The 207,433-nt window shown below is 43.9% G+C and overlaps 5 protein-coding genes and 1 long non-coding RNA gene across 22 annotated transcripts; 3 read left to right on the top strand and 3 right to left on the bottom strand.

Moving 5' to 3' along the window:
- Window positions 1-281: 281 nt before the first annotated feature.
- On the top strand, window positions 282-25,958 carry MAPK8IP1 (mitogen-activated protein kinase 8 interacting protein 1). 2 transcript variants are annotated; one of them, XM_050336574.1, is made up of 12 exons: window positions 282-424; window positions 8,041-8,146; window positions 15,553-15,786; window positions 19,520-19,601; window positions 20,128-21,000; window positions 21,651-21,726; window positions 22,175-22,347; window positions 22,637-22,746; window positions 22,884-23,003; window positions 24,057-24,127; window positions 24,407-24,505; window positions 24,941-25,958. In XM_050336574.1, the coding sequence occupies exons 1-12, from the start codon at window positions 339-341 to the stop codon at window positions 25,011-25,013; spliced, it is 2,103 nt and encodes a 700-aa protein (XP_050192531.1). In that variant the 5' UTR covers window positions 282-338; the 3' UTR covers window positions 25,014-25,958. The 2 variants fall into 2 exon arrangements, with proteins under 2 accessions (XP_050192531.1, XP_050192532.1); XM_050336575.1 differs by lacking the exon at window positions 282-424 and adding an exon at window positions 5,927-6,012.
- A 194-nt stretch (window positions 25,959-26,152) lies between these two features.
- Window positions 26,153-27,920, bottom strand: FREY1 (Frey regulator of sperm-oocyte fusion 1). Its single transcript, XM_050336596.1, has 3 exons — window positions 26,680-27,920; window positions 26,428-26,501; window positions 26,153-26,313 (listed from the first exon to the last, which is right to left on the bottom strand). The coding sequence occupies exons 1-3, from the start codon at window positions 27,054-27,056 to the stop codon at window positions 26,177-26,179; spliced, it is 588 nt and encodes a 195-aa protein (XP_050192553.1). The 5' UTR covers window positions 27,057-27,920; the 3' UTR covers window positions 26,153-26,176.
- Window positions 27,921-27,937: 17 nt separating this feature from the next.
- Window positions 27,938-34,780, bottom strand: PEX16 (peroxisomal biogenesis factor 16). The gene is made up of 11 exons (XM_050336595.1): window positions 34,618-34,780; window positions 34,441-34,476; window positions 34,138-34,214; window positions 32,789-32,922; window positions 32,386-32,492; window positions 31,836-31,916; window positions 30,671-30,823; window positions 30,250-30,322; window positions 29,838-29,957; window positions 29,565-29,629; window positions 27,938-28,460 (listed from the first exon to the last, which is right to left on the bottom strand). Exons 1-11 carry the CDS (start codon window positions 34,778-34,780, stop codon window positions 28,402-28,404), a joined length of 1,068 nt encoding a protein of 355 aa, XP_050192552.1. The 3' UTR covers window positions 27,938-28,401.
- Window positions 34,516-61,395, top strand: LARGE2 (LARGE xylosyl- and glucuronyltransferase 2). Of its 5 annotated transcripts, XR_007631550.1 has the most exons (17): window positions 39,482-39,837; window positions 40,419-40,578; window positions 52,293-52,466; window positions 52,749-53,005; window positions 53,402-53,484; window positions 53,759-53,882; window positions 54,320-54,491; window positions 54,642-54,746; window positions 55,013-55,125; window positions 55,233-55,358; window positions 55,501-55,656; window positions 55,772-55,935; window positions 56,189-56,467; window positions 56,821-56,967; window positions 57,137-57,332; window positions 57,445-58,939; window positions 61,282-61,395. XR_007631550.1 is itself a non-coding variant. In XM_050336578.1 (16 exons), exons 3-16 carry the CDS (start codon window positions 52,367-52,369, stop codon window positions 57,640-57,642), a joined length of 2,220 nt encoding a protein of 739 aa, XP_050192535.1. In that variant the 5' UTR covers window positions 34,516-34,627; window positions 40,419-40,578; window positions 52,293-52,366; the 3' UTR covers window positions 57,643-59,021. The 5 variants fall into 5 exon arrangements, 4 of the variants coding, with proteins under 4 accessions (XP_050192535.1, XP_050192534.1, XP_050192537.1 ...); XM_050336578.1 differs by lacking the exons at window positions 39,482-39,837; window positions 61,282-61,395 and adding an exon at window positions 34,516-34,627 and having other exon boundaries at window positions 57,445-59,021; XM_050336577.1 differs by lacking the exons at window positions 39,482-39,837; window positions 61,282-61,395 and adding an exon at window positions 34,861-34,924 and having other exon boundaries at window positions 57,445-59,021.
- Window positions 60,350-196,746, bottom strand: PHF21A (PHD finger protein 21A). Of its 11 annotated transcripts, none has more exons than XM_050336585.1 (19): window positions 196,335-196,746; window positions 184,404-184,529; window positions 165,450-165,490; window positions 161,623-161,758; window positions 157,016-157,048; window positions 154,851-154,937; window positions 94,832-95,032; window positions 91,113-91,367; window positions 89,475-89,561; window positions 87,001-87,297; window positions 85,160-85,258; window positions 84,012-84,063; window positions 83,105-83,184; window positions 82,594-82,654; window positions 80,012-80,175; window positions 73,802-73,957; window positions 72,070-72,145; window positions 71,638-71,741; window positions 60,350-69,773 (listed from the first exon to the last, which is right to left on the bottom strand). In XM_050336585.1, the coding sequence occupies exons 4-19, from the start codon at window positions 161,674-161,676 to the stop codon at window positions 69,519-69,521; spliced, it is 2,061 nt and encodes a 686-aa protein (XP_050192542.1). In that variant the 5' UTR covers window positions 161,677-161,758; window positions 165,450-165,490; window positions 184,404-184,529; window positions 196,335-196,746; the 3' UTR covers window positions 60,350-69,518. The 11 variants fall into 11 exon arrangements, with proteins under 11 accessions (XP_050192542.1, XP_050192541.1, XP_050192540.1 ...); XM_050336584.1 differs by lacking the exon at window positions 184,404-184,529 and adding an exon at window positions 195,656-195,741; XM_050336583.1 differs by lacking the exon at window positions 196,335-196,746 and adding an exon at window positions 195,656-195,954.
- A 263-nt stretch (window positions 196,747-197,009) lies between these two features.
- On the top strand, window positions 197,010-199,692 carry LOC126651075 (uncharacterized). Of its 2 annotated transcripts, none has more exons than XR_007631551.1 (4): window positions 197,010-197,107; window positions 198,499-198,640; window positions 198,740-198,933; window positions 199,071-199,692. It is a non-coding gene; the product is annotated as an uncharacterized LOC126651075 (long non-coding RNA). The 2 variants fall into 2 exon arrangements; XR_007631552.1 differs by lacking the exon at window positions 197,010-197,107 and having other exon boundaries at window positions 198,121-198,640; window positions 199,071-199,184; window positions 199,356-199,692.
- The last annotated feature ends 7,741 nt before the right edge of the window (window positions 199,693-207,433 follow it).

Genomic DNA, 207,433 nt, shown 5'->3' on the forward strand with positions numbered 1-207,433 from the left:
GGCGCTGCTTCCAGCTGCGGGCACATCTTGGGGAGCCTGTCCAGCTGTGGGCACATCTGCCCCACCGGGGTCGATGTTTCCAAAGGCCCGGGCGGAGCGGCTCGGGTGGGGGTCCGAGGTGTCGCGTCCAGCTGTGCCGCATCTGTCCTGCAGCTGCCGCCGGGGGCCGCAGGATGGAGCCCCCGGGCCGCGCCCCCCGCTCCCTCCGCCCCGGCGGCAGGTATGTCCCTCCCCACCGGCACCACCAGCATCCCCCTCCCTCCATCCCTCCTTCCCTGCCTCCTTCCCTGCCTCCCTCCCTCCTGCCCGCCCTCCGCCTGCATGGAGAGAGACACAGAATGGCGGAGCGAGAGAAAGGAGCTGCATCCCCGCCCGCCTCCTCCCCCTTCCTGGGGCTGCACCTCGCCTCGCCCCCCAATTTCAGGTACCGGCCGCCCTCCCCACCCCAGACCCCCGCGGGCTGCCCCTGCCCCCTGCCCGGGGCAGCGCTCTCCATCTGCTGCAGCCCCCCCGCCCGCATCGCCGCGCCAGGCCCCCGCCTCTTCCAGCTCTTTTACCCCTCCCCGCGCATCCCCTCGACCCCCACCCCAACCATTCCTTCTTCTCCCCACCCCAACCACCGCTGAATCCCCACTGCAGACATCACCCAACACCCCCATGGCTGCTTAGCCCACCCACCCAAGCCATGTTGGCCTTCACCCCATACATGCACCACTGCAGCTCCCCAGCCCCCTGCTTGGCCTCGTGTTCCCTTCCACACTCCACCCCCGCCCCCCTTACCTGTCTTATCTCCTCTTCAAACACCTCTTCATCTCTCTCCCCACCCCCGGGATAGCCTTTTTCTAGCCCTTTCCTGGAAATCCCAGATGCTCCTGCTTCCTTCCCACACCTGGGAAACAGGAATCCCAAGTGAGACGGTGGGAGAGTGCCAGAATTGATTCTCTTAGCAATACCAAGTGTTCCCATCGATTTGGGATGCAGAGGGCTGTGTCTCCTCTGAAACCCAACGCGGCTTGTCACGGGGACTTCTGATGGCATGAGCCAGGTCAGAGATGGCTGGGGGCTTTGGAGCCTCTGATGCCTCCTGAGGGCAGCTCAGGAGCAGGGATGTGCTGGGTGGGTGAGGGAACTCTGCCCCTGCCTGCAGGTGCAGTGCCCTGCGTTGTTCACTTGCCATCGGGGGAGGCTCACGGCTCCTCACGGCCCTGCCATCGTCATCCATGGCTCTCTGCTTGCCTCTGCCACCCAGGGGTGCTGTGGGCGAGCTGTCGGGGAGCCGGCTGAGAAGGGGGGACTGGTACCTCCTGCTTTGTGTGCTGAGATTCTGGGGAGGAAAGGAGAGGCTGGTCCACACTTGGGGCCACAGCTAAGCTCATGCCTACCTCTGGCAGGCCCAGCCCCTGAGGCTGGGGGCCCCACGGGTCCATGTGAGGAAGCAGGCAGGTGCAGACAAGCTATGGTGGTGTTCAGGCAATTCACCCTTGCAGGGCTCTGCTCCCAGACCCCCTTTACCAGTGGCTCCGGGGCTTTGGCAGCTGCCTCGTATTACAGTGGTGCCTGCGAGAGCTGTTGCAATATGGCTGGTATACCCTGCAAACCCAGCGATTAAATGCTGCCTCTGGAAACATCCACCATGGAGAAGGGGCTTGGCCACTGAGCTGGGGGCTGGAGGCTGAGCTGCCGAGCAATGCTGGGCCTACCACCTGGCACTGTCCTGGATGTACTGGCTGTCCCCTGGGCACCCTCCCGCTCCACAGCAACCAGCGATGCCCTGGGAGGGAGAACAAGGTGCTGCTTCTTGCTGTGCCTCAGACCTTTGAAAAAGGAGCCCAGTGTGCTGTCAGCCTGCCCTAGGGAAGAACTGACCTCCATGAAGGAGGCTGTGTGGCTGGGTGGAAAACTGGGGAATCAAAGCAGGACTGCAAAACCTTCTCTGGGCATGGAGCTCGGGGTGTGAGACCTGAAGTGGAAGAATATGCGGTGATGTCTCTGAGCCTGGGGCAGGGGCTGGCAGATTAGAGGCGATGTTGTGGCAGGGAGCGTCGTGTGAGAAGGGAGCCATGCTAGTGAAACATTTACAAGCAACATTTACAGGTCACAGCTTGGGTTGTGCCTGTCCCAGGTCCTGCATCCCTGCAGCAGGGCTCAGAGAGGGGCTGCATCCCCCCAGATGAGCTGGACCCAGAAACAACGAGTGCGATTCAGGGTGAAGGCCCAGACTTTGGGTGGCAGTGAGGTCCTGAGTGAGCCCTGCCCTCTGCCCCTGCTTGCTGCCTGCAGGACAAGGTGTTTCAGATTTCTGCCCTGTGGTACCTGCACCTGCTCTCTCAGCTCCCTGAGTGACGACATACTGGCACAAACATTAGGTGATCGGTTGGCTTGAACTGAGAGAGGCCTTGATGCTGGCCAGCAAGCAGCCTGATGGTCTGAAGCTCTGAAGAGGACAGGCATGGTGGTCTGGCAGGTCTTCAATGCCAGGGATGTTATCTGAGAAGAGTTGGGAGGAGGATAGTGAGCTGAACCCTCCTTTAGCCAGGAGGACCTCCAGAGGGGGCCACTCATTGAGACAAGAACGACAGCATTTTAGAAGACTGCAAAAAAAAGTTATTCTTATCCAGCCTCCTTGTCTTTAAGCCTCACAAAGCCTTGCAGTGGGGGTTGGGTTCATTGGAGTTTCTCTAGAACACACAAAGGTTTGCAGCTCCTCGCCCTGCCGTGAAGCTTTGCAGTGCTTTGGGCCAGGCTATCCTGTGAGGGGCTTTGGGGGCTCTCTGGGATTGGGGGTCCCTCTACCCAGCATAAGAGGGGTAGGGAGGACTTGCATAAGTGGGGTGCAGCAATGTTCACGATGCTGCCTGCCCCACTGCCTCCAAGAGTGTGGCTCTGATATAGCTGGAAGGGTCAGGGACTGATCTCCTCTGTCTCCTTTAGGTTTCCCTAATAAAAGCAAAGGGCATCCACCTAGCTGCTGGATAAGAAGGCTCCTGGGGAAGGAAGCCCTTGGGGAGTTATTTGCATAAGTCAGGAGAGAGTGGGAATTACCCCACTCCTCAGGGAGCCCCGTGGGAAATCATAGCCCTTTGGGAAGGGAGATCTCCAGGGGAAGTTCATCTCCTCAGGAATTTCAAAGAAGCACCTTTAGGCTGAAGCAAAAATCAATCCTAGCACTATGGTTTGTTTTATGTGTCAGACGTGGTCATCTGGAGCTGTCAGAAGAGCCTGTTTGGAGGCAATGAATGAGCTGGGCATCAGAAGGGGCCTACCTCTCTTCTTGTGAGGGGACAAAAGGGCTTCCTTCCCCTGATGGAGAGAGAGAGGTGCCTCTCCTTGGTTTGAATAAGAGTCCCTGTAGTTCTTGTGATGGAAGAAAAAACCCGGGGCCAACCAAAAGTAGGATAGTACAATTTTTCCCACTGGTGCTGGTTATAGGACTTCCACACAGCACTGCCTGACAGCAGACTATCAGAGCACAGTGCAGGCAGCCAGGCTTTTTGGAGCCCCCAGTTCCATCGTATCATGTTGCCCTGGCCAAATCCCTGTGCGAGGAATCCTATGCAGCAACAGTGGGGTGGGAAGGCAATATTCTCAGTCCTCTTTTCCCTGTCAGGGGATGGAGTCAAGGGAGGCACAGCAGCGAGGCTTGATTATAAGGCTGTTATTAGCACTGTGATCAAGCTGCTCCTGCCACAGGCAGGTAACACTTGCCTCTGCTCGTGCACCCATGTGTGCACGCTCACTCACAGTTCCCAGGTACCCTGAGTTTACCGGTTCTCATGCATACAGCAGGGCTCCATCCTCTCTGCACATCCTTCAGGAATGCACCCATAACCTCTGCAGGGACAAGGCTCTCCCACTCCCATAGATGGGGACAACCTTCATGTACCTGTGATTCCGTGGCCACAGGTGAAGTTGGCCAAAATGCGCATGTAGGTCTTGCTCAGAATTTTACTACCAGTGATGGAGCTGAGGAGTCAGAGCTATTTCATTTTGCTGGTATTTTTAGCCTCTTTGAGAAGCAAGAGGGAAAGGCAGGGGTGTTTCCAGCACAGGGAGGAGGGGCTGGTAACGGAGAGCCTTCCTTGTATCTCCTAGGAAGTCCTGAAGCATCCATGTGAGAGGAGCAAGGGGCGAAAGTAATACAGAGATAAGAGATTTCTTTGTTCATTGCATTAAGGGATGAGGTTTCAAGCAGATGAGGTGCCTCCAGGCAAAGCTGATAGGGAAGATGGAGTCATGGGTACTGTTCCTCTGGGGCTGGGAGACAATGAACACAGTATCAGGAGTGATATTCACCAGTAGCATGGCAGTGGTGGGGAAAGAGCTAGCAACAGGTTAGCTCAGCAGAGCACTCCAGGCCACCCTGTGAGCTGGGCTCCTGTGGACATCACCCCCCTTAACCTGGCCAGGAGCGAAGCCAGGTCCCAGGCAGCTGGTCGGAGATGCACCCATCACTTCTGGAGTGGGTGGTGGTGAGAGGCAGGAGAGCAGTGCTGTGATGGGTGGCAGTGGGGTGCCTCCCCGCTATGTGTCAGAGGGGGGATGTGCAGCTGGTGGGGAGGGTGTGCCCTGTCTGAATCTTGAAATCACAGTGGGTGCCTTTCCTAGAGCTGTGGTTCCATCTTGATGGGGCAAGGAATGAACAGCTCTCCAAAAGGTTCATGGTTGCAACATGCTGCTGGGCAGCAAGTGGGTCTGAGAGGTGTGGGGGTGATGGAAAATTATCTGAGGCCACTGTGCCAACAGGTTGGCAGCAACACTTGACAGCCTCTACTGTGAAAGACCCCTGTAAGGGTGAAATACATGCATGTACCCCCAAAATACCAGGCAGTGGAAGGACTTAAGACAATTTATTTCCAAAAGTCTAGAACACTTAATATCTCAGTACAAACTGCACCGGGCCTAAGAAAAACATGCCCGCTCTCCTTCTTTGGCTTTTATCCTCCCTGGCCCCCATGCTGTGGGGCCTTCAGACATGTCTGCAAGAACTTCTCTTCTACCTGGGGAGTGAGCTCCTCTGGAATGCAGGAGAAGAAAACATCTAAAACTTTTTCTGGGAAAGAGGCCTCTTTCTAGGCGGGAAAGCCTTCTTAAGTGGAATAAACCCTCATCTTGTAGTCATAACTCTTCTGGAAGGGTCTTACAGACTTACAACCCCTATATCCTTCAGCAGTGGAAGAGGGGTGGGAGCTGGCAGAGCAGCTCACCAGGTATTTCACTGGCTCTCAGCATAGGTTGGGGAGGCTCAGGGATGGTTCTGCCTAGGCAGGAGTAGGTCTGGGGGTTAGGTAGGTGCAGAAAGGGGAGGGGCAGTGCTGTCAGCGCTGCTCTGTGGTGGCTGGGTTTGCCCCTCGGCAAAGGTTCTCCTCTTGCTTCCCTCAGCTTGGAAGTGCAGCTGGCCATGATGCTGGTCCCACTGTGCTGGAAATGCTCTGGCCTTTGCATCCGTGAGTAGCCTCACTCTACCTGTTGAGAAGCTGGATAAACACTCCTGTCTCCAGTTGCTGGGTGGGGCAGCAATGCTGCAAGGGCAGGAGGAGGTGGGTGGTGCGGGTGTCTGTGACAGGGTAAGCAGATCCCCTGTGCCCATTGTGGATGCTGGGGAGCGGGTGCAGGAGCAGGAGCCAGGCTGGCTGGCTGGCAGGCAGAGGCAGTCAGCATCCCCAGCAGAGTGCAGGGACTTGGCGCTGGCTCAGCTGGGGAGGTTATTTTTTTTTTTTTCCCCCTCCAGGACAGCTGATTCCATCTATTTTTAATGAGCTTCCCCAGGTTGCGCAGTGAGCTTACAGAGCAGCGCTGGCAGCCACAGACTGCGACGGGGCAGGCAGAGAGGCACTGGGCACCCAGGGCTCAGCTCTCATCTCCTTCACTCCTCCTCATAGCAGGCCTGGGGTTTTTTTTCGGGGTGCGAGTGTGTCCTCCAGTGAAGGGGGGGTCCTCCTCAATGCAGCTGCCCTTGAAAATGGAGTCAAGCACCGAGGAGGAGAGCTGGCTGGAAGATCAGTGGGAGAAATGGTAGGGGACTGGCTGGGCCTAAGGGAGGGGGGATCTGTCCCGTGTGCATGGAGGGGGTGAGGGGCAGCCCCTTGCTCCTGGCACATCATGCTTCTCTGTGAGCGATGGCCACAGGACAGGAGCAAACTTGGCATCCAGTCTAGCCCAAAGTTTTCCTGGCTGGGCAGGGAGCTGTGTGGCAGCCAGGCACCAGATGGGCAAAGGTATCTGGCCACATCCTCCTGCATCTCAGCATCGGCAGGCAGGGCCAGTGCTGGGGACCTGTGCAGCGTCTCCCCATCCCTGAGAGCATGGACAGGGCTGTCTGTCTCCATTGCGGAGTGGGAGGCACTGCCAGCCCCTCATGCTGCTCCTGCAGAGCTAGGGAGCCCCTGCCAGTGCCTTGGCAATGCTGTGACTCTTATTGGGACCCTGCAGTGCCCACTGTGCTCCCACACCATGGTGGGTGGAGGCCCCGAGCATTAGCAGTGGATGATGTCCCACCCTGGTGACCTGAGTAACCAGAGAAGAAATCAATTTGTGCTTTGAAGGCTCGTCATGAGCCTCCTGTTCCATGGTCCTTCCCTCCCATGGGCAGCGGGAGGACATGGGTGAGGGGGGTTCCAGTTACCCGACCCTGTGCTGAAAGCTGTGTCCTTGCGTTTCTGATGCGTCTTGCAGGGGGTGCCTCCATGGACATAGTTGTTCCCAGCTGTCTTCAGCTCCGGAGACCACTACTGGTGGGGTCCTCAAAAACAGAGGGAAAATTCTGCTTCCTCCACAGGCTTCTCCTGCTCTTTTCCCTCTCCAGGTTTCTGGCTGCTCTTTTCCCTCTCCAGGTTTCTGGCCCAAGGGAGGTGTTACCTCTCCTTGATGCTGGCTTGGTGCCACTGCAGGGGGGACCCCCAAGGTGTGCAAGCAATACTTAGAGTGAGGGTGGGAGCTCTGCAGGTCACAAAATACCCTTCTCCTTCCTTTCTTGCTGCTGAGGGCTAAGCTAGAGAGGAATGATGGACTTGGCATAGCCCTTTCACCCAAGTATCTCTCAGCCAGAGAAGCTGGGAGCAATGGAAATGATGGCAAGCAAACAGAAATGGTGGCAAGCAAAGTAGTCCCTATGGCCACTTCAGACAAAACTCAAGGGGCTGAGTTGGTTGACCAAGGACCTTTGAGCTGGGCTCTTTTATTTACCCCTGTGCTAATGAATAAGTGAGAGGAGCATTGAGGTACCATGTTGAAATGTTTTAATGCAAAGAAGCCAGGAGCACCTCACCATCCTCCTGGGGTTGGTCAACATGTTTTCAGCCTATAAAAGGATATCTCTGTAAATGTTTTGAAGGGATGTACAGAGCCTGTGGGGCTGGCAGCCCTAAGGAACACCTGAAGCCATGAAGGTCAGCTCAGCAGCACCAGTGTGTTCACAGGGATGCCCGTAATCACCCCAGGGAGTGACTTTGGTGCAGAGGGAAATTGCTGCCCTCTCTTACTGCAGGCACCTGTGCAGGGACATCCCTCCCAGCTGCAGCTCAGGGGCTGGTCGTGCCACAGCTGAGAGGTTTGCAATGCTTACAAGTTCTGTGGGTCTTGATGTGGGCACTTGTCCCAGCAGGTTCATCTTGTCAGCACTCCCAGCCCTTCCACTCGCTGTAGCCCTGGCCTTTCCCCTGTTGGGTGTCTGTGCCCAGCTAGGACAATCCCAGGGGCTCCCTGGGACAGTGGGAGCAGAATGAACCTCCTAGGATAGGGCTGGCTGTGCTGTCTGTCCCGTGCTCTCCCTGCAAGTCCCTGCTATCTTTGGTCACGCAGGGACTGGTTTGGGGCACATTCTTCCTGCCTCCCCACAGCCATGGAACATGCCAAGCCCAGCCACTCGATGCGGATGGACCTACCCCCTCTGGAAGGAGCCACCTTCCCAGTCTTTCTTCCCAGTAGAGACTGGGAGAGCCTCTCCTGGTGTGGCAGCATTTCTCCCAGCCCAAAGGCAGCATAGTGCCCTGCACCCTCCTGCCCCACCACAGTGGGTGACTGTGCCATCTCCACTCCCTCCAGGCTCACCCACGACATCAGTCTCGAGGAGTTTGAGGATGAAGACCTCTCTGAGATCACTGACGAGTGTGGAATCAGCCTGCACTGCAAGGAGAGCCTGGCCACCCGGGTAAGTGTGACGGGGATGGGGAGAGGGAGGAGTATGGGCAGAATATGCCAGTGGGGTTGACAGGACCATCAGCCTCATGCAGGACCACCAGGTCCCTGGGCCAGCAATGCTTCTTTATGGTGTCCATTTCCATGATCCCAATCCCCTCTGCTCAGCAGTACCCTCTCCTCACTGCAGCACAGCACAGACCCTTTCTGAGCCGGCCAAACTCAAGGGACAAAAAGGCAACTCAAAGCTGGTGCCTTTTGGTTCCCATTGTGCTGGAAGGGTTTGAGTTTGTTCCTCAGGGACGAGCCTAAGTATTTGGGTGCAACTGGGGACATGTTCCCCATTTGAGAGGAATGACCAGTGAGCATCTGGTACCCGATGAGCATCCCCGGGAATCAAGGACGTGCAAGGTGGCACCGAGGGTTCCGCACGGCTGTGCCTCCTGTCCCCACATGCATCCCTGGACCTGGAGATGCAGCTGAGCTGGCATGGTGAGAACTGTCCCATGCTCACTCAGGGTGAGCTTCTTTCTGGCTTGCCAGCTGCCTTTAGCTAGAGCTATTCCCAGGTCTTCAAGAGGAAGAAGATCTGGAAGCTAATGAAACAGGGATGAGGGAGGTGGCTCTGACTCCAGCAAGCAGCAGGTGGAATAAAGATAGCAGCTGTAAAGCCCATGCAGATGCTGCAAGTGGGTCTCCCATCCACCCTAAAAGCACCCTAGCCTGATGGGGTTCACACCACTACTTGAACTTCCCTAGAAGGCCATAGGGGCAGAAACATGGAGATAAACTGGTAATTACATTGGTTTTGGAAATATGCAGTATGTCAAAGGAAAAGCCGTTGCCTGAATATTTTCACACCATTCAAGGAATCACACACACCACCTGAAACTATTAACTGCTGGGACCAGGACCCTTCACAGTGGGCAGCTCCAGTGCGCTGACAGGTGCCACTGTCAACCCCTCACTCACCACATACTTACTCTCAGGCCGATTTCTGCTCCTTCAGATGCAACCCTAGGTTTCCCATAGCAGAGTCCCAGGCACTGGTTTTATAAAAATAAATAATTTAGTGGTACAGCAGCAGGTCAGCTTGAGCTGTGTGTCTCTGGAGAGAGACACTGAACAAAGAAATTTCCAGGCAAATATACCCTTACGACTCATGCACCCACCCCTCATGTGCTCTCCACGTCCCTCTTGGTCCAATGGTGATTTTTTTGTGTGGGGTCTTCTAACATCTTACTAGGTTCTTTCTTTGTGTCTGTGCAGGCAGGCCATTTACAGTTCTTATCTTGTGGAGTCGCAGCTTCTGCTGACAGCTGGAGTCTCCTTGTCTTCTGGTTTGCACTTCTGGTGCACCTGCTCACTGGAAGAGCATGGGGAACTAAAAAAAGCCCTATACTTAGGATAAACATTACTCAGCAACAATCACAGCATCAGTGTGTTATCAATACTCTTCTCATACTAAAGACAAAACACAGCACTGTAGCAGCTACTAGGAAAATTATGAAGAGAATTAACTTGATTCCAGCCAAAAACATCTCTAGGTAAAAGCTCACAGCTTATGTCTCAGGGCTTCAGCAGATTCAGCTACTGATGTTAAGCAAGCTGACCAAACATACTAAATCACAGTGTTATAACTCTGTGTAACCCATTCTAACTCATTCTACTTAAAACTTACTTATTTAAGCTAACAACTTATGCCTCTTAACACAGAGACTCTGCATTTTGTCAATGTGTTTCATGCTAACGGATGCAAATGCTGAAGGAACAACCAAATGGTTTGAGAATCATTCTGTCCTTCAGAGGAAATGCTTCCTCTGCATTGTAATAAAGACCCAGTGAGGAGGGGAAAGGCAGAGCAATTTGTCACAGATTTAAAATTAGAAAGCAAATTTGTTGTTGGGAATCCCTCATTGCAAGGCAGGATGGTACAGGCAGATTTCATCCCTGGGAGGTGAAGGTTTCCTGCTGTGTTCCCTGGCCTAATTTGTTACCTTCCCATCAGAAACTTGGCTGCTCCCAGAGATGAGGCTGCTCCTCCACATCTCTGCTCCGGTTGCACCCTCCTGCTCCACGACGTTATGGCCAGGCTTCCCTGGGCTCATGGGCTGTGCATGCTGAAGGAAGGAGGGATAATGCTGGAGGCAAAGCCAAAGGCAAACCCAGTGCTGGGTGTCCATGAGGACATGGCCACATCAAGAGCCAGGTGTAAGATCCTCCTGCCTGCAATAGGTGAGGTAGGCAGAGGCTGTGCTTGTGTTGCTGGGCACTTCCCATTACCCATTCCAGTTCCCCGCTGCTGATAGCACCACTGGACTCAGTGCAGGAGTTTTTATTTCTCTACAGACTGATAGCCCTTGGCTGAAGTTTGGCAGGGAAGGTAAGGGGCGGGGGGAACTTGCCACTCAACTGCTGCTACTCTTCCCTGAGTGGAGGAAAAATAGTCTGTTTCACCTATTTAAAACAGTTTACTGAGGGGTTTCTGCAATCCTGTGCTGCGATGCAGAGACCTGGCCCTCAGTAGAGGGTTTGCCTGGGCTCTGGCAGCAAGCCCCATGCCTTCCCTGGGGACAGCTCAGAGCTGCTTTGTGCAAATGTCCGAGTGCACTGAGAGTCTGCTGGGGTGGGAGGGGGATGTGAGGCTGCTCTAGGGGAAGCAATGAGTTATTCATACACACAGGAAAGGAAGAAGCTTACCATGCTCAGAAAAAATGCCTGCTAAAAATATGTCCAAATGGTTTATATGGGACATGGAGGATTGCCCAAGGAGCAGAACCGAAAGTGGTGACAACAATGGCAGTGAGACGGGCTTTTCAATCCTAAATGTTGAAGGCGAGAGCCAGGGAGCTTTCCAACCTGATTGTCATCCAGAGAGACCTTGGGGCGACAGGGTTGCAGGATCTGCCTGATGAAAGCATCAGGCCCAGAGGGAGCAGCTTGGCCGGGTCTGCATGCGGTGCGGGAGCAGGCAAATCAGTAATGACCCGCGGCTGACATCAGCCAGCTAATTGCATCACGTGGGAATGGGGATGGCTGGCTTGGAAAGTCAGCCCAGTGCTGGGACCAGGGCTTGAGGGCTGCCATGCTGATGCCCTGCCTGTGGTGAGCTCCCGGTGCCACAGAGCACCACTGGTACTTAGGATGGAGGGCTGGCCTTGGTCACTCCTGCACTGCCAGGCAGCTGGTGAAAGCCTGGCAATGGAACAAGTGATGTGGGGTGAAAGCAAGCTGCTGGCTCACTGGATCACACCAGAGCAGAGAGCAACAGGGAAGGGGGAAACAGGCTCTGGGGAGCACAGGGAGCCCATGGGGCTGGAGACATCCAGCCACTCCTAACTTCTCGACCCAACAGTGAGTCTCTGGAGAGATGGGCAGGCATATTAACCCAATGGCAAGTAGGAAAGAACTGGGAAGGAGTGAGGAGACAAACCCTGCCCAAGGGCTGCAAAGGTGACTGGGGGACAATCAGTGACCCTGGTGAGGTGGGCGGTCTGGGCAGAGATGTTTGATGGCAAAACCCTGTATCAGGAACAGGCAGGTGGTACAGAAGGCTACACCCAAACAGAAGTGGGGTTGTTTTTTTTTTTCTGGTCCCAGAATAACAAAGATGACTTCATTGTGGGCTATTTTAGCATCTCTTCAGAAATAGTCTTAGACACACAGAAACTGCAAGGAGGCGTAGACTGGTATTTGTGCAAAAGGGAACTACCCACTGATGAGGACCACACCTCATGGACAAGAGATCACGTACTAAGAATGAGGAATAATCCCAAGTACGGCTGAAAAGAGCCTTAATTTCAACAAGAAGTCCTAGGTGAATATGAAAAGTGAAGCAAGACTGAGGAGAGAGCTTTTTGGAGGAACAGAGCTGCCTTTGGGGCTGTTGAATGCCAGGACAGGAGGCCAGCTGGGCAGGAGCAGGGACCTCTAGGATGAGGGATACCACCTCCCCCTTGCCAATGGCAGCAGTAGGGTGTGTCGAGAGGGATGTTGCAGCAAAAGCACCAGACCTTTGCTTGGAGTTTGGCCTCGTTTTGGTGGCTTGGAAATCCAGGGTGACAAACCCTGGCTTCACCAAGATGGATCCCAGCAAACAGGCAGGCAGAGGTTAATAAAAGTTTGGTGCCTTGTCTGTATTCCAGGAACTGTGGAAAATGGTTAATGAAGGAATTAAAAAAACCCAACCAACTAACAAAAAAAAAAAAAAAATTAAGAAACACCTTTCTTGGAAATACCTGAGAGCATGAGAACAAGTGCTGAAAGGGAAAAGAGATGATACAGGGCTGTGCGGAGCCTTCATGGTCTGCATGAAAAGGCTTGAACCAGCCATGTATCTTCATACAGTTATGTGGAGATAAAACCCAAAACATTCTGTTTTTTCAGCATAATAAGACTGCTGGCAATGCCGGGGGCTTTCTCTTGATGTTCAGCATCGCTGATCCAACTGTGCCACTAACAGCAGCCGTTCCTGGCAGGCCAGCGGGACCCACTGCAGAGGGGGAAGCAGCTGCCATGAGCCTGCAACCTGCTGATCTGGGGACCGGCGGGGAGCCAGACGCATGGGCTGGGAGTAAAGGATGCAGCAGCAAGGCGGCTGCTTACTCCAGGCAGCTTTTCAGAGGCTGTCCCGTGAAACTGCCCCTGTGATCCATGGCCAGCTGTGGCTGTGCCAGGCTGGGGGCAGAGAGGTTTCTCCTGGCACTTTGAAGCTGGAGCTAAGCAGTCACAGGTGGTGGTAGGGAGAGGGGGCACAGTTGTCCCCTCTGCCCAGCAAGTCACCTTCACTTCCTCATGCTCACAAAATGCTTTTTCCAGCTGAAGGTTTTGTCACTCCTCCTCTGACAGCTAAGGCTGCAGGAGTGGAGGAGCAGGGAAGAGCCTTTGATCACTCAAGCAACATCTTGTGTATCACCCCACTCCTCTTGCAAGAGACTTTCATTCCTAGGGAAGCAAGCAGCTTCCCAGGGTTGGCAGCAGCTCCCGTGCAGGTGATTCTCCTGGCTAGACGGCACCATGCAGTTAGGAGGTAGCATCAGCAGGAGCACACCAGCATCACATCTGTCCCAGGGATGGGTCTGTAAGGAAGCGTGAGCATCCCTATGACTGCACTGGTGTCCAGGTGTGCATCTTGTCTTCATCCTGCTGCAAGATTTGGGCATTGGTACTGCTCTCCCACACTCCTTAATCTCTCCCATAGGCTGAAGGGACTTTGGGAAAACACTTCACTGATATACATCTGTGCTGAGGCATGAGCCTGCTCAAGCTGACCTTAGGTAACATTAACTTGTTCTGAGAGGATTTCCAAGGCAGGGCAGTGTCCTTGCAGATAGAAAGGCTTCCCAACATCTAGTCCCTTCTCTCGCTTTGCAGAGTTCACTGAGATGGTAAGGTGATGGATTGTTGTGTGGTTCCAAAATCACTTGTTGAGCTATAGGCCATTAACAGGTACCTGCAGTGGTGCAGTTTCCTCCTAGCTTTTGAACCTGGAGTTCTGCATCTCTCCTAGGTTGCCCTTTTCTTCAGAATGGGTACTGTTTTGCTTTTCTGCATCCTCTGTGTGTTTTCTGAGTGATTGCTACAGCTACAGGATTACTGAGGCAGCATCATTAGCAGTCTAGGTTGAACATCACTAGCTGACTCCAATATACCTACCTTGTCTAGGTATAATCTATTCAGTTAGAATTTCCCTCCAGTTCTTTTCCCATGCCTCAGTTTCCTTGTTAAAATCCATGTGATTCTTCACAGAAAGCTGGTGCCACAGAAACACAGAACTTGTGTTATGGAGGCTAACTCTCACAACAAGGGATTTAAACATTTAAAGCCTCAAGAGGGCAAGTATTGGTGGCAGTGCTTCTCCACGTTCTCACCCAGTTCCTCCAGGACTGCAACAGGGACACTGGGGTGAAATGCCCTTGTGAGAGGGTTCACACTGTGCCGGCAGCAGGTAGAGCCCTGCCTGTGCTGGCTTTTGTCTGACAATTTAGGAGCTGGTAGCAACAAGAGCTCTTGGAGGGGCAGCCAGAGCTGTTGGGGTTGTTTCTTCTCCCATGGCTCAAGTGGCATCCTCCATGCAGCTGGAGACATGGATACCATCGGCTGCAAAAAACCTTCTCCACCTCTGCCCTCTGATGAGCTTTCCAGTTGCCACAAACAGCTGATAACACAGGGAATTCAACTTGCTGATGCCAAGTCGCCACCTTTATTGCTGGCTGCAGCAACTTGTGCATGTGCAAGCTCCAGTTAATGGAAGGAAGGTGGATTGGGAAGAAAACCACTGACCTTTAAACACCTTCAGCTGCTTGGGGACACTGGTGCCTCTTTGCCCAGCAACACAGCCACAAGGTGTGTGGTGGTTCAGCACAGGGGCCCAGCCCAGGTGGCACAATGGGGCACCTGCTCCTCACAGCCCTTGCAGGCACAGTGGAGCTGTCCTGAGCCAGAGCACAGACACCACTGGCAAGTGACTGGAGAGCCCGCTCATCAGGCATCGCTTCTGCACAGCTTTGGGTTCCAATATGTGTAATGCAGGGCGGGTGAGAGAAGGTTTGTTCTGTATGGTAAGACAAGAGGAATGGAATTCCTGGCCCCAGCTGTCTGGTGAGCATTACAGGGAAAAAGGAGCCTAATCCTCTCAGAGGTGTGCAGTGAAAATTTCAACCCCAGAGAGAAAAGGCAGTATTGGTAGTAATAGTAGTGCAGCACATGGCACCAGTACACGATGCAATGGTGCGTTCTCTGTCTGTGAGGATATTCAGGTGTGATAGGCAAGACCCCAGGTGACCTGCTCCAGGCAGGGGTTGACCCAAACCCCCAATAAAAATTATCACATGCCTGTATAAGTCCCAGCTTCCAGGACAGGAACCAAGAACGGGCGCAGTCTGCCTTGGACGGGAGAATCATAGTGCAGCCCAGGCTTGAAAGGACCTCAAAAGATCACCTGACTGAACCTCGTTTGGGAAAGGGAGCATGGGTGAGACTATCTAGCACCCTCTCCAATGGTGTCTTGGAAACCTCCAGCGACAGGGACTCTACCACTTCCCTGGGGATGTTGTTCTGTTGAATGGTTGTTCTCACTGCAAAAAATGTTATGTTGAATGAAACCTGGGTGTGCACGTTTGTGCGCATCGTGGTTAAGTGACGGCTAAAGGTACCTACGGACTGGCAGCAGCCGGGGATGAGGTGCCGGGGGGCCCCCATCATTAAGGGAGGGTGCTGCCCGCGCCTGGAGGCGGGGAGGGGGCGCGGGGCTCTCCGGCTTCGGGAATAACATCGCTGCCCCTTTAAAAGGCAGCGGCCGCGGGTGCCGATGCGGTGGCCCTGGCGCCGGCCCCCCCTTCCCGGCCCCGGCAGGAGGCGCGGCGGCCGCAGCCAGGCCCTCCCGCCCCGTGGCCTGATCGCGGGCACTAATCCCGGCAGGGCCATGTGAGCCGGGCGGGCGGCGGGGCCCGGGCGGCGGGCGGCGGCGAGGCCAGCCGGCTGCAAGCCGAGATGCTCCAGCTCGACCTCATCGACGCGGCGGGGGACGCGCCGGCCGAGGAACAAACGGCGCCCGAGCCGCTGCCGAAGGAGCCCCCGGCCGGGACCACCGATGTCTACAGGCCGAAGCGACCCACAACCCTCAACCTCTTCCCGCAGGTGCCTCGCAGCCAGGTAAGGTGGGGCGAGGGGGTGGAGGAGTGCGGGGAGTAGGAGGGATGCTCCCGCTGTCCGCCGGGGTCTTTTGTCTCTGAGGGAGGTAGGGATGGAGGGAGAGGCGGATGGAAGGGGATGGCGGGGCTCGGCCGGGCTCGGCTGGAGGGGTGGCGGGGAGAGGCTCCGCCGCCCGTCCCCGCGATGCTTGGCGGAGCGGCCGCCTCCCCAATCCGGGGGTCCCTTCTCATCGCCGCCCACGTCCCCGGGCCGGGCAGAGCACAGGTTCGGCCCCGCTGCAGAGCCGGAGGGAGCGGTCTATGGGCTCGGGGGAGCCTGATCACGCCCTGCCGGGCCGCCCCCGCACAGCGCCGAGCATCCCGGCACTGCGCTCAGCGGGTGCGGTTGGGCGGGCTTAGGGCCCGGTAGGTGCTTTTTCCATCCCTGCTGTCGAGATGGAGAGGAAATAGGCAAAGAATCGTGTCGGGACTGAGCTGTTTCCCCAACGGAGCCCATGTAGCCTAGCAGAGAGCCGTGGGGCAGAGACAGGGTAGGAGCTGGGAAGGCCCCCCGCGGGATGGGATGGAGAGCAAACGGGGCATGGCGTACGGAACGCGTGAATGAGCCATCGCAGGACGGGGCACCACGCCACGGGCTGGCACCAGCAGCTGGCTGGGCTCCAGCAGCCGGGGTTGGGGCAGCGCCAGCCCCAGGGCAGGATGGTGCCACCGGGTGCTCCAAGCCTGACAATGGGAACTTGATGGCCTCTTCTCCTGAGCAGCGGTGCCTGGCAAAAGAAGCATTAATGTCAGCGCCCAGTGCAAAATTTGAGAGACAGAAAAGCAATGCTTAAAATGGTGGCCAGGAGGACAAGGGCTTCTGTTGTCTCGCTCGTGCTCAGATTTTGTATGAGATTTTGGATGATTTTACCCCAGACTGCCTACCCCCACAGCCATGGTGTTGCTGTCACCCCTGGGGCGGGCAGTGTTTCGGTGCCCCACGTGCTGACTCGCCGGGCAGTGGCCGGAGTCCCTTTGCCCTGTCCCTCCTGCAGACTTCACGAACCCACGCAAAGTGTGCGACGTGCAGGGCTATTTTTGCCACCCTCCTGCGTTCAGCTCTGCCTTCTGCCAAGTAGGAGGATTTTCGTCGCGGTGACGTTCAGCCAAGGAGCATGAAGCGAGAGGCAGGTGTCCCTGTGGGTGACAGATGGGGAGTAGTCGGAGCTGGGTGTCACCAGCCCAGCACCAGCAGCTGATGCCAGCTCACTGCCTGAGGCTGCGGGTGAGAGGAGGAGGAAGAAGGCACAGAGCCAAGGATGGGCGCCCACAGGCAGCTGGCATCGGGGACAAAGGCAGCAGGGCTGGGGAGGCAGGGGGAGCCCCAGTGAGCATAATGGACAAGGGGACAGCAGCAGCCTTGTCCTAGCCTATGCAGGGGCCCTGAGGAGCAAGTGGCTCATGGCAGCCACAGTCAGCTGGAGGGGTGGGGAACAGCAGGGCCCCCTCAGTCAGTCCCAAACAGTGTCCAGGGGTGGCAGAGGGCCTGTGGGGAGGGAGGAGGGATTGGGGTAGGTGAGTTGCAGAGATGGAGGCTGGGGAGGGGGAATTGATGATCCCTTTGCAAAGGGGTGGTGGAGGCTGTGGGGCTCACTGAGAGCCATGGGCACAGCTGAGCTCAGGACATGGGGAATGGGAGAGAGTCTGCTGCAGCTGGCAACAGGAGCCTGGAGCCAGCAGGGGTGGGTGCCCAGGAGTAGGGCATGGCTGGCCAGGGAGGACAGTGCTGCTGGTAGCATCTAGTGAGGAGCTGGTTGTAAGGTGCTTGGAGTTCCTGTTCTGGATGCCTACCTCTAGCCAGAGGCAGTTTTTCCCTGCCCACATGTGGTGCCCCAAGGAGAGGACAGGGTGCAGGGCATTCTTTGGCAATCAGCCTGAAATCTGCCTCCACTTTTGTGAGACCCTTCTGCACCCTCTTGGCCTGCCCAGCTCCCTCCTCCTGCTGGTGGTCAGAAGAGGGACCATAGCCATGCACCCATTCAGGGCATCAGGCACTTTGTCTGGCAGGGTGTTCACAAAGCAGGGCATCATCCCACCCTCTGCTCCAACTCCTCCTTGCGGGGCCAGGATCCAGCCTAGTGATATTGCAGTTGTTGCTGGGCTCTCTGTGATCATCAGCCCAGACAGGTGGCCTGAAAATGGTGAGAGGAATATCCCCAACTTCCCAAAGGGGAAGAAACAGTTGTTGTGACTGGCTAAGTTGATCCTCTAAGACCTTGAGAATGCCTCTCTACCCTGGCTTGGCATTACAGACCCCAGAGTGCTCTGGCCCTGTGGGATGGGTGGGCTTGATAGGATCTGCATTGCTGTCTCCTGTCCCAGTGTAGGTAGCCAGGCTGGCTTGTGTGTGCTGGCCCCGTGGCACTTTGCACGCAGAGGCTGTCACTGTGACAGCTTGCCTGGCCTGCATCCCAGCCCATCGTGTCCCTGGGAAAGGCAAGTGGGGTGTGCTGTTATTTACCTTGGCACAGGAAGGATTTGTGGACGTCACACTGGGAGGTCACCGAAGCCCTGTGGAGGGGGTCTCTCCACTCCCCACATGAGGGCAGGGATCTGACAGACATGGTTCAGCAGTGCGTGACATAATGGAATTTTGGGGCAAAGGCTTCCTTCGTGTTGGTGGGGAAACAAAGTAAAGGATGGGGCAGCTCCTGCACTACTGGTAACAGCTGCAGGCTGGTGATAAGGCTGTGAGAAAATCCAGGGAGTCCCAGCGGGGCTTAGGGCTTTAGCAAAAACTAACAGCCTGGAAAAGGCTGCTGCTGCAGCTGGGGCAGAAACACCCAGTGCCCCACAGGAGGGGCTGGGAGTGTGTGACCAGGGAGAACTTGGGGATGGAGGAGAGAATGGAGGCTGGGGCTGCAGCACATGGGATGTCACATCCTTTGAGGTGGGCAGGGAAGACTTGTCCCCCATCTGCAGGAGGGTCCTTATTAGAGGGGACTTGGTGGCTTTTGGTCCCTGGGTCTCACAGTGAGGCTGAGCACGTGTTCCCTTGTGCACACACAGGTGTGCACAGGCGTGGCTGGCCACCCACGGCTAGGCAGGCAGGGCACAGCACCTACAGAAACTCACCCAAGCACGGGGACTACAGGCAGCCCTCCTCTTCAGCTATCAGGATTGATGTCTGCTAGTGAACTGCATATATGTGTGTGCGTGAATGTAGAGATTTGTACAAATACAAATATACATTTGTATGCATACACATATCTGTGTATACCCCTATATACAGCCAGTATGGATGTCTTCAGTGGCAGGCATTAGTCTATCCAGTAGCTGGCTCCCAGCTGGGCATCAGCACAATGGCTGGCCCTTGGGATTTTGTTGTGGTGGTTTAAACGTAAGCAGGGCTGGCAGGATGGGAGTAAAACATCCAGGCAGGCTCGGGTCTTAACTCTTTGTCCTTGAACTGTCCAGCTGTGGGCTCCTGCAGCCGACTATCCCCAGGGTGGATGAATGCAGCCCAGCTGGCTCCTTGCCCACCCTGCTTCGGCCACCACATGATCTCTCACAGCAGTAGCGTGGTGAGATGTGGGGGCTTGCAGGAGTTCTCCGTGGGCATCACGTGCCCCAGCATGCCCAGCTGAGAGGGGAGCTGAGCAGTGTGCTGTGGACCCAGGGGGAGATGGGTGCCACTGCCATGCCACACAATGTTTATTGTTTGGGCTATAAGGCAGCTTTGTTCTTCTCCTCAGGACACTCTGAATAACAACTCTCTGGGGAAAAAGCACAGTTGGCAGGAGCGGGTGTCCCGGTCATCGTCCCCTCTGAAAACGGGTGAGTTCTCAGGCTGTTGGACAGGGTCAGCTCCTTGCACCCTTTCATGGTGCTCAGGAGCCTGAGACAAGTGGTGCTGGAGGAGGTGGTTGTAAAAAACATCCCACATGGATACAGGGTGCATGTCCATCTTGAGTCTTGCTTTCTACAGTTCCCTGAAAGAAGGTTGTAGTGAGGGGGGGACTGGTTTCTTCTCCCAAGTACTAAGTGATAGGACAAGAGGAAACAGCCTCGAATTGCACCAGGGGAGGTTTAGATCAGAGATTAGGAAAAATTTCTTCACTGAAAGGTCAATTAAGCATTGGAACGGGCTCCCCAGGAAGCAGTGGAACCTGCAAGTGTTCAAAATCATGCAGATATGATGCTTAGATATATGATTTAGTGGTGGACTTGACAGTGTTGGGTTAACGGTTGGGACTCAAGAATTAGAGGCCTTTTCCAACCTGAACGATTCTTTGAGTCTTGGCAGCATCCCTGGATACCTTCCCTCTGCAGGGCTGTCAGTGCTACTCTCCTCTCCCTACAGGTGAGCAGACCCCTCCCCACGACCACGTTTGCCTGAGTGATGAGGTCAATCACCAAAACAGCACAACCTCCACCAAAGACCGGGGCACATCCACGGAGAGCCCATGCCGGCGCACAGCAGCCACCCAGATGGCACCAGCCTGCGTTGCCTCCTCCCGGCTGCCCGAGAAGCACCAGGCCACCAGCCGGGCCCCACCACACGGCGCCAGCGTGGTGGTGGTGACCAGGGGCCCCGAGGCCCACCGGGACCGCATCCGCTACCAGACAGATGTGAGGCTGGAGGCCACAGAGGAGATCTACCTGACACCTGTGCAGAAGAACTCGGACCCCCTGGACACTGACAAGCCATTCCTGTCTCAGTCCAGTGAGAACCGCATGTCCATCAGCTCTGACATTGACACCTCCAGCTATTCAGCCCTGGCAGGGAAAACTAACCCCTCCATCAGTGAGGAGGACGAGGTGCTGGACTACATGTCCTCCCCTGACAAGACAAACCTGCCTAGGGCCTCCTGTGGTGGTGGGAGTGGTGGCTCCCGGCCAGGGCACAACCTTCAGAGAGCTTCAGTGAGTTCGGACACCAGTGCCCTCTCCTACGACTCTGTCAAATATACGCTGGTGGTGGATGAGAATGTGCAGCTGGAGCTGGTCAGCCTCAAACAGTGCTACTCGGGCTACAGCGACGAGAGTGACTCAGCCACAGTCTATGACAACTGCATCTCCTCACCCTATGAGTCAGCCATCGGCGAGGAATACGAGGAGGATGCGCTAAAGCGCGACTCAGTCTGCCTCTCTGAGGACTCCACCCCCGAGGCGGACATCCACTTCTCCAAGAAGTTCCTCAATGTCTTCATGAGTGGACGGGCACGCTCCTCCAGTGAGTTCTGGGCACCAAGGGGAGATGGGCTGGTGGCTGCCTGCCTGGGCAGCCCTACCCTTCCCTGGTACAAGGCTGAGGGCACACTCACGAGATGGGAAGCCACCAGCAGACATGAGCCCCAGCTCTACTTGTTGCAGCTTGTGGCTTTGTCCCTGGTGGTCTGAGAGGCAGGGGGAGAGGGGCTTGGAAAAGCCTTGTGAGCTTTAGGTTGGAGTGGTGGTAGGTGTTCCAGGCTGCTTATTTGGCTTGCCCAAGGTATGGCCTTCAGGGGCTGAGGGGGAGGCTCCTGGTGTGGCTTGAAGGGACCAACCTCCTGGTGTGCCACCCTCCTCCCCAAGCCTAGAAGAGCACCAGGGCTAGTGGCATGCCCTGCCAGGTAGGGCTTCCCGTGGTGTGGCTGGTCCCACACAGCAGGTGACACCAGATGTCACAACTGTTGGGGTTGATGCAGGGAGGTCATCTCGCCCACAGGGACTGATGAGCACCAATGTGGCGGCTCTAGGCATGCCTCCCTCGCCTGTGGCATTGTGTGGCTTTGGCTGAGCCATCCCCTAGGAGTCTCAGCAGCCTGCCCGGCCCATGTCCTTCCCTTGGCTGTGATGCTGGCCCCTCGATGCTGAGATGTCCTCCTCTGCCTTCGTCTGCAGGTGCTGAGTCCTTCGGGTTGTTCTCCTGCATGATCAACGGGGAGGAGCAGGAGCAGACTCACCGTGCTGTCTTTAGGTGAGCTTGCAGGCACAAATGGTGCCCCCAGCCTCTTTCAGGGGAAAGCTGATGTTACTCTCCCACCAAGGTGCAGCCAGCACAAGTCCTAGTGTTTCCAGTGTGGGAAGCCCTGGGGAATAAACCAGTGCCTGTAGTTTATGCCCTGCCAAGGAGCAACATTTGCCCATGCTACTGCATGGGCAAGCCCTCCAAGGGCACTTGAGACCTCTAGGGAGCAGCATGGGAGGTTGTAATAGGGAATACCCTTGCCTTAGGTGCCAGGATGCTGCCACCTTTTGAACCTGAAGCTGCTCCCATGCTTTATTTAGCATCTCAGGCCCTAGTGGCTCATGACATCTTATGAGGGTGCTGCCTGCCTGGCGTGGTGGTGGGTGCCCCATCAGTGTGCCCTTGAGAAGGCCACCAATGCTGCTCGATGGCCAGCTGCTAGTGCCTCTCTACCCAGGTTTGTGCCTCGCCATGCGGATGAGCTGGAGCTGGAGGTGGATGATCCCTTGCTGGTGGAGGTGCAGGCGGAAGATTATTGGTATGAGGCCTACAACATGCGCACAGGTGATCGGGGTATTTTTCCCGCCTACTACGCTATTGAAGTCACCAAGGACCCAGACCATGTAACAGGTACCAAGCCTCTGAATGCAGCCGGCTGATGTCCCCATCCTGTGTTCATGTCCTCTCCGCTGAGCAGTGGTTGGTGTTGAGCAGGGGTGGCAGGGGAGGACCAAGCTGGGCACCCAGGAGGGAGTGATGGGCAGCTTCTGCTGCGATGCTGGGTGTTGGTACCTGGTGTTGCAGGAAGCATTCCCTGGGCAGGGAAACGTGCAGGTGTTGGAAGATGGAGAGGGAGGTGGAGCTCAGCCCACACACCTGGTCATTAGAGATGATCCCTGCCATGTGCTCTTTCTTCCAGCTCTGGCCAAGAGCAGTGACTGGGTGGACCAGTTTCGGGTGAAGTTCCTTGGCTCGGTGCAGGTTCCCTATCACAAGGGCAATGACGTGCTCTGCGCGGCCATGCAGAAGGTAGTATCCCACACCATCCTCGGGAGGAGGAGTGCCTCTCCTTGTGGCAGCAGGGCAGAGCCTCAGTGGGGAAGGGAAGGGGCGAGCCATCAGCACTGCTCACAAGTCCCAGGGCTTTGTCTCTCTGTCTTCCTCAGATTGCCACCACACGCCGCCTCACTGTGCACTTTAACCCACCCTCCAGTTGTGTCCTGGAGATCAGTGTGCGTGGGGTCAAGATTGCTGTGAAAGCTGACGACTCCAAGGAGCACAGCAAGGTAGTGCCCCACTCCCTGCTCGTCTCATCCCTTCCCTGATTGCTGCTCTGAGCTGGGTCGTGCCCCCTGTGCTATAGGTCATGTTTGCATATGAAAATTGAGGGTCTCCAGGCCACGTGTGAGGGTGTGAGAAACAGCATCATCAGGGTTTTAGGCCCACCGTCAGGGTCTCCCATGCCTCACAAGGTCCCAGCTCTGGGCGATACTGCCAACTGATGCCCTCGCAGCTGCCAAGCACGTCACTGTGCTGGGATGCTGTGAGCTGAGCTGTACCCAGTAATCTGTCAGCTGCTTTTAAACCTTTCTGCTACTATTTTGAGTGGTGTCCTCCAGATCTGCCCTGTAATCTCTTTATCTGGCTAGGGCAGGCTGCTGATTAGCATTCTGCATAAGTAGCCTAGTAAAGCGCGTTTAGATGCTGAGCAGAGGCAAGTGAGGGCTTTGCAGCAAGCTGTTGGGAAACCTCCCCTACAGCTGTAGGATAGGAGTAGTTCATGTCTCTGAGTGCTGTGATAGAGCTGGGATGAGGTTTCTACCTCTTTTTAGATAAGTCCTGCCTGTATCTTGAGGATGCTATCGATTTAGTTGTGCTTTAAACTTGTATTAAAAAGTTTTTGTTTCTGGTTGGGACCCCTTGGATACCCAGGCTTGAATTACCTGTTTAGTTGTCGTAACTAATTACCTGTTCTAAGTTGTCCATTCACCTTCTATCTGCTGGTGTTTCTGAAAGCCTGTTTAGCAAGGAAAAAGGGCCGTGTATGCTGGTGAACAGCAGCACTGACTCTAGCCTGAGTACAGTCTAACCCAGGGCCTCTAGAGAAACCCTGGAGGAGCTACTGGCAGTAGAGGCAGCTGGGGTGGGAGCCAGCAGGCCTGGAAAAGCTCTTTGTGCAGGTGCTTGGGGCAATCCTGAAACTGCTGCTGACAGCAGCCCAGGATCAGGCTCCAATTAATTTCACTCCTCAGTCTCCAAGTGAACGTTTCCAGAGACCAACTGCTCTGTAGGGGCGTGAGGAGGGAAACTTTGACAGTTCTTCTCTTTCTTCCCCCCAGGTAAACAAGTGTAGCCATTTTTTCCAGCTGAAGAACATTTCCTTTTGTGGGTACCATCCAAAGAACAACAAGTGAGTAGCAAGGAAGCAGTGGTGCAGAGGCTTTGCTGTCTTCCTGCTCACTGAGAGTAGCAAAGACTGGGCTAGGAAGGAAAGAGGAGGTTTCCTAGAACCTTTGAATGGGCATTACATCCCAGCTCTGGGCATGGGCTGTGGCAGCTGGTAGCCACCAGGGGGTTGGTTGCAGGTTCCAAACCCCTATGCCTTAAAGGTGGGTACACCTCAGGGATGCTGGGGTACCTGTGCCTGCTAATCTGCTGGTCCAGTCACACCTGTTCTCTCTGCCCTCAGATATTTTGGGTTCATCACCAAGCACCCTGCTGACCACAGATTTGCCTGTCATGTCTTCGTCTCGGAGGAGTCCACGAAGCCACTGGCGGAATCTGTAGGGTGAGTCCTGGCTGGGCAGGGAAGGCTATTTCACAACAGGCAGGAGGAACGAGGCAACCAGGCTGAATTCCACCATCTCCCTATATGAGTGGGGCTTGAACCTGGCCCCAGGCTGGCGCCTCTTTTTTTGAATGAGAGGCTTGGGGTGAGAGCCAGGGCTGACAGGGCTATGGGCATCATATTCCTGACAGCACTGGAACAAGTCCCAGTGCAGGGCTTTGTAGGCAGATGTCTTAAAGTCATGCACTGTGCAGGGAATCAGAGCAAGGATGGAGACCCTGCAGCTCTGGGGGCAAATGCAGGAGGGGACAGGAACTGGGGCCTGGAGGGTCAAACTGGCTACAGGGTAGGGTGTGAGGATGAGGATTGAAGTGGGAATCTGTAATTGCCTTGTGGAGAGGACGCTGCTCAGCTTTGCCTGGTGCTGTGTTGCAGGAGGGCTTTTCAGCAATTCTACAAGGAGTATGTGGAGTACACATGCCCCACGGAGGACATCTACCTGGAGTAGGGGCTGGCACAGGCACCTCCTGCACAGCCAGGGCTGCAGTCTCGCCCCTTCCCCGTGTCGTGCATGGACAAGAGCTGCTTTGAGCCTGGAGGAGGAGCGGGCCCGGGGCAGGGCTCCCCGGGGCACAGAGCACCGCCTCTTTTTGTGACTCCCCTTCCTCGGGCTGGGGGGACGGGAGGGGGGAGGGCTGGACAAATTGTGTTTATTGTACAAAATACTCTTAGTTTATTCTATTGGAGAAGCACTTGCTGGATGCCCTACTTGTGAGCGGTTGGGGGGGGGGCAGTAGCATGCTCCTGCCCTTTCCAGCTGCAGGCTGGGGTGACAGCATCTCCTCCTTGTGACCATGGCACAGCTTCCCGTCACATCCATCTGGGGTGACTTTTAATTGCAGTGGCAGAGTCGATCTCTTGCAGTATGATGACACAGCAGCTACAGAAAACAAGACCCACATCTTGGCTCCTGCTGGGAGATGGGATCACCTCCCTGCCGGGCCCTGGGGACACGGCTGCTGGGCAGGGATGGCAGAGGGAGCCCTAGTATCTCCTCTGCCAGAGCCAGAATGAGATGAGACAGCTTTCTCCTGCCTCTGTCCCCTCTCTTCTTGTATCCATGCCCTGGGGAGAGAGAAACTTGCCCCCATACCTCCCTGCAGTAACTATACCCTCGGGAGGGAAGCCTTTCTCTGCCCTTTTCCCCTCTCCCCCCACCTGCAGGTGACAGAGGCAGGGACTGGAGCACCCTAAGGCAGTGGGGCTCAGCCCCTGCACAGAGCTGGGTGCCTGCCCAAAGCTGGGCAGGGAAAGGTTAAAACCTGCAGGGAGCTGTGCAAAGCATCAGGGAGGCAGGAGAGCTCTCCCAGTCCCTGCAGCAAGCGGTCTCTGTGCTTCAGCTGGATCTGCTGTGGTGGCAACAACTATTAAATATGATGGTTCATGGAACAGAGCTACTGTCCTGTTTGTGTCCCTCCGCAGTGGGTTTGGGCTCTGGCTCATTTCTTCCCTTTGAACCCCAAGAGAAGCTGGAGCTTCTCGGGTTTTGTCCAGGAGCCTTGGCTGCAATCCCTGGAGGCCAGAGATCGTATGATGATCAGGAGGGACCTCTGGAGGTTATTGCTCCAGTCCTCACCTGCAGGGCTGTGGTGGGCACAGAGGCACGCTGGCTCACAGGTGGGCATCGTCGTAGTACTCCAGCAAGTCGAGACCATCACGCTTGCTTTTGCCAGCTCTGCGCAGCACCGCCGGCCGCTCCCGGGCCGCCCGGGTTCGGAAGCGCGGCTGCTTGGGTTTGATGCCGTAATCTGTGGGCAGAGCAGAGCGGCTGGCCCAGCTGCACCTGGGATTAGGGACAACCGCCCACCTGGAGGGGTGACTGCATGGAAAGGAGGTTCAGAGGGACAAAGAGAGCACTGTACCATCCACCAGGCCAAAGTGCTTCTGCGGAAGCTCCAGGGGAGCAGAGAAGTCCTCAGGGACTGAGTAGCTGACCCTACAGAGGAAAACGCAGGGGGCAGGAGTGAGCTGAGGTCCTACAGCACTTACACATGCTGGCGCAAGACCAGCTCTCAACATCTTTGTGCCACAAGTGCCAGATCCATGTCAGGAGCCCTGGGGTACCTCTGCAGGTACCAGGGCTTGGAGGAGTAGGAAGAGGGAAGTGCCATCACCTCTGGCGCACAGGCTGTGAGAGGGCAGCCCCCAGCAGCAGGGCAAGCAGCAGAAGCCAGCGCAGCATGGTGCACACTGACAGGTTCCACCAGTTCTGCAGTGAGGTCACAGAGTAGCCACCCCAGTTGCCCAGGACACCAAGCGGGTGGGGCAGGGGACACAGCCCCTCCCAGGTGCTCCTGCTACCCCCTCTTCCTACTTCCTCACCTTCAGGTCCTGCTGCATGGTCCTGCCTGGGCCCCACCACCTGCTCAGAGCCCTTCCTGTGCTGGTGCATGTCTCTCTGTGCAGCCACAGCTGCAGGGCTGTTCCTGTCCCTCACCACCTGCCTTTGCCTCCCTCTCAACACCTCCAAAACCAGACTCTTGCATCTCATCTCAGTACCACACTGCCCCCAGGAGTGACCCCCACCAACACTTCACAGACTTTGCAGTCTTCAGCATCTTCCTCTGCTAAAATACTCAGCAAAAGGAGCACAGTCCCTTGCTCGTGGCTTTTCCGTGCTGCTGTTGCCATGTTGCAGGGCCTTGTCAGCTCAGGTGGCAACACAAATTCCCTCCACCACAGTCCTGTGGTCCCCAACTGTGGTGGCCCATTAGGGAAGTGCATGTGGAACTACGTCCCCACTTTCAGGTGCTGAGGCAACAAGGCTGTGATCCCTGCAGCCTCAGAATCCCTCAGGCATGGTTTAGGTAGGAACGCTGCTGACACCCACTTGGGGCACACACACCTGGCAGTTTCCAGCTTCCAAGCGCTGCACAGGGAGCTGCCTGTGGGGCAATCCAGTGCCACCAGCTGGCTACTCCTTTTTCTTGGCCTAGGGAGACTGGTGTCCCCTAATTAGCAGAGGAGATACAGGCCTCTCCCGGGCCCTTTATTAATATGGAACAGCAGTATTTGCTGCATTAATCACTTCTCTGCCCTTGGCCAAGCCCCTGAGCACTGGCTGGCAACCATTCTGCAAAAGCTTCTAGCACACATTAGGTGCTAGGAAAGCAGCCTGCACACTACAGCTCTGTGTACTGCCAGGGGAACCCCAGGAATCTGGGGACTGAACCAGGCACCAGGAGTTATGGAGGCTACAGTCACCAGCTGAGCAACATGTAGGGCCCTGACTGACACAGGCCAGAGCAAAAGGCTTCTAAGGGACTGCATCCCAGGGTAGACAACTGCAAAAGCTGCTCTTTCTGACAGAAATAGACCTGCTGGCAACCAGATATGAGGGGATCCCATGCAATGAGGGAGAGGCCCTTCAGCTCAGTTCTCTCCAATCAGTCAGTTTATTTGACAGACAAGTCTGCTCCAAGCAGATCGGCCAGGCATGGCCAACACAAGCAGGTTGCAGGTTCAACCTCAGCGTCCTGACACGTGAGGCAATGTTCTCCAAAACCCCACTATGCTGCCTGGCTTTATTATAGCACAGCTGTACAAAAAGAGAAAAAACAAGTGCTTAAAAAAAGAGATTGCCCCACCACCATCACTGCAGCCGCAGAACGGTCCAAGAAATAGGTGGCCAGTCTCTGCACACATGTAGTGTCCATGATTCACAGCTAGATCCGTTAAAAACCCCACATATACCCCCCTCCCCACCCTGCAGAACAGGAGCTTCTCATTGATGGTTTAACTGAGAATTAGATATGATCAACGTCCCTCCCCCCAGCCTGCCTGCCCTCCTTAGAAAGGTCCAGCCATGATCTTAGCAGAGAATAATCATCTTCTCATCAGCCCCAGTTATAGAAATAGATTTTCTGCCAAGCAGGCAAGTAATCCATCAGTGGCCCTGAAACAAGAGAACAGAGGGATCACACATGTAGAAAGGCAAGAATTTGATGCTGTGTGTCTATAGGGTATATCCCCCCTTCTCATTATGATACCCAACAATCCCAAATCTCTACTTCCACAACTGAGATGAGCCCCAGAATAGAACAGTTACTTTTGCCAAGATGGAAGGCAACATTGCGATGTGGTGCTGGGACCAAGCGGGATGTGGAACATGGTCAGCATGGCCATGGTGTGGGACACAAATCACTCCCTCTGAGCTGACATATCCAAGTTCCCATGGGAATGGGGGAGCGGTCTACAATGTACAAGGGGAAAATCCACATGGAGAGAGTCAGGAGGGCACTGCTGTGACACAGGGAAGAGGGAAGACAACTCAGCAGTAGAGAGCAGGTGCAAACACAGAAGCATTTGCTGTTGAATGAAAATGCTTATGTAGCACATGCCTTAATGCAGGCCCTAAAGCCTGTCTGAAATCACTAACTGGAGGAAGCGGCTCCTGAGCTAGCCAGCTTTGTGATCTCCCCAAAGAAAGGGCAATCCCATGATGCCAGGGTGATGTAATGTCACATCACTGCCATGAATCACTCCACAGAGATTCATATCATCAGGGAAGAGGGGCAATGAAGTTCTGGCCACAATAAAGGGATCCTCTGGTGAAGGACTATAACACAGACCTGGTTCCGCCCTTTGATTTACAATCAGTTCCTGACTGGGTCAATACTTCTAAGCATTCATTTACCCCTGCAAACTAGGGGTCAAGGAAAAGAGTTCAGAAACAGGGCTGCAAATCAGGGCCCTGGTACACCAGCTGAGGGGCAGAAAGGAAGCACAGGAGAAGAGGCCTAGGTGGCAGAGACCAAGCTCTGCAGCCTCAGGGCACGCAGAGATTTACTACTGTCATCAAGCTAGGAAGCAATTCATCCTTTCCTTTTCCAGTTTAAAATGACTCAAGCATCAACACAGGGTGCACTAGCACTAACTGCTCTAGGGACTTCACAATTCCTTCCCTGGATCAGCAACCAACTGGCAAACGTTCCCAACTGCCCTCATCTTTCTTCACCAACAGAAATGGGGATATAACAATGGGACCGGACCCACTTACGTGTGACGAAGCCAACTCCAGGCACGTAATCAGCCAACAAGCGCAGAAGGAGGAGGATCCTGCCCCTATGGAGGGAGAAAATATGAACGAGTCCAACTGGACACCTCCTGCCCCAGCTATTGAAAGCAGGAGCAGCAAGGGCAGCTGTTACGCAAGGGCTCAGATTAACCTGGTCAGAGGCACCCAGACCTGTTCAGATGTACTCACCCAGTCCCCTGATGCTATTTCAGTTAAAAGGGAAATTTTCACAAAAGCCCAGCAGGGGCCCCTTACTCTGAATATCGGTCATAGAAAGGAGATCTCAGCAGGTAGTACAGCAGCAGGACGGTTCGTCGCCTTAGCTCTGCTCGCTCTCGCCTGTTTAAGTCTTTCAGATCACTCAGCAAGCTCAGACTGGAAGGAGGAGGGCAGAGAGTTAACTCACAGTAGCATCAGCCAGCCGGGAAAAGAAACTGTGTTTCTAAAGCCCTCCACTCTCAGCTCCGAGCAGAGCACGCTGCACCAGCTCAGAACAGAAAGCACCCTAAGTGTTGCAGAAGGTATGTAAATATGTCAATCTCCAAGCTAAAGACCAGCCCCTCTATGTATTTCTCTCAGTAGGGCCTGCCCAAGATTGGGAAATGGGGAAGTGTGATGCTCAGCCACCGCCAAGCTCAAGCACCAACAAAGACTCTGTCAGACTGACCTTGAGATGTCCAGGACTGCTGAGAGGAGCCAGGGCTTCCATGATCTCTGGCCCCACACTCCTAAACTCAATACTAGGAACACACAGTCAAGGAATGGAAAGATGAGAGATGCTTAACAAGAGGCACATAGACAAACAATTCTCCCGCTACCCACAAGGCTCTGCCAGGTGCAGAAGAATACACCCTAAGGCAGTCCGAGGGGGTTCCCGGACAAGGGGCTGGAAAGACTTGTATCCACAATTCCAGCGGCTGAGGCAAGTCAACAAAGTGTAAGAGACGGGAGGAGGTCCGAGGCCCCTACCCAAGCAGAGCCCTGGCAGGGAGTGAAGCCTGGGTAAGCCCTACACCAGGGCCAAGCTTGCAGCACCCTCTGCCGGCACCACACACAGCGGTAGCTTGCACACAGCCAGGGCAGGATACGGTGGAGCAGAGGGCGGGTGATGTAAAGGGATTCTGCAATAGTTTCTTGGAGACCCAGCGGGGTGGGAGGCTGGTTCATCTCCTCTGCTCTTCTGCTCTGTGACTCCTCCCTCTGCTGGGGAGACCCCCAGTGCCGGGACTGCAGGGATGGGGCTGAAACAAGCAGATGTCGTCACTAACACAAAGTTTTGTCCCAGCTGGAAATTAAGTATCCCACAACTGCTAGCTCACTCCCCCGGCTCTGGAGCACCTCCCCGCTCCCGCCCCCTGACCAGAACGGGGAGAAAAAGCAGAAAAAGGTAAAGCTAATGGGTTGAGATCACAGTTTAATAGTTGAAATAAAGTAAAATAATAATAACAACAACAAAAAGGAAGATAACAAAACCCAAGAAACACAGGTGACACACAACACAACTGCTCACCACCCTTTGACTGATACCCATCCCATCTCCAACCAGCAACTGGCCCCTCACAGCCAACTCCCCCCAGTTTATATAATGGTTGTGACATTCTATGTCCCTTTGGCCAGTTCAGGTCACCCATCCTGACCATGTTCCCTCCCAGCTTCTTGTCCACCTCCTCACTAGCAGAGCCCAGGAAACTGAAAAGTCCTTGGCTTAGAGTAACCACTACTTCACAACAACCTCCAACATGTTATCAACATTATTTCGTAATAAATCCAAAACTCAGCAGTCTACTAGTTACTAGGAAGAAAACCAACCCTATCCCAGCCAAAACCAGGACACCTTCCTACCGTGCTTCCCTGAACCACCACCTCACTGCTTTCTGCACTGTGAAGATGTGAAACACGAAAGCTTGAAGAGCTGCAGACACAGCAATTGCTGTGGCTGACCAGCACCCTCAAAGCTTGCCTCCAAAGGGGACAGAGCAGGTAGAGGTCCCCATAGGATCTGTGCTCCTCAAAGCATAACCCTAATGAAGAGTTGTCTCTGTTGCACAGCTCACTTGGGAAAACAGAATTCAAGTGCTAGCCTTGCAGCACGCATCTGAATCCCCGTTGCTTTGATATCCACACCCACCCACAGTGGGCCTAGTGACTAGCAAGATATGTCCCAAAACAGGGTTCTACCCTTTACTGCTCACACCCACATCAAATATAAGGGGCACAGAGCAGAAACACCTCAGGTTGAAAACAGTTACTTACTGCTCTGGAGAGAGCGCACAACACGGCTGGAACGCCTGCCAACATAGGTCTGATCCTTCCCTGAAGAGTTGCCTTCTGTGTCTGCAGAAGAAATCAGCCATGGGGTCAGGCTTCAAAGCAATACACTTCACCCCAGAGCTGGCAGCACCCTCCCCTACATTGCCACCAAGGAAGAGCAGACTGAAAAGCTGATCTAGCGCAAACCGGACTAACGCTAGGCAGAGGGTGAAAAGGTAAATCTACCTGACACTGCCCAGGCCTAGGACCTCTTTTCTCATTGTCAGACTGGGGAACATGCAGCCTGACTCCCTGTTCAGCCAGCAGTTCCTGGCTTAGACTTCTCCATCTCCTGCTTTCACACTGTAAGACATCCCTGCCACTAAGCTAACTCGTCCTCTGCAAAGGGTGGGAAGTTCAACACAGCTCAGCCTTGAGTACTGAAACCTTACAGCTTGCTGCACAAACCACTGGTCTGATAAGTAATTCCAGCAGGACAAGACATGTGGCTCAGCAAGGCACTAAGCCAACGATGACAACACCATGGGATCACCTTGAGGGTGGAGAGGCTGCTGCTGCTCCCTGTTCAGTGGCACGATGGGAGGAGACATCTGGATGCCAGCTTTGTACCACAGCAGGAGGAGGAGACGCAGGATGGCTCTGTGAACAGACACGTGGAAGCCTTCAGTACCAGACTACGCAGCTGGGCTCCTGTTGCACTGGACAGGTGGCTTCCACTGAAGAGGGAAACACTCAGGTCTGCTCAGAGCAACTGGCAAGGTGAGACGTGTAAACATTCCCTTTTGTGGCACAATATCCAGTACCCTGTGGGGCTCCAAACTCTCCCAGCCTCAGGGACTAGCAGCTCAGTCCTGCTTGGTCTTTTTCCTGCAACTGAGTGCCCTCCAGATTCCCTTTCTGAGAGCACGCTGCCCCCTTCCCCCCACAGCACTTACTTAGCCAGCTGGATGAGGACAATGATGGTCCACCGGCCCATCTCCCCCCACACCCTGGCTGTCCCCATCTCTGCAAAGACCTCCACGCATTCTAGCACACTCAGCCAGGTCAGCAGCTTCTGCTGGGGCAGTGACTGCAAAACACAGAGGGGAGGAGGGTGATAAGACAGAGGTTCTGCTCTGGAGTTAAAGAGGACACAAACACAGCCCAGTCTGGTGGGATCCAGCACCAGATGGCCTTGGAATTCACAGCTCCAGAAACAAAAATTGATGTCTCTACTGTGGCTGGAGCCTACGCACAAGACCACTTATCTACCTCCAAGCAGGGGCAGACTGAGACATCACAGTATCACACAGGGCTGCTACTCAAGAAACAGGGAGAACATCACGGCTGTATCTTGAATTGCCTTCTACCCCAACTGACACAGCAGGATAGTCTGCTGGGTTGTGACACTGTGCCTGAGTTCCATGGCAAAACTCTCCCCTCCACCTCATCCCAGACTTGAGAGACATGGTACACTTCCTTTCTGAGTCAGAGCTGATGAGAGAAGTATTCTTGGAGTAAAGGGAAGCAGACCCAGAGTCCACAGGCGCACCACAGTGACTGCCTTCTGAATACAGCATCTAGATTCCTGGTATGAACCCTAAGACAGTCTAGGTCCCTGTTCTCCACATGGGAACTTGCTGCTGCTGTCAACCACAGGCTTTAACCCATTAAAAAGCATCAATAAAGACAATGCAGCTGAAATTGTCTTTGATCTCAACAACCAGGGAAGTCTTCTGCATTTGTTTGTTACACACCTGATGCACCAGTCAGAGCTGCCTACACCGAACTCACACACTGGGTAGGCCTGTAACAAGAGGCTTGTCTGGAAAAAAACACCCTCCTCCCCATTCCTCAAAGGGTCTAACAAGTGCTGGGAACCAGCCTGGGGCTCATGCAAGATATAGAAGCAAGGTGCTTCTGTTTGTTTTGCTCAAGGAAAGACTCGAAGGGACAGAATCAGAGTTTCAGTGCTCCCGAGCCACTGCTCTGGAAACAATAACAGTTATTCAGCAATACCTCTGCCTAGCTCAAGTTCTGAGCTACTCAAAAAAGCCAGTGGAGTTTCTGGTGCAAGTCAGGGCCTGATTTCTGTAGTCCAGGGAGTGCTCTAGCCACTCCAAGACAGGAGCTACAGGGAAGGGCTGCTATTTACCTGCACTCAGAGGTTGCCTCTGGTCTCTCCACACCTGACCACAAAGAGAGGCCACAGCAGACCTATCAAGTTTCTACAGACAATCCCTGAAAGCTCCTGCAAGGAAGAAGCATGTGTCCCAAATCCTCCTCCCACACATTCCAGCCTTACCACGGGCAAACTTTGCTGCAGGTCCTTTCGGAGAATCCAGTCATTTAACAGCACTAAGAGGTTGGAGGCAGAGTACACTGGAAAAGGAAGAGAACACCACAGAATGGATACACAGAAAGCAAGCCAAACCGGCACTGCTGCCTCTGTCCCGGGCAGGGGACAAGGGAAGGAGGGCAGCAAGACGTGCAGACTCCTCGCATGGGCTGCCAGAGGATGCGGTCAGCCAAGGAGAAGAGCCGGGCCCGGGAGCGGACCCGCATTCGAGCGCGCAAGGGCACAGCGCGGTCCCCGCTGCCCACCTACCCAGCTCCGACAGCGCGTGCGAGTCCGAGAAGCGACCTGCGGAGGGAAGAGAGCGGATATCAGGGAGAGCCCGGCACCGGGGGAGCCCCGCGCCCCGCTGCGCCCCGGTGTCCGCACGTCCCGGTCCAGATCCCGGCCCGCAGGGACGAGGGCCCGCCCCTCTCCCCGCTCCCGCACCTGGCAGCAGGTAGGAGAGCCCCCGCACGGTGCCCTCCAGCTGGGCCGTGGCGGCCGGGTGCCGCCTCACGTACTCCTGGTAGCGCTGGCACAGCAGGCGCAGCCGCCACGCCGGGCCGGCTCCGCGGGCACGGACCGGGGCCGCCGCCGCCGCCGCCGCCATGGCTCCGCCGCCGCGCCGCTTCCGGGACCGGGACCGCCCCTGCCGCGGCCCGCCCCGCCCCGGCCAGCCGAGCCGGGCCGAGCGCCGAGCGGGCGATGGGCGGCGGGGCGGGGGTTTAAAGGAGCGGCGGCGGCGGCTGGGCAGGTACGGCGGGCTGGGGCTGCGGGGGGAGCTTGTGGGGGGTTGTCCCGAGCAGGGAGCGCGGTCGCCGCAGGGCGAGGAGCCGGGGTATGAGCGGGTTTAGGGGGGCCCCGGGAGGGACACGTTCCTCGAGCGCCGCGGCGGGGACGGGGTCTGCCCACGCGTGGGTCTGCCGCTCCGCGGGCCGGGGCGGCGGAGTGCGGGCTGCCGGGGGGGCTGCTCGGGGGAGCTGCCGGGGCTTGGCTGCGGCACCCGTAAAAAGTTCCCGGTGGCGCTGGGGAGCGAGCGTAGGCGCCGGGAGTGGTGCCTGCCCTACCGCGACCCTTCGGGGAGCGGCGTGCAGCAGTCCCTGTCCCGGGGCGTGCTCCGGGGCGGGGCTCCGGTGGGCACCCGCGGCCGTGCCTGGGTCGCTGCTTGCCCGGCAGCGGGGAGCCGTCGCTCTGCACCTGGCGAGGGAAGGGTGAGGTGTGACCGACAGGGCAGGGGCAGCCCGTCTCCGTTCGGGGGCTGAGCGGCCCGCGCCCACCCGCTGGGTGCGGAGAAGGGGGAGGCGCTGCCCCGGAGGCTGGGAAAGGTCGGGGGGCCTCGGGAAAGGGGGCTGCCATCCTTGTACCCTTACGTGGCAACGTCTATCCCCATCTGGGGCCGGGGGGACGGAAGGAGGGAGCAGAAGGGCCGGGGTCGGGCCGTGCAGTGGCGGCTCTCCCGGAGCCCACGCCGGACTCGCACGGCCCCGCCGCACTCAGTGTTTGCCGCACCAGCTCTGACCCCCGTTCGCAGGCGGGAGGAGGCGCAGGGCCCGCCCGGCTGCAGCCTGTTGCAGAAGGGGGCTCCAACCTGTGCCCAGTGCCGTGGCCTCTCGCCCTCCCTCCCTGCCATGCCCCGGCTCTGCCCCCCGCTCCGCTGGGAGCGTCTCCCCTCTCAACCCAGGCTGCCGGCCCTGCCCGCCCCGCGGCCGCCGCCCGCAGCCGGGCCTGGCCCCGCACGCCGACCGGGGCAAAGATCGGCGGCGGTGCCCGTGGGCCAGGAGGCGCTTCGTGGCCTCTCGCAGGGCTCCTGGGCACGCACAGAGCTGGGCTGAGCTGCCCCTCCTTCCTCCTGTCCGGTTACCTCTGCACAATGGGCACAGTGTGTGCCTGCGGCTTCCTCGGCGGGAATTACAGTTGCATGGGCAGGCACTTTATCCTTTCTGATCTCTCTCTCCTCTACCCCCGAGGGTTTGTTTTCCAGCAGGCTGAGTTCAAAAAGGGCATGAGATACTGCTGGCAAGCAGTCTGGCGCTAAACAAACCTTTTTAGTTAGAATCACATGGGTTGGACCCAACTTTCCATTCACATGGGGTGCTTACCTGTGAGGTTCTCTGCGTTTCGCGGTGGCTGAGCTGCTAGTGTAAGACAAAGGTGGGTGAGATAGCACCCAAAGCCTTTGGGTCTAGAGGTCTGAAGCAGTTTGCTGGGGGTAGGTGTGTGCTGCTGGTGACTCTAGGGGCATATCCAGTGCAGACTGCCACAGCTGCTGTCCTTCAAGGAGAAGCTAAAGCTCTGCCAGACAGCAATCTGAGAGCCGGCTGCCTAGGAGACTGCCAAAGACACCTTGTCTTCAGCCAGAGGTGAAGCTTGATGCACAAAGTCCTTGGGCTACTCTGAACAACATAGGTAGTGTGATTCTGTCTCTTAGCAAGAAGCATTTTGACAGCCACTTCTTCACCCCTTGCCCCTACCTCCCACCCACTGTCATTTCCCCTTTGTTCATCTCCCTCCTGCAGTGAGTGATTTTGGAGGACAGTTTGAATACCATCATACTGCCTTTTTATGGTAAATATGCTGCAAGGGAGCACTGTAGGAGGGGTGGCTTCTCAGAGCAGCAGCAAGCCCATGAGACTGGGCAGGACTTAAATTGCCTTGGCTTACAGTGCCCATGGTGTGTGTGTGGGGGGGAGGGGTAGGAGGTGAAAGGCTGGGTTGAGGAGCTAGTTTCTCTCTTGACTGTGCTCGGAATGATCATTGAGCAGCTCTTTCCTTAGTGCTTACTGTTAGTCTGGGTGCTGAGGACTTACTGGAAATCCACTGGCTATAACTGAGGCCAAATAGTTCCAGTGCTCTGATGATGAGGGGTGCAGGCTCAGCACTAATGGTAGGAAAAGAAGTAAACCAAAAAAAAAGCCAACGTTCTGCCAGCCCATCTGTGGATACAGTGCTGAAGTCTAGCTTGCTTGGCTGCCAGAATCTCACTCTTTGCTCAGATCCACGAGACCACACCATTTCTGGGAAGCCGGACTCCAGGCAAAGCACTGCCATGGGTCTAAGGCAGTTCATCTTAAGTAAGCCTTGCTCAAAACATGTCTTCAGGGTGCTGGGATGGGTGAGGATGTTTTCATGCAGCACCTGACAGTGTTAGAGCTGGCAAGCAGGATGTGGGAGAATAGACTCAGTGTAATGATGCTTGGCTTTGTCTTGGGAGATTAGTAGTTGGGGTGGGAAGAGGATATTGTCCCCAGCCATGTCTTCCTTCTGTCCTTCCACTGTCAGGAGGGAAGGAGCCTGGCAGTATGAGGTCAGGTATGTGGATCTTTCTGACAGTGGTTGGAAGGGAGCAGTCCTAGTGCTTGAGATGTCCTTCCTGGCCTTGTCTCCTTGGGGTATCCCTTCCTGCCCTTCTCAGCTCCCACACCATGATCTGACCATGTATTCTCTTTGCTTCTGGATGAGCTCAGCCCATACTTTGGGATAGCTAGGGATAAATCATGACTTGCTCCAAATAACCTGGAGACCGAGACGTGTCAGGGAGTATTTTAGTCCCTGTCACATGAGCCCCGCCTAGAATGGAAGGCCTGATTCACTCACAGTATCCCACTGGAGGCCAACACCTTTCAGGAGAGCTCCAAAGCTCTGTCCAAATGAGGAGACAAAGGCAATGAAGCAAACTAGTCTCTGAGCAGCTTGTACCTCTGATCTCAGACAGCCCTCCTGGGGTCTGGAAAGGCAGCAGCTGGCAGGGGATGTGGATGGTGTAGTCCTTGAGTTCCTGAACTGTTGCTGACAGGTCTATTACTTGAAGTGGTAGTCTAAGGGGAAGGGAAACCCAGGTCAAACAAGCTTAAGGACCTTTTATGTGTGTTTTGATTTGAAGGCATTTTGTTGCTGATCTTTGTCAAGGGTTCTCCTGCCCTTCCCAGCTTAGCTCAGACTTGGCATCTCTGGAGAGACTTTTTGGCTTCCCAGGAGGAACAACATGTCTGGCAATGTGTGCAGAGCCCTGCTGCGAGATAGTGACTGCCTCTTGCCTCCAGATGCCTTTTCCAGAAAGCCATTTAGAGCCCTGGATTGTTACTTCGATAGCTCTCTTCCCTGATTCATTAGCAGTGTGCAGTCTCTCCTGTAATACTCAAATCTGCCTGTGCCAAAGGCTGAGAGGGAGAGGCCATGTCTTTTAATAACCATGTGATGCAGTTGGAAAAAACTTTTGGACACGCAGTTCTCTGGTGGCCTCAGTTGATGGAAACACTCCAAGGGAGAGATACAGCTGGGCCCTGAGGGAAAGGACACTGCAACTGCTTTTGGGAGGGTGGGGGGCAACTGACTGTGGTTTCTGACCTGCCTTTCCCCCAGCTTCACCCTAGCTCCCCTGACCCCACCTGGAGAAGGCGGCAGACCTGGAGATCAGTCCCCCCACTCTGCAGGTCTTGCAGGTCCTGTGCACAGTTTTGTATAAATAACTGCTGGTGGCTGGGTTGCAGCTGTGTGACATTGGCTCTACCCTGGAGGTGAGGCTCCTGCCACGTGAGAACAGGAGCTCTGCTGTCCCAATGGTGCTGGTGGTCATGCTGTGGTGGATCCCAGTGGGCAGCACTGCTGTATGTGGCAGGCATGTGCCTGGCACTCCCATTCAGTATTAGCTCTGCTGAAGGGGCTTTTGCTTTTCCAGCTCTTTGCTATTGCTGTTGCAGGCAGCTTCTGCTTCCTGTCCCATGTGGCTACCGGGGACTTGTCTCACCTGCTGAACTGCTCCCTGGAAATGCAAACCCCTGGTAGCACAAGGGACAGCATTTTGCCTGCAAAAGGGATGTGTGCCAGGAGGGTTTGGCATCCTGGTTCATATCCCGTTCCCTCTGCTCCAGAAGTATCCATCTTTGAGGTTCCACTCTTAGACCTGGTCTGAGGCAGGAGCTGACAGATCAGGACAAGCAGAGTGGGGATGATGGAGGAGATGGATGTCTGTTTACTGACATGTGCATAAGATCTGTACGTGTCCTCTCACTGGCTACCACCTTGTAGCCAGAATCTGAGGAAGACTTCGCAAAGCAAAAATAGTGTCAGGCTTTGTTGCTGAAGGAGGGTTTTGCTGAGCAGTGTGGTGCTGTACTTCATTACTGGAGTCGCTGGATTTCACTGTTCAGGTAGCAACTGTTGTTATTTTTTAATTCCAGCTCTTATTGGGATCAGTGTTGCCTCCCTTTGCTGTGCCAGGCTGGCCTAGGGTTTGCTTTGTCTAGAGGGGTGCAATAGTACAGCACACTGCACACTTGTTTCTCTGTTCGGGATTTTAAAACAGGTGGGACAGAGCAGACAGATGCTTTTGGTAGGTTTTTATTTGCTTTTAAGGTCCTGCTCCTGCTGCATCTTGGAGCAATGATGTGTGCATATAGGGGCTTTAAATCAAAACTCTCAATTCTTCTCCAATTCCTTTGCCCTGGCATATTGGTGTGACTGTGTTTCTGGTTTGGGCTTTCTCCTGATAATAAGATGATAATCTTTGTAACCTCCTGGGAGAAGGGCTTATCCATTTCAGCCTGCCGTTGTGAAATGTGTGTGCCCAGCTCTGTGGGAGCTGGAGCAAGATCCCAGCAGAGGAGGAGGATTTCCTGAGGAGGAGTAACATGTGCAGACCTCCCTGCTTTCTGCACTGCAAGTTGTGTGGTGGGTTTTTGCCTGGTTTCTCTCTCTTCTGCCTTTACCCCTCTTCACTCCCTGTGTGCATTTATCTAGATAGACTTTCTTAACTCCCATTATGGGGTATGTCACAGGGGCTCAGATTACTGGATGTGATAGTTAATCCCTTCATTGCCTCACAAGTTAGACACTCACTGCTGCTATCGTGTTTGGGAGGGGGCCAGGGAACTTGGATCCCTCCCCCAGCTCCTCATCCTGCTGGAGAGCTGGTGTGAAGACTCGTGTGTTGCGATGAAATACAGTGGCTGTGCCTTTGCCAGCAGTTCTGGGGACACGTGCACAGTCCTCCTTGTGTGGGTGGGGAACGTGCTATGGGACAGTGCAGTGATCTGCAGCTAGGAACATGCAGTGCTCAAATAGTCGTTCACTCGTGGGCTGCTTAGGTAGCCTTGGGTGACACTGAGCTGTGCTTTGTTACAGGCTGGATGAAGGGGACAGGACCGAGGTGTTCGGTGCCATTGATCTGTGACACTCTTGGCTGTGCAGGGACCTGTCCCCAGAGCTCTCTTATGCAGTGGCTCTTCACGTGACTGTCTTTTGGGTTTCAGGTGACAGCAAGCTCCAAAACCCTGAAGTACAGCTGAGATGTCTTATCTGCCCTTCAAACTGCGAATCCTTGGTTAAAGGGAGTCCTCACAGCCACCACCAGGCCCTGCCAACTTCTCCAGCTGTTCCCAGCTACTCCTGCAACATTGGCAGCTTTCAAAGGTCAGTTACCGTATGTGTTAAGTAGATCATTTACATGTGGTGCTCCCTTGCTGTTTTAGTGCTTCTAAATGGATAAACAGGATAAGTGCATGGCCTGAGTCTGGGGGTATTTGGGACTGATGGGGAGGCCCTGGAGACAAAAGCACTGGCACTTGTAAGCCCCTCTAGCCCAGTTCTCTGGAGGGAAGGACCAGCTTTGCCACATGAATCCTTCGAATAAAGTGTGATCCCATCTCTATGGCTCTTCACTTGAGTGTGCATGTCTGGATCCTTCTCCCCAGGCACTACTATGTTCTACTGCTTGTTTCTAGTGTAATGGGTAGTAGGTCATTGGGACCTGGACTGAGGAGCTCGAACAAGCTCCCTGGGCCAGGAAAAATGGGAAGACCTCCATTCTGAAGGCTGGGAGCTTGTGCTGTCGTTGTTCTGTCCTAGCAGCTTCTTTTCCCTCTGTCCTTTACCTTAAGTGTTTCTGTGGGGCCACTGTTTTCAGTGACCATCTCTCTCTCCCCTGCCCCTCATTAGTGCAGGGCTTGGCATGCCAGCAGGAGGGAGCCTCAGCATGTCTGTGCCTTGATCGGATTTGTCAAGGCTCCTTCGCTTTTCTTCCTGTTCATTGAGGTCTGAAACAAAGCAAACAGAAGAGAGGAATTCCAAAGAATAGGAATGAGGGAAGAGAGGGACGTAGGAGTGACAGGCTGTCCCTGCACACATGCACCCCCCTGCCTTTGTTTGGTGGGAGCAGAGCTGGAGGCACAGCATTCTGAGCGGTGAGGCTGATCCCTGGCACTCCCGTTTCCAGCTACAGCACCAGCTGCCTTTCTCCCTGTGCCGTGCTATGGGGCTCCTGTCCTCACTGCTCAGGTGGTTTCTGGAGACTCAGGCATGCTGCCTGCCTTTGGCGTGGGCACAGTGGGCCTGAGCACAGCTTGAGGGAAACCAGCCATTATTTGAACTGTTTTGTTTGTCGTGGACTGTGGTAAAAGGTTTCCCTCTTTACCTGTCTCAGGAAATTTTCCCCTGCCAGGCAGATTCAAGGGAGCCCAGCATGGAGCTGAACGTGCTGCCTGGGTGCCAGGGCAGTGAGACACCGGCCCCTCCCCACCTTGGAGCCAGATAAGTGCTGGAACAAGGCCCTTTTGTGTAGACAGGTCTGTGAAGTGGAGACAGAAGTGCTCTGGCGCTCGTATTGTTTCCCAGGAGGCAGGGAACTCAGGAGGGAGTGGTGGCCAGCCAGGCAAAGCTGCCACAGGTAAAGCTTTGTGGAGTCTGATGGATCCCCCTGTTCCTTCCTTTGTCATCCCCAGGCTGTTGCACAGTTTCCCCTTTATCCTGCCCTCAACTCTCCCATAGATTGGATCAGGGAAGGCAACAGGATGCTCAACAGCTCTGGTATAAAGCACTTAAGGTAAAATACATCCCTACCAGTGATGCCCCCCTCCTTGCATTTAAGCCACAAGGAACAACCTTTAAGCCACTGCCTGTTTCCTTTCCTTCTTTCTCCATGTTCTCCACCCTCTGGCAATCTTTGCACTCCAGGGTTTAATTAAAGAGCAGAGTAAAGTGCTTAGACTCCAAAATGTGCAGATTAGGGGGTTACTAATCCTTTTCCTCAATGGGTGCTCACATCCTGTCCAGTCTGTTATCAAGCTTCTGTTCTCTGAGTGGAAACTTGGCTAAACTCAAGACCTCTACCACTCCTCTTGCTTGCTGTGCAGAGGAGGAAGGGCAAGGGGTGAGAGGAGAGTCATGGGGGGGAAGCAAAGTGACCTGTGGGCTTCCAAAATTCTCAAGGTGGGTTTGTAGTCAGCACTGGATGTCTTTGCTTCTTATGCTCTGTCTGGTTTTGGTGCTCTAGGAGCAATAAAGCAGGGATTTGGTGGTTTTGTTTTGATTTTTTTGAGAGCTGTCTTCCTGTTCTAACAAAAATAACCTTTCTGTCAGAGGAAGCAACTGCTTCCCTGCATGCATTTGTGATTACATACTGGATGATCTGATTCGGGTCTGTGCTTTCCCTGTGCATACACCCCTCTCCCGATTTCCCAGCAGGCTTCCCTGTGCTCTTATTCCCAGTGTATGCCCAAGTGAGCCATGCTGCAGCATTGCTGAAAGAGCAAGGCTCCCTGCTGAGAGTGGGAGGCTGGTGCCTGGCAGTACTGCATGAGGCTGGTCATATCCTCATCTGTGGAGGCTGAGATCCCTTGGTAGGACATATGCTGTCAGTGAGAAGGGGAAGGTGGAATATTTGTGAACCCGGATGGAGCCACCAGCAGGGAAGAGGGAGTAGTGAGGACAAGTATGGTGGAAAGGATAAGACTCTTCCCAGAAGTAGGAGGGAAACTTGACCCTGATGGTCACAGGATGGGCTGAGCTCTTATGCCTCTGTCTGACTCCTGGTGCAGGCTGGGCACTGCACAGAGATGGCTGTGGATTGCAGGAGACATGAGCTTTTGTCCTGAGTCACTCATCTGCTGCTTGAGTTGAGGTATGCTGTTTCTTCCTTGCCTTTGTCCTTTGGTGTGCAAGTTCAGGCTTTAGTTCAGCAGTGCGAGAAACCCCAGGGATGGGAACACAAAGGGAAGCAGGAGGGGAGGAGTGCTGGGAATGGTTAGTAAGGAGTTTGGGTCTTAGGAGTGTTCTTCTTTCTGCTGCCTGGCTTTGGAAACTGCTTCCCCTCTGGGATCCACTTCCTGTCCTTTTTTTTGCCCCCATCAGTCACTACTTCATTTCCAAAATGCAAAATGCTCCCTGAGCTTTTTTTGTAGATAAGTTTGCTGTCTTAGGCTGGACAGCAGCTTTCTCTCCACACTGTTGCAATGTATAAGCCTCTCTGCAGCTCAGGAATCTCTTCAGGTCTTACAAAGTGCCCAAGGCATCCTGGGTGGATGGCAGTTTTGCTGCTTGGGTTTTTTAGAACCTGTCCTAAGCCATCCTGGTTTGCTATTTATAGTGCAGTTGTTCCATTCCTGTGTGGATGAGTTCTGCTTTTAGCCTTGCTTGGGCTCTGAGGGCACTGGTGCCAGGAATAGCTCTGGGCAAGGAAGATAGGCTTCTTAAGCATAGTTCCCAGTTTGGGCCAGTATCTGGTGGAAAAGGCACCAGGCTGCATCCATGAGCTCTGGCTCTCTGTGAGCAGCATCCTCCCCTGTGGCACAGCTGCTTTTCATGCAGAGGAAGTGAAGAGATTGCCTTTCCTTGTCAGGTGTCTCATGTGTGCCAGACTACAGTTTGGCATTGCAAGAGATGGCATTTGGAACAGTCGCTCTAGTCCCAATAATCAACAGGACTAGTGAGGGACCGTGGTGCAATGAAGCTGTGTGAGCAGAGGATTAGGTTGGATATTAGGAAAAAGTTCTTCAGCTGGAGAGTGGTTTAGCACTGGAACAGGCTCCTTAGGGAGGTGGTCACAGCACCAAGTCTGGCTAAGTCCAAGAAGTGTTTGGACAATGGTCTGTTGCGTGGTGTGGTTTTTGGGGTTGTTTTGTGCAGCCAGGAGTTGGACTTGATAATTCTTGTGAGACCCTTCCAGCTCAAGACAGTCTATGACTCTGTGTTTGCACTGTGGAGGGCAGTTGGCATGGGAAGCCCTACTTCTAGCATGTCTTTCAAGCAGGGGTAGTGACCTTATGTGTCCTGAAGCACCGTGCAGTGGAGCAGGTGGATGCCCTTTCAGTGGGGCACCTGCCACTCCTCTTACATGACCCTGCTCTCCTCCTCCCCGCCTGCAAGTCCCGAGGGAGCTCGAGCTAAGGCCTGAAAGGAGCCTACAGCACAAAAAACATCAACACCTCCTCAGCACTGTAGCTTGGGCAGAGCTGCTCTGGCCCTTTGGCTCATGATGATCTTTTGGAGAGCAGAGCTGAACAAATAATTAACTGCTTGATTTAGTGCCCAAAATGAAAAGCTGGATGGAAAAAAACCTCAGCACAGATGAATTTGAGAGACCCTTTATATTTTCTTTTAAATGTAATGCAGCTCAATTACAAACAAAACAATGCAAAATGAGACTTTTTGCTTGGAAAACAAAGCATTTTGTTTGTGTCCAAAACTTGTATTGAAAGAGGAAATAGGTCTGAGCTGTCTGGAAACTGCAGTTTTCAATCAATAACTATTAAGCTGAAAACACCTACCCAGCTCTGCTGGTGACAATGGTGGGGTAGGTTTGGCTAGATGTGTTGGGATATGGTCTCCCCTATCCCACCAGCGAGCAGCTCCCGGTGCAGGTTGTTCAAGAGCATTTCAAGGGAAAAAGGAGATTTGGGGCGTGAGGGTGGAATCTTTTGTTAGTCCCTACACATGGGCACTGCCAGCTGGAAACTTGGGGTGTCAGTACTCCACAAGATGAAATTCCCACCCCTTGCTGTATGGGCATGATGCCTGCTGGGTGTTCCAGCTGTGCTGATGATGGGGCTGGAGTTGGTGGAGGGCCTGCTGACTTGGATAAAAGCCGGAGCTCGTGGCTGCTGACCCTATTTGGCTCTGACCTCAGGAACTACTGTCTGCCGCAAGACCACGGTAGTAAAAGCATCAGGAAATGGCAGGGGTGAACAGGTATTGATGCCCAGAGCATATCCGGAGACCAGGACTTGGTGAACCTAATGGATCCAGAGCTGGCCATTAGCTGCAACACAGACATCAGCAAAAATGCAGATAGTAGAAACCTAATCCCAGAAGAGGGAAAGGGAACTGGAGATCAGCCCCGATGCTGCTCCTGTTTCAAGAGGCAGTTGAGGTCCTCCTGCCCTGAGTAAATGCTCCTGCACAGTGCCCAGGCCTGGTCCCTCCTGTGCCAGGCTGTGCTCGCTAGGGAGGCGTGTGGATGAGATTTGATCCAATACTCTGTAGCCTCTGTGTCAGTGTCAGAGCAGCTGTCATCAGTTAGGCTTGTGCTTCATCAGGCCCAGAAAAAGGTCCATTTTGATACTTCACCTGCCGAGTATCCTCTTGGCATCAAACAACTTGTACTGCAGGGAGGTAAAGCTGGAATTGGTGTGTTTGAACACTTACCTCTTCTTTGAGTTTCTTGGGGGTCTCAGCAGCACATTGGCAGCAGCTCATGGGGGGAAGAGACATGGGGGTCACCTCCAGGTGCCAGGCTGGAGCAACTCTGGTGGTTCCCCCACCAGGCTGTGCAGGGAATAGGCTGAAGTGGGAAACCCATAACTAGTATGGACATGTATGGTACTTGCTCACCCTGAGCCTGGCACTGGTCACAGGGCTAGCTGAGTGCTTGGGGAATGTGGGCTGCTCCAGAGCCATGTCCAGCCAAAGGATTGGACAGCCCTTGGGTGAAGAGCTTCCTGCTGTCAGGGAGTGATTTGGTCCCTGAGAGGTGATCCTTACTTCTAGCCTGGAGTGAAACCCAGCTGGTAGTGTTGGCACGTCTGGCTGGGTATCCTGAACAGTATAGGCAAAATGCTGCAGCTCAGCTCACACAGAAGCTTTCTGCTTTCCTGCTGTTTTCCTGCTGCAGTGAGGGAGGATACAGCACATGCTGAGGAGTGAAAACCAGCACCCTTCCTTCTGCTGCCCTACTGTCCCCACAGACATGGTTGAGGGCTATTGCCAACTGGATTCTTCCAGCTTCTTCTTGGACCTAACAGGAGTGAGAGCACTTGGGAACTGCATTGCTAGTTGGGTGGCCCCTCTTGCTTTGCCTGAGAGTTGTGGCAAAATGCAGCTGCCCAGCTTGTAAGCACTGTGGGATGTCTGGTAGGCTTAAGCCTCCTACGCAGCACTTGCACACTCTGCTGTGGCACTGGACTCCTCACATGTGCCCTGCACAGCCCTCTGGCTGGGGCTCTGCCAGGCAGCTGAACGCAGTGCCTGGCTGTGGACAGGGAGACTGGATGCAGTGTTGCTTTGCAAAAGCAGACTGTGTCTAGCAGGGCCTCGTGGTCAGAGTCCTTGCCAAGAGGAGTTGCTCCCTGATGCATTCCTGGGGTTTCAGACATGGAGAGGTAAGCAGAAAGGCGTTCCTGTATCAGACCCAGCCTGAACTTGCCTGTTTCCTCTGCAGACAAGGAAACAGTCTGGTGACGAAAGTCCCTACTTCAGCCAAGCTCGGAACTTCAGCACCCTTCAGAGACTGTTTGTTCCTCTTCCCCAAGTGCTGTGTTTCTGTCACAGAAGGAGAAGCTTTACACTTTTCAGTATGACCTTTGCAGTGGCGGGAAGTGAACTGAAAACTGAACTTGAAGTGGCGGGATTGTGTGTGTGATAATCTTATAGGCCTAAGGAGAGTTTGAGAATGAGCTGTAACTGAGGTGCAGCTGCCTGTTGCCCCAGGAGGATCTTATCCTTTCTAGGATTTTCTCTGCAGCTTGGTGGTGTTGGGGACCAGCAGGGAGACGAGGATGCTTCCTTCTTTTAGAGCTCACATTTTGGTATCCAACTCTGCAGGTGCTGCTTGATCTGACATCTAGAATGTGGTGGCTGTTTTGCCACAGGTTGCTCTTTCCAGGGAAATATGAAGGTGAAATTCTCACTCACTTAAGTTTTGCTTGTCATAAGACTGGGGAGGGAGGGACGGCATGGTAATCTGGAGCATGGGGTTTTAATCCTGTTCTTCTGGCCAAATTCCATTCCGCCTCTGTAAATTCCTGCAGCTACCCTGCTCTGCACTGCTTGTGTGGTATCTGCTGGTTGGCACAGCCCCCCTCAAGTGGCAGCATTTCAGCCATGGGGAGGGACAGGGAGGTGACCCTGAATCATAAGGCACTTTGTCAGATGGATGCTGCAGTACGTGCTGTAAAGGTGACCTGCTGAACGAGGAACCACCCTGTCCCCTCCCATCTCTTTGTGAGAGCAAAAGAGATCATCCCCAGTTGCCTCTCTTCAAAGTGTGATGCCAGTCTCACCTTCAAGGTGAGTTGCCAGTCTGGCTTTGAAGCACTTGCCACAGCTTTCTGGCCCTTTCTCACCTTTTGCAAGCCTGGGAAGCTGCTGCGTTGGGCTCCTGCTGAGGGAGTCTAAGCAGGTCAGCTAAACTGTTGCTGTTCCAGAAATGAGGCGTGGGAGAAGGATTTGCAGTTTCTGTCGCCTACAGCTAGGTAAGACAACAAGGCAGCATAGCTCCATGAAGTCACTCCTCTGCTGGCTGTCCTGCAGCTCTTTATGGGGAACAGCCAGGATACTTCTTAACTTGCAATGCCTGAGGGAGAGGCAATAGAGGGGCAGCAAGCCTGGGGCTGTCCCTGTGCCTCTCTGGGCCACTGCCCTGGGACCTGCAGTCCAGCTGTGCCTCAGCATCCCTCTGCAGGTGCACATGAGCTCTAGAAGAGACAAGAGGTTAAGACGCCCACCCTTCCATGGGCCTTTCTGCCAACTGGTGCTATGGGAAAGCAGGGCTGCTCCCCTCTGTGCTTGCAGGGCTGGAGGAAACGTGCTGATGCTATGCAAAAGTTCCCACTGCCAGCTCTCCCTAAACATTAACTGCTCACCTGACACTCACTGAACCATAAAGAGTGAAAGCCAGCCAGGCTGAGCCATAGTCCTACAAAGAGAGTATCTTGGAGGAGTGGGGCACCAGCACATGGCAGCTCTTGGGGCGAGCCTGGGGTGTGCATGGAGGGGTGGCCAGCAGGAAGCAAGCCCTGGGCTCCTGCCCCCACCTCAGAGGTTGGTGTGAGCATGCACTGATGTTTGTGCAGCTGCTCAGCTCTACTGGCGTGACATTCCCTGTCCCCTGGCCATCGTCCTGTTGTTAGTGGAGGCAGAGTGTCCAGGCATTAGACAAGACCTGGGTCCTGCCTGCCCTATCCCTGGCATTTGCTGCCAGCTTATTCCAGCAAGAGAGGGGACTCGGGTGCCTCTTTCTGTCCCATTTGCCTCGTCCCCTGATCACTGCTGAAGCAGGAGCTGGGAAGAATGTGGGGGAGGGAGGATAACCTGCTGTGAACAGCACTTCTGCCCGTGCACTGGGGTTGGAAATCGGCAGTATTGGGAAACTTCTCATCTTACTGCAGGCTGCACTTGTCTGGCACTAGCAAGGAGACTGAGGAGGGAGGGCAGAGAGGCTCAGTGCCATGACTGCAGGGAGGGGCAGAGCCAGGAGGCACGCATGCTGTGCCACAGCTGCTGGTACCCACTGTGCCTCTTGCCTAGGAGCTCTTTCCAGCCTTGTCCTCCACTTGCTGTGCCTTTAACGTTTCACGGAGGAGGAGAGACTTTGTAGCTGCCTTCTGGCTTGTAATCTCCTCCCCACCCCCATGAACATCCTAAAACCACCCCTGCCATGTCTATGCTCCCCAACAGCCTCCCTGTTCTTGCCCTGGCTGGCGAGGGCCTGGTTGGGTCTCACCGCACTGCGCCTGATGCTGGGAGCAAGCAAGTTATGGAGAACAGGAAAAGCTATTGGTGCTCAGCTGGAGCAGGAGGAGGCTTCCTCTCCCAGAGCAGGGCTGTTGGCAGCGGGCTGCAGGTCTGGGCTGCTCCCAGAGCATGGGGAAGCCCTGCTTGGCCACTGTCTCAGCTGGAGCACTCGTTACATGATGGATGGGATGGGGCAGGGTGGTCCCGGGAGCTGAGCTCCCTGTGCCCTGGGCCAGGTGGGGGAGCAAAGGGAAGGGTTTCTGCCCTGGGGAGCTCCTGGCTCAGGGGAGTAGCAGGGCAGCCCGGGGGTTTTTTCTCCCTGCTGGGGCTGGGCCGGATAGGGCAGAAGGGCGCTGCTGAGGAGCTACTGCCTGTTGCACCCGGGACTCTGCAAGGGCAAGCGGGAGCTGCCCGAGCGGGAGGCAAACGTGCCTCCCAGGGCAGGGATTTGGGGGCTGCCTGGGCGCAGACCCGGCCTGCCCCTGCCCCGGGGCTCGGCCCCTGCCTGTGCCTCTGCAGGTGCTGCTGTGGCTGTGCGGGCAGGCCGGGGCCCGCCGCGGCTCGCCCGAGGCTCTGGGGCGGGGGGCAATTTACATTTCATCAGGAGCGCCGTGCAGGCGGTCTGCAACCCAGCCCCTCTGCCTGCTGCCCGTACTGGTTTCCTCCCACCGCACCCGGCCGCATCCAGGCACACGCAGCACTAGACACCCTCGGCCGGGCCTTCTCTTTCCGCTCCAGCCCCGGGCTGGGGCTGCCGCCTTTCCACGGCTTCGGGGCCGGGCGCGGGGGAAGCTGCAGGTAGAGCCTGTCTCTGCATAGTTAGCATTCCCAGCCCCGGCGTCCTGCTCGCTCCCGGTGGACTGGGGCAAGTCTGAGACATCAGGGGGATAGTTCTTTCCTTTTCAAATCTAAGGTAGGGCGTGGACCCTCTCAGGTATGGGGCAAGTGCTCAAATAGTGGCCAGTATCTCTTCTCTCTGGGTAGCAGGTCTGCCCCCCACCCTTGCCCTACTTGTGTCCTGGGCTAGCCATTCAGTCCCTCTCTGCTAGCCAGGGGGAGACAGGGTGTGTTCTGCCGCTGTCCTGAGCCCCCCGAAATCTTTCCATGATAGGACAAAGTCTCCTACACCTGGCCCAGGAAAGGAGGAGGCAGGTGCTGGGTAGGGGGTAGATAATCCTGGTCCTTTCCTTATCATAGTAAAGGAGGATATTTGAGGCCTGGGAGCAGGAAGAGGGCTGGAAGGAGAATGGATTCCTCTGAATTCAGTTTGGGCAACTCCGTGCCTGTGGCGCTGGGGGCTCTTGAGTAGAAAGCGAATTTAATCTCTTGTTTTGTTTGTTCTTTCTTCCTCTGGAAGGGGGGCCTACGGGGCGTGTGGGGGGAGCTTGGGTTTGAGAGCGGGGAGGGGGGGGGGAAGTGTCAGATCTGGAAGGGAGGAGTAAAGGGAGGACGGGAACGGCAGCCCCGGGAGGGAGCAGCAGCAGTGGGCTGCCAGCCGGCTGGGGAGACGCCGAGGAGGGAGGCAAGGGGAGAGGCAGGTAAGGAAATGGAAATCGCCGCCTGAGGGGAAGGCGAGCGTCTAGTTGAGGAGCAGGACAAGGGGTGGCTGAAGGGGTGGGTGTGCTATGAGGGGGGGGGATGGATGGAATCCTTGGGTTCCATCTGGGAGAAGTTTTGGAAGCTGGCTTGCTGCAGGTCCCATCCTGGCTCCCAAAAGTGCCGTCTTAGTAGTGTGCTCCCGTGCAGGTTGGGGGCAGAGTACTGTTCCTGCAATGAGGGGGTATGGGGGCAAGCAGGAGCAGGACAGGCTCTGCTGTGTGCCACCACCTTCTCTATCCTTTGTTAGTGCTGTTTATTCCCTGTCCCTCAGCTTCCCAGACTGCTGGATGCTGACTGACCTCCCTGATCTTTCCTCACTGCTCCCTTGCCCCTCCTGCCTGGCCTGGGCATCTCCCAAACTTTGTGTGGAGCTCAGCATGTGGGATGGGAGGCAGCTGATAGCAGCACATGGAGACCTGGCCATGTCTAGCGAGGCCTATGGCTGTGGCAGGGACAAGGGGTGCCTGGGCATGGTGGGCTCCATGTGTCAGCTCCCCTTTCCCTCCCATGCCCGTGCTTGGTCTGCTCTACAGAGCAGAAAAGGAGGTCAATGCCGGGCCTGGCTTGCAGGATGCTGTGGTGCCAGCAGGACCCCTTCTCTGCCAGGAAAAGGAGTGCAGCGCTCAGGTGCCATCCCTACTGCCATGTGGACACAGCAGCATCCCCAGTGGGTTAGGATGGCCATGCTCCCTCGGGCTGCCCATGCCCCAGCCCTTGCGATGCCTGAGTATTTCTCACTGAAGGTGGATGGAGCCATCCATCCATCTCAGCTGCGATTCCTGCAATGGGCAGGCGTTTTGCACCCCGGCCCCAGGGGCCCGGGGGAGGGGGGGCGGGGGTGGTGTGCTCTCCCAAGATGCCTGCTCGAGGCCCCGCGGCCTCAGGGGCATCTGCACATCAATGGACTTCAGGCGGGTGTGTGCAGGGGGAGCAGACCCTAATCCGGCCCATTCATCCCGACGGCAGCTTTTGTTGAGCCTCCAGATGTTGCTGCACCGAGGGGAGGGGGACAGAGCGAGGCCAGGCTGCGGGGTGAGGTGGGTGTCCCCTGCCCTTGGGGTCTCTGCCGGCCCGGGTAGCTTGCTCCGGGGGACCCGGGGCAGGTTCTCCGCCGGTCCCGAGCCATGGGGGTGCTCGGGAGCGTCCCGCCCGCGGGGCGAGGGGCCTGCTCCGGCCGCCCCGTGCCCCAGCGGGCCGGGGGACGAGTTTCACCGAAGCGTTTGGGTTTTTGCCACCGAAATGGGCGGCGGTGTTGGGTGCGGGAGTTCCCCGAGCCCGCCGGGCCCCGGCCGGCCCCGCGCCGCGGCTTTGAGGCCATCTCCCCGGAGCAGCCCCAGCCCCTCGGCCTGCCCAGGCGGCGGGGGAGGGACCGCGCTCCCTCCCACGGGCAGGCTCCGTCAACCGCCCGGCTCAGGGAGGCCTCGCAGCATTGCCTCTCCCCTCCCCTGGGAGCCTTGGCCTGTGGGATGGCAAGGAGCAAGGCACAGCTGGGGTGAAATGGCTTGGAGATCTCCTTCCCACCCCCTTCCATGTTTGAGGTACCCCCTCCGTGGGCTTTGCAGCCCTGGCAGGCTGGCAGGACAAGTCTTGGGGAGATGCCCAACACCCCAGCACAGGGCAGGAAGGTGCTGGCTGGGAGAAACTGTTTCTGGAGTGTTGACAGGCATCTGTCTTACCACTGCACTTGTCCAGTTGCTGTCCTAGAGGGAGAAGGCAATGGGGGATGTCCTGCTGGGGAGATGTCAAGACACGTGGGTGCAGGCTGTTGGTGACACTTCTCTTTGCTTCCCTGCCCCTCACAGGCTCTAGGATGCTGGGGCCAGCCGGGCTCGGGTTGCCCACCTGATCCTTGCCATCCGTGTCCTGCTGGCACATCATGTTGTGCTCCTGGCGCACAAAGCTGAAGCTGCTGCTCGCCACGGTGACCCTGACCATCCTCCTCTCCTGGCTCTACCTCTTTGTGGGGAGCCTTGAATGTGAGTGAGCCCTTCTCTTCCTCCTTGGATCAAGGGAAGGTGCAGCAGGGGGTGGGCAGTAGGGGCTGAGGCCTTGGGGTGGTTGCTCTGTGGGCATGCAAGTCGTTGCAGGTGTATCTAAACTGGGGACATCTCCAGGGGCATGTGTAGGGATCAGGGGAGCAGAGCTGTGATGTTGGCTGGACACTTGTGAGGTATGCTGGGATCTCTCACCTGGGGCCATCTACACTGCGCCCTCCCAGCCTTGCCATACTCATCACATAACCCGTGTCTCTTCCACAGATGGCCGCTTCCTCCTGCTGCCACCCTGCCTGGGCGAGCAGCCAAGCCGGGATGTGGAGCGGGAGGCTCTGGCCTCACGGGTGCGCAGGGTGGAGGAGGAGAACCAGCAGCTCCGCCTGCAGCTCAGCCAGGCTCAGATGGAGGGCAGCGATGGCAGCCCACAGTGGGGAACCTCTGCCGAGGATGGAGATCTCCCCGGGGGCGAGAGGAGCAATCGCACAGCCTGCCCCAAGCAGCGGACAGTGCACAAATGTGAGGTGGGTGATGGCACTGGCACGGTGATATTGTGGGATGGGAGGCTGAGACCCTGGTGGAGCATGGATGTATGTGCAGTCCACTTGGCACTGTTCTCCCTATGCTCTGGCCATGCTGGGGCCTCATCCTGGCTCTCCATGGTGCTCAGTGAGCCACAGTCAGTGGGTGAGGGTATCTTCCTTCTCCAGAGAGAGAGGCCAGGTAGGCAGAGTGGCAGCCAGACTCCTGGTCCCCTTGTTTCTGAAGTGGGGAACTCCTGCCTCTCTCTGGGGCTCCTTCCATAGGGGATGTGGTGGGTTATGGAGTCTCTCCCTGTGGCATGGTCCCAGGGAGGAGCTGATAGTCCCTGAAAGGAGGGGCTGTCCAATCTCAAAAAGGCACTATTTGTCTCTGGGCAGCTCCTGCATGTTGCAATTGTGTGTGCCGGGCACAACGCGAGCCGGGACGTGGTCACCCTGGTGAAATCCATCCTCTTCCACAGGTAATGGGGAAGTGCTGTGCCAGAGGCCCACTATTTGGGATTCTGAGATGAGCTGCTGCAGGGGCAGTGCTGTGGGAGAGGGGCTAGGGCTCCTCTCTAGCCCCTGTGCCACTGCTTAGAGGGACAGAGAGGGATTTGTTTCCCCCAGAGGGTTGATTTTTCTGCATTTGCCCCCTCAGCTGATGTCTGTCCCTTGGCAAGGATGGGAGTGATGGGGACCGTGTCCTCTTCATGCCACTGTGGTGCTGAGTGCTACTGTGTTTACCCTTGGCAGGAAGAACCCCCTCCACTTTCACTTCATCACAGATTCCGTGGCCCACCAGATCCTCCAGACACTCTTCCAGTCCTGGATGGTGCCTTCTGTACACGTCAGCTTCTACAACGCCGATGACTTGAAGGCAGGCACTTGCCCTTCCCTTTGCCCTGTCCCAAGCCAGTGCTCAGAGGGTTGAGGGGAGTAGCAAAGAGGAGCGAGCAGGTGGAGGTTCATTAGCTTTTTCTTGCTGGTCCCTCACTCACCCCCTCAACTTTCTGGGCTTGTTAATGGTGCAGCTGATAAAGGGGTTCAGGGCTGGTACTGGAGGGGTGGGGAGGCCTCTCTGGGTAGCCCTGCCTCTGTGGCAGAGCTGAGTCCCTCAGCGAGCACTGAAACACTGGGGTCCAGATGGGCATTCTGGTGGCTGAAGGGAATGCTCCAGGCTTGGCTGACTCCACAGCAACGTGTGCCCTTCTGTTGCTGGCCTCATCTGCACGGGATACTGGGCACACAGAGCTGTCTTGCCCAGGCAGGGGAAGGGCTTGGCCATGCCCAGCCCTGAGCTGTGTTGCCTTGCAGCCGGAGGTGTCGTGGATCCCCAACAAGCACTACTCTGGCATCTACGGGCTGATGAAGCTGACGCTTACCAAGGCACTGCCCTCCAACCTCTCCAAGGTCATCGTCTTGGACACTGACATCACCTTTGCTACCGACATTGCTGAGCTCTGGGCTGTCTTTGGGAAGTTTTCTGGTGAGGACAGGGTGCCCCTGGGGCTCTGTCAGGGGCCTGGGTGCTGGGCTCAGGGTGGCAGTCCCCTCCTGCCACAGAACCAGTGCAGTGCATTTGCTTAGGCCCTCTGAACCGATAACGAGCTGCATCCATGGCCCTCTGTTTCCTCAGAAAAGCAGGTGATTGGGCTGGTGGAGAATCAAAGCGACTGGTATTTGGGCAATCTGTGGAAAAACCACAAACCATGGCCGGCCCTGGGACGTGGCTTCAACACGGGTGAGTGTGGGCTGCCAGGGTGGGCCCTGCAGCCTCATGGCACATCCAGCTGGGGCAACGCTTGGCACAGGGAGGCTGGGAAAGGCTGAGGTGAAGCAGGAGAGCCTGATGAGAATGAAGTGGCTGCTACAGCATCCTGGGCTAGTGTGGGTGGGAGCAGAGAAGCGGTATATCCCAGGGGATGAAGGAATGCAGGCTGCTGTGCTCCAGCTCTGTAGTGCTGGGTGCTCCCTCAGTGACCCAGTACCCTCTTCTCTGGCACTCAGGAGTGATCCTGCTCCTGCTGGACCGCCTGCGTCACCTGGGCTGGGAGCAGATGTGGCGGCTGACGGCAGAGCGGGAGCTCATGAGCATGCTCTCCACCTCACTGGCCGATCAGGTAATGGTTCTTCCCCTGGGGTGGGGGGCCCTTCTGCATTCCCATAGCACTGCTGGCATGGGGGCGTCTTCCTCTTCCACCCATACCCTCACCTTTCTCCCTCCTAGGACATCTTTAATGCGGTGATCAAGCAGAACCCATCCCTGGTGTACCGGCTTCCCTGCTTCTGGAATGTGCAGCTCTCTGATCACACCCGCTCAGAGCAGTGCTACACTGAGCTTTCAGATCTCAAGGTGGGTGGGTTTGCTGCCTTTGGAACTGTAGGAGGGCCTGAAGGACACTGAAGGTCCAGGGGAGTCAGCATGGGGTCCGAGGGCTTGGGGAGCACTGGGTGCTGCTGGCTTCCCTTCCGTGGGGTGACACATTACTGCCCAGGTGATCCACTGGAACTCACCCAAGAAGCTGCGGGTGAAGAACAAGCATGTGGAGTTCTTCCGTAACCTCTACCTGACCTTCCTGGAGTATGATGGGAACCTGCTGCGCAGGGAGCTTTTTGGCTGTGCCGGTCTTCCCAGCCCACCCAGGGACCAGGTGAGGCTGATTGCTACTGCCCCCAGCCCCAGAGCATGGGATGGGCAGAGACCACATACAGCCTCCCCAGCACCCTGTGGGGCTCTTGCTCTCCTTCACCTTCATGATGTTGCAGCTACAGCAGGCGCTGGAGGAGTTGGATGAGGATGATCCCTGCTATGATTTCCGCCAGCAGCACCTCACACAGCACCGCATCCACCTGTTCTTCCTGCAGTATGAGTTCTTGGCGTTTCCCAACCCTACTGATGTCACCCTCGTGGCCCAGCTCTCCATGGACAGGTACTTGCTGGTAGGACCAGTGGGAGGTTAGATCCCACCTCCCCTCCTTAGCTTTGGAGCTACCAGGGCTTCTCATCTCATTATCCTCACACCAGCATTTTACAGTTAGGAACAACACCCCAAGCTGGGAACATCATTTCCTCCTGCACTGGGCTCAACTGGCATGCAGCTCTCTGGCAGGTGCCCCGTTCTGGGTTTGGTGAAGCTGCCAGAGGGCAGGTCTGCTGCTCATGCGCTGCCCTCTGCTTCCCAGGTTACAGATGCTGGAGGCCATCTGCAAGCACTGGGCAGGCCCCATCAGCCTGGCCCTGTACATGTCGGACGCTGAGGCTCAGCAGTTCCTGCGCTACGCCCAGGCCTCGGAGGTGCTGAGCGCCCGCCGCAACGTCGCCTACCACATTGTCTACAAGGAGGGGCAGTTCTACCCCATCAACCTCCTGCGCAACGTGGCCCTGGCCAACACGCAGACGCCGTACGTCTTTCTGACGGACATTGACTTCCTGCCTATGTATGGCCTCTACGATTACCTCAGGTAAGGCTTTCTCCAGCCAGCTCAACCTGCAGGGCTCCCCAGGCACCAGAGTTTTCAGGAAAAGCCCTGGGCAGCAGTCCTCAACAACAGGCCTGGGAGCCGTTCCCTTTGTGTTCAGCCTCAGGATCCTGCCCTTGCTTTTGTCAGAGAAATGAGGATCCACTCAGTGGATGAGGAAGGGGCTCTGGCTGTGAGCATTGGACAATTTGCAGGGGTACCATGCAGGGGTAGGAGGAATGGGGCAAAGACATCAGTATCCTTCTGGAGTGGTATGCAGGCTGGAGGGGCTGAGGAAGAAGGCTGTGGCCATGGCTTGCAGCCAGGGAGACCTCATACCCTTCCTATCACCACAGGAACTCCATCCAGCAGCTGGATCTGCCCCAGAGGAAGGCAGCTCTCATTGTGCCGGCGTTTGAGACCCTGCACTACCGCCTGACCTTCCCCAAATCCAAAGCAGAGCTGCTCTCCATGCTGGACATGGGCTCCCTCTACACCTTCAGGTAGGGACTGGAACTGCCCCACTATCCAGGGGGGGCTGACAGAAACTAGTTTTGTACCCTTGTGCCTTGGGACTGTGCACCCCCTGTCTCAGGGGACCCCCTGCATCCTCCTCCTGTCTCAGGGAGCTGCCAGCTTTGCCCAGTGTCTCGTTTCCGTCTCTCCCCGCAGGTACCACGTGTGGCCAAAAGGCCACGCCCCAACAGACTACGCCAAGTGGCGGACGGCCACCATGCCATACCGTGTGGCATGGCAGCCAGACTTCGAGCCTTACGTTGTAGTGAGGCGAGATTGCCCCAGGTATGACCAGAGGTTCGTGGGCTTCGGCTGGAACAAAGTATCCCACATCATGGAGCTGGACGCGCAGGTGGGTGAGGGGCCGCTCCTGGCACCACAGAGGCGCTGGATGTGGGGGCTTCTGGCCAGGCAGTGACATGTTGGTACCACCAAGCCGATGCTGTTGCTCTGTCCCCTCTCAGGAGTATGAGCTGCTGGTCCTGCCCAATGCCTTCATGATCCACATGCCCCATGCCCCCAGCTTCGACATCTCCAAGTTTCGCCTGAGTGCAGGGTACCGGGGCTGCCTCCAGACGCTGCGGGAGGAGTTCCACCAGGACCTGTCACGGCGATATGGGGCTGCTGCGCTCAAATACCTCACCGCCGAGAGAAGCCTGTGACGCCCAGGGACAGTGGGTGCAGGATACAAGCAGCACACTGGGAGGATGCAGGGCCTCCCTCCTGCCCCTGCCCACCACTGCAGCCCAGCCTGAGGGAACGGAGTTGGCAGCACAGCCTCTCCAGCCCACCAAAGGGATACCCATAGATAAGGTGGAGGATATCAGCTGCAAGAACAGGCAGTGCCTGGAGGTCAAGCTGCCACAGCCTTCCTGTGTTACAGGGGAACCTCCTTATGCCAGGGGGTCAGCTCTCCTCTCTCCTCTCTTTTAGTAGATGTGGGTTCCCTAGTCTTCACTAGCTCACTTGACCTTGAGGCCTGGCTTCTCCAGAGGCCTGGGAGCTGTGCCATACTCTGTTCTGCCTCTGCTCAGTGGTGCCAGTTCCAGTCCTTGCATACTCCTCTAGGGCTTTGGTGAGTGGGAGATGAGGTGGTAGATCATCCCTCTGTGGAGCAGGCTCAGAGGAAGCTTCCCAACACCTGGGAACTCCAGCCAAGGGAGTACCAGGAGTTGTTGGAGACCTGGTTCAAGCACAGATCAAGGCTAGTGGTTAACAGCGGAGAAGTATTATTACTCCTGATCCGTATGGATGCAGTCTCCAGTGGAGTTGGCCCTATACCGGTGGTGCTGGAGTCACCCAGAGCAGGATGAGCTCCCAGAGCAGGACAGGCTGTCTGCTGTCCCCAGAATGAGCTCCCTGGATAGGCCAGCACCTTCCAGCTGGCAGCAGCCGTGGCAGTGACAGACCTGTCTTGTGTTGGCAGTGCCCCACAGGGCAGGGCTGTGAACCATGGCCAGGAGCAAAACAGCAGCTTCACAGGCCAGTGCATGCTGAGAGGAGTTTCTGGCAGGGACCACCCTGCTCCTCCCCAGCTCCCGGCAGCGCAGTCGTTGCCATCAACAATCAGGGATGTGACTGACACTGGAAAAGACCATAGCTGAGCACTGTGGCAGGAACCCTGTGCCAGGAGCAGCTTGACCGGACACTGTTCTACCACTATCACACACTGGAGCACAGAGGATGCATTGCTTTCCTCACGCTGTTTAAATTATTTAATACTTTCCTCATAAGAATTCAGTAATTAGGGTGTCTGGGGTTCTTCTTTTTTAATCCTTTTTTCCTCCAAGATGATTTTGCTAGCAGCCCTGGAGGCTCTCTGGGCCACTTGCTGCTGCAGCCTCTGCTGTTCTCTCCTTAGCTTTGCTCTGGGCTGCAAGAGCTAGAGCTAGCTCTGTGCAGGGGTGAGGATTTCCGTCCATGGTGGGAGTGACTAAGAGGAGCCATACAAAGCACGGGGTATGGAAAGGGCACAAGCGCCTCTTGCTTTTTTTCTCTTTTTAATTTAATTTTTAAATTAAAGCTTTTTTATTCTTTTTCACGTTCTTGTTAGAACTGCCTGGTTATTAATTTTTTCTGCTGTGAACCTGCACATGTCTCCTGGAGGGAAGACAGCAGGAGTGCAATGGAAGAGTGGAGCCTGAGCCTTGGCTGTGGAAAAGCATCACTAGGCTTGTTTGAAACCTTTTCCTGTTGGGCTGGCACAGGGGGGAGGTTAAGGAACAGGGAGCAGCAGCATGCAAAAGAAATGCCTGTGTGACCAAGTCCCCTGGCAGTCCCCTGCCAGCTCTGAAAGGGTTGGTGGGCTCAAGTCTGATGGTTCCCAGCACTGCAGCAGGGCCCAGGGAGCCTGCCTGCATAGCCAGCCCCCCTGAACTGGATCCTGGGGCTTCATGGTTTAGGCATGTAGTCAGTTTAAACACCCCCAAGCAGAAAGGATGTAGTTTCATCTGGCGGTGCTGCAGCTCATCCTCAAGAGCAGTGTGCAGAGCTGGATGCCGTGCCGTGACCTGCAGGACCTTTCCTCGACCAGAGGAGGGAGGACAGGCACCCAGCTCTGGCCACAGTGCAGGCAGTGGGACCAGGCGGGGCTCTGCTGAACAGCCTTGGCTTTGTAAGTGTGTTGGGAATAAAAGCTGGCTCTTTGGCCCTATGAGCCACCAGCCTTGCATCGGCGGGGGGTGGATGAGGGTGGTTTGCCAGGAGCAAGTGTTGAGGCTTTATTTGGGAAAGGGCTGGGAAGACATTACTCATCACGGTGAAGTCAAGCACAGCTCCACCCCACCAGTCCCTAGCAAGCAGCTTTTGTTTAATATAACCAAAGCTCACCAATACTGCACTGCTGCTGCACTAAGCAACACAAGGGTTAGATCACAGCAGTGCTGGGATGGAGCAGGCCTCTTCCAGGCGATTATTCGATGGCTAGGAGGCAACAGAAGTGCTGTCTCTATAGTTACTTTGGAAGGTGGCACGGGCATGCCTGTAGAAGGAGATCTGAGCACCATAATTTTCAGATGATAATCCTTCCCAACCTATACAGTCAGCCCAAAATGTGCCTAAGAGGGTGGAGGTACTTGAAAGTAAACCCAGCTCAGGTTGTTCTCTGTCGGGCAGCATCAGCTGGGAGGCACCCCCTGAGTCAGAACCAGGATGTTACCTGAACTGAGCACAGCCCCTTTTGGAGCTAAAATTCATTTCTGCTAACAGTGTCCTTCTCCTTGCCAGGAAAGCGGAGTGCGCCACAGCCGCCGCACAGAGCCATGCTCAAAAACCCCTCTTGGGGCTGGGGATTTGCTACGGGCACTGCACCACCCCCTGTGCCTGTGGGACCTGCTGTCCCCACCTGGTACATACAGCTAAGGAGACAAGAGATTTTACCGTGTTTTATTTAGTAAAATGTTAAAATAAATAAATACAAATTGATCAGATGCTCTGTATCCCCTCCCCCCAACTTTAATTTGCTAAAATCTAAACACATTTGTACCAAAACTGAAACCACAAGGAACTTGAAGGCAGCAGAGACTGCAGATCACTATGAGCATCAGGCTAAAAAAAATAGAGATATTTAAAAAACCCAAACCAGCTCACAAGTCGGTGTTCTCATGGTGTGATTCTGTGACAACAGAGCAGTACCAGTCAGAAAGGGCATTTTACACCAGGGCCTGCAAGGACAGGAGATTGGCGGGGAACGGGGCAGCACAGGTGGCACCGGCTCACAGAGGGCAGAGCCACGGCCTTGCCTTCACAAACCCAGCTGGGAGAGAAGCTGCCATCATCCCTGCACAGCACCAGGCCCGTGGCTGTGGAGCAGCACCACCAGAACAGGGGGCTGTTCACCAAAATCACCTGGAGAAATCAGACAGGCTGGAGGAGGGACCAGGGTTTGAACGCAGAGCCCTTCAGGGTCAGCTCCTGCTCCGAGCCCATGGCAGGACTTCTGCTTTACAGCTTGGTCTTGGATGAAACACTGGGGTGGGAGTGGGGGAATGGGATGAAGCACAGCACACAGGCAGGGGGGTGGTATCAACAAATCTACTGAGACGGTGTCACCGTGATCACAGGAACACGAAGCTGTGATTGAGGCCTGAGTATTTTCTCTAAACGAGCAGAGCTGCCTTCACAGTCCTCCTGCCCTCAGCTGCAGATGACACGGTGTTTGCAGATTAGAGCCAGTTAGCCCCAGCAAAGACAAAATTTGGCATGGGCAGCCACCCCAGTGCTGCACCAGACCTCCCAGGCAGCAGCAGCTCACCACCACTTCACTGCTGTTGACACAGCAAAGTTATTTCCTTCCTCCACAGGTGCCTGAACAGGTCAGCACTAGTAGGATCCCCCCTTCCTGCTGGTACCTCGCTTAAGCTTTGCTTAATGGAGTTTGCAAGGCATGCTTTGCTTCTGTGGGGCTATGAGAAGCAGCCAGGATGCCTCTGACGGTGTAAGACGGCGCTTGGGGCAACCCTACAGCTGTAACTGGAGTGAAGCAGCTTTCTGGACACAACTGCCTGCTGGCTCTGGTTGCGTGGGGCTGCCAGGAACCTGACCGAGTCCCAGGGGCTTCTGCAGGAGCAAAAACCTTCTTTAAGGAGGGTCTTGGCTGCCTGTCATGTATGGCATCAGGAGCAACTCAGAGACAACATGCCTTGGAGAGCTGACAGGTAAGACACTATGCCTGGCTCGAGAGTCAATCACTGCTTTGATGTCAGTGATAATTTAGGTAAAGAAATATGAGACTATGATTAGAAATTACACAGTAGCCCAGAACAAGCAGAAACACGCAGCCTCCTGCGGCACCCAGCACAGAGCTGCTTCTCAACAATGCCTACCCCAGTGCCCGCAGCCATGGAAAACTGCTCTTCTGGAGTCAGAACTGCCAGTACCTGCTTTACAGAGGGGAAGGAGAGGCACAGAGCCACCTCTTTCCCTCCCTCCTCAATTCTGGCATGCCACACCTGAGAGGCCAGCACCTGGATGACAAGCTAGGGGAGCCCCTGCCCTTGCACATGCACAGCATCTTCCCAGTGCTGCTGCAGTATCAAACCTCAGCGCTGGGGGTCCAAAATCAAGGGTGGCCATGGAACACAGCCCCAGGAGCTGCCCTGTGCCACTGCCTCCTTTCCCTGCCTGAGCTACAACCCCAGGGCTCACTAAGAAAAGTGTTATCTTGAAGCTCAGAGGCAACAATACTTCATTATTTTTCCAACAACAGAGTTCTAACAAGGCACATGACAAAAGGGCAGGAATTGGTCGAGGTTTACAATTGCCAGTGCAAACTCAGGAAAAAGAAAAAAATGCAAACTCCCTGGGTGGTGAAAAATATTGAGAGCCAACGGATCGATACTGCTCGCTGCCACTGCCTTTCCATGCCACCAGTCCACCCAGGACAGGCAGAGCCAAGCTTACATGGTTTTTGAGTTCCCCAGGCACTCCTGAGAGTAAACATGCCCTTAAGTACTTCTTCCTTTCTAGAACTAGGGACTGGGTTTGAAGTTCTCTATCTGAAGCATTTGACACCTGCTTGGATACTACAGAGTGAAGAAGAACAGGCACAGAGCTTACTCTCGGCTCATACCCAAGAGCTGGGACAGCTGCTTTCCCAGGAGGGTGCCTGCCCCATGGGCTGCTGCTTAATGTAGCCTAGAAGCAGGGCCCTCAGCTTCTGACAGGTTACATTAAACTTACCACATGCCACTGTCCAGGTGCACTGCTGAAGTTCCCCTTTGCATGTGTCCCTAAAGAATCCAGATCCTGAGAAAACAGGGAGGCACTGCTGCTCAGAGGGATTTTGGCACAGAACTGCCAGATATGACAGCCCAGAGAGCGCGAATCTTGCACAGATACTCCAAGAGATGGCTGAAAAGTACCCAAGTCACAGGTCCTGCCCCACATTGTCTCCTTTGCTCAAGTGGGACCCAGGACCTCTGGGAGCTGATGCTGGTTTTAACTAGGCTAATTGTTAACACCTGAACTAGGAAGGTGCAACCACACTAGCAGAGCTGAACCTTTAGCTAGTCCCCAGAATAGTTTGAGCCAAGAAAATGTTTAATTAATATGGTCCAGATTAGAGCAGATTCTGGCTGCCCCAAGGTCTTCTTGATCTGCCTTATCCCCACACTGTGGCTTAGAAATCAAATAAGGCTCTTGTCAGAATGGGATCACTCAGCAGCAGAAGCAGAACTAGGGATGACTCCGTGCCTACTTCCTTCCCTACCTGCAGCCAGGTAGCTCTTCTACCACCACACTTGCTCCTTTTGGATTACAGATTAACCCATGCCCAAATTGAAGGAGGATAAAGAGAAATTTTGTTCTACTCTTTCCACTGAACTTTCAAACCCTGTAACTGCACAAATATCCATTTCCTCAAAATGGAGGGCTATTTCACTCCTGAATTTTTCCTACCCTCATTTTCCCTCCTTCTCTCTTTTCATATTTTTCCTTTCTGCTCTGCTTTACCCCATGTAATCTTTGTTTCCTTTGCTCCTCCTGCTTTCTCCCTTCCTTTCCCATCTCCAGCCCTGTGCCCCTTCTCACATCTTGAGCCGACTCAAGAGGCTTCTGTCCTTTCTTTTGTCCCTTGCAGCATCCACCTCTGGCCCGGGGAGATGGGGAGCCCTGGCCTGGCTGTTCTCACGTGCCACACTCCAGGGACTTGCACAGCACAGCGATTTTCACAGCACTGGTTCTCTTGACAAGCCTCTTTTTTGATCACTACTCATTTTAGTAATACTGACAGGGATACAGACAGACTCCCACACAGGTAAGGTCTTGGTTTTCTGAAACAAGCCCACATCTTAAATTAACCTCTGGGAGAGGTGTTTTGTCTTTTCATGGGTCTGTAATTACCAAGCTTACCAGTGCATGGTATAAATAATTTTCTTTATTGGCAAGTTGATCAACTATGTGCTCAGCCTATACAAGACACAATGATGCAGAAAGTTCTTATCCCAGATAAGAGGGAAATAGGGGGGAAATGGAAGCTAAAGGTAAAGGATAGAGTCATACTTTTCAAGTATTACATTCCATTCTGTAGAGTTACAAACAGGACTGAGCTTAAAGAAGTGTCTGAGTAAGACAGCAATAATCAGGAGACAAGACGTCTGCAGCTATCATGTTCTCCTGATCCCATTTGATTTTTGGGTCGTTCCCTGGTCCAGGTCTGACCATGGAAAACAAGGATCCAGCAGCATGTCACTGCAAGGTTCACTCGCAGTACCTAGCTGGCTATTGGTGGGTTCTTTGGAGACCTTTTGCCTTCTGAATGCCAGAAACTACAGAATCCACATAGTGCTTGGGAATGGCCTTTGCTGAGGTAGTTTTTTGGTCAGGCAAGCCTACGAGCCAAATGAGTTAGCTGCATGACAAAACATCTTTCCTCTTTCTCCAGGTTCCTGACTCCTACACATGTCAGAAAACTCTCTGCAGTAACCTAGCAAGGCTGAACTTGCCCTGATCTTCAGAATTCCAAAGGAGGACAAATGGAGGTGAAAAAGTGTCAGCCCTAAAAAGACACCACAAGCTCTACCCAAAGGGGAGTGGTCGACAAGGAAGTGTGATATCAGTATTTCAGTGACTATCTGAGCAGTTCATTGAGAGAGGCCCTCAGTAAAACAGTGAATTTTGGTTTAACATCTTAATATATGATATTTTAAACCCATGTTATTTTAAAACCACATTTCATTAAAAAATGGGTTTTCATCATTAGTGCCTCAGAAGCAAAGAGGGCAGTGTGCAACCCAGTGGGGGAAAGAAAGAGAGAAACATGCACACTGCAAATTCACAAATATTTCCCACTGTATCCACATGGGAAGGAAATTTCAGAGTTTACTCCCTGTATTGTGGGCTGCCACAGCTTGGTAGGCCTAAGAGGGAGATTTTACTCTGGGTTCTCCTGAATGCTGACCACGCTGCTTTTCAGGGCTGTCTCTGAAACAGTACATGGAAGAAGATGACTTGAAGCCAAGGAGGTCAGAATTAGGATTCACATTTCTAAACAGATGGAATATAGACTTGCTTTCTTAAGCCTGGTCAGCTAGGAAGGATAAACTACAATATTGTTTTCTGCCAACAATAAAACTAACAGATCTGCCCATAAAATTATCACCTCTTTAATTTCTAGGGTAGCAGCTTTGAATTCATATCCCCACTGACAGAAATGTGCTTACAACATAGAACAAAGCCCTGTTTTGCTAATGCAAAACATTAATTCATCCCACCAACATGGTAACTCCTGGCTAAAAATGATGTCCTGCAAGAATCAGCCACGCTACTCACTCTACTTGCCAATCATCCCTAGAAGTATTGCTTTTACTGTGTTTTGTACAGCACTAAAATCACTGCTGGCTCTAAACAAAAATAATGAGAACAATAATGATAGTACTAATCCTTCTAGCCAGGTTACATGCTCACTTTGCCACTCTGACCACTATGGACCTTTCCAGCTGCTTAAACAAGAGACTGCAAGGAGAAGGGAAAAAACAACTTCTGCAACACTTGCTCTATTTCTGAGCAAAGGAGCAGGGTGACTTCTTAAAGCTCTTAGCACTGGGCTGAGAGCCAGGACTATCTCTGAGATGAGCTTCCTTTGTGGTCTCATCGCTTCCCTTATAACAGAGATTTAAAAGCCACTTGTTTCCCACCAATGACAAGCAATGACATAAGAATTAGTTAATATCTTGGTGGTGGTTTGGAAATACAAAACCACATTCAATGCGACAGCTTCCCAAAGAGCAGAAGTTTTAGTGCAAACTTATTCTATCTCAAATATTACATGAGAAAAAACCCCCAAACCAATACAAACCCAGAAGACAAGCTTGAGCTTTAAGTTGTCAAAGAGTTTAAATTTCTTCCTTGATTGGAACCTCTTGGAGCATCTGGAAGAAAAATCCATTTTCCTCTGTGTTTAGCAAATGCCAATTCCCCTTCCACCCTATTGTTGGTAATTGGGCACAGATAACTCCAATTTACTGTGTCTACATAGCAGCATCATTGCCAGCACGACCGCAGCTTTGGGAATGCTCATGGACTGACACTGTTGCAGAGCTAGGAGAAAAAGCATCCAAACAGGATCAGTGAGAGAGAGAGAGAACTACCTAAGCAGTATCAAAAAGTCTAAGTTAAGATCATTTTTCAGCCAGGTAATGATTAAGTAAATGCATCCTTTTACAATCTGGAACACAAATGCTGTAACAAAAGGGACAAAAATGTCTTATCTACTTGGATTCTGGAGACAAGTAGGTGCCTCAGAAAAGCAGTAATAACTGCTTTAACATCTCCTGTCTAGTTAACGTTAACCGTGCTCAAATTTAAATATGGTTAGTAGTGAATTTCCCTTCCATTCCCTCCTGAATCAGCAAAGAAAACAGAAGGATTATGGAGTCTCCAGGCATAGCCTGCTACCTCCAAACACTGCAGTGTTTCCAGGAGAGCTCAGCAGGTAATGCCACATACAACATGAGAACCATGAAGACTCAGCACACCTATCCCTGAGACTGCCTCTAACCAGGAATGTATTTGATGCTTTAGAAGATGATGTTAAGAATTATCCAAGTGGCCAACTAAAGAGCAACCTGTTCAAAAAGGCAGTTTCTCCTGAATATCTGGCCATTAGCTGATGGCTCATATTCTATAGAAAGCAAGCTCATGTTCTGTTTGTTTTCTCTCTTCCACCCTTGAAATTGACAGTCCTTTGTTTAAATGCTGTGGGTTGCTGGCCCAGTGCTGCCCTGTGGTGATGGCTCCCACTGCTAACTGGATTGATGCAGGGACATTTTTAGTACAATCAGTTTTGATGTCGTCTGCCCAGCTGTCTCCCTGCCACTCGTGCTAACTTATCCTCCCAGCTCTGCTAGTTCCAGAACAGAACTCAAACATCAAAAGACGGAGTCGAGGTTATCACAGTTGAGAAGTGCACCTAAGAGTCACTTTCCCAACTGCAGACAAATGTGAGAACTCACAATATCAGTTCTGAGCTCAGAGCTGAAAATAGTGCACACTCCTACAGAAGGAATAAAAGTCCTTAAAGGGCAGAAGGGCAACCTAAAGGAGAAGGAAAACAGCTCTCTGAACCCCACAGAAGCCCACTTGGCTGTGGCAGCAAAGAAACGGTCTCAGGCTATGTAGTGTCTGGAGTATTCACTTCTCCTGACTCAGAAATGCATCCCTGAAATCCAAAAAGTTTTTCTACCTTCCACCAGAAATGGCTGAGCAGGTCTGCCTCGCCACCCAACGCGTGCTCTCAAGGCCACCACACTGGAGACACTGCCTCACACTGTGTGTGTAATAGCTCAACTCTGCTCCCACCAGAAGTAAAGGGAGTTTTCCAAGTACTTCCAGTGGAAACAGGCTTTGCCCAAATGTTTATATGCAGTAGTGAAACTAGACAGCTCTGGGACACAACCCAACGTGACCAGAATCAGCATCCTAAACTGAGACAGACCCCACAGTCAGGAAGCACAAGGCAAGCTTTGCTGTCTAGAGTGAAAAGATTATACGTAAGAGAGGAACTTCTTAAACAAGAGGAGATAATAGAAGACGATTTCAGTCCAACCAACTCACTGTCTTTCATCCTCAAGCTCGAATCAGTCCATATCACAAAACTGTAAAAAGCTTAAACAAGCACATTGTCAACTGCTTTTCTCTGGGTTACAAACACATGAAAGAATGGGGGAAAGATGGAAACAACAGAGACAAGCCTGGCCGATCCTCCAGGTGGGGTGAGATCCAGCACTGTAGGATTTGATTCTCTTTAGAGTTTAGCCAGTAGATGTACGGTATAATCTACTGAAACTGTCCCATTTGATTTTAAAACACAAACACAGCAGAATGTGATCATAAATAAGCAAAGTCTGTGTTAAAAAATTCTAAGTACACAGCATTTTCTCCAGTTCTGACACCTTTTTAATAGAAATCACTTGTTTAGGAAACAAATAGCACTTTTGTAATTTTTTTACAATGTTTCTTACCTTGATCTTATTTTAAGTAACACTAGGAAGACCTCAATATCTTTTATTTTCCTTTTTAATTTAAAAAAGTTGGTTTTTTTTCCCCCAGATACAAAGATTTTGCCCTTGCATAAAAAAACAGTGCCCAAAACGATGACACAAGGACTCACAAAGACTCACTGTATCTCACTGACACTATTACTTCTAATCTATACCATGCAAGGTCCCATCTACCTCTTTAATTAGACTGTCAGCCTGAAAAACAGCTTTTCTATTCCTTATTTAGTTCTTGTTACCAAAAGAAGAGAAAGGAAGTGAAAGAAAAGGACATTTCTCTGTTGAGTTCACACATCTGGGTTATGTGCTACTTTGTTCAGGATACTTTTGTTGTTTATAAATACAGAAAAGGGCTGGAATCTCATTTTCAAGTAATTGATGCACGTTTTCTCTTGAGACACCTCCATCCAATGCTCCAAGCTGACCCTGAATTCTGGCCCTCATCTTCCCATTCCCAACATAGACTTTCTGGATGAGTGTGAGGACCCAAACCAATTCTGCAAAGCAAGTTCTGTTGTTTAATGTGAAGAAACAGGATTAACCCCGAGCTGTTGGGACAGTGGATCCTCAGCCTATACGTGTGAGGGGAAGCGGAGGGGCAGGTACTGATCTTTTCACACTTGTGACCAGTGACAGGACTCGAGGAAACGGCATGAAGCTGAGTCAGGAGAGGTTTAGATTAGATAGCAGGAAAAAGTTTTTCACCCAGAGTGTGGTTGAGCACTGAAACAGGCTCCCCAGGGTAGTGGTCACAGCACCAAGCCTGGTTGAGTTCAAGAAGCGTTCTGACAATGCTCTCAGGCACATGGTGTGATTCTTGGGGTGTCCTGCACAGGGCCAGGAGTTGGGCTCGATAATCCTGATGGGTCCCTTCCAACTCAGCATATACTATGATTATATGATTCTATGTGCTGGTTACTCAGTGAAAAGTCCATCTCCTTTCCTTTTGTAAATCTCCTGTCTAAACAATAGTAAATACTGCTTATTTGATAGACTTGTCCCTTCTGGGCACTGGGATTTGATAATTTATATTTCTGGTTTTTTTTGGTTTAATAGTACTGAGAGTTTAGAAACAGGAAAAGCCCATAGGCTCTTTGGACTTGTTTTTGTTTTCCCCTAGCTAAACAAACTGTTCTGTAAATAGGAACTTGAAACCTGCTCTCCTCCCTTATCCCTGCTCCTCACCCCAAACAAAAATAAAACAAACCTATAGTGGCTGTGGAGGCTGCTGCAGGCACACACTGGTGTAAAATATAGAGAGAGTAAATATATTATTTCACTTGGCATGGTGCTGGCAAAGAACCCCCAGCTGGCACTATTCATGTAACATGATCCAAACTTCGCATGTACACACAGAATAAGAAGGATCAATTGGCAAACTCCGGTGCCGCCTGGCACAAGCATCTTCACGCTCTCTCTGGAACCAAAGAACTAAAGAATTCTGCACTTTCCAGAAGAAATCCAGTTTTGCTTTTCTAGAGTTTCTTTATTTTGCTCTTTCTCCTCGCCGCCACCTCCCTTGGCTCCTTCTTAACTTCACTGTGTTATTTAGTCTCATCGCCCTTGTTACAGTTCACCATGCAGCTCTGGGAAGGGGAAGGGGCTAAGGTGGAGGTGGCAGCATTAGTATTGTTAGTGGAGTCCATGCCGTTGGAGATGGCTACTGAATTGACCTCAGAGTTTATGGGTTTTGAAAGGTCGATGCCTTGAATGAGGCGGATCAGCTGTTTTACCTTCTCCAAGGAGCTGTGCATCTCCTTCTGTTTTGCAAGGATGGTGTTCTTCATTTCCATGCATTTCTGCAGCAAAACAGAAAAGCAATAATAAGTTCAAGCTTATGAATGAAAGCAGGTACGAGAAGGAATATGATGTTCACAGATCTAAATGTAAGAACCTAAAAAAGACTGCAGCTACAATTTCACTTTTCCAACATAGAAGAAAAAAAGGTCTCTGGGCTGTGTTCACAGGAGAATTCATAATTGCAGGCTGAGGAATTAAATTGCCAGGACATAGCTGTCACCTGGTATGGCTCCCATTTATTCCAAGGTGTTCTGCAAATGAACACAGACAGCTCCATCCTTTTGTGCTCCTTTTGAAGGAAAACTTCCAAGTGTATGTTCTTACTATTTTTTCTATTAGTATTGCATTATTGAAATTTCTTTAGCTCAGATCTGCAAGCTCAGGCATCCTACTGCAGCTGACTGCTGACAGCGTGTGTGCACACCATTAGTGGGATAGAGCCTTTGCTTTCACATACATTTTAGCAGGAACATCACTTCCTTCTCTCAATAAAGGGGCACTTGAAAAGGAAAACAAACTCCTCTTCACTTGAAAATCTTATTTTGCGGCCACTTCTTTCTCTTAGAAGTGGTAGTAACATAGCTAGCTCATCAGTTAAGAGTCAGGGTAAGATAATTTTTTTTAAAGGGCCACAAATGATGTTTCAAGAGTGAAAAACTGCTTATTTGAAACTCTCAAAATGAGCAAACAGTAGCTACGTCTGTTACACTCAGGTTTTTACACAAAGATGGCAACCTTTTTACATTTTTTAAATGTTTTATTTGTGCTGATCTCCAGAAACTGTTGGTTTTAGCTTTACTATTTTCACACGCAAATCATGGCACCATAATAACACCATAAAATCTAGACCTACTGTGTCTGTTTTGGACAGGTCCAATGTAAGTATAAACACTCTCCTTGCCCACTGCCTGAGAAACAGTGTAAATGCTTTAGTGCTGCTCAGGTTACACCCAGCTACCGCTAACCAGAAGATGACAGTGCCACGAACTGCTAACCAGCACCTCTCACCACTCGTTTGCTCCCAGTCACTTTATTGTATTGTCAGCACTGAAATGCCTGAAAACACAGGACACTTTTGTTCTAATAGGCAAAGACAGGCAGCCTGGAAAGTATCTGTATTTAAAAAAATCTGTATTTAAAAAAAAAAGTCTGTACTTATGTATCCAGCCTTACAGATGCTACCACATCAGAGATTTCAGTGTGTTTCATTATGTGATACTGTGAAGGACCAAACTAAGCGAAGGGCTCAAACTTTACATCGGCAACACAAGAGATGATTTGCATATTAAGGTGAGAAGAGAGAGCAAATTACTAACTGTGTTACAATTACTGCAAGAAACTAAGCTTCTGGTTTGAAGTATGACACTGTCTAATTAATATTATGCAGAGTCCTGCACAGTGTCCAGGTGCTGACTGCCAAGGTAACATGCCAAGAGCCTGAGAGTCATCCTGGAGCAAACAGTTGCTTTTGCATCAGGAAGGTCTGGAAAGCTCAACAAGCCTATAACTCTCCTTACACACAGAGGGTCAACCATTCTTGTTTAAGTGAGCCACTGGAGAATTTGATTTAATCTACTGCCCACAGACAATAATGCTCTGCATCGTTTTTGTCACCTGCTAATACTACAGGTCTACCTACATGGTCAGCATGGATCATGCATAAGAGACTTAATGTAAGTATATGCTGCCTTTATTTCATTCCTGCTCCCCAAAGTCCTAAAAAGCAAAGGAAAATGCTCACTTAGTTCTCAGTAAATCCAGTGGAAGACAGGTATAGTACATCAAGCCACTCTATAATAGTTTTCTCTCTGCATTCTGGCACTAGAACATAGGTTAAGAATTATTTGGGAGGACAATACTCACTGTTATAGAATTGCTGAGCTGTTTGACCTTCTGCTCTAGTTGTTCTCTTTCCTGTTTTAAATCTGAACTCCATTTAAGTAGTTTCTGTTTTTCCTCTTCTTTTGCTGCAAAACACAGTATTAAACGGGATATTTAAAATGTTTCTGTTACAACAGTGAATAGAGGGTCTAAACTGCTTCATGTAAAGAGTGTAAGTGGGTTTAAAGTCAATTCAACCACTTGTGCACTGAATCATGCCCCAAATTTTACCTACATGCATAAGCATCACAGAAGGCTTGACAAATATTTAGACTGCTATTTTCACTTCACTAGTTATTAAGGTTCTTCCCCCTTAATTTCCTTTTATAAAGGAAGTACCATTCTGTCGCATTCCCAAAATAACATCTTCCTATGTTAAAAGTGAAACAAAAGTGTTATCCACCATTTTCCTACCTGCTTTATATGCAATATATGAATGAACAATTGCTAAAGTTCCCGGCCATGGGATTGCTTCTTCCTTCTTTAGCATCTGAAAGAAAATTGTTTATAGAGATATAGCTCATTAAAAAAATCTACCTCTGAGAAAATAAAAAGGAGAGACAGAAAGAGGGAAAGACTGAGGAGTTTCTTTCATGGCTATCATTAGTATCAGCCCTGTTAACATGAAGCTTCACAGACCTGTTCTGAGATTTAACAGAGTGAATTATTCACAACTGTATTGTGGCTTCCACAAAACAGGCCTCTTTCTTACAAATGTCAGCATTTTCCTAAATTCCCTCCATAGCCACAAATACAGTCTATTAATGAAACTGAACAACTTAAAAGAGGAATGAAAGAATAATATATCTGAAATCAAACTTGCCAGGAGACATAAACATTACTTCATGGTTCAGACAAATTGCTGATCTTAGTTGTTCTGGGAGAAAAGTTTTCATGCCACAGAACAGTCTCCACACCATACATTCAAACATCACACTTCCTGCCTAGTAAAACATGAAATCATCCTATCTCCCCTTCTTATCAGAATCATCTTAATAGAGTTGTCAAACTCTCTTTAAAAGGGTAAGCACCATATATGTCTTTCAGATCCTTCCTACATTTTGCTTCCTAACAAACTTTATTTTGAGAGGAAAGACACACATTTTTAATAACTGATCAGAGGGGTGCCTCAGAAGACAGAGGACTTGGTCAGTTTACAGTGAAATCACTCAGATTTCCCTCCCTGCTTTCTGGGAACCTATTACAGAAACATGAATAGGAGGGGTAAGGTCGAAGTAGGCAAGAGCAGGAATAGAGGGAAGTAGTCACAGTTCCTCCTCTCTGGCAACTACTGACCAAGTCACTTGAATTTTGGATTTTTGAGCAGCATATTGTATTTCAGGCTGTTTTCTCACACCACCACCTGGCTAACCAAAGGTCATGTGGGTGACCAAGCAGTATGCTGTGTTAGACAGAACACTAACAGCTTCAGGCTGCTCATTATCAGCAATTCTTTGCAACTTCTGGAGTTCCATTGAAGGGTTAGGAATACAATAGTTTACTTCTTTGTCCTGTAATCTCAATGCAATTATGAACAAAACATTAAAATATAATCTGTTCACTTCAATCGTGCATTTTCAGAGAGGGATCTGCAAGGAAGAACCACCAAACTGTTCACCTATCTTCATTAAACTGATGCTGGATGATATTATTAAAGAGATCACTGAAGACAACCTCTCCGATGTTTGATTTATATGAGCAAACAGGGGCTTATATTTGCTCTATCTACTGAGATAGGCTTGTGCAAATGTATTATTTATCTGTCCAGAAGAATATACTAATAACTTCTGAAGAAACAATGAACTTAAGATGAACAGCAAAATTTCTATAGGTAGAAAGACAGACATATCAGTTGGGGATAATCTTTCCCAGAAGTCTGCACTCTTTGGCCCAGAAAAAGCAAAACCACAAGGGTAACAAATAAAGACTCCAAATTTGGGAGCAAGACCTAACAGTTTTGTATTTGCATGCATTCCAACAGAGGTAATTCAATTCATTTCACACAAGCCTTATTACAGATCAAATAGATTTGTTCAGTGTCAGACTGTCTTGGTCTAAGTAATCCAAGCAATCTGGTTATTTTCTTTAACACAGAAAAATCTTCACAGTGCATTGTATACAACTCCCCCTGTCTGTCAAACAATACCTGGTCTTGACATTTGGGACAGATCCACATGCCCTTGGGAATGGTTTTCAGAGGCGGGTCCAGGCAGTCCAGGTGATAAACACGTGAACATGTGTCACACATCAGCAACTGCCCGCTTTTTCTGCAAACACTGCAAAAATCCTCATGGATATCACCCTACAAAATTGAGGGGAAAGGGTGTGGGTGAGAGAAAGAGAGAGAGAGAAAAAGGCAAGAAGTGAACTTTGGCCTTTGACATCTACATCCTAGATGAATTGAAAGTTTACAGCACAATCTACTTCTAAGGGGATTCCAAAAGGTCAAGCCCCTTTTAGTCTGTGAAATAGGAAAACCAGGCAGCATGTCACTAACATCTGTCCTCCCAAACACTCCCTCTGTCCTCCAGAGGCAAAATGGTACAGCAAATACTTATTATCATAGCTTCTCTTAACAACTGCTACCCCATAGCCTTTCTTCTTTAAAATTCCCACTTTACCCTGCTTTTTATTTGCCTGAATTGATGAGCTACCCACTTTCTTAACCCTCCTCATTTCTGGATGTAAGCCCAACTCCACTCCAGGAATGCTGATGAGGCTGTCTTTTGCCAGTAATGGTATGTAAGAAACCTCAAGTGACTTAAAAGAGCACTGTCAAATATTTAGGTCACCTTTAAAAATGAAACTGTAAGGAAAAGGGGTTGTGCTTGTAAATGAAAAAGAACAGAATTAATTATGTTCTGTGACAATTCTTTTTAGTTCACTTAGGCTACCTCAAGTTGCACCAAAAAAGCTGTGAGTCGAAACTTTCTCATTCTCATTAGAGAGTGGTTTGTTTCATCACTAACAAAGGGTGAGAGCCAGGATGAAAGAGTACCAAGAGGGATATTCTAACTAAGTTTTTTTAAAAAAAGAAATAATTAAAAACCATGACTGGCCGTGTCTTTTAAAACAACTAGGTTTAGTTACTATTACTTCACCATCAGAGAGAATTTTTTTCTACAGCCATTAACATCCCAGGTCTGATTTTTGTCACTTTTTCTTCTCTCTCGCCCCTCCTGTTATTCCCATCTCATGCTAGGAGCAGTGGTGGTGTTTCTATTTGCTTTTCTTTGTTTTTAGGATATTTGAACAAAGAGGCATGAAAAAAAGGTGGCTCAGCATTCATACTGGAGGCAAGGGGCACCCAGCCCTCTCCTCTCACTCTACCTGGAGTCTGAAATACAAACTTCTCACTGACTTACAATGAAGCTCCACACACACACCAGATTTGCAAGATTGAGATCTTAAGACATCTGTGTTGAGTGGAACTGTGGGTATAGGCTCCCCCTCTATGAAATATCGACATGTGCAAGGTTTCATTTTGATGCATATTGTCTTTCCAGGTGTGTGAATAAGTTCTATCAATTTGGAGGGATGGCAGATTTGGCCATGAACTTACACATTAAGTTGCCAGCCAAAAAAATTACACTAATCTCCACTATGGATAAAATAACATACGTTAGAAGAATGACACACAAGCAACCTGCTCAGGTTTCTACCTCCCAGCTCTCTTGCTCATGAGGCCATTCTTCATAGGGAAGGCTATTCTTCTCTTAATTCCCAAGGTTAACAGTGATTTCATGTTTTGTAAAGGATCAATCTTGAGTGATTTTTCAGTGCCATGCTTTGGATCCATAACTCCCAGGGATTACTGAGAGCTGAGTAATGGTACTACTTCATCCTTTAACACCAAGGAGTTCCTCAGTGTTAAATGAAGAACTAAATGGGTGACACTTCATGCTTCTTGTGAAGTGGTATGTGTAACCAGGCTGGGAAGAACTTCTTTTCCTCTGTGAGTATAAGGAAAGGAAGGCAGGCGGGAGATGTCATACAAGCTAAAATAAAATCCTCTGCAATCTAAGGGAAAATTTAAGAGGAAAATTTTCCCATTTTAGAAAAAAAAGTTCCATTCCAGAGAATTACATATGCTTGGGTTGCCACAGACTACACAATGGCTCTTGATAACTGGCTCAGGTGCAAAATTATTGCTGTGCTGAAAACCAAACCTGTTATACCCTGCAGAAAGAGACCTACAAAAGAGACACATGCAGTTTCTTCTTGAGGGGAAGACATTTATAAATTTAGACCCAGAACATTCCAAAATCAACTGAATGCTGCAAAACCTGTAGTGATACAGCTGATCAGTGTGCTGTGCAGCTGAACACATGGAGGTGACAACACACAGGCACGAAATTCACAGTCCTATTTTTGGTAGTGCAAAATTCAGGGCGTTTCCTCACAACTAATAACTGTCCGTATCCAAACGTCACCACTGTTGGATTCCAAAGAAACACCCCAGGTTTTATGGGCAGTTAATAAATATATGCATGAAAAGGTGCTGGATTTGATGTTGTGACATGCATCCCGCTAACCTCAGCTTCTGAATCAGCTCTGTGTAGGCTGTAAGCAGTCAACTTAGGCTAGAGCAGAGCTCACTGAGGCAGGCTGAAGTGACTGAAGAATAATTTCAGAAGAGACACCACAAAAGGTGATTCAACACAATTTTTTGTTCTACTTTCTCTTCATCATGGGACCAGGAAAATAAATTAAAGCCTTCTGGACAACTAACATTTTTCTTTGGTTTTATAAAGTATCTAGAGCAGCAGGACATGGCTTTAGGCAACAAAACTGAACAATCAAATGTAGTTTGTGTGTTGGAATATGTAATGCCTATATTTATGCATACATTTCACCGGAACAACGTGGGAAAGCTAAACATTCTGCTACAGGAATTTTTCATGACAATATAAATGAAGATGATCAGACTGTATGATGTAAGTGCATTTAATTATCAGAAGAATAATAATTCTGGCCTTTGCTAACTTTTATGGGCTTTACTTTGCAGTCTGAATGTTCCATGATGCTCCTCTCAATTGAAACGTTGCTTTGATATAAGAGTTTACTAATGAAAAGGCATTTCACAGACTTGAACCATCACTAGAATAGAGATTTTTGCACAATTCTTACTGCTGAGTAATTGACCTTCAAAGGCAATTGCTATCTTCCAGGTGAATATGCCACTACTGCATGAGGGAGAACCATACATAACCAACTGGTTCACAAACAACTGCCAAACAGAAAAAAGGGAATAAAAAAAGAAAAAGAGAGAGAGAGGAAAAAAAATGTTTTGCTTAATCCGGCCTATTGCATTACTTACTTCCTTTTCCCAGGTTCTATTCCTACTTTCTACCCCTCTATCCTTATCACCAAACTCATCTCAAGTTTCTGCTTCATCCTCCCTTCAAAATTTCTCCCAGTCATTCAGAGAATGACATTTCAGGAGAAATTCAAGAGGGCTGTTCTGGGCCATCGAGCCTGATGCCAAGTGCTTGGCCTGATTTGCAATTTTCATAGGCTGGCTAAACACAAAGATTACTCAAGTGCTAAAATCAAATTTCCATTCTAAACCCTATAGGAATTAGACCTTCTCAGCAAATTAATGCAAAAATATTTTAAAGACAGGCAAAACTGCATCCTTCTTCTGTATTTGTCTGATGAACTGCTCAATTGTTTTAAGTGAGACTTCTGAAACAGCATTTTTCTTTGGCATGCACTTGTATTTTCATTTTTAAGTCTCCAAAAGCTGGAGGTTGTAAGTACAGACAACATGTTCTTTATTCTAGATGGGACAGAGACCTTCCTATGGTCACATCATCTGCTAACAGTGTAGACCATCTTGACATGACATGGTCTGGCTTCACTGTCAAAAGAAGTGATCCTGCTTTCTGTATATGCCCAAATACACATTTCACCCTGTATGAAGCTGGCACAAGAATGTGTGTGTCTATAAAATTAACTGGATTAGGGTATTATCCTGGTTAAAACTAATAATTTTTAGCTATGCCAGTTCCCTTATGCAGACCACTATGAGGCCTCAGATATATCTGTGCTGAAACATAGGAGGCACTGCAATGATGAGAAAGAACTCCTGGTGACAGGCAGCACAGTTCTCCTCAGTGGCAGCACCAGTCATAAGCTGTGGCATAAGCATTTCAGTGGATACTGTATTCTACATCTAATTAAGTTTCAAGGTCCTCAAATGCCAAAGAATTCATTTTCCTCTTTGTCTTTACCTCCATCATGACTCGTATTGTTGCTGTTTAAATATACACTACTTTTCCAGCACTATATTGTGCTTTTCCAGCCAAGGATGCTTAAGGTTTTTATAAGTATTGCTAAATTCTCAAAACTCAGATGGGAGAAGCAAGCAGCATGACAAATATATAAATAGAAGAAACCAAATCATGAAAAAGTGATGTGACTGCTCAAGCTTATACAGCAATTTTATGATAATATAATAACAGAAGACTACCTTCCAGCTCATGATGGCAATTGGAAACCATTCCTCTTTTTATGATTAGCAAGTAAGAATTATAAGAGCTAATGACAAAAGAACATATATTTGTCTCCTTTCTGATATTTTCATGTCTTTGAAGGTTCACATTTTGTTACATAGTTTATTTTTATGTAAAATATATTTCTATCAGTACTTCAAAATATATTTTTTACTTTTACATATATCTTATTTAAGCAGAATTCAATACCAAGTATTTCTGAGAAGTCTACCAAATTAGCCCAATTGATAGCGAATATGTATTGAATGGGACTTCAGTATAAAATTCTTTGAAAAAACTAAATCCTTTAAAAATGTTAGTCCTGTTGCATATGTATAAACTAAACATCTTGTCTGAAAACATTAAAGGGGATTTATATACAATTTTAAAGGCAAAAGAGTGTCACTGTGCTATATTATGATATGTTCTGGTAGGAGAGAATATTAATTATCTGCTGTGTAATCTTCTATTGTCTTCTTTAAATCACATAAATTTTCATTAATTAATGAATATTAAAGAAATCCAGAACCTAGGCCTAAACACAATCCTAATCCAGAAAATTAAGGGCATTCAGAACTAGATCTGAGTGCTACAGAAATTCATTATTCTTGATTTAGTTTGCTGCCAAAAAATAGGGCAACATCTCAACCTACTGTTTTGAAAGGTGTTACACAGTGGGAAAAGACTGGGCAGTATATGCACACATCAGAGATAGGAAAGACCCCCACCCCATCATCCAGTCCTTCTCTTGGGGCCAATATAACATAAGTGCTCTTCAGCATATTTGCAAGTTATCTGTACTGCTTATTTTTTAAAGTACCCAGAGAGGGAGCTGTCCCACCTTATCCCTGAGGAGCTGTTCCACAGTCCCATTCATTTGACTGCCAGGAAAGGCTTTTTACAGTCAAGTGCTATCCTGCTCTCAAAAATTACTATATAAAAGAGAAGCTTTTAATTTCACATACATATTCCCTGGGTATCAGAACTGCATCTACTTATTTTGGTGCCTCAGACACACTTGTACTATTTCTACTCTTACTTCTGCAGATCAAATACAGTTAAGAGGCTTCTATTCCCCATTCTATGTGGTCAGTAGGGTTGGTCTCTCAGTCTATGTACTTACAGCAGGGCAACTATATAGATGAAAACAAAATGATCCAACTCTTCCTTAAGCCTGTTTCAAATGGTTGGGCCTCAACTATATGTGACAATGTCTTTTTTTAAAAGGGGATCACAGAAGGAGTTTGCAGCACTAGTATGAAGAAATAAGCAAGCACCTTTTGATTTTTAAACTGTGCCCCGTAGATATGAGTTATTAAAATGTAAGCACTTTAACCGAAGTACATTACAACTCCTGAGAACTCTTTTACCCACACTGAACAGATACAATACACTTTCTGCCAAATCAGTGCTGCAAATACTGGAACTACTCCTGGCTATTCTGCATGACGAAGCAGTTCACCTCCTTCTCTCGTTACAGAAACATAACTTTTTTGTTATTATGGCCTGTAACTAATACTTTTCATTCTCCTTTTTTCCCCCCCACCCCTTTTTCACGGGTGACAGATTCAATTCAGTCAGACAAGATCTCAGACACCGCACAAAAGAAATGAGCTCATCTAGCATGCCTGGTGCCTCCCAATGTTTCAATCCACTGAAGGAGTTATAAATAAAATCTCTATGGGATTGCAACATAGGTGCAGGAGGAAAAAGGAAGGGTGTTAAAAAATGGTGGACCGTTTCACTGCACTGGATCAGGACAAAAGACGAGTGAGACTAAAGAAACAAAATCTGCAATGACTTTCCTTCTGTTTCTGCATAACTTTCTAAAAGTAATCCCCTCCCCAAGAGTTACTTACATCTGTGGAGCTGGGGCTAGGCAGGGACACAGGCTGAACAGCTGCGGGAAAAGTAAATGTGGTCTCTGTCTTTTCATTTTCAGGGGAGTCAGGATAACTGGACAGAGGGGACGTGGGCATCAAAGCCCCAAACCCCAACACCGTGTTGTATTTAGGTGGACGACCTACATATTAACAACAGGGAACACAAACAAACAAACAAAAAAAAAAGAAAGGAAAAATGATCTTACATACCTTTGGCCAGTGGTCCTCATTGGCTAGCGTGAAAAAGGAAATGATGTAGCACAGAGAGGAAGTTAATACAAAAGTTACAAGTGGAAGGACAGAAGCAAAGATTTAAACATTTTTTAGAAATCTTTAAGTAGAATTTTGCAAGGAAAGAACACTTAAAAGATGTATTTCAGAAAGAAATAGGAATAAGCTCTGTAGAGGGTCAAAGAATCATTGCCACAAAAGCAGCATGGGGGCACTTGCCAGTCCTAGAAATGAGGTTGTTCAGTTTTTAGGGGAAACATGTTGGCATCAAAGCTAGAGAGAGTGACAATAACTAATATTAAATCTTTTCTAGTGTTAGCCCACACCTCCCTATCTTTCTAGTGTCAGCATAAATCTACACAAAGGTTAAGTCCTTTATCAGAGGCCAACACTCACCAACTTCCTACTTTTCTTCCCCTTTTTTAAATCCACTAATCAGCACTTTCTACCCTACTGGTACATTTTAAAAATTAGGCTACCTCAAGAACGGTCTTGTTGTCCGACCCATAACTACTACCAGTTTTAACCTATCACTGCTCTTCTACTGTAACCTCCTCCAAATTCTGTGTTCTTTCTTAGGCTTTCTCAGTCAAGGATGTTTGGTTATGTGCAGCTCCTAAATGCTCCTTTAGACTAGCAGATGCGCAAAGTGTGTTCAGAACAATTTTTATAAAATTATGAATGCAAAGCAAGACAGTAAAAAAACCAGTAGGTAATCACCATTTCTGCCTCCCTTCTCCAGGGTAATTTATGGATATGTAAACATAAAGGAGTTCGGATCTAGGAATAATTCCCCAGATCTTATGTTTACAGATTGTCAGTCTGTACCTATTAACATGCTAAGCCTTGCATTTAAGGTCTGGATATGTTCCAGAACTAAGTACGTCCTTGGAAACGGATTTCTGATAGTGATGTCCATGGCTGAAATTTCTGACATGCTCAGCACCATCTAGAATTAAACTAAAGCTCTCAAGGGCATATGCTCACAAAAGCTTTTCACTCAATATATTGCTATATTAAATTACAAAACAAATGTATACTTCCAAATCTTTTGTCAGTTGAAAATGTGTGCTACTAATTTGGTGCTGATGCAAGGTACAGGCTCACAACAGAGTGTGAGGAAAAAATCAGAAAGTTTAATAGTCAGTTGCAAAAATAGGATAAGAGAGTATCGAGTACAAAAGCATGCAATCATTTCCATTGATACAATAACTGTTCACAATGAGTTCTAAAATAAAATTAAGAAATCATTACTATAAGAAGAAACATTAATCCACGGAGTAAATGCAAAACTCTCTCTATAAAATCTACATCATATCATTTTGAAAAAATACATTTAATGTTATTAGAGGATGGCAGGAGAGACATGTCTTTTATTTAAAAACAGCATAGCTGCAGAAGTGCCAGATTTGCCACATTGCCTGCTGGACTGAAAAGGTATATCAAGAAGAGCACATGTCAAATGAATATTTGACCTTGCAGCCAAAAAGCCCAAAAGATAATGGAACTGGTCAGCGCTAGGTGGGACTGTTTGGGGCTTTTTTTATTTGATTGATTACTTTTTTTAGAAAGCAAACTCAGGAGCAGAGAAGGTATTATGAGTCTTCGAGGACTACAGAAAATCATCAAAAATCAGGTAAAGATTGTCATGTAAGTGTGGTCAATGCCATGCACAAAAAATGGTATCATGTTCTCTTCTGTACTGTTCTGACTCACCTGTTTCACCATAACCTAAGCATTAAAATTTCACCTATTCTACAGAAGGATTTCTTCTGAATAATACTGCATACCTATATGAAAGATCATCTTTCACTTTAGGACAAGTGGCACTCTGGTTGCAGAAAAGCGCTTAGTACAAGTATGGTAGCTTTTCTTGCTCAAAATAAGTTCTTTTGAAGGACCCATCTCTGTTCCCAGTGGGGAACAAGGCTTTTGTCACACTAAGCTTCCTCTCCTATTCAGGGCACAGATGCTTTTTCCATAACCACCTTCTCCTTGACAGTAACAATACAATCTAGTCATTAGAAACAGGATCTTGACAGCAGCTTCATACCACTAAATGATGTTCAAACACCTTTCACTTTTGCTATATCTAGCGAATTATTTTTTTTTTTGGAGAGTGAAACAGAAAGGAAACATTGAACTGTGTAATAAAACTTGCTATTCTAATCCCTAGAAGTCATGGTCTTTGTCTACCATGGAAATTTACTGGACAAATGAAGTACTGTAGAATCCTTCTTGTTTTTCTCTTCAAATCAGCAAGGGACTACAAATGCAATATGGAGGAAGGTGCATACAGCAGGGAGACAGGTCTAAGTATACCTCACCTCTTTTACGTGTCCCAGGATGCATTGTGCTGTTCAGGTACGTGACTGTACTCTTCTTGCGCTGCAGGGAAGAATATAACAATTTTTGCTGGCCAACATTTTTGGAAAAACTATATACACTAGCTGAGGAACACCACAGTAGCCCTAAGTGAGATTACTGGCTTTTTTTGTTTTGTTTTCTGAAGCACAGTTTCAGAAAGATTAACTTTTTTACACTGCTTCTGACATCTGGACTGCTTCAGGCTGACACATAAGCTGACCAACACATATTGCCATTTAACATGAGCTTTACATAGGAGAAGGCAGAAAAAGACAAAAGTATTAGCAGAACACCCCAATGTATTTACTATTTAAAAATTCAAGGGTCACGTCACTGCAATGGCCTTTTGAACTATAAATAATAGCTTGCCAGTCTAGTTAGGACTGAGATAGCTTAGGAGGTAGCAACATGGCAGAAAGACACAGAAGATCAGAATGAAAATAGTAGCTTCCCCCAGCAAAAAATTAATACCTCAGGCTCAAAAACAGCTCCACTGTACACTGGATTTGCTGTTGTTCTTCTTTTCCTCTCTTGTCGCTTACTTTGGATTTCTTGTAAAACAAAGCATTCAGGTTAGAAAACAACAGATCTCAGAAATTATATAAAGTCCTCAGAATTCAGTTTGCATGTGAGGAGAAGTGTAAAGATTTCTACAGAACACCAATCATGCCCAATATCGGCAACTGTGTTATACTTCTAATTCCTGAAGGTTTGAAAACTAAGAGCTGACAAGGAATACAAATACAGTGCTCAACCAGCTAATAAGTGATTGCCATCTTCTTGCCAAGTAGTCTATGACTAACACTTTTAAACTCATGGTCAGCGTAACTGGGATCTAAACCAAAAAGCCTCTGGTAACCTTGCTGATACTTAAAAATACAGTAAAGAAATATGCAAGTCATTGAAATTACAGGCTGTCTTTCACTGTATAGGATTAGATGTTTAAATTATAAAACCAATTATAATCCATTAACTTGTTCATTACAAATTGCGACCTCATGAAATCATGAAATAAATGAAAAATCCAGATGTAGGTTACAGTAAAATTATCCACGGTGTATCTTTGCAGATACAGGGGCTGTCCAAAAAGCAACAGTTGCCCAATATTGCCACTGATTTCTTTCCTACTACCAGAGCATACACTTTCTTCCCAACCACTCACCTCCACTGTATAAGTAACTGCTTTGTTTCAATGTAATAAGAGGAATAAAAAAGTATGTACAACAAACTAATTTAGATCAAGAGTACAGACATCCCAAAGGTACTACTGTGCATGAAAATACTTCATTTAATATAGAAATATTTTGGAACCCTACTTCCAATTCAGAATGAACATGAAACAGGGAATGCAAGAACCAACCTAAGACATTTTTCCTACCTTCCAGGTGGTCATGAGTAACTAGTCCCAGAGACACCATGAAGGCAAGTTTCTGTGAGGGGGGAGAAAAAAGATCATTAAAAGTCCAACTGTTAGGATAAGTTATGTCATTTGGCCCTTTAAAGGCAGTTGACAGGTAACTAAGCAACAAAAATATTTTTAGTAATACTTTGCTTCTATAAATCACTTTTCATTCATGTATGTCAAACTGCTTCAGAAAGAATAGACAACAGTCTCATTTTCTAGACAGGAACCTAGACTGAGATACAAGGAAATGCCAATTGCTCATGATCCCAGAGTTGGCTCATGATCCCAGAAATGGGAGCAAGAAAGCAGTGTCTTTACTTCCAGTCCAGCACTGAAGTGACTGTGTGATTGACTCTCAGTAAATACCAACACAGTTCAATTGCCAGAAAAATACTGCTAGTTTAAGATCATTCTCCATCTATTGTGAACTACAAGGAACAATTCTGGTTTGCATTTGCTGTTTGATAAGGGCTATAGCATTCTTAAAGGATTCTAATTTTAATGGAGGAAATGAACAGGTTTAAAATCAGAATTTGTTCTGACAGCAATAAGTGCTCACACAGTAGTTGAATCCATCTACAGAAACAAATGAAGTAGAGCATTTAGCTGTGGTCAGTTTTATAGCTCTGCATGGCAGAAAGGCTGTAAGAAAACAGCTATTTTAGCCACTCCTTCACCCCAAACTAAACTGGACTAAAACCCAAGCAGAATGTGAATATACATGGTCTCTTTCCATCCTGCTTACCAGAGCAGAAATATTTTCTAAAGCAAAACAAAGACATTTCTTCAGCATCAAGAATAACTCCAGAGTCTAAAACTTCAAAGGAATGGAAATCAACACTGTAATCTAAACCCCTGTGAAGGAAGTATCACAAAGAAATTATTATCTTCTAACTTACAAAAGACGCAGAAGCCAAATGCATTCCAGAACTGAAAAATGCAACACACTATACATATTTAGATTTCTTATTCTGTAGCCTTATCAACTACTGCTGCCCAACAGGAATGTATGGAATGTTAAAGTTAAGGAGTCTGGAGGGAACAGAGGGAGAAAAATATTTTCTGAAGGACCGAATGCCCTTTTTTTTTCTTAAAAGAAAGCTCTGGTTGTTTTCTGTTACCTGTGGATTTTCTTCTCGTTTTGGCTTCGGTGCAGCAGGTGGAGTAACTGTACGACTTTCCGTTTGCTTCTCTTCTGTTTCCACATGTGGTTTAATAGTCTGAAAAGAAACAGTGTTTCTCTCACTCAGTGATAAGAAGAACTTTTTTCACTTTGACTATTAAAGCAAAACAAATACTTCCGCAGATACGGAGAAAAACGTTTATACCCGGCAGTGTACTAACAAAGACTTAATTGAAGAATCTGACGTGAGAGGAATGAAATAAAGTGTTTTCATCTAACAAAGGATGAAACAGCCTTGCCACCATTCCATTAACCCATAAGCCAAGCAAAAAATAACAGTCATCTTAAAGAGTTAACTTTGCTACAGAAACGACTATAAGGTATGGGAAAACTAAGAGACACTTCAAGACAACTCATCCCGTGGAAGAATTCCATGTTGAAACCATTCTGCGTGGCACATGCATTTTGTATTTCTCACTCCTTAGTATTTATAGTACATAGAATTATGAATGGCTAAAAAACTGTCTCTGAGTCCTACAATCTCAGATGTTTCTGAAGTATTTTCCTCTTCTCAAGTCATAATCTTCTGCATGACAGTCCTCAGCCCATGGCATAGCTGTTGAGGCTATAAACTGAGTGTGGTAAAGCTAAAGAGAGACAAACTTAAAGCTAAAAGAGAGACAAACTTTTCCCCTTTATGATATGGAGAAAATACACAGAAAAATTCATGTATTATTGAACCACCACCGTTGTTCTGTTACGTATTTCAGTAGTTGAATTGCCAGTAGTTTATTCAAAGAGGAAACAAACACTGCTGACATCAAAAGGAACAGGCATCAGAAGTCAAGTACTGTAGAAGTACAACTTCAAATCACACAAAAAGGGCACACACTGCTGAGTAATTTGTGGAACAGCCCTGAGGTATGCAAGAAATCTACTCTTGAGACTTCATAAGCAGAACTGACCATGAGCATATCTCTCATGCACATGATTTTCATAGTCTCTGTGATTTCAAAAGCAGAAAGAAAGTAACTTCAAGGCATGTTAGTCTATGAAAGAGTTGTAAGTTACACAGATACTACTATTATCTATATAAATAACATAAATATTGTATGTTATAGTGTGTAATATAGTATAAAATATACTCTTATTAACATACAATATATAAGAGTTAAAAGTGAAACAGAATATTGCTTTACTTGAACTGAATGGCAAGAACTCTCAGTTGCAATCCACACTGACTGAAGTAATGTTTTATTTTACAGAAGTCTTGTCTGGAGAGACACTTTAAAACCAAACATCCAGAATTCTCTGTTTCTGAGGGTCTTTCTTCCACTCAATCAATCCAGCTGTCAGACTTCAGAAGCTGAGTGAGACTATTTTGCCTCCAATCACAAGACCACAAGACCAAGGGATCAAGGAAGAAATGGCTGCATTTATCATATTAAATACCACTACAGTTTTGTGCAAATTTTGCCTTTCACATCGCCACCCTTTGCAAAACAAAAGGGCTTGATATGAACATGAGTTTCAGTTTGTACTCGTTCTCCAAGATACAAGTCAAACCCTGCAATACAGCCTGCTTATGAACTACTGAAGTTAAAACAGTAGGGGGAGCATAAAACACTGAAGCAGGAGAAAAAGGTGCCATGGCCCAAATTAAAGGAAATGGTAACTTCTATCCCAAAAGCTGCAAGTCATTCCACAATTTGTACTGTCATTGGAACATGAGTCTCTCAGGTACCCACTGAAAATTTCTCCCTGGTTGTCATCCTCTCCAAACCTGCACAGTAAAGCAGTAAGTGCAGTATCTTGCATTAGTAGGCACTTTATCTGTACCTGTTTTTCAACGTTTGGTTTGCTGATCTGTACAGTCTGAGGTCCAGCGAGCCTGGTACCCGGTGCTGCTATCACAATGCTGGTGAGCTGTGCCATAGGGAAAGTTTTGGCTATGGTTGCTGTCTGCCCGTTAACTACACGAACTGGATGTATGGAGTTCTGCGAGTTGGGTAAAGAGGTGGGTGTGAACTTCGTTGTCAACATCACAGGCCTCTGAATAAGCTGAGGAGCTGCAAGCATTGGAGGAGGTGCAGGGGCAATAGGAATGTTATTTTGGGCAACTGGTTTAGGTCGAACCTGCAAAAATATAAGACGAAAGAAGTAAAAAAAGAGAGGGATTTGAATACCAGTATTTCAGATTAACTTTTTTACTAAGTCTTTCAATTCAGTTTGTATAATCTGCAGGAGGTTAGTTGATTTTTTAGATAATGTAATTTTTAGCACAGCGCCCTAAGTATGCTATGAGGAAAAAAAAGCCGTATTTTCAAGCCTACTTACATAAACCCCATCCATAACATTTGCATATGCAGTCACTGTCCCTGAAATGGTATTTGGATGTACAGACACTTTCATTGAATGTTTATTGCCAAGTGCCTTAACTGCATCTAAATTAACATCTTGGTCTTGCAAGCCAAAATACCCATGTAAGATTTACAGGCATAGCTGAGGCGCTCATGTTAAAAGTGTGTTTCAGGGTTTCTTACTGAACCTCCAAGAAGTTATGAACAGTTGATTGTGTCCTGAAATTTTTTTTTTTTTCAGCAAATACCTCTTACCTTTGTCAACCCTATATATTTATTTAGACACCTGTACAATCAATCTTGTGAAGCCAAAAAATTGACAAGATTATACATTAATCCCTCATAGAAAGTACTAAAGGCTACGGGTAAATACAGTAATTTCTCTTCTTTCACATGAAAAGAGCCACAAGAATCTTCTCCACCTCCATCACCAATACTTGCTTATTTCTTGTGCATATTAAGTTTGTTCTTATCATACCATTACAGAGTACAGAAGTAGAACACATTACTTTGAAAATTAAGCTCTTCTTTTCCTTATTTGATTTCTATTGTCCTATCCACCTTTAATACTCCATAAAGCATTTTACCATGGAAAACTAGGTCACATTCCAGGAGAACTCACCATTCCCAAATCTTAATCAGATATCAGCCTATACTTTTCTTTTTCATTTTGCAAAAGATTTTAGTCTTTTATTCACAGCACCACATATTTCTTACAAATGAAATAGTTTCTCCATGTTTTTTTTTTTAAGTAAAGAAGAAAACTGTGTCCTTCCAAAACCATAAAAATAAAGTAAATCACAAGTTTTAGTGCTCAGCTTCAACAGAGGTTACTCTATTGCAACATAGAAATATTCGGGAACGATCTAAAGACATCTCGTTTTTCCTTGTTCACTCATGAGTGGCAAACAACAATTACAGCAATTTAAGTCCTTAGGTGATGCTTTGATTTTGCTGACACCTGTTCCATGGGTTCATTCCATCTGATGCAAAAAAGACCATATGTAACCATCATATGCGAATTTCATAATCACAAACTCATACAGGCTGGGAGGCAGCTCAGGAGGTCTCTAATTTGACCTCCTGTTCAGGGCAGGGCCAACACTAAAATGCAGATCAGGTTGCTCAGGACTTTGTCCAGATAGGTCTTATAAAACTTCGAGGATGGAATTCCACAACACGTCTGGGAAGCCTCTTCTGCTCCTAATTGTCCTCAACGAGAGAATTGTTTCCTTATATAAAGTCTAAATCTCCCCTGTTCCAAGTTATGACCACTGCCTGTAATTCTCCTGCCAAGCACCTATGCCTCCATCTTCTGGTTTATCTCCTTACTGATACTGGAAACAATGCTGCTGTTAGGGTGCCTCCAAAGCCTCTTCCCCAAACTGTACAAGCCCAGATCCCTCAGCCCCGCTCTACAACTCACATATTCCTGTCCCCCCCAGCTTACTTCCCATGTTTCATTCAGATTTATCAACCAGGGGTTCCAAAACTGCGTGCTGTTCATCAGACGCAGTTTTCTGATTACTGAGGAAAGGTGGATAATCTCTTCCCTTAATTGACTGCCTGTGGTCCTGTTGGTACAGCCCAGTATGCTGCTAGGTTTCTTTGCTATTAGGGCACATCACTAGTTTAGCTACTGTCAACCAAGACTTTTTAAGCTGTGCTGCTCCCCAGCCAGTCAGTCCCCAGCCCATATCTGTGCAGAGGCTTAGTCTGCCAGACTTTGCCTTTTTCCATGCTGAAGCTCAAGAGATTCCTGCTGCTCATTCTTTTGTCCTGTCAAAGGCTCTCTGAATGTCAGCACTGCTCTCGAGAGTACTGCACCCTCCAATTTGGCATCATCCCCAAACCTCCAGTAGGTCCAATAAACACTGACACAGTGTTGGCCAAAAGTATCTTCTATCTATGCTATAATTTCTCTCTTCTATTGTTTGTTCTCTGTATACTCACCTGCGGAAGAAAATTTGGACGAGGAGTAAGTCTGGGAGGAGGGATGAACTGCGGCACTTTTATGGGCTGAGGCGTAGCCTGAACCTGCTATAAGAACATAAGACAGTTCAGTAAGAGGAAATTAGCTTTGAAGTTGTTCACCAAAATCAGCCTCCTGAATGCATTTTCAAATCTGATGTCCTTGGTTTTCTACTCTGTAAACAGGTTCTCATTAGAAATATATTAAAGACAGGTAATCTTACGTTCTAGTTCCTACACACCTTGCTTCGTAAATTGCAGGTATCTTTCCTTTTAGTTCAACTGTACTAATTACTGTGCTTTGCAATCTAAAATCATTTCACTTGAAGATAACAAAAAGTCCTATTTGTTTTAATCATTAAAAACTGACTTTACAACAGATAGGAAATAGTAACAGACTTTGATGTCTGGCTATATGAACCAGGGTCCTTTCATAGTGCATGGCATGCAGAAGAAGAAGAGAGCATCTCACTCAAATAGTAGAGATCTGGAAGTTACAATTTTTTTGGCAATATTAATGGCACTATGAGGGACTCTAAATACACGACTTGAAATTTTCAATTGTAGGCCACTCTTTTGAAGCAATTAAGATCTGATATTAAGGAATCCTAAATACTTCCTTGTCTAACTGAAATCAGCTGCATGGAGCTGCCATGTGATTAACCACTGAACAGCACTTCAAGCTACCCTGAGTACCTGGGGAGATTCTCTGAAATTAATGTCCATGTTAGTTTACAGCCATCTGTACTTCTGTCCACCCACATAAGATTGGAATTTTCTTCAAAAAGATCTTGTACTGATTAATTAATGCTTGAGAAAATATTCTGGTATTTCTGATGAAATTTGCTTCAGAAGCACAGATCATAGCCTATTATTAAAACAGAATCATCTCCTCAAACCTAAATGAGTTACTCAGCAAAGAAATGAAGCACAGACACAAAAGACAGATGAGAGTGGTGCAAGGGATGACATAGGAAGAGAGAACAGTAGAAAAAACTAACTCAAATAGTCTTCTCTATTCTGATCACAAACATATGCCTCATTAGGAAGAAACATCTTCCATTTTCATTATTAAACTGTATTTTTCAGTAAGGATAAATTGGTTTTATATTTAGTGAAGCCATAGCCTTTACTTCAGAAGTAAAATTTCCCTGTCACAATGCTATACTACGCCCAGTTTCCAGACCAAGATTGACACACAAAAAAAAATTTAAGATATAAACCCAAACTGATCAAATGAAGAAAGTCTGACATCTAGTTTACCAAAGAGAAGAGTGGGAATTTTGCAGAACATAGCCACATAGGTTAGATAAGGGCAAAGCAATCACTGCTGCCCCATGACTAAAAATTACTAACGGGAAACTTTACACAGGTGATGATAGCACTGATTTAATTCTATAAAGCAAAACAGTATTCTCCCAAACAAAACCCTCCCATGTGGAAAGTAAACTTTTTTCTTGTAGACTATCATTTCAACAATGTTAACTAATGAAGACTCGCAACATGTCCCTACTGTCCTCCTTTCTATGCAAAAACATGCCTGTTTTTTTTTTTTTTCCACTAGTCCTCTTGTTAACCAAACCCACACATATCTGCAGGGCAAACACATGAAATGCTTACCAAAGTTACTGTGTTTTTTGTCACTATTTGGACTGCCTCAGCTCCTGGCCCAGTGACCTTATTTGTTGTCTGGAGGTTGACTGGTGCATTCTGCGCATCAGTGCTGAGGACTGCTTTCTGATTGTTGTTGATAGCAGTAACCATGGCAATGGTAGGTCTCTGACCCACAACAGAGGCAGGCATGGTCGCAGTTGCTGCTTTCAAGACGAGAGGTAGTGTCTTAGTGGTGATCATAGAAGCTGTAGTTACAGTTTTCTAAGGGAAACAGAAAATACACTGTAAGAGACAGAGACACTCCATATCAGACAGGATGTGGGTTGGTTAGTCAGAAACAATAGACAGTGTGGGAAAGAAAAGGCAGCACTGAGCCCATCTACCTGCTGTTCTGACAAGAACATTATCTTACACCTCTGAAAACTGGATAGCTAGAAAGCATTCTCATTTGAGGCACCTGTTTGGTCTGGTTTAATCATCTGTAGCAATGCAGACTGATTCAAAACAAATTCCTGAGAAAATTACAGTTAAGCGTTAGTGGCATATGCATTTTGGATCTTTTAGTTTCACACTACTTCCAAACATTCACTGTCAATATCAAACCTATAAGGTGGAAGTTTAGGGAACATACAAGCAAATCAGCTTCTCACCAAGTAAAACTCTTAATTTTCAAATGGAAACTTTAGTTACAGTGACCTTCATAATCAGAGGAAGAGAGGAAAAACATTCATAAATTGGTTTCTTTAAAAACAAAAATATATTTTTATTTGGAGCATCCCAATCTCAATTTTAGCCATACATACAATTATCTAGCACTGAACCTTCTTTCCTAAGAGTGTTGGTAGGGCTGTCCTGAAGTTGTAAGAGTTGTCTGTTATTCAGTCCAGCTGCAGGGAATTAAGCTTAACTTCTGTGGAATGGGCTAGTTTTGGAACATATATGTGACACTGAGACTGCTCTTGCCCTGTTTCAAAAATTATTTCATCATTTTGTTTTAAAATGTACTGTCTTCTAAGATACTAAGGAAAACAGACATTACAAATCTCATTCAAAAAGCAAGCAGGTGAGAGTCTCCATATAAACCAGAACACAATGCAAACAGAAAACTCATGACAAGTGACACTCGACAGAATGGCAAATGATCTTATTTTTTTTCTCTTTGGTGTAAAACTCTATTGGCACTGCATCTTCAAAACAGTTACTAGCATGATCAAATGCTCTTAGTACTAAGTAATCACTGTTCTCTCTTGATGTCTGTGCTCTACAGAGGAAGAATTGGAAAACCAGGAATCAGGCAGTCTTGTTCGTGTTCTGAACATGCCTGATTTAGACTGCTTGATTTTAATCACACAAGACCATTCTCTTCTTTCTAATAAAATAATGTATTTCCAGTTGGATTCCTCAGTATTTTTACCACTACTGTTTACTTAAACAAAAACATAGTTTACCTTCACACCTCTAATTTAATAATATTTAAACTATATCCTGTAACTGTTAACTATGCCCAAGTATGAAAAAAAATCACTGTATGATGCAAAATTAAAGGATAATCTATGTTTCAGTTTTATAAATTTATAAAAAATTTAGACATAATTAAATTTTCCTTGCTGCAACATGAACAATTCCCTTAACTTTTTATTTGAGATCTAAGGGCTTCCTATTGACTTCTGCTGCACCTTCTCCAAAGCAAGAGGCTCCATTCCTACAATGCAGTAACATTATTCAAGCTTTTCCAGTGAGATGTAACATAGTATCATCTTCACAAGCATTACATTCAACCATAAACATTTTAAAGAAAAGTGTAATCAATCGTGATACAAGACTGACTCTTTCAAGGGGTTCTATTAAATCTCTAAGTACTCAGAGTATAGTTCCAGTTACAAGATCACAGAACTTGAATATTCTTGTTACTTTGCTGAGCATTAATTACCTTGGTTATTCTAAAAAGTAGTCAATGCATGAATTCATACTGAAGTGACATTCATAGCCAGCCTCCATTCTTTCACATAATATTGTAATAATATGACCTTCTTAGCAGGCTTTTTGCTTTATGAAAATTTTAAAAGCCTTTCTTACTGAACTATATTAAATATATTAAAATGTTACTGTTAAGGTGGCAAATTCCTAAATTTGATTATTCTGAAAATAATAATTGAAAGGATTCTCTTTAATGACATTGCCTTGAAAAATGTGTTATCTACAAAAGTAGGCACCAAAAAACTTTCTCTAGAGAGACAAAATATTTGACCTTTCTTTGCTGAAAGAGATTGAGAGGCAACAAGACAGAGGCACAAGCTCAGATGCAAAATGTTTGCAGAAACAAGTGAGGGTACTTCAGAATTTTACCAATATAAAAAAAGATATAAAAGTGTTAAGAATAAAAGCTGGCTTATTTATCCAAGTGACAGGAGACAACCTCCCTTTCAATTTGTAATTACTTTCCAAGTACTACTGTACCAATGGTAGTCAGAAGGATGTAGCAGTTTTTGGACTGTTTCGCTAGAGGGCTCTTTAACTTTGAACAATCCCTCAAATTTTACAACCCAGGAGATGACCTGGAAGTTAATGCATGAATGCAAAGTGTGGAATACAGAGAAACACATGAAACTGCATTTGCTGTCATGTTTCTTGACTGAAAAACAGAGATCAGTGATACAGCTAAGAGTGATCTATTGTTTGCCTAGAAATATTTCAGGGCACAGTAGTATTTACTTCTTTGTTCTATTTTAGCTTTAGATATTGCTGTTGCTGATCAGAAATGCATTTTCCTTAAGTTAAATTTGCTTCATTACTTCAGTATTCTTTTCTCAAAAATACAACTAGCTAAGCCTCACAAATACATTTTAGAGTGCATCCAAACCAACCTGCTGAGTTAAAGAGAGAACTAATAGTCCAACCATTTCTCCCTCCTCTGCTTTCAGGAAAAGGGAAAATGAGAATCCCAACTGGTCAAAGCTGTGGGTGTGATTCACTGCAATGTGCATAAAGTGAACTTCACGGGTGAATTCTACCATCTGCCTATCCTGGTAAACATGAACTCCTAAGACTGCATCAGCAGGAAAAAAAGATCTCACATACACTTCCTGTTACAGAACATCTCCCTGCAATTTCTAGCTGTTTTATTAGCACACTTTTGGGATTTTAAATATTTGAACAGGAGAAACTTGAAAATCCCCTCTCAGTGAAAGGAGACCACTTTCTCTTTTGAATTATGGGATTATGTCTCTAATTCTATATTGTACTGAAATTTATTTTGCCTTGCAATAAAGACACTACTTTCTAAAACTTTAAGTATTCAATTAGTCATTTACACTCTCAGACAAATCCTTAAAAATAAGAATGAAGCAGAAAGAGGGAACTGTTTTCTTACAGTTTATTCACAGATCCAGTGGGCATTCTGTTCATCTTTTAGAAATAAAGGATTTTAGTCATAACCTCATACAGTGTGTATCTACTGGGTAGGGTTTGACAATCATTCATCCAACTGTGGAAAAGACAGGTTCATTTACTAAACTTTCACTTACTTTAAGGAAGGTGATACTGCCACCCTTCTTTTCTGTGAGGTTATCATTCAACTTTTTAAAATGACATAATTTTTTTGACTTAGGAGGTTATTGCAGAAAAACCCCACAAAATCCATATGCACTTTTCCTTTTTTTTTTTTTTTTTTTCATTTTTAGCGAACTTCACCGTTAGCAAGGAAAAGAATTATCATGGCTTTTTACCTGTGATCCTATCACGTTTGGAGAGGGTGCAGTGGACTGCTGCTGCTGTTGATGGTGATGTTGCTGTAGCTGTTGTAGTGGTTGTGGCTGTGGTGTCTGTAGTTTGTTTTCTGACTGTGCCAATGGCTGTATTTGAAACTTACTGTCTGGCTGTTCCTGCTTCACTATCAAATTCTTTCGAAGCTGTTCCACCACTCTTTTCTACCAGATAAACAAAAACATAAACAGAAATGATGACAGTTATTTAGCTGCACTTATTAGAGAAAATAATAGCACCTAAATATACATTTATATAATGTAAATAAAGAACTGCTCAAAAGCTTAGTGGGATTTCTCTTTTTGGAATTTTGAATATTGTTGTTATCTAATAGGCACAGCATAAAATAGGCCACAAAGGAGTACAGCAGCCCAGCAGGGTGACCTCGCTGTCCTTGCAGAAACCCACCCAACAAAATTCAGCCTATTCACAAACCACTGCAAAAGCTCATTAACCTGTATTTACATGAGACATGTTAGCATTCAGATTCCAAATTTCCTGATTCCTTCAAACATGTACCACTCCTAACAGTGACAAAAAAGTACTTTGGGTTGAAGCCTCGCAGCTGACTTCAAGGCAATGGGCATACCATTTTGTATAAAACTGAGTGGACAGACAACCAGTTTGAGTGCAAAGTGGGGAATAGGATGTGTGGTCATTCTGTTCAATAATATTGTCACCTGAAAAAGCATCAGAGAGGGCTATGTGCATGGGAAGGAAATGGCCCAGATCTATTTCTCCCAGCTTAAAGGCTTCCTGTTACAATATAGCTTCCATTAAGGTTTGAAATTATTTTAAAAAGAGGTTTCTTCTCCTGGTAGCCATTGTGTATCTTTAGACAGTTACAAGATTTAAGAGTAGACCAGGTGAGGTGACCTGCAGCCTCAGATACACATTGCCCCACAGATAGTAAGGGATCATAATCTATGTTTATATTTTACTTTAGTGTGGACAAGAGGGAAAACACCATAAAACCTTTTTTACCTTTTGCAGGCATAGCCAAAAATGGACATTTCTTTCCTACACTCTAACCACCCCCAAGTTAGGACAGCTTTATATACCTAAGCCCTCTCAATCAAGAGCATATGCACACTGCAAAGCAAATACACAACAAGGGTTGGCTTCAAAAGAGAACAATGAAGTCAAGAGATATGATACAGGTTCAACTGAGAAAGCCCTACTGGAGACAGAAATGGTTAGGAAACCTCTACCAGAGCCAGGTGCTGACAGTGGGTTGCCCCAAGCAGTTGCAGTTACATGGAATAGAAAATTTAATAAAAATAAAACCAACCAACCATTTTGATAATACCAAATGTTTTGATTTTCGTTTGGCTTGTTTTGAAGCATTATTATTAAGACATGGTACAAAACAGAGATGGAGACAAAAACATTTAAAAAAAATCCAGTTTGTTTGGTGTATTGTAAATACAACTAACTGGAACAGTATTTTTCCTCAAATTTTACTCCCACAGAATTATGACATTCTGAGCTAACAAAGTATCTGTCCTGTGCATGGTTCTTGACATACCCTAGACTTATGGTGTCTTAGTTATGATGAGTTAAAACTGCATGATGCCTCAATTACTAAGTGTGTACCTCTAGCCCAGAAGAAGATAACAAAAGGGGCAGGTTCCCAAATCAACAGATTTGAGAACTGGAACTTTAAAAAGCCAAATAAAAAGCAAAAGCAACACAAACCCCACCACTGTTTCATAAGGTTGACAAGTGTGAGCTCACATGATTGACCTTTAAGCAAAAGACTGAATTCAGCAACTCACAGGTACAGAAGAAGGACTGCCTGGCTTCTACAACACCTACAGCCCTGAGGATGCACACTCAGCTCTGACAAGAGAAACACAGGTCCAACCTCACTGAAAATGGAGGAAGTTGGTAACGGACAGGAGCATGACAGAACTATCTTACACTGCATCCAGTGAAGTGCTAAAAGCTGTCAAAGCCTAAAAGCTGTAAATTGTTTGTTCTCTGCTGGAACAAGGACAAAATAATAGGAGTGTAGGAGGCATTTTCCTAATTCAGATGCTTTACACAGTTTTAAATGGCCTGTGTCTATCAGCTCATTCATAAACGTAATAACTGAACAACCATTTAAAATTGCTTTCTGAAAAGATCAACCATGTTAACCTGCAAATCAAAGTGCCATGTCAGCAGATACAAGAGCTGAGAAAACATTTCCAGAGAGTAACCCTAGGGGAAGGAGAGGAGAAGGCAGAAAAGTAGGAGAGGAAATAATGTAACATGCCTACAGAATACCTGCCAAAAAAATCGACTGCACATACACTGCCCAGGAGGCTGAAGAATTACCATACCTGGCATGAATAGGAAGGGAGTTTTTGTCTTCCACAGCTGCCTGTATGAAACTCGGGGATAATGGTGCTCTTCTACTGATTCCCTGACTGGAAAAAATCAGCAGCAGTGGTCCAAGAATGAAAGAATTTCCATCTTGTTCTTTACAATGGAAGGAACATTGGTAAAAGGATGGGACAGGAAGGCTGGAGGACTCCTCCGCCATACTGCTACAGTAGGGCAAGAGCCATTGAGTTGGGGGAGCAGGAGCAAGGTGAGTCACATTGAATACACATGCTGCCTGTTCCACCCCCAGGCCCAAATCCTGACCTGCAGAGCTGGAGAAAAACAGGCCCGAAGCACAGCTTTTACTAGTGCCTTGTGCAAAAACTGAGGCTCAGCATATTTGGCACAAGACGGATAATGTGAGTGGAAGAACGCCATTGCTCTGGAAGTCTAGGCTGGCCTGGTAAAGGCTGCTGAGAGCTGCCTGGCAGGAGCATATCCTGCCATCCATATCCATTATGCAGATATTAAATTGGAAGAAACATCTAATGCTTTTAAGATTCAGAGAGTAAAACTGAAGTTTGCACTGCATGCCAATTGCTTACGCAGTTTATTAAGCTGCTTCTACCAACTGCCAGTAAAAGTGCTACACTGAGACTACAGAAATCATTTTACTATCTGCAAGACTGTTGGGATTCTCTGTTTGTAGTTATCAAGAGAGAGACTCTGACAATATATTCCGAAGTTACGTAGCTGAATTAGCAAAACCAGACGAGGTTCTCAGGGTTGCACGTACACAGGAACTCAGAGCAGATCTTACTCCCACTTTCAGCACTACCCTCTGCTGCGTCCTCCTCTGCACAGCCTCAGCCCACGCCGTTGGTCTGACACCACACGGCTCCCCCGCAGCATCCTGCTGGAACCGCTGCTCTGCAGCCACACAAGCGCCCCGGCACGTGTCTGTCTGCAGCAATGTCAGCAGAGCCTCGTTTTGCAGGGAATTAAACAGCAGGGCACTACGAAAGAAACTCTTGTCTACTGTCAGACTTCATTAAGACTGTATTTTAAAACTGTTCTTCAATTATTGACTGTTCTTAATCAATTTTAAAGACAGTTTGTGCTGCAGGAAACACAGTCTCTAGGACTGAAGTTTGCCAAGGCTGATATAAAATCCTAGCTGCATGCCTTAGAGACCAGAGTGTCAGTGGGATTGAAGTTATCTAAAAGAACCACAAAATTCTTAAGAAATATTGGTCTAATTCTTCAAATTTAATCATTACCATTTTTCCTTCTTGTTTTTATTTAGGAATATTTAATTAAATTCTTACTGACAATTTCAAAATTTTAAATTGAGATTAACTCAATCATAAACACCTCATCATACACACAACATAACGGTTTTCTGCATGTCAGAAAGCTCTAGTTCTCCTTATATTCCTAGAATAGTTTCTTTTTCTGCCATACTACAAAGGTATGTACAGCATTTGTCTTTCAAGATTACTGCATCTTCCCCAAAAACAAATGCCAATCCTCTCTTTACATCCAGAACATGAAAGAATGAATAATCACATCCTTTTTTCCATACTGTATTCTACCCAAAAAAGGAACTGCTAGTCCGCTGCAACAGTTACTATCAGACTACTTCAAAATTCATTTGTCTAACAGTGCCTTGTGAGTACAACACATCATCTCATAGCTCTTGCTGTCTTGACATCTTTATCACTAATCTCATCAAGAACCATTCACACCACTTAGTTCACAGAGCCTGAGACATCTTACATGATTCTTTCCTAAAGGTAATAATTGCAATCAATATTGTGACATTTAGCGATACCACTTTCTCATTCATGCCATTGGCCAGATCCTAACACAGCATTAGATGATTATTTTGGTTTGATTAAGCAGAAAATAGGTCTTCTTGGTCATGTATCTGTGTCAAAAGATATCCCTATGCTCATATAAAAACTATCATGAATAAGTTGTTACAGGATAAGCAAAGTCCCTGGAGCAAACTTAAAAGTTAGTAAGGTTTAAAGTTTTTATCCTTATTAGCTAAGCATTATTTCCATTTTAATCAGTCAACCAAGAAATAAATAGTTCTCTGAGTACAGTTATTTTTAAAATACTAGATCCCTTGTTTCATTTGGTGACACATTTTCTTCTTTATCCAGGAAACATGTTCAGAAAAAGCATCCATATCTAAAGGACAGTCTGTTTTTAGACTTCAAAAATCTATACAAATTAAAATATATTCAAAAAAAGAAAAGTAGATTACTAAACAGTCTTGCAATACATACATTTTAGATGACAAAACTGAGGCTCATGCGGTTTGAACTGCTCAATTGCCTGCTAGCAACCCGCTTTCCTGCTCTCCCAATTTCAGGAAGTCAGCTATTACAGATCCTCTGTTACCTGTGCCCTCCAACGACCAAGAAATGTTCTCTGGGATACAAAAACTGCCAACTGCTGCGAATGAAATGGTAAGAGGCAGAACTGATTTCAAATAACCTCCGATTTGGGAGTGAGGAGGATGGAAGGAATTTCACTGTTCTGCAATCTTCCCTTCCAGCCTCCCTCTTTCTTTGCCAGTCCCATTCCCTATCGCTACCCAAACCAAAAGATACCAAAACTTATATGGCAGAAAGAAGCTAAAAGGTTTTGGAGATCCAGCATAACTCTAGTCTTTAATCTGCAAAGAGGGTGCATTTTGGGAATGCAATTTCAGAGTGGAAAGAGTACAAGCAAGGAGAATAACTGTATGCTTATCTAATGTTTTAAGATGCTGTCTTAATTTTAAAATTAAGAATGAAATCCAATTATAGAAATTGATGATGCAGAATCTACACCAGTAAGAATAAAAACCCTGTCATGCAAACCAACTTGAATTAAATTCCATTGAAAGAATGATCCAAGGACTATAGAAATATTTTCACCTATTTCTGTGGTTATCCTGTATTTTTATGGAATTCTGCACCTCTGGCTGTGCTTTACTTACAGAAAATCTTTTTATCAACAAAAACATCCAAACCAACTAAACTAGAAATAATTTTATTTCACGAAAATTGAGTGATACAATTTCCTACTTCTTAAAGGTGATCCAAGTGGCATCTATATTTTTCAGTCAGAAAAGGCTCTTCCGAGGCAGAGGTGCTTGTGTGCCGAGTGGAAATGTAGCAGTGGGACTGGGAGACCACCTCCACCTCATACTTGAATGCCTTACTGGACATGATTACTGAAATGCACACTGTTTATTGGTATAGTTTAAAAATCCAACTTTTTTTAAGCTTTTGTTAAATACACAGATATCTAACCACACCCAGTCAATGGCTGGATTGCCAACACTCCAGTAACTGTCCTAAACAGCACGTGCTGCATTCAGTTCACAGAAAACACAGCTAAAGGTGCACAAAGATATACAGATTTCTTCTCTACGTCTAAAAGGGTTTGCAGAGCACGTCAGGGCAACTAAATGCTTCTCCTCCCTCTGCCATGATGGTCCTGTGGGATGAACTGAACAATACACTTAGGATATGAATGAGCACTAGAGAGGGACCAAGACAGTACAGCTAATTTTGGTATGCTCTAAATTCAGGAGCTTGCTTTGCAGTCTTAGTAACTTTAAAACAATTACTGACTATGACATATGGTACCTTGTGTAAAACAGAATTTAAATAAATCTTAATTCCATAAAAATCTACTTTGATGTTATGTCAGAGAAATACTGTTAGATAGCACTGGCATAATGTGAAAGTATTTCTGTCATTAAAAATGCTGGTAGACTTATTACACTCAATTATATTTAAAACTATTTAAAATAATTACTACAGGTGTGATCCTGAGAGAAACACACAGTTCACACATACGCATTTTGAAACACATATGTATTTTGAAAAAGATGTGGGATATTTCCTTTATAATAGAGAAACATCACTTGAAGTTGCTAAAAATCATTCAGAAGTGGATTCTGCCAGTTCTGAAAATAATGTTAATTCCTTTGTTCTTAATAGAGGAGAATGCTTCTGGGGTTTTTAAATTTTATTTAGAAATATAGCTAGGATTATAAATGAAAATGGCCAAAAATAGCTACTGTGCTATTCTGCTTTATATGACTTCTCAATCGCTTAATTTTCAGTACCGTGTCTTTTACCATTTGCAACACCATAAGACCAAATAATTTTTGGAAGGGAATGTTGTACTGTGAAATGCCTTATGTATCACCGTCCTCTTGTTTTAGAATATTTACTCTTGCATAAAGAAGGGTGCAGAGACTGAACTAGTAGGAGCAGCACACATACGATGTTTTCCTGCAGGTTAATATATTAAATAACTAATGTCTAGCTTCTTACCCCAGCACTTCTGTTAATGCAAAGAAACTTGAAAAAACAGCTACAATAATTAAACAATGAAGCAATTAATGAATGGGGAATTAAGCGTGTGACAATAGTCAGAACAGAACAGGAAAAAGAGTTGTGTGTAGTACTTTGAATACAATTAAGGAGGAATGGAAAGAAAGGAATGAATTTTTTTTTTTAATTTGACAAGGTTTGACAAAGTTTGTCTTACTTCAGGTTTTTCTGCTTCACAGAAGTACTTCCAAGTACAAACATAACCCGGCAAAAGGATATGGGGTTCAGCTCAACATGAAAACGCTTAAGAAATTTAAAAATTGAACTGCTGACTACACTGGAAAAGGTGCTCAGTTTAATTATATCTTGCCCACCTCACTCTTCTACCCCTATCTGTCTGTTTGGGGGGATGGGGGGGACAGAATCTCCTTAGGGAAAAATAAAAAAGTCATCCAGGTTGTGCAGAAATGAAACCAGGGTTCTTTGTACTTCAACAAAAAAAAAGTTTATATGATCTCTGATTAAACCTACTTTACTAGAAGTGTGTAATATGGCCTTGTAAAATCTGTCATGGACTGAAGTTTGGGATATAAAATCTCAGAACAAACAATATTGTGGATTATGATTTCTATGTAGGAGGACACACAGGAACAATCACCCCCATGGAAAAGCCATTCGCATCTACGGGCAGTAGCTAGTTACCAAAGCTAAATGCACTGCCAGGCTGGGCCTGCTGCTTCTCTTCTCCTACCTCTGATTTACCTTGCAACATGACATCCTTTAAACTGAATTTGTGTGCATTAAGCAAATAAAGTAGAGAAATTTAAATTAGTAAACTTATTTCATGTTTTGGAAACAAACAACCTAAATAGAAGTGCACTTTCTAATCTGGTAACTCCTCATATTTTGAATAACCCCAGTGGAAAGGATAGTCATAAAGTAATTTTACAACGTTCTACTGCACAGTATCAGTCCTCAACTAAACATTAATCAGGTTCAGCAGGGTTCTTGTTCATCATACAGCTATTCTCATGACTGAATCACACCTCCTCTCCTCCTCACGAAAGGAAAACATACACAGTTCATGCTCATGTGCTTCATGCGTGATCAGAAGTATCAAAAAAGATGACTAGTTTTATTAAACCACAGAACGCAAATGTGTTCTTTGTCAACAGAAAGATCTGGATGCTCAAACTATGTTGTACAAACCCTAACTGATAACTCTGATGTTGTTAGCAGCATCTCATATTTCGTTTCCACAGTTGCTTTACAAATATCACAAACAAACACCAGCATTGTCCCTATGTCATCAACTAAATACTGTTTAGTATCAGTTCAATTAAAATCTCTCACTAACAACATCACACCACAATTCATTGTTGATCTGTTCACAGGCAGAATAAGTTATTAGAGCAAAAAGTCGTAGTTTCACCCCACTCAAATGAGATTTTTCTCTTCTTCCTAGTCACTTAAACAGTATATCAAATACAGACACTCTGTTCGGCTAAATATACCTGCTGTACTATTTTCTTTAGTTAACCAAGGATGATTAAAACAAAGAAAAATGCATGTTTCACAGAGAAGACATAAAATTAAATCACTGCAGAAGACATAAACTGTTGTCCTTCAATTGTATCAAGGTTTGTAGATCAGGCAACAGTGACTGAAAAACAAAGCAGTGGTTCCTCCTTACCCTCCCAGTTTAAAACTGCTATGGGGAGGGGGACTTTGTCCCTGCCTTTGTTTATCTTGGTACAAAAGGTACATCACTAAGTAAGGTTAAAACTACTCAACAATTAAAGATTTGCTGAACTTCCACCTCTCTTAAAAACACCCAAGAACAGGCATTTTGCCAAAAGAATGGAAAACTACCGTTTTTGTCGAGGGATGCAGTGCTACTGGAGACAGTTCAAATGAAAACCACAACATAATCAAGGACCCAACAAACAGCCCTGTGTAATGTGAAGCTTACTGAGGCTCAGCATATACAGTTTATTGAGAGGTGACTTCTCACAGAGTATAGATATTCATATAAAGAAAACAAATGCAATGATGGTAGGGTTCTTAGTTTCTCTGAAAACTGTAAAATGATGACTGTGGCTGTAATTTGAGGGTGGACAAATTCAACCTTGAAAAAAGATGCAAATATGGTCAAATGCTGGAACAGCCTAATACGAGAGGTAACGGTTTGCCATGGTTTGAAGTCTCTATGACAAGGTTATACAGCTTTGTAAAGGAAATGTGTAACTCAAGTTTCAGAGCAGACTGTATAGTACATGTGAGGGGGAGAGGGATCTGGGACTTGGGAAGACTCTTCTCATGCTTGTCCCTTACCAGGGACAGTGCAAGTGCTCATTCCCAGCACTGAAACTCCACATAAAGACAGCCTTATTCTTTAGAACATGAACATGTCCAGAGGCACAAACAACCAGATATACTCATGGTTGTTTTCTCACCTTCCTCTGAAATACAAGACACTGGTCACAGCTAGAAGCTAAACAAAGCGAGCTTATCTTCTTTCTTTGATGCCTTTTATTGTGTGCTTCTTTATATATTTAGATATTATTGATTTTAGACTTGGAACGGGAAAAAACATTCCCCGGGTCAGGCTTGCTCGGATATTTTTTCCCTTCCACCGCAATGCAGGATGTGGACTGCCTGCTAGGATTAGTTGGGCAAAATTCCCCTAATCAACCTGCTGACATTGCAAGGGCCTTCAGAATAACTGGCAGGCTAATACAACCCCTGTTTTCTGGAAAACAAAGATATAGAAGACAAAAAATTTAGTACCCTGAAAATTGAACTTTCCAATTCTCCCTGAAGTCAGAAGACATCACACAGGGTAAATATGTAAAATATGATGGTTTCTAACATGCGGGAAGTTAAACTGGTTAACCTCCTTGTCCTTTTTGGAACTGATATGTGGTGTCTTCCTTCTGCTTCCTAGTAACAGTTTCATAATTAAAGTTTATCAGCATTCTATTAAAAGAAAAAAAAACTTGCATGCTCAATGAAACACGAAAAAAAAAATTTTTAAGAACATGATAGTTTTCAACAGACATACATAGTACCTAAAAAAATTCACAGGATCAGGCATTAGTGTCCAATCTCAGTTTATGTATGTATTCTCTAATTTTTTTTTATTTCCTGCAATATAAATTCCAGTAACTGTTCTTACTTCTGCCAGAACTCCTCTCTATGAAAGTTTAATTCCTTGGTATCAAAATGCCTCAGGATGGTGCCATCACTTCATCTGCAAGGTAATGGTTATGTGAGATGCAGATACAAAGAAGTCACAACCGGAACAGAAAGATCGTTCTGGCTTCAATGGACACCTCACAGGAAAATGTACTTGAGACCTGTTATATAAGTATGGACAATATCCTGCATGAAAAAAGTACTAATAGACACCACACAATGGAACATAAACATTCATATTCCTATAGGTTCATAATACTTCTTTACAGCATACTTGCTTGTTTGACAGTTATACTGTTATAATTTTAGTCTGTTAAACCTCTGCTCTAGGGCTTATAAAAGATCAGAGCACTTGTCACTCTCAGTGCAGGTATGGTGAGATAGAGTAGTCGAGCAGTTCATTCTTCTTTCTAATTACACTCCATTAACCTTCCACATGAGAGCTCCCCTGTGCTTTCATACCAGCAGCACCAACTGGCTGTGTTTGATAAGGCTCAGCAGCGTTTGCAAGGCCAGCACGTGTAACTGAAGAAACAGCTCAGCTCGGCAGACTTAGCAGAAGCCAGGCTGAGGCTCTGTCACTGAGCCGCAGCCACATTCAGCTCAGTTATACACAGATGGACACCAGTCTCCCCCTACCCACTTCCCTCACAACTCTACCCCTTGAACTTCAGAGATGCGTGATCTACCACAAAAAGCCAAATGCAGAACCAGGGAATTATTCACAATGGGGAACTGTACAATTACCATGCTTTCACCTCAGAGTGAAAGGCAGAGACCTGCCAAGAGAAACGCATTTAGAGCATTAAAACATGCAGGGCAACAGAAAAGAAGTTGTCATTGCATTATAATTAGATCATGTTAGTGTATGCAACCAGAGTGTAGAGAAGAAAAATTACTTTTGAAATTTAAATCTCCTTTAAATGCACTTTCAGTATCTGGGGTTGTTTGTTGTACGTTCCGAAGATCACACTGGTAACAAACAGCATAATATTTGTCTATAACCTCCTCAACGGTGACCACATAAATGATAGGCTTTTCTAAAAAGAGAGACTTCTTCGATTAATAATGTATTCTATGGGAGTTTTTAACTCAGTGCCAGGAAAGCTATTTTCCATGTGCATGAAGGTAGATTAGCACTTGTGTATACTGAGTAACAGCGTCAGCACATGCTCACACAGATAAAAGGGAAACGAATTTGGAAGGAGGGATTATAAACAATCTGAACAGAATCCAAATTATTTTAAAAATAAATGAAACACTACAAAATCTGCACTTTCAGATGACATTTTCTACTATCCGTTGGAACTTTTATAAGTGAGTTGGAACTTCTATAAAAGTGAGTGATGGTGATACTCCTTTTGCTATTAGCTCCATTATCCTTTCCCATCCTTCTCCTGTTTTTTTAACATATTGTGATACTCACATCTGCTTGTAACTCCATAAATAAATATAACTTACTTCTATGGTAAGTTTCCCAACTTTCAGCTAATATTTCAAAATGACCTGCTGTTTTCTAAGTCTTGGTAACTTTGAAGTGTCTGAAACAAACTGTTTCTACAGAGATTGGCTACAAGCCAAGCAATGAATCCAGCCCCATCCTTGTTCAGAATGGTTCAGGAATTTTATATCAGAGTTCTGGTGAATACTGTCAAAGATCCCCTCCAGTACAAACAAAACAAAGGTGGCTCTTCTCTTATAACAGAAAGGTAAACACTGCTACTGGACCCACCTAAAGTTCCCTGAGGAGCCTTGGTTTACAAGAGGGATCATTAAAGACCTTCAGACCCACTTTCCACTTCTAAGTAATTTTCTAATAGATTTTGGACCTTTTTTCTCAAATTTTCTTAAATTTAATCTAAAGATGCCAATTCAGTCTGGAAGCCAATTTAACTTGTACCATATAAGCCTATATCACATAAATTCAGAATTCATGGACATGGTTGAATGCTGCTGAAGTTGCCTCAAGAAAGCTGAATAGTTAGAGGACAGCTAATTCTTCCCTCTAAGATGCATTTACTCAAAGTGCAAACACAAGTACCTTTATAACAACAATTTTTTTGAAGAATAATGAATGCTTTTGTTGGGATACATTTGATATCAACAAAGTGCAAGATAAATTTTGTCCAGACATAATTTCTCTACTAAAGACGATGCCCACTCTTAAGTCTAATAAATTTGAAACAAACATGATTAGGACATTGAAGAAAATTATCTAAAGCGTCCATATCTCTTGTTCTGTAAAAATTTATCTATAGTGCTTCAATACTGTAACACAGCAAAATCTCGTTTGAGCTAGGATTAAAATTTTTCAGGTCAGGATAGCAGTGGGAAGGAATGCAGAACCACATTTCTGTGCCACACTTGGCTCCTACTTCTGTAAAAAAGAATTTTGAATTTACGTACACATGAATTGTACCTAATGCCTCTATAATTTGCTCTCTCATCTTTTTTGGAGTGCATACTAGAATCATGACTTAAAGCTTCAAAATTCCTGGCTGTAAGCATCTAGGGTTGAAAATGCTTTCAGAATAAAGCACTGCAGAGGTGCTTCCACTTTCTTGAGCCATCACTGGATTATGCCATTTGGAATACTGTTTTCTGACAAGTGGGCTATACTCACCTGTGAAGAATGCAACATTGCAGCTGATGGAGACTTTTTTGACTAATAAATGCCTGAGAAGTGTGCCTCTTCAGAACTTTTTAGTAATGTTAGTTATTTTCCCAACACCTCTTAGAAAATATTTCAGAAGGAAATATTTTTACTCTACGCTGGTTTATCATTCCTTTTTACAGCAGACCTCTCAAAAATAATGCAAGTATCTTCCTTTTATATTATGTTGATCAAGAAGACCTCCTGAGCATTTGTGGGGCCCATGAGGTGGGTGAACAGATCCCCTAACCTAACATACAGAAATATGCAGTGTGGTGATGGACTCCCAGAACAATAATCCTTGAAGACTGAGAGATTGTTGATATCAAAAATACAAATGTAAGAATCTCACTTTAAATGGTGGGAAAAGAGTCCTAGTGCAACTAGCTAAAACTTTCAGAATTTTGTTTTTCTGGGAGGAGAATTTTTGTTACTAGGATTTTGTTAAAACTTTTAAAGACAGATTGTAAATGCTAGAGATGTAAAATGAACTCTGAAGAAACCTTTGATGAATTTCTATAATTCTCCAAGGAGTTGTCTGTCAAAGCAAGGTAAGAAAGAGAAAATAAGTTCCCCTGTAATTCCTCTTTATGCAACACTAAATATACATCATAAGCGTGGTTTTAGGGGAGACCAAGATTTCTTCTTTGCCTCTGCAGGCCCATATTAGATTTAAAAGGCAAATTAACTTTATTAAAAAAAAAAAGATTAAACAAAAACATTAAACATATTTTCATCACATAATGAAGTGTAAGTTCTTTTTCACACCATATGTTTGACTTGCTACTTACTGCAGAGAACATGCGATGTATTACTGGATGAACACATTTCATGCTACAAACTGGCCTGACCAGCTAAACCTGCACTAGGAGGTATCAGACAGTCCTAGTGAAACTCAGTATTATTTCATTGGCGTTCACTCAGCACTTCTTGCATGACAATTGAGTTGTGAATATGTTTGGAAGCATTAGCTCAGAATGCTTGGACTTCTAAATCTAGCGTCACTGGGTTGCTCTCATGTTTTGCTAAAGACACCTATCACATCTGTCTCTGAGACTGTAAATCACAAAACACCGGTTTTCCTCCCCATGGTTTCTCACCAATGGATTATTTTTTTTTCAAGGAAACAAACGTTGCGCTGTTGAGAAAGGCTGAAAGATTACAGAAACCTAGCAACTGAAACACAGGTTGTTACAGCAAGACATCTTGCTTTGTCTCCTCACGTCTGGTAACTTTACTCATACTGGGATCTCAAGCTCTATTATTAACCCCGAGAACTACCTTAAAGCTGCACTGTCTTTGCAACAAGAATAAAGTTTTACACACATACCACATACCCTTTTAAATTCTTGACCATAAAAATAAGCCCTCACATAACTCTCTTTCTCAGATAACCTCTACAAAATAAGAAGCTGAAGGGAGTTTCAACATTAGGGATCAGGTTCTGCAGCCTCTGAGGTAGGGGGCCCATTAGACAAAAGACGCAGCTGAGATACCATTTTCCCTCATATTACCTCTGAATAAATCAAATTGATGCTGAAATGCAGGGGTGCTTTGGGGAAGCAAGCTTCAGGGTTTGTTTCTGTTTTCTAAAAAATACAACAGAGCACATATTGAAAAAACAGGGCATATTTATTTGTTTGTTTTGGTAAAACTATCCTTTATTGTAATCCATCTGGAGTTGAGAAAAGATGTAATCAGAGGAAAGAGGTTTTTAAAAGATCTATCGCACACGCACTAAATACATGCAAGGGCATGGAAGTAACTAGTGATCTAACTTTACTCTAAAAAGAGAAACACCATGGTCAAAACATGAGAAAATGTCAACCAATTGTAACAAAAATGTCAGTGTGTAACAGGTGTTGCAGAAATGTAACGAATAAACAAAGCCCCAACCCAGTGTAAAGAACTTAATGTACAAACAGAAATACTTGACTTCACACAGTATAGCCACTACTCATTATGAGCCTTGTAGGATTTTCATGGCATTTGTTTGGAGAATCATATAAATATGTTTGCATCAAAACCACACTAAACCCCAAACATGTTTGTCAGTTTGCACAGGAAGACAGTCAAGCTGTCATAGATTGCAAGGAAGCTCAGAAGAAAACAAAAAAAATAAAAAATCATGAAACAGAAAAGAGTGAGATGAAACAGGTTTGCATAAGCAAAGAGCCTGACAGAGTTCAAGAAGCATTTGGATGATACTTTCGGTTACACAGTTTGACTCTTGAGGATGGTCCTGTGCAGGGCTAAGAGTTGGACTCAGTGATCCTTAAGGGTCCCTTCCAACTCGGCATATTCTGTGATTCTGAGCACTCAGAGATAATGTAAAGCTGAATCAAAGCAGTGAACTCAGACAAGCAAATATTAGTTCTTTCTCACTGGCAGGGAAGGCTTGCAGAAGACAGTGTTGCATTTTATCAGACTGACTTCGAAAAAAGAGAACACTTCGGTCACACAGGCCCCTTTTAAAGCCCCTTCTCACTGACATTTCAGGCTTATGCCCAGAGGGATGTCTGAGGTGACACAAGTAAGTAGTGCAGGGAATACTTTCAAATTTTTTTTTCAGTATATCAGAAATAACTGTTTCATTGAAGAAAAAGGGTTCATATTTCTTATACACATATGCAAGAACTGACTGGTAAACCTTGCTTGATTTAACTCTACATACCCACACTTTTAACTATTTTTCTGCTTTTGTTTCCACACGTGCAGGTTGCATGCTTAGCTTGTATGCTCTGCAGGCCAAAAACCTAGTCTGCAAAAATCTTTTAAAATATTTAACACATACTAGTACTATGTAAATGGTAATAATAATTCAGTGGCTTTTTCCTGCTCTGCATTTCAAATGTATTTATTATGAGCTACACAAATAACAGAGAGGATGGTAGCATTCTGCCTCCACATTTCTCGTCTTCCTCTTCCAATTTACCGGAGCAATGACGAAAGAGGAGATTTTGCTCCAAGCTTTCAACACAGCACAGATTTTCATACCACATAGCTCCCCGAACTGGAGGATCCATCTTTTGCATAGGGGCAGAAACTGATTTCCTTAATCAATTTAGAGAAGACCAGAAGCCTGCCCAGTGACCCACATTGCTTGAGAAACCGCACCAGCAGCACAGAGTATACAGGCAGCTGCTTTTAGGCCAGCAACAGCATGCTCAGCATGAACAGACTGTACTAAGATTTTTCTCCCACACGAAAAACCAAACTGTTCCTGTGCCCCCTTTGTGCTGACGGAGCCTGTCTCTCAGTTGATGAGCAACTCACTATTTGGAAAATTATTTCTCAACCTATTTTGGAAATCCATGATCACGTACAATTGGCAGTGTTGGTTAGTATTCAGCGGCGATTTCAAAGGTTCTTTGTCCTGGGGAGGAGACAGGACCATTCACCAGCATGCCAGCAGAACTGCTGAGTACACAGCTGGAGCGTACGTGGGGGAAGGGAAGCAGTATAGGATTTTGCAATTATAGCTGTTAAACACATACAGATTTGAAGAAAAGTCACTCAGTATTTCTACTGCTTTGCAAGTGGAAACTTTCAACACGTTTGCCAGAATTATTTGGCTGTTTCTTCTTGTAAGAGGATAGAGGATCAGTGCAGACAAACGTTAAACCACATGTACGTGCTACATAATTGGTTCTTTCAGCCCCTTGCAGCGCAAATGATTTGCAGTAACATGCTCCGACCTCCTTACTAGTTAGCAGCCCCAATTCAAGACAAATACATCAAGAAAAGATAGAAAGGAAAAATCTGTGGACAAGATAAACCACACAAGCTTGGCTTTTTCATGATGCTCACATTTTTTTCTATTACCCAGCTGCTAGACATTCAAGAGAAAACAGGGGGTACTGTAACAACTGGTACAACAGGCCACAGGAGCACAAAACCAGTAAGAACCCTTTCTGTTTGGCTCTTCACAGGGATCTCACTTGTACTAGAAAAACGTCACTTTGATGCCCTGTTTGCATTCCATTTCCAACAACAATGAGGAGGATGGAGGTCTCCGGTTTCTATGACAACCCAGATGGGCCACAATACAAGATACTTACAAATGTTCAACTGCGGGGATGCCAGATCAAATTAAGCTAGAGTTTACACTACTTCATAGAAACTAAAATAAAAGAAAAAACCCAAACAAAACATGAATGTCAAGGGAAGGATGACATTTCCTCAGTAGTTCCAAAAGATTTCTGAAAGGAGATGGTAAAGAAAGGAAGGATTTTTCTTTTCAAAAATAAATAATATTGTTAACACAAGCAAACTGAAACCCTCATTTACATGAGTAAATGTTTTCATTAAAACTCTACTACCAGAAAATTACCATAAAACATTAAAGGCAAAAAACAAATCCAAAAATAACATGACTTTATTAATTTACGTAACTCCTCACGAACCAGCAAATTTGTCTTCCATTGTTTATATTTAGTGATATGGTTTGGGTTTCTGTTGTTTATCCCTGATCTGTTTTTTTGTGACATTTTGCAAAAGACATTCAGATGAAGAAAATACTCCGTATTTTATCTGAAAAAATGAAGCTAGTAATAGTGAGATATTTTAGTTAACACTAACAAAACTGCAGAAACATTTAATATGTGCTCTTAGCAATTTAAATGGTCAGTTGTTAAATGGGTGAGGTGATCTTACTTCTCAAAGGCATTGATTAACTCAGTGTGCTGGGAAGGCAAGTAACTGTAATAGGCAAGCCAGTTTAGGCAACATGAGTAGAATACCTCCTGAAGAAGCACCAGAAAAAGCTTTTCGTATGCTTTTCAGAAGTGGTTCCCAAAACAAATGAAGTTAAAGAAGTTAAATGAAGTTAAAGAATATATAAATAAATGTGTATTTTTAGGCACATTATTTTGAAAAATATTCTGCTACAAGCTAAGGTATTGTCTTTCTTTTTAGTCGTGGTCCTGCTTCAAGTTACTCTCCTTTCTTTCTTCCAACTTAATCACCAGGTAGTTAATAGCATTCATTAAATATATGATAGCCAGCAAGGCTCACATTATGACAGATAACCCTGGACTTTCAGAGGCTTATGTTCTTTGGGGAGAGGAACGGGAAAAGAGGAGAGAAAGGCTTAACAGCTGTGCTAGTCAAAATAATCCAAAATTAGAGGGACTGTAACATTTAAAATTGGAACACAGAACCCTAAAATCTGTGTCTGTGCAGCTGTTGCAACACTTTATTTAAAACTGCAGACACCCTCTTGTCATAAATCATTCCCTTTGCAGCACTGCTAACACTACTATTTACACAAGGACTCATCAGTCTGGCTTGCAAGTGCCACCTCATCACTCAGGAGCACCCGACGCTGCTGCCGGCTGGAAACAATCACCTCTCTTACCGGTCGGCTGGGCCTCCTGCTGGTGCCTGAGCCTCCTCTCCCCCGTTCCGTGCACCAGCCAGGACCCGGATGCCGAGGATTTACAGAACGTGCCTAAGGTGGGCTCTGAGACACTCAGGTTAGCACCTGTCTGTCACCTGCTCCTCAGCAATCCTCTTTCTTCTGCTTTCACCCCAAACCCTCCCACCGTTCAAAGCCGTCACCCCTGAAAACAAGACAGCCTGATGCTGCAAGGTTGCTGACGAGCACAGCTGGCACAAGGCATGGCATGCCGAGGCTGAAGAAAAGCTGCCTGCTCTGCCATTTTTCCCTCAGCCTGTGCAATGGCGAGGGGAGCCAGGAAGACACGATGCGTTGATGGCAACAGCATTTCAAACAAGAGTGATTTACAAGGATGCAGAATGCAAATGCAGAATGACCAGAGTGCCTCAGTACTGCAGGGTGAAGAGCTGAGAGCTGAAATTACACATCTGTAATAAAAACTAAAACACCTGACAACTCTGCACAGCTAGTGGGAATTAACTGGAAGTGACAAATTAGGACGCAGAAATGTGACAAATGACACAGATGGGTATGATTAGCCTTAAATGTGGACTACACTGCTTAAACTTCACGCATACAGCTGGGGCTGTACAGCCACATCATATAGCTGCTACCTGTGTTTCACATTTAAAGCGGAAAATAAGAAACAGCATAACGACAAAGAATTTGCAAAGTGCTAATGCTTGCTAGAATTGTAACAGTTTAACGGGAATAGCAAATAAGTAGGAAGAAGCTGTATACTGCAAGGGATGGTAGTGCTGCAGTGAAGAAGCTGCTTGATGTCACAAAGTTACTCTAATCATAATTCAATGTTAGTGCCCAGAGATTGGGACAAATAACCAGGCCAATGGATTCCTCTCACAAACTCTATTGCCAGTCACATATCCCAGACATTTCAAAGCATGAACTTCTACTCTGCAGTGATATGACACAGATGAAAGTTGTACTTGCAAACTGCACCAAAAAGTATCTGCTTTTCTAGTAGGTCATTCAACTATCAATTTCCATGAAACCACAACAGCATAACTGATTACTGACCCTTATAAAGAATTTGTACCTAGGATGGTATTCAACTCTTCTAATACTCTAATTAAAAAATTAATAATCTCTTGCCCCATCAACAACAGAAACAGACTAAGTAATGCTTGGCATGTGCCCTGCCCTCACAAATTCCGGACAGTTTAGACCACTTTTTGCACTGCTTAAATTAGAAACCCTGAGCTGATTCCCCTAGAGAGAACATCTCTCCCTCAACTCCAAAGATCCCTCTTTTAATGTTCACTACTTGTATGCATACACTGCTGTTTGATATTATAACTAAATCTGTCCACCACACTCATCCTCCACTTTGCTGACAGCAGCAATCACTTACAGATGCGCATCCTGTTGCTAGCACAGGCAATACCACACTGCACCTCTGCCCTTGCTGACATTCACTCTGTTTGACAAATACCACCCACGTCTTCCTCCCTGAGTGACAGTTTTCAATTAAAACTGAATGACTGTTCTCAATGTGTTCATAGCTGGAGATGTGCTTTTTCCACTTTGCAACTATAAAAGGCTTGCGTTCCTGATTGTAATTTCTTAGAATCAAAGATATTATCATTTCCTTTGTCATAGTGACAAGATTCACAGCAGATCTCCCTAGGTATATATGTTGGTTATGAACATAATGGAAAAACAAAGGTGTTATCTCATAAAGCATCTAGGAAATCCAGCTCTACCATATGACCCAGCTAAATATTTTCAAATTTGAATACTGTTTTGAGTGACATCAGTTAAATACTGAACTATTTGCAAATAATGCCTACAGACTAGCTCCAGCACCAAAGGAGCCCTAACACTGAGTTTTGCTGAACTTAACTTTCTGCAAGGGGCCAAGATACTACTGGTAAACCTGCATTAAAATTTCTATTTGTATTGTAACATATTTTCTGCCAGAAATGACACATTCAGAGGGAAAAATCTAAAAAGTAACTAATCTCTCCTGGATTATTAATGTACATGAGACTAGAAAACTACCAAGGATCTCTAGATGTCCAGCTTTTCCATTGCCTTCACTTTATGACTATATTGAAATACAGTCATCTCCATAAGAAACTAAAGCAGCATGTTTTTTAGCACCTGGTAAATGATAATTTTAGAACTGAACCAGTAATATCAATCTTGAAGATGCACAAGCAATGAAGTAAATAAGATGACCTCTGTTCAATTCGCTCTAGTTCACATCTCAAAGAGAAGAAATATATCAAAGTTTGCTGAACGGAGTAGGATGAAGCAGATAACTTACCTGCTTCTAACAGGCTTTTAACAGACTAAACCCCAAAATACATTAACATTTATAAATCCCAAAATAGTTAAAAGTAAGCTTTTCCATGCCAAAACATTTAAGTGGTTGCATCTGCTAAAATGCATGCTTCTCTGGACCTGACATTTTTCAGAGGTTTCAGATCTAAGCTCAGGTTTTCACTTACATAAAGTCCTAATAATATTGATACCAAATTGATGTTCTTATTTTCAGTTATGCAAAGTCTTTAACTATACTGAATGAGTAGGTATTGTTTTAAGACAGGTAAATACTTTTGGTGCTGTACTTTGTTCAAAACAGAATTAGAGTAACAAACACTTCTGTCTATTGTTTTGTGCTCTTGTATTTTTTTTCCAAATCTACCCCATTACACTACGCATGTGCATACTGGAAAAGCATATGTTCTCAAAAACTTTCTGCTACAAATGTTTCTGTATTTATTTTCATCAATTATCATCAGAATGGTCTTTAAAGAAAGCTAAAGGTTAACAATCTGTCAGTAAAAAACAAGCACTGAAGACAAACTCATGCTGCTTAAACTACTGGCTGTTCCTGCTCCATGAATCTGGAAGAGTTTGCAGTCAATGGTGTTTGCACCATCAGATTAAAAACTTACTTTAACAGAACATGGAAGGTAGTAGCAGGAACCCTGACATCCTCAAGAACTGGTCTTCCAAGACCTTCTTAATGCATATGAATAGATATTTCACATTAAACTTGTCTTCCCCTCCCCCCTAAAAGAAACAAACAAAAAACAAAACCCCAAAATGTGCAACGTTTTGCTTTTTTAAAAAATGAGCTGAAACTGTTACAGAACAAAAAATTCCAAAACCTCACAAATTTATATTTACACAGAATTAAAAATAATGGGGAGGCACGGGGGGACGATGATGACAAACAAAAAAACCCAACACCAACCAAACCACAAATAAGTAAAATGCACTTCTTCAACCTCACTTCTCTAGTGGTTAAACGACTAAAATGGCTAACAAGTTATTTAGTTGTTAATTCAGTCATTATGAAACTTTCCTCTCCTTGGAAGATACCGAGAAAATTCCTGTTTCAACATTCTACCTTCCCTTTCTAAAATCGTAACAAATCAGCGAGATCAGAAGCTCAGCAGTTACACACATCACTAAAAAGTAGCGCTGCTACAGGTGAGCCCCCCCAGCGCAAGCAGGCTCTCGTTCGGGTGTCCCGGAGAGCCGGGGCGGCAGCAATCCCATTCCTGCGCAGGGCGGGAGGCCCCGCGCGCCGCTGGAGCCGGGAGGGAACGGCCGCCATCTAGCGGGGACGGCGGGGGCGGCCGGGCCGCTCCGCCAGCCCTCCGGCGGCTCCCGGCAGGCACCGGCGCAGACCGAAATCTGCAGCAACGGAAAAAGCGCCCGACGCTGCTGAGCTTCACTGCCTACGAGGTTGTCCCGATCTCAAACCCCTACCTAAAGCTGTCTGCAGTGAAGCTGGAGCACTAATGTTACACTGTAAAGTTTTCATTCACGCTCAACTATCAAAGCTGTTCTGGATTTCACTCCATAGTCAGCACTAAACCTCTCCTGTGTGACATTATTTACTCCTAATGCACATTATGGTGCTTGCAAAGGCTCTAACAGAAGAACAAACAAGACTTTGGAGACTTCCATCGCCAATCCCACTCCAGCTGCTGGGCGCTGCTCCAGTGGCTCCAGGCAGCTGGAAAACCAGCGGGAACAGCAGCCCAGGCACCCCACCAAGGCACGGGTCCCTCCTCAGTTGTGGCACAGCTGTTACATGAGCTTGGGCACTGCTCACCACCAGGCACAACCAAACCTGAACTTTACATCCACTCTCAGACTTATCACCCTTGTGGCCAATGGAGCTACAGCCAAGCAGCTGCCTGGCAAAAGGCTTTCAGGTTCCCCCAGCTTGGAGCAAAGGCTGGTCCAGTTTCATCTGTCTTCAAATGAGAAGAACATCGCCAAAACATACACACACACACATATATATACAAGGAATGTGAATAAGCTAATATTACAAGAAATCTGTCTCTGCATTTCTGTGAGTGGCATGTGTTTAAATGTGTTCTGTATTCCATACAAAGATGTATGTTTGACGCTTGATGTACGCCGAGACATCTGAAAACAAATACTTATTTCCACGTGCTCCTAACAGCAATCTGCTAAACCACATCCATGCACACAAAAGGCCTCACACTCAAGAGCAGCCGACATCCCCACTGCTGGCCTAACAGCCAGGCCTCTAACAAGCACCACTCAAAGAAGTGCCAGTACCAGTCGTTCAACAGGTACTCCAGACCTCTCCAGCATTGCACATTTTAATGTTTCAGATCTTGAGTCAGTAAGTCCCCTTGACAGGTATCTCTGCTAAGCAGAAGTCAAGAAAAACTGTTCTACAAAATTCATGGCCTTAAGGAAGGTGCAGTGAACTCTAAGGCAAGAATACTCACTGCTATTCACATTTTTGTTCAGTTCTAACATTTTATTATTGAACCTGGACACAAACCATTCAACCTGTAAGGCTGCCAAATTATTTCTTTTGCCTTATAAATGAATTAACATAGATTGCACAAGGGCGTTTCTGCAATATTAGGCATGAAACACAGTCCCAATACAAAAGAAAAAAGACTCACCTGGTCCAGCATTTAAGATGACACGTCAAATCCATACATTTGACTGTTTTGCATAAAACCACAGCTCTAATCTGGTGCTTCTACTCAAAATAGGAGATTCTAGGAAATCCAATGTACGTTCAAATGCTGACTTTAAAAATAGCTGTGCTTCTGGTAAACACACCAACAAATTGCTTTTGTTACTTCTTCTACTATTCCATTAACTCAGTCAAGACAGAGGCATGCTGAGAGCTAAGGAAAGGCCCTTGTTTCAAACCTTCCTGTAATCCACTTGCACGAGGACAGAAAGTAGCATATTTATTGCAGTAGCCAGTAGCAAAATCTGTTGTTGGTCGTTCAGTGGGGTTTTTTCTTAGTTTTCTTTCATAAATAACTGCCAGATTTAATCCACATGAATATATTCTAAAAAAATAAATCATCATTGACAAAAATACCATAACTGAAAGTACAAGGACATACAACAGAAGACAGGTGTTGGAAATTTCAGTTGCTTCTCATGTATTTTGATGATGTCCCACACACCATATGTCGCCGTGTGTGGAGGATGAGACACGTCGCCCTCCACTGTCCCAGCAGCTCTGTGGGAGCAGAAGCCCAAGGGGCTGATGGGTCAGCAGAAACTCCAGCATTGTAAAGAATAAGAATTGATTTTTCTTAATTCCATAGTTCTGCTGCTTCCAGACTTTATAAATAAAACAGTTAAATGTATCCAGGCACTCAGAAAAAACTCCTCCTTTCCTTTCTCCTGACGTTTTTGCACCATTTCCAGGGGAAAAAACCCAACTGTCAGTACAATTGTTTCATATACTAAGACTTTAATCTTAACTAGGTCTTCTGGCTGTTTACATTATTAAGCAAAAATAAGCCTTTAAAAGTTGGAAGAGCTGAGGTAAACTGATATTGGTGAATGCAGAAAGACTGAAAACACTAACCTTTTTATCCTCCAATTTGGGTCTAAGCACGTAAGGAGAAATAGGCTACAAAAATTCTAGATAAAATCAGAATCATGTGAAAAGGAAGTTTAAATAAGGAAGGTGCAAGGATGAACTTAGCTAAAAATAACAACATAGTAATTAAAAAAATGTATCAGAACACAAGGAATCAAAGAGAAATGTAACAATTTTTCTGTTTCATCTCCAGAGAAGAACACCTCCTTGCTTAAAACAGAACCACCTTTTTAAGAAAGTGTGGAAACAGAAAGAACAGAGGTTTTAAAAATCAGAATGCCAGATGTTGAACAGAACACTCTGCTAAATTGTTTTCCGGGATACCGCTGGAAATCACTGATTGAAGAGTCTTACTCCAACAATCTTCTTTCAGGAAGCTACCATTTTTGTTCCAGTACATTACTGACTTTCTGAGGTGTTATTAATAATTAACTTCTATTTTCAAATTACTCATTAATATTAACTTTGCCTAAAATCTTCCTGGAACCTAATACTTTAAAAGAAAATAAAACAGTAAAAATACACTAATCACAACAGTTAAATAAAAGAATGTATTGAATTTGAGAAGAAGCTACTTTTTGTAAATTCACTTTCCACAATTTACACTCAGCAACACAGTAATAATGCTGTACAAAAGACATTTTCAGCCTTCACTTTTTACACCTATGAGAAATGGGAAAGCAATGGCAATTTACCAACCCAATCTTCTTCCTTGCTTTTGCTTCCTCTGGGCTAATAGAAAGATAACAAAGTAAAAAATGTAGGTGAAACCACTGTATGCAAGCCTCAAACCTAATAGTCTAGCAAAGCCATTTGTCCCCACCTACATGTGAAATGTGAGGAATAACCATTAGTACTGAATTGGATCCAAATGAGCTGTCATACAAGAAAAGCCACTCTAGTTTCTGGAGCTACTGAGTTCCAAGTTACTTCATTCTTACTTTTCTAACCTTATTTCCTACTGGCTAGTGCAGCACGGCTCCACATCATGGAACTGAATGCATCGTCCCGACTACACACACACACACACACACTCACTCAGATGACCGTGCTGCGCCACCTCTGTACCCTGCACAGTGCTCAGGGACAGTCAGCACAAAATAAATATTTACCACACTTGCAGTCCCATCAGTCCAAATCTACCTGAAGCAAATCCTGAAGAGAAAGAATGCCTGAAATCCCATCTTCTCTGCACACTTAGGCATCTCCCCACACTACTCCGTCAGTGCTTGGCTGCACACGTCCTTGTGGTTGGACGATTTGCCCAAAAAGTGTCAGATGACATTCATTTTCCTTTTCAGTTCGAGATAATACAGAAGTATATCTCTTTCCACAAAAGTTCCCTAAGCAATTGGTACTAGCTTCTGTATCAAATATTTCTGGCAGTTTCTTGAAACATTGTATAAAAAGTAATGAAAAATCACATACAGAATGTACCGAGGAGAACTCTTAGAATTTCTCTATCATCACAACTCAGAAATTCTGGTCTGCAAAACCCACTCTCTACAAACCATAAGCAGAAGATGACTGTGTTGCAACACGCACAGTACTAAATTGTTTAAAGCCATTTAAATAACTCTCAGAGCCTTTTTTCCTTAAAAACATTTTCTACCTCAGTTGCCTCAGAAAAAATAAAAATGAAGTTGTTATTTGCAGGTAACTGTATCTTAAGACTACAAATACATTTCCCCGTTTCTTATGGAGAGAAAAAAAACTTACAAAAGATGACAGCTTCCAGCAAATAAGCACTGTCAGATAAGTCCAATGGGTTTTCTCATTTGCATTTTGCCTTTAACAGAGTCAGTGAGCACTCTCACGTAACACATGCCACTAACTGCTGTTTCCCCCCTCCAAAAACCTTTTTCCAAATGCAGAAACCCAGAGTATAAGCAGTGGTTTCAATGAGAAGCTACTGATAAAACGATGAGGCCTTACAGGGTGGCTGACCAGCAGGTCACAATTATTCCCTCGTCATTCAAGCTGAGGAGCAGCAGCTGCTGTCCCTTCTCAATCTGTACAAAACTTCTTCTGAAATGTCTATCATGTCCACTAATATTTTCTAAACCTCTTCTAAAAGCACCTTATCAAGTTCATTTTCACATTGAGGAGAACTCCAGTCAAGTCCATGCAGCGCAACATACGAAATTCACTTAAGTCAGCTACAAAACTCCCAAACACGTATGTGGACTAGGAAAAATCTGAATTATGCCTTTGGATAATTCACAGTACACTTATTGCACATTTTGGATTCTGAAACACACTGAAGTAACACACAGTTGGAGTAGAAATTACTACAGTTCCCCAAACAATGATAATGAATGTTTGTGTGTACTTATGTAGATGCTCTGTGTAACTTCAGATAGACAATATGAAGGCAGTAAGAACAGTAATTGAATGCATGACAGAAGGGTAATGTAACACTTTCCTCTTCTTCATCTCTAATAACCTGCAGGCGTCCAAGCCTCCTTCTCACAGAGATGACAAATTACAATAACATAGATCAGTGCAGGGCATTGGCAAAAGTTACAAGACCTGTCACAACAACTGCAAAACTAACACATATCACATGTACCACATGTATCTGTAGCAAAAGCACATCTTCACTGTGACAGGATCCCAGTTAAGGCTACAAAAGAACAGGGAAACTAAGTATTAATTCAAAACTAGACTTCCAGAAATATACAGAGGCCAGTATTACCTATTTGAAGGTCAGCTCCTAGAGGGAAATAATGATGGTTTGAAACCTAGACCTATCAGTGACTATTGAGACATTTTGGAAGTTTGACCTGGGATATATCTATACAACACTATTTTTTAAAATACCTGGTTTTGAAGTTCCCTACACAGTATCAGCTATGTCACTGATGATTAAAAATTAATATAGTCATTTTGTGTACACATCATGACATATATAGTCTGAGGGCCAACCATTTTTCATTTTAAATAGTTAGCTTTTGCTTTAATTTCTTGAATATACAGAGAAAAGCTACTTCTCATGTTTTTTAAAGCCTTCTAAAGCATTTCTGGGGCGTCAGCATTCTCATTTGCCACTAGAAGCTCTTTCTGATGAGCTCAGGACTTCAGCTTCAAATCAAGTTACATCAGAATGATATCAGCTGAATATTAATCATGGTAGATGCACAAACAGGTGTGACAAAACCGTGCTGTGACTAGAATATGAAATTCTAATTCATATCAAGCCTTCCAAAGACTATTCAAGTCCATCCATTAAAAAAAGACACAAAAATCTATCAAACATATTGAAATTACAAAGTTTTTCACTAAAAAAGTAATGTATTGTAGAATCATCCTCTTGAAAAATCAAATAGCAAAATGTAAACTATCAGGTTAAGCATACTCCCAGTATGGAGAGTTACACATTCCTTCTGGGTGCTAATGGCAATGCTGTGGTTACATATTACTACAATACACTGCTACAGTACTGAAAAATTCAGCCTGGTTGCTGCTGGTTTCTTCACCCCTGCTGATTCACCTATGGCTGGAATAAAACACACCTGTCTCACAGGGACGGCAAGGAGGTAATCTAACAACCAGCAAAATAGGAACAAGTTACAGCTCCCTACAATGCTGCACCAAAAGCACAATGCTGCTGACCTTCGCTTGTAACACACCTCTCTCTCCAGGTACTCACATAAGGAAATGAACATCCAGTAGTGACATTATAAACAAAACAGATCATATGGACTCTAAGAGAAAGACTCAAACAATGCCATTGCCCTCTGTGACTCCCAGATACAAAGATCTGTAGGTACCCCTACACTATCAGGTGAATTAAATAAATTAAAATCTAAATTATTCATTAATTCACTTTAATTAATTCACAGGAAAGTTTGTGAACTTTTGATTTTCATTTTTTCCTTTGAACAATCTTCATTTAAACAGCTGAGTTCAAATCTTTTCTGAATTTTTGTTTCTTTTTAACTTTGAAGAAAACAACCCTGCTTCTCACTTGCAGTGCATCTATAAAACAGTGCAATAAAAACAGTCCCTAAAACATTTACCTATGTTTTGCTAACTCAGATTGATAAAATTTTAAAGTAAAAACAAAGTTAAACATAAATTCATTCAAATTATTCACATGTAGATTACTATGTTCAAAAATTACTACTTTATGTTACTAGATCTTATTCTCTTAATCTCGGACTGTCATTTGTGGCAGGAAGAATATCAATATTGTACCAGAACACTATACATTTTAAAGAAGATCTGTACAAATATACTGAGTGTGCTTTGTATCTGAGGGGAACAGAAGTTTATCAAGGCATGATTTGCACTTAAAACAGATGTACTAAACAGAGAAGGGCCATGTGATAAGACAAAATTGAACTGTTTTTAGTAAACACGTCCTTCAAGATTTTCTTCAGCTGCTTTTTACTTATAGATTAAGATAGAAAACAGTTTCTTCATTATTGTTTTTCAGGTCTTTGAGAAGCAATTGTAAACCAAAATTAACTGAACACACATAAATGAGGAAATATGCTCATTACCTGCATAAGGGACTTCTACTGTCGTAGCTCAATTTAACACATATACACTAATTCCAGCTGTGTACCAAGTGATTTCCATGCAGTGGTTCATTTGAGTTCTTTAGGATGTCAGAAACAATCTTGTATTGTTTAATATTATCTTTATTAAAATTAGATTTATTCAAATTGAAACAGGGCATGACATTGATTTGCAATAATTTTAAGTAGGTGCATTTTAAAATAAAATGAGATATTTAAATGAACAATCTTTTTTTTCTTTTTTTTTTTTATAAGTTGTCAACTGCTAACTACTCATCATTGAACATTACACATTTATTTATAGGACGAACCATGCAAATACCTAATAAAGCACAGTAATACTGCTGGTAATATTCAGGCCTTTATATAATGTTTACAAGCATAATTAATCTTCACAATAACCTTGTAATGTTGATAGGGAGTAAAGTATTCATTATTCTTTAACTTCACATATGGGAAAACTGAGAGATTAATTTAGAAACAAAACTGCAAGTATAGGTCCTCCAAATGCAAAGCCAAGGCCTAAAGCAAAAAAGACTAATTTTAAAGGCACTAATATCAATAAAAGCAGATGGGGCTCTGAGCCTGTGAAAACAAGTTTTCTCCAGGAGTATAACTTTAGACATTTGGTAGTGTGGTCTAACATTTTTATTACATTATAATATTGTATTATTATATTTTTAAATTTCGTTACATTGTTTTCCATAATCAACGAAATGGGTGTCCATTTCTGTACCATGGTTGGCCATGTCCTGTTTAAGCCTCTGGCCTGTTATCTTACCTACATTTTTATAATAATTAATTACAATTAAGAATGGATGATATTTCTTTAAATACACAAACACAGAGAGGCCTTTATTTAATACTGTTAAGAATGAAGAATCATTCACTGTGTCAACGCCACCTTGGTCAGAATTAGGACAAACAAGTGCCAGCCTGGGACCACTTTTTGCTTTGATTTTAACATGAAACAGGACAACGTTGGCTTCAGACTTATACAGGGAGTACACCTTCCTGCATGGATTTCTGTGGTACATAAGCAAAAAGACTACGATTGCCTTCCCTGCCTTGTCTTATTATTTAACACAGGAGAATGGTATATACTATGCCATATCAGTTCAAGGTAAATAACTTCCTAGCAGGACATTAATGCTCTTAATTTGTCTTCACTTCCCTTTAAGGCAGGGCATTTTTTTCCAATAACCAGTGAACTAACTTTCTTTCAGCTGACATTTTACACATACATTTTGATTTTTTCAAAAAAACCCTGATCTTGCTTTAGGTCAGCACTTTCACTGTGACTTGGATTTATTCCACCCATCACAAACAAAAAGTTTGTGAAAATAATTACAAAAGAAATGCTTCATTGTGGGTGCTGAGTGAGGAGCAGTGAAAGGAAATATATTCCAACATGCAGCTGACATATGTGAGCACACAGGAACGAGAAGTACATGTATTTGCCCAGAACTGGTCTGGTCTTTGTTCCTGGGATGGAACGGATTCCTGCCAGGGACACAAAATCCGAGAGGAGACGATGCAGTAGCAGAAAGACGACACAAGGTGGTGGTCACTGAAGCACGGAGTAGAGGAGATGGAAAGGGAGCAGGAAGCCTGACTGGGGAACGCCATGAAATGGGGATGTTGGCTCCAACCGTGGTATCTGTCTGTCGGGCAGGGGATGTTCTAATGGAAAGCACTCCCTTTGAATGTAAGCCAAAAACTTAAAAGCATCGGCACAGCTGCCTGCACTGTGTTACTTTAGGCTTCAAAAGGAGAGGAAAAAAATCCAGAACTACCCCCTGGCTCACTTCACAAGCTCCACCAGTTTCTCTGGTTGTGCCTGGAAACTCCCATAAACACACAAGGTAAGTGCACACACACACACAAATGTGTGTGAATACTGCCCTGAGAGACTCACTTTGGGAAATGGTACGTGTTGTACACCTGGAATTCCAAACACTAACTTACAATTTAAAACTTCAGAAAAATTATGTGGGTCAAAATGTTTTAAAATAAAAGCAGGGACACTAAAACTCCAGTATTTACCGGAAAGCCTTTTGCCAAGTGAAAAGGGCTCACAGAAACCAGAAAATAAGCAAAGAACCCATACAGAATAGGAAGGAAAAATGTAAAAAATAACCAATTTCATTAATAGTGCAATTGAAAAGGTTATTAGAGGCAAATGTGACCTTCAAAAGGGGAAAACTCACCCCTCACAAACCAACAGCAGGAAGGATCAAACATGACAGCTGAAATGAAAGATGGAAATAAGGAGACACGAGAGGAAATGTGAACAGCAAATAGCAGAGCTACAGGAGCAATACCTAGGCATTCTTGAAATGCATCAAAGCAGGAAGCCACCAGTCTGCTGGGCTGCTGAGGAATCAACAGACAGCTAAGGTCAAAAATTTGCAAAGAAAACAAAATTCTGTCTTTGTAAGAGGTCTTCGCAGAAGATGAATATATGTAACTTTACTTCTAATAGATCTTGATATTATAGGGGAGATGCCAAAGAGATGATGTTGGAATCAAGGTGAAAAAATCACAGGAGAAAAAGGCACTGAGAATATACATAAAATACCATGAAAGTATGAAGGAATTTAGGATGAAGGACTTATGCAAGTGATAGAAACAGACATACACCAGCATGTTAAAATGTATACACTATAACTATCTTAACAGGTGCAAAAAGAAATGCTAGGAATTACAGTTTAACCCGCTTTCCTTCAATGTAAGGCACTTTGAATGCTTACCACCGACAAGCTGGTCAGCAATGACATAGCAAAATCCATCAATAAACGTATCTGACATTAGAAAAACCTGTAATGTTTCTTTGGGAATCTTGGTTTTTATACAATGTGAAAAGGCATATTTAAAAAAATGAAGTAAAGATGTAATACACAAATGATATGGCACTATTTAAATTAGCAGCAGGCCTAGGATTCTGAACATGTATTCTTCTAATTCTGATTTCAGAAACAAAGCAAAATACAATTAATTCAGTAACAGACAACACAAAAAACTTAGAAAGATTTTCATATGAATTAGACTCATATAATTGATTCAGATAAAGCTGAATGAATAAATGCTACAGAAAGAGTAAAGTCCTCTTAGTCCTTTCCAAAACAGAACAGCCAAGGAATGTTAAAACTTTAAGTAAACATTTTTATTAGAAATAATACAATTTTGTTTAGTAATTTTTAGAACTCATAGCCATGAGGTAGTATGGCGAAGATCTTGCATTCATATTTATTTAGGTAAGGGCATCATTATGTAAAGAAAAGATTGCTTCTATCCTTATATTTCCCATTTGTCCCAGAAAAGCAAATTTTTCTCAAGGGTTAAGATAATAAATCAATTACAATCTCATAGCATATTTTGATAAAGAAGGAAAGCTAACTACATTATCTCAATATTTAAAACTATTTTATCCATCTCCTTGTCAGGACTACTCCAAACAGCAGATCAGGTCAAGATGTAATGCAATACTCTACACTGCTTAGTTGTACATCAGCCTGGTTAGAATAATCTTACTATGAAACAATTCCAAATGTTAAAAAAAAAAAGGTTTTTTAAAGATTTCTGAAGCTTGACAGAGTTCCAGAATAAAGGAGTTCGGGCTACTGGCAAAGTAAGTGGCTGGAGGGAAACAACCTTTACATGAAATCAAATCAGTCAGTGAAACTCCTGCATCTGAGTTGTGAAACAAGTTACTTGGGCTCTTGTGTATTATGCAGACACTTAGGCAGAAATCAACTCTGAGTGGAATGAATGCCTCCCATTATAATTCCCCCATGTGACTTATGAATGGAATTGCCCTAACACTTAAAAACATAATTTTAAGGTAATACCACTGCATGTGTTTAAAATGTCAATTAAAAATCAGGGGAAAAGTAAAACATGAAGGCTGGTAACTGTTACAGACCCATTTTCATATGCAGCCAAGATTTGTGTGATCTCACATAACATTATCTTTTCAGATGGCATTCAGGACATGTAAACAAGCCCTACTACCCCAACATGTTCTATTCAGGCAAGATTTCTATAACAAAATCTTAAATAGTTTCATTATATGAAAGTACTACCATTCAAAACAATTTAAAATACTGAAAAATTGGGTTGGTCCATTTCTTCAGTTTCTTTAGATGTGAAAAATACACCCCGCTTTAAAAAATAAATTGCTTAATGTATACATAAAACCAATCACCACTGGTATATGTGTTACAGCCAACAGTAATCTAGCTACCAGCCTGTCCGATTACAAATAGGTTGCCAATCCAGGCAGCAATGGCAGCAGCAGCTCTCCCATCATTCTGCTTTCTCCCTCCATTTCTATAAGATTTCTAACATGATATAGTGATTTCTGCATATTTTCTCCACGCTCTGCAATAAGTGTGACAAGCACAAATAACATTTGTTTTTAAGATTATTCACAATGAACACAATCCTACACTAACCTGTTACTGTTTACTTGATTTATATATGCATACACACTAACTGGCCTGCACATTCGCACTTCCTGCTATAAATTAAATATTTAGTATTATAATTCAGCTGTCTTTAGACAAACAACTAAACTGCCTGTCCTATTACACACAGGGAAATAATACACACACCTGAACACTGAAACCTGCAGAAACAATCACAAGATGGTCCAGTCTGTGCCTCTATCAGGTAAGCAACACAAACTATCCAACCCACTGAGGTACTTCCTCAAACACCAGCATAATGAAAAACATGCTCAAAAGTCTGCCAGCTCGTTTTTAAACTTCATACAAACTAAAAATCAAAATGATAATTAAAACTAACTTATTTCTGTGTTATGAACAGAAATGCCATTAAAATACCTTACAGTAATTAACATTCTGGAGTGATTATATAAAGAGTAGCTCTTACAATTCTTAATACAAAAATTGTAAGAAGTGAGCTCTGGTTTTGCACTTTCAGTGCATTAAGTCTTTATACCATTCCCACTTGAACAGTTACATTCCGTTCTTAAAGTATTTTCCCTTGACTACAGAAAAATTACTTGGTTCAGACAAGTACTAGTTTTATTTCATCCCGTTGTCAAAAGTGTATTTTCAGATACCACTATATCAGACTATATCCTTACATATGGTATTTTTAAGACAAAGTACAAAGCTGAAAAGGTTCTTCAAGGGCTGTTAATGATTATAATGCTCCAAGTAATTGGGGGTGCGTTCACAATTCTACAAGCTCCTTGATCAAACAGTTCAAGTCTATTTGGTTTAATGGCTATTTCTAGTAAAGGCACATCATTTCATTTCAATATACACATACGTTATTACACGGTTTGTACTTGAGAATTTTCAGTGGGATCAATTAAATACTACCTTTCCTACTGCATACTTCCTCTAAAATACTGAAATACACACATACAACACACCTAGTGGTGCTTAAAATAAAGTTCAAGAAAGCTGGAAGCAGATGTTCTCAGCTAAGACATCAAGCTACAGAACCAAGACATTGATCAGGGTTAATCTTGTCTTCCTTCTTTTAGAGCAAGACAGAGTTGTTTGCTTCAGATATTTTCAGCTAGGATCCTACAACTAAAGACAAAACAGTGTTGTAGCAATAAAAAGAAACAACAAAAAAACCCCAAGACCCAACTACCTGCACTCTTAAGACAACGTTAACAAGATCATGCCGAATTAAAATTTTCAGTGGATGCCTAAATTTGACTACGACTGCAGTATCAATATAGGTGACACAGATAAGCAAAGAAATCATATGCAGAACTTTCCACCTGTCCTTCAAGTTTTGTCACTATTAGCACTGATTCCCATTCCTGCCCGGACCCTTACTGATAGCACACATGACACAAAAACTCATTATTAACCTTTGCAAGCATAATGCAAGTTCTGAGGTTATACTCACTTAAACCCATTGTATAGCACTGATACACAAACAACATACTAGTTCCTTTCCAGACAAGCTGGCCACCAACAGAAAGCATCTTGGAAATCTGTCTATACAGCCTTTTAGAAGTTACCTTCCCCTACTCCTAATTCTTTGTTCTACTCGTCTGCAGATAAAAACTTGAGGCCACTTTGCCCCAACTTTTGTCACTATCAGGTTTTGAAAAATCTGAAGTATTTGATTAGCTGTGGTGCTGCAAGACATGACTGCTGCTGGTAATGCCTTAAATTATCCTAGACATTTTTGCAGAAGGGTATCTGTCTAGGCACTTAAAGGGAGTCAGTAACATGAGCAGCGTACAGTTTATAGATACAGCAACAGAAGTTACAGAAGGAGGAATTATAAACAGGAAGGGTTTTATTTTTCTTCTAAATAAAATAGAACTCAGCTCCACAAAAGTTGCAGGGAAGGCTGCTCTTAAACGGGGCTTCAAGGTGGCCAGTCTAGGCACTTCTACAGATGAGTCCTGGGAGGTCATAGGATGCATAGATGGTAACATGGAAGATGACACGGAAGCAACTGCCTAAGAAGTGACAGATGGATGTGTGGGAACATTAAAGAAGTGGAGCGAGTGGGGGAGAGACAGGAAACTCATCGAGGGAACATAAGTAAGGGAAGGGCAGAATTATATAGAACTTTGAAAGTACTGAAAAGAGCTCAAATCTGATGCAAATATGGGTGGTGAACAGTAGGGGGAATACAAAAATAAGAGTGACAATTAAATCAGCAAGCAGGAAGCATTATTTTAACAGCTACATGTTAGGAAGTGAAAGAAGGCTCTATTCCTTCTGTCATAATAGACATGTCTAGAACAGAGCTGAAGATAGTGCACTGGTTAAGACAAGGCATGAAATAAGGCTTGCTCATAGGGATTAAAAAAAAAAAAAAAAAAAAAGGTATGTCTTAAGATGCTAAGAAAGCAAGCACCAGATTTATACCTGACCTAGATGACTACAACCAATGGACTGAACATTCTAAAAAAACCCAACTATTCTAAAAATTGCCCACCTGAATAACATAGTATTTAAAGATTGTATTGTCTCCAGAAGAAAAAGAAAACTAAGAATGGACAGAAAGATAAGAAATGAAACTTTGGCCCCACTGAAATAAATAGGAAAACGCACATCATTTTCATTTGTATATGGATTTTACAAAATGAGATAATTCTGGCCATTTTTCAGCTGATGACATGGTGTATCTGACAAACACTACGCGAATGACTGCCTAATACTGGAAAATGGACCTGGAGATATCACAGAGAAGCAGAATAAAACATAGTTTCTCAACTTATACATATTAGTAAATATTCATATTCGTATTCATTGAATAACTGGGGAAGATTCAAGAGGTTATAAAAGGAGCTACTTTTTTTTTTTCACTTTGCACCAGCTGAATACCAAACCTCAGACAATTTTCACTATTTACATTCTAATTTTAAAAAGGATTACTCAGTTTCAATTAACACATTTTACCAATGTTTCGAAACAAACAGGGCTGCATTTGTACTAGTCCAATAAAAGACTAAAATATCAACACTGAAAAATTTGTCAAAAGGTCCACATTCTATTCCAAAGAACTCTAGAGTCTGGCTATAGTTTTATACTCCATTACATCTGCTATGATCTTTAAAAAATAATGTCAAAGTTAAATGAAGACAAATTTTCCACAAGAATCCAAATTACTACAAAGTCTAACTTGCATCCGCACAAGGTGAGTAGGTACTTCAAAGTCTGCACCTTCATGGAAGTCAGCAAGTCCTAACTTTGGAGATTCACAGCTCTTCTCAAATATGAAATGGACAAACCCAGGCTGACTACAAATAAAATATATTTTAGAGAGAACTAAGGCCTACAAAAATCAAGACTAACTCGTACCACAATTTTTAAAAAACCAAACGACTATTAAATGCAGTTTTGTTTGGACAGCAGTTCCTGTGTTTGCAACACACATATCAGAATCAATAAAGCTGATCAGAAACTAAATTATCTTTACACAACTAGGATGTAACAGAAAAGTTGTCAAAAACTTCACAAATAACATTATTTCATAAGTTGCCTGGGTTACTGTTAATGGTGTATTTCCAGGATTTTTACTTTCTTCTTTACATATGAACTAAATCCCTGAGCTACATGCTTGTTTTTCATTCCCAATATTCTAAGACTATTTTTCACCAATTCAGTGGGTATTAACCCCAAAGAGAACTTCTAGAACTGGCTTTATTTTCTAACTGACATCTTTCCAAATCTGACGGAGTCTCCTTTTTGGATAGGTGAAAATTGAGAGCTGAACCAGTAAAACTGCTTAAGAACACACCCAGTTCCACTAAGAGTCTTCATTTTTACATTAATGAAAGAAATACATTACATAGTTAATTTATACCTTACATGATCACTAATAATAATAATTCAAAAATATTTATAAAATTCTGTGGCTGGTGTAGTGATTAAAAGCATTATGAACAGTCACCTTTCTTCTATTGGTATCTTTAAGAGTAAGCTATTAATATTGTTCAGTGGCTGCTGGGAATGCTGCTCTGAAGGCTGCTTTGCACTGGCTCTCCATGGCTAGACCACATTTCTGGGTTCTCTGGCCTGCTTCCATTTTCACTGAAACATTTCAAGATCTATAGTTTCATTTTCTCCAATAACAGAGGTAAATTTCTTGCTTAAAACATGAAAGGAGACTTAGGGTTCAATTATTTTATTTCTTAGTGATATTCAGAAAATACAAGTTTTCCATGGGATGGTTGATTCTGTACCAATTCAAGTGAACAGAACATGTATTAACTCATGAGAGTAGGACGTGGGGAGGGTCAGGAATACACTACACATTGTACTAGACAATTAGCAATACCCACAGGTAAATTCTTTGATAATTTACTTGTATCATGTAAATATTCTGCTCCATTTAGCAGATCAGACATTTTGTAAGTTATAAACGTTAAATAAAAGTTTAGCAAATTTTTATTGTTAAATACTGCTGAATCCATCCACACAGAATTTATTCAATAAAAATTCTGACTTTCTATTTCATATCAAGTCAAATTCAAATAAACCTTGAAAGATACTGTTCAGTAAGTTTGATCTACTTTTTAATCTTGTTATTTTACTCATTTTGCTTTAAAAGGAAGGAAAATATTTGTTGAGACTTTTTTTTTAATCCAGAATTTCTCCTTATAAATTGAAATTAACACTGTTTTTAACAACAACAAAAAAAAATAGCTTGTCCCTCTGTAAAAGTAGCTAATCAGTTCAGAAAGGTATCCTTAGAATGATCAGAAGTGAATGTTCAACAGTCACCAATGGCACAAGGGCAATCAAAAAAACTTTGGCTATCATTTTTTGTGCCATTTTTATTCTGATGTTCATGAATGCCCGTGAGTACACTGAAATTTCCTAAATTAACAGTGTAAATCTATGTGCAAATTAGCCATTCCAGGCACTGCACCTATTAAGCTACTACTTTTCCAAATCCAGTTCACAAAAACTAAATCAGTAAACAGAACAGAGGATAATTCTGTTCCTGAACCACGCCTGTTCACAGTCACATGTCTTGATGGAAATAATAACTTACAAGACTGAGTCTGAGATATGATACAGGACTGAACTGGTGTAGTCTAAACATTCAATACGTTCCTTCTCTACACTGACAAGGCAGCAACTTGTAACAGAAATACACTGGCTACTTTAAGGCAGAGCCCTACCTGCAGAGATGTCACTTGCTCATTCTTTTTCTGTACTTCCAACACAAAGCAAATAACTAAAATCTATCATTAAATTTCCATTGCCTTCTAGGAGCTTCTCTCAAAGCAAAGGAAAGCCATCATTAAAGAGAAACAGACAAACCAAAACCAAAGAACCATTAGAGGACAAGAAAATTTCTTTTTTTCTGAAGAAGCTTAAAACTTTCTACATAAGATTAAGTATGTCAAAGTAAAGATCACCAGGAGTAATCTCACTTTTTTTCTTCCCTTCCACACTTAATTTCATAGCAAAATGAAGCATGGGAAGTATGTTCCAGATAAGCATGTGAAGCTAGTGAACATTAAGACCTTGTCCTAAATAGGTGTTTATATTTGTAGGCTCATCTACACAGATGGTTCTCCACCTACACGCATCTAGATGGTGTCCAAACACTGTGGCATTATACCAAACCTATGGTATTATAACAGAATTTGCCCTTCCTTATGTATGAGCAACCAAAGTAGCTTATAACACTATTTTCTCTATTGCTTATGAGACAATTTAATACTTCAAAGAACCACACAAACATTAACAAATTGATCTGGAAAGTCTTTTATAGTTAGTCTACAGAAGTAAATTCTACAAAGTATAAATTTTACATTCTACAACTCTACATATCGAAACCATTTTTGTGCTTTCATTTCACACACAAGGGAATGAAATGTTCATTTTATATGACTTGCAGCATAATTACTTCTGAATTAATTAGTTAAAGCGAGTAAGAAAACAGCAGAACAAGGCAAATTACATCCACACCACAATATATTGCTTTTTCCCATTTGCAGCCTCCTTTACATGGTTGTGAACAAGCTCTGTCCTCTCCATGTGTGGATCTGCCAAGGTATCTAAGTTTCAGCTGAATACATCTACAGACAAACATAATTCCCCTGCCATGTAATTCCCCAGTTTTGATGTAGCATTACATACACACAATAAAAACTGCCAAAAGATTCATTTCTAAAGAAAACTACCCACTTTGAAAAATCAGCAGTTTTTTGTTCCAGGTGGAATATGAATATTTATATCTAAAAGTGATGATGCCAGAAGCAAACATTCCAAACAGGATTACTGATGTGAGCATTTCACTTCAGCATCCTGAAGGACAATCCTCTAATAATTTTCCTAGCCCTCGGAACTATAAATTGTAGATCGGGTGGCTACATGTGAGGAAAACAATGAAAAATTAATCTCTCTTAGAACTATAAAATGCGCATTTAATGATTTATATCAGGCCATTTAATAACTGAATAATAATTTGCAGTAAATCAATGGAACTGGGCAGGTTTGGGTTTGTTGCTGACAGCTTTAAACGTGTTTCTCTCTTTGCCATACATTAACAAAGCTTTCTATTGGGCACTAAGGTTCAGGCCAGCATAAACTTACCCCTTTGACACTGATTAAAATCCAGTTCAAACTTGAGATCAGTTGCTCAGATAGATTGTTTCTGACAACTCTTAATACAGCATACTTGAAGAAAGGAAGCTGAGAAACATCACATCCTACCCAAATCTGCACAAAAACCCCTTGATATCACGACATTCTTTCTATCTAGATTATGCCTTCTTTAAATTCAACAGAAGGTAAAACTACTAGTCTTTGATCAGCCGCCTTTGAACTATCATCCTATTGCAAGGAGCTTCAACCAATCCTAAACTCCCCCAGTTTAATACTAATGTGTGTTTGTTTGCAGAGTATGTGCTGTTAAAATGTTGCATCTTAGAATGTTTAAATTTACAATTAGCTTAGAATTGTTTCACTGCTTTTGTTGGGAGAGAAGAGGGGGTCCTGCAGAAGCTCTCTTTCTTCCCTCCCTTAAATTCAGTATTGAAGTAATGCACTTGAACAAACATTACTGCCCAGTGAAAAAGCTTTTATTGCCCTGCACATGTTTTCTCTTGGAAGACCAGAATATATCTGAAAGTTTTTCCACATATATGAAGGATTTAAAACCCCACAATCTTAGAAAAATATATTTTTAAAAATTAGAACACATACAGTTTATACTTGGCTATACGTACAGCTATACGGACAGCAGTGTGCTTCTGTGCCAATGGTGTAGCATCAGATTGCCTATATTTAATAGTAACACAGCTCTTTGCATAGTCTAGATAGTTTGTAAACAGAAATTATTGTATCTTCAGCTACTAAGTCGCTTGATGAAATACTCAGAGCCATGGATAAATGATCAGGGATCTCGCAGAAAGAAGTAAAAGGCTTTTCTAACTACATCCAGTGAATGACAGGAGAGTAGGAATTAGAATTCACAGCAGTTCCTAACTTCCAAACTATGTTGTTTTTTTTTTTACCCACTCACTGAATAAGCATGCTGCAAATGTGTTCTGTGAAGAGAGAATATAGTGAAATAATAAGAGGAAAATACAAATGACATCTTTATTTCTCTTCTGTTTTTAAAAAAACTTTACAATGAGGATGACCAAAACTATAGTTCACCCTTCCCCCCTTCCTTTCACTAGTACCCTCCCAGTTCCTTCCTCCTCCCAAGCAACAGAAAATCATCTTCAGAGCAGCTGGGATGCTTTAGGGTGAACAACACAGATCAGCATATCATAAGTGTAATTAAATTTTAAACCAGCCTTTTAGGGGACACTAGTTAAACAGAAAGCCCTTTGTATTTTTAACACTTGATAGCACTAGAAATTAAACTGTGATTATCCCTGTTCTGAAGATTGTCCACATTAGAGAGCATTCGTGTGCCCTCCACACAGCCATAGTGTGCCAACATGCCTTTTTTCACAGTATGTGGAGGAATATCTCCTGCATCTTTTTACTGAAACTCTTTTGACTCCTCCATCAACTGTGCAAATTGTGAAAGCATTTGCAAATGCGATGAAGGTGCACGTAAGTTACAGGAAAACACTAATGATCCTATTTATTGTGCATTCTTAATACAGACTGACATCCGCCAGCTCACAGTTAAGCAAAATTCACAGTGGAATTCACGTATCCAGTGAGCAACCTAGCGAAGAATTCAATTATGTCACATAACATGTATATGCAAGGATGGTAATAAGACTCAGAATAAATGTTTAAGTTCAGCAGCCAACCCACATCTCAGTCACAAGCCCTGATAAAGCAGGACACTTCCTACAGCCAGTGTTGCATACAGGAACCCAAACAACCAGGAGCCAGGCCTGGCCCAGCATGAATGTTCAGATAGTGCCACTATCAACACAGCAGAAGCCAAAAGGAAAGCTTTTGGTGGGAATTTGAAACAAGGTTAAAACTCACATTTCAAGATGGACATAAGAAGGGCTTTAATTTCTATGCCACCACATCCCTGAAGGTGAGATAAGCACTTACCATATTAATTCTGCAGTTCACTAGAGTGACTGGCATGCAGATTCAAGCTGATCTGAGTAGGGACACGACTGCTATATCCCAATTACTGTCTTATAGGTAACAAACTACCTACTATTTGCTGATGGGATTTCAGGCCCTAGCACAGGTTGCTTTTGTCCTGTATGTAGCAAGTGGTAAGTCTTTCCCAGTTCTAGAACTTGCCTACCCTTCCAGATACACAATGGAAAGAAAATACAAAAAATTATCCAAATACAGTGACTCTAATGCTATTCAAAAGTGGTCAATTAAAAATATGAGTCTAAAAAAATAATGTCCATTCTTAATGGAGACTCCCAACTGCTGCAGCAAAGGTGAGTTTCAAACCATTCCAAATTCAGTGGAAGTTTGGTGTGTGCATTTGTACAGAAGTTTGTATAAAAATTGGACTGCAAAAACTCCTGAGAACTAACCAGGTTAATTCTGCAATAAAAGTACACACCAAAGGAATTATTTTATTCCCTTTCATTAAACATCATTAAACACAAGCAGCTTTGCTACTGTTTTTACTGATTTCCTAGAGTTTGCATCTTGTCTTCTTTTAGGATTGCATGCATCTGTGTTTTAAGAGCACAAGTAAGTCCTTTAACAGTTACTTCTACTGTTAGAAGAGAGATTATGTAGCAACCACAGAGTTTTCAAATGCTTGGAATACTGAAGAACATTGTTAGGTTATTGATATTTTCATCTATTATTGTTTGTTCCTAAAGTAACGTCTTAAAAACCGACTAGTTACATACAATAGTAAGCTGTGCCTTTCTGCAGTTACCTATTTTAACTGAAATCCCTGATTTCTGCAAGCTTTACTAGCATTCAGCGTGACATTACGAAGCCACATGCTACCCCATCATCTTTCTCTGTGTTTCTTGGAGGCTTTCTCTCCCTCTGTATAGCCTGCACAAGAGTGTGTGTTCTTCAGTCAATTCACACACATCACTGAACAGCAAGGGCACATATCTAGGCCCACAGCAGGGGGGTTAATTAACTGTATGAGGGACAGAGCTCACTCTAGAGTTATCTTTTACATGAACAGAGAATAAACTGAGCTGACACTCAAGAGAAAATGCAGTAAGCTTTGCACTCCTCACTTTCCCATAGAAAGACACTAAGTTAAAAAAATAAATACAGGTTTAGCAGCAGCTCTAGACTAGACTTGGGTAAAAAAGATCTATTCTCAAACACTGACACTGGAACATTCAGTTTAACAGTCTTTTCAGACTAGAATAAGACTTTGCAGAGAGACAAATGAAAACATTTATCTCCTTGTCATAGTGCCTGTTCAGATCTACTGCAGTTAATAATGGTTGAATGCACAGGAGAGAGGCACTGGTTGCTTACTTTCACATTAAGAGTTAGCAGACAACACAGTAACAACAACAAAAAAATTGCATACAGCACCCCTCCCTTTGGTGTTAGTGCCAGCAGAGCTGCAGCAATGTTAATACCCTGCAAGAGTTTCAGAAAAAAAACAGTGTTTTCAAAACATCTTCTAAAATGCTGCAATGGAGGGAGTTTTCCATCCCAGGAATATAAATTGTCAAGTACATAAGTGAACATATTAAGACTGATAGCACACGCATTGAGTTCAGACAGGGATACTAAGTAATACAAATGGGAAAACAACTGTTATACTTCTATTCAAATAGGCCATCAATCCCTTTTGGGAGAGTGGTATCACTCTGTATTCATGCAGCACGTATGTGCTTTGAGCAGGAGGCTGGACCAGATGACCTCTGTAGCTCCCTTTGTACCTACAGTTTTCCATTTATCATACCCCATCAAATCACCACTTTTGGTATCAGCCCTGAATGTACATTACAAAAATAAAACTTCCATTATACGCTCTTGAGTGTACCCCATGCCTGAACTTCTCCATCTTTTTCCCTTTCCTGTTTCATAACAATCTTATTTCTTATCACTGAGCCATAACTGACTTCCAAGAAGCATCCTGTAGGAGTTTGTCTGTGTCCCCAGAGTCAAACTATGTGCTCTACTAACAGTGCACTTTGAATATAACAAATGCAAGTGAGGGTCAAAGGATGTAACAAAGCACACCTACTGTCAGTGAGCATCTCTGAGAGCAGCTCACACTTTAGACTGTGAGGATCTAGGCTGACAACAGTAAGAGACAATTTTCTTGGAGTTTCTTTTTTCATTGTAGTGGTTGTAGTAGCTTGGTGGGGTAGGAGGAAGTTTTTGACCATTTTTAAGCTCCATTATGTTAGTCTTTGTCATTTACAATTCCTTTCTGACTGACCTGGCAGCTGGTTTGTCCAGAAACAACCTGACTGCATCAGCACATCAGTGAGTAGCATGTTAAAGTTTCACAGATGTCTTTCCTCTGATGTCCTTACCCATCACCCTGCTACCATATAAAGCAGGGAGCAGAGAAGCAGAAAAATCAGAAGCTGCACTGCTTGGAAAAAAAACAGGAAACCTCTTACAAGTGTCTGCCCAAAAAGGTAACTTTTTAATTAAATTAGAAGGTCTGTATTCTCATGCTTTAGCATTCTTTGAGTTTCTTGAGTTTCTTTTTATCAAGTGATAAGTGTCTCAAGAGTAACTGCAATGTATTAATCCAAAATGATGCCCTACAACATTAGACTGAAGTTACCCAAAAACATATTCAGAATCCAGAATTCTAGAGGGTAAGTCCTACTGCTATCTCTCTGTTAGACTCAGCTACACTTTGAAACATAACTGTAGAAAAGCTGTCTAGCTTAGTAGCTCAATCTGTACATACATTTAAAGTCTAAAACAACCAAACACAAATCCAGCCCTGTGGTTGTTTGACCTTGGCTAGACACCAGGTGCCCACCAAAGCCACTCTATCACTCCTCTCCTCGACAGAGAGAAAAGATAACAAAAGCCTCATGGGTCAAGGTAAGGATGGGGAGAGATCACTGAGCAATTACCAACCCAGGTAGAACAGACTTAACTCAGGGAAATTAAATTTAATGTTTTACCAATGAAATCAGAGTCAAATAATGTAAAGTAAAACCAAATCTCAAAAATGTCTTCCCCCTACCCCTCCTTCCTTCCCAGGTTTAACTTTATTCCCGATTCTCTACCTCCTCCACACCAGAGATACAAAGAGACAGGAATAAGGGCTATGGTCAGTTCCTCACATCAAATTTCTGCCACAGTTTCCTCCTCAGGGGAAGGACCCCTTCCTGTGCTCCAATGTGGCGTCCCTTCCATGGGAGACAGTCCTCTACAAACTCCTCCAACATGAGTCCTTCCCACAGGCTCATCGCTAGTTCATCGTTAACTGCTCCAGTGTGGGTCCCTTCCATGGGGTGCAGTTCTTCAGGAATGCACTGCTCCAGCATGTTTCCCCATGGGGTCATAAGCCCTGACAGAACATCTGCTCCAGTGTGGGCTCCTTTCTCTACAGGTCCTGCCAAAAGCCTGCTAGAGCAAGGGCTTCCCACAGGGAAGTCTCCCCTGGGCTTCCACCTGCTCAAGTGTGGGGTCCTCCACAGGCTACAGGCAGATCTCTGCTCCATCAGGGACCTCCATGGGCTGCAGGGGCACACACTAACCATGGTCATCCACACAGGCTGTCAGGGAATCTCAGCTCCAGTACCTGGACCACCTCCCATCCCTCCTTCTTCACCAACTTTGGTGTCTGAGGAGTTATTTCTATCACATGTTCTCACTCCTCCCTTCTCTGACTGCAATTTTCTTCTGCAACTTTATTTTTTTCCTTCTTAAATACGTTATCTTAGAAGCATTACTACCACCGCTGATTGGCTTGGCCCCAGCCAGTGGCTGGTCCATCTTTGTTTTGCTGGGCACAGGGGAAGCTTCTGGCAGATTCTCAGAGAAACCAATCCTGTAGCCCCCATGCTACCAAAACCTTGCCACACAAAACCAATACAACTCAAAAGTCTCAAGCAAATAGCTTTACTATTAATTTATGTTGAATCAACTCTGCAGAACTTAGAAGAAAAAACATTGTTTCTATTCCAATTCATGTGTAAAAAACAACCCAACTCTTTTTAACCAAGCTCTGAGTACAGAACAAATTCTCACTGTAGCTATGGCTGCGTAAGACCACTGAAAACAAAAGCAGGCGTTGAAAACTCACATCCTTCTCAGGAGAACTTAAGGACTTTCTCCTTTTTCGTAAGTGGGGAGTAGGAATGTTGATGCCCATAGTGGACTATCATTTAGGTCTGTTTTTCTGTTGTTCATTAGTTGTTTTATTCAAAGCCAGAGATTAAATCATAAACAAACACTTTGACTGTATGAGATTTCAAAAAAACTTCTTTGCTTCCTGCTTGGCCCCAGTGTACATGATCTATATTGTAACCGTCAGGACTTGCAACATAAGTTCTCAAGTAGAACTTAAAAGTTCTGTCTCCAACTAATTCTGTTTGAAATCTGCTAAACAAAAATCATAATGTCTTAAGAACTCAGGTTGCTCTCTGCTGCCAGCTTCCAAAAAACTTCTTAGCTGTTCTTCCTATGCACAACTCAAGCTGCAGGAATTTAGCTCTTCAAAGAACATTCAAGAACTACTTTAGATTTCTTTTTGTGCTTCATCTTCATACTTCTTGTGTTAGGTTATACTGAAAAGAGTATCAACGGTGACAAAAAAAAAGCAAAAGTTTAACAGAAATGTTGCATGTGCAACTGTAACAATCTCCATCCTCTATACTTCATTCCCAGTCATTTGGATGTACCCTCATGTGTTGTGCCTGCTTCATGCATAGTGCTACTGTGGGGATCACTGGGAGAAGCAAGACAGATACAGTTCACCTTCCTTTCTGCCATTTAGGAGCTGCATGCAGGTACATTTATCCTAACTGCATCCCTGGAAGGGGAAACTAGCAAGCCATCGATTGGATTCAAAGCTGTGAATACACAGCTGCTTGTTCCAGAATAAATTCAGGCAGATGTCCAATCTTTCACCCTTGCTTTGTTTCATCCCTTCCTTTCTGCCACTTCCCTTATGCTGAAAGCTGTGTTCATTCAACTGCACACAAGCCAAGTGAGCAAACTGGATCATGCTCGAAAAACAGCACATCTCAGAGTAAGTGTTCAGGCAGACAACTTTTTGACTCCAGTTACTGCACAGCAACATGAGCACGAGTTCTGGCACAAGAGAGCGGCAGAAGCCATCAGCTAGACCGAGCAGGAGGTCACTACTTTCACAGCTTTCTAATTTGAAGCAGAATTGAAGTGGCCATATAATCACAACCTACAAAACCACAACCTATGGGATACTAACTCAGTTTTGTTTCCAAATATAGTGAATTTGGTGCCTTGGAAGCACTGGCTTCAGAGTGGTTCAAAGTAAAGAAGTGCAACGTGACTTTCCTCAGTTCTGCAAAGTGCTTTGGTAACTCCATATAAGGACACTGCAAAGTGTTATCATCAGCCCAACCACAGGATGCTCTCAAATAGATATTTTCTCAGTAACCTGCTTACTGTCTTTCAAGGATCATTAAGAAAAGAGAAAGAAAATAGCAGTTTTTTAAGAAGTGGGTTTGGGGCGTATTTTCAGTAAAAGTCAAGCATTTATTAAAAAAAAAAAAAAAAAAAAAAAAAAGGAGGTATTTCTCAAGTCTGAGGTACCCAACGCCTGTTGCCAAAATAAAATGTAAAAAAGCTTTTTGAAGAAATATTTATATTCCATAATGGGCAACACAGACAGAGATTAACTCTTTCTGTACATTACATGCCACGCATAAATAATTTATGGAAATGCACTCAGCCCTACAAAAAAAATATTTCAAAACATTCTGCATTTTAAGGCAGTCAAGGTAACAGAATGCACTGTGGGAAAAAAATTACATTTAAAGATATTTTATTACTTTGTTTTCTATAGAACTTAATTGGACTCCTTAACCAAAGCTGTTTAAATACATACATTAAATTACCTAAAGCCTTACAATAGGCAATTTTTATTTCTTATGACACTACATTTGCTACCTATTCTCTTTGCATCTTTCCCAGCACACTGAAAGTACACGCCTACTTCGGGGACATTTGTCAGCTGCAAACCACCACAGCATATTGTCAGCATAAACAGGATATGCACAAGCTGCATCATCCTTTCAGGTGATGCCTCCCTCCCTCTCTCCAAAGTTTCTCCAATTTGCTGACTTCCAGAAATAGTAAGTGGGTTGCAAAAAGAACTTCATCTCCAGTGTATAGAAGTAGTCCAAGTAGAAATGAGGTAAACACACAGCACAGTTGGACAGCTTCCCTTAAAAGCAGGTATGAAAGCAGTAATGGACACTGGGAAACACTGAGCAAACAGAGATTAGATGGACAAACAGGACTGCAACTGTTCTGAAGAGTTGAAAGTGCATTTGGGTGCAACTGCTCTTATAATTCAAACCCATGCACCAGAGGCAAAATTTTTCTCTTTTGGTATCAATAAACACCTTATCTCGCAGTTTCTTCAATAAGGGGACAGTAATCTACAGTCAGAGGTACAAATGCTGCCTCTTACCCACCAAACCCCAGTAAGGCAAAGACCATCTGCAAACAGGCCAAGCTCCTAACAAATCTTCAAACAGAAGCACACATACCCCACACTCAAACCCACCCGTAAGAAAAAAGATCCAATAGCAAAATCAACGTCAGTGCAAACTTTGTCCTCAGAGCGGGCTGCTAACAGGGCTTCCCTCCCAGGGCTTCTGCAGTGCTGCCTTCCCTGCTTTTGGTTCAGACACACTCCTGTCCCCATTCTGGTCCAAGTTAATTGCATTCATCTTTCAGCCTGACATGGTAGTAATGCTACCAAGTCTTAGTGCAGAGTTCTACTAAGTGAGCCCAGGATTATTACAGCACCCAGTATTTCTGCATGGCCTTAGAATGTGGTGCTGTTATTAGACACTGTTAATGGAAAATTTAATTTTTATAGAAATTCATACAACTAATTTTCAAAACATTAGGGGGGAGGGAGGGGGCAAGGGCTCTATCCCAGCCAGTCCAAGAGAGTAGAGGCACTCTATGGGTTGTAGGTATAACTGTAATTAAAAAAAACTAAAGAAGCAACAAAATACCACCGCCACATGCCTCACACTGGGGTAAATTTTTAATAAGTAACCCATTTCTCCTCTCATACAGAAGTTTATGAGAGATTACATAACCAATTATTCAAACCTTGTCCTTTCAAGGAACAGACTTCAACTAAGGAGATCTTAGAATATTTAATGTGATTTGATACATGTAACTAAACACAGAGAAACCTCTAGTACCATAAATGGTAAATTGAACTTTTTGTCTCAGCATTTTCTAGTCTTAATCAGCACATTGCATGAGCTGGTCATTAATATTTTAAAAGCAAATAAAGGATGTAACAAAATTTTGGAGACACCTGACCTACTAAAATATTTTTGAAAGCTGAGGTTCAAAATGGCTGTATATGTGTCAGTTAAGTAGGTCTCCTGCTAACTCAGGAGAGGTCAGAAGGGAAGCTAACTAACTGCCATAATACACATGCTGCTTTAAAATACACATTCCTGAATAGAGAAAATTTAAAAGCTAGCAGAACAGTCACCATTCAAAGACATAATTAAGTAAACTATGAAGGTGAAGGAGATTCTATCACCTGCAAGGCTTCAAATGATCAGCAATTTTCATTCAAGCAACTTCTGAATAACTTGCAACCCACAAAGATTATTCTGAGAAGTACATTGTGTTTAATTACATGTAGCTAAAGCCAAATGATGTAAAACCCATTATGAAGTGATGGAATAAAGTGTTTACCTCACTTAATACAGCAAAAAGAGACAAGCAGGATAAAGAATGAGGGAAGGGCGAAACCTGTTTATTTACCCTTTACTTTCCAAAAAGTGATACATAGATTACTTCATATGCACCATGCACCAGTACCGGTGCTTTGAGAGCACTCCCAATTATTGTGGGGAATGTACAAGCCTATTAAACACTAAATCTTGTTCTGAAGGAATTTAATTTAAAACTAGCATTTATATTCAAAACTAAAAAACAGAATAAAAGCAATGTAAAATTTCACGTGCAAAACTTTGTTCCTGAGCATGAGGACAATAACTGTCTCTTACTATTCAAATACAAACTCCAGCATATTACACATGGCATTAAACCCATCACTGCCATACTGCAGTCCAAGGTGATGTTACCATAAAAATAACCAGGTATAGTGTATTAATGTCCCATGTAGTTACACACTCCTGCTGCTGCAGGGCTGTCCAACTCAACACTTTGATTATTGCCCATGGTCTTGAAAACAAAAATGAAGGTTTAGGGATACAGAACCTGACACATTTTTATATTACCATAATGCACCTTCCTACTGCAAAGGATAAAAGTAATGTGTTTAGTGTTTACTACAAAAACAAAGACCCAACAAAACTATCAGCTGTGTTTTTGCTGGGTTTATGCAGGAAAATGCCTTGTAGAGCACCAGTAAGCTAAATCCAGCTAGTATGCCCGTTTCTAAAAATTATTTATTTCCTTTCTTTTAAGTACTTTAGTTTTATGACTAATATTACGTCTAGCAAGTTTTGATGACCACAAAAAAAAAAAAAGATGTTTGCAGATTCATCCAGCTGGCAGGCTAGTTTACCCAGTGGACCATTTTGCTTGTCTGCAGTTGGTGAGACTGCTTGACTTCTTGCAGCACCCAGAGACGTTTGCATTCTAAGTACTGGTTTCCATGAGTTATTCAAGTTTTCTCTTTATAGGTCTTCATGTAAGTGGGATTTAAAGGCCTTCAGATAACTAAACTGAGAAGAATAATAGACAGAAGGCCAAAAATTAAAATGGTTTCATATTAATGTTTACTGAACTCTAGTCATAGGATTTCTTGGATTTTAAAATTTGAATGGACACTCACTGAGGGTCTGACCCAGTGCTCCTGTTAACAGGAGATGCACATAGCTCTAAACAAAAGGGTGTAGAAGAGCCAAAGTGATCTACAAATTCATAACAGCTCCTAAAGTCACAACCTATCATAACTCTAAAAATCGTCTCCAAAAGATCTTTCCATTAACAGATCAAAACTGAATTTGTAGTATCAGCATTTCTCATTTAACTAAACTGTATTTTGCTCAAAAATTAAGGCCTTTGCAAAAATTTCATTCTTGACTCTTGAAACTGTCAGACAAAAGCTACACAACTAATGGAGTGCATTTAAAAGTAATTTAAAAGAAATTATTGAGTCTCTCACCAGTTCTCCATAAAGAAAACTGTTACAAAATCCAAATCTATTTTGTGATAGTCATGTCTAAGTGAATATATAAAGGAAATTAACATACACTGTTATATTTAAAGACAAAATCTTTCAAATCACTTCTGTCTGTAGCTATAAATATAAATTAGTCTTATTTGCTGTTTCAAAAGTATCTGATTAAAATGTATCTCCTCCACTTCAGCACTATATTGCACCAAACCCCTTTAACACGGCAACTTTTGAAGGACCACAACATAAAAATGACATTAAGCTATTAGAGATCATCCGAAGGAGGGCCACGAAAATGGTGAAGGGTCTGTAGGGGAAGCCGTATGAGGAGCAGCTGAGGGCACTTGGTCTGTTCAGCCTGGAGAAGAGGAGAGTGAGGGGAGACCTCTTTGCAGTTACAGCTTCCCCGTGAGGAGAAGAGGAGTGGCAGGCACTGATCTCTTCTCTCTTGTAGTCAGTGACAGATCTTGAGGAAATGCCACAAAGCTGAACTGGGGGACATTTACGTTGGGTATTGGGAAAAAATTTTCACCCAGAGGATGGCTGGACACTGCAACAGGCTCCCCAGGGAAGTGGTCACAGCACCAAGCCTGACACTGTTTGGACAACGCTCTCAGGCACATGGTGTGATTTTTGGGGTGTCCTGTGAAGGGCCAGGATTTGGACTCAATGATCCTGATGGATCCCTTCCAACTCAGCATATTCTACGATCTTGTTAAAAGCAGACCTAATGCAAATACCTTGATAGGTCACCAAACAACACAATAGAAGTTCAAAATAAGGGAATAATATTCAGTTCTCTAAACATCAGTAGAATTACTTGACACTTACATGCTAACCAGTTCCCCTGGTTAGCATGTAAGTGTCAAGTAATTCTACTGGTGTTTAGCCTTATGTATCTTTAGTTGCTAAGATCTTTAGCTGCTTTAGTTGCTGGCAGAGAGACATTTTCGTCATAAGATATAAAAATACTTAGATACTGCCAAGTATTTGAATTTTCAGAAGTCTAAAATAAAAGGACAGTCCCTTGCTATTCTGCAAGAAATCAGGGAGCTCTAAAGCATATGTCTCAAAAACTACATATTATAGTTCTGATGTGATTTTTCTCCGTTTTTAAAGGGAAAATAAGGTAAACAAATTCTGCCTTCTATAAGCAGTACGAACCATCACTGAGGTTTTTCTTTTTGGGTAAGCAAAAAGTTGGCTCATTACTCCTTGCTACACAGGGCAGCCTGGGTCCAACTCTTTTACCCAGTAGTGTCCATTTACTATTGATAACTTGCCAATATTTTACTGCGAAAACTTTGAGAAAGAAAAGGTGGAGGGGAAAAAATAGGAGTAACAACTACTTAACTATTTTTAACTTCCCTCACCTAGCTTTGGAGGGAGTTTACAGGAGAAAGAAGATATGCTCATCATAACTCAAGGCCTTTCTCTGCTACTTTTCAAAAGTCTACTGTAACAAAACACTTAGAATTTCTCACTATTAAAAAAAGAATGGAACAAGAATTCTTTTCCATAGAAAGCATCAGATAAATGTTGTAGTGAAAACAAGTAATGAACTGAAGACTAATCTTCCTAAAAGTTTTTTTATAGTCAGTACAGTGAGAGGTGGGCCTTCATAAAGGCAACGCAGAACAGTAAATATTAGGTTCCCTAGTATAAATTGCCTCTTGGGAAGTACTCTCTCTTCATTACTCTACTGATCCCCACAGTAATTCAAACTTCATTCCCATCATAATTGTGGAGTCACCACTGCCTCCATCTGTTACATTACAGTTAGGGGGGAAAGTTGAAAACATCACCACCAGTTTTGACAAACTTAGCATAAAAGAGAAAAAACTCAGGGAATAACAGACCTAATTAAAACAAAACCACACCAAGAAAACCTATATTTTATCTGGCCACCACCTACCTTCCCATCCCATCAGACATCTCTGCTAACTTGCCACCTAAAAGCAGGGAAAGAGTTGCTCTAAAGAAACTGTACACTTTTTGGAGTTTCTGAAAGTCAGAACAAGTATTTGAAAAGTTAACCCAGAAAAAAATACAATAGAGAAAGGAAGTGACTGCATACAATGACTGGAAACAGGTGGATTCACACTGACATTCTGTTTGAAGAAAATAAAACACGTTTAATTATTTCTATGGATAAAGAATGTATACCAGATTATCATTTCAGTGAACAACATTTCCTAAGGATGAAGAATGCATTCTCTCCCTACAACTGTGGGAATACAGAAAAGAACACACAGAGATTTCATGATACTCCATGAAAGACGTTCTTATCCTTTCAATCTGTAGGTTTGTTCTCTCTTTACGCCCTTCAAGGCCTGAGCCTATCACAGTCTCCATACTGAAATGAGGAAAAAAATTCATAGTGACTAAGCAATAAGGGCAGATAACATTCAATTAGAAAAGTCAAATCTGAAAATAAACCTTTCATAAAGTGTAACTGCATTTGGCCCTCTCATGCTTCCTTACTGTGTCACCTTCTCTCTAAACCACATCAACACATTGTCACGTTCATCTCAGTCCTTTTCAAAACTATGCACAGGGAGTTGAACTGAGTGGTTCCACAATGCACTGTGAGGGTGTAACGCATGACGTGTATGTTGGAAAACCCCCCCTAACACTGTCTACCCTAGTCAGTCTTGTTCTTGGTATAGTACTATCGTGAAAGATAATATTTATTAATAAAAGTATTTTAGCCCATAGTTGTACTACACTCAGTAACTCAAAAATCCCACAATCTCAGGAAGTGGCTTATTTTCAAATCAAGTACCTGGCAGCAGAGCACAAACAACAGAGACAAGCTTTGTATTCTAAGCATTGGACACACTGCTTTTCTCTCTTCTCCCTTCCAAAACTCAACACACTTCACAAGAGTTGGGGACCAAATAACTCCAACAGCAACTAAAGATCCATAAGGCTCTGAAAAGCAGATCCCTGGATTTGATTCCTTTTCTAACCCTGACACACTCAGAATAAATCAAAATACTGTTTCTGTGGCTATGAAGTTGTTCCACTGAAGCATGCAGAACAGAGCAGAATGGACTACTTTAATCTGTCTTCACTTATAAAAATTCATTAGTAGATTTAATCCCTTTTCCCAGCATCCAACTAAAAGGCCTTTAAGAGTGCTATACAAAACAACCTAAATCCCAGTCATCACCATCTAATGCTTCGCTTGTGTTTCCTTCAAGTATAAAAGGGAAAAGGGAATAGGAGGCCTTGAAATAACTACTGATGTGTGAGGTTATCCAGCAAGTCAAAACATGTAGGAACACCTAATAACCAACTCTTGCCATCAGTAGGGGATTTTCAAGGAAATACTGTAGTTTAATTGCCCATTTTCCATCTACAATGGTGATTTTCAAGCAGAGCAGGCTATTTTGGAGTTATGCCCTGGCTTACATGGAGATGAAAGATGTATCCAACCAGGTTCAATTAAAAAAGTTCTCCAGCTGCCTCTAAATCTGGCTTAAATATAGCATGAACTCAAGAATTAAAAGTTGGGCCAGAAAATCAGTGCTGAATGAAGAGTAACAGGGGGGAGGTATAGAGAGTTTTTCTTCTTTTGTGATATCACAAAATGGTCACTTGCATTTCCGAAATTGAGTTACCTCAGTGTTGATGTACATATCTAATAGAGATGCAAAAATTAAGTTCACAAACCAACAGTGAGAAGGTCTAGGTGGAGTTACATTAAGAGAAGAATGGGAAATACAAGTTTAGATGCCAGTATGGGTTTAATCATGACTTAAACATTACAAAAGGTCTGAGATAGCTTAGTAATATTTCAGTCATATACAAATGATCATAACATAAGTTTTGTAAGAGAGTTCATGGCAAAAGAGGCAGCAGGGAGAGATGCATGCGCTTTGCCTACCTATAATCATCAGTGCAACATTCAGAATTTGCTTCAGTCAGTATATCTTGAGAATATAGAAGATGATAACTTAATGAGAAGCCATTATATTCACATTTTCACACAAAATTTGGATGCAAATTAAATAAATACCGAAGATTAAAATAGTAAGCTTATGCACATTTCGCAAACAAACATTCACCTTCTAAGCAGGTGCTGCTCACACTGATCAGATGGTTCAAAAGGGTCTGACAATTCACTGAGGCAGTTAACTCACTCCTCCTTATGTCCAGATAGACTAGTATCTTTTTGACAGGAAAAATAAGTGACTACTCCATACCATCTAAGAAAGGAATCTACAAACAGTTGTTTTTCATATATTTTAAGACTGCTTTATAAACAGTTGGCATAAATGGATGCTTGCATTTACATGGAAATTAGCATATCTTTATCATTCATGCCATTTACTTAAAAAAGATCAGTGTTTAATAATACGCACAGCTCCAGATAAATAACTGGAACTAAAATTAGGCATCACCTGCCTCAAATTACTAGTAACTAAGTGTTCATATGGCATATTTGAACACTCGGTCCACTGCTGACAGAGTAACTGGAATTTTAACGTGCCCTTGATGAATCTTGGAAAAAGAAAGTATCAGAAACTCCAGACAAAACTGACAGGAGTGAGAAGTAAGTTTGAGGTTTTGAGCCCTGAAGTTCTCATGGTGTTCATCAGGCCTGTCTACAACATACAGACATACCTTGCCTACCTTCTTAGGCACAGGCATTTCAAAGTGCTCCTTGTTACCTGTTAACTGTACCCAGTTTCCCTTCTGCTCTCCAGCCTTTCTTGCATTTACCTTCCTCTCACCAAATCGCTGCTTTTTCTCTTTACAGAACATGATGGAACATGTTTCGGGTACAATTTTCTGGTAATGTGTTCAGAAAGCCTCCATAAAAATTCACTTTTACTACGATTGACAACTGTTCAAGAACAGTCTCACAGGATGAATTTATGCACATTACCAATCTTTTCATTACTCAGTTATGGTACCTGTAATAAATATAGCAACATTAATGCTTAAAGCTATTCCTGACAGCTTTTGAAGACTTAAATAACAAGTTTCCTTTGTCAATCTAAACCACATGTTTACATTTATTCAACTATACAAAACCATAGTTAAATTACACTACCATTTTCTAAATCTTCCCCAAATTCCTGTTCTCATTACTTGCTATTTAGTGGCAAGGTTAAAAGGAGTCTCACTCTGAACATACAGGATTTAGAATAACCACATCTACCCAAATTTGCTCTAAACTTTAAATACAAGCAAAATTCACTAGATTTGCCTCTTCATAATAATAGGGATAAGTTTGCTTTTATAGTATGCATTTTTTCTAATTATATTCCACAGTTTCAACTGTTCTTCACAGTAAAGTATGTAAAGTTTTTCCCCTATGAAAAAATAAAAACCGTAAGTATCCCTATGATAACAACTATTTTTGAGTACTTTTTCCTACATATATACAGCTCTTCAGAAATCAAAATAACAAAGGGAACTACTTTATTCTTTCAGTGTCACAAGCAAATGTATTTGAAAACAAGTGAGTTTTGACAATACTGTTTTCCTAAAGATTCAATGCATTTCACTGCAACTACAGTAAGAGACATTTCCATTTTCTTTCCAAATATAAGGGAAAGAGCCCTGTGATTTCTTTGGTAAAGAGGTGATGATGATAAGCATGTACCAGAGTCAAGAGACTACTCCTGTAAGCTTTCTTCTACATTTAAGAGAGACTATTGCTTCAACTTTTCCAGGAGATAAGGACACATGTAGAAATTCCTCTGTATTTGACCTGATATTGCTTAAAAAAAAAAAAATAATTTTTTTCATGCCCACTTCTTTCTTTACAGTTCTTTAGTCAAATAAACATGACCTCTTCTCTGTCACTGGGAATAAGTACTGTTATGACACATACTCTACAATATCTAAGTTCGTAACCATTTTTTTTTAATTAACGATGGGAGAAAAGAGGCAGAAGAATAAGTGCTACTTCAAGATTACATACCTCCTACTCCCCTATGCTAGGCCTGCTCTACTTCAGTTTTTCACTAGTGTCACTGGTAGTAATCTCCTCCCCACCTTGCCAAAGTAGAAAAAATTATACACTGGTAAACTTCCTCACAGAAAAATTAAAAAATACATTCTTTATGGTTTTTATTATAAAGACTATATTTAACCCAGTCAAAAGCTGAATAGTGATAAGTAATTGCAGGTAAAAGTCTAAAAATCAGAACATCAAAGGAAGACACTATCATTGAACAAAAAGTGAAGGAAAGACTGCTAAGACTATGACTTTCTTCCAAAGATGTGAAAACATAAAAAAGAACCAGTGCTCTACAGCAAACCAATTAATTTGCATTTAGAACCCAAGCTTACATTTGGCAATTACAACTGTTCTGCTAGAAGCTACTCATGACTTCTCTTTATTGAGGAGAGGGGTAGGGGAAGAAAGAAGGAATCAATCAGTTTTAAAACCAATGAGCTCAGGGTTTCCGAACTGCAGCTCTCATATTTACAGTTGAGGGGCAAGACCGTTAAACTGAGTACACCTCATTGCCCTCCGATTAGAAAAAAGGCAAGCATAGATGAGAACTCTGTGGTAATAACAAAGAGACTAGCAAAGGAAAATTCTTACTGCCCTTTAAATGCAAGTTATCTTAAAGTAAGTTTTTCTCCTTTTGCAGTTTTCCTTTCATGAGATAAATACACTCAGGATACATTGCTCCATCGCCTCTCAGGCGAAACAAATCAAAGCATTTATTTTCACCTCTTTGACATTTTCAAAAAAACACGAATATATGACATACCTTATGCTGCAACAGTTCAACCCTGCATCAGCTAACAAATCTCTTTATGTTTAAGCCTACACATGTACAGCCTACCTGTTTTCTTTTTGTACTTCGCCAGATCTCCTCAATTTCACAAACTTCTGAACAGAACTGTCATTATTAATTCTCAGCAAGACACCTAAGCCACTATGAATCACTGCAGCGACTGGCAGCAAGTGTCGGCACTACTCTCACAATGCTTCAGAAATGGAGAGAAGTCCTAAAGCAACTAAAAGCTTTTAGCTAACCTACCGCTGACTTGGTTCTTGCACAAGCCTTCAGGCAACTTCATTAAATAAGAGAGCAGAGAAAAAGTGTGCGTTAGGGTGACATAACATTTCAGAAACCAGAAATATTTCATTATTCTGCCTCTCTAACACCAGGGTCTCAGCTCCATGCCACTGTCTCCGAGTAGGAACACCACATAGGTTGGAACTTCAGTTTTTACATTTCATTAGAAGACTATCGAACAATTATGCCTCCCAGAACTGTCCACAGTGGAGTCAGGTCCTCAGAGTTTATTCACTGGACATCAGGCATCAAAACTACTTGGCTCTAAACAAGAGGACAGATAACATGTTGTATTTCTTCTTAAGACAGGCAGTGCACAATGTAAGGCATTTATTTACTATGCAAAACTGCACATTTCTCCATGCTGTGTGAAAATTAAATTGTTGAATGATATTCCCCCCATAAAACAATTCATAACAATTTTTTTTCCTCAAGAGAAATAAAAGTGAGAACAGAAAAAAGGGCTTTGTTAGTCTCTAAGATGCCACTCAGCTCTACATTGCTAAGCCACAGATGTCTGTCTATACAACAGATTCCTTCAAATAAGAGGGAGTGAGCACTTCTTTGCATTGCGAAGCTGTAGTTATTTTCCCAGAACTCACATTTGCCATGACTGTTGCATTTTAGCAGCCATACTACTTTAACAACACTATCATCTGGGACATTGGTAGTTCTGCAGTCCAGCAGTAGATAAACAAAATACTTAAACTTGAACAATCACAGAGAAGTTCACTATTGTCGTTCTGAGAATCAAACCCACAAAAACACAAGGAAGGAAACTGTACTGTGACTTCATATTGACTGTATTCACTGTGTGGTAGAAGTGAAGTCAGAAACTTGTATTTCAAAGTCTTTTGGAAACTTAACCCATGTTCATCCCATGGCAAGTGCGTTTTAGTACCTTGAGCTGTAATTGTCAGCAGGAAAGATACAGTTGCATTTCTGGTGAAGGGTAACTTAAAACACATTAGCATAGACCACTCTGTAACATTCACAAACTTTAAACAGTTGCAAATCCAGGTTTAAAAGTCTTGGTAAGATGTACTTGCTTTCTTACACTCCACTCGCTATCTCACTGCCTGTCCGTGCTCATCATGTGAACAGGGAGTCAATACGACTTGCTTTGTGGCATCAAGACTAGCTAATTTTGATATTACCATGGGCATCCAGAGCTTACCAGAGAATCCTGAAATGCCTTGCTGTGAGACATAGCCACATGCAGAGGCTCATGCTGGTTCTAGAGAATAAATCATCTTCAAGAGAGGCATGCTATCACATCAGCAAAATCTCAGGTTTTGTTGAACTAGTATTCTCATTAAAAAATCATTTTCTTTATTATACTTACATGTTCCTTCCTACATTCACTGTTTCCCTACTAAAACATACTATAATTTTTTTAGTAAACAGAATTTTCAGATAAATGTTAATCACTACCTGCCCATTTTCTTATGAAAGGTAATTCTCAAAACAGAACACATGCAGCTAGGAACAGTTGAACACAGGTATCTAGATGTGACACTGATGCATTTCTACCTATATTTCTACCTATGCACATGCTCTAAAATGTTTCACCTCTTCAAACATGTTGTCTATTGACCTAATTTGGTTCCATTATTAACACAATAAGCAATACAATTAAGGAACTGCTTAAGTCAGTTTAGCTGGGGGTGGGATGGAGTGGTATATGAGGGGTTTGCATATGTGTTGCTGTTTTGTTTTTTTTAAAACAAAAGAGCAAACAAGTTTCATAGGTCTCTCAATGTTACTTATTTTTCTTCTAGTTACCCACAAGGCACATCTTCAATTTCAACAATCTTTCTATTAAACATTCAGTTGTAATTATTACTCATACTTTGGACCTGTCAGAGAGAATTCCTACCAAACAGCAAATATAAGACAATTGTGGCGTAATTTATCATGGTAAAAACACCCAACTAAGTTCCAAGTTGTCTATCAGGTACTCGCAACTGACATGAATTAGTTGGGCTAAACATGAAGAAAAATTCCAGCATACTCACCCATATACCCAGTATGGCCCAACTACGACAAAATCTAGAGATGTGCCTAAACCAGAATGGTCTGGTCTAGAATAAGTTCTAAGATAATAATACAGGAAGTGACAAAATTCATCCATTTTCCCATCTCCCCTAATATAAAACATTTGTTTCAACACAAGAAAAATTGCTATAGCTTCCACTGATTAAACGAGTAGCTTGTCTGATACACAAACAATAACTCATCCTATCTTTTGTTGAGAAATCCAATAAAAATCAAAAGTGTCTGGTTGCCCACACTTATTTCTGCACTTAAAAATTTAGCAGGTCTCTTGGAAGCTAGGAAAAGAGACATCTTTAAAACAGGGTTTTAAAAATACATCTGTTTCCCTACCTGTTTCTCACTCAGAGCTGTGATTTTGGCTTGAAGTTCATGAAGCTGTTTCTTCAAATCAGCGTTCTGATTAGAAAGAAAAAATATCTGTGAGAAAGATATTCCATTTGTTAACATAGAGTAGTAGCAGGAAGGTGGTTTGTTTTTTGTTTTGTTTTTGCATAGTGTACTACAAATACAGCACCTCTGGATGTACAGCCAATAAAATTCAAGAGGCTCAAAAAAGCCTTACTTAAGTCACTGAGTGCAACAATAATCAAAGGACCTTTCCAGCACTCAGGGAGAGAGAGACAACCCAGTTTGGAATGAAGTTTCATTAAAACATCCATTAGCGCTTATCACATTATAAAAAGCACATTTGTACATTTCATCAAGTTTACAAATCAAACAAGAAGTGTTTGTTAATATGTAGAACAACAGTATCATACTGTATATAACGGCATGCTACGGTATCTTATCTAAAACATTCTCACCTATGCTACTTATGCAAAGACATTATAAGCTTAACTGTATAGAGCATCAAACATGTCTATTAAATCTTAACTGACACACATATCAAATGAAGGCAAACATATCTTAGGACTAATTTCCATGTATGTTTATGCCTTAGACTGTACTAAAGGGAATTACATTTGCCTTACCACATCATTCATATCAGTACTTTGCCTATAATAGCCTTTTCTTAAACTAAAGGCTTGAAAGCCATAAGCATCACTACAAAGATGCACACAGAAAACAATTTTTACCAGGACTTTTACTTTCCTACTAAAAATAAAATAAAACAAAACTTTAAAAAACATCTGTCCATTGTTTAAAACCAGTGAAGCTCTGCAGAAACATGACAGGGAAGCAAGTATTTAATTTTTCCCTTTTTTTATTCTCATTTACATCTAAACTTCTTACACTAGATTATGTAGGTTCAGTGTTACATTGAAAAATTAAAACATAGGACTAATATCATTACCAGGTACTACATGCTCAGGGCATATTCCCTATTTTCGTATTCCTCCATTCAACTCTGAAATGCATTACAATCTCAACTTGCAGATACTCTTCTCCAATTCCAGCAAAACCAGATATGGTCAGTCATCCTCCTTTCTTTTAGATTCCACTTAATAATCTGGGATAAAAACGCATTAAGAGCATTGGAAGCAGGTTTACTCTTCCTGACTCTAGGAACTCTGCTTGCAGCGTGATCTCACTTTCAGTAGGTATGAACTGAAAACAAACTGCTCTGCAGTCTAATTGTTAGCAGACCTGCCCAGCAAGTAAGGGCAGCAGACCTTACCCAAATCCCATCAGAATAAGGAAGTTCTAGAAAACAGATTTTCCAATACAACCTACTCCCAGTTCAGCCCTCCCCACCAGGGGTCCAGTTACTTGACAGTTATTAAAAATCTATCGTCTTCACTGAGTTCAAAAAAATATATATATTCAGAAATGTTACAGGGCATTTACTATTGTATGGGGATGGGAGCACTTAATAGCAAGCCTCAAGGAAGCTGCCCTTATCCCTCTCCTTAACATTTCAGATTGGTTTGAGAACTCCACAGAATTCAGCATTCAGCACACTAGAGTGCTTAACTGCGGTACAAGAAAAGCCAGGCACCTTACACAGGTATTGGAAAAGGGATAACTTCTGCTGTCTATGCAAAGAGTCTAATTATCCAACCTCATGAGCTCTGAAACTTCAAGGCCAAGTGCCTGCTCTTTGGACACTACAGTGCTGGTAAGGTACCCAAGACAGGCAATAAGAACACGGCCTTAAGCTACATTATTTGAACAAAATTTCTTGGACTGTGAACCTTCTTATACTCAAAAAAATAAAAAAGCTATTTCTAACAATGGCACCTTTTATAAAGAACAGTTTCTAATAGAATCATAAACTTACTGCACATTTGAATGGCACCAAAGGCTACAAGGGTCACTTGATTTAAACCAATAAGGATATATATGAGCTAAAAGCTCCATAATGGCAAGAGTTTTGGTTTTGTTTTAAACTATCCAACATTCATTGTTTCAAAACTTGATCATAAGTTTTCTTCTAAACACTGTGTTAGCAAAGAATAATGTGATCAATAAATATCTAAAATTCTCAAACTTCATGCACTGTTATTTCCTGCATTTTTAAGGGTAAATAATCCAATATAAAAATAAATAGTTACCTGTGGATCTTGCTTCATTTGGGCAACCAATTTCTAGAAAGAAAACAGATGCAACAGTACAATGAAGGCTTCATTACAGATCTTGTTGAAGAGTTTAAAATTCAGTATTTTTTAAGAACTTTTGTAAAAGCAAAACACTTAGTTTACAGCATTTCAACAGCAAGGCATGGAGTCCAGTATTATATAATTTCCAAACCCGTTCGTATTAATATAGTAAAACAACTGTACTAAGCCATCACTTCTGCTCCTCCTCAACAGCTCTTGAATAAGTGATGCTTTTTAAAGACAATTTAAGCCAGCTGGGTAAGATAATCTAATAGCTGTGTCTCCTCCATAAGTGCTGCCTTCTTTGCTTGCAGTCACAAGAAACACAAATCACAGACAACCGCTGCAGGCACAAAAGCTGTTTGTATATTCAAGAGCACAATGTTTCAAGTACTATGGCTCCGCCTGTGTGTTGGCTCGGCTGGTACCAGATGGAAGACCCATGTTCAGAAGTATCTTTGCCACTTTTCTCCCTCAAAGAGAGATTGAGATCATTGTAGAAGAGATGCCCTCCACATCCAAGGGAAAGCAGACAGATTGTTACCATTCACCATTCTTCCTTCTTGGCTTCCTTTAGGCAGCTGCAGGAGAATGCTGTCTATTGCTAAGCAAGAAAAGTCACTGAAGAAAAACAGAGCCCAAAATGAAGATAAGGTAAACCAAAAATTCCCCATTTCTTTTTTGGTTACAGCCACATTTATTCATCACATCGCCATGTCCCTTCCACGCACGCAAAGAACTATGTAAAGTCTCTATTTTCTTCTTCATTTACTCATCAGAATCAGGAAAAGGAGTGAAAAACAGAAGGACAAAGCAAGCAAGAAAAACACGTGTTCTATTCCATCTGCATTGATACCACTCAGAGAATTCAGACTGTCAGCTAATTCTCTTTAAAAGTTTATTTCCTTTCATATCCTAAAAACTGTACTAAAAAAACCCCAAACAAAACCAACACAAAGATGATTTTGCATCAGATCGCGGGTTTACCTGCTGCATTTTCTAGTAGTAGCCATTAGCAAAAAACAGACACATTAGCACAGCGTCTAAGCTGGACAAGCACAGAGTGTTATTTCTCATCTTTCAAAAATTTACATCTCTGATGTCTTCAAAGATTATGTCTTAGGTTCAATAGCTTATAGCACATATTTCTTTCATTTATCTGCCTTAATTACTTTTTAAACTCAGGAAAACACTCTCAATTCTGTGACAATACGTTTCCAAGTTAAACTAAAGGACTCCTATGTAGAAGGATAACCTTTTTCTTTTGATTCTGTCTCCTTACAATGCAAGCATGAGGGACTAATACGATTATGGAAAACCAGAGTTGATTTGAGTCAAAAGGAGCTGGAAGTTGGACTCAACGATACTTACAGGTCCCTTCCAACTCAATGTTATATGATTCTATGGCTGCTTCTCTATTCTGCTTCTTCCTACATTTTTTCCACACCACATATTCCCCTATCAGTCATCACTTCTTCAGATTGAGTGTCTCCTTATGCACAAATCATTCCATTGCTTTCTTCACTCTTGGCACTCTTCCCTGTACTTCTCTAGTTTGCCCCTATTATCTGGAGACAAAGTTTAAAACTGCATGCAACACTCAGGTACTCTGTACTGCAAGAACTCCCTCCACTGTCCTAACTGCCAATTCACAGCCTGCTACTGCAGCTGTAAAACTGAGCCTGTTTTTCCAAAGTGCATCACTTGGCATTTATCTAAGCTGAGCATTATTGTTTCGTCATGCTGCCACTCAGCGTCACAGGCACACTCAGTTTATTTTTCCTTGCTGCTTCCCGCCACATTGGAATTTGACAAGCAACAAAACTGTTTTTATACAAACTGCTCCTGCAGACAGCCATAAGACAATACAGTCAGTACAGTAAACTCTTCATAAGGCATTGCTAAATGTATGGATCTCAAAGCATTGCATCACACAATCCTAGGGGAAAAAAAACTTCTCCTTTTGCGCTGACCACAAACACAAGTTAAATTTTAGATATTTTAAAACATACTGACCTTTTCAGTATGAAATAAGAGAGAAAACTATGGTTTAGGTTCTTTCCCACATCAGTTCAAGGAATCATCCACAAAACCCAATCCTTCTGTAAGAACAACTAAATATAACTTCTTTAACACCTCTTGTGATCAAAACTATGAAGAGCAAACTGTTTCAAAATAACCTTAATTAAGTCAACACAATAGCAGAACGAAGTACTTTGATGCATTTCTTCTCAGGGCAATCAACATAGCTTTGACATTGAAGATATTTGAATATTCAAGTTTTATTACACTGATATAGCAAGTGACTTGGTCAGATATCATTCATGGAAGATTCTCTGATCATAGAAATGAAACCACAAAAGTAGCTTTTTCTAAACAATAGAACACCTCCTTTGGGTCCTTATTGGTAGTTTAAGATTCACTTTGCCAAAGCAGCATTTTGAAAGCTTCAGACAGAGTTCTGGAGGTGAAATAGAGTAGTCAGGAAACAAGGAGCTACTGCATAAACAAAACCACAGTCACACTGAACATCGCTTTGTACAGCCATGTAAGCAGTCACAAGCAATACACTGCATGAGGAACCTGAGGGGCTTTGACAGTGCTGAGTTGAACTCCATACAGGATCACAGACCCATGACCACTTGCAACGGGACAAAAAACATGACTGTATGAGTGTTGGTAAGCTTTTCTAGACAGTCCTCAGAAAAAGAAATACTAGATGAGTAAAAGATGACATGAGACACTGCTCCATAAATCCTGAACAAAAAGAAGGGATATAGTGTATCTCTTTAGGATACAAAATTCAAAACTATACAAGAAAGTTCAGGAATTTCATTTGAAGATTTCTTTTTTTTGTGCCAAAACTAGTTTAATTTCTATCAGTGTCCATTTGACAACAACAGTTCACAAAGTTTACTCAAGCGCTCAACACGCTGTTGTAAATGTTATTTTCCATCATAAACATACACTTGTTCTTAGCCTTAATTACAGAAATATATGGCATCTTGAATTAAAAGAGACAACTTTTTGATATAATGGCTTTTTGAGTTTCACCAACTAAAACCGAATTTAATTGAAGTTTATTTCAGTTCAGGTCTCACTTTTAATGAGGATTGGGCAAAGCTAAAGCAAACAGGGTCAAAAAAAAATTTAAGCTGTTAAAAAAAGTCTTTTTGGACATATTCCAGTCTTCATCCCTGTTCAGCATCGTCATTATGAACAGATGCTAAACATTATTCAAAATTCACAGTCTTAAAATTTTTGGTTAGCTGAGGCATAAAGGGGAATGAAGATACCCACAAGAGGTAAACACTGTTACACAAACACAAGTAAGACTAGTGCTCTGATTGCTTTACAGAAGATAATACTTGAAAAAATTACTTACTGGCCTCAGATATTTCTATGTCTGCAGCAAAATGCCATGAGTAATTTCTGAACTTCCTTACCCCCATAACAAGACTTCATTGTTTGAATGCAAGGGCCTTGGGAGTTTCTGAGGAGAGCAAAATACCCATCTCTACTTCTGAAAATCCATCTTTAGCTTTTTCAAGTTTTCCTCCCTAGCTGTAAGTTTCATTTTGTTAAAGCAGACATAGTTTCATTTTAATAATTCCCCCATTTGACTTCTTGCAATCTGCTCATCATTGCAGCACGTACTGAACAAGCCATCAAGAATACTTTTTAGACAAGTCACCAAGTAATACAGAAACCTTTTCCAAATTTTATATGATGGATTAAACTGATCAGTGCAACTTATATTTTTTTTAATCCACTATGTAACAGTTGTGAGTTTCAGATATCTGAAGAGCCCCATGAATACTTGGAGAACTGTGTTTAGAAAAGGATTCATTGATAAATTTAACATTTCAAATTGGCAGCTACTCTGTGTCTATGGCTGTAAGAGTTTTGTTCCAAGAATTAATATGCATATGTCCTCTTACATTTGCTAAATTAGGTTTTATTATTGCTAACATTTCCTCAACTGCATTATAACAGAATTGCAAAATGCAACTCTACTGCCATATAGTATTGGACAGTTTACCAGTAAAAATACCCAATGTAAAAGTTTCCAAGCCCAAGCACTATAACATTTTGGTTATCAAAAATATACAAGTTTAGAAGGTATTGAAGTAGAAGACATTCTGGAAGAGAAGCACCAGATGAAACCATGCAGCACTACATACATTTCATTCTAAAGTTCCCCCACGATATTCCTCCACTGACAACTGAATACTGCAGTTGGCTTCAGAACATTAGAAAAACCTTTCAGATAGAGGCTGCTGAATGTAGAGTTCTTGAAATGGTTTTATTACTGCTACAAAATATCAAAAAAAAAAATCCCCACCCACAGACTGATATGTAGATTTTTCACATTTGCTGAAAAACAACAGGTGGTGGGGTCAAAATGCAGACTATAAAATTCTTAAGTATTTTGAGCTTATAAAACAATTATTACTATAGTTGTAGTGCTACTGCTTAATGCTCCCATTAGCAGTAATACTGTCAGCAATACTAATATTGCTATTACTTGAATGTCTAAAGCAAGAAAGAATACAAATTACCTGGTGAACCTGAATTTCCACTTTCAGAGCCTCCTGTAGAGTCTGCAGCTCCATTCTCTACCTTCTCCACTTTTTCTAAAAGTGTCTTTGCTGATTCCAGTGCCTTTAGTTTCTGGTTCCCTCTTTAACACCAGTCCTACAGAAAAAAAAAGGTTTCGTTTTGGTTTGACAATTTGAAAAAAGGAGATTATAACAGAGCAGGAATTCAATAGTGAACTATATTCAAATGCAGCTTTCTAGCCTAAACACAGTCAGTCTTTTGAACACAAGAAATCTACAGGCTCTAGAAAATGCCTGCCTTGGAGTCATTTAGCCAAATTTGTTACTTCCCACATATCCCAGAGTTGACATACTTGTCCCTTATCTTAGTTTGCAGGCAGCTATTTCCTACCAATACCCTATTGCAGTTGCACATTAAATTAGAAAATTTTACTGAGAATGTTTTAAAAATCTGTGTAGATGAAAACATATACTGGAGACTAAAACTCTTCAAGACAAATTGTTAAATTCAATGTACTGCATTAACATACTTCCATGATACTATAGAGCTGTTCTTGGATGGGACAGAGTGCATGCAATTTGACAGAACAACATAAATATACTAATAACCTACTGCCTAAAGTTTGTGTTGAGTTAGTCATTTCAGTTGAAATCTGTTCTGAAGGAGCATAAGATTCATATAACGCAGCACAAGACTTTCTCAAAATTACTGATTTTAAAATCCTTTTAGTCTTGGAATTTTACTTTTAGATCATGACTGTGACTTTACCATCTTCACTTGTACTACAAACAAATTAACACCCCAAACCTCTGACATAGAACAGCATTATCAGACATATTTCCAAAAGCTTTGAAAGTTGGACAAGAGATTTTTGTTCAGAAATACATTAAAAGTATCAGCTTCTGAAACATGATAAAGATTCCCATATGCTCAAATCATGGTGGAACCTATGTAAAAACCATCTATAAACACAAACAGATAAAAGCTATTGGAAAACATATGGCAATCCTTTCAGTCACTTTTCCATCGAGACACCACAGTTAAAGAATTTCTGTAATGTTAAAATCGTTCCTATTTCTTTTATTTTTTTGCAGATTGCTCACAATTATTGCACAGGTATTGTTGCCAACTCAGAGGCCTCCATAACAGGACTACAATATTTTCAAAAGGATACTGACAGTTTATATTAGACATGTAGGCTGTAAAAAGGAGAGTAATTCCCCAAAGTTAAAGACTTTTATTTTAATGTTGTCTCAATACAGTAAACTGAAGTGCTATACAAGTTTGTGCATTCCTGAAAATAAAAAGGTTCAGGGTGTGTGTTTTGTTTTTATTTAAATTGATAATTTCTCTTTTCAAAAAGAAACATGTTACAAAAAGAAAAGACTAGAAAAGGGGTTTAAAAAGCTTTATATTTATATAACTCATTCTTTGTCAGTGCTGTCTGCTGTTAGCTTAAACTTACTTATTTAAATAACAAAGGCCTGATCAGACTTTCTAGCCAACACATGAAATGACCTGTTGCAAGGGCCTCTCCCACATGTGACACAGATGAGTGAAAACAGCGGCCTTTGCAGCACTACTCTCTATAAAAATGTAATTTGTATCAAGGGATACATGGAAATTACATATAGCTCCCTGACCTATTACCACAAACAGTAATGAGAAAACAGAATCCTAGATTATTACTTCCACTCACTGACAAGAATAATGACAGCATGTTTTAAGTCCCTACCACTGCAGATTCAAAAGAAACTATGCTTCAGAAAACCACGTGAGAGATTGGTTAATGAAAACTGGAACCCACTGCAAGAGACAAGAAGTCTTTCATGAGCCTTGGAAATTCGATTTTGGGATAAAGACACAAGCAGGTATGGCCCTAGTTTCTTTCTCGGTGTGTCTTCAACAAGTGAGAGGGCACATGATGAACAGTTTGTATCACCCTGTAACTACATGCCAACTTTAAAGTTAAGTGCAGAACAATGGAAGAGAGTTCTCTCAACTGACAATATAAATAATATCCATCATTTTAATACATTTAACTGTAAAGTCTAGTATTAGTTCGTGGTAAAAAGACATAGTACTTCTGTAAAAGAAAAAAAAGATTAAGTAATTACTCAATATAAAGTTTGAGTAATTACTATTAATGCACAACTTAATTTGACAGATAAAAATTGTAGTATTGATGGTACATAAAAGTTAATCCCAGCTAATTGCATCTATGCCTTGAACAGCTAGAAAGATTTTTCAAAATTAATTTTTAAGGGGTTTAAGAAAAAAGTGACACTGCTTTGCAGAAACAAGTGGATGCTTAGCCTAGACAACTTTATAGGGGTAGAGACATGAACATAGTATTTCATTTAAAAGTTTGGTCAAGTTGCTAAATTCTGAATAAGAAATACATACGGTTGTTTCCATCTGGAACATGCAGGTATAGCTTCCCTCCCCAGGCAAGAACAACTATCCAAAGTTATCCCTGTCCAGAATTCCCCTTAAGTACCTTACACACCCAATGTTAAAGAACCAATATAAAAAAAAAGAAAGAAAAAAGTGATCATTCCTTACATCCAGCAAAACTTACACTGTATTTTTTCTGGTTTACATAGAACAATATCTAGAAATATCTATCAGGGCATCTGGTTAAACATTGCTCATACTTCCTTTGGCAGGAGGTACAAAACTACATAAGTAAGTGGTTACACATTTTGCAAGTGCACACATCTTCAGTATTTTTGAAATTTTATTCTTTTAGACTGAACTTCAAGGGAAGATTTGAAAACTTAAGTCCAGTGGCATTATAAACTATCTACAATACCACATTCAAAGAGGTATAGAACCATCTCTGGATTAATCATAAAGCATAGTGCATTTTCCACTTTACTCTTACAACAGTGGAATTATTTTAATTAAAAAGTTTGTAGATGACAAATTGCATGGATGGGCTGGTCGGCAAAAATCCTTCATTACTTTAGTTTTTAAAGGAAAATATGCAAATGCTTCATTTAATGGCAGAACCAGTGACTTCCAAAAGGAAAGCAGAGGACTGACAAGTATGTGCATCTCCTGTACACCCAGACAAGTTTCAGTAAGAAAGAACACTGAGTGCAAGAGCTAAATTTGCCATTTTTTGGATGGATTTCAACAATTGGAGGCAGCAGTCCTCCCGCCAACTTCTTGCTGGCATTCCTTTGTTCCCAATAATCACTTATTTCTTAAGTGGTTGCTTCAAGACTTGAACATACTCAGAAAAGTACCCCAATGCACTGCATTGGGTAGCACATGTTTACAGACTATTTAAATATTCAGAGACGGAATGAAACCTTGAGTTCTACAATAATCACGTAGAGTGCATTCACACTTCTCTGTTATCTCAATTAAATACAATCCACATCAGAACCTCTAAATTATCACAATGCTATTTAAACTATGGCTCTTTTGGAAAGTACACTAGAAACACAAGGTCTCTGAGTAACTTAGAATTTTAGAGAGAAGCCTTTCTGCACCAAAAACTCCTTCAAAGAAATTTGCTTTTCACATTACATGGAAAAAACCCCCAAACCTTAACACTATTATTTCTGAGTAGATGAATTTAAATGTCCATTGTACTTAGAGACCCCCGGGCCCAAATATCAGTCCTACACAGATTTTATTTATAAGACTGAGGCTTCCATCAGTAACATTTACTTTTTAAGATTTAATTTATGAATACAAGAATAGATAGGATTTCAGTTTCAGTAAGCATCAAACTTTTTCCAGAAATGGATGCCAGCTCTTCATATCATCTATTCTTAGGTAAGCCATTTTAGCCCTAGGAAGAAGTACTTACTAGTTTTGAGTAAGTTATCCCTTTCAGCTCTCCACTCCCTCCTACAAAAGAAAAACAGCAACAGAAAAGAAGATTATTACATAAATTTGAACTACAGTTTGAAACAGAAAAAGAAATCAAATATTTGGAAAGTTGGAGGGGAAGGGTTGTTGATGTTTTAAGAGGGGTTTGGTTTTTCTTGGGGAGGGAGGCTGGTATTATTTTTAAAATGCTGAAGCTAACTATAAAACATCACTTGGAAAGAAAATCTGTTTGACATGGTAGGGAAAGCCAAAGAGACTTACAATTCTAATCTGGATTAAAATGCAAACTTACTGTCATTACGGCAGGAGAACAGATTATAGGTACAAGTTTTTCTAGTTCTGTGCAAGGCCAGTCCCCCTCCCGTGGAGGAAAGACCTTCACTTCATCACATTTATTAAGATCTGAATCACAAGTCCAGTCAGTTGCCCCAGCTAAACATGACAAGATTACCCATCCTAGACATCTGCCCACCACCTCTGCCAGAGGATATACCAACAGAACAGATATGGTAGAGCAGGTGGTACAACAGCACAGTTACTAGAGCTCAAACCCCAGAGTACTAATGTAAACTGAAATCAACAGCAGTTTAAGCCAACATAGTAGGTCATGAAGTGTGGAGGCCGAGAAGATACACTGTCCAATTACACTGCCTGCATCACAGGAAGAATATTTAGTAGCATAGCAAGGTAATACCTCTTCAATCATCCTCATATGAATCATAAAATACTCACGAGCCAGAGTTCTAAAAAGATAGTTACAATATAAATGATAACTCATTGCTTAATTACCTTGCCTGATGCTAAAAAAAAAAAAAAAAAGCCTCTAAAATACTCTCAATTTTCTAGTAAAATACTAGAATATTAGCATATTTTAAGATTCAACTGCACAGTTAACAAGACCTTTGCAGTTATGTTTTTATTCGCACACAAGTCATCACAGGGCTGAAGTTTAAGGCCCAGCCTTATAAAAAGATACAGCAGTAGAAACACCACATAATCATCTCTCACTCATCGGAGACCAGCACAAGTGGAGGAGTTTCCATTTACTAACCAGCAGAACTGTGTGCTGATGAACACTGAGAACAGAAAACAGGAAGCGTACTAATGACAAGAGACTGTATTGCCAGTCTGATAGTCTCAAACTTTATTGTGCATTTTGAACAATACAATATTAGAAAAGACGTTTGATTTTAGAGCAATTCCAGGTTCGTTTAAATAATATCCAACTGCTAACATGGCAGGTTGTGAACTTCAGAGTATAAACTATTTTGAGGTTATATTCAATCTGGATGCTACAGAATTTGAAATACTCTCATTGCTGAGGGTGCTGAAGAAACAGGTATGATTCTCAAACTCTAGCTGTTTCCTTTTTGGTATTAAAATCTTACTTGTCACCTCCACCTCCCACTATCAATCAGCTATTTAATTGGTCAAAAAAATCCACAGACTAAGCTCTTTCATTATGCTATCACTAACTGTCCCTCTTCAACAAGCAATTACAACTATATGCTCATGCTATTAATAAAAAAAAAATAATTTAAAATAACTCTTACTGCTGTAGACTTTGGAAAGCTAAAGAAAACAGGCGGCACTACACATCTCCAGATGTAGTCTTAGAATAAACAAACATAAAAAAAGAAAAATATCAATTTACTTGTAGCACAAGTACATGTAAACTGATGAGAAAGCTGTCACTTAAAAATAACAGCAACTGTTCCTTCCTTCCTTTTTACCCCCCTACGTAGAGACTTGCCTCCATAGCAGGACCCCACCTTCATCAAGTTGGGAAAAAAGCTGCACGGTTACAAACCTTCCGACTGCATTTAACCACTCTGAAGGGCTCCAACCCCAGGCTGAGAATCCAGGGGTTCCCAAGGACAAAGTTAGGAACACTAAGAGTTTAAATGTGACTATCTAAGTGAATTACTGTGTTGCCTTGGAGAAGTCACTTAGAAGAGGACCTAGACAGGGAAATACATTTGCATCCTTTTCCATATGTAATTTACTACAGGCTTTTTCTTAAAGAGTTTAGAACAGGTTAATGTTTGAAAGTCAAACCTTTGGCAACACAAAATACCTTAATTCTGCCTTCCTGCAGGTATAGTGTTTCTACTGACATCTCTGCCTCATTTAGTAGAGGACAAGCTTAAAGAATAAAGCGTCAGTTGAATACTTCTTTTCATTCTGAGTTTTCAGTTTGCATGTTTTTTTAAACTCAACATCTAAGCTCTACAATAAATAATTGGTTTCTTCATAAGCAGCACACTAACGAGAGCCACAGGAAAACTTGTGCCTGATACAGGCAAGTTTTCTTAGACAGGGAATTGAGACAGAGAAATGATGAACAAACACCCACGACTGCTAACTCCAAGCATCTGAAACAGACTTAAGTTTTCAACTGCTCTTAACATTTCTATAGTAGAGAACAGCATATGACCAACTACATCTGTAGTTTTGGTGAATAGTGGGAACCAACATGGAAATAGTATTAATGAAAAAGGTAGCACATAAAGTCTGCTCCATAGATGAAATTATTTTCTGTTCACAGCAAGAGTACATACAGTAACTCATACTGCCTCTCTCTTCTCTCAATAAAACACATTACAAAGGTGAGATTAGACAGCTCACAATCACTCATATCCACAGAGAAGTCTGAAGAGTTCAGCATTATGCAGGGTTTCTTAACAAAAACTTCAACAAGCAGAAATGTACCACAAAATCTCAGCTATCAAATTTACTGAGGTAGCCCTTTGAAGGCTCTAGAAATATGTGCTATAAACTGTTCAAGGTAGGAATCTGAAAGGATCAGATTATTACAGGATATTCTGCAGGTTTTGGGTGTTTTTTAAACCCCAGCTCTGGGAGTCATATTAAAAGCACTGCCCTCTTCCCAAAATATACATATGATCTGTGATCTGAAGAAAAGCTTGAGCAATGCTTACCTAATTTTACCACAAGCTAAAACCAAAACTCAATTAAAATTAGCATTAACCAAATAAAGTACTGAAGTTTTAGAAATATATTTTTGTTAGGAAGATTGATTGTTGACAATCTGATGCTACTGCTACTAATATCAACATTACTAACAGGAAAGGCAGATTGATATACATATACACTTACAGTAGTAATACCCACTCTAGACCCCAAAAAAAGCTCTTAAACTTTTAAAGAACACTATATAACTTATGTAACAAAAAAATAAACCACCATTACCAAAATAATCATATCCTACAGACCAACTTCAGATTTTTTTGTTGAAGTTTGCAAATAAGGAGAAAAGTTACTCATTTCATGGACTTGTTACAAATACTAAGATCTCAAAACTCTTATGTTTTAAGCTTGGCAGCCTCTGAGGACATCAGAAACCATGGTGGTGAAATCATTTTAGCATACAGCACCTGAAGGTTTAAGACTATTTAAATGCTAATTATTTGTATATTAAGATGTCTGGTTATAACTTATTATTACCTTTAAGTTACACAATAAAGCTTATGCTACTGTAACCAGTGACTTGTTTGGAAAAAAAACGGGAAAAGTTAAATGTCATGTTTAGCCATTTTTTCTTAGCTTTTTTCCTAACTCTAGAAGCTAGCACATGTTTACTGTCAGCCTAGGGAACTTTATACATTCATATCAGGTTACAATATTTAATTATATATTTTTTACTTTTTGCCAATAGGACCTTGGTTGTGTCCAGTGCACCGGATGAACTCACACAAAAAAGGACTAACTGCTGTGCACAGGCAATTGTAAGCCTGATACTCTTTCATATTTCAGAGCATCGCTTGACAATATTAAGGGTAAAGCATTAATTAACAAAAAGTGAAACTAGGTTGGGGGGGTTTGTGCAAAATACACTACACACAGAAGGGATTCCAAGTTTTTTCTCTGGAGTTTTTGTTTTAAGATGTTAAGATGCTCCTCAAAGCAACAGCTTTCTTTTTTATGTTTGAAAGGCATTCTGTATATAGAGAGCACTCTATCAGTATCTTCTATGAAAACAAGTCATAGTAATTACTTTACTGTGATTTTCAAGTCAGAAATTAAACAACTTGTATTCCATAACAGGACAATTTTCTGCAGTCTTAAGAAAAAGACCAAACACAGTTCAGAGAGGGGGTATACAAGCTATTTCAAATTACATTACTACAAGGCTCATATTTCAAATGAGCATCGTTAGCAGTGCCCGTGCTGTTGCTTCTGTGATTAAAAAAAAAAAGCCTCTCGTGTGCCAGTGCACGGAATCTGATCTTCCTGTTGTGCTGCAGCTGGGAGGACTCCCAGTCAGCCCCAGTGACACATGCCAGGCTAGTGGTAAAGGGACTAACAGGACTGCCCAAGATAACCAACTCAAGTACACTCAAGTGTACCAGCCATGCCTTCCAGTTTGTCGTCTGTATAACTCCTTTATAACTGTGCTCTCTTCCTCTTTCCCTATCCCCACACAATACTGGTAGATAACACCCACTAAGGAGTTATCAAGGAGCCTGGATTTTCTACTTATGCATGCAGACAACTTATAGGATTAAAACTACAGGCTTCAGTTCTGTCTTCAAGTTCCTTTAGCAGCTACAATTAGCCATGAAACAAATGCGGTTTGGAGTTTAAGACATCAAAGCTGATTTCACCTGGGGATAGACTGCTTCACCTTCTCTGAAATACTTTCTAGACCCTTAAACTAAGTTTAAATAAAAGTATGTGACACCATCATTTACTGAACCAGTACTATATTTAACATATAAAAAATGAGCTAAAAGACTCATTACAGTCTAAAAGACCATCCCTAGTGTAAAGATAAAACCACTGAGCAATCTGCTTTTTAAAATATCGGTCAACACTTGCCATGGCAGCAAACACATAAACAGAGGACGATTACCTTCTCAGCTTTGCTTGTCCTATGACTACAGCTGTGTTGGGCATCAGTAACTCTTCCTGAATGCACTCTTTCCTAGCATCTTGGGGATGAGATCACGCTCTCCAGCAAAATGATAAACCACATTTGGCCTAGTGGAAAGTTAGCATAAATATGTTTTAAAATCTTGGGATCGTCTCTCTCACCTGAGCAGGTTCAAGATTCAAGCAGGTTCAAAGGCTTAACACTTTTTATCCAAGTACAAACCCCTCTTCTTTGCAGAGCCTTAGCGTATTTCTTGAATCAGAGAAGCCTCTCTAAACTGTGACCATTAGTAAGCCTGGCAGAAGTTCTTCCTGACTTGATACCAAGGACTCAATGTATTCCCCACCTAATTTGACATTCATAAAATCACCAGCAGTAAAATTCTCCTTTCTGTACCCAGAAACCAGTGCATGGGGATGTTTTACAGCATTGTTGTATTAGGAAGTTCTAGTACTGCACACAGAGAAATATGAAGGACACCACTAAGCCTCACTTTGCTCAGGGAGTTATTATTCATCAGTTTTTAGAAAAACACAAAATCACCTCCTACGCAGAGTGGCTAAATTCTTGCTCATATAAAAAAGCTGTACGACCTGAACTTTTATTTCAGTGAATTACTTTGTTATTTAGAAGGACTGTTAATCTATACACACACTAAGAGAACCCCCAGTCCTAATTTTGTCTGTAAGTTTATGCTTTACTAACAGTGCAACAGTAAAGTTTCATATTTGAAGCAGGAAGCTAGGGAATTCTCTGCAAAATCAAAATGCAAATGATGTAAAGATATAAATCAGTGAAAGTCAGAGTTTAGTGCTTGTTTCTAAAAATTTTTTGCTGCATTACTCCACATTTCATAAAGTTGCTGCAAATGTGGATTGTTTAGGGTTTTGGTGGTTTGGAGTTTTTTTTGTTTTGTTTTTAAAAAACATTGTTTATCAATTAAACTTCAAAATCATGTCAGTTAAGCTGTTAAGTCTTAAAACTGTAATTTTTCTTTTTTAATTATTTTCAACTTATTTACAAAGTAGTGCTGTGAGGGAAAAAAAGACAGAAGGTCAATAGAAAACAGAAAGAGCTGTCCCTTCCTAGCTATACTAGCCCACTGATCTCAAAATTTATAAGGAAAGCAAGGGGAAGATATTTGAAGATTGGTGGTTTATGGGATTTTTTAAATAGTATGCCTAGCTAAATCAGTTCATTAACCTCTACTGTTCTTGAGGTATGTAAATTTCTCATTCCAGTTACTGAGAAATTCCTGCTTTCCTTTCATACTTCAGAGACAGAGGACTATTTGGGGAAATGGAGGGGAGAGGGAGTTGCAAGGAAGAACAACACACACAGTAAATCCTAGTAGCTGATTTAACAACTGAAGATACAAGGAACAAGAAAAAACTAAGAAAACTCTACCCCAGTACCAATTAAAGTAATTTTCCCCCCTCAAATTCCATTAAGAATAGAGGGATCTCTAACTTCTTGTTTCATTCTTTTAAACATGAGGAGAAATTTCTTACTGACTGCCAAACCCTTTCTCCCATTCTAGCAACCCACTATCTTGGAAAGAACTATCTTGTAGGAATGATGCATTAGTGAGGCAGAAGTGCTTTATGAGTTTTGGGAAGAGGTCCAGAGCACAAAAGGAGATGATCTGGGTAGTGCTGTAAGACTGCAGGCATGAAATGCAAAACAAGAGGTACCTCTGACTACCACTGGAAGTGCAGTAGCACTTCCAACGAGGAGAACCTCAGGTATGTGCACATCCCCTGCTGGTACCGGCTATTCTTTCGATTTTGTCTATCCGTGAGAGACATTCAGAGGACAAAAAAAGGTTTCAGAAGAGCAGCCTGTGCTTCAACCACACAGCAGTGACATTCAAGGACAGCCTCGGCCTTCCATTTCCAAAGGGAAAGAAGCGCTGTTACCGCAGTTGGCCAGCAGGGGGAAAAATGCCAAACAAGTGGGGGGGAAAAAAAAAAGTTAAAAGAGCAAGACTCTAAAAGATGAGGAATAGAATTAACCAAACATACACATATCCTCAGAAAATATAAAAGGAAAAGATTCTTCTCCTGAAAAGAGGAAGCAGGATAAATGAAGTGTATACAACTCAAATCATTCTCCCAGGCATTAGAGAAGAAACAGTAAAAAGGGCTAATCAAAAACACAAGCCAGCAAAAGCAAGCTTTCAGTTTCATGTTAGCACACAATGACTGCAAATCAATTAAAGTTTTCTTAAATCTAGTGTTTCAATGTAAAGCAAAGTAATGTGACTATAAACTGAGAGAACTAAGCTGAAAGAATATGAATTTAAGAACTATCCAACATGAATGTATGAACTAATTAATTTAAAATGAACACATATATTCTAGAAAGTCATTCTGCATTACAGAAGTCTTCATGTTACATTTATACAAAATCCAAAGAGTCTGGACTTTTTTGTCTGAAGATATTTCAGAGCAGTAGGGTTCTGATTAGAGATCCTGGTTTTCGTCCTAGCTTATAAATATTACCTGTACACTATTTCCACGCTTACAAAGTAAGTGAAAATTACTTAAAGGAGTTAAGTTCATTCACTTAGTTAAGTGAATGAATTCATGTTACACATTTTGATGAAGGGCAACTTCAATACAACAAACAAGAAACGGAAGCAACTACACAATGTATTTTAAATTTAAGAAATAAAAAAGCAAAATGTGATAATTCATTGAACAAAAAAATGTAACATGCATTTACAATGAAGAAAAAAAGACAAGCCCTGCAGTCACAAGGACTTTCTGTTTAAAATATCAATGGCTAAGAATCACAAGGAGCAGCAGCAAGATTTTCATTGACAGATTTAGGGAGATTAGCTATGCAAGCTTCTACTGATGTTACCTTCCCACAAATACTAGTCAGAGGCCAGGTACACATGTAATAACAAACATTTAAAAATGCAGAGGAATTGTGATAAGTGATTATATAGTGGGGCACCTTACAACAACAGGTAATCTTTTACAGTTCCTTATAAAGCTCCTTCAAAATCAGATGCTGTACTTTCAGGAAAGTTCTTGTCTCAATGTGTCCATGAAACCTCCTAAATAACATTTTTTAAGCATGCACAAGGAAAGATCAGACTAACAGTACATCAAGAGATTTAAGTCCAGTTCTGCTAACAGTTTATATTTCTACCTCCAGCTTCTTCACTTGCATTTAAATTTACCCTGCAGCTGGAACACTCACACAGGCAGCTAATCTATCTGACCAAGGCACTCTCCTTCATATTCTCTTCCAGCTTGAGCTCCTACCACAAGCAGTCCCCTCGTTTTCTGGGGGAGGTGGTGGATGAGGGAATATCACACTCCAGTACTTCAAAGTTGAAGTAATTCACAGATTGGTCAGTGGAACATTAAGCACAAGCTTTAAGCAGTAAAAGCCCTGTGCTAGCAGCAGAAGGGAGACCTTCAGCAGCCATTGAGTTCCAGTGGGCTATACTAGGTACAAGACTGAGCACTTTGCTGATTCTTTTTAACTAAAGCAATCACGAAGTGATCTTTCATTTTCCCTGCCTGGCCAGAAGTTTGGTTTGTAAGTTACATTTTCAGTGATAGTCACATAGACACATTCTTTTCATTTTGAAACTGGAAGACCTACAGAAAAACTGGGGAAATAGGTGCACCTGAGTATGGCAGTCATCTGAATTCTGTATGTTCTGCTTGTTACTCAGGCAGAAGAAAAATCATTATTTTCTGTGTCCTCAGTACAGCACAGGTGTTCTTTAAACACTAAAATTAAACCCACCTATGCTGGTCTTGCCATGGGTCAACTTTCAGATAAGTATACTGGAGCAGAACCTTGTTCACACTGTCTGACACAATTCTTACAATAAACTGAACTCTTCAATTTAATTACTTTAGCACATGCATTACAAACAAACCATTTAATGTTTATGAAGTACAAGAGCATAAACTTGAAAATTATCCGGTTTTGTACACTCTTATGTTCCGTTGTTCCGTATTTTATACTGAAAAATACGTATAAGAATACAGGAGTTATCTTACGTAGAGTTTCTGTTTTAACAGGAGGTGAGATGGCTCAAAATGAGAAACTATACATAAATTCTTGCCTTTACAACACTACAGATCGCTTGCTTTAATGTTAGGCTTCTAAATAACTGCCAGAAGACAATATGAAAATTATTTACTAGTAAACAGATGTTCACATGACAAAAGTATCAAAAGAACAATTGTTTGCTTCTTAATCTTTCAGATTTTATGGACAAGATGAAAAAGATAATGCTTCTCACCTGCTAGAAGTGATTTTTTTTTCTAGAAAGAATACTGGCAAGTCATTTTCACAAAGTTCTACGTAAAACAGCCTCAGACTTTTGCTGATTCTGTTGGGTGTTCTGAACTCCATAAAAGGCAGTTGGACCCTCTGCTGCTACCAGACAGGTATCACATTTTCCTCTCCTCTTGACTACAACACTTGTTCCAAGTACAGCCTGCTAACATTTACTAAAAAAACATTCTCATTCAACATTTGAATTTTATTTGCTTTTAGCCAAATTTATTTCAATTTCACCAGTTATTATTTCATTAAACCCTGTTGTCATTTTGGCATTCCTGATCTCCTTCGCACAGGAAAAAAAAACAACCAACCAAACCAGCTTAAGACCATCTAACAATTAGTATTCCCTGTCTGTAGATTAATTAGGTAAAGACTATTAGGGTTTTCATGAGTTTCCAGTTCTGTGTACTGATAAAGTATAATAGAGCACTTAAAGGTATCAACATGTTTTACTCACAGCTTAAATAAAAAGGCAGTAAACAGAATTAGGTAAAATATGCACATTTCAAACTCTGAACTAAACAGAATATTGAAAGCTCCTTTCTCTCCCCCTCCATCCCAAAATAAAAGCGTGAGTGAGAAGGGATTTCATTACATTCTTAGAACTGTTATGAGCAAAGTCAAACCCAGCCACTCGCACTTAGCATGCAGGCTGTACACACTCCCAAGCACGTCACACTGAGAGAACACGCTTGCTGAGCTATTTGCCTTCCCAAGGCCTCCAACGCGCTGTCGCTAGGCCTAAATCAGGTAGGCTCTGTGCAGTGCTGCTGCAGATGAGCAGGAGTCCACCCCTTCTCCCCATTTCCCTTAGATTTAACTACCAGATCATTCCAGCATCAGCTTTTTCTCTCTGCTTCCTTCAGCTGTAATGTCTGTATTTAAAAAGACAACTGCATCACGATTTACTGTGCAAGACTTGGCCCTGATTTTTTTCCTCCTGTCCTACACCAGCTACCCTGCAGCTTATGAGCCATTGTCGGCTGTTGTTTTGTGTTCCTTGAATGCAACAGGACTTAGTCTGCCAGGCTGCATCACTGTTTCACAGCATACCTCTAAGGGGAAAAAAAAATACCCTCTTCTTGCCTGTGTCCTGCTGTGCACTGAATATTCAGATTACTCCATTCTCTCAACAGATAAGTTCACCACTGTTGAATATTCACACATTTCTCTCTTTCAAGCCGAATTCCTTACTTCCCTGTTTATTTTCATACAAAGCTATTAAATAAAAGTGCAATTAAGCAGTGGCCCAAGTACCTCTAGTGATAATCTGATTTTTCTGCCAGGAAAAAATTCAGTCCCATTTTGACAACTACTTCGAGCCTTTCACTTAATCTAATTCAGCCCTTTCCTGCTCTAAAGATTTCTAATCTACCCTGTAGCTTTGCAACACTCAGGTTCAGGACCAAAAAAAAAGAGTTTTGTCTCTATACCTCATGAACTTTCTCATTCAGGCAAGATGGAATAACACTGAGGTAAAAACCACATTTTGTAAAAGCTTTACCCTGAATGAGATTTGGGTTAAACTACTTGATGCAACACAGTCTCATGAGACTGACACAAAACTATTGGGAAAACACAACAGCATGAACTAAGGTACAGATGAAGTCTCAAAATTCATCTTCACCAAGGCAAACAATAAGGGGTAACATTCTGGAGGTCAAACATATCAGAATACTGTATTAAATAAATGAATAAACAAACAAACACACACACACACACACAAAAAAACAACTTTAAAAACCTACAATGACTTGGAGGTAAGAATAGAAATACAAACTTTACCTGAATACTGGAGGAAAAAATGGTTTCAGTGTACTTTTTCTTAAAAAAAAAAATTCTACATAAAAAAAATCAAAACCAAACACCCCAAAAAAATCAAGTTACCGTCTTCCACAAAACAGTTCACAGCAGTTCAAAAAGAAAAGATTTTCTAGACGATCCAGAGTACATGCAACTTTTTTTTTTTTAAATACGTAATTAACAGTGAGTTAACTAGCTCATTGCAATGGAAACCCTGACAACACTTGATACATAAAACATTTATGACAGTCCTAAAGAATTATTAGACAACAGCCTACACAAAAAAGATGGACAAGTGAGAACAAGTTTATATACGCACCTTGGAAAGACCTGTTTTCTATTTCCCATTACAAATCTGTTTTCTGATCTCAAAACCTGAGCAGCTGTTTCCCCCTCTCTATTCTGCACAATATACCTCAAGTAAATTACATGTTTTGTTTCGGTCCCTTGTCTTTCAAGAAACACCAGCCCTAGAAGGAAGGAAAAGAAGGATGACACCACTCTCCACACCCTTTTCAGTCCCTTCTGCTGCAAGAAGATATATAAGATCCAATTCCAAAACCAAACCAGAAGCATTTTAAGTAATTCTAAAACACGAGGTATTTAATGTCTTGGAAGTCACTCCTAGTGAATAATAGTCCCTGTTGTCAGCTTAACCTGTGCTAAATGGCGTATTTTCAAATCATCTCTTGGAGAAACATTAGGAATTTCAATTATTTCAGCCCTTTCTATTTTCTCAAGTTGCATTACCAAGCACATAATATCTGGCACAAGTTCTGCGAGGGAAATGGCTTGTACATCCTCCTCTCATACACACTACAGGCTCCAAACCAAGAAGAGGGAAGGATGCTAAGAAATACTTTTTTTCTGGAAAGGAAAGGATTCTTATTTAGTGAACAGACCAAAAGGAGCCTGGGATCAGCAGAAGCATGTGTTGCCAGTTTTTGAACTAGTTAATTTGAAATGCCTCTATCCAGTCACTTCAAGAGTTTCATCTTCCAAATTCTAACACACAGTGATGGTAACTGGTTTATAACAATGTAAGTATTAATTTCTTGGCTTTGTATGTTTTTAGAAATGTCTGAATAAAGTTCACTAATACACAAAACAATAGTTTGTCCAATTAGAGACCAAGAACCAAAGCAAACTTCAGTTCAGGTTCATAAGCTACAAAACCAAAACACGATTCAGTCTTCTTGTTCATGAACATCAAAAACTGTCAGTCTTACTTTTCCAAAATCTGCATGAAAGTTCTTATACGAGCAGCCAAAGTAACAGTAACTTTTATGAATTAAACTTTTTGCAGTTATTAAGCTCCTGCTGCAGTCACACAGCACACTAGAGACTGTTCAAATTCCACAACAGCTTAATTCTAACCTACTAAAAAAATACTTTTTCCACAACTTGTGAAGCATCACAAGTATGCACCCACACAAGAGTACAAGGTGCTAAGAGCTTCTGAACATAACAATGTAAAATTGTAATTCAAATTACTAAAGGCAATTACAAGAGGTTGAAAGAGGATTGATTTCCCCAACAATAATCTAAACCACACAGATATCTGAAAATTTGTACAATCCGTACACGCTGAACAAAGGTAAAGTAAAGGATGCAATTCTTACACCAGGTAAATCAGCAGTACCATGTATTGCAAATTTCTGAACTAGTTTATTTGAATATCCTCTGTCAAGTTAGTCTGGATGTTCATACATGACGCATTGGTCTTCTTGTCCTCTAGGCTAGGAGTCTTCTGGACAGAAGCGTCTGTCACAGTCCTGCTTCCTACCCCTAAGATATGATAAGAAAGAACACATGCACTACTCTGTCAGTCTAATTATTTAACTCCCAATCAATACTTAAAACAGAAAAGGAAAGGTAAATTCACATGCAGAGGTATAATAATCAAAAGAAGCATTACTTTCTAGCCATGTTTTTCCTCTAGAAAGTGTCTTTTTCCACTTTCCTAAAAAGTCAGCTGTTAATACGAACCCCCCCAAAATCAAACCAAGATATTCTACTTAGACAAAGAGTAAACCTGTAAGAGTTAACACCTGCCATTTGCCTGACAGTCAAACTGCCTTAAAAAACCCTCACTGAGATCAGTGTGGGGGGAGTGAGATGTTTTGAGTTTAAAAACAGAGTATCAAATAAAACAAATTAAAATCCTACCAAGATAAAATGAGATAAGCAATAGATTTTTGGTATCTATTAAAAAATAAACTCATAGTTGGTCATAATAAAAACATCATAGACTTGGTTAAAAAGGCAGGATGGGAACTTCCACAAACTGGAAGAGCAAAGAACTGAAAAAAGAGGCATGAAATGCCACTACCTACTACCTACATCATGAAGGTTATATAATTCATAATATTAAGATTAGAAAGCCTTGGCCATTTAAATCAGAATTAAAAAATAAAACCAAAACCACCCTAAAACACCACATCTCCAAGGAACACTGTCTTATAAGTAATCATATAAAAGATTGCAATCTTAATGATGTGAAGTTTTTGGACATCCAACTTCAAAGCAAACAAAAAGGGATGCTGGGAGACATACATCTTAAACAGCCAAAGCATCATACACCATGTGGCAACAAAATCAAAAGAAAGTGAATATATTTGTATACCTCACACCACCTTAGAGTAAAATCCGTGAGAGGACCTACCCAAGACTACATTAAAAGACTAAAAATAAAGAAAACATTAAACAGTCAAATAGCAGGGAAGTAACCATAACGAGGATCATGGTAAAGTCTGTGAACATACTTTTAACTGATCTGGCAAAGAGTAAGGTTGCAGACATCGTGATGCTTCCCACTGTTTCAGACAGTTGAAATTAAAGCAAACTTCAAAGAGGTTTAGGGGATCTGATAATACCATATGACTGATTTTCATTTGGTATTTTATTGTCCTGGGTCAGCAAGTGCAAATTAACATTCTCAGAGGAAAAAATAGCCCTAACTATAAATATAAAACAATGAGTTGAAACTAGGCATGACTACTTACGAAAAAGATTTCAAGATTACTGCAAGCAAACAGTTCAACTCTCAGAACGTATTACAAAAAGAACAGAGAACAAACCGGGAACATTCTGCTGTGATGCACACTGCATGTAACTCTGGCTGCTCCATCTCAAAAAGGAGAGAAATAGAAATGGCACTGAGAGGAACGACAAATAGGGAGCATGTTTGAAACAAATGAATTTTTTTTTTTTTTTTTTTGCATCAACCCATCACACACACAAAACACAGTTAAACTCATGGAACTGGACGCCGTGAAACACTATGTAAGACGCAGATATAGATGAGTTCAAAAAGGTAACAAATTCACCTGTACATAGTTTGATGTTGCTATTCACAGTGCAATAGCCCAAATGTAGCTTCCATCTCAGGCAGCGGCTAAACAACTGTCAGAAATCTACTGTTAATACTTCAGCAGCTGACAGAATTCACCATTTCCTACACAGTTCAGTCAGCTGCTACTGCTAGACACTGATAAAGGCGAGATGCTGGATTAGATGGACATTTGGTCCAACACAGTATGTTAGTTCTTAAGTTTAATCACATGGAGCAGCCATGCTGGTATATGTCTTGGGTTGTTTTGGCAGTTGGTTTTCTAGTAAATAAACCAGGCTGTAATTCAAGCCTGTAGTGTTAAAAGCAGAAATTGCAACTTCTGAAGCAGAAATCAAACTTGTTTGTGCTCATTGTGTAATATAATGCAGCACTGAAATAAAGCCACGATCAAGCATTCCAAGGGTGTGTGTGGGTTTTGTTTTTATATAATCCATCAAACTGCTGAAAAATTTTCCTATAAACCCCTCACTAATCATGGTGTCAACCCAAGGAGATTGAGGCAGTGTCTCCTGAGAAAGACACAAAAAGTTGGAAAGCAGCACTAAACATAAGCCATGGATGTTTGTTGCAAAAACTGCCAAGACCCATTTCAGATGGGCAACAATTTTGCATCCTCCCAGTTGACCAGAAGAAAGATCTCCTGAACCAATGGATTCAAAAGGAACATGTAGATGAATGTCTGACTCCTCTCCAATAAAACTGAGCTTGCCAAACTCATCAGGTTTTATCTAACCCAGAAGCAGTACTGGATGCTTTCCCTTTTAATAAGAAAGTGTAGCTGAAAAACTACTACTGTCACAGAAAATGCATAAACTCAAGTTGAGGCCCAGGACAAACATCGAACAGAATTCTCCTAGTAAGTACTACTACTAATCCTTCTAGAAAGCACTGCCTGAACAATTTGGTGAATGTCTGCCTTCTCATCACTGTCAGCTTCCTTCTCTTCTGACAGATGAGCTTTCGAAGATAGCCAAACTGAAAGCCACATAGGATAAACAAGCAGGTCTCAGTCTGTGAAAAACACAGAAGTTTCAGTTTCTGAAGCCCAAATTACAACTGGTCTGGAAAACAAAGCAAGTGTCCAGTACACACCACCTTCCAGTATTGCTGTAGGCGGTAAGATGAAGATAGATGTACCCCAATAAGCCTATCATCCTTATCAAGAACAAGCAAGTAGCAAGGATAAAAACATACAGGAAAAGAAGAGCAGAAGCTTTGTGATCAGTTTCATAAACAGACATTGCCTCTATGAGATTATTGCTTAGCTACACTGGTGAGAAAGCTGACCATGATCCAGTTTACATGAGAAATCTCTTAAGTCATACAAACGCACAAGAAAAGAAGAATTTCAGGCTGCACTACATTTTGTTTTCATTTCACATAGGGGTTAGCATCATTTTGTTATTTAAATAACCTTACAGAATCACAGAGGTTGGTTTGGGGTTCTTTCATTTTGTTTTGGGAGGGGAAGTTATCATCTAGACCAGTAATAGCATTGAAATTGGTCCTGCTGAAAGAAAACCGCAACAAAATGCCCTTGCCCTCCTAAAGATCATTTGAGCAAACTACACCCGCAACAAATAGCACTATAAACTAACAATTCAAAGAAACCAGCACTCTTATTTGTAGTTGGGAACTTCAGATTTACTAGATGTTTTCTCACTCTGTGCTGCCATAGGTTCAATGCTCCAGGTTGAATTTGTTGGTATCCTTGAAAGAACCACAAGAAGATATAATCATGTATGTGTAATGAGTTTATTCATACTTCAGTGCTTCTGCTGATCATTCACGGGGCAACATTTCTCCCTTCTCCATCCCACCATTAAAGCCCATCACACATACATAGTGTGTCTTCCTGATAAACAACTTGGAAAGTTTTTTTCCTCAAATGCCCCATGTCTCATTGAAAACAAATTTTAGTGCTAGATATAGAAGAGTACCAAAAAGTTCCTCTCAAATCTCACATTTTTTGCTCAAAAGAAACAAACGCTTATCCTCTTACTTTCCTCACAAGTTCAAGGTGAGTTTCTGCTCTTCCTCCAGATCTGCTCATACTTCTTCAACTATTATACAGGAAAACTCCATTTATTCCTATATATTCTAAAACACAAGCAATCATTTTAGTTCATTTTCCTTCTGTTTCACACATTATGTTGCGTGGAGATGGAGGAAAAACTGAACAACTGTATGGATGTCTCCAGGTATGTGCCCATTTTTCTGCAATTCCAAGCCATTGGTCTTAGTGATGATGCAGGCTGACCTTTCCAGTGCAAAACAGTTCTCATGCAGTTGTGTGCTTCACATTTCCATGACACTTGCATACAAAGCAGAACTGCTTTCTTTGGCAATACAGAGAACAAGAATTTAAAGTCTTCTCTGAAGAACGCAGTGCCAGCCAACACCATCTCTTTGGATCTCAGGCCTTCAATGCCAAGGCAATATATGTGAGATTTATTTTACAAACATAATTTCATTAAGCAGTGGTGATGTATGTGGGATTAACTGCACATGAACAGGAGATGCACGCCAATCACTGAACTGTTAACACAAGAAGATACTCTGTGAAGTTTCATTACACTCATCTATAAATCAAGAGATGACCAAAACCATAATTCTACTTCACAGAAGTCACATTGCAGAGTACGAGATGCAATGGTTACTAAAGTTGCCTTGTGTTTGGCCTTGAAGCTGTCTCCACAGTTACCGAGTTGAGATGTCAAACATAAGAACACTTCAGTAAAGGCACTGTACTAAACCAGCTTTGTGTAGAAAGTCAACTTCAGGTTTTTGCAAAACCCATGGAAAACTCTAACGAAACATTAGAGGGGCATATGCCAAAGCTTCTAAGCTCCACAAATACTCTAAGACACCAGCAGAGACCACAAGCAATGCCACTAAGGGATGTAACTGGAGATATTCCAGAACAAGAGACATGCATTTAAAAGATCATGATTCAACATCCCACCAGAGCCCAAGAGCCTAACATCATGAGCAGTCACAGAATAAATCACCTCGAGTCCTAAACATCAGACTCACAGTTTTAGTGAACCATTTACAGTAGACCATGAGGCATATAACAAAAAGAGAGTCATACTTTTCATGTTTGCATTGAAATATAGTGTCCTTATTATGCAGCACTAAGAGCTAGTGGAAGCAACGCTGGACCCAGTCAGCCGGGACAGATGCAGAAATTTGAGTATTGCCGACTCTGTTGACTTGTCACTTGGAAAAGGCATTTCTCCAAACCAATAGAACAAAATATCTGTCCCTGAACAGTACTCACTTGGGGGGACTGAATAATTCTGCTCACAGAAGCTGTACTCAAAATAGTTTTAACAAGTGGTTAAGACTTCAGCACTGATGACAGCAGTTCCTCAATGTTACTTCTGCTGTATATTGAACCATTCCTCACAACTAGGTATGTAAACGTCTTTGTACCAAACTCAGAAAGTATGACACAGAAACAGTGATGGTATGCAGCAAAGTTACTGGAACCTCATTCACACCTGGGTCTTAGACAAAACACATTCTGGAGATGCTTCAGTTTGGTAAATGTAAGCACAAACCTTAACTTTGACTCTCTGGACACATTTAGGATGTGCCCATGTATCATGGGCTAACAGTATCTGTAAAAACAATCCTGCCTACATGGTAACATGCAATTTCCTGTATTAATTGTAGTATAATGTGATGGAGCTAGAAAGGTGGACAAAAACAATTTCAACAGCAATAACCGCCAACATCTTTCCTCTGTATTTTTTCAGGTTCTGCAGAATTTAGAATTAATCCCAGCACCAGTGCTTGCTTATGCAACTCAAATTTCACTGGATTTCAACTTCACACTTACTAATCATTATCTCCCCTGTGCATTGGGTCTCCCATTCCCATTCAACCCTTCACTTTTCCCTAAACCCAAGATAACCTGAGGAAAAAAAAATACCCAAAACTTAAAACTCAAAAAAGTATCCTATTTTATTCTGTACAACCAGTTTTACAAGGATCTCGCCTCCTTTGGGACAGGCACTACTTATTTTTACACCGCCCATACTTAATCAGTAAATCATTTTTAGGCTCACTTTTGTTCACAACATAGCAACATTCAGGATGTGAATGAAGCAGGCATTCTGCTGGATTAAACACACAAATGAAGGCCTCTATTCCTAGCTTAAAGTCTTCAATAAATTTACTGAAATGCAGAATAAATCAATTTCTCCCTCTGCCTCAGTTTCTCATCTGAAACATAGGAATAATGCTACTTACCAGACTGACCTGTTATCTTTCAAGTAAAGCAGATTCGCGAATAATAACAGGCACACCTATACTCAAGTGAATAAACTATGCTGATTCACAACAGCAGACTGCCTGGGCCAAATTCCATGCTGTATTAACAAGTCAACAGGAAGCACTCCAAAATTATTACACTGATGTGCTCTGATCTTCCTTTCCCTACATACCTGTCAGCTGGCACTCTTGCTACTCCCTGTAAATATACAGGTACAGGTATCAACCTCAAATCATGTCTTCCCTTCCCTTTTTATTATATTCTCCCTCCTTACCCCTTAAAAGCCTTTTTTCTTCTTTCTCCTCAAAAGTACATAAACGGGAACTGTAGCATCTGGAGAATGGTATTTGTAGCTGGGGTAGTCACACTCAGTGTGGGAGTACTGATGGTAGTCACTAATCTGAAAGGAAAAATTCAAGTAACCATACACTTAATAGAAGTTCCTTTCTTCTCAAAATCATGATTATTCAATACAAGTAAGAAGATTTACACACTATGTTACAAACATAGCACTGAATTACTGGGTCAATTTAACATGGAATCACATAAGCATACACTTAGTGTTTAAAGGAAGAAAAGTGCAAGATTGCTGTACAATGAAAGTAGACTTCAGCTACAAGAAAAACAAAGTGTCCAAAGCAGTTTTACTCATACTGATTGCCACAGATTTTTAACTGATGGTTTACTTGAAGTTGGAATAATAAACTGTAGGTTTATCTAATTTTAGTGGCTACTATAAACAGCTGAAAGGCGTATCATTTTCAACCTTCGCAATGGTGACAGAGGGTGAAAGGGTATAACGGAGCATGGTATGATTGCGCTTTCTAAACAAAAGGATTAGCAGTTAGAAGAAGGCTCTTTGTGGCAGTCAATTACTTTTATTCCCAAGGAGCCAAGACCTATCCCCAGGGTGCTTCACCCAGAGGAGAAAGCGGTAACGTTCTGCTGAGGGACACCCCTCCCTCACATCCCCTCACACTCAACATTACCACAACCTTCACCTGCTCTCCTGGGACCCACCGATTCCATGTAGATAACAGACCCACTCCAATACTGTCCTAGGAGATGGAGACAACCACCACATGCCAAGAAGGCTTACCACAACAGCAGCGACTAAGAGGGGTCAAAGCAGTGCAGACAAGTAAACTAGTATCACATATGCCACAGCAGTATCAAGACCAACACTCACACTACTGTGGTATCAGTATAGTGCCCATCATTATGGAAACTGCTTTGTAGTTACCCTTTACACAAATTCTGTTGTTTAAAAATTAATGCCTAGATTTTTAATGATTTCTTATTGTTGTACTAGAAAAGATGTTTAAAAACATCTTTCTACACACACACACACACACAAATTCTCATGCACTGTTCTCATTACATTGTCCTTACATATTCCTCTCCATGCCATTTCAAGGATGGCGCTTTTTTCGCTTTTAAAATGCTTTTGAGAAAAATCCTAGCTCCTATCAATTTAAACTCTGGTTATTAACCAACAGAGGGTGGGGGGAAGCAATGAGGACCAGAAACATACACCGTGTAATTTTAAGTCCCTTCTAATACAACTTCTAATCCCCAAGAACCCCATATGAGTCTTACTGCCTACTGGAATAACAAGGATTAAAATGCATCTTGTATATGTGGGAATATGGAAAAAATTGTGTTAAAAAACATGCAGAGAGTATTTAACTCCATTTCCCAACTGATGCAAAAGTTTCTGAAGAAACTACAGGAATTGCTGGTATAGCTGAGAGAAAAGTAGAGGCACGTCTAATACATGGTACTTTCTACACACAAACAGGGATTTAACAGATGCTTGTCCCATTCCTTAGTTTAAGTTTTCAAAAGTCTTAAGAGTAAGACAGCGTATACATATTATGATGAAATCACCCAATATACTAACAATAAATTTAGCATAAAGGAAACCCGGCATTTTTGAACAAAAACAACCATAGGCACAGAAGTGTAGATTAAGGTCCCAAATGGTAAGGAATTATTCACTTTTATCTTACTTCAGGAAGAAGCAAATCTAAGATCAGTATTTTTGCTCATGCAATTTGCAGCAATGACAATGTCAGTGCAAAGCAACTTGAGGTCCACTATTCACACCCTCACTGACCTACGCTGAACTGATCAACTCTGCAGTTAAGAAGATACTGTTACCACAGTAGGGCACTAACCCTGCACACGCATCTAACAGGTCAGTAACACCAGGTTTTGACAGCAAAAACTGCAGCTCATCACCATAGGAAAAAACATTTGACTAAACACTGAACAATCTATTAGAGTTCTGCATCAACAGCCATGCATCCAAATATAATTCCTGTGAGAAATAAGGTGGGAGAAGACCATGTAAGTTTTAAGAAGAAACAGCCACACAGGGATGAGAATTATGGGAAGGGAGGAGACTTCCATGCTTACTTTAGAGCATGACATTCAAAAGAAAAGTAGAGCAGGTGAAATATGCCAAAATGCAGGTGGAAAGGGGAAACTAAGTCTGATTCTGAAACAAGTTTCACTCTGACAAATCCACTGACTTCAGCAGAATTCTTTAAGAACTCAAAATAAGGGGTGTGACGCAGTGGGATTCCTCCTTGAGAAAAGAATTGCAGTTGACTCAAGGATGGGTACTTGGCATTCAGAAACAGCACAAACCTTCCTAGTGCCTCCTAGTTTATTTCTGACCAGAATGTACTCTTTGAAAGGTAAAAAGGGAAGCTCAGGTAGCCACATCCTTTCCGTTTGGGGTCACTGACAAGAGCATCCTTAATACAGCAAATTCATGCTACACACAACAATAGATTTACATGATAAAGATGCTTATCAGAGACAATTACTGCAAGCTAAGCAGCAGTGAAATGGTATCTGGAGCTCCAGCTAGATGCAAATTAGCAAAAAGCTTCATTATTAGTAATATAGGCCACCGTAGTCCTTTATTATAGAGTTGCAAAAAACGTTTTTTTTAGTGGGAGGTGGGGAGTTGGATTTTTATTGCAATTTTTTTGTTTGGGCTTTTTCTTTTCTTTTTTGTTAATCCATCACAAGTCAAGTTATTCAAATTTCAGACCAAACATTTCAATTGGGGCAGTTTTGTCACACTCGTAAAAAGGGATAGAGACAAAAAGTATTTCTTGGACACATCAAGGACTAATTTCTAGCTTTCATGTAAAATTTTGTTGTGTTAGCAAATTAAGCAAAAGCCCTGAATTAACAGATTCCAAGTTCTTACAAAGCGTTACAAGACCTCAATATTAGCCACTTTTTAAAGGAATAGCAAAGACACCAGAAGCCAAAGTACCCAGTGTAAGATCCCCCAAGGGTCAGCAGCAGCATCTTAAACGGGCATCAGATTCTTCAAATTTTGTCTGGTGCTTCAGCCCTGCAAAATCCACTTTAAACTATCTTTTTGGGGAAAAGAATGAAATCCTGGTACCTTCAATTCAACTGTGAAGCTTCCCATCAGCTTGAGCAGGGCCAGGATTTCTTCCCAGATCAGGACAGATTTGCTTTCAGGAGATAAGAAGAACTTATAGAAAAGTTTTTCTTTACAACTATGCATCAAACCCTTTTCTACATCCCTATTACCCACGTTCCTTATCTAGAATACCCTGATAGAGCAGTGTTTACAAAGGGCACTGTTGCAGGCTCTCTACAGAGGGTAGAACGTCCTTGAAGGACAAGATACATCAGCTTTCCACTACATATAGATTTATCTTGGTTTCCTCTGCTGCCTGTTGTGTAGGCCCAAGGAGCCAATGAAAGGGAATTTCATCCTTGCACAGCAACAACTACAGCCTTTCTAATCATGTCAAGATACTAATAGTAACTATTTCAGCTAACAGTGTGTCCTGTCAGCAATTTGCTTCACATGGGCTGTGAAGGGGCTGGGAACACTTAAAGAGAACTATATTACTAACTGTTTACACAGTCTGTTACAGTTACAGAGTATGTAAGGTTTTAGATGTATCTCTGTAGATTTACTTTTTTGCATCAGTTTTAAACAGAAACGTCAGCAACATAGGGTGTGTACAATGCATCAGTGCTGACAAAATACAACCACTCAATCACAGTCTCAAGGAAGCTACTTAACTATCTGTCATATATATAATCTGTACAGTTGAAGGAGGAAGCAGCTTTTCCTTAGGTTTTGGGGGCTTTTTGCACACCTATGAAGCAAATATGAACTCTGAACTTACAATGAGTGGAATTTCTGGACACGTACTAAAGGAAGGATTTTGTCACACAGACCTAGATAACAGTGATTACAAAGAAATTACTTTCCAATATTAGAAGTTCGAAAGTCTTAATCTTGGTGCTACTTATATATGTTCTGATTTCAGGCATTCAGCTATTCTCTCTGACTTCTGCAGGATTTAATGTAAAATACATATGACTTTTTGCAAGACTGGAACTCTAATTACTTTCTCCAAAGTTGTAAAAAAATATGTTTATTTCATATTGTTTAGCACTTAAATATAAACTTTCTATATTACTATCTCATGCAAACTGAAGAATAAAGAAATTGACAGGGATCAGTTTAAGTTAAGTGTTCAATCACTTGAAAATTGACTGCAGTATCCAAATCATGGCACATGAGCCTACAGCAAACACCAAACTTGTTACTGGTTGAGCAACTGGAATCAAATTAATGTCCATGTTAACTGTGGCAAATCCCATTGAGCATCTTGTGTGGAAATACACAGTTCTTACTGATATAAAAACAAGCATTCTGAAAAGTTACTATTCTTCTACCCCTACTTTGGACACACATCACTTTCTTTGATGAGAATTCAAGCACAGCAGTCAAGACTCAAACACACCTTACAAAAACTGCCAGATGTGCTCTGCTGTTGGTTGCACCTGCCCTGCTCACACGTACCTGTGTGTGAGTCTCTGTGTCCCCTTGGGAACCAGCGATGGAGTCACCAGCCCCTACAGTCGGAACACAAACCAGGGCCCCTACTTTGTTGCATGAGGCACCTTTGTCATCACTCGCTCTCAAGAACCAGCAGAGAAGTGAGATCTTGGCAGGTAAAAACACCATTCAAATTCCCCTTCACTCTGACAGAAAACCACTGAGACAGTTGGGCAGCAGCTGGAAAGAACAACATGGCTGCCATACTGCCAGTAACAGAAATCTCCTTCTGCCGAATGTTTTCATCCATAGCATTGCTTTGAAAGATTAAAAATTCCCAGAACATCAAACAAGATACTTGAAATCACTGACAAAGCAAGGTGTTAGTGCAATTTTTAATATATTCTTTGTAAAAAAACACATAATCAGTTGGAACATTTCCTTCATCCACTGCTTTTCTCTAAAAATACCACCCAACTACAAACTGTCTTCGACTTGTAAATAAAAACTACACAGGATTAAGCTGACCAACAAGAACTGTGTAAGGTATTAAGGACTGAGTTTCTAGAACACTGTAACATCTTTAACTCTTCACTCCAAATCTCCAATTTCCGCTCAAGAAAACTACAGGTCCCAGGATGCCTCAGGATATCACAATCCAGGCAGGCCATTCTGATAAACACACAGCATAGCACACTGGGGGCTGTAGTTTCCACAAGCCACATTCTTGCTGAAGATGAGACCAGATGTAGGCCATATTGCACACTTCCAGAGGCCCACAAACAACACACACAGCATAGGGAGAAACCACTGCTACTAATCATCAGGTAAGCTGCATCGATATCCAGTTCTCCTATGTTGAAGTTAAGAGGCCAAAGATTTCAGCATAAATAAACATCAACTAACCAACAGTCCTTAAAGAATAATCAGCCGTCTGGCTACCTTTAAACATGCACAACGGGTCGCAGCTTTTTAACATCTTTTACTAAAAAACAATATGAATTTATGGGGTTTTTTTCTCCCAAGACTGTTACATTTCATAACATTAAAGCGTACTCTTCTGAATACCAGTAGGAAAAGTATGTTTGGTGAGGGGCATATTCTCCCTGTCCAGAATTTAGTAATCTGGAAACAAATTACTCCCTTCCTCCATTTCTACAACATGCTGAAGCAGTGGCTTGCCTCTCTTCTAAGAAAAAGCAGTGCTTAGCTGAAAATTAAATAGCTGTGTCTCAGCGTAGGCCTCAGAGAGGAATACGCTGTACTTCAATAAAGGGAAAGGCAGCTCCCCCTACCAGTCTGTTTTAAGAAGGTTTTCACCCAAGAAGGAAACAACCAGGGAACAAAATGAATAAGTCCTCATTTTTTTGCCTTCCCATTTCCCTGAGCTCTGGATTATTATTATTAAAAAACAGTTATATGCACATATAATATCATCTAAGTACTTATATGCTTCCTTCATCCTCATAGTACACTACAGTCTTTGCAGCATTTCCAGGCTAGCAAGCAGCACCTGCAAAAACACGCAAAAGAAAAAGGACCACGCAAAAGAAAAGGCTGGGCCAACAGAAAGACAGCATCCCACAGAAAGAAACGGTGATGCTTCAATCACCCGAAAGTCATCCTGATGCACTTCCCTGCTGAGGCAAGAGGCCTCAGGAGCATCTAAAGGTTTTGTCAACACAGCAATGCCGTCCATAGGCCGAAGACAGCTGTTGCCATAGTTACTATCAGCCAGCTTATCAGAAAATAATTATTGCGATTACTCAGAAGTTTTGTTAAAACAATTAAAAGCTTCAATAGGATACCACTTGATCTCTTCAATTAACTGTTTGCAACTACACTGCCTTTGGGATCCACATGGTTAATAACACTTGGATCCGCAGTGTTGAAGAGGAACAAGGGCAGGAATCAATGTTCCTTCTCCCTTTCCTACTGACAGCTTGTATTTCACAGGCAGAAACAAGGAAACCAAACCACTGAAAGCTTGGCTGCTCTACTACAGTTCTCTCGCAGGCCTGGAGACTGAGTCCAGGCACAGGCCATCTTAAGAGTCACAGCCTCAAATCTGCCCTTGTTTGTTTTAACCATTCACATATTCATACTGCAATTCAAGAAACACACAGACTACATTTTCAAAACCTATTTCTAATTACATCTGCAAAGGTAGTCCCTTCAATTCAGAGGCAGGCACCACAACTTCTGTACCAAGCGAACTTTCTCTTTTGACTACTACTGTCAGGTGGAGGGGAAGAATAAGAAAACAAACATTTTAAGAAACCAGACACTAGAAGCTGTGTGAGCATGGCCTAGAACAGAGATCACATGAAGCAGAGTCTTTCTCGTCTACATACCACTTATAAATGCATTCCCACCAGTAACATCAAACATTAGGCTGGGGCTGGAGGTCTAGCAGGCGTGGGGGTGGAGCATTTGTTTTCTGGTGTGAGGTTTTTTAAAGCATGCTTTGAGCATCCAATCTCTTCTCATCCAGGAGCGAGTGCTTGTATTGACAGTGAAGAAGAAATCTCAGGCATGAGGGAATGAATAATAGGCAAACCTTCTAGGCAAAGAGCTTTAAAGGCACAGGGTACTTGATAATTCCATCAGAGATATTAAAGTGATATAAGTAATAATCAGAAAATAAATGCTGCAGAGAAGCCTGTAACAAGCAGCACTTTTCCTCAAAAGCCTGGGATGATCAAAGTATTAAAACAAAAGACTATGTGCTAAACTTGTGGCTTTGTTAGGACAGTAGACAGGGCAATCCTCTCAGACCAAAGGAAGGGTTCCTGCCAGAACTTTCTGCAGCTACAAAAATTATTTTAGAGACAGACGATTCTAACTGCAAAGTCTGATTACCACGTGAGTGCACCCTTCCTCATCACCAAATACATTTTAAAACCCCTTGATTTCTATACATTTTACAGCCATTCTATGATCTGTACTTGCCACTTTGCTTTCATAAGGTTTTGACATAACAAAAGTAAAATCAAACTCAAAATCATACTTTAACAATTTTGGTTCAGTGAGAACTTGGTACAGTGCAGGAGCCATAAATTATTTAAAACTTTCAAAAGAAATACGAGGGTTTTTCTTTTCTTTTTTAAATGAGACTGTACTTGCAATAAGAAAAAAAAAAAAAGAAAGGGAAATTAGAAAACGCAAAGTTACCCCCCGCCAAATGTAAATAAAATTCTTTTTTGCCTGCATAATGCATCTCTCTACCACCAGCACAAGCCAGACACTGGCTTTGTGCTATAATGAACATGAAATATTAATGTAAGATACCTATAAAAACTATCCTTTTATATCCTCTATTTACATGGTACAGAAGTAAGTATCTAGCCCCTTGCATTCAGTAGACATCTCAAAACCCTTCTGTGCTCTGGCCCACCTTTCCAGTATATGGTTTGTTCCTAAATAACCTTTGTGCTGTTAAAATACATCAGAAACAGGATGTGAGCTGCTTTCTGGCACAGAGTAATTGAACAAGGGCAATTCATGAACGTACAGGAGCCAGGCCTTTTGTAGAGTCTTACACTTCTAGTATACAGCTACGCATGTGACTGCACAGTTGTGAGCATAAAGGGTGAAGGGGACAGTGAAGAAATACTATTAGAAGCTTAATAACAGGTTTTTAGCACTGCTCCTTCTACACAAGGAGCCTCTCTCGAAGGAAAGGTTTTACAGCTCACATCCCTGTACGATGGCCCTCCAAAAAATCAAAGCCCTATCAAAACTATGAAGTTCTTTCTGGAGGATTTTAAACAAGTAAAATCAACAAACCTGAAACAATAGTAAAAAAGGCTAAGTCACCAACATGTGTTTCTCACATGATAGTCATCTTGAGTTTCTGGTATCCACAAAAAAATGCCAATAACGTATGAAATAAGATAGTCCATCAAGATTCCTTCAAACTGGACTAAAATGAAAGAGAAATCTCTGTTGTAAACAATTTCCAGTAATATCAATTTATTTGACCAAATAAAGTTCTTCAGGGCTCTGAGAATAAGTATAAAGAGACTGAACAGCTACAGTGTGTTCATTATAAACAAACTGCATGAGCAACCCAAGTGATAGCCAGGCTCACTATCAAAGCTTTCCAACCGCACACGGAATTTTACAACTTTCTAAGGAGTCAATAAAACACATTTTATTTTCAAAAACAAACATACAAAAAAAAAAGTTGTTTGAAAATTGTGTCCCTTGAACAGATCCACTCCAAGACATTTTTAATTATTTTTTTAAACCATAATTTCTAAGTTGAACAGGCACACAGAAAACCTCATCTCTAAAAAAAAGAGAAGTTGACATAAGAACTATTTAGGCCCAATACTTGAAACACAGCTGAAGCTGAATGGCCTAGGGTGATGAAAGATCTTTACAAAACCTAAACTCAAAGCAGATATTTCACTGTTGAAGCTGGAAAATACACAGCAGTTTTTCTTTCCTGAGCAACATAAGTTTTAATTTCCTAGTTTTGCTCTAAGTTCTTTGAAAGAAAAGGTTTTTATTTTCATTCCCTTAAGAAAGAAAACAACTTTCAAATGCCTTCTTCCAATTCACAACAAACCCAGTTCAGGGAGCATATAGAGAGGAGCAAAGATTAAAAGCTTTCCCACAGAAATCTTACAACAACTAATGGCAAAATAATTATTAATAACAAAATACTCCTCAACACAACATTTTGAATTATACACGTTAGCTTTGCCAGTTAAATGAAAAATCACCAAAATCCACAATGGGATCCACTCCAAGTTTCTTGTCGCTCAGGTCAGCACAGCTAAAAAGCAGGGATATGACATGGGTGACATCCAGCTGGTGGCAAGTACTCTCAGTGAGCAAGCACCTACCTTCTGCTAGACAACGGGTCTCTTAAGACCTTGAAGAGATACTCTACACATGCTACTATGCAACATGAAATCAATGGATGAAGAGGTTGCTTCATAATCCCTCTGTATGAGCTCAAACTCCTAGCTGATGTAACTATCATAAAACAATTTAATTTCTCTACCACAGTAAAGTTGAGAGATTTAAAAACATGCAGGAATTGCATCATTTTTTTTAAATACAGTTTTAAAGTTTCATTAATTGAGTTACAGAATTCCCTTCTAGAAAACAATAATAAAAAGTGCCCCAAAGAAGCAGTTTCATTTAGCTCTCTTGAAGTATGCACAGATATAAATAAAATTCCCAAAGCCTGTGATCTTTCTACTAAAGTGTGGCAATTAACTTCTTTAACTAATATGAGTAGTTATGTTTATTTTTTGTTTCTTAAGATCCTGTTTTTAGTAGTAATATCACTATTTAATATAACCTATAAAGTTATATCGTACACAATCACTAACAAGCTTAATATAAAGGTTTTAGCATTACACGTTAACCTGATAGAAATAATGAATTTTAGATTTTTAAGGGTTGCTCTTTTTTTCCCAAGGCTTTGAAAAGAATGTTATTTTTTTCACAGATTAAGCTCCAAAAAAAGCCCATCTTTATAAAAGTTAAAAATTTCCCTGCTATGTAGCAGATACAGCCCCACCAACTAACCCGGGCAAGGGCAGGAAAGCAAGAGGAAGCCGACTTACAAAACTGAAAGAAGTGAGCACAATGAGGAAAAAAAAGTTAACAGACGTCCAAAATCCTTCTTATTTCTTATATTTGAAAATCTACAGCTAAGCAGAAAAGATGCATCCATCTATAAATCTATGTATCTATCTGGGTGTACAGGAGAATCTGTCCTTTAACCTGATAACAAGCAACAGCACAAGAAAATTTCCCTGGCCCAAAGGAGCCTACCCCTTACTGGAGCTCTGCCATTACGGAGCGCACATCCCCACCTGATTTCTCCACGCGCAGACCTACAGTACATCACAGTACACAACTTTCCCGTGACACGCCAAGTTATTACCCCCAGTGGGACCTTTTTACATGCAGTCTCCACGGCAAACAAAAGTTCATTGTCAAGCTCAGCGCTTGGGCCCAAACAAATATCCAAAGGGGGTAGGAGGGGGAGAAAGGGGGGAAGCACTCCTATCCACAATCATAAGATTTGCAGGCAATCACTGTTACTTACAATTAAAAAGTGGGAACAGGTGTAGGAGATATCATACTTTGATAGCTGAACAAAGAATATTACAGCACGTGACTGAAATGTGATGACATTTGTTCACCAATCGAAAACAAAAGCCACTCTCCAATGGCACTCTTTCCTCCACCCCCAAGAATTAGGAACTTGGAAATCTCTCCATATTGAAACACATCTGTTCATAGCCTCATTTTCTGACACTTGAGAAGAAGTTGAATGAAGAGCTCCATGCATTAATCCAATACGAATTCACCCAAAAAAACCTCGTTGTACAATCCCATCAGCACCCACCAAACTGCAGAAGGTGGGTAGGGGGAAAGCTCTACCGACAGCGAAGCTCGGAATAATAAAGAACGGAAAAAAATCAAAACACACGCTACCACCAAAAAAAAAAAAAAATACCCTGCAGGAAGGCAAGTGAAGAAAGGAGCATGCACAAGAGGACTACACCAAATGGCAGAGTCCCACATAGAGCCCCACTCCACCTACACGGGCGCAGGAGGGAGGGAAAAAATAAAAATAAGGAAGTGCCCGTACCCAATGCCGGAGCAGGAGTGGGCACCCCCGGGCCCCAGCCCCGTACCTGTGCGGGAAGGGCAGCCCCAGGGCGAGGGGGGCAGGCCCGGCTCCGGAATAACAAGTTGCTGAAGAAACGGAATTTTCCCGGCGCTGCTTGGGCCACAAAGACGAATGAAAGGAAGGAGGGAAGAAAAAAAAAAAAAAAAAAAAAAGACGCAGCAGCGGCTTTACTACGAATTATCCATCATCAAGAGCGGCATCATTTCCCAGATAATAATAAAACTTCCCCGACAGCATCGCGCCGAAGGACCCGACGAAGAGAAAAGGGCCTGGAAATAATCATCCTGAAGGAAACCGGAGGGGAGGGGATAAGCCTCCCTCCCCCACCCCATCCCCAGTGCAATGTGTCATCTCCTTCCCCTGCTCCTCCCCCCAACCCCAATGTGTCACCTCCTCCTTTTACCCCAAGTGTCACCCTCCTCCACCTCTCCCGCTCCCGCTCGCAAACTTCTGCCGGGGAGGCCGGGGGGCCGCCCCGGGACGCTCCGCTCTTCCCCGCCACCCCCCCGAGGGAGGGGCCGGGGGCCGCGGCGAAGTTGCTGCTCCTCATCGCCAAGTTGGCCGGAGAGTGCGGGGCGCGCCGGCGCCATCCCGGGGGGCGCGGGGGGGAGAGGGGGACGGCGCCCGGGGGCGGGGGCAGGGAGGAGGAGGAGGAGGCGAATCCGAAAGGTGGGATACTACACCCTGCTGGCGGCGGCGGTGGTGCTGCGGGCCGGCCGGGGTCCCCCTGGCAGGACCTCTCTGTGAGGGGGAGGACTCTTCTTCATAGGGGGAGGGTGCCGGCGCCGCCGCTCCTCTGGGCCTCCCTGTCCCCCTCTTCTGGGCGCCTCTCTCTCTCTCCTCCTCTCACTTTCTTTAAGCTAAGCGGGGAGTGGAAGATGGTAGGTTGCTCCCTTCTCCTCCTCCTCTTCGCTCGCTCTCGCCTCTGTGGGGTCCTTTTCCTTCCCCCTCTCCGCGGGGGGCTCCTCCTGCGGCGGGGAGGAGAGGGCGGGCGGGGAGGGCGGCACGAAGCCGGAGAGGCGCAGGAGGAGAGAAACTGTGACACAAAAACAAGCCGAGAAGCTGAACTCTTCTTCAATCCCATTCACCCGGCCCGGCCGCAGCACCGCTCGCTGGGATCCCTCCGCCGCCGGCCTCCCTGCCTGCCTGCCTGCGGCGCGCTCCCGACACGCCGCCGCGCGCGCCCCCGCCCGCCCCGGCCTGGCCCGGCCCGTCGCCGGAGACCCGTAGAGGGAGCGGGGACCGCTGGGCCCACGCCCACGCTCCCCCCTCCCCGCTGTGACGGCGGGGCACCGCCGGCCGGGCCCGGGCCGGGAGGGAGCCGGGAGGGCGGGCTCGGCGGCTTCTCCTAAGGGGGGACTACTTGACGTGTCGGTGCGGCGAATTTATTTCCCTTTGCCTAAGGAACGGGCTGTGCTGCGGCCCCCATTGCCTAGGGAAAAAGCCCGGATGTAAAGTGAGTGAAACTAAAGTAGAGTGAAGTAGGGCACCAAACTCTGCCGGAGCAGCGGCGCCGCCGGCCGCGGCCGCGGGGGGCACCGGGTGGCCGCGTGGCCCCGCACCGCCGGTACCGGGCGGCCGTGAGGGCGCGGGGACCGGGGGGAGCGGTGCGAAGGGCGGGGGGGGCCGCTCGCCGGCCGAGTCGTTCCCCCTACACCCCCATCACCCTCCTCCCCCGCCCGCCCGGCCCGGCGCGCGGGGCTCGGCGGGGCGGCGCGCGGGCGCGCGCGCAGCGGCGCGCGCAGGCAGCGGGCGGGGGAAGCGGCGGCGCGCGGGGCCCCGCCGCGAGGGGCTCCGCACAGGAAGTTGATGCAACAGGGCCGGGGGGGGGCGGGGGGCGCGCGCAGGAAGCGGCGGCGGGAGGAGCGCGAGAGCGGCGGCCTCGTCCCCCTGGATCATCATCCCCCTGGATCATCGTCCCCCTGGATGAGCCGCGGATGCGCCACGGCCCGGCCGCCCGGGCCAAGAGCCGCCCTCCTCCTTCCCCTCCCCGCCCCGCCGGCCCTGCCATGTTATTCGCAGGAATAGCGCACCCGCTCGCCGCGGCCGGGCAGGCAGGGAGGGTGTTCCCTCCCCCGCTTCGCCGTTCGCGCAGCGGGGTTGGCTTATTTATTTATTACTACTCCAGCGCCGGGCGATGCTGCCATTTGCTTTCGTGCGAGCGGCGGCGCATCAGTTTCCCTGCCTTTTTTTTTTTTTTTTCTTCCTCCCCTTCCTTTTCTAATTCCCCTCCCAAATGGGGAAAAAAAAAATCCACAAAATCAAGAAAACCCAAAGCCATGGCCAGTTAGAAACTTTCATAAGCAGGTTCAAAACAAGGAAGTTGCACGCCATGGATTAAAAGGTTTCTGCGGTGCCCGTTGGCGTGAAAATCAAACAGACGTGACTTGGGCTTGGGGGCTCCTCGCTCCCTCCCTCCGTCCCTCGCCCCCAGGGGCGGTGCCGGGCCCGCCTGTGCCGGCGGCTCGGGGACCACCGTCCCCCCAGCTCCCAGCTCGGACACAATGAGCTGCGGGGGGCTGCCCGAACGCGAGCAGCCAACCTGTGCGGGGTCAGTCCTTATCTACTATACACTGCCTTAAATTACAGGCATGCCTCTGTGCGTCTCCGCCTTCTGAAAGTCTCCGGAGTCTCAGAAATACTTAAAACCTCGCCTTTATCTCGGAGCCACCATTGCTAAGGCAGTGGGACATGTTCTGGACGCTGCGGAATTTGCATGAGCTCTCGCAAAAAGACCGAGTTTGATGCAATGCATACCCCATTTTTTTAAAATAGCCTCTCTCATCACTTTTATTTCTTCAGAATGCTCACAAGTTGTGAATAAAAGTGTTTGCATTATCTCTGCAGATGCTTCAGGAAGCCACGATGAACTCATTATTTTATTGTGAAACTAAATCCATAAAGCAGTCATGATGAGTAACTCGGGAACTTGTCGTAATTGGGCAGTAACGCACAGTTTTATCATCTGGAGGATTCTAGTGGGCTCAATGTAAGTGAGCATTTACAGCAAGGTTTCCTCTCAACTGTAAAAAAATATTGGGCCATTGTTTATTTAATTACTCTTAATTTCCCCGTTCTTTTCCATCAGGTGGTTGCCAATTCTGAACGATTTAATTGTGAACTTTACAACATTTAGTGCCCTTCTTAAAGCTGTAGCTCCTGGACTCATACAATTATGCAAGAAACTCAGGGGTTTTGTTTTCTTTTTAATGAAGTTTCTAGCCTGTGGATTTGTGGATGTGACCTTAAAGACACAAACCTTAAAGGAACAGAAAGGAAAAGGTACAAAGCATCCAAAAATGCCTTTTTTTTTTTTTTTCTTCAATGTCACTTTGTTTGGCTTTTTCTTTTCGAGGCAATCTCTCCTACACCGGCTTTTTTTTTTTCTTCTTTCTCCTTTTTTTTTTTTGTCAACCCAGGTATGATACTGAACAGCAGGTCTGATGGAGTACTAAAGAAAAGGAAAACACAGAAAATGTATCAGGGTGCTTGTTAAATAGTTACCGATAGGTACACAGTTCATGGAATAACAGGTAAGGAAGGGCATGTGCACAGGAGTACCAAAAATCTAGCAGCCATTGCAGTAGATTTTTCATGTGTCCAACACTGACAAGAAGTGTTATGGTTAGTATAATTAAGATATTACACAGTTTCTAATGAATATATATTCACATTTTATACTTCTTTCTACTTTACTTCTACAGCTTTTGAACAGATCAAGTAATCCTGGGACAAGGTCTATTACTGTCAGATCTGCTTGTAGTTTACTGTGATTTCTCCTGGGGCTGGGGCACTGTCCAGCCACCTCCCGTCTCACCCCTCCAGTCTTGAGTCCGTAACCAATTTTTAAACCCTCTGAAAATCCCAGCCCCGAACCTCTGATTTTCCCCCCTCCATGTAAACTTTTACTACCAGCACTTCAAGCTGTTGAGGCTGAGTGTTACAGCCAAGACAGACTGGGTTTTGATTTTACCTTCAGAGTTTATAAGCAAGAAGAAACTCTGAAAACTATGAGAACAGAGTTGCTTTTTTCCTTCAGATTTTTTTGATGGACAAACCAGAGAAATAAACAAGTGACTAAAGCCTGTGTATTTTACTGGTTTTTTCTCTTTCTGGTTAACAAGCAAGTTAAAAGAAGCTAGAATGAGTGATTTAAGTGTTATTCGAGATTTGGCATGTTTATTCTGCTGAGAAGTCAATACACACAGTTAGCCTAAAGTTTGTTTTAGAAATGAACTTTGGACAAAGTTCAAAGGAAGAATAATCGTTAGCTGTTACTGTAGATGCACGCACAAATTTTTCATGGTTTGTCTTAGAACTCAAATCCTAATGGATACTCACACACTGCCCACCATGATCTTTGGGTCACAGTCAGGTAGAGTGGCTCAGACCATTTGCACAGAATCATAGAATGCTTTGGGTTGAAAGGGACCTTAAAGGTTGTCTAGTTCCAACACCCCTACCAAGGGCAGGTACACATTCTGCAAGACCAGGTTGCTCAGAGCCCCGTTCAACCTGGCCTTGAACACTTCCAGGGATGGAGCATCCACAACCTCTTTGGGCAACCTGTTTCAGTGCCTCACCACCCTCACAGTGAAGAATCTCTTGCTGACATTTAATTGAAATCCACTGTTTTTCAGATTAAAGCCATTCCCCCTTGTCCTATCACTAGATGCCTTGTCAGAAGTTCCTCTCCAGCTTTCTTGCAGACCCCCTTTAGGTACTGGAGAACTGCTATAATGTCTCCTCAGAGGCTGAACAGCCCCAGCTCTCTCAGCCCATCTTCACATGGGAAATGCTCCAGCCCTCTGACCATCTTCATTATCCTCCTCTGGCCTTGCTCCAGCAGATCCATGCAACTCTTATACTGGAGACCACAGAGCTGGACAAAGCACACTAGCTTCTCTTAAGGTCTCCAGAGGGCAGAGTAGAGAGGGAGAATCACCTCCCTCGACCTGCTGGCCACACTGCTTTTGATGCAACCCAGGATGTCACCTTGCATATTTCTGGGTCATGTGGACTTCTCGTCAACCAAACTGAACTCAGCAGTTTAAACCACCTGATTATCACAGACATACTGAAAGTTTTTCCTTTAAAACTAGTGCACATTCACTACTCCTTTGTTCAGACTTGCAGTGCTGAAGAGAAGTGGTTCCTGGCTTTATGCTACTTAGCTTCACTTCCACGTCAGGAAAAAGAGCCACCACAGGTGTATGTGAAGCATTCACCTTTTCGTAGCATTAGAAGTGGTTTCATATACAAAATGGAAAGCAATGATACCATCAAATGCACAGCTGTTTGTTGAGAATACTTGAGACAAAATCTGAGAAGACATTAGTTAACATGCAGAAACAGTGTTGTAGCAGCTCATGGTAAAAGGAATTAGCAGCAAATGCTCCAGCTCCTAAGATACAGGTCACAGATTAGGTTGACAGTGGAGTAGCCACATAACACTTTCTCTTCCCCTGGTTTTCAGCAACAAAACTACCTTAAAAACTAAATTAAGAGTTAGTTACTTGCCTATTGCTGTTTTTCACTGTGCTTTTGGCAGCAATGCTAGATGGCTGGAAGTAGGAGAAGAGATAGCCTGTGCATCCATGCTTAAAAGAGAAAGCCATAAGACCATTTCAGGCAAGACATACTCCAGCCTAAGAAAGCAGTCGGCAATCTCTGTTTTTCTCATCAGTGTTTGAACACAGGGTTATCTCTCCAGCAGGAACCAGGCACGAAGCTTCTTCTACAAGCAAATATCTTCCCCTTCTCAGGGTCAGGGAAGGATAGGGCATCACTCACTTCCAGATGATAAGGAAAATTAAGCAGACTGTTTAGACCACCAGTGGGGGCCGGAGCATGAAAACACGGCTCACATGAGCCTTCACCATTAAGGATATCAGCCTAAGTGCAAACTGCATTGCTTAACACAACAACCTCTGACTTCAGCCATGGATTATTGCCTTACACAGGAGCTATTGCTTACAGCAGCCAATGAAGCAGACCCCTGCTTACCCCATCTCATCCCAAAATGACTTGCTTACTCATCAGCTGTCAGTCGGTCCAGGCAGGAGCGGTGCAGCCGCAAATCTTGCTGTTCTGATGTTCTGCCTGGGAGGCAGATAGGGTGAGCTAAAAACGGTCATAAGGAGTGCATTGGCTGGGACCTGTATTCCAGGAAAAGTAATTCAACATTCAGGCTGCCCTGTTCCTTTTGCAAAATTCATGTTATCCAGGCTGCCCCCAGCAGCTGAGCCAGGGAAGGCCTGTCAGCGCAGCACAGTGTTGAGTCTCTAGTGGGATTTCACTGGGGATGCAAGCTCTTCTGAGGTTGACCTTGAAAGGATAACTCCATCCTGCCATCTCTTACCCTCATCACTTACTCTTTTGCTTACCAGAGATACTGGTTATCTCATACAGAAAGTAGAGGACTGTAGCTCAGAGCCTGGCCTACTGCACCCAGAGAGTAGAGGGCACCTGTGAGGACCCACCACTGTCTCATACTTGCCAGCAGCTCCCAGAGCTCTTCTTCCTTGGTTTCCCTCTTAGGCTTTCAGTCTTGTTAAGGTTTCGGTATGTAAAGTCAGAAAGGTTGTCATCTCCTTATCTGATCTGACCTCCAGCAAAATGCTGGCTATTTCAACCACTGCTTCTTTATCAGATCTGAAATTACAGGAGGCCAGAGGGTATTTTACCCTTCATAAGCTGTTGCTTTCTGCTTCTGGAGGTGCGTCTGCTTTCAGAGACGCTGGTGGTCTGGCTGCTTCCAGACTGAAGGAAGATCTGAGCAGCAATCTCTGGGAGTCAATATGAATGGGTTTCTTTGCCTTTTTTTATCTTTTCTCTCTAAGTAGAAGTGTGCAGTCATAAAGGGGACATTGCTCATGGCTCTCAGGTGTCTGGCCAGGCTGACTAAGCATGCTTATGGATCCTGTACATTGTTTAGAATCACAATGAACTAGAGATTGTTTGCCAAGATGCAAATGGTCCAGGCAACAGTTTCTCATTTTTAAGCCAGTGATATGAAGTATCCTAGAAGCAATTGCAGTTCCATTATCAGGTAAAAGAAACTCTTTTTGACTCATTGTCCTTCTTGTTAAACAACAGAATGCCCCCTAATTCAGGCTGATTTGTTGTAATGTTGGTCACCCTGCTAAATTTTTCAGCTGGAGATTATTGGAGTGATTTGGGATATCTGTTCTCCATCAAAATACCCTTTTCCAGATGCTTTCAGAAGAATTCTCCTATCTTTGAGGAACTTGGAGGGAGAAAACATAAAAGAATTGGAAAGCTATGAATGGAAAGGAAACTTCTGAGTATGTTTTCAAGGACCCACTGAAAGGAATTTGCAACTTTGGTAATGAAGCATATCAGTGTGTCACTAACCTGATAAGCAAATAGAAATGCAGAGTGGTAAACCAAAGGCATGAGCCACAGACCATGACAGCATCTACCAGGTTGTAATGCAGACTTATAGATATCTCAACAGGTAGGCCTCCCACATGCATAGGAATCAGGCATTGTGACAAACAGCGCCAAAAAAAAAAAAAGGTGCATTTTTGTAAACAGTTAAACATCAGCAGAAGGGGTATCATGTCTTTTTCATCCTTTCAGGTGTTAGTGGTCATTTTGGCACCTTGAGGAGAGACATGATAAAGCGGAGCCTGCTCCAAGGAACATGCAATGTGAAAGGTCACTACAGGGGAGAGGCAGGGAGCCAAGGGCCTAAGGAAAACTTATGGATGATGATAATTGCAAGATGTTAAGTACTTCAAATATAAATTCTGATTGTGGTTTTCAAAAATATTTCTGTAAATTTGTCCCCTAAATCCATCTATCTCCCTAGACACATAAAAAGCCTGGAGTTTGAGTGGATGGAGCATCTAAGAAGCCATTCAGTTCTCTAAGTGTTTAACCAGACATATATTTGAGCTGCCACTTTAGGACTACCACCTGAGCATCATCCTGTCCTATAGAGTCATGTAGCAAGAAGAATATCAGTCATTGAAAGCAGTAAAGAAGTAGTAAGCTTTGGGAAGCATTAAACTACTAGAATCCTGTGTATTTATTACATATTGTCTTGACTTTACTGTGCTGAAAAGTAGCCCAGCATAGGCACAGGGACAAGGGAGGGAAGAAGAGCTGTGAAACAAGTGTTATGGAGGGATGAGGAAGGGGAACTCTAGGAGCAGAGCTCTGCCTGGCTTTGCATGCAAGAATAAGAGTTAACAATGACTGACTCAGTGCACAGAAAGGTCAATGCTAGTGCAAGTGTGCAGAGTGAGTTTTCATGGCCCAACAATAAGTAGTGTTAGTCACCTCTAGATTGTCTGGGATTAAGTGTATCGTGGGTAAAGATACCCCTGAGATGACTGATGCTGAACTAGGATGGGCTTGCTTACACAGTACCATGCCAGACAGCGTTGCATCTTCTGAGGAGCTGTGGGCCCCTGCCCTTCACAGCCCTTGGTGTCACCAGTCCTTCCTGATGGCATGACACCTTCTTCTCCAAGCTTCCTTGGCAGGTCTGGCTATTTCTGGGTTTCTTCTTTGGCTGTGTTATCTTGTCTTGCTGCTTTCTGGGATAATCCAGGGTTTAATGTGGCTGAATTTTCAACAGAGTGAGAAGGGGCAGAATAAAGATCAAAAGAAGAGTCAATAAACCTGATGGACAGGGAAGACATCTGCACAGCGAGACAATGCCCTTTTTATTTAGTCATGTCTTACAATACAGCTACCACATCATAAATTCAGAGACACATGTTTGTAGAGAGAGGCCCTCATGGATATTTTATTTATAATTGATTTTAATATCTTCCACTCAATTCTTCTGTTGTTTGAGTGATAGGCAAGTTGCAAAATATATCACTCAAGAGTTAGGGAATTAGGCAATTAAACCTGTTTGTGTGTTCTTTGTGTTCAAAATTGATTAATAACGGTAAGATACACCAACATCATGCTTTTCAGCTAAAAGACAGTTAGATAATGTCAATATATTCACAAATCTCATTGGCATTACTTCCCTATATGAACAGTACACATAAGTATAGATGTATTTTTCTCTCACAAGGAGAGACAGAATGAAAACACTGTTTCTTTCAAAACTCCTATTAGACAATCAGGTGGAAATCACAGAATCATAGAATATACTGAGTTGGAACTGGCCCACAAGGATCATTGAGTCCAACTCCTGACCTGGCACAGAACAGCCCCAAGAGTCACACCATGTGCCTGAGTGTGTTGTCCAAACACTTCTTGAACTCTGTCAGGCTTGGTGCTGTGACCCTGGGGAGCCTGTTATGGTGCCCAAGCACCCTCTGGGTGAAAAACCTCTTCCTGATATTCAACCTAGACCTCCCCTGACACAACTTCAGGTCATTTCCTCAAGTTCTGTCACTGGTCACCAGAGAGAAAGCAGTGTCTGCCCCTCCATTACCCCTTCCCTGTGAGGAAGCTGCAGGCTGCAATGAGGTCTCCCCTCAGTCTCCTGCAGGCTGAACAAAGTAAGGAATCTGAGCTGCTCCTCATATGGCTTCCCCTCAAGGCCCTTCACCATCTTTGTTGCTCTCATTTGGATGCTCTCTAACAGCTTAATATCTTTCTTATATTGTAGTGCCCAAAATTACAATATTCATGGTGAGGCTGTCCCAGTGCCGAGCAGAGCGGGACAATCCCCTCTCTCAACTGGCTGGCGATGCTTTGCCTGATGCCCCCAGGACACGGTTGGCCCTCCTGGCTGTCAGGGCACTGCTGACTCATATTCAACTTGCCATCAGCCAGGGCCCCAGGTCCCTTTCTGTGGCACTGCTCCTCAGCAGTCTCATTCCCCAGTCTGTTTGTACATCCAGAGTTGCCCCATCCCAGGTGCCAAATCCGGCACTTTCCCTTGTTAAACTTCATATGGTTGGTGATTGCTCAGTCCTCTGATTTTTTGAGGTCTCTCTGCAGGGTCTTCCTGCCTTTGGGGGAGTCAGCTCCTACTCCCAATTTAGTGTCATTGGCAAACTAGCTCAGTACTCCTTCCAGTCCTGCATCCAAGTCACTTATGAAGATGTTGAAGAGCACAGGGACTAAGATAGAGCCCTGTGGAACCCCATTAGTGACAGGTCACCAGTCTGATGTCACCCCATTCACTATTACCCTCTGTGCTTGGCTTTTGAGCCAATTGCTCACCCAGTGTTTATCCAGCTGTGGGCTGCACATTTTGTGCAGAAGGATCCTGTGAGAGACAGTATCGAAAGCTTTACTGAAATTCAAAAAGATTACATCAAATGTCTTTCCTTGATCAACTAGGTGGGTTAATATATTATAAAAGGAAGCTAAGTTTGACAAGTAGGACTTACCCATCATAAACCCATGCTGGCTGTGACCAATGACTGCATTGTCCTTCGGATATTCTTCAGTAATTCCCAGAATAATCATGACATATGATTATACCATGATTGTCATGTCATGACATGACATAATTTCACTAGTTTCTTGCACAGCAGACTTGGAAACACCATAGTGAATTTGAATAAAAGTCTAGGAGAGTTTGAAAACATCACAAAGTTCCAGGTCATCTTACTCTCTGTGAGGCTCCTGAAAGCATTCACTCAGTGCTTGCCATCAGCCAGGTAGTTAAATAAGGAGTTGGAAGTTATCTGAAGACTATAAATGTCAATGAAAGTTTGTATTTTGCCTATTTATGAAGCCCACTCCCTCAGAGCAAGCCAAAGGATGTTGTTTCAAAAAAGATACACTAGAATTAGTAAGGCAACAGAAGGAATAGGGAATAATTTTCACTTTGAGAAAAAAAAAAACCCAACACAGGAACTAGGACTTTTCAGATCAAAATAAGAAAAAACTGAGAGGGAACATAAGAGGCCTGATAGAGGGAGAGCAGTATGGAGAAGGAAAATGCGGTCATTCACCATTCCTCAAGTTGCAAGAGTAAGTGGCACTGAGTGAAATGATTAGACAATTTTTAAAACAAACAAAAAGCAATACTTCTTTGCTCAATGCATAATCACATTTGGAACTCACTGGTGCAAGATTTCATGGATCCTGAAAGTATAAATGTGTTCAGAAAGGCATGAAACAAATCTACTGAAGGATGCAACATCTGACTCAGCAAGCACTTTTACCACTGATTGCCAGAGGCTCGCAGGGGGAAGGTCCTTCTGGATACATCCCATCTCTTACAGTCCTCCTTAAATACTCAAGTTGGGACATTATCAGAGAAAGCCTTCTATAGAGGATGCACCTTTGGTCTCCTTCAGAATTGTCACTTTTATGAGTTCAGGAATAAAGGAAGCAATAATATTTTCGTGGAGGAGAAAAAAATCAGTGGAAGAGGCTTCTCTATTCATGTGTGCCAATGTTATACAGACTTTGCTCTTCACTTGAATAAAGTAAAACTTCTTGTACTGTGGGTTGGGATTTTTTTCTTCTGAGAATGAAAACAGGCCTTACATTGTCATTCATATCACATTTTTTGGAATAAGAGGCAGTTTATCTTCTAACAAAAACATACTGTTCGAACAGGAATCATGTAAGGGGGCTGTTTGAAAGCTGTGGAGGAAATGGACTGCATGTCCCTGCTAAAGCAAAACGGATCCTTGATCAGCAGCGCTTGAAGTACTATTCGCGTGCAGCCGGTACTAGGCAGGAGCCGGCCTGGAGAGTGCCTGGTGGTGCCAGGGCCTGGTATGGCTCTGCTGGGCCCCTGTGGCGGGTTTGCAGCTGTCCCAGCTTGCCTCTCCCCTGGAGATATGGAGACCAGGGCCAACCCACAGTGCAGCTTCCACTA

Source organism: Myiozetetes cayanensis, unplaced genomic scaffold (assembly GCF_022539395.1).
Source record: "Myiozetetes cayanensis isolate MyiCay16 unplaced genomic scaffold, myiCay2020 scf6-25, whole genome shotgun sequence".
In the NCBI taxonomy this organism is placed as follows: domain Eukaryota; kingdom Metazoa; phylum Chordata; class Aves; order Passeriformes; family Tyrannidae; genus Myiozetetes; species Myiozetetes cayanensis.

What these genes read in the sequence shown, in the direction of transcription:
- MAPK8IP1 (XM_050336574.1), top strand. Translation starts at nt 339, where the DNA reads ATGGCGGAGCGAGAGAAAGGAGCTGCATCCCCGCCCGCCTCCTCCCCC. An exon ending in ATCGTCCCCTCTGAAAACGG is followed by an intron (nt 19,602 to 20,127) that starts GTGAGTTCTCAG and finishes CTCTCCCTACAG; the next exon opens with GTGAGCAGACCCCTCCCCAC. An exon ending in TCTGCGCGGCCATGCAGAAG is followed by an intron (nt 22,747 to 22,883) that starts GTAGTATCCCAC and finishes TGTCTTCCTCAG; the next exon opens with ATTGCCACCACACGCCGCCT.
- FREY1 (XM_050336596.1), bottom strand. Translation starts at nt 27,056, where the DNA reads ATGAGATGCAAGAGTCTGGTTTTGGAGGTGTTGAGAGGGAGGCAAAGG. An exon ending in TCACAGCCTGTGCGCCAGAG is followed by an intron (nt 26,502 to 26,679) that starts GTGATGGCACTT and finishes TTTCCTCTGTAG; the next exon opens with GGTCAGCTACTCAGTCCCTG. An exon ending in GCACTTTGGCCTGGTGGATG is followed by an intron (nt 26,314 to 26,427) that starts GTACAGTGCTCT and finishes CTCTGCCCACAG; the next exon opens with ATTACGGCATCAAACCCAAG.
- PEX16 (XM_050336595.1), bottom strand. Translation starts at nt 34,780, where the DNA reads ATGGCGGCGGCGGCGGCGGCGGCCCCGGTCCGTGCCCGCGGAGCCGGC. An exon ending in GCTCTCCTACCTGCTGCCAG is followed by an intron (nt 34,477 to 34,617) that starts GTGCGGGAGCGG and finishes TTCCCTCCGCAG; the next exon opens with GTCGCTTCTCGGACTCGCAC. An exon ending in TGCAGCAAAGTTTGCCCGTG is followed by an intron (nt 32,923 to 34,137) that starts GTAAGGCTGGAA and finishes TGTGTTTTGCAG; the next exon opens with TCACTGCCCCAGCAGAAGCT.
- LARGE2 (XM_050336578.1), top strand. Translation starts at nt 52,367, where the DNA reads ATGTTGTGCTCCTGGCGCACAAAGCTGAAGCTGCTGCTCGCCACGGTG. An exon ending in TGTCTTTGGGAAGTTTTCTG is followed by an intron (nt 54,492 to 54,641) that starts GTGAGGACAGGG and finishes CTGTTTCCTCAG; the next exon opens with AAAAGCAGGTGATTGGGCTG. An exon ending in GCCCAGCTCTCCATGGACAG is followed by an intron (nt 55,936 to 56,188) that starts GTACTTGCTGGT and finishes TCTGCTTCCCAG; the next exon opens with GTTACAGATGCTGGAGGCCA.
- PHF21A (XM_050336581.1), bottom strand. Translation starts at nt 161,676, where the DNA reads ATGGAGCTGCAGACTCTACAGGAGGCTCTGAAAGTGGAAATTCAGGTT. An exon ending in AAATGAAGCAAGATCCACAG is followed by an intron (nt 154,938 to 157,015) that starts GTAACTATTTAT and finishes TCTTTCTCACAG; the next exon opens with ATATTTTTTCTTTCTAATCA. An exon ending in ATATATTGCATATAAAGCAG is followed by an intron (nt 71,742 to 72,069) that starts GTAGGAAAATGG and finishes TGTGTTTTGCAG; the next exon opens with CAAAAGAAGAGGAAAAACAG.